The 288,358-nt window shown below is 44.9% G+C and overlaps 8 protein-coding genes and 1 pseudogene across 16 annotated transcripts in view; 6 read left to right on the top strand and 3 right to left on the bottom strand.

Moving 5' to 3' along the window:
• Window positions 1-43,673: 43,673 nt before the first annotated feature.
• Window positions 43,674-98,016, top strand: LOC142585513 (uncharacterized). Its single transcript, XM_075696308.1, has 7 exons — window positions 43,674-43,977; window positions 65,588-65,635; window positions 84,592-84,760; window positions 86,394-86,518; window positions 91,033-91,296; window positions 91,688-91,802; window positions 95,087-98,016. The coding sequence occupies exons 1-7, from the start codon at window positions 43,905-43,907 to the stop codon at window positions 95,220-95,222; spliced, it is 930 nt and encodes a 309-aa protein (XP_075552423.1). The 5' UTR covers window positions 43,674-43,904; the 3' UTR covers window positions 95,223-98,016.
• Window positions 98,017-98,122: 106 nt separating this feature from the next.
• Window positions 98,123-134,717, bottom strand: LOC142585512 (uncharacterized). Of its 2 annotated transcripts, none has more exons than XM_075696306.1 (16): window positions 134,590-134,717; window positions 134,157-134,368; window positions 133,553-133,634; window positions 131,658-131,836; window positions 129,533-129,627; window positions 127,933-128,037; window positions 124,726-124,789; window positions 122,679-122,814; window positions 121,112-121,220; window positions 119,583-119,732; window positions 116,765-117,038; window positions 111,856-112,267; window positions 108,988-109,317; window positions 106,581-107,100; window positions 104,185-104,271; window positions 98,123-103,461 (listed from the first exon to the last, which is right to left on the bottom strand). In XM_075696306.1, exons 2-16 carry the CDS (start codon window positions 134,299-134,301, stop codon window positions 103,405-103,407), a joined length of 2,745 nt encoding a protein of 914 aa, XP_075552421.1. In that variant the 5' UTR covers window positions 134,302-134,368; window positions 134,590-134,717; the 3' UTR covers window positions 98,123-103,404. The 2 variants fall into 2 exon arrangements, with proteins under 2 accessions (XP_075552421.1, XP_075552420.1); XM_075696305.1 differs by having other exon boundaries at window positions 127,873-128,037.
• Window positions 134,718-135,166: 449 nt separating this feature from the next.
• LOC142585515 (uncharacterized) lies at window positions 135,167-169,557 on the top strand. 5 transcript variants are annotated; one of them, XM_075696311.1, is made up of 14 exons: window positions 135,168-135,300; window positions 135,554-135,625; window positions 136,479-136,583; window positions 138,405-138,629; window positions 139,265-139,657; window positions 144,138-144,220; window positions 144,427-144,688; window positions 145,727-145,780; window positions 145,872-146,028; window positions 149,409-149,550; window positions 152,272-152,396; window positions 154,328-155,189; window positions 161,495-161,657; window positions 164,579-169,557. In XM_075696311.1, the coding sequence occupies exons 1-14, from the start codon at window positions 135,216-135,218 to the stop codon at window positions 164,839-164,841; spliced, it is 2,991 nt and encodes a 996-aa protein (XP_075552426.1). In that variant the 5' UTR covers window positions 135,168-135,215; the 3' UTR covers window positions 164,842-169,557. The 5 variants fall into 5 exon arrangements, with proteins under 5 accessions (XP_075552429.1, XP_075552430.1, XP_075552426.1 ...); XM_075696312.1 differs by having other exon boundaries at window positions 135,557-135,625; XM_075696314.1 differs by lacking the exon at window positions 136,479-136,583 and having other exon boundaries at window positions 135,167-135,300.
• A 6,058-nt stretch (window positions 169,558-175,615) lies between these two features.
• Upf2 (UPF2 regulator of nonsense mediated mRNA decay) lies at window positions 175,616-226,918 on the bottom strand. 2 transcript variants are annotated; one of them, XM_075696309.1, is made up of 39 exons: window positions 226,571-226,918; window positions 226,083-226,251; window positions 225,881-225,990; window positions 225,431-225,463; window positions 224,793-224,877; window positions 222,805-222,881; window positions 222,662-222,742; window positions 222,547-222,576; window positions 220,607-220,726; window positions 219,685-219,732; window positions 218,299-218,511; window positions 214,867-215,091; window positions 213,172-213,211; window positions 213,018-213,082; window positions 212,163-212,249; window positions 210,828-210,909; window positions 209,546-209,671; window positions 208,528-208,640; window positions 207,940-208,025; window positions 207,477-207,585; window positions 206,350-206,407; window positions 206,201-206,256; window positions 205,855-205,971; window positions 205,612-205,713; window positions 204,040-204,123; window positions 202,426-202,569; window positions 200,063-200,122; window positions 196,341-196,479; window positions 195,510-195,646; window positions 193,077-193,260; window positions 191,641-191,736; window positions 190,397-190,506; window positions 185,713-185,880; window positions 184,482-184,566; window positions 183,090-183,175; window positions 182,477-182,539; window positions 182,115-182,193; window positions 179,203-179,314; window positions 175,616-175,901 (listed from the first exon to the last, which is right to left on the bottom strand). In XM_075696309.1, the coding sequence occupies exons 1-39, from the start codon at window positions 226,619-226,621 to the stop codon at window positions 175,892-175,894; spliced, it is 3,840 nt and encodes a 1,279-aa protein (XP_075552424.1). In that variant the 5' UTR covers window positions 226,622-226,918; the 3' UTR covers window positions 175,616-175,891. The 2 variants fall into 2 exon arrangements, with proteins under 2 accessions (XP_075552424.1, XP_075552425.1); XM_075696310.1 differs by having other exon boundaries at window positions 226,416-226,918.
• Window positions 226,919-227,112: 194 nt separating this feature from the next.
• Mcm10 (minichromosome maintenance 10 homolog) lies at window positions 227,113-260,471 on the top strand. Its single transcript, XM_075696316.1, has 17 exons — window positions 227,113-227,263; window positions 227,344-227,907; window positions 227,981-228,068; window positions 231,574-231,736; window positions 232,969-233,130; window positions 233,544-233,674; window positions 234,775-234,855; window positions 236,354-236,443; window positions 240,128-240,310; window positions 242,329-242,411; window positions 245,520-245,734; window positions 248,210-248,342; window positions 253,156-253,289; window positions 254,053-254,166; window positions 254,490-254,638; window positions 257,725-257,767; window positions 259,763-260,471. The coding sequence occupies exons 1-17, from the start codon at window positions 227,257-227,259 to the stop codon at window positions 259,835-259,837; spliced, it is 2,415 nt and encodes an 804-aa protein (XP_075552431.1). The 5' UTR covers window positions 227,113-227,256; the 3' UTR covers window positions 259,838-260,471.
• LOC142584517 (uncharacterized) lies at window positions 249,225-251,391 on the top strand (annotated as a pseudogene).
• A 2,999-nt stretch (window positions 260,472-263,470) lies between the features above and the next one.
• LOC142585519 (uncharacterized) lies at window positions 263,471-269,154 on the top strand. Its single transcript, XM_075696318.1, has 5 exons — window positions 263,471-263,666; window positions 264,125-264,250; window positions 265,490-265,592; window positions 266,360-266,558; window positions 268,920-269,154. The coding sequence occupies exons 1-5, from the start codon at window positions 263,567-263,569 to the stop codon at window positions 269,010-269,012; spliced, it is 621 nt and encodes a 206-aa protein (XP_075552433.1). The 5' UTR covers window positions 263,471-263,566; the 3' UTR covers window positions 269,013-269,154.
• Window positions 269,138-271,210, bottom strand: LOC142585518 (uncharacterized). The gene has a single exon (XM_075696317.1). It carries the CDS (start codon window positions 270,773-270,775, stop codon window positions 269,192-269,194), a length of 1,584 nt encoding a protein of 527 aa, XP_075552432.1. The 5' UTR covers window positions 270,776-271,210; the 3' UTR covers window positions 269,138-269,191.
• A 10,224-nt stretch (window positions 271,211-281,434) lies between these two features.
• Window positions 281,435-288,358, top strand: part of LOC142585520 (uncharacterized) — a 16,446-nt gene continuing 9,522 nt past the window's right edge. Inside the window, exons 1-3 of one of the 3 annotated variants that reach the window (XM_075696320.1) lie at window positions 281,435-281,916; window positions 283,273-283,420; window positions 284,431-284,505. In XM_075696320.1, the coding sequence (XP_075552435.1) occupies window positions 281,856-281,916; window positions 283,273-283,420; window positions 284,431-284,505 (284 nt within the window). In that variant the 5' untranslated portion in view covers window positions 281,435-281,855. The remainder of the gene's footprint in view (window positions 281,917-283,272; window positions 283,421-284,430; window positions 284,506-288,358) is intronic. The other 2 variants (XM_075696319.1, XM_075696321.1) reach the window with 2 other exon arrangements.

Below are 288,358 nucleotides of genomic sequence, written 5' to 3' on the forward strand. Positions count from 1 at the left end.
AGAACGGCTGAGGAATATGGAAGAAAGTAAATCGACTGGGAGGGTGTTCAGGTATCTATACAGGAAAAACATTGATTCACTCTGGAGGAAAAGGTCTAGGAAGCTTACCAGCAAGTATGCGGCCTGTAGGGTGAGCAACACGGCGACGGTCAAGCGGAAAGTCAGAGAGGCTGAAATAATCTCATGGGTGGCGGCAATGGAAAAGGAAAACCTGCAATGAGTAACTATACTTAAGAGGAAAAAAGAAATCAGGGAAGAAACAATTTATGGTAACTCAAAGCGAAGCTCATTACTTTTCGGAGCGAGATCGGGATGCCTTAGAACACGCACCTATAAAGCGATATATAAGACGGAAGAAGAAGCATGTGCTTGCTGCGGTAAAGCTAGGGAGACTATAGAGCATGTTTTATAAGAATAGGAAGTCGTCTACCCAGCGGTCATTTTGGGCACCACCGGCCTCCTTGAAGCCCTTTGGTTCAGCGGGAGCAGTGGTAAAGCAAACATGTCCGCAATAGGCATTAGTAAGAGGCGACTGGAGGATTTGTGGAAGAAAAGTAGGGAAACGACAAAATACAGACGTACAAAAGCACAGTTCGTACTAGGGGATCAGGAAATTTGGGTGCGGTAGTTCATAGTGTTTTTTTTATTGTTTAACCTAGGTAGGACATTAGGCAGTATAACAGCAAGAGCTTGGTGGCGCAACCCACCTCCCTATTCCAAAGGGGACGCTCATAACATCCATCCATCCAGAAAAGTAGGGAAATGACAAACAACGGAGGCGTACGAAAACAAAGTAAACAATAGGGGTTCAGAAACTTTGGTTATGGGAATTCAACGTGGGTTTTTTCCTTTTCTTTTTTTTAACATAGGCTGGACATTAGGGAATATAATAAGAGCTCGGTAGCGCAACTCACCGCCCCGTTCCTAAGGGAACGCTCACAGCATCCATCCATCCATCAGTCGCGGCCCACGCAAGAGGCCGCGTTTCTACCAGAAAGCTCGCCTACTTGCATGGCGTTCGCCGCCAGCATTTCCTGGTAAACATTGCGGTTGCATAAGCTGAAATTGCCGGGAAACACGAGATGCAGCCAGGGATCTTTGAGTGCTATCGCGTTCCACTCTTACAGGCGAAACTTAAGCGTCCTCCAAATGTTCTTTCTCTTCATTAAAACCTCTATCTCTACACATGGTAAAGTTACGCGTGATTGTAACGACACCTGCTCCATCTCACCCCTGCATTTTTCCAATCAATACCCTTAATAAGCTTATCTCTCTCATTTCGACCGCTGGCCCAGACCACGCTTCCCTAAACTGGAAGGCTTTCGATAGGGAGCCTTCATGCCAGTATGCAGTCTCCCTAGCTTTTGGTATAGCTTTTGGTGAAATCGAGCGACCCCCAACGGCGACACACGACTCTGGCAAAGAGCGCCCACACACAACTCCAACGCTCTCCCCCTCGTCCCCCCTCCCCCTTCCTCCTCCACTAGCACACGAGACGCTCTGCGGAAGCTCGCAGCCAGCCTGCCAGGTTCCCCTCTGGAAAGGCGACGGCCCACACCGCGTCACGTCCCAGGCAGCTGTCCCCGTCTTTCGTGCGTCTCCCGGATCGGGGAGAGTCAAAGCCGCGGCTGCCGCCCGGGGCTTTCATTTCCTCGTGGCGCGCGCTTTACGGAGGCTGCAGAGCGGCGAGACGCGGCCGGCGGCGCTTCCCGGAATTGGACACACGCCGGCGGAGCGCGCGCTCTGGAAGCGCTAAATAGGGGCGCTGTTTTCACGGCTATCAGCACGAAGTCGCTCTGTTCCTTCTTCTTGCGCCTCGGCCTGAAGATGCGAACGAGCGAGCGGAGGTGTGAGGATATTTGCAGGAACGGCCCGGCCCTTCGTATCTGTCCCGCTTCACCCTTTGTTCGACCCCGCGGCAGAAAGAAAGAGGGAGAGAGAACGCAAGAGTCGAGTTGAAGAACAACTCCTGCTATTAGAAAGAGTGTAAGGAAAAGACGGTGTAGAAAGGAAACCCCAATAATTAGAAGTTAATGGTTTCCTGTAAACGACATTGTTTTTTTTTAAACCTCGTTTTCGAGATTTTTTGTGAATGACCCGTCGTTCGCGGTATTATCTATCCCGAAAATAATGCTTACTCGGACCCACCAAGACATCCGGCTGTTCCATGGCGCCAGCTTAGTACCGGCGAACAGTTCCAAAATGTCAGAGTTTAATAGACTGGTTTGACAGAATGTGTGAACGTATCAAGGGTCAGCGATTAAGCTGCTGCACTTCGACGTGGTAAAAGAAGCGAGAACAAAAGTTCCCAGTAACACAATGGAGCAGTGGGAGGCACAGCTCGCCCGCTCCGACCTGGCAGGACAAAAGTCCTTAATTAGCCAGGTCAGGCAGGCGGCAGAGGCCAGTGGGGCCTTGGACTGAGAGGCTCCGACCACCCCTCCTTCAAATCTTTTCCATTGCAATAAAGTTTCTCTCTCTCTCCCAGAAACGAAAAAGAGAAATGAAGTTCTTCCTCCAATGCACCAGCGAACGTACTGAAACACAGAGACATGCGGCATACTCTGCTACAGTCATCAAGAAATAACAATTCATTCATTCATTCATTCATTCATTCATTCATTCATTCATTCATTCATTCATAAATCGTGATGTATGAAGAAAGAAGTATTTTGTACGAACAAACAAAATTTTGCTTAGACATTGATTATTTCATCAAATGACGATATAAACATTGCGAGTCATGATGACGAGACCAACAATATGAAGAAACAATACTAGCACCTTTCGTGTTTACAGAAATTCTCGAGTCCGCATGCTCTGTACTTTACATTGCTGCTTATAAACTACCAGAGAACGAGAACAGAGTCACACATAAATAAATTATCGCATATATATGTATTAAATGCATACAAACATATGCAGAGATGCACACAAACACATCTTGCGCCAGGGGCAATTTACTTAGCAGTGCAATGCTGGCATGACGCGATTAATGTTAAAAAGACTGGAAATGGATTTAATCTCTATCTAGAGTCGATAACAACCTAAAAGTTATTAATCATGTGGTTTTACGTGCCAAAACCACTTTATGATTATGAGGCACGCCATAGCGGAGGACTCCGGAGATTTAGACCACCTGGGGTTCTTTAACGTGCACCTAAATCTAAGTACACAGGTGGTTTCGCATTTCGCCCCCATCGAAATGCAGCCGCCGTGGCCGGAATTCGATCCCGCCACCTCGTGCTCAGCAGCCCAACACCATAGCCACTGAGCAACCACGGCGGGTAAACAACCTAAAAGTTGAACGCAAGCATCACCCACAAAATTGCGGTGCGCCTGACTGCTCTTCACCTCTGAACCAGAACCGGGCCAGCTGGAGTCCCTTCACAGCTTAATGACCTTGTTCTGACAATGTAAACGCTAAGCTGATTGGAAAATGAAAGCTCAATGTTTCAAGCTAAATTAATAACATTGGCTTAGCACTGATATCAGAGTCGCCCATTACGTTTGCCAAAACCTTCAAGTTTTGGTAAGCTTCAGGTTTCAGGTGTCACTGGTTTTAAAACCAGTGACACAAGGACAGATCTGTTCGGAAAAAACAGCCGTTTTACAACCACGAGCCCGCTTGACATCACAGAAATAAGGGACTCTGATTAGCTGGCGCATATATGCAAATTGTGCTTGAGTTGAACAGCGTGCATATCATCTTTTATTCATCGGCTGTCAACGACCACAGTTGACGTGGATGATAGACCAACCCCCGCATTCGACAGCGTTCCTCCAGACAACACCACCTCAAGTCAGTTATTATTATTATTATTATTATTATTATTATTATTATTATTATTATTATTATTATTATTATTATTATTATTATTATTATTATTATTATTATTATTATTATTATTATTATTATTATTATTGGCATCCCCTATGAAAAGGGGAGGTGACAAATAGTCACCTAGGCTGCTTGATTTAATCAGGTATGCTATACATGTTTTTCATCCTAGTATTTTCGTATACGTCTCCTTAATCTCTTTTCCTCAAAACTTATCTACCTTGTATCGCTACGTATTCCGATAAATCATCCGTTCGTGTCAAGCTCTTCTCTGCTTTTTTTTGTTTGTTTGTTTACCAATGCTCTAAACTGCACAAGAAAGTAGATCTACTCAAGAAAGCAGATAGCGGCGCCACCCGTCGACAGGAGTGGTCTTTGCGCTTAATGATCATCCACGGCAATTATTGAGAAGAGTAGCGTCTTCATCTGTCGAGGCGCGGCGCTGAGCCCAATTTGGTGCCTTACCTGGAGGTAAAGCACCAAAACAACCATTAGGTAAGCTCTCCCAAGTAACGAAGTACCTCATAAATAAACGACAAAGAATTAAAGTATCCAACTCAAGAGGTGAGCTAGAATTCGTGGAACTGTCAGAACTGATCAACAGAGAGAAAGTAAGAGATATTCAAAATTATAACGTGAGAAAGGCTGACGAAACAGTAAAAAATAAACGCACCATGGAATCAGTGAGAAGGAAACTAGGCATCGGACAAACCAAGGTGCATGCACTGAAAGATAGGCAGGGTAATATTATCAGATTTAGTAAAAGCAGCGGAAGAATTTTATACTGACCTGTACAGTACCCAAAGCAGCCACGATAACTCCATTCGAAGTAGTAATGAACAGGTTACAGAGGCTCCTTCTATAATTAGCGATGAAGTTAGAAGGGCCTTGCAAGACATGAAACGGGGAAAAACGGCAGGAGAAGATGGAATAACAGTCGATTTAATCAAAGATGGGGGAGACATAACGCTTGAAAAATTAGCGGCCCTTTATACGAAGTGTCCTGGAGAAGCGGAAGAATGTTAGGATTATACTGATCAACAAAAAGGGACACGTTAAAGAATTGAAAAATTATAGGCCCATTAGCTTACTTACAATATTATATAAAATATTCACCAAGATAATTTCCAATAGAATAAGGGCAACTCTGGACCTTAGTCAAGCAAGGGAACAGGTTTGCTTCAGGAAGGGATACTCTACGACGGATCCCATTCGTGTCATATATCAGTCGAGAAATTCGCAGAGTAAGATCAGCCTCTCTATATGGCTTTCATAGATTACGAAAATGTATTTGATTCATTCGAGATACCAGCAGTCATAGAGGCATTACGTGATCAAGGACTATAGGACGCTTACGTAAATATCTTGGAAAGTATCTACAGAGATTCCACAGCTACCTTAGTTATCCACAAGAAAAGTAGGAAGATACCTATAAAGAAAAGAGTCAGACAAGGAGACACAATCTCTCCAATGCTATTCATTACATGCTTGGAAGTAGTCACGCTATTAAACTGGGAAGGCTTAGGAGTGAGGGTCAACGGCGAATATCTCAGCAACCTTCGGTTTGCAGATGACATTGTCCTGTTCAGGAAGACTGGGGACGAGTTACAACAAAAGATTGAGAACCTTAACAGAGAAAGTGTAAGAATGGGCTTGAAGATCAATATGCAGATGACAAAGATAATTCTCACTAGCCTGGAAATGGAATAAGAGTTCAAGATCGCCAGTCAGCCTCTACAGCCTGTGAAAGAGTACGTTTACCTAGGTCAATAACTCACAGGGGACCCTGATCATGAGAAGGAAATTTATAGAAGAACCAAAATGGGTTGGAGTGCATACAACAGACATTGCTTAATGCTATCTGGAAGCTTACCACTATCATTGAAAAGAAAGGTGTACAATTGATGCATTTTCTCGGTGCTAACATATGGGGCAGAAACTTGGAGGTTGACAAAGAAGCTGGAGAACAAGTTAAGGACCGTGCAAAGAGCGATGGAAAGAAGAATGTTAGGCGTAACGTTAAGAGACGGGAATAGAGAGGTGTGGATCAGAGAGCAAACGGGGATAGAAAATATTTTCTTAAGAATGGAGCTGGGACAGGCTATGTAATGCGTAGGATAGATAAACGGTGGGCCATTAGGATTACAGAATAGGTGTCAAGAGAAAGGAAGCACAGTCGAGGACGGCAGAAAACTAGGTGGGGTAATGAAACGAGGAAATTCGCAGGCGCAAGTTGGAATCAGTTGGCGCAGGACAAGGGCACTTGGGGATCGCAGAGAGTGGCGTTCGTCTTGCAGTGGACATAAAATAGGCTGATGAGAATGATGAAGATGAATTACCTATACCTCAATTAGGTTTACCTTAATTAACACCAAAGATCGTGGGTTCGGCTCCCACCAAATGTCGTCACCCTTATTACACCAATGGTCGTGGGTTCGAGTTGAGTTGAGTTGAGTGGTTGTAGGCTACTGGTGGGATGAGGCTTGCAGTTGCTGCCAGCAATTGCTCCACCGTAGCAACACCTAAAATACATAAATCACATAAATCAGAAACAGACCTCACAACTACACATAGTCACTCCTAAGGTCACCATGTGGAAGCCAAATCGGTGTCCTGCAGGTAATTTAAAAGAAGGCGAGAAACCTCCTCCCTAGACAACTGGTTCCCGCGCGGGAAAACAATGTCCTGAAGAGAACTGTGAGGAATTCCTGTCTTCTTGAGGGACCCGAATAACACACTCCTTTCCGCGTTATACAGAGTACAGCACATAAGGTAATGTTCTATGTCACCGCACACACCACACGTTGAACATAATGGAGAAAACGCCAAGCCAGTCTTATACATCCACGCAGGGGTACGAGCAGAGCCCGTGCGAATGCGGAGCAGTAAAGTGGCTTGGTTTCTTTTGAGACCCTTGGTCACACATGGCTTGTGAGGAGAGCTCCACAAAGAACTGAAGTGGCACAACACCGCTTCTCTGAAGAGTCTGTTGTCCTCTTGAGGCACTTTTCTCAACGGATTCCCAGACAGCGCTCTATGGGCGAGGCTGTCCGCTATCTCGTTGCCTATGATACCTATGTGCGAGGGCACCCATTGGAAACGTATGGAGAATCCTTTAATATGGAGATTGTGCACCGAGCGTAGGGAGCTAAGACATAAGGCATCAGTAGGGAACCCGTGCTCTAACTTTTGAAGGGCGGATTTTGAATCTGTAAGAATAATAACAGGTTGAGGCGTAAAAAACCGTAGCTTCTTTAGAGCTGCCTCACTGGCAACGCTTTCGGCCATTGTGGAGGACACGACTGTAGTGAAGCGAACCGATCAATCATACTTCAAAGAGGGAATGTGAAAAGCAGCTGCACTAGATCCTCTGACCTTGTCCACAGAGCCATCAGTAAAAATTTGAACATGACGTGCACATTCAGTCTCAAGATGTTCCAGTACGAGCGAACGCGTTGCCGTCAAAGGAGAACTCCGCTTAGCGCGAACGTGAGGAATTATCAACGAACAATCGAGGCTCGCGAAACACCAAGTTGGTTTCAAGCTCTTAGTTCGACCTCTAGCGTCAAGACCCAGGTAACCAAGAGTATTAAGGGCCAAGTATGCTCGGGACTCAGATCTCTTTCGAAGGCTCTGTAGAAGGGCTCGCCCGGCTATCATCTGTTTGAGGCGGCCAATTTACATCAATAACCTTTGTGAAGCGACTAAGCTAAGAGGTCTCGCAAGAGACTCAAGGAAGGAAGAAAGAAAAAAGTGGAGAAGGAAGGCAGGGATGTTAACCAGTTTAGATTAACCGGTTTGCTACCCTACACATGGGAGCGGGATGGGGGGATGAAAGATGGGGAAAAGAAATAGAGAGCACATAACACGGCACACACACCGTTGGTTAGAGTCTGTCACTCTTGTGTAGACGGTGGTTTCTTTTTGGGCGTGGGTTCGACTCCCGCCAAAGGTCTTGGGTTCGATGACTTTGGTCACGCCAACACCGACAACTACGCCGGATTTTCTGCCTCATGAGCCATATAATGTTTTCGCATCAATAAATACTCATGGAATGGAGGGAATGGTGCATAATTAACAATAGCGCGATCAAAACGTACGGATAAAGGCGCAAGAACGTTCTTGCCTCTATTTCCGTCCCTGTGTATCGCGATTTTGTTAACTATGGATCATTCTGCCGCCTTCGCGAGGTCATTGGTGTTGTGCCGGCGCCGTCGTTCTTGTCATTGTGATCTTGTTGTCGCGTCGTTAACTGCTTTGCGCAGTAAGTGATCTTATAATGATAATGATACTAATGATCTGAAAACTGATGTGAATGATGATGATGAAAACGTTAATTGAGGGAGTAAGGTGGTCTTGGAGATATGGTTGGGACACCAGGTCCTGGGCCCCACTGGCCTCGGCTGCCCGCCGGACTCGGTTCAGAAGCGCGCCATTTGCACCTCTTGGTCCGAGCTGGGGAGCTGTAGCTCTCATAGCCAAGAATCAGTTGACGCATGGCAAATTGAATATCGATTAAACTGCGTTGATTCTTTCTTTCTTTCTTTCTTTCTTTCTTTCTTTCTTTCTTTCTTTCTTTCTTTCTTTCTTTCTTTCTTCACTCAAGGTTTTCTGTGCGGGCAGCGCTTCTTTTGTAGCACACTCTGTCGTTTTGTTTTTTTTTCACGCCAGCGCACAACACTGAGAACAAGCATAACAGAACAGTGCATAAGGCGCAGAGGTGTAGAGTGTTCCGTCTTACAGATGGGAAGCGGCCGTGAAGCTTAAGAAAACGTGGCGTATGCGAGAACCAAATAAAGACGGAATGGTGGCTCTCCCTGACGTTAGGGCCTCGTCTATATTCATATGCGCTACTATAAATAAAGATGGATGAATACAACTTGTGAAACTCCTCACTGGTCCCAGATGCTGGAGCTAATGCCATCCTCTCCTGACATGCACGAGAAGCGCTCACAGAAAGAAGAAGAAAAAACACCGTAAAGCACGGGTTCAATTATATACTACATTATGTTCGCGCAACCAACGAAGCCTGCGTGTCCAGATATTATCAGCCAATGATATAGCGAGCAGCATTTCTTGCGTAAGCACCTTAATGCAAACCTTGCTGCCATTTTTTTCTTTTCTTTTTGCCTTTTTCATCGTTGTATAAGTTTTAAGAGGAGCTTGTCGTAAACACACCTGACCTGTATCATCAATCACACACGCACATACACACACGCGCACACACACACGCGCGCGCGCTGCAAAGAAAAGGGGGCGGGGACGAGGAACGGAAGAGACAGAAAACAAAGATAACGGACAACAACAGGCGGGGCAAAATCTTTTGGAAGACATAAATACGCTTAAAAAAGAAAACGTTGAAAATGCCTTGCTCAAAGCACACAAAGAACCCCCCAAAAATATCGAAAGCTCGGGAAAGAAGACTGCTGGATTAAAGAAGTGGGAGAGAGGGGCAGGAGGAGGAGATAAAGAAAACAGACAAAAGAGGAAATTTGTTGGAAGCGTCGGACATGCCTCCTCCATTTGCGAGATGCGCTCCAAGGCGCGCCCGGTATATGGACCGCCGAAAAGACTGGCACCCCGTTCGCGCCCGAAGCTACACGCTTCGCTCTGTCGCCCCGATATAAACAAACTCTGAGGAAAACAAAAACAAAAAAGAAAGTAATGCGCACGTACGCCACCACCCGAGTGTGAAAGAACTGTCGTGCGCTGGCGACGCCGCGAAATCGAAAGAAAGAAGCACAAATGTAAGAAAAAGAGATTCGAAAGCAGAAGCACGGGAGCGCAGCGAGTTTCGTCTGGCCTAAGTCGGTAAACAACGCCAAATGGATCCTTCCCTCGAACGGCGTGTGTACGGGGGCGTCAGGTAAACGTAAAGAAATAAAGCCGTTTTCCAAAGCGAACAACCCGATACTTGGCGCATGCCGCGTTATCTTTTCTTGTGTATACGATTTGGAGTTCCCAGAAAGGCAGCGAGGTGTGTGTGTGTGTGTGGGGGGGGGGGGGGGGGGGGGGGGGGGGGTCGTGAGAAAAAAAAAAGAAAACATTGACGAAACAATCGAGCGTCACGTGATTCACGTAGAAAGCGCAACGACCGAAGGGGATCAGAAATACGGCAGACCGAGATAAAAACACAATGTGAAAGAACTCGTTCTCAATATATAAAAAGAACAATCTGAAACTGGCAACTGGATTGGGAAAAGAGAGGGCCGTCGTCTATGTGAAATTATAATTCTATTTGTCAATAAAAGAATTAATGGAACGTGTAAACTGAACTGGAAAGAAAAAAAAAGAAGGAAAGAACTTTCGCGTTCTGAAATATGGAGTCTAAAATAAAACGCGTTATATCTCGCTTTCTTATTTTTGTACTTTCGTTTCCATCAATAACAGAAAAAAGCACCGCGTCGGCGTACGAGGATGCGACTAGTCAAAGAAAACCTGCAAGAAAAAGAATGTACACGCGCGCATTACATCGCCATGTCGCAATTTTGTATGCGTGAAAGCCCTTAGAGAGAGAGAGAGAAAGGCAAAGGAAAAACAGGGAGGTTAACCAGAGATTATCTCCGGTTGGCAGCCCTGTACCGGGGGAGGGGCAAAGTGGAGCACTGTTATTCGCGTAGTGTTTCTTACATTTCAGTGCGCAGGTGCGTACGTCGTCGCGAAGTTAGCATCTTATTGCGAACGTGCATCAGCGTCCACCGTGCGTGATTCAATGTGAGTTCGAAATATCAAGTGTTTGGTAACGTTTGCCGAGAAGCTGCAGAACGTTACTCTATATGGATATGTGGTGGCACTTGGGTCAGTTTACACCGTGGGCAATAAAGATTTTCGGCAAGCTCTACTGGAATGAAGTTACAAAAACATGCGCTTGGATATGCGAAATGGTCGCATCTTGAATTTCGATACGAATGCTAAACAACTGGCTTTTCTCTTCTTTTTGTTCATGTCTGAGATTCGACAGGACGACAGTTATTTGCTCGCGCTGCCATCAGACGGAACAATTATGCGGATCCCACGCATTGTGAGGAAAACATGTTATGCGAAGCATTCTTGCCAGGTCCGCTGACCGTCCTGCACGTCGTTCGGGATTCTGTGATACGTTACCATGTGAGCCAATATGTTTGTGTACACTGTTAAATCATTTACACCCTTAAAAGTGAATAAGGGTGCAAATCGGTCTATAACTGTAATAAGTTCTCCACACCATACCATACTCCTTTACACTAAAGGGTGTAAAGGAGCGACTTATACACCGATTTGTACCCTTATTCACCCTTAAGGGTGTAAATTATTTTACAGTGTACAGCAAGAATTTGTGTGTTGGGGCCCTATACCGTGAAACTATTCCTATATGTTTTTATTCCAATCTCCTGACGTCAAATTTGCGTAACCGCCGACGCAAGCATCGGGCGGTGACCCGCAGGGTTTTTTGAACAGACTAATCAAACGCTCTTCTCATTTATAGGAGGTCACTTTTATTTGCTTTAAAAACGAATAGCATCGCCTACACTGAGCGGCTTGTCTTATCTAATTGGCTGACATGCGGCAAGGAGCACGCTCAAGTGAAGAAGGATTCGAAGGGGCCGAGCTAGTGCACTGAAAATCTATGACCACATGAAGAGGGTTGTGCCGGCGCCTGTGATTGGTCCGCTTTCCCTTACATGGCTTGATGTGGCTGGTCGAAAATCACGGCGGCATGCAACGGAAGGTTAAGAATGCCGCTAAAACGGATCCTCAGCAAAGAAGAGTTGGCAGAGCGAGGTCATAAACATGCCGAAAGTGCTCGATAACGTTACACGGCCATGCAAAAAAGTTTTATTTTGCGCAAACGCACCCATGCTCTCCGGCAGGTGCGAGTATAGCCAGTGCACAAGCGATTGGTGGAAGCCATCTTTTATTCCTTTTGGAACGGGGCAGCCAGCGGCTATTCAGAAAAGAATCCAGTTTTGTTCGGCATATTAATGCATCTTTAACGCGTACACGTCACTTTGACGCGGTTAGTTTTCGCGGTTTTGTGACATTGCGTGGCAGGCAGGTGAAGTGAGTGTAGCCCGAAAACTTTCGACCCGTAGCCGAGACCTAATGTCGAAAAGGCGTCGAATCAGAAATAACTATTTTCCTTTTGTTCGGTTCAGTCATGCATAATCAGTGTGTACGCGTCATATCAGATGGGGATCTATCGCGGTTTTTATGACGCCGCTTGACAGACAGGCGAAGTGGGGGTGGTTCAAAAAAGTTTTTGACCAATAGCGGAAGGCTGATTGCAGAATTGGAATAGAAAAGTTTGGAATAGCTTTATACGTTATAGCGCCCTTGGGCGCGAGCACGACGACAGCAGCAAGACTACGACGATACGGCCACTATACGGTTGTAACGTTTATGCGATACGGCGCATAAAAGTTACAACCTGTTCCGTTACTCGCCTGGGCTAATCCTGAAGTCGGTTCAATACAGAGAAATCTCGTTGTTATGCGACGTGACACACTCGAAGGACAGTTTTAAGGTTGACAATTATGCGTGCGTTTAATTCCTGCTTCTGTGGCCCACGCGTGCGTTCTCTAGGTTTTCTCTATCTTTCGTTCGTTCTTTGCTTTTTCTCTATTTTTTATTTTTTAAGGAAATTGTTGCTATACGCGGTGTGACAAAGGCGCCAATCATCTCAAAACGCTAGCTGGCGTTGGTAGAGAGAGAGAAGAAAAAGAAAAGAGGTAGTTCGCGCACTTAGTAGTAGACACGGGGTGTCTATATAAGCATCTCCTAAGGTCTGTTGATTTTTGGAAAGTGGTTAGAGCGTGCATAGCTTTCTAGGTAGATGATTGACAAGGTCATGCACCCAGGAGCTTAGCGTCTCTAAAAGTTCGACCATCCAGTTGTCTGAGCGCGCGCCCAGAAGACCGACCTTGTACATCGAAACAAATGCAGCGGCAGAAGAGCTCCTCGATGGTCTCTTCAAAGTGGCAGTGATCGCATGTGGAGGAGTCGAAGTCAAAGTCAAAATATTTTTTCAGCACGCGTATGTGGCCTAATGGTATAGCGGGCTTTCGTGCTGGTGGACATTGGTACGTTTGCACCATCGGACCCGTAAATGCTTTATTGAAGAGGCCGGAAAAGAGACGAGACATTTCACTGTGCATATCGCAAAATACGCGGTATGACTCAAAAGAATAGCTTCGCATTGAAAGAGTGAATAGCAAGAGAATACGCATGCACACCGGTCAGCTGAAAAATTAGACTGCATGCGGCAAAGCCAAAGTAGTATACCTTCCGGCGGCTGTTTCCGTGCGCGATGTGGCGCCAGCGGCGCGCGTTTCCCTTCTTTTACCGCGAGCTGAAGCGGAAATCCACGACCCAGCGCCGCAGGTATGTAGTGTCAACAGGGAAAGTGTGTCGCCTCCCGGCTGTGTGGATTCTTCTGTTTGAGGACAAACAACTGCAGCCCGCGTGTTATCGAGCTCCGCGAATTCCCAGCGATGGATATTCTTCCAGGTTGTTTTCGCTTTGTTTCGCGCTTAGGCTGAGAACCAGAAGCGGGTGGGCGTTGTTCGAGATCCCACTTTCAATTCCTTCTCGCTTTTTTTTTTTTTTGGTAGCTCGCAACACAGTTTGCCGACTCATTCTACCGAAAGGTGCACCCAAAGTGGTATTGCTTCTTTGGTTTCGATTTCGGAGATTTTGGCTGCATCGCCGTGGCGACCTATAGTAACAACAGTGTTTAACTGCGCCGGGCAAGAGTTCGCGCTGTTTGTCCATTCTCTCCTCTTCAACATGCTTACTTACTGACGTTCGGAAATGAGTTCAGTTTGTACACTTCGTGGTTAGAGTTGTCGTGTGGGACGTGTCATTATGGTAAAATTATTTACGTGCCGGTGAACGTCGGTGGAAATGCAAATATTCGCCCGCGAACATGCTTGTCTTGTTGTTATATAGGCCTCCATTGGGGGGTGTCGGTGCACATGTACCGGGTATACGCAGTTCAGTGCAGTTTATTACCTTAAAAGTCCCCTGTAGGGGCATTACGTAAGGAATGGGTTGTTATGAAACAGCGCAAACATCGTGATAAATAATCATTTTACAAAATGGTCTGTTACAAGTTCTATAAACGAAATAGGACAAGTGGTAGTAGCGATGTTGGGAGGCGAAGGCCGTTCCAATCTGTGGCGGTCCGAAAAAAAAAAACGATGCAGCGAAGGTGGTTGTCCGAGCACGTGGCCGCGCTGCTTGAGGGAGGTGGCGCTAACGTTTCGGCATTAAACAGATTGCGCGTCGCTTATACATTATAATAGACAATAAAGATAGGCATTTATGCCCAGCCAAGCTCGCGCAAGTCACCATTCTTCTAATCAATCAGATTTGCGTACCAGTCTCTTTACTGCTGCTTATCTCTTCAGCCAAGCTTCATTAAAGTATCTATCTCTCCCAATGCTTCTCTCCTGCTACTGCTGCTGCTTATTTTAGGCGGAACTTGTTAATCTGTCAGCACGTATGCTGCGGCATCATGTCTCACCGGTAAGCGACACCAAATATATATGATCGAGAGTTGCTGGGGTCCCAAAACGTGACCAAGATTTCGAGTTTCATGCCCGGACGTTTTTTCGACACGGTTGTTAGAAGTCACTTATGACTGCAAGCAAAATTTCGCGTCCTTTTCCGTCGTTATCGTTCTCTTGTGCATCCCTGTCTCCCTCTTGTTGCGCATCCAAAATGCTGTATCCTTAAATATCTTTTTTTTTTTTTTAGTATCGAACGGTCTGTGCCACTGTGCCACTTCAGACATCGTAAGCAAATGGCGCAAAGAAAATCGTTCAGCCCGGCATAGCACATATTACGCGCTTGCACGTGAGTCGCACTAAATCTGTGCAACTCGGTTACGTTACCAGTGCAGCTCAACTATATACTGAGACTGCATTACGCTTACGAATGACTCGCACGCAAACAGTGCAACTCGGCTACGTCAGCGCGGTTCAGCTTACAGAGACTGCAATAAGCTGACAAGCGACTTGCACCCAAACAGTGCAACTCGGCAACCTAATCGAAGCTCAGCTTACAGAGTCGGCGAACAAGGCGGCAACTGGAAGCTTCTGCGCGTTCTTGTTGCCCCACTTGCCGGTCGCAAAGAAGCCAAACAATAGGCAATGAGAAAAATAGAAATATCTAGAGCGATAAAAAGAAACAAAAAAAAAGGTGGAAGAGCAAGAACATGAATCGAGAAGGGACATCTTCGGGGAGGGAGTGGAGTGGTCAGGAAAGAGGACACCCCGACAGGAAGTACAAGGCCCCGCGGGTCTTCTTCGCGATGGCGTGCCTTGCGGCCGTCACAGCGACCCGCAGAAACCAATACGCGAGTCCTTCGAGAGGGAGCACAGAGAGAAGGAAGCGGGCGAAGGATGGGGAAGCTGGAGGGAAGCGGTGGGGGAACTGCACGCTTGGTTGAGTGAAAATGAAGACGCGGGAAAGAAGAACGACCTGGAGTCCGTCTCCCCTCCTATCCTGGCTGTACGTAGCCCCCGTCTCCTCCTTTACCTATTCATTTATTCTCCAGCCAGCGGCGCTAACGGGTGCGCCTGTCGCTATCCTTCCTCGGCTGGCTTTCTGGCTTTCTTTTTTTTTCTTCTCCGAGGCCACCGGTAATTTTGCGCCCGACTCGGTCCATACAAGCCGGAGCAAGCCGACCGACCGGCGCGGTCCTCCTGCACTTCGGTGCTCCGGAGAGAACGAAGGGTCGGGACCACGCCTCTCGCGAAAGAAGACGGGCCGCCGCGTGAAATATTCACTCCGCTGGTCGCTGGCTCGCTGCAACCCCGCGGCACGCCACCCGCACAGCGGCCGAATCTGCGAGCCTCGTTCTGGACACTGGCAGTAACGCAGAGTGAAATAAAGATTACGAGGGTGAAATACGGGTGAAGTGGATTCGTCATTTAAAGATTGCCCCGAAGTGTATAGTATTAAGCGGCGTGCACGCGATAGCGCATAGAAGGCTTCGTTTACTAGCTTCGTTAGAAGGTTCAGCGAAGCAGAGAGAGAGAGATGCAAGTGAGAGAAAGGCAGGGAGGTTGACCAGAGTTAAAGCCTCCGGTTTGCTACCCTGCACTAGGGGAAAGGAAAGGGGAAGTAAAGGCGAAGTAAAGTATACTATAAGTCAGGATAGGTTCACGGGCTAAGATTCTGGGGATAATTCGCAAAGCCTTTCCTTCGTAAGCAGTGTTGGTTATTTGAGCTGCCTTCGCTAATGCCATGTCCGACATCAGGATTGGCTGGCGCATGCTCTTACGTACAGCTACGGCGTAAGAACATTTTTTTTTTTTTGTGAACACGGGTCCTGTCATTCTCGCAGAAAATGTCTGTTTGGTAAGCCAACACTGCGCAAATGTAGAAACAAATAAACTACGCGGCGACGCCCGGGACCGTTCACGAGACGTCTTCCTGTAAGGCAACGTGCTGTGCTAGCGACCTGTCCAAGTTAGCACAGGTTGTAATGAAACAAAATGTGTCGTTATTGGTTTCTTTTTATTAAACTATAGGACAGTTTTTCAGTCGTTCTTTTTGTTGTTTTCTGCAGGACGAGACCCCGTCTTTTAGAGGCCTGTAGGAGCCTGCAGGAGCCTGACGAAGAAACGTAGAATCGCACTGTCCAAGAACAGCGTCCAAGCCACTGGTTCATTGGCAAGGACCTGTCGCCCGCTTCCGCATCTTCATAACTCAACAGACTGATGTGAGTCACAAATGCTGTGAATACCTTGTGTTCCTATCACTAAGGGCCGAATTCACAAATATTTTTGTTCGTAATAAATGTTTGCTATTGGTGGCGGTTGGCTTACATCTGCTCTTGCGAAGTCTTCTAGCGTAAGAAAGTTATTCTGTAAGCACAGGCCCGAAAGTTCCACAAACCTCTGTTCCATAAGTTCCACGGACGCCATGGTGTAGAGAGTTTTGGAAAACGCTTTACTTATGAAGGCCACCGAAGTGCCAGCGATACGGGCCAAAGATCTGGGCCCCAGTATTGGCAAAGGTGTTCTTCTACAATAACAGTTTGTATAAGAGAAAGCGCAAGCCAATCTTGCTGTTCGACATGTTAGCAATAGCGGCCGGTTGTAGACAAACAGCAGTTACGAACAAAAAAAAAGCCTTGTGAGTTCGGCCCTTGGTCCCGTATTACAGAGGAACGTCTTACGTTGAATCTGTTCGTAAGAGGAGATGCGAGCCAACCGTGATGTTCGACATAATATTAGCGACGGCGGCCTGCCAATGGCAGATCACTTACGAAACCAAGCTGCCTCTGAAAGCAAATGCAGCATGCGGCGTATCGCTATATAGAACTGCGCTTATCTCTGCTGCTATTCGGTCCCACCTGATAAAGAAACGTTCGTCGAAGATGACGAAATGTTCGCAGCGACTCAGTCAGTCGTCTCCCATTGTACTCTGTTTGCGAGTCACTGAACGGGGCCCGGTTATGAGGATGGCAGAAAGAAGACACATAGGCGATCCCCCATTTCAAGGCAACTTCTGTTTGTCTAGTATAGCCGCCATTAGCTTCCACGGGGCAGCAGAAGCGGAACGAATGCGGATTCGGCCAACCGCTATTCGCGTAGAGTTACATGAGCGCCTTTTTTGCCTGTCCGCCGATTAGGTCTGCGCGGAACCACGTCAGCGAACGGGAACTCAACGGTGCCAATTACGCAATTGCCCTCCCGCCTACCCCCACCCGGTCTGACGACTATCCCGCCCACAGTTTCTGTTCGTTGCGTTGCCCCTTCTGAGCACTAAGAAGGGAATTGGGAGGAGATGGGTTTAGCCATTTCATTTCTTCTCTTCGACGTCGTTCCTTCTTGCATCGCGACATTGCCAATGGATGGGAGCCTGGGAAATGCCTTTCTTTCTTCCTCCTTTTATGTCTTCCGATCGCCCACGTTCGCTCCGGAAATAACTTTGCGCAGAAGGAAATGCGTACGTTCAGACCGGAAGCCAAGGTGCAGCTGGTGGCGAAAGACGAATCAACGTGCCTTGAATATTAAACGTTGTCGAGAAGTGGCGGGCAAAATGAACGGCGCGAACAACGGTGTACATTTTGCAGTATAAGACATGCGCGACTGCTATATATAGTGTAAAGGTGCCGCTAGATCTACCAGGTTCACAAACACAAATATGCTTGTCGCCAGTATAGCTACAGTAGACTGCATAGTGCGAAAATAGCCCGGCTCTCACGACGCGAAAGTCGTGCCTGCGCAACTTAACGACCAACCGAAGAATCTGACAACTATACTGTGCCTATTGGTTTAATACACATTACCACGTTTCTGGTTACTTTGTTTTAGTCACTTCTGATCAACACTTTAGCCTTAATATTTTGCTTTTGTTGTCATTGTTGTTGTTCTGTCAGAGAGGCCCTCCTTGGTGTTGTGAGCATGCACTGGACGGTGCAACTCCTCTAAAAACAGCACTGAAAGGCTATATATTAAGCATGTATAACTCTGTTACGACAACGAATCCCCTTATATGCGTAGCTTCTGCAAACGTTTCGCTATGAAGCTATCGCTAATTCGAATATATGTAACCTGTCGGTACCACGAGCATAAACCCGTCCACAAGCCACACGTCTTCGCTCAGAAAGAGTACATACGTGCGAGGCCGTTAGGGGCGCCCGTAAAAGCTTGTTCTCCGGGGCAGCTCTTCCTGTTCGAAACGGCCCTCAACTCATCTTTGCGAGCGCGCTAAGAAAAGGCGCAATATTTCGGCGAACGACACGGAAATATTCTAATAGAAACCGCCACAAACAAAACCAAAAAAAAAAGTAATAACGGGACCGTACGGGCTGATGGGGTTCGGTGTCGGAAGCCCCCGTTTCAAGCATACGGCATACTGTAAATTAAAGGAAACGCTTTCAGCCAAGAAGCGGGAAGCCGTTGAGAAGATTGAAAAGCGCGCGAATATTTCCGCGCCGAGCCCCGACACGTCCCGTATGCCGTCCGTCGCGAAATCGCCCAAAAATAGTCGCGCGACGTTGCATCGCGGGAGAGAAGGACGTTGGAAGATGGTGCTGCGGGTGAGGGATGTTTCACGTGCGGTGCGAGTGCATGTGAAGGAAAAGGAGGGGCTTGCCGAAGGATGTCGTGGGTGACGTTCGGAGGGCGTGTACGTGAAGGAAAAGGGGGTCGGGGAGTGAGGGAAGTGGCAAGAACTTCAGTGCGACGGCGCGACTTCCAAACGAAGAAGAAAAATGAGAATGACGCCAAACAGCCTTAGCACGTCTTCTGTTCGTTGCCGCCTTTACGGCAGCCGGGGCGGTGGGGGGGGGGGGGAGGCGAGGAAGAGAGAGGAGGTTGAACCCCACGAACTGCATCAGCGTGCGTCGGGTGTCGACTCCCGTACTATACACTAGGAGGCGTGGGTGGCGCGGGTGGCGTCGACTGAACTCTCTCGTCTTTTACGCGCCTTTCTTTCTTTAGCCTCGCTCTCATTCACTCTTTCTTGTTTTATTCCATCGCTCTTTTTGTGGCGGCGCGTTTGTGTTCCGCTGGAGGTAAGCGTGCAGGAATTCTCGGGAGCGTAGAGATGACTGACGAGGCCGGAAGTCGTTGTTTAATCAGGCGTCTAACGACCGGCATGTGTGGCTTATAACGACCCAGAAGAGGGAGACGCTCCCACTGGCTCGCATTATGGACTGCATAACTGTTGTATTCCTCGAATGAAGGTCGTTTTCCGCTTTCAAGCGAAGCTTGTATTGGCTCGCAAGTGGCGTTGTCGTGGTCACGCAAAAACTCAGTTGCTCCCAGAGCAGAGCAGCTGCGAAAAAGGGCGATTCAATGAGTGGACAGCTGCGCCGGCGCCGGAGCGTGAGTCATTAGCGAGAATTCCAGCTGCATAGGCGCGCGCTCACACCACGCGCGCAACCAATCAGAGCCATTTCGCTTCGGCCGAGGAGGGAAAGGGTTCCGCGCGCGCTGCGCCGGCTTCGTTTCTGTTCAGTTCAGTCTCGGAAAACGGATGCGACGTCCACGCATTGTACGTTCCCCCGAGGAACGGGCAGCGTTCGACGAGCGACGGCGAGAATTCGCCCGTGAAAGGGCTCACCGTCGGCGCGCCGATCCAGCCGTTAGAGCCACCCGAGCGCCCAGGAAATCCGACAGCAACGAGAAGATCCCGAGCTGAGGCAGCGGGAGGCCGAAGCAATCTGGCACCGTTACCTGTGGGTTACTTTGAAGGTCAAGTGCATGCAGGACAGGCTTACCCCCATTTTCTGGTAGGGGAAGGGTTGGTAATTTTCTTGTTTGTGAAAAGTCGCGTAAAACCATACAGCGAGCTGATGAACAACGCGTACATGTGACGCGCACAACGATAGCAGGGCTTCGCGAAATACTTCCCGATACAGAATTTTTTTTAGTATAGCTCAAACTAGAATGAGGTATGGTCCATTTTAATTGATTCAAAATAAACTATCGGGTGTTTGCAGCGTTTTATCTTGCGTGACCCAAAAAATTAAGAAAGAGAGAGAGAGAGACAGAGGAAGGGGAAAGGCAGGGAGGTTAACCAGAGAACAAGATCCGGTTTGTTACCCTACGCTGGGGAGAGAGGGGAGGGGGAGGTAAAGTGGTAGCACGGTAGAGATAAAGAAAGAAAGGAGCATAGACACAATCACAATCGGTCACTGTCACCACATACTGTCACCGCACAGCGCAGTAACACTTGCAGCGCTATCAACATCTGTTCAGGCTACAGCCGCTTGTCCAATTCTGTCGCCCTCAAAAACCGCAACAGTGCCCTCTGCGTGACCCCAAAATCTGTGCTGAAATATATAGGATCGCAAACAATACTGTAGCTAAGCCAGCGCTGCCAGAGCACTCGACCAAGTTACAATGTATATTTGGGTACTTTGTTGTCCCTGAAAACACTGAGGCAGACGAACTTGCTTCTGACGCGCGTAAGTCTGCCCTGTCAGTGAACTGTCTTTTGTATGGAGGGGATGCACACTTACATTCCTCAGCGCATATTGGGGATAGCCTCGACTTGGACTCTATGATCCATGGCTTAAGGCTAGAAGCGACGTGTGCAGGCTTTTTTATTTTTAACCTCATTCGTCGTGCATCTTTGCTTTGATGCAAATGTGGACACTCGTCTGGAAACGTCGAGCACCTCCTAATAAGTCGTCCCCGACACGACTCACATAAACATGTTTTTGAGAACGACGCTCAAGCGACTTGACTGCCAGTAATTCAACAAACAAAAACTTCTACGTTCACGGAGTAACGCATCGTCACAACGGTGAGCTCTGAAGGCCCCCCCGGCTTCAGTGGCATTCCTAAAACATAGCTGCATGTTCTCGAATTGTTGCCCTACATTCTAATTTTATTCTTTTTTGTGGGTTAATCAACTGTGACTGTGTGTTAGCGTGTGAATTTGACTTTGATGATGTCTCATGTCTGCCGTGCGGTATTGCAAAACTAAGAAAATTCCCGTTTCATTTTTTTTATTATTATTCTCTTGTTTAAAGCGACTGTAATTTAGGATATGAGGAATCTGATAAGTCTTCGTGCTTCATTTTCTAATAGCAAACTACTTCTCCGCGTTTGGTTGTGAACTGATATATACACCTACCATCATCCGTCATTCATGTTACAATTTGACGTTGTGGATAAGCTGGCGTTATGTTGACCGTATGCAAATGTTCATTCATTTAATTAGAGCTCTGCTCCTGCACTTCAGGCGTCGGGGAGGAGTAGTCGTTAGAAACATGGAACGAGCAATATTTGCTTGTGTTTCCTTCTTTTTATTTTTGCTCGTGGAGCCATAGGATCCAAATATATTAGTTAATGCGTAATAGTTCTGCGGAAACCCGCAAGGTGGAGAGAAGTAATTAATAAAGGGAAAATCAGACGCCCACTACTCCGTAGCAATACAAAGGAAACCCATACGGGTTCCTGGAAATAAAAGCCTCGCAGCCTTCCATTTTCTTTCGAGGAACCCGTATGGGCTTCCTTTGTAGCAATTGCTACGGACGGGCGGGTTTCTGATTTTCCCTTTATTATATTTGTTAATATTTGTGTTTATTTTGTCCTTCACGTGCACCGCTGCTTTGCCAAACGCTTCCGATTTCAACAACTGCCTAATGGCACGAACCACAAACATCTGCGAAACTTGAGCTGCGAGTTATTTACGCCGGTTTATTATATACGGAAGAGCTCAGAGAGCTGGTAATGCATTCTTGGCTACGGAAATAACGAAAGATAACGCCACAAGCTTTTGACTAGACGCGGATAAGACTCTATTGAAGCAACAAGTATTCATACGCGCAAGCTGATACGTGCCACGAACATGTTGACGGCAAGATAAAACACCAAAAAAGAAAAAGAGCACTCCTAAATTGAAGCTCTGTATATAGGAACCTGGGGCCAAATTTAGAAGTGTTTTCGTGCCTAAGTGTAGTGTGACATCGGCCGGCCGCCTTCGCTTATTAAACTACCCACGTCCCGACTGGCTGGCAACTGCTCGCACGAACAATTTTAGTGTAAGAACCTTTTTCAGTGAATGCCGGCCCTGCTTCCGCTTTTTTTACGAACCACGCTTGGGCGTTTTACGAACATATGTGACCTTATCTTTGAGAATGATAGCTTTCATGAGAGTAACACCCGACTCTTTAGACTATATGACATATAATCACTACCCCGGATATATATAGTACTCGCGAGGCGCCCGCTAAAAGCAAGCTTTCTAAAGTATCGCCTAACCCGAGCCACATTTTGTACAGTTCTTTTTTTTTATTTCCTTTTGCCCTTCGTCAATGGTTTGCACGAGGCTACGTCCCCGCTGTCGCCGTGGTTAGTCACTTAGTCGGCACAGTTTATAAATTTAAAATGAATAAATTCGGCGGCAAAGCACCTTGCAAAATACGGCCCTCTACAGAGCAAATATACATATCCAAGAAAGTACTCGGATGAGCGTTATGCACTACCACTTAAACGTTTACAGAAAATAATGATATGCCCCCAGCCCTGTGCCTACAGGACAATGCACGTTCAAACCTTGCGGTCTGTGTCGTTCATTTCTTTCGGCTCGTTTACCAAGGAAGCACACTGATCCTCTCCGTGCGTTTGTTACTGACGAAAGCGCTCGAAACCGTTATTGTACTGCCGTCTTCAAAGTCAAAGCTTTATAGTGTTCACTTCCGAGGTAGCTATCCATTTATGCGTTTTGTTACTTCGATATATTATTTACGGTTTTTTAGTTTTCTTACTAAACATTTAGAGATTTAACCGATCACTGATTCGGAGAAACAGCCTCGTGATAGTGCCAGGATTGATCTAAAATATATTTTTTTACCTACAGGCATCGTCGGGCACCACCATCACACTGAGGTCGCGTCACGGTTTTTTAGTGCTCCCTTTCTGGGCGTGACTCGTTTTCACGTACTGTCTTCTTTGCCTACATCACTTGCTCATGCTTCTCTCATGAGCCTGTTTGGACCTCTGGCTTACCCGGGAGACAGCGTTTCACGCAAAGCCTTTGTTCCTCCGCTTTCCGGGGTTATAGACAGCATGCTTGTGCAGCTGGTTTATTCATTACAGACTGTAGCTACAATCGTTCACGAACCACCCACCAGCCCACTTCCCTACCGTGTGCCAATTTACTACCATGGCTGGCGCTACTTATCCGCAATATACGCGGCTTATCGCTGCCCATTCATAATGCACTTGCTTCAGCATGAGAGAGACACTCCCCCTCCCCCCCCCCCCCAAGTGTTGCTGCCACTGATGGTACACCAAAAAGCTACCTTGTAACCGATGAAATGAAGTGTGAAAAAAGATGCACTAGAAATAGTTGAAGGGGCTTGTCATCATGGCTCAAGAACGTGCGAACTGGATAAATTATACAAAAAGCGCTGTTCTCATACCTAAGAACGCTGGCGTGCCATCTCGCAGGATTCGAAACGCAAGAAGTCGTGCTCAAATGCGGCCACGCTATACTTATGACTGCTCTTACATCACGTTACATATACTAATTCCCACTGGGTGACGTGAAAATGCAGTTAGGTCACGGCATTGTACTCACTCCTGTGCTTGCTTCCTATAGCAAGTAATGCTTGTTTTCACTGGTGCATTACTCACTTGTTAGAAGCCTCTTGTACATCACAAGTGCCTTCGAGATCTACACAATTACGCATACCATTACTTGCGGTACCAAGCTATACTTCGATTTGTATTGCTTCGTGTCATCTTGCCTGAAGCCTCTGGTGGGTCATATATGGAATCAGAAAGGCAATAAAGTACGCAGAAGTGTGCGCCTAAATTTCGGAGGCAATAGCCGTTATTGACCGAACGCGCAGTAGTTCCCACCACAATACCGCGCCGCAGCAATGCCAGAGGATTCAGCAAGGAGTGCATGCATGCGCTTTGAAAACGGAAGTTAATAATGCCGAGCAAGAGTGCGCAGTTCGTGAGCGACGCCGTTAACAACAACAACAAAAAAAAAGAAGACTCAAACTTGCTTTCGGGAGCCGTTTGAGTCGCAGCATACGCGAGGAGCCTTTAGTTTTTATTTCACAACTACAATTGAGCGAGAGAAAGAGAGAGCTCTTTAATCAATCCTTGAGAGTTTTGCCTGGCGGCATGGTCAGGCAAGTCAGGTTGTGTATTCACAAAAATGCCTTGCACCTAATTTTCTCGTAAGAGAAAATTCCAGCCAATACTCATGCTGTACATATTATTAAGGAAGGCAGCCAGCCAATGGCAAAGCGCTTTTAAGAATGAAAAGCTTCGTTGATTTTGCCCCGCGGACGAGTGCGATGAAAAATGATACTGTACGCACAGTGCACGTCACGGATGCACAACGTACGCAAAACACTACAGCACGCAACGAACAAACTTAAGGCATCTCACACTACGTGTTGGTCTTTTCATCGGAGCCAGCCACATGGCCGAAGTTGCGTGCAAGAGGGGTGACGAATGAGTAACAAGAACGCGAGTGGCAATGTTAGGTCGGGGGACGCGAGGAAAGTCGGTGTCATTCACGCGCGCACGCACGCATACACACACACACACACACACACACACACACACACACACACACACACACACACACACACACACACACACACACACACACACACACACACACACACACACACACACACACACACACACACACAAAGAAACACTAGCGAGTGTGCGAATGACGAACGATTCCGCATCTTCGCGATGACTCGAATGTCGCCTCGGCCGCTTGGGGTGCATCCGTTTCCAGCCGGCGTGCATGGCCACGCACAGCGCGAGGCTCTTGTAGGGCCGATGACGTCGCGACGCCGCGTTCCTCCGAGGGTCCGCATGTCTCGTGACGAGACGAAAGGCAGCCTGGCTGCGTCGCACGGCACATTTGCAGACATCTTGTAGGGACGCGTTTTCCCGGACCGCGGGCCCGGCCCTCTCGTCGCAATATGAATCGCCCGCCGCGGTCGGATATCCTCGTTCTGTTTTCTTTGTATTGCGAGGCGTGATTGAGCGTCATCGCTTGCATGAATGGCCGAGTTCGTAACCTTTCTTTCTTCTCGTTAGCTCGCGACCTAAACATGCGCCGTTAGACAATGTCTTTTTTTTTTGTTACCTACTATTTCAGGTTTGCTGCTGCTTGTGTGTTGCCTGAAAATAAATCATCGCCAATAAAGAACTTATGTATAGTGACAAAAGCTGTGTGCTTAGGACAAACTTAGAAAAATGCATGTAACCCCCCTCACCCCCCTTGCGTCGGGTGTCTTGTTCGCGAGAGCTTTACGAATTTTAACGTTCGCAGTTTGCCAGGTATGCGCTTGTAACGTGCGATATATTAAAGAAGTGCCCACAGATGAAGTCGAGTGATATTGAAAACGAGCATACGCGGGCACAACGCACGCGTTGTAATCTAAGTGAAACGGTTAATTGAATGCTATGAAATTAAATGCGAAGCGTATAACTCTGTTTAGTTTTGTCATATATTCCCACTTGTAATCACATGCAGTGCTTATGTTTATACAGTGTATACAAGTAACAAGTTATGCCAAAATGGAAACACCAAATTGGGCGGACGCAGCGTGTGAGACGTCTCTGCAATGACGCCACAAGGACGAAAGCGATATATGATGCTTGATTAAAACTTCTTTCTGGGCGAGTTGGCGCATACCTGACTTTAAAATTCTAACAGCGCAAACACATGCAACCACGAAGTAACAAGGACGAGACACAAGCGCTTGTGTCTCGTCCTTGTAACTTTGTGGATGCATGTGTTTGCGCTGTGGCAATTTTTATGTCAAGTATGATGCTTGATCGAGGGAAGAAGAGCGATGATAGGTGTATGCACCCAGAGAAGTACGATCACACATATACACATCTATAAGCATTTCATACCTCTTTCGTCACAGTAATACATGTCTATTCGGATCGGACAAGATTGACATAATCACGCAGCACACACATTGTCAACGAATCGGTAGATGAAGTAGCAATGCAAGAAACTGAAAACTGTTAGACAACATGCGCTGTTCCATTATGTGCTAGAGAGGAGGGAGAGAGAGGCGGCCTTTCAGTTAAACCTAGAGAGGTTGGCCTGGCGGTACGTCTAGCATATACTAACTACCCCAGGTGAATGCGATGATAAATGAAGTGATAGACAAAGAAAATACGACACTTAACGCACTTGATACGACATACAATATTAAAGCATCTCGTTGATACCAGTGTCTCTCGGAAAAGCATTCCGTTAAGGGTCGGCAAAGAAAGCCTGATCTAGCCTGCTTTGAATGGTACACTATGCGCTGTTTTAATACCCGGAGAGTGAAAGGCTTGTCATGAAAGCTGTTCTGAAGATTGAAGTGAGAACTACCACAATGGCGACCGGCGGAGTACCTTTGAAAGCGTAAGATTGCTCAACATGAGACGAGCCTCTTTCGTTATGCGATGTTACAGCCATGTTGCATACACCTCCAGTAAAGTGCAGCCGTGGCTTATTTCTGTTTCGTACCCTGCGATTCTCTGCATTTCAGTGGTTGTCTCCCTCCTGTACATTTCTCCCTTTCATTTCGAGTCACACGACGAGCGCGAGCGGCAGCTTAAGCATTTCTTTCAAACTTTCAAACTTTATTTCGCATTTTCCTTTGCACAGAAAAAGAAAGTGCAAGGGCAGGAACAAAAAGCTGCACAATCGCAGCTTGACGAGGTTCCTGTCCCCTGTCTTTGACAAACAGTTGCAGAATATTCACAAAGAAAATCAGTTACATATGTGCAAAAACAATTTCATATTATACAGATATTGATATTCACAGCAGAACATTTATAACATCTGTATACATATATTCACATGCGCATCTACACCAACCCAGCATCTATACATATATGCATCTGTACATGTAGGCATACATCTGCATACAGAAATTCAATCTCGCATCTCTTTCTTTCCACACCTCGTTACGCCCGGCCCACGTCCTATCGCCTGCACTGCTCGTTCGTATATAACGAGCCGGGACGCATAGCATTTATGCGCGGGTATCTACTCTCCGCCGTCAACATCTTTATCTAAGGCGCGCGAACTTGAGAAGAGACAGGAGAGGACGCAATTCCCGATTCAAATCACTCTTCTTTAGTTTATTTCTCCGCTCGCGTACTTTCTCTTTTCTTCCCGCCATCAATTTCCACTCGCGGCCGGCGCTGTAGATAATCTCGAGCTTCATTTTCTTGTTTCTCCAGACTCCGTTGCGCAGCGTTCATCTCCGCGCTCTCTCTCTCTCTCTTTCCTCGAGCTGACGGCCAGCGCCAGTCTCAACTGCATCCCGCGAACATCTCTCTCTCTCTCTCTCTCTCTCTCTCTCTCTCTCCTCCTCCTCCTCCCGCGCTGCGTTCTCGGGAGCCAGCTGCTTATCGGAGCGCGAGCGATAGTTTCGGACAGTGAACTGAGACGTGAACTAATCAAATCGTTGCCGGGCGCGCTCGCGCGCCGTCTGCTGCGTCGCGGGCCGTCTTGCCACGCGTGCCTTGCTCTGCGGCTTGCTTCTGTTGCTTCGTCTGCTTCCTTCTTCTGCTGCTGCTACGTAACTCGCTGCCTCTCGCCCCCTCTGGCGGGGCTCCGCTGCACCACCCTCCTCCAATGCCTCAACGGTCTCCGTACTTTGCCTGTACTTCGCCGGTCCACGGATGTCGTTTCTTTGATGTCTTTTGGAGGCCGAGGGGGCGACGGTGGTGTGTGCGGGGGGAGCCCCTTGCTTACCCTCGAGGCTGCCTGCCTGCCCTGCATGCCTGGCCGTGCCTCAGCCGCGGCGCCGTCGATCAATTCCTCGCTAGGAGACGCCGTTTTCACTCCCGCGCGACGGACTCGACTGGCTGTTCCGCGCTTGCGTTTCGAGCGAGCCCTGCTGCTTTATTGCGCGTCGTCGAGTCTGTCTGCGGAGACGGCAGGGTACTTTCTCACAGTCAGAAAAGGTCTATTTCCCTCGCCGAGATGGAGGAAAGAGAGAAAAACTATCATCGAGCTGGATTGAGCGGCGAAGTTTGACTGTCGGGCATATAGCCGAAACCAAGGGCGGAAAAATGTATAAACGAAATTCGTTCTTGCGGATGTGGTTTACGCTTTTCGCTTCTGTTTATTAAACCAATGTCGGTGATCCGAATGGCGGAGGATATAAACGTCGATATGGGTGAGCCGTGAAAAGGGGGGCTGCGGCTTTCTGTCGATCAACGTTCACTATATATATATATATATATATATATATATATATATAGTTGGTAGAATTGACTGCGTAGTTGAGACAAGAAATTATAAAGAAAAGAGTGTGCAGCGCTTCCTTGCTGTCGATCTACGTACTTTGCCTGTTTACTTGCGACTTCTCGCGTCAAGATATCTCTTGAATGGCGGGTTGTCAGAATACGTATAATTCTAAAAACTATTATCAATTTTTTGTTTGAATGCAGCCGGACAAATGCACTTTTACACTGTCATTCTTAGAAGCGAAATGACATGTTGTCTCACCATCTTAATAACCGACAGATCAGCTTTGCGGAAGACGGCGAGGTGGAGAAATTTTCATGAAAGGGGAAAAAAAGTAGCAATTTCACCCGAAAGGCGTAGCATTGATTGCAACAGTAAATTAGCAGGCAGCCATACGAAGTAAGGATAGTACTCTTATTGCCCGTATCAACTTGTATACATTCGCTTACTAACTGAATTTACAAGTATTGTGCCAGAGCACGCAAGCAAGCATGAACACATCGCACTCGATGAGCGCGGGCGCTCGCTGCCAAAACGTTTGCGTGAGCAAGTGCGGCAGCAGCAGCGAGCGAAGTGACCTTCGTGCTGTCTATCGCTTCAACGCAAACTGAGCGGCGAGAACACCGCACGCACAAACGTATGAGCCGTCTGCAGATCGCTTTCATGACACGGAGCGCGCGACCACGCAAAGTACGTAGTTGCTGGCCGCCTCCCCCCCTCCTCACTCCCTCCCGCGCTGCCTCCACGCTTTCCTCCCCTTGGCGCGCGAGATTGAGCCGCGATCGTCAGTTCCCCTTGCGCCCAATCGCGAAATACGCAGTTGCAAGCGAGTGCGTTCAGACGCGTGGCGTGTTTTGATTTGGCCTTACCGAGGCGCAGTTAGAACGCAGGCAAGAGCTTACGGGTCAAGGAACGCGGAGGGAAAAGAAAAAAAACTTCACCAAAGGAACTATTATGCTTTCTCATTCCCACACGTAATCTTAAGCCCCGTATTCACAAATGCATCTTAACTTTAAGCCCATGCTTGATTTGATTTAAGTGACGCCTGTCGTGAATGCACCAAAGTACACTCTTAGGCAAAGTTACACCCTTTGGCTTGCCCCTTCTGCCACACAACAATAATCGTTATCTGCCTTGATGCGTTTCCTTTCTTTAACGCTGCGAGCCCGGAACTTTCCAGTAACGAACGGCATGCGCGTTATCAGAAGGGGCACTCCAAAGGGTGTAAACTGTTCTATGCTGATAACGCGCGTGCCGTTCGTTACTGGAAAGTTCCGGGCTCGCAGCGTTAAAGAAAGGAAACGCATCAAGGCAGATAACGATTATTGTTGTGTGGCAGAAGGGGCAAGCCAAAGGGTGTAACTTTGCCTAAGAGTGTAGACGCAATGAGCGTCTTGGGCACGTTCACACGAGGCGTCACTTGTATCAAGCATGGGCTTCAAGTTAAGATGCGTTTCTGAATACGGGGGTAAGTGTACCTACCGAATGATTATTATTATTATTATTATTATTATTATTATTATTATTATTATTATTATTATTATTATTATTTGTTGGAGAAGTAGTTGTTGCAATCATCAACGGTATCAATATCAGGGCTGTGTTGGTTTTCATAAGTTCATTATTAACGACAAAGTTTACAAAAACTAAAACGTGACTGCATTTTTCCTCTATAACGTTTTCGTAGAAAGGTAAAATACGGTGTTGGTAGGCGTCGAAGAGATTACGAGCTCACGAAGAAAAAAAAAACGCGCTGCAAAGATACGAAATCGTGCACCGAAAGACAGAAAGGGGCGGACGTAACTGGTACCCGGAAGCCGCAAAAAAAAAGTACTGATCAAGAATAAAAAAAGTGCGAAGCAATCGTATACAGTACTAGGCGCTCCCTCGCTCGCTCCCCGAGCATCCAAGAAGCCGTTATCAGCACGCCGCGCCGACCTACTTTTTTTTTTCATCTTCCCCTTCAGTTTCTTTTTCTCTCTTCTTCTTCTCCGGTCCTGCTTTGGTGCCGACATGCCGCGGCAAGCGCGCACAGAAGCCGTTAATGACGCTGAACCCGGCACATCTGCAGCGATGGACCGCAGTAAAAAAGACCCGGGAGCCCATAACACGTCGTCACCGGGGCCGGAGCAGCGCGTTCCGCTGTCCTGCCTCTCAGGCGCGGCTGCCAAAAAACAAAAAAAAAAACGAGTCGCTTGGGATCGAAAGACGGTCAAGTAAGCCGTTGGAACGCCCTCCCCACGCCCTCTCCTTGCACTTGTAAGACGTATCCAGAGGAAAGAATTACGCCAGGCTTGGTATTGCCGCCTCACGTTAGTTTCGCTGCTGTCTGGTGGGACCACTTTATAGTGAGAAGGAGTGAACCTGCAGGTACGTTCCTTGCTCCGTTTGGAGCTTTACTACCAAGTAGGGTCGCTCGATTTCGTAGTTCAGACAATACGGTTTCTTCAACGCAACGCGAGAGTCCGACTCACCCTACACACAATCGGAATGAACGTACAACCGTTAAAGAGGCGAGTGTATACTGAAAGTCTGCACGTATTTATCTACACGATCTAATATAGACAGCGCATTTTCTACAGGCTCTCAATCTCCCATGGTCTTGCCCATTGAGCATATATGGACTACTTTAGGGACAAATTCAGAGAAATATATATATATATCAAGAGATGATAAAGGCAGGGATGTTAAGCGGAAGATATATATAAGATCTTTTTTAGAAAAATGAAGAAGTGTGCACACACGAAAAGAGTGAGAGGGGGAGAAGCAAAAATTATAATCACACGCACACACACACACACACAAAGGAACGCAGGAGTGTCACAGTCGTCCAAGCAGGTCGCTTGACCGGAGATACCTCAATAGCGCCTTCACCACCTTCTGGTGTGAAGGTCGCATCAGCCGGCACTCCAAGATCGTCTGCTCAGAAAGCGGCCGGTCATCGAGGTGTGCCAACGCAGTCGCGAGCGACTGTCTCTGGGAGCTGTAGCGAGGACAATGACATAGGATATGTTCGATTGTTTCCTCACTGCCGCAACTATCACAGGCAGCACTGCCAGTAATTTCGATGCGGCAAGCAAATGCATTCGTGAAAGACACTCCTAGCCATAGTCGGCGGAGAACAGCTGTCTCGATTCGGGATAGTCAAGACGGAATGCGTTGTCGGAGGGATGGGTCCAGTAGGTGCAGTCGAGTATGTAAGAAAGCTGGCGTGTTCCACATGGATCGTGTGGCATCACGCGCTAGTAGGCGAAGCTTTGTTGCTGCGTCACTTCTTGGTAGGGGGTGGGTTCCTTCACGACATCTTCGTGAGCCCTCCTAGCAGCTTCGTCGGCGTTTTCGTTGCGTTTGATGCTGCAGTGATGTCATGTCCTTTCTCTGCTAGCTGGTAATATAACTGCCTTATTTCTAACACAAGTTGGTCTTGTGATCCACGACGTAGAGCGGATAGCAAACAATGTAGCGCTGCCTTCGAGTCGGTGAATATGCTCCATCTTCGACGTATGTCTTCATGGATCGAGTGGAGTGCGCTGCGAAGTGCAGCAAGCGCCGCTGAAGTCCAGCAGTCGACGTTGTCCGGTGAGATGTTTTAAATTGAATGGTCACGGTTTTTTCGGGAAAGATCACAGCTCCTGTAGATCCGTCCGCATTTGTCGAGCCATCAGTGTAAATTTGGAGATGGTCCTTGCATGCCTCGTGCATCATGAGCACAGATAGCTGCTTGAGAGCTGGCGGCGAAAGTCCTGCTTTCGTTCGAATTCCCGGTACTGAGAGTCGAACTTGTGGGCGAGCCAAACACCAAGGAGGTGCAGGGAGCCTCTTGGCAGGCGTATACAATCTCTAGGTAGGCAGTCACGGCACACCGATATCTCCTGGCAAAAAGAGGCACAGGGCCGGTCTTTCGGTAGCGCGGCGAGGGGGTGGAAAGGGGCAGGGGCAACGTGCCCGATGTGTGCTCTGAGAACTTCCAATGTCATATGAGTTGTGACTGAATAATCTTGAGCTATCGTCATTGTCTCCACTGTTGATGTGCAGCGCGGCAATCCAAGACAAACTCTGAGTGTCTGCGCCTGAGCGCTCTCGATTGTGCGGATGTTACATCTGCAGGTATTGCTCAGCACAGGTAAGCTGTACCTCAGATACCCGAGAAACAGCGTCCTGTAGAGTTGTAACATCGCGTGTGCTGACGTACCCCACGTTTTCCCTCCAAGAAACTTGAAAAGGTGTTAACTTATGGCACTGCACTTTATAGAACATGAGAGCTACGGCGAGGCAAATATAGGTCTATAAGGCGTCTACAGGCAGCGTTTAGATTTCAACAAACTCTCTATATATAAGAGAACATAGAAGAGCCATGGTAGATTAACTATACGTGTATCTTCTCCACGTGAGGATCTTAGCCGATCACTTTCTTCATGCACCGGCAGATGCCACCTTTAGCATCTAACTACGATGACTCATAAAAAAGACTGACGTTGGTAGCATACCGACTAACTTGAGAACCTATCATAACCGTGAGCTGTCTTCGAACTTTAGGAGGATATAGAAAAAGAAATTGTTCTACGATAGCGCAAATTTTTACCACGATACTCGAAGCCGCGTCCTGAAACAGGAACATCGGTGGCCCCACCTTGTGACGCATTGTGGCGGGTCGACCACAGTGTCACTGTAAACAAAGGAAGAAAAACAGCGAGAACAAAAAAGTAAGGGTGGACCAAGGAGGTTTTTAAAAAAAATTCGAAACCTACTTAGGGAGGACACATTGCAACCCCCCCCCCCTTTTTTTTTTTTGGCGGCACGTACCTCACGAAGTGGTAACACGCCACCTGCTTTTACCAATAACCGCACATACTAGCAGAAACAAGTACCACCCTGCCGGTTCACAAGCTAAGCCGCTAATCTCGCCCCCATCGCAACACTGCGGCCATCGGGTTTTATGTTCTGCGTCTAGCGCAGCGGTGTGAGAGAGAACGGCAGCATCGGAAAGGCTCGTATAAATGATGGCCGTTGCCGGGCTTTCCTCGGAGAAATCTCGCTCGCGGCACGCTTGACGTAACGACCGCAAGCTTGGAACACGTCCGCGCTCTTCCGTTTCTCCCGAACACGCAACATGTACACACAACGCCTGTCGCGTATTCCAAAAGGCGGAGGGTGGGGCGCGTGCATGCGCTCTTCAAATGGCTCTTATTCGTTTCACTCTCTCTCTCTCTCTCTCTCTTACGTGTGGTCCGTTTCGCCCAAGGTCGAGGGGTCAGAACGCGAGTCACGAAACTGAAGTCGAACAGGCGCCGTCGACACGCGGCGTATCCCGTTGGACGAAGCGGAGATTCCTCGAGACATGTCTGGCAGTCGCGTTCCGCTTCTCGGGTCGTCGACTGTGGGCGCTGCGTTTCGTGTTGCGCGCTACTCGAAGCTTCCTACTAAAACTATGCAGGAATGAGGCCGCAATGGCCCACTACTCTCCCCCCTCTCCCTCTTCCCCTTAGTGTATACGCACAACTCACGTCGTTGAGCCGGCAGTTACGCTCGCAAAGAGATGAAACTTCGTTTAATCGGGAATTCTTTTTAACGAGAGGGATCTGGTGCGATTTGATTTGTTCGGTCAAGTGTGTTAACGCCTGACCTCAGCAAAAAATAAAAAATAAAGTCAGGTCATGAGTCGATGCCGCTGTAGGCGACGTGAGAAGGTAACACACTGATTTGTTTTCAAGGAGCGTTAGTGGCAAAAAAATGTTTTCTACGAGGCAAAATATTAGGCGGAAGAGCTACATGCTAGACATTCACATGTCAGGTCATAATTCGCACATCGCAATTGGTAATCGCTATACTTGAGTCCGTCCGTCTGTTCTTGTTTCATTGTGTGTTGTTGTTTTTCGTTTTTTTTAAGGCTTGTTTCCACCTACGCATGCTGAAGCTCAGGTACACAGCAGCCTGAAGCAAGGTGAAGTGACGGTCAGCAACCGTGAATGTGTGGTAATATGTGTATAGTAACTAAGAAACTATCCTTCGTGTGGAGTGCTGCTGTATCAAACGCACCGCGAAACAATGTGCCCTGAGTGCAGTGGCATTATAATACGATTCAATACTAATTTTAAGCTCTGAAGTTTTAGGACCAAGTTCTTGAAATCTTATCGTTCCCTGTGCGGTGTTTTAATGAAATTTATGCGATACGCGGAACAAGACTGATTTGAGACGTTGGACAGATCCCACTAACAATGTCTTGCCAAGTTGGAAGATTTATGCAACACCTCTTGAAAATAGGGATTGTAATATAACGAAAGAAATCGCTAAAAGTGACCGCTCAATTTTGTTCCTGCAGTAAACAAAAATACAAAAAAGAATAGAAGATCAAATTTATCTAGAGTTCTCACTTTCAGTCGACGGATTTTCTCTGGCATCAAATAGACAAAGCTTTATGCTTATCTCTATTCTGTGGGATATACATAGAGGAAACACAAAATTAAAAGAACAAGAAGAAAAAGCGTCTCGCCCACTCATCCAAAGAGGAACTCTTACAGGATTACGCGAAATAAGCCGGTATAAACTTTGTTACGGCGAGCATTCACTAAACTCTGGCATATTCGGCCGCAATAAGAATAAAAAATAATAAACTTCAGGCTCGGCTGCGGTCCCGCTCGATCCCTGTTATTTTGCTGCGTAAGCTTTCTTTTATTTCTTTTTCGCCCACTCTTGTCGTTTCTCAAGGCCAGCAGCTGGCTCGAAGGGAGAAAACTCTTTCTTTTTTTCCTTCTTGCCGGAGTTCCTCTTATTTCCACTTATCTCTCTTCTCTGTAAACGAGATTATAGTTTCTTCAACATAAAACCAAGAGCCTTGCGCTCGAATTCAGATTATGGACAATAAACGAGATACCACATTATTCAAAGCCTTCACGTCCTAAGGCGCCTTTCTGTTCGACAACATGAAAACCGCACAACGGAGGTCCTCTATGGAGAATTAAAATTAAGTTAGCTATATTCCTTGCCTCATAATCCGTTACATTCGGTTAGGCTATAGACACTCTTACATCTGATTTTACCTGCCCCGAATCCTCAGGCAGAACTAGTGTCAGGATCGGTTTTACATTTCTTTTTTGAACGCCAGTGCTAGTTTCTTATAACCTTCCGCTTTGCCGTGTTATGGTCTCATTTACGGCACGCCAAGAAAAGTCAAATTATTACCCTAATCTAAGTTTCGCTGACCACTCGACTTTTAAAGCTTTCACAGTGGCTTCGTAGTCGCGGCTACAACACTGCAGCCACGAGCTGCTGCGAATCTGGATAATTAATCTTCTCGCCCGCGCAGCTACAGCAGCAGGAGATTCCTGTTCCTGTAAGTTCGCTCCTAATTAATTTTCTTGCGTTAATGATCTCGCCCGTTTAATACGCTTTATTCAATCCACCGAACATGCGCTTAAAAAAAAAGTGCTAAATTGTACTTGAGGATAAATAAACGATGCAGAAAAGACGCGTACAGAGAAACCTACGACAGGGCGGTAAGTGTACTTACCGCCCTGTCGTAGCTTTCTGTGTCCGTTCCCGTCTTTTCTGCATCGTCTATTTATCCTCAAGCACAATTTAGTACCTTTATATATATGAAGTAAGAAGTATGAACCTGACGTATGAGACACCACTTAGTTCAAACCAAGATTCCACTAAATTGTGCCCCACACATGTGCTCCCGAAAGTTAAAAATTCTACCAAAGGTTTGCACACGGATATACAAAGTAACTTTTATGTCCCCATCTGAACGAAATTCTGCAATAAAAGACTTACACACACAAAATCATTGACCTAATCTCTTATTAAAATATGCTGACCGCAACGCGTATTCAAAATGTACTTTATAGTTCACTTTTGAAAGGAACAATCAATTAGTAGTTTGCTACCGAATACAACTAAAATATGGCAGTAAGGCGTGCGGAATATTTGTTATTCCACAAATGTACGCTTAATGCGTCATGTCAGTCATTACTCTCTCTCGGTCAAGTAGAAGTGTTACAGCTGTGTTGTTTTTATTGCGAGCTATTAATGTTCTTTTTTTTTAATATTCCACCATACTGTACATTCCTTGAAACAGCGAAGATAAGTTATTTTTCGTCCGCTTGGAACGACTTCGAAGGATCGAGCGGGCTTCGAGATATGCGCCGTGATACTTTCGGAAAGAATGCGCTATTATACTTTTTCAACGAACCGACGTTTTTTTACACCGAAGCGCAAAAGTAAATGGAACGCCCATGTATTTCGTCGCGCACTTTGGGAATGAATAACTCGAAACTGGCGTCATCCTGAAAATTAGTTCCAAGTGGATACAACTTGCGAACTCACCGACCACAATTCGTGAATTGCAATATGCGCCGTAAGGCAATTGAGAAGATAATTATTGAAAATTGCTAATTATTTGATTATGCATTTTGATTTCTCGTGAAAGTAATGTCCGCCTTTTTGAGTAATCCAGCTCAATGCCCATAAATGTGTTATTTGCCACAGGCGATATAAAAAAAAAAGTCTGTATGGCCTAAAAACAACACAATCTACAACTGCACGGTGATGAAGAAACAGAAATAAAAGCAAAGCATTAACAGGATCGATCGCCGGGACTCTCCATATGTCCGACAGGGTAACCTTCATCACAGCTTCAATAATAATTAGAGAAATTAGATGTCCAATTGCCGGTTTCGAAGCCATGTTCACAGCACCGCATGCAGCCCGGTGGTCTACCTAATAGCCACAGACCCAATTTAATGCTTTAGTATTCTTACGGCACTTCACGCACATTCCAAGGGGCTATCTATCTATCTATCTATCTATCTATCTATCTATCTATCTATCTATCTATCTATCTATCTATCTATCTATCTATCTATCTATCTATCTATCTATCTATCTATCTATCTATCTATCTATCTATCTAGCTATCTATCTATCTATCTATCTATCTAACCGTTTTTCCGCCTATGGGTCACTGGGTAATCCGTGGTCGAACAGATGGCACATCGAGCTGCTGTGCTGAGGAAACAGGGCTCAAAACTAACCTCCGGCTACCTTGGGCCACTGAGCACGTGGTAATTATGTACGTATGCGCTGCTCTTCAATGTAAACGCGGGACTGGGTAGGTATCGCTGTTCACTGAAACTTTTTGATGCCAACTTGGGTCACTGCGTATGTACTAGTATGTGTCTGTCGCTCTCAATGGACGTCTTTGACGCCAGCTTGTGTAACTAGTAATGTGCCATTGCGAATGTGCCGCTCTACAATGACGAAAAAGATCCCTTCAATTTCTCCGATGCTGACTGGAAACGAACCCACGTCACAAGGTCTGCTCCAGGACAGCAACCCAATGCTTTAGCAGGAAGCGCCACAATCGCTATATATTTATATGTATATTGTATATATATACTACTGCTATATGCTATACTATTTAGAGATGATACAACTTGGGTCACTGAGTATGTTCAAATGGCTATGTGCCACTGGTGTGTGCCGGAATGGAGGATAATTTGCTCTACTGGATATATGTGCCAATGAATGTGCGCCCCAAAAGACAACTTGGGCCACTGAATATGTGCAGCTGGGTATGTGGCCATGTGCCCGAATAGACAAGCAAGACAACAGGCAAAGCGCGACCGAGTCGGCAACAGATGTGAAGTGAAAAAGCCGGCAATAGAGGAAGCCGAGTGGGGAGAAAGAATCGAAGTGAACAAACGAGGACCTGAGCGCGGATTGAACGAGGAGCGTTGACCTACATTAAAGAAGTCGGTTAATGAGAAGTGTGTAAAGGTCCATTATATTTGTGTCATTTTGTACAAACATTTCTGCCGGTTGCGTTTCGTTTTGCATAAGATTTACACTTAACATCTGTGCGAACATGAACGAAAGCGCCGCTTAACCCCGGTGTGTGTGTGTGTGTGTGTGTGTGTGTGTGTGTGTGTGTGTGTGTGTGTGTGTGTGTGTGTGTGTGTGTGTGTGTGTGTGTGTGCGTGTGTGTGTGTGTGTGTGTTTGTGTGTGTGTGTGTGTGTGTGTGTGTGTGTGTGTGTGTGTGTGTGTGTGTGTGTGTGTGTGTGCTTGTGTGTGTGTGTGTGTGTGTGTGTGTGTGTGTGTGTGTGTGTGTGTGTGTGTGTGTGTGTGTGTGTGTGTGTGTGTGTGTGTGTGTGTGTGTGTGTGTGTGTGTGTGTGTGTGTGTGTGTGTGTGTGTTTGTGTGTGTGTGTTTATTATCTACATCACAGTTGCGCACAGGAACGACACAAAACTGAAGAGTCTAAAGAAAACTCTAGGAAACAAGGAAGCGTGGAGCAGTGGAAGCCACACAGTGCAATGCACTTGAGCTGATTCGTCTCTAAGTGAGACCTTCAGAGGTCTCACTTCAGGGGTTGAGGGGTTCCGCCTGTCAATCATGCGGATCGTCCATCATAGGTTCCATCTTAGCAGCATAAATAAACTACCTAGCACACTATTGATTTTTTTTCTTTGTCAACAGGAGACAAAGGGTACCATGTGACGAGATGGAGAGTTATTTGATAGCTCGCTGTAAAATGTCCAAAAAATAAAATGCATCAGGATAAAGAATCAAACAGTGTCCTACAGTCTCAGGTTGGTTGAACAGGCAACAGTTCGCATTCCAGGACGTAGACGCACGCACCCCCTCTTATTATTTTTCTCCCGTCTAACGTAACCGTTTAACCCTCCCCCTGTACAGTGTAGGCAACCGAAGATAGTCTCTGGTCAACGTCCCTGTGTTTCCTTTGCCCTTCTCTCTCTCTTTCTGGACACAAAAGAACGTTACCAGTTCTGCACCGATGCAAGCCAGTGCTTTCAGGCGCTTGGCGCGTGTGTCGCGTAACAACTATCATAACAGTGGAAACGCCCTCAGTTTCCCCAGCAGCAGGTATTGCGTATACTACTGTACAGTGGCCCGAAGTGCCTGCGAATGTTTCGTCGTTCTCACTATACGCTAATGTACCGTGCTTTGTGCTCCACGTGGTATTAGGCGCTGCATCAATCTAGGGAGCCTTCATATACACATACACACTCAAGCGTTGTTTCGTAGTAGCGCGTATACGTATATACGACGGCTCGCCACCTCAATGGCAGCCTCCGCGATGCGCCCGCTAGTTCTGCGCGGCGCGCTTATATGTTTTCTCGTTCTCTTTGTGCTGATGTGTTGATCGCTGTACTCGAGATGGCATTAGGCGTTCTACTACCCGTGGCGGTGGGGAGGTCCGCGCCGCAAGCGTGCTGTACAGGACCGGGTGGTTAGAGATTATGCGCATATGCATCTGGCGGCCTCTTAGCGAGTCCCAACAGCGGCAGATAAGCGTGCACATACAAAGCGAAAGGGCCAAACATTTCATCACATGCGTTGCGCGGCACATCCTTCCCATTGACATGAAATCCCACAACGCGCAGAATCTGCGTAGGTTCTTTTTTTTTCCTTATATGACACGCACTGCACTCTTTTGCAGAAACTGATCTAAAGAGTGAGAGCAGGATAGGGCCTACACTGTCTAGTATGAAACGCCATCCTGCGCCGAACGCAACGAATTGGATTCAACGGAGCGTCTCATCTGGTCCTGCCAGCGCTTGAGTGCTAGAACATATAGATAAGAGGATTCTTTAGAGAAAAAAATTATTACGTCAAGGACGAATTTTGACGTGTTCTCCCGACGGCTTGAGTCGATGAGTATATGCCGGAGTGCGGACATATGAACATATGTTGGAGTCAGGCTGTTTTCTGATGACTGCCCTCTCTTTCGCCGCGTGAAACGTGCTTCAGACCAAGTCCTACTGAACGAAGCACTGATAACGCATGAAAAGTGTTCTGACCAATCTGCTGCCAAAAATTATTCTAGATAAAACAGCGTGCATTAGCATCACAAACAGCAAAGCACCTTCAATTTATACTTACGTCCTACGATATATTGAAATTAAACGTGCTACTCATTAAAGTGCCTCGGTGTAACAATTAATAACAATCTAAATTGGGTTAAGCACATATAAAACATCACTGGATCCGCTCGGAAGAAACTTGGTTCGATAAAAGGCAGATTAAAAGATGCCACAACTGATGTGAAGATAACGGCGTATAAAGTGATTGTTTTACCGACTTTGGAGTATGCTGGCCATAGTATGGGACCACCATACACAAAAACACATTAAAATACTTTACGAATTCAAAAATTGGCAGTCAGATTCATTTTCTCGCGTTATGATGGGAAGCCATCGGTAAAGACATCGATTCAAAGAGAGTTACTGGCTACCCGAAGTAATATTGCGCGCTTGAAGTTCATTTTTTTTAATTTTCTTTACGACAAAAAACTTAGGTAGGATCCCGGACAGTAATGCAACCCCAAGGTCGACATTCAAAAAGAACCAGCTATGTTAATGTGCACTATGAATATCCACAGCAGAGGTGCACTGTGGATATCGCCCACGCTAGTATCCACATCCACCGCAGCCCGCCAAGCCAACATTTCTGATAGCTTACAGCGAAGGCGCGTGCTGGTCAAGGCCTCACCCGCGCTTCCTCCCTCGAATAAACCTCGTTGGTTCAGCCAAGCAGCCACAGTGCACCCAGCAGTCAGTGCGAACCTGGAGGATGTATACGGTGCAAAGTTCAAGCACCAAACACCCTTGCGCCAAGCGAATTCGGAATGACCACCTACAGATCAGAGTTCGCCGCTTTTAAGCGACCGATCTTTGATCCGGTGATTTCGTCGGAGTGTTTGAAGCCTATACACATACTGACAGTACGCGCAGAAGCCTGCATATAAATAAAGAAGTGAACCGCATGCCTCTGTATCTCTCGGCCGGCCAATGCTGCTGCCACTTCCGTTCTATCCGTCTCCCCCAGCTCGCGCCCCAGAGTGACGCGTTGTCGATGGTTAATGTGCACATGTGCTGTCTGATGCTATAGTTTATATAGCGCTACGTATAGATGTTAAAAATTGGTCTGGATACATTTGAACTGAATAAAACATTCAGTCATTCATTCATATTGAGGCGTGAGCACCTCAAGAATTTTACCAGATTGTAGCTGCCAGGAGAACAGGTAGCACCCATGTATAGAAAATGAAACATTTTATTTTTACCACCACCAGCACGCCATCAGAGTCCTTGGCACAGAGACTGCGTAGGCACATTCGCAGCGATATGCAAAAACCGTGGTCGTGGTAGTTACAAGTTGTTAAAGGGACACTAAAGCGAAACAATAAAGCAGTTTAGATTAATGAAGCATTGCTTGAGAAACCTGCAGGCAGTCAGTCATTTCAAAGAAAATAGTTTGATTATATGGATGATAAAATGAAGGTCCAAGTATCAGTATTTGAATTTCGCGCCGAAACCCCAGCGCCGGTACGTCAGCGTGACGTCAGGGATACCAAAGTATGTTTTCGCATTTCGGCCGCGTTGGCTGAATAAAGGTTCCCGAAACTTGCCATGTTTAATGTTTGGTTCCTTTAGAACACAATGTAGTCAATCTGTACCGCTATATATAGTTAGTAGGGCCTAGAAGATGCCATCAAAATCCAAGACGTCACAGCACCCAGGTGCAGGAAATTAGGTAGGCGTCGCCACCCGTATTTCGTTCTTGCGCTTTTTCCGGCTTACCAAACGTCTTATCGCTGTAAGAGTGGTGTTTTTGGTGTTGTAGAACGGTAATTTACTGATGCATAAGGAATAATTTTTCACTTTAGTGTCCCTTTAAAGTCGCAGGCGAAGTCGACCACGCAGAGTTATCGCCGGCAGGCGTTCCACCCGAGTCACGCTGGCAAGCGTGAACCGATTTACGCCACTGAACAAACAGCGGTGCGCTACAGATGCATTTAGCTATGCATACGCTGGGGACGAAGCGTTCAAGAAGCTCAGCTATACGTTGGCAAGAAAGAAACATCCTCGCTTCTTTGAACCCAGCTTGTATGACCGATTGGTGAAGCAAGTGTAGGACACCGCGCGAAATGCAGTGCATCCTCGCATTTCAAGTTGCGCGCGATGACTTGCGCAATAATTTTATCCGTTCTCCCCTGCGCGCTGTTACATACTCCCGACTTTTTTTTTTCTTATTACAGCGAAGAAAAGGGGTGCTATAGTGGGCCATCCATTCCAACGCTTTCCAGTGGGTCAATCTCTCCAGTGATATTGCTTGGGACTGGGAGTCCGTGCCCTGCTCTAACGGTCGGTCCCTAACGCCGGTGACTGATAAACGTCTTTACATTATGATTGGTTGATTGGCGCAGTTTAACGTCCCAAAGAAATACATGGTTTGTGAGAGACGCCGTATAATAGGGGCTTTCGGATCACTTTTGACCGCATGGGGTTTGAACTCGCGAACACGTATACTCAGCCGCTGAACACCATATTGTCACGCGTACATCGTATTAGTTATCGCCAGTGAACCTTTTTCACCGTGTTATCACTGTTATAAACTTTTCACATCGGGCCAAGACGCACCTACTGCATCGCAAAATTTCTTTAATTTTGTCGCCTATTCTGTAGCGAAATGGTCACGTCTAATCAAATTGCGCTTACGACGGGAATACATTATCGAATCCATATGAGCACCGGTGAATACCTTGGAATGTACAGTGAGACATGTATGTAAATAGAGGGCTAATTTAACCCATGAGGTTGATATTGTTACGTGTTACGTGTAGTCAGTGTGACGACCGATGACTGTGTTCAGCGTTAACGTTGTGCTTTAAGCGTTGCTCATTTTGCTCTGGGTACACATTCGCCCAAACCGAGAGTTAAATTCTTAAATCGCACTTTGGGACAGTGTTTGCTTCTCTGAAACGTGACAAAATTCACTAAACAACCGCGGCGTTTCTTTCTTTCTTTTTTTCTTTCTACGTCTCCATCACTCACGTCCCACGAAACGGCACATACAAACGAACGAATGCCCGCCGGCGTTCCCCGAGCAACAGAAACAACGGAACGTCTTTTTGGACACCCGCGCCTCCGGCACGCCGCGCCCGTTTCCTTCAATGTTTCTCCTTACATATCTTCCCTCCCCCATCTCGACGACCGCGTGAGTCGGAGTCGGATGGAGAGGAGGAGGCGCCCGCCCCCTTTCCACTCCGGCGCCCCGGCTCCGCAGCCGCGGTCTCGTAGAGCAGTCGGCCCCGGGCGGGACGCCGGAGCGGACGCTCGACCCGCGTGCGTGCGTCTTCTCCCCAAGCCTCGCGTGCACTCCGCACACACGCCCGCATGTCGTAAAGCGCGGCCTCCACCGACGCGCTGCCAGCGCAATGTCGCGTCCCTGTTCGGCGAAGGAGATATGCTTGTCGAGTGCGGACACGGAATAACGACACGAAGACGGTCTCCGGCGACGCCGAATAGTACCCCGGTGATGTGAATGGATGCCACTGGCGGCGGAACCACCGACGACGGACCTTGTGGTTCTTGAAGAAAGCATCTATACTCCGCTTATAGGTAGGAGCGTGTTTTCTCTTCTTCGTGGGGCTAATTAGAACAACGGTATCTCGGGCTTGCGCGAAGACCTGTATCTTCCAGGCGGGATGCAGCACGTCAGTCGTGCGTGGGGTAAGCTGGAGACTGGCGTCGACCTCTGACATGCTGCTGATGCTTACATAAAGTGCAGCATAACACAAAGGCTAAAGATTAGCCAGAATTTCGATACTTGGTGATTCGGTGAATCTATTAGTTCGTCAATATGCGATTAGTTAATATAAGTGGTTGAATTAATGTGATGCGAGCGTTTACGCTTACTGTTGTTGCCGTTGTCATCTAGGGAATGATTATTAGCGCTCAAGCAAGCTGCCTTGAAAATCAGCAATTTGTCGAACGGGCGGTTATAATTTTCGTTCACCACGGAAGCAAAATCAGCAGCGGGTTTGCTCTTTGTCCTAATGACCGCCAGCGGAAGGCTGACCGATGTCTTAGACTCCGGGGCGTCAGTCTTCTTGCAAATATGTTATACTTTCCAATCGCCAAAATTGATTGCTTAGTCAATTGAGCCATCTCAGGCTGGCCATTAATACAGGCAGAAATCTTGATCATCGCCCTGCCTAAACCTGAACGAAAGCATCCACAGCAGCCAGAGGTTGAAGGGCAGTGTATAGCGTACCTGCACGGGTATACCATTCATTTTGTTACCGCTACGCGACGAGCTGTGCAAAGGCCGATAGTCTTTGCAAGACTCAGCGATTCGAACCAATAGTATCTCAGCCGGTACTCACTCAGCAGTTCATAGGGCAAACCGCCCCGCGTGACCAAGCATCGGCCAATCGCGGTTGCGAACATGTCATTAGTGAAGGCAGCCGACCAATGAGAAGCAGCTCTAAAAAACGAAAATAAATGTGAATTTTGACGTAGAAATAGTTGCTCTTCGTCAAAGGCGAAGTGCAAATCTCAACGACAAGAAAGGCATATGGAAGAGGTAGGCGATAGAATCGGGAGATAAAGACGACCATGCATTGGTCAAAGGACTTAACAACAGGCGCGCATGTTCAGCCATGATAGCGGCAAGTGCAGGAAAGCGCGAAAGCTGCACTGAATGAAAAGTTATACGGAACAAAACTATTTGTCACCTTCACATCATCATCATCATTTATTCATAATTAATTTTCGCTTAAGGGTATCGCAAGAGCAACAATACATAAAATGGGAGGGGCAATTATTAGTAACAAACAGTGGCCGTTTGCACGATCAGAAAAAAATACCGACTCAAGTCGGTAAATCACACAGCAGAGTTACGCAACAATAAGTATAGCGAGTAAAAGGAATATGAGCTGGAACATCAATAACATCAGCAGGTAACGCGCACGCAGACTTCGGCACGTTCTGTTAATGCCTCACATAATCAACAGTGGTCCAATAAGGAAAGTCGCTGGAGCAAACGTTTCGGCAACGGGACCTGTCACCGTCGTAACTTCGACCCCAGCGACATCTCTTGTTCGACTAAGTTGATCCTCTTCTTGTGAAAAGTTTAGTCTTGTTTGATTGTGCGTGACGCGAGCGTCGCGATACGCTCATTTTTACTCGGAATATAGAAGGGACCGCGCAACATTGGGATAATCAACGCGTTATCATAGCGGCGATAAGCATACGTCCCGCAAGTCTCCTGCTCTTAGAGTTTCAAGAAGATAAAGCTTCCAGCTTATATATATATATATATATATATATATATATGCAAGGTATACAGAAGAAAAAAACAGCTAGTCGTTCATCATAGGTTGGCAGTAATAGCTGATGTGTTTGGCGCAGGAATGACAGTTTATTGAGACGTTGCAACTATAGCATGAGCCCTGAATCCAGATGTAGCTTATGAGCGCATGACAAAGATATTACAAAAGCCAGAACGCACATAATCCGAAACGAAATGTACAACCATGTTTCTTAATAGGCGTCTAAAGATACAGCGCCATTACACGTGTTCTAAAAAATTCGGCGGAACCCATCTCACGATCGCTGTCGACGGTAATGCGTTAAGCAATGAATCAATATAGAGACGAGTTATGTATGAGGCGTGTATTGCAACGGCACTCCTCTTTCCCGCTTCCTTAATAGAGTTCTACTGTATATGGTACCAAAGGTAGCGCAGTTGCACGTAGGTCTGCCATCTTGCTCACTTAAGCATCCATGCTATGCTAGAAAACCACTCCTCCTGACTGCAGGAGAGGCGCCCGGGCCAGCGGCAACGGTGCGCTCTCGTTGATTTCACGTGGTTGCCGAGAGCAACACTGTTGTTTCAAATTTAGAATAAGAAATCTTGGGCAAACAACGCCTCCCAAAAAGAACAAGCGCTACAAGATCGCTGTGATTTGTATTTGATCGATAATCAAAACGACGAGAATTTTGATCAAATTGAGACAGATCGCGCGCAACAGATACGCGCGATCATGAGTTTGACTAAATATAATGGCCTGCTATATACTATGCTATATACTATGCTATATACTATGCTAAATATACTATGCTGCCCTACTAGATCTGTTGGGTGCATCTTTGCATATCAACATGTGCAACTCCCTGTATGTTTACGGGCTCCAATTTTCACCGGGTAACGAATGTTGCGAGAACATCACTTGGCGATAGACGCGCGTACATGTAGCGAAACTGGCCAAAATGTTGTTGCCAATTCTACATCGTATCAATTCAAATCAGATTGTGTTCTCAACGCGAATGGTGGCGCACATTCTGAAAGGTGCTGGAATGCACGAATCATCTACAGATAGCCAACGCAATCTGCCCGTATGTCGGATATTGACAACCATCGACTATGCTCGCCGCGCATTTGGCACTTGTTTTTGTGGCGTAAGTTCGCCGCATGAATTTCGCCATACGGGCGTCACACGGCGCACTTTCTATAGCGATTGGCTCTTTTGTGCAAGCTGCAGGAAGGAGTCAATCGCGGTCGAGAATTTCGATCCGGATCGAGAATACTGTCGCAATCGAAAGAGCCGTCTGACTCCGGTAATAAATTTGTGACTGAGTTTTGGCACTGCCTTGTTTTTCACACCGTCACCGCAATGTGACGCAGGCTAGGTAGGCACCCGATTAGGAAACTCTCCAGCATGGCGTCAAGCCGGGTCGTTGAACATGGATTTTTCTTTCATCCAAGAAATGCTCACAGCACCGCTATATCTATATGATCTTCGTGCTATACGTGATGCATGCTACTTCGATTGAGCGACTTAATTAGCGTGTGGAATAAGAAGTAACTGCATGGGGACGTTTGAAACCTAACCAGGCATATATTGTCTTATCTTTGCCGAATAAACAGTTCTGATACATATGGGCAGCTAGGTGCCGTTCGCGAGTAATCACAATTGTTTGATCGTGGAGAGCGACCCAATTTCCTACACGCAGCAGCCACTGAAGACAGCGACGGTCGACGGAGACGAATCTTCCGTGCGGAATCGAGAATAATGTCTCACCATTTTCTGCCCGGTTTCAGCAATTTGGTGCTACGCACCAAATTGCTCAGTACCGCTGGGAAGCACCGACCGACCTTTAAAAAGATGGCAACAGTGAGGCAACAGCGACGGACAGTACAGGTTCAAAAAACACGCACGATCCCGCTTCACTGCCAGCTGACAAGTCTGCTAAATGGCGGTGCGCCCAGTCTCAGTGTCTCACCAGCACGCGTCACAAACACCTCCCGACTGCGATCTGGTGGTTCGGCCAGCTTCAGCGTCAGCGTCGCAGCCGTGAAGTTAGCTTTCCTACAAGGAGGATGATTTCTGCGCATGCGACTAAGTCTGGCGAATAGCGGCGCGAGCGGCGAGTTCAATCAGGCGCGCAACTCTGACTCCCTAAAGGGAGCCTATAAAGTAACAATCATCCCTTACAGAGCATATAAGGACAAGGCATACAAGCACAGCGCTTCGTCGTTCTTTTGGTCCCTTGTCCTTGTATGCGCTGTAAGTGATGTTTGAAACAATGGAATAACAACTAACACGTGCCCAAACCTTGCTCCTATACAGTAACTCTATTCCCTGAGAACACTCGGTGCCATCTAGCGTCGCCGCCGCGAAGCCTACACGTGGCCTTCGGAATGCATGGCGCGCCGGCGCGCGGCGAACGTTCAGAAACGTGTTCAAGTGACGAGTTACCAATCTGCGCTTTACGTTTTTGTATTTTTTGTATCCTCGATGTTAATATTTCCCCCTGCACTAACCCCATAGGGGCGCTGTAGATATTGTAGGCCTCCGAGACGAGAAGCGTGGTGCACCGCTGCCTGCAAACGCTGATAAATGTTCTCTCGCCCCACTACCAGCGCCACACGCTCAGTGGCCCGAATTGGCGAGAGCTTCAATGAAGAGCGGCATATGCCCATCGCATCACGGCGCGGCTCGTTAAAGCGTTGTCGCGAAAGACGTTCTCTGAAGAGCGGCACATAACTACCCAGTGTATTTGTGGCGCAGCCTGCTAAAGAATCTTGTTCCTGTCCTTGAGGAACCCTTATGACGCGGGCTCGATTCCGCTCAGCGCGGTATAAATTTAAGGGGCCTTTTTCGTCATTGTAGAGCTGCACTTTCCCAGTGGCACATGCCTAGCTACCCAAGTTGGTGTCAAAGTCGCGCACTGCATTTAAGAGCAGCACATATCTACTGGCACGTACGCAGTAACCGAAGTTGTCGTCTTAGAAGTTCACTGAAGACCAGCACCGACTGGTTGGCGCATGCCCCATGTTCCAAGTCGGCGTCAAGGATTTTCTTCGAACAGCGGTACGTACCTCGTCCCGCACCTGATGTTACCCATGTCGGTATAAAAGAGGTTCGTTGAAGAGCGGCACATATATACAAATTGCCACATACTCAGTCACCCAAGTTGTTCTGACGGTTGGTTTCGAACCCTGTTCCCTCAGCACAACAGTAGGATACGCTGCCCATTCGACGACGAACTACCCAGTGACCGAGGTAGGCGAGAAAGCGGAGATACAAACATACATAGATACATAATTCGCTCCTGGAAATTGCATGAAGTACCCTATAAGAGTGCTAACGCATTAGAGGCCTAACTATGTGGTCATTTTTTTTTCCGCCACCATCCATCTTCCGGAACGGCAATCGCTTTCTTAGAGAAAGCAAGCGATGCCTGGTACACTTACTCAAAATAATCTCCGGAATTTGGTCACCCCGACAAAGGCTCGTCCTTAATATTGCGCATTCAGTCGTTGTTGCTTTCGTTCTAATATATCAGGTAGTAGTGTAGCGAACAGGTTGTTCGAAGCAATAATTGGCGACTTGCACCTCGACAGTTTTCTTTAACTGTAAAGCTAGCTTTCCCGCAAGATACTCTGCCAGCTGATGGCGTAACCACGCAAGTACCATTTGAGCGTTTCATGAGAGGAAAACTGTCGATATGGCGCGCGTAATCAAACCACATGCAATGGCCAAATGCTAACACGCACAGTTTGCACACCGTGTTCATTTGAACGAAAAGCGGTGCCGTCATTAGTTGGGCAAATATGTAACGTGCCCAAGCGAAGTTGAGAAATAGAAGAAAGAGGACAAACCACTTCGCGTGAGCCCAAACCGCTGCTGGAGAAGTTAAATATAATACCAAACCTGAGACATCACTCACTCCTAATGATGTTTGGAGATCTCATTTCTAACAGGGAAGACGTCGGGCGTGCTTACCCCCTAAAGCAACAATATAGACCAGCTCGGCTGGCCGAAGCTCTCTGAAACGCACGTGATAAGAGTGTGCCGAAACTAATGGAAGTTCGCCAACGTAAATGGAATCCACTAGGCCGAGTTCCTTGCGGTTTTTTGTAAGAGATGTCACTTTGTACGCCCAGTCACCGGTTCATCGGCAGACTTCTACGATACCAGCTACATGCGCGTTCATTTCTTCCTAATCTCCTGACATTCTAGCACACCTCCTATTTTTATTTTTCGCAGCGCACATGTGTGTCCCGTATTCGCTTCGTATTTGGAGAGCTTTGAGGTAGCAAAAAATGCGAGTTGATTCGCGTAATGAACACCTGGATGTATTAGAGACATCCATTCGTACAACACACACATAAAAATTAACATACAGAGAGAAAATGCTCTGTGATGCGTTCTTTTCTATTTACGCCTCTCTCCGTCACTCCGCGTGATCAACCTTGATGCATGAACTACTGTTGCGGAATATCAAATCTTGGCGAAATTCGCTTGCAACTGAATGCGGCCCATGCCTTACGCAGGAAATGAGGGGAGAAAAGTGTGCTCGCCCTGGTGGCATAGTGTCTGTGGCGTTGCGCTGCTAAGTCTCTGGGCTCCCGATAAAATCGTGGGCTCGACGGCCGCATTTGCGTGGGGGCAATATGCAAAAATGCCCGTGTACTATTCATTGGGTGCACGTGAAAGAATCCCAGATGGTCGAAACTATTCCCGAGTCCCCCCTTACGGCGTGCCTCATAATCATATTGTTCTTTTGGCCATGTAAAGCCCCAGGTTCTTTTTTTTTTATTTCAGTGGCGATTTAGCGGGAAACGCGAAGGAAATGCGTTAGCATTACGTCAAACCTCTTTGAGGTCCTGGATACATTACTTAAACCGCGTTCACAACATTGCAAAGTGTCGTTCAAGAACACCTGCCAGACGTCGAGACATCTGGCCGCAGGTGGGATACGAACCCACGTGTTTGCATTACGCGGGCGGTGCCCTTACTAATTGAGGTATACCGCGGCGCCGTGTTCCCGTCCACTTTCTGGGGTGTCTATGTTTGTCTACTAGAACTAACCTTGGGAGAGTTAGCCAGCGTGATCACTGTTTGTTGGCTTCTTATGATATGACTAACAAATATCTGGCCCCTCGGTTTCCTCTCTCCTCGTTCATATATATGTATGGTGTGGTGTAGTGTAGTGGCCTATAGGTTACTAAGTGTAGTAAGGCTGAGGTAGCGTGACCTATATCACATAAAAGCTAATGAAATTGGCGCACAGTAGCACTCGGTTCGAAAATATTTTAACGTACAGAGATCGCAAAAATGAAAAAAAGAAGAAAAAAATATGACGCGATCTGTACAGATTGAGTTTTCGGCGCCTTCGGCGCGGCGGGGATCCTAGATGAACAAAAATATACGTATAAGACAACAAACACGAACAGTGGATGCCGCGCTAGTTATTTTTCTCTCGCCAGTGTAAGCATCGTGTTCGACGCGCCTCCTGAATATTCATGAGGCGGGCCGAAAGAGAAAAGCGCCCCAAGAAACAGGTCGCCCCTCTCTTCCTCCTCGTATGATGGGGCGGTATAAAAGAGTGGGCGAAGCGCCTTTCTCTGTCGGCGACGGCTCTCTTGTTGTTCGATGCGAGGGGAAGTGCTATAGCTAGACCCTGCATGGTCGCGAGGCCTCGTCAACAGATCGATGCACGCGAACAGCGCCGCCGGGCACTCCATCATAGAGCGAATGCCAGCCAACCGTATACACGCGCTCTCGCAAGTCCGGTGTCGTCAAGCCGTCGGCGTCCGCTTCACACCTAAACCTCCGCGCGGGCATGACCCGCTTTTCCGTGCAATGCTGTACACTATGGCTGGGTCGGGACAAAGGCCAGGCCTAATGCGCGCGCAGTGCATCGGACGGGGATCATAGGCCCTCCCCCGAGGTCTCGGCGAATGCCTGCTGGTTCTCGAGGGTCTGCTCGGACTTCGACTGGCAGGGCCTCTCGAAGAAGAAAGAAGGATCTTAAGGAAGAGAGGACTCGTAGCGTGAAGAGTAATATATATGTAGAAGCATGTAGGGGGCCACACAGAGGAAAGGTCGAAGTACCACTCGGAGAGCCGTACGATATGCGTTGCCCGACGACAACGAGAAGGATGGGGACCAAGCGCATGACTACGATATAACGACGACAAAAGTCAGAAAGAAAATAAACGGCGGCGCGATGACATTGTCCGCACAGTACCTTAGTAGCCGCAAGCTGGCGTCAAAACCTGTATGGGAACGGATCAATTTTTTTTTTTTAATACGTTATACTTAGGAGTCGTTGGCGACTTCAAACAGTGGTGGCTACTGTTTTCCACATAGAACAAATATATATACTAAGAATAAAATAACGAGCTGACACTGAATAACATAAAGGTAACAAGAACAAAAAAAAATTTTTTCTGCCGGCTATCTTCTTCCAAGGAAAAATGATGTTGTTGATGATGATGATGATATCTGGATGAGGTGACCTTAAGCAGCTATCGCTGTAAAACATCTCTGCGTGAATATAGGAATAAAGACAAAACAATTGTAGTGAGGTGTAGTGAGTGTAGAAAAGCCTCGTCAGTCTGAGATTGCATCACGTGTGCGAGAGAGGCCTGCGACACCTCTGCGACAGGAGACGGTGGGTTTAGCGGCGAAGACTGCTATAGACTCCCGCGTCCTCTCTACACCTTGCACCTGCCCCCTCCTCCCCCCGCCCCTTCAAGCGAATATGACCACTCCCTAAGGTTGCCCGCAGCCAGGAGAAATGCGTACACTCGCCACATAGCATGTATTGGATGAAAAAAAAAAGTTAAGCTCCACTTAACCTCTAGGAACTGCGTCTACCACTGCGCATTAGTCGCCTCCGAGAGAGAACCTGAAGGGGAGCGGTGTCATGACGTGAAGGAGAAATATACTGGCTCATGTAACTGCGCAGCGATATAAATAACATGAGAATGTGCGGCGCAATTGAGATGCGCACCTAAAAAGACTAAAGTCATTGAGAATTAGACCGCCTTGGCAGCGCGAGACTGACGTGACAACGCGTGACCTCAAGTGGGAGCAGTTCTGCCTATAGAACTATCTTTTTTTTTTCAATCCTTAACCTTTGATGGCCGGTGAGCTTCTCCGTCTCTCCTTCTCTTCGCGCTCTCACTCACTCTCTCACAAATTTCTGTGCAGCTGGTAATAATTACGCTCATGCGTGAAGAGAGCTCCAAGCTGAGCGATCATTAGGTGTTGGCAATTCACAGGGAGACATCACCCAAGTAACATCCCAAACAACGTGTTATCACATGACCACAAAAAGTGGAACCTTGAGTCAGCCTTCTCGCCTACCACCTCATCAAAATAGAGAGAGAGAGAGAGAGAGAGAGAGAAATATATTGAAAATATGGCTCGAGGTCCACTTGTGGAAAGGAGCAAGCGGAAAGGAAATCGGGCTATGTGTGACTCACTGGAAGCTTCAAATGCAAACCCGTATAGCATACATATTAGCATGTGGCCGTACCCAGTCCTCAAATCATGCGTTCACTAATACTTGTATCGAAACAGTTAAAGATTTGTTCAGCAGCGGTATAGGCAAAGTAGAACACTACATGCTACGTGGACCCATTGTTGGACGCAATGTACGAAAAAAAGTGCACACACGAGAACACGGCGAAGAGCTTAGCGCCGTATTAAATTCAGTCCTCACAAAAGCGCAATTGTGGTAGCATAGTCTATCGTTAAACTCACACTTAAAGCAAATGCGTGTGGTTGATATGTGCATGTAACAAATAGCTTTCGCACTTTGTGCCTTGGCACTGGAGAATCTACAAAGTGAAGTGGACTAGACTGATGAAGGAGAAATGCGAACTTCCCTCTCTCTCTGGCCTTAAGAACTGCAGAATCCTTAGAGAAGGTTTCTCTGGCGTATTGTGTTGGGTGTGAAGATATATATCACGCACACACAGGAAGAAAGGCAAACAAGAAAATATCAATAATAGGCTGACTGCATGACGCCACAAGGGGCACAACGCCTGTAGCCTTCTTTGTAGAGGCCTTCAACGTTCAAGGGGTTCGAAGTTAGTAGTGTTGTTGCTTCGAATGTGGGGTCTGACGTCCGACCCCTTTAGAAGACCATCAGAGAGGTTCCTCTGTCTGCCTCTTCCTGCCCTTGCCGTTATTGATCGAAACCACTTTTCGCTGCAGAGTCATTCATCTTCCCTAGATTGTCGCTCCCAGGGGATATCTTCTTCTTTATATATATATATATATATATATATATATATATATATATATATATATATATACATTGCTGACCTTTCTTGCGACCTCTCCTTCTTTGTTTGTTTGTTTGTTTGCTTTTCGGTTTGTTTTTCTCGTTTGTTTGTCTATCTTGTTTGTTTTTCGTTATCGTCCGTGTACATATACCAATGCACATTATGTTTTTGTGCTCTTAGCGTATTTGGTCTCACGCCGAAACGGTCGCGATCATTCTTCATGGCCAGTCAGTTAGCGCGGCTCGTGTTAATGGCGCTGCGCTTCGCCATCGTTAACCGATTTGTTGGCAGTTAATGGTTGTCTTGAAACTCCGAAAAAGTTATACGCGTACGCTTACACCAAAAAAATAAAAATAAGGAGAAACTCATTAGTTCATTACTACAGCCTAGTTAATGGGATGGGAGATCGTTCAGCCTAAGTGGTATTTAGATTAAGCTGAAGGATGCTAAAGTTATTCCGGAATGACGATAAGACTAAACACAGAGCTAAATGCGAACCAGTCAGCGATAAAGGAAAGGAAAAAACGCGAGTTGTGTTGTTGTCCTCATCTTTTCTGCTTGTCGCACTTTGTTATTCGTCGAGTTTGAACGTGCGAGTGTTTTGTGTTATGTCTTGCATCGCTTACAACAACCTAGTTTGTCAATCGATAGACATCAAGGCTTTTCGAAGCGCGAAATTTCTTAGCATAAACGAATACCAACATTCGCGAAAAACTACCTTCAAATATCGAACACATTGAACTTATAAACAAATTGAAATTATAGATTGTGGTGTAAAAGATAGAGAAAAGGAAAAAAAACAATACAAGATGATGCTTGCGTACTTACGCTATATGACACATTTAATGTCATTAAAAACTACTTGCAAGGTTAGGAGAGTCCTTTGTAAATTAAAGTCGCTCGTATCTACTGCACCATAGAGCTACAGTAATGAAACAAAAGAACAGCACGTGCAAGCACTCTGGTTTAGTGTTGTGCTTGCTGAAAGGTCTAACTATGCGCGCCACTATACAGCGCCTCACATCGTTTCAAAAGAACATGAACTTTGTGAAATTGACCTAAGTAGTTGCAACATGTTCGTAGGCTGCGCATAAGGCGAGTAACTGGAAACTACGGCACAGAAGTGGTCTCCTTCATGCGTTGAGTCAGGAACTAGTGCGCATGCGCGACAACCGCGGTTCTCCTGCAGTAGAACCACACGACAGAGTCTCCACCTTGCAGAGGTCTTTCTTTCCGTACTGCAACTGTTGTATACCTTACAGTATCACGAACAGAAAAGTGTATATGACAAATTCAAATGTCATTACGACAGCTTTCACTCCGGGTCGCGGTCACCATGTATGACTTGCTGGAAATAAACATATTACTATTCTTAATTCTTGAATTGAATAGGAATCGAATCGCAAAAGCTATTTGAGTAGTGTTAAACGTTTCGAATATTCACACCACATCTAGAAGGCATCTATATATATAGATTATGTACTGTTATATACAAGTTCATAGAGAGCACTGTAAATCCGTATTAGACCGTAACTTCAACGACTAGCGCCTTTAGAAATTACGACTTACGCCAAAATCACGATCTGATTACGAGGCACGCCGTAATAGGGGACTCCGGATTAATTTTGACCACCTGGGATTCTTAACGCGAGCCTAAATCTAAGTACACGGGTGTTTTTGCATTTCACCCCCATCGAAATGCGACCGCCGTGGCGGGGTTTGATCCCGCGACCTCGTGCTTAGCAGCGCAACACCAAAGCCACCAAGCAGCCACGGCGGGTGACTTGCGCCTTTATGTACTTTTGTTCAAAGCTCTTTACGGTATACACACTTTAGCATGTAATATTTCGCCACCCGTACTTAGCCTAAAATATATTTACACGCAGAGATGTCTATGTCTATAGACACAGTCTCTATAGACACTGTGTGCACGCGTGAAAAGGCCTATTAGATATCTGAAGAATGCCGAACTGCACTATATAGAGGTGATGCGACCAGTTGAAGGCGCGGAAATCTCATGGTCAAGGCTACGATGTTGTAGGCATGTTTGCTCAGAAAGTGCGATTGATTTAACCAGTAATCTAGTTTCCATCCGTAGACAGCAATGCCGTAGAGCGACTCACTCGCGAAGGCTAGCAATACCGTTATTGGACTACTCATGTAAAACATGCGGCGCAATATTACTGAATCTTAGAAGAGAGAACATGTCAGTTTAATCGCATACATACATACATACATACATACATACATACATACATACATACATACATACATACATACATACATACATACATACATACATACATACGCACACACACACACACATATACACGCGCACACACACACACACACACACACACACACACACACACATACATACATACATACATACATACATACATACATACATACATACATACATACATACATACATACATACATACATACATACATACATACATACATACATACATACATACATACATACATACATACATACATACATACATACATACATACATACATACATACATACATACATACATACGCACACGCGCACACGTGCTTACGCAATGCACAGCGCTAAACGAAGCGCAAGAAGTGCAACACTTCGCGAGCGATGTCGCTCGTAGAAATAAAGGGGAGGTACATGGAAGAGCGGATAGCAAGACTGTCACTGCAAAAGTGCGAAACAAGGTGAGGCAGCCGCTGTGGCGCGCGTGTGCGCCTCTGCAGCCACGGCGTCGCCACAACTTTCATAAATAACGCAAACGCCCCCAAAAAAGGTACGCGAACGGCAGGAAGGACGTTGCCAGCGTTGTTCCATTTGCATTCACGCAGAGTTCAGCCCGCTTCCCGAGGCGTCGCGCAGTCAAAGAGAAAAACGCCAGAGGAAACGGGGCGCTGAGTAGGCGCTCGAGTTTAAAGCGCCGTACAGAAGAGACGAGGGCGGGATGGGGCAATGAGGTGGGCACTTGCTTATTTATTTGTTTTTGTTTTTGTCGGTGCCGGGGAGCCCCCATGCTGCTATAATAATCCCTGCTTCCTCCGGATCTCGCAGGAAGCCGGGAAACGTGTCGCAGCTTTTACGCGCAGGAGGCGGCGGTTAGCCGCGCATCGATCGAAAGCAAGGAAATGTCAACCAAAAAAGAAAAAAAAATGGACCTGCAGCGTCAGCGCCCAAAGCTCGTGGCCCCTATATGGGAGTCCGCAACTTTTTTAATCGGGATCAGCGAAAACGCTGATTCCCCTGAACGACGACGTTATTATTATATTTTTTTCTGAACAAAAGACGACGCTGCTGTTTTTTTTTTTCTTTAGAAAAGTATGAGCTCGTGCGTCAGCTTCCCCCAGCCAGTTACACCATCAGAAAGAAACAGAAGAGGTGGTGATAAAAGAACGAATAAAAAAAGAAACAAAGTAATCACTTTGACACGCGTGATTCTTGTAATCATCCATTCATCTGGTCTGGCTTCGCAATTATACTCTATATATATAGTCGCTTGTTCCCATTCCTGCCATTTCAATTTTTTCATTCATTCTTACAATTATTATTATTATATGTGCGCATAACCATGCTATTCTTGGCACATCTCCAAGTATGGGCACGTGTTATGTTTTCAAGCATCAGCGTCATCATACTATCATTACCATTATTATCTTAGTCATTCTTATAATGAATTACGCTTGCTATAACAATAATTTATTTAGTGGCATTTAAGCCACTCAAATTTTAATTTCTTTATTTTATTGGCTCAGAGTTAATGGCATCGCTTCAAAATAATCAATTGCAGGACTTAGGCCTATAGTTATCTTGCATGCCATGACAGCCTTGTTGACCAATTATGCGTCAGAAAAACTGGGATATCTGAGAGCTAGTGCTTGTCTCATGATAGCAACTAAATGTATGTGACTTCATTGCTGCCCAGCTTCAATTCCGTAATTGACACGTGATCCTTAAGGCAAATAATTAAAGATGTAATTAGATTAAATTCGTTAATTAACTGACTAAACACTGCCATATATCACGCAAGTAATACCGGCAGCTTCAAGTAAACCACCGAAACAGGGTTTCGATATCTACCACGAATTCTTTCAAAGAACCCGTAGAGCCTAGAAAAAGAAATATATATATATATATATATATATATATATATATATATATATATATATATATATATATATATATATATATATATAGCGAGAGAGAGAGAATAGAACATCTCGTGGGAGACCGACGTTTTGTTCGTGCAGCTGCTATCCTCCTTGTATGAGCACACACGCATACGAACGCACACATACATACATATATACAAGGTCCGATCGGTCGACAAATAAACATCGCAGTGAAAATCAAAACTGTTTTATTGGGAGCATTCACAGACACTTTCAAGCTACTTCTCTGCATAATCACCGCCTTGATTGAGACATTTGTCGTAGCGTGGAACCAACTTTCCTATAGCCTCGTCATAGAAGGCAGCCAGCTGTGCTTTCGGCCAATTCTGTACGCTGGTCTGCAGCTCGTTGCCTGAGTCAAACTACTGTACCCTTAGCCAGCGTTTCATGTGGTGCAAAGAGATAGTAAGCAGAGGGAGCCAAGTCCGGTCTGTACGATGGGTGATCAAACACTTTCCATCGAAAACGCTGCAGGAGCTTCTTTGTTGCAGCTGCACTGTGCGGCCGCGCATTGTCATGAAGAAGGACAATGCCTGATGACAACATTTCTCTTAGCTTGCTCTGAATTGTCTTTCGTATAGACGTTCAAGAGTCACGCTGCAGGAGGCCGCAGTGATGGTCGTGCCATGTTCCACGAATTCCACCAAGAGGACAACACCACTGCTGTCCCAGAATGCAATAGCCATACACTTTCTGCTAGAGTAGGTTCGTTTGAACTTCTTTGCTTTCGGGGAATCAGCATGCATCCACTATTTGGATTGCTCGTTTGTTTCTTCAGTTTCGAAACGGACTCGTGCCTCGTCCTCTGTGAAGATTTTCCTCAAAAAAATCTTCTCCTTTATCGTGGTAGTGCTGGAGAAACGTTAAGGCTGCGCCCATTCGCTGTGTTTTGTCTCGGTCGGTCAGCATCTTGCGAACCCACCTCGCGCAGAATCTGCGGTACTGGACTCTCTCACTCACGATGGTATAAAGAGTTTCCCGTGAAATTTCGGGAAGCGAATCACTCAACACAGAAATTGTGAAACGACGATTTTCTCGAATCGCCTGTTTCACTAGCCGAACAAAGTCGTCGGTTGACACTCGCTTCCTTCCCTGCCCGCCTACATCGTGAACGTCCGTGCGTCCTGCTTCTGTCTCCTTGAACCACTGCCGCACTTTGCTGCCACAAGTGAAAGTTGTACCATACACATTACTCATTCGTCGATGAATTTCGGCAGCATTGCACCCCTGAGCATGCGGAAGTCAAATGACAGCACGCACTTCGCGGGAGACTCTATTGTTCGAGGCACGTTTACGTGCTCACTGCGCGTTCGGAATCGACAACTGCGACCTCACGCGGTCGACAGGCACACTAGAGACACTGCGCGACACATATGCGCACAGCGTCATCGGATTTTCCCTCTGTTTTTCGTTTAGTGACCGATCGGACCTTGAGAAAAAAACAATAATAACCCTCGTATATTGGGGCGTTGCCTTTTTTGTTGTATACGTGGCTGTCAGCGTGTCGCAACTACCTCTGCACAACACGTCCGAATTCGTGCACCGCTTCGCAATAGCACTGACTGCAACACAGGTCGAAAGGCGGCCATACGCCAGACTGGTGGGACCACCGCGGCATATAGCACCCTACCACACGAATTCGACAAGGAACAACCGCTTCTTTCTTTCTTTCTTTCTTTCTTTCTTTCTTTCTTTCTTTCTTTCTTTCTTGCGGGTACGAATTCTCTCATTCTGCAGGGTATAGCCTTCTGCGGAGGACCACGTATTATAAATTCCTCTCGTGCGGCGTGGCCAAGGCCCCCACCGACACGGCCCGCTCCGCACCCGAACGCCGGCCGCAATCACGCAGAGCACCCGGTGCGCGCTGGGCTCTGGGAGAACTCGGGGCGCGTGCTTCGAATGCTACACCGACCCCGCTGCAATCGACCGCGCGGTGGGCCACGGCGGCGGCTTCTTCGCGCCTACACAGGGGCGTCGGACCGCTTTGGGCTGCAGTGCAGAGCGGCCGCCAACGTTACCGTATACCGTACCGCAGGCGCGGGGGGAAAAAAATAAAGAAACGGGCGCTGCAAAGTGGGAACCTTCGATTGGGGCTGCGAGTCCTCTCCACTCTGATTGGATTTGCTCAACTCGCCTCGTTTGGCGCCGACAAGCTGCCCTCTACTTTGCGCGCGCCCAGCACCACCACCGGCGCGATTGTTGGCACCGTTTCCATTCGAGTGAGCTAAACAGCGCATCATTTTCCCTCCCAGAGTGTACCTCGGGGCCTTTGTCGCCTAGTTTGTCGGCAGTCGACCGCCGCGGAATAGGCCGGTCGCGAAGCGCGCGTTCTCGAAGTTCGTTGACAAAGTCACGGGCTTGCGTTACATTTTATACCCACTGGCGACAGCGACTGCGTCAGTGTATTCTTAGCGAAAGGTACACCTTCATCTAGTAGGAAATGGCGACGAAAAGAACACACAAGGATGGCCTTCTGCTCGACCCCCTTCGCATATTGTGTCATCTTTTGTGCTGTGTATTCCTCTTTGCACGTTCGTTAACAGTATATTTTCTTTAGAGTAAGTTATCCATCAACTTAATAAACACATCTCATAATTCTGCGCCAACACAACCTCCGCAAGTCATAAGGTCCTGACCCCCTCCCCCCTCCTCCTCTCCAAGAAAAGAAACAAGACAACCGAAAGGCGTTCAACGATGTGTTACGTAGTATAGTCTAGAAATAAGGCGTCATAGTGTTCATTCCCCTGCGCTCACCTTAACGCGTCACACGTCAGAGCGCCATATAATGAAACGCCAACAACGAAGCAGTCGTAAAGGAGAAATATCTTTGTAATTCGTAAACTGATTGAATCATTCAGCAAAATGAGCTTGCTTAGTACTCGAAACGACTGTGTGCACATGTACTCACCTCTTTGTTCGTAAGAACTGTTTGTGTTTGACATTTTCGCTAACAACATACTTGCTGTACGTATAGAGATTGACCTGTGCCCTGTTCTTACGAATAACGCTAGTGCAAGAAATTATCCTTCAATTTTCCAGAAGAATTTCACATGATCATACTATCCCACTCTATAGCACAAATGACGAGATCGCGGCTTTTTTATTGAGCTATGTTCAACTTTCACAAAACTGTGCACGTGAGGCCCCGACAAATATTTTGTAGACTAACCTATAGGTCAGTCGTTGCATCAGCAGAAAGTAAGAAACTTTCTCAGCTAGGGGCTGTCACTGCAGCTGATTGTTAAACAAAATGGCCGTGCGCATGTAACTCGCTTTGCAGATGTGACGACGATTACCTAACATATAACCTAGTTCTATTCTGAACGGCCTCTTGTCTCGTTTTACGTCACGATATCGTGCATTTCTGAAACAACGACCTGAACAATATGGTGAACCGGAAAAGCAAACGATTTGTTAGGATGGAAATTGGAAACATTCGCAACTGTCGTGTTGCCGGCTCCTCCACAAACGATGCATTCTTTAATGCCAAGTCTGCGCGTCAATCTATCAATCGACGTCAATCTGTCCTCGTCTTTGTAATGTAATCATACTGCCGTCGTTCAATCGCGATGACGCACCTTTGTCATGCCGTCATCTTCAGACAGTACCCGCCGTGGTTGCTCAGTGGCTATGGTGTTAGGCTGCTGAGCACGAGGTCGCGGGATCGAATCCCGGCCATGGCGGCCGCATTTCGATGGGGGCGAAATGCGAAAACACCCGTGTACTTAGATATAGGTGCACGTTAAAGAACCCCAGGTGGTCTAAATTTCCGGAGTCCTCCACTACGGCGTGCCTCATAATCAGAAAGTGGTTTTGGCACGTAAAACCCCATATATTATTATTTATTATTATCTTCAGATAGTCGCTATCGTGCCTCCACTGTCAGACCGCTGTCGTAATTTTGTCGTGGTCTTGCCATCATCGTCACTCAAGCTTCGTCATCGGACTCTCTTCACGCCATCGCTGCCATGCAGGTTTTGTGATACAGTCATCGTCACGCCATTGTCATCTTACACTCGTCGTCACCCCATTGTCCTCGTGCCGTAGTCACGTCATGGTTGACGCTGTAGCGTCGTCATACAGTGTCGTCATATCATCATCCTCACGTCATCGTTATACCATCGTCACATAGTTTCGGAATCGACAACTCACTGTCTTCGTTTCTTTTTCGTCATTCCATCGTCACTGCGTCGGCGACACACAGTCGTCGTCGTTCCTTCATGCTCATGCGTGACCTTGGCAAGCGAGCGCTATAGCAAAGTGGGGCGATATACATAGTATGCACGTGACGTCACATCCGCTGCTGTCGTCTGCTTCCGCTACCTTCCGCCATCTTGGGGAACCTTAGCAACAGGCGCGCGCATAAGCCTATAGGTTCCCCAACATGGCGCCGCCGTAAACCGGAAGTCGCGGAGCATCCTTGAATGACGTACGTGCGAACTACGTATCGGAGTATGTGGCAGACAGCCGAAGCAACGAAAGTCTCAAAACTGTCACTGCACGTGACAAACAAACGTGGCTTCAGGAATATGGTCTGTCGCCACATTCCTCGATTGCTATCCGCATTACCATCCACAGTGATCGCGAGATGAATTCTGCCGCAATTTTTATTGTAGGTTCGAACTAAGTTCGATTTTGTGACAACGAGAACCTCGATGACTCAAAAACTAATCCAAGCCACTATCCATATACGCCGCGTGGCGTCGCGTCGTTCGTCATTGCCGTCGGCGTTTCTTTGGCACCGTTGAAGCTCACTTAATAATTCTGTCAACGGTTGTTTAACGATGCGTGCCGCAAGTCGCTGAGTGACCCTCCTACCTCCCGCATATGCATCGTAAAAGTGTCTGAAATGCGTAACGCTCTCGCGGTCTGCGCAGAGAGCGAAGGCAAACGTGAAACAGAAAGCTAATTTAAAGGCCGTGGACCGTGAACAGCCTGAGGGGCCGGAAAGAAGGAAAGGAGAAAAAAAGCTGAGAGCTGCCGCCGAACTTCACGGTAACACGTGTTCCGCACATGTATCATGTTTTGAAAAAAGTGACTGAAGACGTAACAGCTTGCGCGGAAGGCCTTTCACGGTCAGCTGAGCGCTGCGCTTGCCGCACGCTTGGCTTCAGCTCCGAGTTCTTGGTTCCCACAGCCCTAGCCGACACGGAACAAGAACCAATGCGGCCGTGTTCAGAAGAGTGTATTATTTATATAAATTTCTTTTTATGTTCTTGTTTCCCTGTCAAAACGAAAAAAAGAAAACATCATCGTCGCTGTCTCTCGGCGTGACAATAAAAAAGAAGCGAGGGAAAAGAAACGACCTCTTTAGTTTCACATCACGCGAAGGGAAAAGAAGTATTACGTCGGAGGAGCTATCGCAAGAGGTGCCGTCATTTCCCGAAAGAAATCACGCTACCTTGCTCTGGTCGTGCCGTCCGTGAACGCTGTCAGTGATTATGAAGACGATGATTTGTAGATGCGTTACAATATCTGCCACAAGTATGGGGGTGTTTTCTCACTGCGGCTTTAAATGGTGGCTGTAATGATGATAATTATTTGGGATTTTAATGGCGCAGTAGACGTGCAGGCTATAATGCGCCAAGCGCATGTTTTTGGAATTAGCTTATTTTTTTCACATGTGGTAAAATGGTGTAAATGGCCAAGTAAAAATATAAGAACATGAAAGGTGCTACAGTTGCTGTAGGGTTCCTGTTCCTGCACGAGTTCCTGTGGCTTTAAAATAGTTAAAAGAATCTTCATATGGCACAAGTGGTTCATCGCTCAATAAGAGCATGGGATGGAGAGGGAATTTTTTTTTTTTCGTAACAAGTTTCAAGATATTTTTGTCTCCATTTTTCCAAGCCGGGACATGTTATTAAAATGTGTAGCACGAAACGGTGGCTGTAGATATGACGCTTGAGTACGTGTGGCAATAGTGCACAAATTCCCTAGAACAACATACCAGTCTGAAAACTATAATGTGCTGCGGGATCACTAATATAGGGCAGCTCACTTATGTGTTTAGTTAAGCGAACAAGCTTAATTAACTGGTTAGTCAAACAAACTATCCTAGATTAGTTTTCAGGCTCGGAGGTGTATTTTTACATGAGACTGGCAGGTCTTAATTAATACCAGACGGCGGTGTATGCTGACACCGGAAGAGCTTTTCGTGGCTTCTCTTCGGTGAGACCAGCAAGCTAAACATCACGACCATAAGAGGCTGACCGTAAGACAGAGCAACCGGGCATTAAATCAAATGGAACAAATCATCCCTCTCAGATCAAGGCGGTGAAGCAATGGAAGTGATAAAGAAGCGAGTAGAAGAGTAGAAGCATAGTAAAGACATGAAATAACTGAGACTCAATCACAGAATTTAAAGAGAAAGAGAGAGAGAGAGAGAGAGAGAGAGAGAGAGAGAGAGAGAGAGAGAGAGAGAGAGAGAGAGAGAGAGAGAGAGAGAGAGAGAGAGAGAGAGAGAGAGAGAGAGAGAGCTTATCTGGTGATTGTCTTCGGTGATCGAAATACGCGTCAGTGTTCTGAAACCTCGCGAATTGCACGAGACCCACGGATACCGGCCGCCCACGCGCTGTCCGTGGGCCTGCCGCGTGTCATTCTAATGGAAAAATCGATCTCCGGTGCCAGCCAGCTCACTCTCAGGCCTGCGCAACGCACCGAGGCCGCTGCGCTTTCGCCGTCTCCTCTTAATCTCGGCCCGTGCCCGCCCTAATTAAAGTTCAGCGCCTTCCTCCCCTTCAACTTCTTACACGGTCCCCACCTCCCCTCCTCCCCTCACTCCTCAGCTCACATCCATTTCCAGAGGGATAGCACGCCGACTTCCTTTCTGCAGAGTTTGCAGCAGAGAGACAGAAAATGAAGAAACCTGGGGGAGACCAACCATAATAGCGTCTAGCTTCGTACGCGCGCGTACGCACACAAACTCACACACGCACACACAAACGCACACTGAGATAGGTTTTAAAAATTCTTCAGTCATAAGCACATTGTAGCATATGCCAAGCGCGTTGTAGTATGCTTCACCGCACAAACATCATTATTGCAGAGAAGCAATCTTTCACGAGCACACTCTGAGAAGTTTCAAACTTGTCCACGGCCGTCCTGCACAGACTCTTCAATCTCGTCGCAAGAATAATATTCAAAATATCACATTTAAATAAAATTGAACGCTTGGATTAAGAGGAATTATCTTCCAAGATGAGCGCGTATTGGAAGTTCATGCTTCATTTTCAATAGACGCCCATCTCGAAAGAATTATTCGGCAGCCTGAAGCTTTGCACTGCTGACTTTCCTTGGCTGGATGCTGACGTTACTTTCAGGAGACCTATAACGTTATTTTTAGGAAACTGGAAATATTCAGGAGATTGAAAATGCGCAACCATTGTCTTCTTTTTTTTATCTTATATGAACCTACGGCCAGTGGTGTGTACTAAGGAGAAACGTATTCTGCTTTTCCAGGTGCAGTCGGGGCAATGGAGGTCCCTGTGCTTTCTAAAGGCCACAAAGGTGAGTGAATCGTCTGTTTCCATGCATTTAAGGCACAATGCGGTTTCGTTTCAAACTTAGGGCGCCTGTACGGCGATAATGACACATATAACTTATCGGCTCATCCACAAGCTAGCCGTTTGTGGAATGCCTTTCCGGATAACCTTGCATCAGAGCGAGATCACGCATAATTTTGGGAAGATCTTTAAAATTATCTATGCTCCAACATCACATGCTTTTCATTTGCCACTTTCGCCACTGTCCTCACCAATAGTACTGTCGCCGATATGTCCGTCCTCTTTCTTTCTTTTTTACGTGAAAACGATCTTTTGTTAAGAGTTTTTATTTACCACAGCACTGCTGCCGTTGAGTCAAACTTACTTTTTTGTTTATTGTTGCGTCTTCATTTGCGTATTTCTTTTTTCTACTTTGAATGCTGTTGTTACTCTCTTACTGTTATAGTGTGTCTTGTTCAAGTTCTCGGGCTCCTTCGCATCTTTCTACACTAATCGTTGTTTTACTTTGTTAAGAAGTTATTGTATTTTAGTTTTTATGTATGTATTTACTGCCCGGCCCCCCCCCCCTTACATAGTGCCCCGCCTGGTCTCTGTAAGGTACAATAAATAAATAAATAAATAAATAAATAAATAAATAAATAAATAAATCTGTCCAAGCCTGTTCACCCATGAACAGGCTTGGGCAAACGGAGGCTGCTCTAGTGTGCAGCTTTAGTTTCGTGCCGTAAAACGAACGCAAAGGAAAATTCGCGATCGTTAAAATAATCGTGAAGACAGATGAAAGCTACCGGCACACCACAGCGTTACTTTTGTCATTTTGTTTTCGCACGGCGCTGGAACACGCATTTTTCTATTCGACGGGTCGAACAAACTGAATCTCAAGCTGTCGAGGAGTTTACTAATTCACACGGTGGTTACGACTTACAGAGTCACAGAGGTTACATGGGTAGATATGCACCTCGTTCTTTTTAACTTCATCAAATCTTCAGTCGATACTCTGCTGGAAATAAACATCAGGCTTTACTCGTGGATAATCTCGGAGGTAAAACATAAATAAACAGGCGGAGTGGTCTGCTTGAGGCAGGCTTCTCCATTCTGCTGCTCAACGGCGAAGGAGAGATATAACATATAGTTAGCGTGTGGCGACGTTGAGGATGTAGGGATGCAAATAAATAAGATCGCGTAGCGTCGTGTATGACGTAAAAGGTGTAAGATAAAACATTAGATCAGAAGACAGAGAAACATATTACGAAGATAGATCAAGCGTGAGAAAAAAAAAAGATTTAGTGTCCTGTCCTATACCATGAAGTGCCCCGATGTTCTGAACATGAGTGTCGGGGCAAGTACACAAATAATTAATTGTATTCATACGACCTAGTCGCGTAATAAAAAAAGTTATTTTTTTAATGTTTGGTCCCACAACGGAGTTGATCTCAAACGACCTCGTTGCTATCATTACTATTCACACTATCACGCGCAACACATCGAAACCGGCCAGCCTGATTGGCACAACCTGAAGAACCCGAAAGTGAAGTGGCGGTCTAAAGCTCAACTACGTTGCGCACGTTCCTTCAGCGCGCTCTTCTTGTGTGTCCTTGAAAGTACCGCAACACCGCAACAAATCAATTCACTGCCCTGAATAGCCAAGCACCCGAACGAACCAAAAGACCCTGTTAACATTAAATTAAGTTGTGCGCGGATTACCGTCCCGAAACTGCAGAGCGGATTACGAGAGACGCCGTAGTGGAGAGGTCCGGATTAACTTGAACCACTTGGGGTTATTTAACACGTGCCCAAATTTAAGCACCCGAGCGCTCCTGCATTTCGCCTCCATCGAAATGCATCCGCCGCGGCCGGTCATCGAACCCTTGGTGTCGTTCTCGGCAGCACAACATCATAGCTATACTGAACCACCGCAGCGGGAGAACGACTCCGTGATTGAGTTTTTATCCCTACTTTCGTTTTACGAGACAATCGACTTTGCGACAAAGCGTTGAGTCAGCGGTTCGCGCAAAGCCAAGGTTGTTTCGCAAGAAACAGCATGCACTATCGCCTATACTGCATCCTGATTGGTATCGGCGGGGCATCTGCTGGCGGAACCCTAATACAACCTGACCGGACCCGATCGAACTGAACCTAACGCCTTACGGGCAGCTATAAGCGTTACCAACCCAGTGGACGATTTGGTAACACGAAACGTGCTTCTCGTCTTATACTCCTGCCAAGCTGCTTGCGAAGGAGCTTCGTCCCTCATTGCGCAGTGCCCTCGCTTACTCAACCAACGGGTACGTTACGGTCGTCGGCTGCAGTACGTCGTTACAACACGACGATGAAGTGAGCCAGTGTAGTGCGTTAAGGGCACGAACTGCGCTAACTAAAGCGTTAAGGCTATGCATTTGGTTAGTCGGGAGGCATGCAAGTAGCCGCTGGGTTCGCTTCGAGGCACGCACATTGCTTTCTCCAGCTACGTCGTTAAATGAAGCCCCTATAAGAAAAAGAGCAAGAGTCGCACCAGAACACAAAATATAAGTGCTTCCGCACCGGACGCCACTGGATCCAAGCGTGTGAAACAAACCTATATAGACCCTTTCGCAAGCGGCATTACTCAGTAAAAGATTTCGGACGCACCATGTCATACACCGCACAGATCCCCGGGTTCGAAGGAGAGCAAGTTAGTGGCTGCAACCCGCACTCAGAATGGAAAGGATAGATAATAAACAAGTAAAAGGGCGAGTAAGGGGGGGGGGGGGGGGGGTGAAGGGGCATTCTATCGCAAGCGGTGGCAGCGCGGCGTTGTTGAAATATTCACGAAAAGCGAAGTGAGTGCGCCCGCTCCGAGATGCCCGCCCCATCTCGGAGCCGCCGACGCGGCGCGGTTCTCTCGGCGCAGTTCTCTTGGCGCGCTCTTCTGGCCGGCCCTAGAAGAGCGCTCACTGTACACACAGCACAGGAGGGAGAGAGAGAGCGCGAGGGCGGACCATCGATCGCGCTCCATCGGACACCCCTCGCTCTTCTCCCACGGCGCTCATGAATAACTCCTGGGCCTCGGCCGGAGCCAGGCGGTGGCGCACACGCACCCACGCGCGCGAGAACGCACTCACGCACGCACACACTGTGATTAAACCCCCTCTCGCACCGGCAATAGCGACTCGCTATTCGATGCGTTGGCTTCCTTTTGTGTCGTGCTGGTGCCCCGACGCGTGGAGCGCGCGCGAAAGGAAAACTTTTCTTCCGATGCAGCAGCTTGGCCCTAGGTTTAAATTATTTATAAATCATTCAACCGGTAGGAGAGGTTCTGTCGAGAAGGTTCATACATATATTCGAAACTGGCCGCGTTTCTCGGAGCGGATATGTAGAAGAAAGTGGGGAGAAAGAATCTCGCGGATCTGAAAGGAGTGGAGCGCGAGCGTCGTGTATGGGCGCGTCTTCGTCTCGTGGGAGGCTCTTCCCTTCTATGGGGACAGTTCAATTTGTAGCGATGGCGCCGTGCGCTACCGGTGAGAGAGGTCGCAAATGTTTTCGCCGTGCTTACAAATTGTGCGTGTTACTTTGTTTACACCGGTGCTATTTTCGTTTCGAAGTGACGATGAAGTGCTCCCTATCCGATATGTAACAAAAGGGCTCTGTGAACTTCTGAGTGGATCGATTGTTCCAAGACGTCATCGTCATTTGGTACGATGACAATGACAACGACTACGTTATATTCACACTTCCGCACTCGAAATGTGAACCAAGAAATGGAATGTTTCTGGCGTTTAGCAATTACAAATTACGGCTACTCATGTGCTATCACGGTGCACCTGCTGACTTCTGTTCTCTGCAGACGATTTGTTCCGTCCTTTCCAAATTGGTTGCGGCAGTAGTGCGCTAGCGGTCACACGCTGTAGTGGGCGGCTTGTTGCGGGGCTTGAGATGGAGCCTGTATTTGACGCAACAAGGGGAATAGCTGGATCTAAAGGAGTACCTGTTCAATACCTGGAAGAAGGAGTACCTGTTCAGCAGCGAAATCCAGTCGGCATCCGCTTCAAAATTTGGGTGTGCTCTGAAATTTCGAATGCTTCAGAGGCTTTCAAAACGACTGTGCCGCTCGCTGAAGAAAAGAACGCACAGATGACTTGGAAAAGCTTTTAACGTCATCCCACAGGACTTGAGAAGAGGCAGACAGAAATACGCCGCTCCTCGCAACAAAAAATAGAAACGCATCTAATGCCCGCAAGCAAAAGCAAAGTGTGTCATGAAGAGTGGATTTCTGTGCGGTGGCACACCATTTCAGAAGCAGCCCCGGCGTCTGCCCCGCGCTTCTGTCGGACGAAAATGCGCCGCCTACTGCTTCCATCAGAAGTGCAACCAAATGCGCGCGCGGCTATTGTAACATACTTCGGCGTGTCACCAGAATCCCCTGGACCCAAACCTTCATAGCATATATGAACGTCGCAGCGCACGAAGCGGGCGAATGACGCAGACTGTATATACTTTTAAAACGTTGCGCTTCTTTCGAGCACTTCTCGGGTAAGTACCGCCGCGAGACTCCTGAGCCACGAACGACCCCGTCTTTCTTGAGAAAGCAGTGCTTTCGAAGGCTCGTCGTTTCTTTCTCAGTCCTTTTTTTTATTATTCTTTTTTTTTTCTTGTTTCTCCGCATTCTTGATAGAACCTGACTTAGCCTCATTCAGAAAAGCGTATACGTTTTGCCGTGTAATTCAAAAACGGCATTAAAGACTTACGCGACCGCATTCTTCTCTTTGTAACCGTAGGACGATGCTACTAGAACAACAACGGGTCTATTTACGAGGGCATGGTTCCAGCGGAATAGCATTTGGAGGCATCCATGGCGCAAGCTTTTAGCGAGTGTGCAATGGCACGGACTATAAAATGGCGTGCCAGCGTGGACTTACCGTCTCAGTCCTCATCTATAACCATAAACAGGCTGAAGAGCACATTAGGCTCCCCATTCTTGAGCCCCTCCCTCCCCCCTCCCCTGAAGATTCAAGTCACGAAATCCCTTAAGTAGTTGCTTATGATAAGCTTGGCAAATATGGGAAGAGAATATTATACTGTGAGTATAACCCAGAACGTCGGTGTTAAACTTGCTCTCGTTTGTACTTTATGAAGAGTTATATCAACGAAGCGTAGTCATCGTCCTCGCTCGTGCCTTCCCAAGAGAGCACGTACGTAGTATATATTGATTACCATGAGCGTAAAAAAAAAAAATGCTCGCGATGATAACGGTCATGATGACAAAGAAAGGCACTGCAGAAAGTTTGTAGTTAAACATTTTTTTTTCTTTGCATAGCAGGCAGCTGCATAGTACCATAAATTGCTTTCTCCCGGTGTCTTGCTTAGACGGCTAGACTTCCAGAGCAGAGTCTCGCATTCTGACTGAATCAGAATCGGAATCAGAATCGCTTTTTGTTGAGATGATTCAAAAAAGATTACGAGATGTTAATATACAAAAGGAGGTCCCGAAGTCAAAGACTGCAATGGGACCTCCTTTGCAAAGTAAACGTAATAAAAATAATTACAGCATGAGAGCGGAGCGTCTATAGTCATGATCACCTAGACTTAAGTATCGTAGCGCGACGCCTTCACAGGGATGCCCACAAATTCAAAGAGAAAAAAACGGGCTCTAGAAAAGAGCTCCGTCCATCTGCACGCTTTTGACTGGCTTAAAAAGAGGAGCTTGGATGGAAAAACCACCCTGTTTTACTGTAAGCCACAACAGCCGAGCAGGACGGCGCTGGTAGTTTTCTGGCGCGCTGAGTGGTTACTATATTTAGACGAATGTGATTTTATATTTGTGCTTTGCTTTTTTAACGAAAAGCATATCACCGTAATAACGTGGAGCGCAAAATTATTTGAAAGAACGAAGTGTATAATGCAAAAGCAGCGCACCTCGTCTTAAATAAATGCAAACATGGTGAGATTTGCCCCATAAAAAGAAAGGTTACCTTGCCTAAATCGAGAAAACGAAATTGGTAAGCTGCCCAAAGGTGCGCCATTGTTATTCGATGGTTGGAAACTATCTAGCGCAAGTTAGCCGATTCGTGCGCTTGCCCCAGCAACGGCTGCTTTTCCTGCAGCAGAATCATTCGGAACGGTCGCCACTTCGCACCTATGTAGACTACAAGTGTCGTTACCCCTTCTATTCTAACAGGAACGAATATTCGATAGGTTCGAATAGTGAATTCTCCCATTGAGTAAGGATCAAGCAGAAACGACTATTAGATTCATATTCGAAATCCAACATATTCGCACGCGCCAACTTAAAATATTTAGAGCAGTGACAAAGTTCTGGTGTGTATGGCTCCTGAGGTAGGTCGCGGCAGAGGCACGTTGGTTACGGACGGAGGAGCTCTGACGTAACGTACCCATGGATCCAAATGTAATATTCAAGTTATCGCCTGCAGGCAGACAGGCAGACAAGCACTCCCTCCCTCTCTCTCTCTCTCTCTCTCTCTCTCTCTCTCTCTCTCTCTCTCTCTCTCTCTCTCTCTCTCTCTCTCTCTCTCTGGCGTGCAATTCGCTGGCAGCAGCCAGGACTTAGGCACCCTTCCGAAACATCTCAGCTGAAACTGTCAAGGCTCTCGATAGCACAGTAACATAAAAACCGTAGTAATAGCACACACTGGTGAAAAAAAATATCTCCCGGAAGCACGAGAACCCCGATAGCGCTGTTACGTAGGCGCCTCGTTGCAGTCAAGCTTGTTTTGGCCGTCTGCCTCCCATGTTGTCTTAAGCACGCCATTCGGAACACGTATACAACGCGCGCCCACCTCCGTTTCTCGCACATCTTCCGAACTCCAAAATTTACCGCTTCCCTCGTCGAAACATCTCGTCCAAAGGGTGAAGCAAATGAAGAGATAAACTGACGAAAACAGGCCTCCGTGAAACAAAAACACGACGTGTCACTTCCTATAAGAACGGCCTCTTCGCAACTCACTGCAGTCAAACTCGCGGAGGCAAAACGCAGACCCCCCGGCTCAACCGCGCGGCTTGGCGCTATAACTTGTCCGGCTGAAGCCATTTCGCGGACCGGCGAGAACCGCGCAGAAATATAGATACAAAAAAGAACGGGTCTGTAACTAGATGGAAGCGTATTTCGTGCGACGGGTGAGCGCGCTTGCGCGTGCTTTCACTGTGAGCTTTCGGGCGCCCGATTCCAGAACGTCGATGCTGCCGGCCCCTGCTGGCGGCTATTCCAGGCTCTTCTAAAGTGCTTCTCCCTTAAAGTAGACCCCCATGCAGGGAGCCCCCCACAGCCCCCCTTAGGGTTGTTTCCAAACTGTCGCACTTGCGTCGCCCGAAGCACAGAGTGAGCGGACCCGGTCGTCCGTAAATAAAGGGGTTTTTTTTCGCTCCGCGGTCCGACGATGCCGGGCGCGCGCTGTCCAAATATTTGCGCAAGTCTCAGCGCGGCAGAGCGCGGTTTCTGGCTCGCGCTCGCAGCCAAGACGTGGTTCTTCCCGAGGCTCGCGTTCCTAGCTCCCATATCGGTGTCGCGCAGATTGCGCGCGAGCGGCCGTCAGAGCCTGGCTCGAGGGCCACAAAGTGGACATCCTATTACCGACGCGGGTTTTCGATGGTCCCGAATATATAGAACGTCCGTGGAGAATACAAAAAAAGAAATGCGCTGGACATTCGCAACAAGCCGGGCTGGTATGCGGTGCACGTATCCTCACGTATACTATGTATGCGGGTTTGTCATTTGTTTGTCATCGTAGTCGCTTACGTAGCTATATAGTGCTTACGTCACCGTTTGTCCTCTTTCTTTTATTTTTCCACCAGAATCAGTCGTCGCGCGACGGCCCTCGATAATACGTGAGGATGTCCGCTTACACGTGCGGTACATGTCATCCGCATTATATTTTCTCGTCATCCGAGCTCTACATGTTAAACCGTCAGGACATATACGGCTTGCTCTCTGAAAGCTGCGTACGTTATTGCGGGCTAAAGGAGACAGAAGACGTGAAACAGTTAAACTGATGTGAATACGGTCCGTCTCCGAGCCTTGAAACATTGCTCGTAACTGAAATGAGGCGATATTAGCGTCCGCAGCTTACCGTCGTTCATATTGGACTGTGCGGCTGCCACGTTTGTTTGTTTCTTTGTTTGTCTGTTTATTTATTTATTTATTTATTTATTTATTTATTTATTTATTTAAATCCGTATATTGAAAGCGATCTGGTGCGCCGACTGCTCATACCTTTGTGCGCGCTGTGTTCTCGTCGCTCAGTTTGCGTTGAAACGATAGAGAGCACGAAGGTCGCTTCGCTCGCTGCTGCTGCCGCGCTTCCCCACGCCAACGTTTTGACAGCAAGTATCGACGGTCATCGAGTGTGACGTGTTCAGGTTTGCCTGTGCGCGCTGACACCATGCTTGCTAATTCAGTTAATAAGCGAATGTTTACGAGTTTATACGGAGGATAAAACTACTACCCTTGCTTTGTATAGCTATCTACTAATTTGCTATCGTAATCGATGCTTCGCCTTTTCGGCGAAACTGCGACCTTTTAGACCCCCAAAATGATAGGGCATTGACTAGAAGCCCCGAAAAAGCCAAATACAGTGGAAGGATTGCCTCAAGAGTTTCTCATCCTCAATCAGTGATGGTTTTGTGGGGAGGCAATCACTTCTGATGGAAATATGCCGTTGACTTTCTTGGGCAATGGTGAGAAAGTGCATAGCCTAAGCTATCTGGAAGATGTCCTGAAGAAAGAAGTCCTGCCTTTGGTCGAACCGCACTTCTGAAACCGTCAGTAGATGTATCACCAGGGTTCCGCTCCCAAGCCGAAGGTGTTGCAAAAACATCGCCTCCTTCTATTCAGAGGTCACAGTCGTGTACACAACGTATGTTCCGAGATATTCCGTCACATCTGCTAGTAGTGATAACACTTGTAGAGTCGTTAGGCTACATTAAAAAGAAACATTTGCGAACACGCGGATCTTGTTATAGCGCGGAGCCGGACCTCGCAATAGTTGGTTCGGCCGGCATAACGCAAGACAGGGACGACAGAAAAATAACTAAGAACACTCCCCAGCGAAATACCCCGTTAATGGATCTCGTGTTCCCGCCTTCGCCAGCAAAGGAGCTGAAAATGGGTGTGGTGATGCCTATCAAGCCTTAAACACGCCGGAAACACACGCTTTCGAGCAGACTTATGGAAAACCACAGAATACAGTTTAAATCAAGAAGTACGCAGACTATTATGTTTACGCTTTCCCTGACCGGGAAAGCTCGACGGAAAGCATATGGCTGCTCTCGCGACAACTTTGGCGCTGCAAATGTGGAGCGAGAGAAGAACGCTGACCCCCCTTACAATGAAAGGCCGAAGCTCCACGAGAGCCATACCACACTATCGATTTAATGATCGCACACTGAGAGGTCGCGCACTAAGTGGCCCGCGCACTTTTCAGACAGGCTGTACGTTTGATCTCTTTTTGTGGCGGCCATTGTAAACGAGTACTTGGCCTCGATTCCAGAAGCAGCATATGCCAATGTAAATGACAATGTAATTGTAAATCGGAAGCACGAATTACTGGAGAGTATGGCGTAGCTAGTATTTACATGCCTCTCTTCAAAACTAGTATTTTTATTTTGTGGTCACTAATGCGGAAATTTGACATCGTCGCCGTTCGAACTCTTGCCCACCTGTGCTCCGCAAACTGTTTTCATAAAATATGCTAGATATTATAAAATCTGGTAGACACCATCTGTGGATGACTTGTCAACGTCAATGCGATTGAGTAGACCAAACGCATCGACTAGCATCACAAATAATGAAAACCGGAGACAAACCGGCAGCTTCAAGAAACAGCGGAGGAGGACTAAAACCTATAGACTTCAGTGACCCCTGCAGCAGTCTTTATCAATAGTGTGTGAAATGCGCGTGAATGTTGTGTGTCTCAGTATCGCTTCTCTTTCCAATAAGCAATGCTAACGACTCACGAAAAAAAAAAACATTTCTAATAATTTACAACATTTACTTGCGATGGAAACATTGTCACTTGCATGCAGAGGTCATAAATATATGCTGGGTGTCCCAATTAACTGTCATGCACCAAGATTTAAAGAAAGAGTAATGCGTTACTGGAAAAGAACCTAGTGCATATTGTTTAGAGTACAGTCGAGTAACTGCCAGTAATTCTTGCTACTGAGATTTAATTACGTAATTGTAATTAATTATCCAACTCGAGGCGTACTATCCTAATTATTAAAGTGTCAATGAGTCATTTGAAGGCACAGCCAAGGGACATCTAACTGCCGTATTTTCAGCGATGCACTAATTGCGTACTAATTTTTTAAACTGATAAATAAACCCCGCGAAATATGGAGAATACCACGTGACTGCGTTCCCGTGAACGCAGTCACGTGGTATGAAGCGCTCTCGCGCCGAGTCGGCAACTCCGCGCAGCATTCAGGGTCGATGCTTCTACAAGCGGTAACTATTCTCATCTTCATGTCGTCGCCATCGGTGGGCTCAACTGCGTAAACGCAATGTTTCAAGCAGCCCCACAAAAAGAAGTCCAGTGGAGAGAGACCAAGGGATCTCGGCGCCCAAAACATCTCTCCTTCGCGTACAGTCCACTGCCGTGGAAAGTTACAGTTTAACCAGTTCTTTGCAGTGGAGGAGAAATGTGGTGGAGCCCCGACATGCTGGGAACCAAACTTGCCGCAGTTCGTTGAGAGGTAGACTCGAGGCAAGCTTATCGACGACACCAGCAAGAATTTCGCGCGCATATTTCTTTCCATCGAGGTTCCCTTCGAAGAAGTGAGGGTCAATGATTCTGTCCCCAAGTATACGCCACGCCATACATTTATACCCCAGCGAATTTGGTGGTTGTGTTGCCGCAGCCAGTGAGGACTTCCTTGCGACCAGCATTGAGCATTGTGAATGTTCACGGTGCAGCTGTTTCCTGCAAAATCAAGCCTCAACAGTCCGAATCACTCTTTGTACGAAATCCTTATCTAAGTCAATTTTTATTAGGGCCCAATTGCAAAAGCCTGCCCGTTCTTCAAAGTCTGCCTCACTTAGGTTCTGATGAAGACTCACATGGTATGGATGAAATTCGTGCTTTTTTAGAACGTTGTGCGCTGTTCCCACGCTTTTCCCGCATTGTTTAGAACTCTCTCTGATGGCTACATTTGGCATTACATGCACGCAGGCAAGGACGTCAATTTCAAGGTCATTATCAATGATGCCCTTCTTGGGCTGTCTTTTTTGGTGAACTGAGCCTGTTGTGCGAAAACGACTGAATATGCTAACAAATGTTGCTTTGGTTGGAACTCGCCGATCCGGATGTCGAGAAGCATACAGACTCATTGCTAGTGAGGCATTGCCGTTCATCTCCGCCACTGATGACACTAGAGCAATTTTTTCTGCCGTAGAATAACGCCTCGACCCAGACGAAGCAGCCATTTTTCAACGCAGAAGGTCTCAACGCAGGGCTTGCTTCTTCCAACGGCCCAGCTTGGTAGAGGCAATCAGTGGCAAAGGCAAAGGCACATAATGGAAGCTCAGGGGTTCACTCGATGCGCTTGCAAGGCAATGCCTGATCTGTACGGCACTTTCGCAAAACCGCAAAGAATAAAAAAAAAATATCGTCAGGCATACAGCAATGAAGTGCACTACTCACGCCAGTTCACAGTCGATCTTCTATTTTACAGCAGTTTTTCAGGCGCAGGCAATGCAGGGCCCTCAAATCACACACTTCGGATATGTACTACATCGTCCCTGGAACACCATGGCAACTAAGGTGCCGCCCTGTAGCTGTCACCTTCGTTTCATGCTTAGCGCTTGCATGACTCTGAACCGCCGAAATGAAAAAAATAATAAAAATAACAAAAACCAAAGCCAGCAGTATTGTAATCCTGCACTTGATTGCTTCGACAGTACATGTACGGTGGTACCTCGCTTCGTCGCCAACTCTGCAAGTCACGGCTTCAAAAAAGAGCTCGGCTAAGCCGCCGCGCAAAGTCATCCTTCGGTTTCGTTGGCCACGAACGAAAACGGTGGCCAGGAAAGAAAAGTAATCATCGTCGCTTGTCACCCCGCGTTCTTGTCAGACGGAGCGTTATACGCAACAGCTGCGTCACACTAGGGTGGGGCCTCACAGCGGGTGCCGCCGTCTCGCATGCGTAGTTGGACCGTTGGACGGCTTGGGCTGAAATTTCAGACGTGCATATCTCGGAACACACGCGCGTCACTAAAATTGTACAAAATGGAATAGTCACCGAACGGCGCCGCCTCTGAGTTTTCAATATAAACATACGTGCTAACTGCAGTAAATAAAAAGTTAATTATCGAATTTAATTGAATGCTGACATTACGACGACACTCATCCTCATAGTTTGCGACCGCCTGGCCGCATAACCTAGGTAGAAAATGGGCTTCTGTATGCTCCTCTTCGCATATTTTTTAAAACCTGGAAGGTCTAACTTTGAACACCCTATGTGTGTACGCGTGTGTGTGTGTGTGTGTGTGTGTGTGTGTGTGTGTGTGTGTGTGTGTGTGTGTGTGTGTGTGTGTGTGTGTGTGTGAGAGAGAGAGCGTGCGCGTACATACATACATACATACATACATACATACATACATACATACATACATACATACATACATACATACATACATACATACATACATACATACATACATACATACATACATACATACATACATACATACATACATACATACATACATACATACATACATACATACATACATACATACATACATACATACATACATACATACATGGGGTTCAGAAAGCTGGTCGCCCACCCCCCGGAAAAATGAAAGCTCTCCGCCTATGAGTCCGCCATTCCAGTGCGATAGTCGTAGGAGTTAATGCTACTCCTACCCACATCCGACACAGCAGTGTTGCGTCAAGTCGTGAAAGGTTTGTTCGTAATTTCAGTTTCAGTGATGGGTCGAGGCTGATGGATAGAGATCTGCTGTGTATGCCAATAACTGAACGTGATGGCTCGAGTGAGACTGCGAAGCTCTCTTGCAGCATAATGGTATAAGGCACTCAAGTGGACTCTTCTCTCGCATTACCACCCGTAAGCGCAGACTTAGATATAGAGCGACCTTTCTTAAAGGGACCCTAAAGCTATTTTGAGGATCCTGTACAAACGTACCGAGTAGTTAGGGTAGGTCATTCTAATCATTAAGGCACACATTTAAGCGCTCCGCGTAAAGCATGTAATTTATTGTAAGGTTTAAAAATGTGCATCGCTACCAAAGGTGCCGTTCCACTGAGCTTTCAGCCACCCCGTCACCACCTATCGCGCGTGACGTCAGTCGGGTGAGCTATCCGATTGGCTGCCCACGTGGCGTCATTGATTACTCTTCTAACTTTGTAGTGAACAAATGCTGTTCTTAATAGATGGAATGTTGGGAAATTTGTTTCTATAGAAAATGTATCAGAAAGTGAATACACAACTTATCACTGCACTAGAGCACTTCCGGCACACAGCAAGTGTCGCCTGCTTGTGTTACAATGTGCTCCGTGTTGACGCGAGCTGCGCGGTCGGTGTTGGTTTCGAGGTTTCTTTTCGGGAGGACCATGGTTCGCCCTTGTTGTGTTGTGTGCTGCAAATCTAGTGATTGGCGGCATGTCAAGCTGCGACACCATGTCCCTCTCCAATGCAACAAGCGAGCGCAATAGCTGCAGCGCATCGAGTTGTCGGAAAGCGATCGGCGCCAGCATCTACGCGTTTGCGGCCGTCACTTCACGCCGGAGAATTACTACCACAAGAGAGAGCTTTAGAGTTTTCGGTATTCCAGTAAATGCAACGTTATTAGACTAGGTTAGTAACGTTGGGTAAATGCAGACGGACTGGGAGTGTTGCCGGATGGGCGGAGGCGCAAACGTGAGCGGCCTGCAGGGTGGAGCTGCCTGGTGGCACAAATCTCAAGCAGACAAACGCAGAGCTAATACAGCAGAAACCAAGTGCATTCTACTGTTCTGCTGGTCTAAATTCTTGGCAGCAGCGTAATGATGAAAACGTTGTCATTTTAAATGTTAAAATGTTTTACATTTGATTAAAGGAATATTAGCTCTCTGTTTGGCTGGTTGAGTTCTGTGCCATCAGGTGGCTGCACCGTGCAGGCCGTTTGCGTTTACGCCTCCGCCCATCCGCCAAAGCGCTCAGCTCGCCTGTGCTTAGCGGACATGCTCGGCGCTGCGTGAGAAAGCTCGAAACGCACGCTGCTTGTATAGCTCTCGCTGAGTATCAACGTCCAGGCGGGCAGCGGAGAGGTTGGAGTGGCTTCGCGCGCTGGCTCTAAGACACCTGAAGTAGACGACATGACGTCACCTCAAAACGCAGAGCCACTGAAGGCGGAACTTAGCCCCCTCGCTCGGCGAAAGAGTTGAGGAGGAAAAGGATGGCTAGGGAGGAGGGTAACTTGTAATCGTCCGTGGCTCTCTTAATATGAAACGCTTTTTTTCATTTAAATTGCGGCACAAATGTTTTGCTAGCTTTGCCTTACCCGTCTACAACTTTTGTCTAAACCGTTCCAAGGACCCTTAACTGTAACCAGTAAAAGGTGCCATCCGCTAATATATGGGCCAAATGACGTTTCGGTCTCGTTTATTAAGTGCGTCCGAGGACAAAAGTCTCTGTCAGGAAACCATTTTAAAGCAGATGACCTTATAAAGTTTTGGTAGTTGTCCCTTTGTCAAGCATTCATGCGGTCATCGTCGGCACGTACCAAAGTTGCCGATCAGTTCGTCCATCAGGAAGGAGCCGCACGTTCCGGCGGTGTGGCAACATTTCTCCTCACGTATGCAGTATATTTATGGAGGGGGCGTCGACTGGATATTTCAGATTCGTTTCATCGTAAATAAGCCTGGCACCGGGCTTTCATCCGCACGTGCCTCCTCCGAAAAGTACACCACAAGGTGACCCGTGCTTCGCGCTGAGAAAGTTTCTAGGAACAAACGGCGCCGTTTCGTAATTCCTACCTCTCTTTCTTTGTTTCTTTTACGCCTTCACGGTTTCGCCACGAAACTAAAGCTGCGTCTTCGTGCACTCGCAGGCATGAACCGAATGACCGAGTTGCTGTTCTTATTACGTCTTCTTTCATCTGTTTATTTTCCGAGACGCGACCGGCAACCCATTCGAGGGACAAGGGAGTGGCGACGTCGAATCCAAGCGCGCCGCACGGAAGAGCCATAAGGGGGGGCTATAAGGACTCATCACCTCCAGATGTCGCCACCCACCCACGCATCCACACAAACACACACACACACACGCTGTCACGCACACTCTCAAGCCTTTCCCTTCCTTTCTTCGTGGGGACAGAACACAGAGATAAAAAGAAGAGAGCAATAATGACGGAGTGGAAACGAAATTACCGCGAAGGAAACGCCAACAGCTGCCAAGCTTCGCGGCAGCGCAGCCTGAGAGGCTTCAACGTAACGAGAGTAGGCAGTGGAAAGGGATAGAAGGCGAGGAAGATAGAAATAAAGTCGCGTTTCGAGAGGCCCGGCGGAGACCATAAGAGACGCGGAGAAGTATAAACTCGACGAAAAAAGAGGGCGTTGCAACGCTCCCTGCCACGGACGGCCGGCAGCAGTGGCGACAGCACCCGAAGAGCTTCGGGTCGAGCGAGAAAGCAGGTCGCGGGGAGACAGGGACGAAAGTATGGTAGCCGGGAAAAGAAACAAAAGGGAGTCCCGGGGAAGCGGCTCGGTACGAACGCACAGGCGAGAAGAGCCCGGGAAGCCTCAGGACAGGATAATAACGACGTTAAGGATCTTTCTGCCGGCCACACAACACTGGGAGGGAAAGACGGGCAAAACTATTCCAGGGACCGTAGCAAAAGTGACAGAACGCAGCTGGTGTGCGCGCGCCCCCTGGCGGATAAGAGAGAGCCGCTCGCATCAGAAAGGGGAAAAACAAAAGATAAGAGTGCCAGCCGCAATACGAGCTTGGAACAGACATCAAGGTGCGACCGGATTGGCTGCGAGTAACGGGGCACGTGGGCGAGCATCTACCACGCAGGGAAAACCGGTTGCTGCATTTTCATCCGTTGCCTAGGCGATATGGAAGCCTGGATCGTCCGTCTGCTGTACTCTGGTGTTTCGGCAAATGCGTGCAGCTTCCCTGGAAGCTGGCGTTGGAGGTAGCTAATACACCTGTGAATCACGGACGTCTCTACGTTTATAATTGATCCAAACGTCAACATCTTGAAGTCACGTACATGTTACGTCTCGCGTACGTGCCCTTCTTATAAGAAAAAAGTGTGGCTGTTTATATGTAGGACGTACTATCTACACGATTGTTAGGCTACCAGATAATGTATATTAAATGGTATAATAAATGCACGTAGGATATCATTCAAGCACCAATTGGTAGGTATATTTTATTGGTGCATACCGTTTGAACAGTATCACCTAAAGTTCGTTCATATATATATATATATATATATACTTTCGATAAAGGCGGTTCTTCGGCCGGCCACAACGTCGAAAACAAATTCTCGTTTAATTATTATTTATTTCATATTAATTTGTTTTTTTGAAAGATTTTCTCATATATATATATGTGTGTGTGTGTGTGTGTGTGTGTGTGTGTGTGTGTGTGTGTGTGTGTGTGTGTGTGTGCATATCACGTGGCGTCCAGTCTATTTTGTAAGGACCTGACAAAACTTTTTCGACCCACATGAATAGTTGTCCTCCGAGAAGAGTTTTTTTTTTCGGTTTCCCATGTTTGCATGTCATATTTTTGCACCTACTCACCTATTCTTGCCTTCCATTTACTCTTAAAATGTGATGTATATCAATACTATACTTGTACGAGGTGTGAGGTACTGCACGCTCGCGTGGCGGGCCTGCGTGAGCCCTTATGCGGTCACTCGATGTATCTGATCTTGGTGTGTGGCATTCTCCCTCTTGCACCTGTCACATAGCGCCCGCTTAGGACGTGATATTCAACATGGCAAGCAATATGCAAAAGCCCTGATACACCAGGCATCACGCGAGTTCTTATTTCTCAGCAGTGTTGTTGGAATATTATGTTCTATTCACGGTCTGTCAATCAAAATATGCCAAGCTTCCCACACAGTAATGTGAATGTGCAAAGTGGCATCTGGGTAACGCGGTTACAGCGAATTTGAGCCTTACAGTAACATGCAAAATAATGTTACGGATATCCAGCAGATACATTTATATAACATCTTTTCAACGTAAAAAATATAGGACTTTTGACAGTACCATCAACTTTATTTTCACGTGAACTGGAGCAATCTCCACCTCTATTGGAGGTGTTGAATCTCCAACTGATACATCTAATGTACCTCCAAGCAATGTTTGTGGTTTATAGGGATCACGGCCGATCCATCAAAACGCTGACTATAGATGCCCACTTGACCAAGCCGCTCACTCGTAGGAAAGAATAGGAGTCGAGCAGTCGGCTAATTACATATGTGTAGAACAAATTCAAACACAGTAGTTTGGCCATGCCAAAATTTTTCGGTCATAAGTCCTAGCGTACGTTGTGGGCCTATTTACACATAAACCGCACATGTCCTTATCATGATAGATTTAAGTTGTTTGTACATTGTGTGCAGAAATATCATCAATTAGCCTCCCTATACAGTTATCTTGTTGTCGTTATCGTCATCGTCGTTCTTGTCGTCGTCGTTCTTGTCGAAATGAAAAAAAAAAACAAAGCGATTTAGTCACATATAGAGATGATAACTAGTCCTTTTGACACAGTAGTAATACAATGCGAAAGTTGTCACAAATTTTGCCTGAGGGCGAAACATTGCAAGCGACGATAGCAACGTTTAGCCTTGTGCTGAAAGCGTCTTAGAACGTTGGCGGGATGGGAAGCGAAGTTAATGATTTTGCAAGCGTCTAACCTCGGTGGCGCATGACAAGCATAGACCGAAGGAAAACCGTTGGCGTTTATCAGCGCCCAAGGAAACGATTAGATAGATTTATCCTAGGACCGCATTCTCGGAGGATCACTTTCGGCGGTACTATCGCCTTCACGTGACGTAGCGCTCAACCAGCCAATCAGTGCGCGCCCAATGGACGGGGCAATAGTATCGCCAAAAGTGATAGTCCCAGAATACGCCCCTTGACCAATGTTCCCCGTCCATTCCACTCAGACCAGTGTAGGTCCCACAGCAAACGGTATATGCAGACCTGTAGCGTCTCGGTAGAAACGCTAATGTGTGTGCGCGCAATGTTCACGTTAACAGCAGAAGCCAGAACATTGTCCGGTCTCTGGCAAATCCGATGGAAAATAGCGTCACGGTGCGTCCACTTGGCTGCGCCATCGTTGTTGGTCTTTTCTTTTTTTTTCAGCCAAATGCATTGCACGTCTCATTGCTCTCCACGACGCGCGGGCAAAGCATGCGCTGTCGATACCAGTACATCACGACGGCGCCCGAGGCTCGAACATGTCTCGAGTGTCCGTAATAATAAAACACGTCAGCGAGGTAACTAACAGCGTCTGACAGGAAGCAACAATAATGAATGCAGCGAGTCAACCATTCCATTATAGACTTCACAGAATGACGTGCATAAACATCCTATAGGATTCGCACGGATTCGCATTTGTAAGATATAGGCCCTTCTTGTCGTCGTAAACGACGACAAGAAGAGCCCATATCTTACAAAATACTGCTATGTTGGTGGTCGATAGGAAGCGTATAGACGTCTTTTTGTGAAGTCTATAGGATGTTTATGGTGTGTGAATGGTGGTTACGTTTTGTGTGTGTGTGTGTGAGCAGTACCGATCACCAAATTGTGCATCCTATAGACTTCATAGAAAGACGTCCATAAACACTACAGACTTCGAAAAAAGACGTCTATGTGCTTTCTATAGGTCCTCAACATAGTAATATTTCGTAAGGTAAAGGTACAGTATATGTCTATATAGGTATAAGTACTGCTGTCGTGGTTCGTGAATGATGGTTACCGTTCTTCCTGTGCGCAGTGCTGAGCAACGAGTACTGCTACGGCTACACGGACAAGTTCGGCAAATGGAACAACGGGTTCCAGTGCCCGGCGCAGAGCAGCGGCGAGCCAGTCTACTGCTGTGGGACAGCCACCGAACCGTACTGCTGCCGCAAGGAGGAGGAAGAACCACCGGCGCCGGCGCACGAGTATGTCCTCCTCTATTGCCTCATTTATATATTATAGATAATTATTTTTTTTCTTCTTCGTAGCATGACAGTCTACTGAACCGTTTCGATTTTCCCTCGCCTAAATTCATGTAACAAAATTTTAGATTTTTACCTCCATTTTCGGAACACATAAGCCAAGTCTGCCCGACACTTGGCCAATCCCCGCGAGTGGGTAAGCGCCAAACTCAAGGACATCATCATCATCATGTGCGCCGCTATATGCTTCATTTTTCAGCGTCATCTAGAAGGGACGCCAAAGGCAAATATTAACGCAAGCTGTGGGGATCGATAGATTATTGTGCTCTTCTAAAATGTCTAAAGCGTCACTTTTACCAGGAGCTACGTTAAACGAGAAAACGGCGTGGAGGGTTGGTACGGCATGGAGGTTGGTTGGTTGGTTGGTTGGTCGTAAGGGTTAGTACCAAATTTTCACAGTGGCGCTGCCACTGTGAAAATTCGGTACCTCGCGACCCATGGCCTCCGATATCTTGTGGCGCGCAGCCTCGGCAGCCATGCATGACGTAGCATATGCCTCTATTATAATGAATAATGGTATCGGAGGGTATGCATGACGTAACACGTCTATTTTATGATGAAACAGAGACAGAGACAGAGGGAAAAGGAAAGACAGAAGCGTTGACTAGGTTGCACCTGGTCGCCTACCCTACACTGTAGGAGAGGTACGCGGGCAGCAAAGGAAAAGGGAAAGCGATAGCAAGTGATGCGTATACGCACAAACAGCGTACGTACATCACGCAACCTCCCGCAGCGCCACGCCCTCTTCGCGTAGGCCTCTTTGATTTATGAAACAAAAAACAACAGCGGCCGACGGAGCATGGTTTATTAGACCAGAACTTACCTGATTAGGCGCCTCAGAGACGCAGTAGAGCTGCCGTGGACGTTGTAGTTGGTTGTAGTAGCAGAATTGGCGGGAAAATAACCCACCGCTCGTCGACCTCTGCGTCTAGCACGCGGCGCCTCACGACGTCCTTGACAGAAGCTACCTAGAGGAGCGAAATAATGAAGAAGTACGGATATAGTTGCTCAGAATACTGTGCTCCACACCACCCGCACCCGTACACTCTAAAAACCGTCGCACCCTTTGGGGTGCATATTTGCCTCATAACAATATTCGTCGTCTGTCTTGCTTGCATTTCCTTTCTTGAAAACGCTGCGATCGCTACTTTTCTGTCGAGAATGCTCTGTCATGCTGATAACGCGCATGCCGTTCATGACTTGGAAGTACCAGGCTCGAAGCGTTAAAGAAAGGACATGCGGGTAAGACAGATGACGGTTATCCTTGCGTAGCAAATGTACACCCCAAAGGGTGCAACTGTTTTTAAAGTGTATCTCAAATATATGCACTTACCGCTTTTTCGTAAATTGTCCTTCTTGTGCATGACAGCAAATTGCCGATAATCCCATCTGCTTGTTCGTTCCTTCGTTCGTTCGTTCGTTTGTTTGCTTGTTTGTCCTTCCTCGTGCACCTTTCTCTTCCTCTCCCCAACATTCATCCTGGATTTCAATGCCCTTTAAGTTCCCAAAACTGTACCAAAGGACCCACGGAAAGCACAACCAGTAAGCGAATGTGCTCTCTCCTTCTCACTCGCAGCCAGACGCTTCTCCTGGGCGTGGCCCTGGGCACGCTGCTGGTGGTGGCGCTGCTAGCCCTGGGCGCCTGCCTGCTGTGCCGCCGCCGGATGGCGCACAAAAACAGGCACCAGACCATCAACGGAGGTACGCCTACTAATTAATGCCCGTTACAGCAGGAAACCGTGACGCAAAGAAAGGTGACGCATAACAGCACCGAGTGCGCCCCCACACGTTTCTTGAAGTTCGGTCGCTCAGCGCTCGTCCGACTCTCCGTGTCGCCCACTGACCAAAGCACGCCACTGCTTCAAGCAGGTCGTTTAGCTTCGGGTCAGTAGCCCGGATAATTACCGTCTAGTCGTTTTGTGATCTGCAGTTATTTTAATTCATGCCTCTTCATTATTCACCCCCGTCACCAACACACCCTTAAAGGTCCCCTCAAAGCGTCTTGCAGCAAGGATTTTTCAAATTGGTTCGTTATTAGAGGATACCAGATATATTGAAATGTCGCGTCGCCATGCCGCTCGGGAGCGGGTTTCCACTGCCAAAAACAGACACTCTCTCCCTTCGTCTCGACTGTCGTCCGCGAGTGACATTCCTTGTTGAACAGCAAGTAGGCACCGCTCTGTCCTGTGGCTGTTTTGCTGTGTCCTGTGTCGCGCTGTTTAAAGCTGCTGCCTAACAAAATGAATACCCACCGGCCCAGATGAACACGCTGTTGAGATTCCTTCCCCAGGGACCGCATCACGTGTACGCCACGAGCCTCGATCCCTCCTTTCCCCATTTTCTTTTTAAAAAAAATTATGGGGTTTTACGTGCCAAAACCACTTTCTGATTATGAGGCACGCCGCAGTGGAGGACTCCGAAAATTTCGACCACCTGTGGTTCTTTAACGTGCACCTAAATCTAAGTACACGGGTGTTTTCGCATTTCGCCCCCATCGAAATGCGGCCGCCGTGGCCGGGATTCGATCCCGCGACCTCGTGCTCAGCAGCCCAACACCATAGCCACTGAGCAACCACGGCGGGTCATTTTCTTTTTATTTTTTAAATTAAATATATGCATAGATCTGCTTTTTGCTGAACGGTGCATGCCGCGAAGTCCGCGCGTGGCGCGTGTTTGTGAAGTCAATCAATATTGTCAACCAGATAATTTTTTTTTTTGTCATTAAAGAGTGTCACATACTCAGTGACCGCAAGTTGGTGCGATGATTGGTTTCGAACTGTGGATTCCCTCGGCACAGCAGCCCAATGCTCTACTCATTAGAACAGGGGTTATTCTGGGGAGGGAGGCGGGGTTTCCCAAGGTCCGAAAGTTTGGAAACCCCTGCATTCGACCATGGACTGCCCAGTGACCCAAGTTGGCGGGAAAAACGATTAGATACCAAGAAACACAGGCAGAGGGATAGACATCGTAAAGTGCGTGAAGAACCTTAAGAAAGATAATCGCATTAAAATACGCAGGTGTCAGGCATGTCATCATCATCATCATCAGCCTGGTTACGCCCACTGCAGGGCAAAGGCTTCTCCCATATTTCTCCAACTGCCCCGGTCATGTGCTAATTGCGGCAATGTCGTCCCTGCAAACTTCTTAATCTCATCCGCCCACCTAACTTTATGCCGCCCCCTGCTATGCTTCCCTTCTCTTGGAATCCAGTCAGTAACCCTTTATGACCATCGGTTATTTTCCCTCCTCATTAAATGCCCTGCCCATGCCCATTTCTTTTCCTTGATTTCAACTAAGATGTCATTAACTCGCGTTTGCTCTCTCACCCAATCTGCTCTCTTCTTATCCCCCCTTAACGTTACACCCATCATTCTTCTTTCCATAGCTCGTTGCGTTGTCCTCAATTTAAGTAGAACCCTTTTTTGTGATCATCAAAGAATAAAACAACACAGTGCAGTGAACACAAGGCAACAATAGTGTGTGTGACTTCGATTCTTCAGCAGGAAACGGGAGCCACCTTGAGAGAAAGTAGTTACAGGCTTTCAATTGAATTTTCAGCTTTTTTTTCTTTTTTTTTGCGCCATATGGAGATTTGGTGCTTTGCAGACAACGATCGCCAGCGCGTGATCAATGCACCGCGCTTGTCTGTTTGCAATGCCCAGACGAGCACACTAAGAAAAATTACACCCTCCAGGATGGAAAAAGATGTCGAAGCACCCTTTTGCACCCTTACTTTGGTTGAAGAGTTCATGGGTGCATTCATTGGCAGAAGCACCTTAGTGTACCCTTTCATTAACTTCAGAGAGCTAAAAGGGTGTTTTGTGCTAAGCATACACCGAGCGAAATTCAAGGGTGCTCGGGCACTTCATTTCAAGCAAGTAAAAAGTCCTCTTAGGAACCCGTCTCGGTTTCATTTGTAGCAATTGCTGCGATTGGGTGGATGTTTCATTTTCCCTTATATATTACTGCTCTCCACCTCGTGGGTTTCAGCAGAACTATTACGTCAAGTAACAAGTCATAAGTGTGTATTTCCCAGCCGTCATTCATCGATCACGTCATATTGCTACAGTAGGCTATGGATATCGTGGCGTACGTCGCCGGTGGTGAAGTGGAAATTTATAGCTTTTTCTTTTATTTCTTACCTCGTCTCTTGCTTTTTATGGCTAGATTCATTTAAGTTTTTCAGCTCGGTGTTGTTTTGTACATCACCTGCCAATCGTCAGCGAATGCAATAACGTCAGCCAAGTACAATTCTTCAGGCGCATGTTCTTTCTGGTACAACATCGGGATCAGCGCAATATTATGCGCAGTGATTCTTGCGCGGCTTCATGCAGTGTCTGTTAGAATCAACATTCGCAAATGCATATGCGGAGCAATTTTCCTCCGTTAAGAACAGAGCATTTATTGTGGATGTAGCGCGCCACAACGGTCGTAATGTGGAAATACAACTACTTTGTCCTCTCCTCTGCTTCTTGCCTTTCACATCTTACTGTTAGCTTCGCCTTAATTGTTTCACCTTGGTGCTGATTCACAGACAAAAATGATGCACTAAATGGCGTGGCGTCAGCTTATCAGAGTAGCTAGAGGCGCTACTGCACTCTTAAGGTGCTGTATCATTCCCTGCTGTTGCGTCGGCGGAGTGGTCAAGCCGTAACACATTCGATTCGCAATCTGTGGTCAATAGTGCGAGTTCAGGCGCTGCGCGCCTTTACTTTGTCTTCGCGTATATATATATATATATATATATATATATATATATATATATATATATATATATATATATATATATATATATATATATATATATATATATATACGTCTCTTATTCTTAGTGGCCCGCTTGCCCCCTTTCGAGAGATAGAAAAAAGAAGGCAGCAGTTCTTGCATTTTCCGGATTTATGAAAACATCTTCCGTTTCTTCTTGCTGTCTGTATTCACGGCCACAACTCCAAAAAACATCGCAGACTTCGAAACCTAGTTTGAAGCGGGCCCGTAAGCTCTCAGAAAGAAGCTCGCCGCTATCAACCGCAAGAACACTCCTTTCATGACACAAAAAGGCAAGGCGTTTTCGTGAACCATGCGTTCCTTGATTACATGCAGCCTGTAGCGCTGTACTTTATTATATACACACTCACATGCTTCTTCCTGGGTCTTACAACTTCAAGCAAGAGCGGATCGCAGTTCATCCCGAATCACGCACTCGTCCTGTTACCGTTCAATGGGCAATTTAAGACCTCAAGCCCACATCAAAGTGTCATTAAGGTAGTTCAGTCAGCTTAAGAGAATCGGCAAACAAAACAAGCATTCATCTATGAAAGCAGAGCAACCGCCCTTAACGTGAAATTTCAACCAAGCCCACTCATCCCCAAACCGTCTCGCCTTTTTTTTACTTCTTCTTCCTTTAAGGACCTTCCTCTTCCATTCCAGTGACCACGCGTTTCAAGTTATCGCGATCATTATACCGTGGTTCCCCTCCTTTGATGTCTTCCCCGCACAGTCCACTCGCGCGGCCGTGAAGCTTCCCCGCCACGCACCACCGTGACTGCCGTCAGTAACGCAAAGAATAACGAGCTTCGATTGATTTCGAAACGCACGGTTGCGGTCCTAAAAAGATCTTAGAGAGCAACTGTCTCGAATTTCTCCGAACATCAATATAATAATTACCTTGCTTTAAGACAAGAGGGATGAAGACGACCGAACAATGATGCCACGGACCATCTTGCTCTCAGTGAAGGCAACCCCACGCGTATCATTTATTGCTCAAGCACCTAATTACGTCAGCAAGAAATAAAACAACGATTCAAAACACTGTCCATGCTTCCTTGTAGGTTTAGTTTTACCGACTGGAACGCGGGCATTCCGATTTTGTTTCTCGTGCCACAACGACAAGATTTAATCTGAACGAAGGGTGCGGAAACCCGCGGCTAGCAAGTATATTCGCAGCGATACTCACAAGATCGCGGAAACGTAAAAGCCACGCAAAGCTTGAAAAGCTTAACGTTACAAAGCAAAACGCAGGCTAAGAAAGACGCCGGAACAGACAAGTGCTCCCGAATCTTAAATGTGCATCTGACCTGCACCGAATGCTCCTAACATTCCAAAAACGTATTCACAACGTTTCGGAACGTTTTGGCACTCCACGTCGCTCTCCGTGTGCGGTTGTTTGTCAGTGCTCGAATAAAACTGCAATCCTCTATTTCTCGTGGTCGTTGCAGGCCCCATCTACAGGATGCACTGCGGCAGCTCCAGTGCAAACACCTACTCCTTCTCGGGCCATGACAGCGGCGCAACTACCCCCGGCACCATGCCTTCCGGCGGCGTCACTGGAGGTGGTGGAGCACCCGTTGCCCCGGGCAGCTGCCACCAGCACACGGCGTCCGAACACGGCGCCCTCTCGGAGCCGTTCGGCGAAATGGAGCCGCCCCCGCCGCCTCCGCGCGATATCTCGAGCTTCAGCGGGCTCCTCACACCGTGTCCCTGTGAGTGCCGGGTCTCTAAATGTACGCACGGTTCACGGGAGATCACTAAACACAAGCTCACTGTTTTATTTCTTTCTTTTTTTCACCAAGGCGGCTCAGTAGCTGTGACATTATGCCGCTTAGTACGAGGTCGCGGTTTCGTTTCCCAGTTGCGGCGACCGCCCACCGATGGATATCGGGACGCTGAGGCGCTTGTGAACTTCTGGTGCACGTAAAAAAAAAAGAAAAAAGAAAAAAAAAGAAAGAGGCGGTTGCGGTTTAGGGGTTAGAATGTGTCGCCCCCCCCCCATGTTATCTAAATCACCCCCTTTTTTTTCTTTTTTTGGGGAAAATGCCATTTGAGAGCAAAAGTGCAACTCGTGTCAAACCCGTCTCGTTTGCACCCCTCCAGCAGGTGGGCTTCACTACAATGGCCCGATGCCGCACATGGAGCCACCGCCTCCGTACCAAGTGGAGAGCCCTCATTCGACTCTGCTCGTTCGGACCATACCCAGCGACGCATCCAAGTGAGCCCGTTTCCTTTGAAGAAAGAAAAAAAATGCAGATTCGTGTGGTAGGAGAATTCTGCGGAAAATTAGTTTTGTGTACTGCGTACACAAAGCTAACTGTGTGCGTTTAGCACTCGGTTTCTATTGAATTGGCAAATAATTAATGGGGAATATTGAATTGAGAATAATTCAGCGCTAACTCAAGAAGCACGAACCAAAATAAATAAATAAATAAATAAATAAATAAATAAAATCAATGACGCAGGGTACAGAAACAAAGGAATAGAAACAAATCATGCGTCCTCATCGTACTTTTTGACGTAATTATGTAGCAATTAAAGATGCGTCATGAGTCAGTATGTGCAACAGAATGAGCGCCTGATTGCACGAGAAAAAGAAAATTAAGCTGAAAAGAGGAATTCAAGCAAAGCGATGAAATAGAAATACAAGGACAAGCAACGAGAGAGAAAAAATTACCGACGATTACGTTACTTCCTAATGCGAAATTTGAGCGCAGCAAATAAGCTGTTTCACCTTTTGGATAGATTGAGGCAAAGAAATCGAGCAACACATGTATGCGCTATCACAGAATTTTTTTTTTCACACGTATTCCTTTAACAAAGACTCCACTAACAGTTCTTGACAGTCATGAAGGAAGCTTTGTGGTCGGAGAAATAGACTGATATATGTTCGACTTGGTACACCAATGCTTGATTCTCAAAGACGAGATCTATACAAGTGGCTCGCGAGGTTGTCACAGCCGTGGGGGAAGCAGAGGCTAAGCGCCGCCGCCGAGAAGACCCTGCCGTTCGCGCCGCCGAAGCGGAGGCTCATCGCCGCCGTCGAGAGCAACCAGCAGTAAGCGAGGCTGAAGCAGAAGCTCATCGCCGCCGCCGAGAAGACCCTGCAGTTCGCGCCGCCGAAGCGGAGGCTCATCGCCGCCGTCGAGAGCAACCAGCAGTAAGCGGAAGCGGAGGGGGGCGGCGTGTACACCCAGCGGCAAACGATGGGGGCAGAAGCGCGCGCAGCAAGCGGACAACACGATAAAGGGAGGAGGGAAGAGATAGCAGCGACCCTTTCCTCCTCTTTCTGCATGGCGGCGACGGTGTTCTATGCAGTCACGTTATCTTGACTCTCTAGCGGCGTCAGCGGCATCCAGCGGTATCAGTCGGTCGCTGCTAGCGCTGGGGGGATGAAAGGGGGGCGGAGCTGGTTACGAGGCCGACGACAACGCCGACGACGACGCGAAACCCAGGAACGGACGCCAAAGAGCTGCGCTCTAAAAAATACATAAGCGCCAAATTATAGCACAGAGGAATCCAAACCAAAAATGGCGCGCCATAAGGAGTTGACCGTATAAGCACAAACCGCTCGGGCTGCAAAGCTAAGTGCACTTAGCGCTATAACGTCAGAGACATTTACACAAGGGTAAGAAGCACATATACAATTAAACTACAGCAATCTATTTAATACTGCGCTTGTGAACATGTAGCATATATCTGACACCATGCGTGCATACATGGCATACAATAATGCAGATTCAGTTCAATCGGGGTAAACTTTACAGCATGGGATATACTGTCTGTAATGCAGCTGCACAGACTTCCTTTTAAGTGCAATAAATCCCAATTGAATATACAGCCAAATCTCGATTTAACGAAACCCAACTTCACAAAAATTTCGATCTAAGCAAAGACGCCGCAAAAACCTCGAAGAAGCGAAGTGGTGTTAGGGTTGGCGTCTGACACCACGTGGCGGAGAGGTCATTCACCCTATCCCACCTGAACCGGAGCCCACGTGCACCGGAGGGGTCATTCACCCGACCTTCTCTGAACCGGAGCCCAAGTGCACCGGAGAGGTCATTCACCCGACCTTCTCCCCGGATTCGTCGATGAGAGGATCGACCTCTCCTTCCCGTGCTTGGTATTGCAGGAGGAGGGGCCCTCTCTCCGTGCCTGTCACGTGTCATCGATGGAAGCAAGATCCCGCCCACACTTGTAGAGAGCTATTTAAGGGGCTCCGAAATGTACTTTGAGAGACTTCTTACTTGAGAATTCATACTTCATGCTTTCCTTATTTTCTTTCAACTACCTTTGAATAAACCGTGCAAGTTTCGCACTAGCAAATCGTCTCGCCCCTGCTTGGTCGCCATGATCTACTGGATGCCTGCAGCCCGCCGACAACGCCACGCTACCCAATAAGTAATGTCGGTCGAGCTTCGTTAGGCAGGCGCCGCTACTTCTCGGCAGCAGTAAGGTACGCTACCCTGGAGTATGCAACAGTGGGCACAATTTATATTTCACGCTGTTTAACGAAGCTTTGAGGGGATATAGGGGTAAACGTGCTCAACAGGCATTAAAAGTGCATATGCAAGCAAAGAATACGGCAGCCTTCCTTGCTCTCGAATAAAAAGATATTGTTAGTCGCACGAGTGTTTTAAATGCTTTCAATGTAACAAAGTTATCGTTTTAATGAAATAACTAACGGCTCCCATTTCCTTCGTTAAAGGGATACTAAAGAGAAAATTAACCAAGCTGCATAAGTAAATTACACTTCTACAACACACGTACACACTAAAAGCCACTTATGCTGTGAAGACTGACTTAGAATGCGAGAAACTATGCAACGAAAGATGGGGGGCCACGCCACCTGTTTTGCACCGGCTCAGCATGACAACATAAATTTGACAGTCTACTCGTATCCAGTTAATTCTTTTTTTAATGGTAACGATGGACTGCATCATATTCTAAAAGGCCCAAATACAGAACTTGGCAAGCTTGAAAAAAGTATACTGTGCCAATGGCCCAAATAGTATGAAATACTTTGAAATCTGTGACGTCAAAATGATGTACAGTCACCGCAGTGTCGAAACGAAATTTAGAAAAAATTAGACTTTGACCACCATTTTATTTTCTTTTAATAATCAACATAGCACCGAAAAATTAACAAAAATGGAATTTTACAAGAATATTCAATCAGTCCAAACTGATTTAGTTTTTCTCCTTAGCGTCACTTTAAACAGAAGTGTAACTAGTTCTGAGTAAGCAAATTAAGTTACTCCCTGCTTCTCATATTATATGTGATGATGAATTTCGTGTTTTATGACACAAGGGCCGAGTATGGTCAAAGAGCACCAGGCCATTTAGATGTGACATGGCTCTAAAGGGGGCCTAAGAACAGTTGCCTTAAATGTGTGTATCGGATTGCATCCACTACACATTCATGTCACAACCAATTTCTTTGAAATGGGCATTAACTGATGCATTTTTCTTGCCCTCCACCATCCCAATTCTTTTGTGCAGCTGCAGCCAACAGAGCTTCGGTACGCTGCGCATCTCGCAGCAACGGCCGGCGCAGCGGTTTCAGCAACTGCCTCGACTACCACAGCAGCAAGCCGCCGCCGGCCGCGATCCCGCGTACTGGTGCACCAAGTTCTGACTTAACATGGAATAGAACTTGGTGCCAACCACAAACCGAGATCGTGGATGTCCCCGTCACGCTACAGTGGCTGTAGTTACACTCAGCCAGAGGAAGGCACAGAACGCTGCTGGAAGCGTCTGGAGTGCATGCGAATGCGGCACCATCAGCCGGGTGATTCCGGAAACTCATCCGAGTAGCGGCTCCTAAGGCCACTGATGGGAAGACGACGTACGCGCCTCCTGGGTGTTTTTCTTTTGTTCCCCCGCTGACACTGACGGCCAACAACGGAAATGCTCGAGTTAGTGTGTCATCTGTTACGTGGATAACAACGAAGGACGTGTCGTGCGATACGAGTGTGAGGACTTGATCTCGACGACGATGACGACGCCTCGTGATGCGAACGAACCATGTGCCACTGCCACTTACTGCGAGATACCTGGGGATAGCCGTGCACAGATATAACTGTTACAGAACTGTTACAGAAGTTTGTTCTAAATGACAGCTTCATTATAGCGTTACACTGTGTTGCCAAGAAAAAAAAATTACATATTGTGTTTTGCTCGTGCCATGCCAAAGTGCACAAGTTATGATGAGCGCTTTCTGGCAAGATGAGAGTAGTCAATGTCACGAGTGCTCACTACAATATGGTAATTTTATATAGTACATCAGCTGAATCCACCTATGCTGCATATCCGAAGGATAACATAGATGCATCTATGTCACATTAAAAGGTGTCTGTGTCCACAGACCTTGTTGCCATTTAACGAGCTTGCATCCTTATCAATCATGAACGTAAAGAATGCAGAAAAAAATGAGATTGTTAGGATAAGCTAAAAGTTATTGCTGGTGCAAGTTTTCTCAATAGAATATGCAAGCCCATTTCAATCAAGCATGAAAATCAACAATTTACAGCGTGAAAGTAACTCGTGGTGATGTAGCTATCAATGGCACCTGCAGAAGCAAGTTTCCATAACGCACAACTCAAGTTTTTCATAAGCCACGACTCGGTACAACCATGGCCATTGCAAAACACCATGATGTGAACTGTGCTGCATTACAATCTGCATTACAAGCTACAATTTCATTACAATTTATTAGTCAGTGAACACTTCAGTAAACATACTTCCACATGCAAAAATGCGCTAGATCAACAATCTGGTTTCTCATAATACAACAGCCTTTAAGACTCAGAATGCATCAATACATGTGGCATAAAATTGATAAAGTTGCGATACCACAAATACAGACAATAATATAAGAGCACCAAATATCAAATTATGACCTATTTTAAGCAAACCACTCTTTTTTTATTATTTTCTTTTGGAGGTCAGCAGCCAAAATGTTGTGGAAAGCCAGTAGCAAATTAACATAAAGGAAGGCTTTGTACATGCGGAATGCGCTTACATGTGTCTCGTATAACCAATTAAAGAAGCTAAACACCATCACCAAAGAAATCAACTCGGGTAAACACCAACAACAGTTTTTCACAAGCTTCATGTGCACTCATGCAATACAAGATGAAGCTACTGGGACCATGACTTGCAATTTAAAGGATGGTTCATTATGGTCAAGTTCTTTTTCAACAAAAGATAACAGAGTGCTAGCTCTGTCTACGTTAAAGGGCCCTTCACCAGACCACATAGCAAATTTTGTTTATACAGTGGAAGTTGTTACGTGCCCTCTAAGGAGTATTGCACCACAAGAATTTTTCAAATTAGTTCATTAATAGTACAGATAGAAATACTTGAAGCGCCGCAAACTCATTAGTATTTCAGGAGGCGAGTGTCACCGCCAACATAGACGCGCTCTTTCCCCTTTCCCCGTCTAGCCTCCACAAGCGAAATTCCTTGCCTGCGTTGTCCTATACCGTAACCGGAGGCTTGTGTGACGGATACGTCATGGGCCTCGCATTTTTTTCCCCCCTCTTTAGCATTTTTGCTGAGTAGCGCTCTTCCGGTGACGGTCTCTCGCACGGGTTGTTGCGTTTGCTTGGTTTCGTGCAGCGGACGATTTTGCGCACTCTGCATGAGAACACCCGGTTAGTGGTGCAAGTCAGTGCCACAGACATGAGCACTTAGGCAGATGCGAGAGGATGAAAGAACTTGATCACAGCACTGGAACATGGTATAAAATGACAGTTTCATTTCACTTGCCACGGTGCAAAGTAAAACAAAAACAAGCAGATATTTGGTTCATATGTTTTATTATTTCTCTAAACTTTAATTGGCTTAGTGAAGCAACAGACTAAACATAACTGATGTTGCCTTGAATAATTCTTGAAGTCACGTGTCACTGCGAGTGATGTTGTAGCACTGCCATGTATGTAGATGCACTTGTGCGATTGACGTCGACTCTCCGGCTCGGAGCGTGGTGCCCGTGAAAAGGGCAAATGGCATTTGGTTTGAAATTTAAGTACTTTCTACGGTGCGTAGGGATGTAGTACTTAACAGACACGATCGTTAGCACACATTGTAGGCACTGCGTTTGTCAGATCAAAATGGTCAGACCTGGTGGGGGGTCCTCGAACAGATTACTTAATTGATGAGTCATACTTCTCAAAAACAAAACGAAGTCATCCCTTAAAATTATGCTCAGTAGACACGCTTATCAGCAGAGTGGTTCTTGCTTTGATCATTACAAGAAAAAATATTAAAAATTCACACGTGCTTGCACACACAGAGAATGGGTTTAAGCACAATACATGCCAATTCTTGTAAATACATTTGTGACATTTTTGGTCTATACATTTTTTAAAGAAATGTGCACATTCACCTTGTTTTTGCATGATTAAAGACCGTTGTGAAAAGAAAAATTTCAACTGCGGTTTTACCTCCTTGAATATCTGTTCACTGGCGAGCATAACAGTCAAGCATGAAGACCTCGCACTCTCACACTATGAAACCGCAAGTGAAATTATGCGTCATGATGGCGATGGATCTCGTCTGCTTGTGCGGCTCACATTATGCACAATAAATACTTGTCAAGTTTGTTACTGTGCTGCTCCTATGTGTAGACTCCACTTGTCATTCTAAGTGATTGACCCGAATAATCAAGCAACTATCATGTTTCACAAATGCAAGTTTTCAGGAGCAAAGCATAATGATCTGCTAGGGATATCAGTTAAAGCTTCCAAGCACAGTCAGCAAAACTGATATAATGCACATTAAGACTTCTGGCTGAATTCATTCTACCCGGTGAAGCAAGAGAGAGAAATTCGCTGCGTAACTAGCTTACCTAAATTTACCACCAAGAATAGATATGGACATGCTATAAATTACCTAGTGGACAGCGTTCTCCATGGCAAGAAAAAAGAAGTCATGCTCCAGATCTGACACTGTCATCTTACTTAAGTGAGGAGGTAACACCAATGGCTGGTTGGTCATCGGAAACATATTTAGAGACATGCAATGCTTAGATGAGAACTTCCAAAATTGACAGACCACAAAAAAAGAGCATCCAGTCCATGCTTTTTATTTACATAATGTTTCCATTCTAAGATATCATCTGACAACACCATAGACCTGCAGGCATTCGACAGAGGCCTGAGTCTGCATTCATGGTAAGAAAACGCAGCTGTACAAAACACGAACACAAGAGGAATAGAAAGGACGGTAGACAACATGCCATATGTCAGTGTATCACGAGTTGAATAGGTATAATGTCAAGCTGAAAACCAAGCCAACACACAGGTCCTATATCCTGTGTGCCCTACCTCATGCAAAGCACACAGCACTGTGCAACTTGTAGCCAGCTACGAGGCCAAAGTAGTAATAGGTAGTACAGTTGAACCTCGATATAATGAACTTTAAAACTGTAATTAATGAAAATTTTTGATACAACAAAGTATTTAATTTTTAATGCACTAGCATTCCTAGGAGAGTTCCCACACTTTCCGGGGACCAACTATCTATCTCTGTTCGTATGTTTGTATCTAAGAGTTTTCCCACCTACCTGGGTCCCTAGGTAGTCCTTGGTCAAACGGGTAACGCATCAGGCTGCTGTGTGCAGGTAACAGAGTTTGAAACCAACCATCGGACCAACTTCGGTCACTGGGTATGTGGCAAAGTGTACACATGTGCCGCTCTCTAACAAACCTCTTTCACGCCGACATGGGTCACTGTAGATGTAGGGCTGGGTAGGTGCTGCTGTTTGAGGAAGCTCATGGATGCTGAATTGGAGCACTGGGTAACGTGCCAGTAAGTTTGTGCTGGTCTTCAATGAATGTCTTTGATGCCAACTTGGGTAACAAGTTTAGTTTAGTAAGTAGGTACGTACCACTGGGAATATGACACTCTACAATGACGAAAAAGATGCCTAAAATTTCTCCAATTCACAGTGGAATTTAACCCCATCACAAGGGTTCCTCAAGGACAGCAACCCGATGCTTTAGCAGGCTGTGCCATGAGTGCAATGGGTGTGTGCCACTTTTCAATGAAAATCTTTCATGCCAATGCTTTAGCAAGTTGCACCATGAATAAATACACTGGGTATGTGCCGCTCTTTGATGAACCTCTCGCCAACTCGGGTCAGAGTGCCACTGGCTGTGTCACAAGCAAGGGAACAATTCTCAGTGTTTACAGGCACCGGCCCACCAAGCTTCTCGTCTTGGAGGCCATGTACAAACTTCTCAGCAGTGCCACCAGATGGCGCAGCATGTCCTTAAATAAGCACGAGAGAGGAGCCCGATTGCCACACGACACATTTCTAAGCGTTTGCCACGCACCAGCCTGCCATGCATTTCACAGGCCACGCATAGGCTTCGCGGCAGTGACAACACTAGATCGCACCGAGTGTTTTTAGGGAAGCATGAAAGAGGATTCCTGCCATGGTACAGGCCTCATACATAACTCGCTTCAATGGTGGCAATAAATTGTGTCGCTATATTGATTCAATTCTAAATGCATTACTGTCGACAGTCATCGCGAAATGGGTTCTGCAAATTTTTACAACTTCTTTAGCATTGAACACCACGTATTTGGAACCACAATATAACAAAGCATACTTATATGAAATTTCAATATGATGAAATTTCACTGCCGCCGTAAAGAAATACCGAGGCAATAAATGAAAACTGCCGCGAGCGCAGCCGGTCAAACAGTTGAATTACATGCGGCTGCTTGCACATGCTACTCTCGAATCCCACACCTCGCAACAGATAGCAACAACCTCTGATAAACACGAGTACTGTAGCGGCGCTAGTACTAAACGCAAGACCGTACCCCTGCCGTCACTTTCCGCATGAAGCCCAAACGCTGTACATAGTAACTAAACGCTTGTGGTTGAGAGCAAAAACATGCGAGGATGAGCTGAGAAGGATGGCAGCTTGATGGGCACTGTGGGGAGAGTGCACAGTAACGTTATTAAGTGCATATTATTATTATTATTTGTTTTGAACACATATACACAGTTAACAGGAAAGGGAAAGCGAGGAGCAGGATGGCAACTGCTACCGGAAGGGGCACAACGCCTGCCTACTCTTCTGAAGGGAGGTGACAGCAACACAGAAATGGAAGATAGGAAGGAGGGGAGGAAAGAGGAAAGGAAAAGCAATAGGACAAATCTAAAGACTAAAGTAGAACACAGTACACTACGCACGTTGTTCTGCCGAGTTTCGACCCTGCAGCCGGAATTAAAGTGACGCCGCATCGAACAGCCTCCACAATTATCAATCACATCCATGGCTAGTTCGCTATGTGGTTAATTGTGCGCTCCACGACACGGGGTGTAAAGGAAGCAGGGGAGTGCATGTCTCCTCCTCTAGCTGGCTGAGTGAATACGCAGGCCGAGATGACTGGTGGCTTTATGTGCACTGTCTTCTTATGCGCATAGTGCTGGAGGTTGCGAGTTCCAGAGACACGTTGAAGCGAGAGGCAGACAAAGCATTCACTCCTATATGCCTGCACTCTTTATCACACCCGTAAGTGCTCGCAGTAATCAAGTGAGAGCTCTTCATATTTACCTGCACACACATGACACCACACTTGTTAATTTAATTAGTAAGCGAACATTTACTGCACCTTATAAGGCTGATAAAGCTATGAACGTTTGTGTAGTCGTCTAATACCTTGATATCACCATCAGTGCTTCGGCTTTCAGGCAAAACTGGGACTTCTTTATTCGTAAAACCAATGCTAGAAACAATGCACAACAGCTACCAAAATATCGGACGCCATACTGGATCTTGGCCAATTTCTCAGACAAATGGCACGCACACACAACACTGCAAATTTACAACAGACATGGTGACCGTAAACAACAGCTTGTCACGTGTCGCCTCGTTTTCACGTGATTTTAAAGCAAGACTTGCTTTGCAGCATCTGACGGGTTTTGATGCTGCATTGGTCAGACTGCGTGGAGAGCAGTCCACTGATATCGTCTCCCCACTGAGGGCGACACAATCAGCCGCGGCGGCAGAGTGCATGCAAAAGCTTCGCAGGCTTCGCTTCGTACCGCTGACGTGCAGATATCATTGACACGGCATGAAAATGTACCATCGGTCGCCGGCTCTCAAATTTAACAAGATTAATTTTTATTTATTTTTTGTCATTAAAATTCGCAGGATTCTTTTTTTGCTTTCCTCGATTGCCCAATAATTTGCATATATTTACAGCCCCTTTCGTGTACGAAATATTTGTCGGCAACTGTACTTATTTGCATAAAAGTTATAATTTCAATAAATTGAAGTAAAGTGCCAACTTTACTGACTGTTATTTCGAGGTTTAACTGTACATGGTTGTCTTTGGCATCAAAAAAGAAGTTTAGTGAAAAATCAATTGGCCATATGCAGGGCTTGGTTTTATGAAGGACCACAGCAAGTACTGTATGAATCAGAACAACATTTTCTGTAATAGATAAACAATATATATTACATGAGTTCGTGCAATACAAACCACAATGCTTGAAACTCGAAAAATTCGTGCAAGCAATCAGTGTAAAAGCATGATGTCAAATCTGGGCTGGCTGTACACATAAATATGTACAGGCCAGAAAATACTGCATATAAAGAAAAAAACTGTACATACATGTAAAAGGCAATAAATACACAACTTACACAACAACTACTATTAGAAACAACAACAGGCCATTCAAGGTATATGAAGAAGTCACCTTAACTAAAAGAGAGTAAGGTAACAATATTTATGTAATGTAATGAGCATTATATGAAACGCCATGTTGCAAAAACATACTGCTACTCCTTGAAAGATGTTTTTCAACATGAAGACGATAAATCTATTCTACTCAGCATCAACAACATGACTGCTACTTCTTGCTTAGCGCTGATGGATTAATCCTATGATAAAGGTAGTAGTACTACGTCTGGTGAGATTAAGGCAGTGGTACCCATTTATGTAAAAGCATCTTAACACCTACACACAACATTGAAAGTTAGTATGCATCACATAAGTTAGTACATGTCTTTTGATTATTGCAGGCTCGCAACACAAATGCAGGCCCGTTGTACTACGCATTTGAAAAGAGGCAAGCACTTAAAACCAAAACACTGCACTAAACATTACAGAGAAGGACGAAGTGTTTGATACATGGCATGTGCCAAATGCAAATTTAGCACTTCACTTTAGCACTTCATTCGAAAACTACATTTTTACAATTTGAATTGGGACACTTCCTTCTCAAAACAGACATTTGCACTGAGCATTTTTTTAATACACACAGCCCAGTGCCAACGGCTTCGCGCAGGCATCGGTGACCCTTATTCAAGTGTATGTTTATCTAGTGAATATTTACGACTGATGACAGAGTTCATCGGTGACCCTTCTTTAAGTGCATGTTTATCTAGTGAATGTTTACGGCTTACGACTAAGTTTCCAATTTCTTCAGATGAAAAAATTCATAGTGTTTGCACTTGTTAGAAGTTTGATATTGTATCTTATGAATCTTCCAGTTCGCTCTGTCTTAGCAGAGCTGACCGTGAGCCTTACGCATAATAATGACATACAAAAAACTACTGCAGCAGGTAACTTTCTTAAACTGGTCTGCTTGAAGGCTCTACTGGCAAGGTAAGCAAACGTGCTTATTCTAGGCTCCTAAACTTGTGGTGAACAGCGTTGGGTGGGATATCACAGCCTTTTATGCTGAGGACTACAATGCATGCTTGCGCCGATAAAGAAAACCATGCTATAATGAATGCACCTACAATGAAAACTACGACGATGAAAGTTGAAGAACATCCCAAGACTGATCACTGATTCACTTTCACCAAGTGGCTCTCCATCTCCCGTTGCTTGATAAGCAGCCCCTGGATGGAAACAAGAGTAGACAATGAAGTGATTGGTAACTCACACTCACAGTAAACAAGACAGAAAATGTATTTTATATTTTAATGTGGCTAAAATTTTTAGCCTACTGCGCCCACTTTGGTGTGCTGCTGCTGCCTGCTATAAAGCTTCCGAAACATCGCCCACAATCATGCAACAAAAAAAGAAAATTACACGTCCGATCGATAAAGTGACACTGCATGCTCTTCTAGCTGACAATAAAGATTAGAGTATACTACGCCTGAAAAAAGACACCTGTGTAATCAGGCCGTCGTTCATTCGAAGCCAGATATGCTGAACGCCAATCCTACACTGCCAGCAGGACAAAATTGCCTGTGGTTGGGAGGTCCCGTTCAGTGCAGCTTTCTTTGTGGCATCGGAAGTTGTTAACACTGTGTTCTGTGGTTGCGCTGCTGTGCATGCATGTATTGCAATTACCATTCTTAGCCTACTTGCTCCACTATAGATTAGAAATAAAGGTGCCTTCAGTAATAAGTTGTGTCGATACATCACTTGAATTTCAATCCCACTAACAATGACGAAGAACATAGCATTACGAAGAATGTTAATGTTAATCGAATAAACTTTCTGGCTCCTGTTCAGGGGTCTGCTGTCCTGAACACAAAAGTGGGAAAAGGAAACTGAATTACTACACCCTGCTGTTCCTTTTAACACTATGTATGGGAGGCCGTTAACAAACTGACCTGTCTAAGTGTAAATAGCTGCTGCAAGATCTTGTCCTGGCGGCGGGTCGGGCAGCTGGTCACCAATTCAGGATGAACCAATGGATCCTGTAAGAATGAGAAGCATGGAAGTCTAGGTTAGATTGTAGTATATCTTTAACTAACAAAACTCACGCCCCTCAGTTCCCCTTCTTCTCGTTCACTGCATGGTGAACGTTAACAGGAACAGCACAGAAACAACATGGAAGCAACAGTGGACAACACACAGCAACAAGCCTTGCCAGTCTCTGTGTGTCACCTGCTTCTTTCATATGCCCAATTCTACACTGTTCCTGCCAAAAAAACATGCAGCGTATGTATGACATTGAAACAGACAAGATGAGTTATACCTTGGAAGTACATAATTGCGGAGCACAAGACAATGCACCAGGGAAATTATATGTGAGCATTGCAACAATATTACATCTGGCCTTAGAGGTATCCCAGCTTGCATGATCTTGGCAAGAATGCTTTTTTTGGGGCATTGGAAAAACTTTTCATCCATGCAGCATGACAAAGCTGGATTAGAAATTATTGAAGCAGCCATTCATGTGACGAGATACACAGCACAGGCTCAGAACAGCATGCACTATGAACAGTTCAATAACATCTAAGTACGAGGTGCATGAACCTACAATTAATCTAGCTAAATGCAACACCTCTTGAGCTAGCAAAAACTGAACCTGGAAGGTAATGCATATTGAAGAATTAGATGAGAAGTTGCTTTTTATTGATCTACATCCTTTTCTTTATCAGAAATTCTGCCCAATTCCTCTGGTTGGAAACGTCATTCATCATCTTAAATATGAACATGCAAATAATACTTCTAGAAGCCCACAGAACTAACTATCATGTTTTACTTCTCTTACTTTCGGAAAGAGTCCCAGGAACATTACAAATACTGGTGGAATTTTAAACAAATTTTAGTGAATTTCATAAGAACTTTGCGCCTTACACAAAGACAGTTGCAATTAACCATTGCATCAAGAAACAACTTGCATTTGAAGTTGCACAATAAGTAGCGTTAAATTCTTGTAAGAGGTGCCAGTAAACAGGAACTAATAAGGAGACGTCAAGATGATCACAAGGCTTGCACCTTGTAACCGTCCTAGCATCTCCCTATTTCTCCCTCATGCCCTCCGATGTTCTTTGTAAGTCATAACAAACCAACTAGTCCAAAAATATGTTTTGACTCATGTCCACCTTACATCCCTCAGCAATGGCTGAGGTAATGGCAACCAATCTCGAAGGTTGGACTTTCGCCATGCTGCATGTCACTGAAAGGCCTGGTGACGTCATAGCTGCCATATTTTTGGACATCACCTATTAAACTGACAACTGAACCTACACGGCATCCTCACAGACTGAAACTAATTCGCACTTGTCATTCACACACTGAGCTAGATCCTGCACCACTGGAATTTTGCAGCGAACCTGTTAATGAGAGTTTCGCAGCCATTTTCGTGCGGCAGAGTCGGGCGTGTGGTGGCTTGGTTGATATCAAACAGCAATAGTACCTGTGTCGGAATCGCAAATTTATTTGCTTTGAAAACATAATTTCCAATAATGATAAAATAAATGTTACCTGGTGTATATCTCGCACAAATAGACGTATTCCTCGCACGATTTTTTAGGCAGTAATCCGCAATTTTCCTTTGTCACGTCACATTTTACCGGCTCCGCACTGAAGTTTAGCTAGGAGTATGTATGGCTGCTGTGGTAAAGACCAGCCAGCAACGCAGCCCACGTGGGAGTCCAGAGTGGCCGCATGACCACGACGTCGATAACGAATCTTTACTGAGAAAAGTCCACATATAGACACCAAGTACTTTCTAAGGGTCTGAAAACTCGCTTATACAGCTTCGCTGAATGGTGTATTCAGATTGGCAGACATCTGCAAAGGATTTCTTAACCCTGTAAAGGATGCACCACCGCACTTATATTTGTGTTGCGGTGAAGTTGTGTTAAATTTGCTGCAATTTGCTTGACGAATAAGTCGCCTTGTTCATGCAACAACCTAACAATCCAATTTGCTTCGCAACAACCATTTAGGTTCTTTCCAAACCTGGAAACCTTGCTGTACTATTCTGAGTTGAAAGGCAGGTAGACAATGACACACATAAGAGAGATAAACAGACAAGGCGCCAATGTGTGTCGTCTACACACACTTCACCTCAGAATATGCTAAACCAACACGCCCAGCTTTCCATCCTAATGTCGTGTATTGCTGCACTAGTTCAGAAACACATGAAATTTTAACTCTGCTTGTTAAGAGGACAGTTGGTGAATAAACAGGGGTTTGGAGATGCAATGCAGGTCCAGAATGACGTGACCTGCCTGGACATTACACTATGTGTAGCTTTCACGGAGGGCCTCACCTGAGAAGAAGAGCGCTGTGCACGCCGGTCTGGTGACGGTGACTGATTGCGCCGTGCCCCACTGACGCTCACCGATCTCTGCCGCTCCACGATTCCTTGAAGTTGTAGAGGTTGGGCAGGAGTGTTTCCCACTCTGCTGCGGTTTGGGGTGCTTTGTTTCGGCGACTGAGCTTCCCCAAACGGCTGCTGTGGAACATACACCTCCTGCCTCCGCCAGCGCTTGCGTGAGGCAGGAGGGGTCTCTGTAGCTTTTCCTGGGGTGACTGGAGCTTTTCCCGGGGTGAGCGGAACTTCAGAAGAAATGTTTGGCGAGTTTGAGACATTGTTTTTCGTGGAGCGGTGGGGTGACGGCAGCAGTTTATCACGCAAAGCTGGCACGGGAGGACTCTGGGCTGCACGGCACACGGTGCTGTCGTGAATTGTGCTGTCTTCCTCTTCACTCTGTGTGGTATTTTGCAACGCTTCTTCTTCAAAATGAAGAGGTCCCTGACTCGTAACTCTGACCGGAGCTCTGCTCCTGCTGAAGAAATCAGATAAAGACAACATGAACACATAATTTGCCATTGTAGGATATAAAAATCATGTGTTACACTATTACTTGAGATAAGCATGAAAAATTCTCTGAGCATAACTACTGGCTTGTCGGAACCAGTATACACCCATAAATGAAAGTGGTATAGCATTTCTTTCTCCTTATCATATCTAATAATGCAAGAGCTTGTCAGCTGCCTGTCATATTCAAGGGGCCCTGAACCACTTTTTATCGAAGTTGAGGAGGGCATTTAAAGTGAAAATAGGCTATTTCAGAAATACTTCGCTGCAAAAAGTACTTCAATGCGTTCAGCAGAAGCGGAGGTATTGGCAATTAAACATGGCCTCCACTGTGCTCCCGTTCCTTCTTCAATGACTTGCACTGCGAAGGCTGCAGCACAGTGGGGCGTGCCCACAACACTCCGCCTTCTACACGTCACCGTGGCACGCAGTTCACATTTCATTTCGGATGTTAACGGCGGAGTTCCAATTTCGGAAACTACGATGTGCCAAACGTAAGCTAAACGTGGTTGTCCTCAGAGAGCCACAGTGCGCTTAGCCAGTGGACTCGTGGCAGTAGCCCGTGATGGCTGCGGTGTCTACGCCATGTATCCGACCGCAGCTTGATGTCAGCTATCGACCAATAGCAGCTGTCTAAGGGAATGACAAAAGAGTGCATCCTATGACGAAATAGTGTGTCTAGAAAAGTGAGGACAGGGTCTTATGTTGAAAAGAGAGCGCTTGAGGGAAAGGCAACTTCGCGATCTGCTTGCGAGCTCCACGCATCGCATACGGCAGCAAAACTTGGCTGAGACGTTCACAGCAGCGTAGGTTACCCGCAGACTATGTTATTTCACCAAGCCCGAGAGGTGGTTCAGGGCCCCTTTAAATAAATACCCTATATTTAGGTTTCTACATATTCAGTTTAAACTGAAAAAAGAAAGAAAGAAAGAAAGAAAGAAAGAAAGAAAGAAAGAAAGAAAGAAAGAAAGAAAGAAAGGGTCTTTGAATTTTTTCCCAGAATCGCATTTCAACCAATAATGTCATTGAAAGCAAATTTACCAGAAAGGTAAGACAGAAATCAGCATGCACTCCTTCATGCACTCCGTTACAAGAAGACTAGTGAGCTTAAGGTTATGTCAGCCCACCACCCAAAGTATCATTAGTTCTTTCTTATTTCAGTTTCTTTTTTCTTATTTAATTCCTTTAACATGCAATGCTTAGTCTTTTTCAGCAATGACTCATAAGGCCTCTACATAATCAAGTTATTGTCATTATGGTAATCAAGCTAGACAATGTCACAAATAATGTCTCACTCTATCTGAGTTTGAAGTTCCAATGTGCTGAATTTTAATTCCCAAATAGCAACATCACCATGTGTGGTTTCACCCTTGCTAGACTGTTTGTTTAAATCTGTTATTCATTGTACTAGATGCAACTACAGTGTTGAAGAGCAGTATCTGCAGTTACACTGAACGTTTTAGCATCAGCATACTTAATGAATGGGAGATTCACCGAAGGAAAAGAAATGCTCGACGCGAAAAATTGTTCACTGAAAAAAGCCGGTGAAAATTTACTTTAAACAGGAGTATACTCACAGAAAAGAAAATTCTACAGGAAGTAAAAATTCTAAAAAGTATACCAAATGTTTCAGCTGGAAGCTGGTACTTGTTCCTTTCTGACGTCTTGTTTACACTACTTTGTGCTATACATCGTTCCAATGTAATGGAATCTATTAACTAGCCCAATCGGCCGCTCTTCCATGTTAGAAAAAATAAAAAACCGGAAATGCTGAACTGTACCTATATCAAGGCCTGTAACAATGCATAGTGAAATGCACATAACTGGACACCTCTAAGGAAGGCTGTGTGCTTACCTATTCCTCTCAGCGATGCCTCCCCTGCCAACAACCTGCGATGCAAACTGAGGGAACCCGCGCAGCTGTCGTGCTCCAGACTCTCGTTCACAGTGCTGCCTCCGCAGCTCCTGCAGCTTCTGAGCACTGCTTCGGGCAATGGCAACAGGAAGCACACTTGATACCCGGCCTTTGTTCCCAGTCACGGGAGTTCGCTGGCTGGCAGCTGGCTCACGAAGGTTTTCTGGTGGTGCATAGGCAGAAGGCTTTCTGTGGACTCCTTTCAATGGCAAACTGTGCTGGAGCCTTCGGACAGCACTTGTGTAAGGAGGGAACTCCCTTAAACAGCTCCTAGGCAAGGAGAGTGGGAGAAGGAGAACACGAAGAGACTGTACTACTATACATGAATTAGTAATGGGTTGATGAGATAAGTCAAACATTAACACAAGTGTATAAAACAAATTTTCAATTTAGCCCAACTTCCAGCACACAGTAGTACTGCATATCATAGACAGTGAACAGCTGTCAGTATTGTTTAACTTCTTGCTTAGCTTGTCACCTCACTGCCAGTTTGCATACCATGGCACAGCTTAGCAACGCACAAGGACAGAAGGGCTTTCAAGGCATGGACAACAGCAAAGACAAGTTCGCTATAATAAGAAAATACTCATTGAAAAAGAGCGCATGTTTGAGCCTCTACCACTTCCAAAAAATAATATCGGGCAGTGAACTTCACAGCAGCATCAACACAAATTCACTTGTCTATACAGCCACCTCCTGATACTGCAAAATGCACTTTCACACGAGCATTTCACCTGACAACAGTCCATAATGTACACAACCTAAGGTAGTCATAAAAGAAAAGTCGGGGCACATCGCAGTATTTCCTGGGTGTGTAGCAAGATTTCAAAATCAGTAGGACTCGCAAGAGTTCAAGAAGATGGAATTACTACTATGCTTCATGCACAGCTTGAAAAAGACAGTTACTACTATGACTGATTTGTTAATGAAGATTTATGACTTGTCACTCAAGAATCAAGAGGATCTGATTCACTAATCAATGTAATCACTAATCACTCTTAGGAGCAATTAGATGTTACATTGAGATTATTAACAAGCTTGAATGGAAACATGCATTTTCTTGCGAAGAAAATATACAGCTGTATGAATTAGGAGCACAAATATGAATGGATATGTTCAACAGTAATTGAAGCCCCAAAGCTTAGAGCAAGATAAAAATTCCAGGAAGCAACAATTTACTCTCTGCAAACACAAAGCGACTAACCTGAGAAAACTTTAAAATGTGCTAGGGATAGCAGTCAGTTACATTCAAAACAAATATATATCTGAAAAGTTCACCAAAATGCAAGAACAGCTGGCACTTGCTTCGCTCTACAGAAAAGCACTGGGCCACATGCACAAAAACATCTGCACGGACAAGCTCTGAAATGAATTCAAGTATGTCAAAATATACTTCTTTTTGTAAAGTGACATATTTTTTAGCACAAACACCTACCCACCCAGCGTAAACCTGACACACGACATATTGAAGTAGTATTCAGCTCTATCCTGCGGCCAATAACAGTAGTTATTTGAATATAAGACGAGGTTTTTGCCAGAATCCTTAGCATCAAATTCACCCCCCCCCTCCCCAAATCGTACATGCGAGTATAATAGATTCAGTTACTGTTTCAATATGATGGCAGCAGTGCCACCTTTTTGGTGATCCATATTTTAGACAGCAGTGCAGATTGTAGCAACTAATAAACCTTGACAGGCAATTACCGTATCTTTTCATGTATAACCTGCACCTATAATTTGAACATTTTAACAGTTAAGATAAAGTGTGTGTTTTATGCAAATATCACCTTGAGGTGCAACTTCCCGGCAGCGTGAATTTCACCTTATAATGTGGCTTTATGGCAGTGAGTGCTTAACTGCTGTGAAGCCACACCACAAGGCAAAATTTGCATATAACTTGTATTGATTATTTTTATTATTCCAGGAATTTCCGATTATTTCAAATTTCCGGCAGTCCCTGCCAAGTCTCAATAATTCATCGGCTACTCTATATCACCTTACATTAGTTTGCACACTTCAGTTCTTTTTCTCGGGTCCCCCAACTGCACCCTTGATTTATAATCATGACCACATTATAATAAAAAAAAATATGGTAAGTACAGTTGGGATACACTAAGGCTGCGTTCACACTTGGTCTCGGAGCAGGCGGAAGTGGAAAAAACTTGATAATATCCACCCGCCTAGGTGGAGAAATGGGCGGAAAATCAGGCGGCGAGCCCGATCGGTCTAGGACCAATTTTTTTGCCACGGCGAAGTGGAAAGCAGTTCCGCTTCACCAGAAGCTGCACTAGCATGTAAACATCCGGTTGTAAAAGTTAACATTTTCTGTTGTTCATTGTCTATATTTGGGAAAAGCAACTAGCTAAAAATATCGAAACTATGTCTTCTTTATCTTCCACAGTAAACGAAAGTTAAAGATGACGCGCAGTTGCGCGAAATTATGGCTTTTAATAACTGATGGGTCAATGAATGAACGTATGTCTTGATATAGTGCGCTGAACAGCGCCACTACGCTGACAAACGTACACAAACTAGATGGATGTGGCCGAAAGTGGCAGTGGTTTCCGCTGCAGTGGTGAAACAAACGTGAACATTTTGTACATGCGCGGAAAAGATTTTCCGCCCGCTTGCCATTTCCCAAGTGTGAACATAGCCTTAGAGATTGATATTCGAGCTTCTATCAGAATGTGGCTGTCGTTGCTCGAAATCAAACCCGCAACCTAGTGCTCAGCAGCAAAACCACTAAGCCCCCGTGGTGGGTCTAACATGGAATCTAACAAATAAGGCCTGTAGAAAAGATGCCCATACCTGGTTTCGTACTCTTGAGCCAGATGTGTCGTGTCATCACAGAGAACACTGTGGTTCCATCCACAAGGTAGTGAAATGTCTGTCTGGATGCCAAACTCACGACTATGCTGCTGGTGGGATCGCAGAGCATGCTGAGCGATGCGCACTTTCGTCGGAGTCAGGACCCTGTTCTCGATGTAAGGGTTCATTTCCACCATTCCCGCCGACGAAAGCAGCGAACAGCGGCTGGAGCAGATGGAGGTAGAAAGGCTACCGTCTGTCTGACTGGACATTTCACGCTGCACTTTGTTGCTGGCTGCGACATTGTGATCACCTCGCAGAGGACGTACCGTAGCCGCGGGAGCTAGCGTTGCTGGCATGGACGCTTGCAGCTGAGGCATTGGCAGTGCAGTCTGAGAGGACATTTGCGCAGCTGCAAGAGAAGTCGACTTAAGAATTGCACTTCCAAACTTGAGGACATGGTGTGAAATTGAAATGTTCTGTTTAGATGCTGCAGATTTATGAACCAACACTAACAGATGTAACTGCAAAGCAGATACAAATAAACAGAAGATCAAAGTAAACTTTTGAAATAGACTTTGCCAGGTATGATGAGTCGATGCTTACAAGATATCTACTGCAACAGTCAAGAAAATTATGAAGGGACAAAACAGAAAGACAAGCCACCTAGCCCACGGCCATAAATGCTGTCAGATAAAGCACAGAACGAAAATGACAGTTAGAAGTAACAATTCTTAATGCAATTCTTTAAACCTGAAAATAAAAAATAAAAGAATAGTGTTCTTAAGTGCACCTAATAATGGCCTCCACCTACTTTCTACCAACCTCTTAGCTTACCTAAAAGGTAAGGTAAACATTTAATAAAAAATGCCTTCAACTTCTATTAATTCAACACCAGGGGCAAGATTAATCGGCGCTAAATATCAGATGTTCAACTTATCACCATTACTACTAGCAATACTATCCCCGTCATTGCTTGGCATCAGCTAACATTGTCATCAACGGCAACAGCCAGTTTCGGACTATTTTCTCTAGTGCTCTCAATAAATTCAGTCATCTCCTAAAAAGTGCACGAAAATTTACTGCGTAAAATGCATTTTTGATTCAGTCGAGGCACCTTTTCAAATCGTATGCTTTGTTCTAGCTATCTGCCAATTCGCTTGAATTCATCTGAGAACACCGTCTATAACCACTGCCAATTTCTACCGCATATTTCATCATGAATGGCAGCGGGTTATTTTATTGCTGGTACCACAGAACCTTGCCTAGACTAAGTTTGCGCTACCACCACAGTTACAAGCAAGGCACTGCACAACTTTCTGGGCTCCTAATTAATAATTTAATTATAGGGTTTCATGTGCCAAAACCATGACCTGATTATGAGGCACGCAGTAGTGGGGGACTCTGGCAATTTCTGGCCACCTAGAATTCTTTAACGTGCACCTAAATCTAAGTACATGGGTGTTTTTGCATTTCGCCGCCATCAAAATGCGGCCACTATAGAAGGATTTGACCCCGCGACCTTCTGCTTAGCAGCTCAACACCATAGCCACTAAGCAAACATGGCAAGTAAATTTTGGGCTCCCTTTCAATGCGTTGAGCAATAATTATATTTGATCTAGACAATCCTCCACAGTTTACAATGTTTCGGAAAAGAAAAAAAAGAAAAGAAGTTGGCTCTGGAGCCAAATGGAGCCAATCCCCCATCGTGGATAGGAGTCACAAGTGTGACAGGCTACAACAACAACAACAACAACAACAACAACAACAACAACAACAACGGCTCTGGAGCTGGATTCACAAAGTTTTTACAGCATAGCTATTAAGGGGTAGTTCCCCCAGGATCGTGTCAGTGTGTCGACACAAAACTCAAGCCTTCTCCTCCAACGTGCTGTCAAGTACATCCCGTGATTGATGCAGCCCTACTAGAATAAAATGCATTATACGGGCCGATCCCGAAGACAGTGCAATGCCGGGTCGACATGCGGCGAATGTGAAGCAGGCGTTAAGCACTCACTATATGTGGGTCAATCCCGAAGATAGTGCAATGCCGGGCTGACCCTCAGCGGAGGTGAAGCTGACATTAAGCACTCCGCATACGTGGGCCGATACCGAAGATAGTGCAATGCCAGGCTAACCCATTACGGAGGTGAAGCAAGCGTTAAGCACTCCCCATACGTAGGCCAATCCCGAAGAGTGTGCAATGCCTGGCTGACCCTCAGCAGAGGTGAAGCAGACGTTAAGCACTCCCCATACGTGGGCCGATACCAAAGATAGTGCAATGCCGGGCCGACCCTCAGCAGAGGTGAAGCAGACGTTAAGGACTCCCCATACGTGCGCCAATCCCAAAGGTACTAGTGCAATGATGGGCCAACTTGTGGCGGAGGTGCAGTTTGCCATTAAAGGGACACTAAAGGCAAATACTAAGTCGATGTGGACTGTTTTAATATCCTTCCAAAAACCTCGCATCGCTTGTTTCGTGCAAAGGAAAGACTTAGTTTGGAAAGACTTAGTGGCATAGACTGCTTGGGCATCCCGCGACATTACATGGAAGCTGAATTCTCTGCTACTTGCAGTTTGTGCGAGTTGCACGAGCCAGCAAAATTAGTGCAACACTATGCGGTAACGAAACTAAGGAAACGCAAAAGCATGGGAGGCGCTGAGTCGAGCGAAAATGAAACCTTTCAACCATCTGCATCATTGTAAAGGGCAATTTCAATTAGTATTTTTTTTTAATGAAAAGAACTGGACAAGTAGCATTTTATTTCAGCTTATAATACACTAAAAGGTTCTTTTTTGCAAGGAGTGGTTGAGTGCTAGCGACAGAATTTAACTGAGGAGTGCAAGTACATTTGGCAAGTACTTGAATGTCCCGGGGGAGTCTCTAATCATGTCTTGCATTTACCTAAATTTATCTATTATTGGGGCTCTGTTTGCAATAATATTGGCGCCTCAGAGATTCTCTAGCACTAATCTATCACTTTACCTTGACTTAATATTTGCCTTTAGTGTCCCTTTAAATGGACCACGTACACAGCTTCAATGATCATCCTTCTTCACAGAGTGGAAAGGTACCAAGTTTTTTTGTTTATAAGTACTGTTTCCTATCGGTCAGCCGCCTTTGCTTATCATCAAGTGGTTTGTGCATTATGTTCAAATGAAGAAAAAGAAAGAAAGAAATATGATGTACAGTCAAAACTCTACATAATGAACATGGATATAATGAATTATCTTATATATAAGAAAGTAAATATATATTTTGGTGAGACATGCTTTATTTCAATCAGTACTCTAATGCTTATAACGAAACCAAAAATGCAGGATCTTAAGAGAATATCGGCTACAGCAAAGCATATATACGTTCACTCAAAGCTCAATATACTATATGCATTCTGGCAGCAAGAAAGTAAAATACTCGGCAAGAGTAACTTGAAACGGGAGGAGAACATCTCTCCGGAAAATCCGATGTCCTTGCAAGAAAACTTAGGTCTTCCACAGTAGTGCACGGAGCAACTCTATGTCCTTCAAGGAGAGTCTTGCACGCTTCCACGAATTCTGGGAATCCCAACAAGTAATGTTTCATATCGACATGAGAGTGGCAAAATGAACATATTGGTGAGGGCGACAGTCCCATTTGGCAACCAGTGACATTAAGCAACGAATGCAAAGCGTCACCAAAGTTTTCATGCAATATTCTCATTGCGTACGGACTGAGCTTGTTGGAACGACATAAGTCTACCTCTACTCCTTATAATTGCCTTGATATGTTTTGGTAGTGTTAAACCTGCTTATGCTGCAATTAACAGCGCGGAAATGTGATGGCTGCAGAAACACGTGGTAGTTTGTGGTCACTGGGGTCACGCTTATCTTTCTAATCTGTTGTGCTATGACTAGCTAAGGCAGTAAAAGACTGTCTTGACTCCAGTTAGGCAAGGTACATTCCATATTTACCCAAATTTAATGCGCACCTTTTTCTGAGATAGCTGGTCCAAAAATTGCCTGTGCATTACATTCAGATACGAAACCAAACACGAGTTCGTGGCATTGGTAACTGGTTGTAAGTGCCATTTGTAAGTGTAAGTGTGTGTCATTTTGTGGTCAACGACCTGGAGCGGTATTCTCGATCAATTACTTTCCAAGATAACACTTTCACGAGATTTCATGCGACTCAGCATCACATGCTTCAGCATATATGGTTTCCAGCATTTCTAGCAATGCATCAAGCTCACTATCTGCATACAGGGCCAGGAACACTGTCGGCTGTATACTTTGACAAGTCCAGTGTAGACGAACGTAAAACCACACAAAAGTGATTACAGTATCTCTAAAAGCAATTGTTCAAGAATACCACCAACTGTGTTCTCGGTATCCGTGGCTAATGAAACAGAAATGGCAATGACAAAGCACCGCTTTCGTTATGAAAGCTCACTAAATAAACTTCCTTTCTGTGCAGTCAAATTCTGCACAAAATTTTTTTTTCTGATCGTGAACATGGAAGGGTGTGCTATAAATTTCTTTTATATGTCAATGGCACATTTTATGCAGCTGTATTTTTATTTTCTAACTTTAAAGTCTGTAAAAATTGGGTGCACGTTATATTCAGGGGTGCGTTACATAATTGTGTAGACATAATACTATGGGGGCAGCTTCAAGTGAAGCAAACAATGGAGCACCTTTCCTCCTGAGTCCCATAATGCCCCTTATCAGGAGCCACTTGAGGGTGTGCACCACTTTCTAGAGTCGTCTATTAAACCCATGGCCTCATACTTGACAGCACAACACCACAGCTACAGTGTCTTCACAACAGATGCCATAGCCAATGAGCCATCAACTACAATAAACTTGGACGCGGTTGAATAAGCATGGAAGAGCACAAAAATAAGGGTGGGCTTAGACCTGGATAACTTACAGGAGAGATTTTGCTGCGTTGATAGGTCAGTCTGTTCTTCACTGGCAATGTTTGATATCCCAGCCATGGATGACGATATCCTCTCCAAGGATGTTGAAAAGTCGGCGTCGATTGAGCCTCCAGAGTCAAAATTGGGAAGCTGTTGTGCTGCCTGACCTGGCTGTAACGCGTGATGAAACCTTTGGCTTCGCCTGGCTTTTCGTAGTGCTTCGGCTTCCTCTGCAGCCTGCTGCATTTTGGCTATCAGCAGAAGGCGTGCCTTCTCTTCGCGTTCCTGCAAAAGGCATAACAAGTAATGTCATGTGAAAGCGTAAGCGCAAAAGGTGAACCTCGAACATGAAACTGTTTGACTGAGTGGCTGATTCTGAAGGCATGTACACCTTGGTTATGAGAGATATGTCAGTAGAGTGCTCTGGATTGACTCTGGCCAATTATTGTCCGTCCCTGTGAACTGAAATGCCGTATTTATCCGCATCTTAACACACACCTCCTTTTCAGTAAAATGAGTCCAAAAATTTCTTTCACGTTACAGTCAGATACAAAACCAAAACAACGTTCATAGCATTGACAACTGCCTTTGCGGTGTTCATATGCTTTACCGCATAAAAGGAATGTCATGCGGCGAAGCTGACTTTAAAAAAAAAACGGCTGCTATGTGCAACACATATTAGACCCTTGCCCATATTTCTTGCTAGAAAATCACGTAAACGTTAGATTTCTACTTTGTTTAAGAGCTTTAATGCAATTTATATGCTAGTTTTCAACTTTGGACACAAAGAAAGTGGGCGCGCACTTGATTCGGAAGTGTGTCGGAATTGGGAGAATAGTGCCCAATGAATCAGTGTCATGTTATGCCGTTTTTTGCTGCACCTTGTTTAATTCGACCTGCCGGATAATTCAATCAATTTCGTCAGTCCCGCCAGAGCTGAATTAATGGAAGTCGACTGAAGCTGAAGATCACCAAACAAAATCGAATCGAACAGTGAATGTTCAAATAATTCAATTTGCGAAGAGAATATCTACTACAGTAAAACCTTGCTACTACGAACACTATGCTAGCAAACATTTCGATTAATTAACTTTTCAGAAATCCCCTGCTGACCACTTATACTAGCTTCAAGGTAAAAATGTTTCAATAGTATACAAACTTTAAAATACCAAACTTTTCAGAATAACGATTGTTGTTCAGTTTCTGTGTCATGTTAACAAAGCCTCTGTACTATGAATAAATATTCAGAAATCTGATTATTCTTAGATTTTTGCGTATCCTTCCCGGCAGCCGGAACAATAGGCTAACAGACGACAAAGCGCTGAAAGAAGGTGCCACTGCGGAGGGGTTCTGAAAACCTAAGACAACGCCGGTTTTGCGAGCGCATGCTCTGCCCAGACAAGTGTCACCTAGCAACAAAGGCGTGTCTTCTTTTCCTACTTTCGCCCTTCTTTCTATGGTCGTACTAGCTACACACACAAAGAAATGTAAACTCTGTGCTTGCAAAGTCAGGCTTTCCCGAGGATGTTGTTTACATGTGCTTGAGCTTTGGAATAGCTCAGGTGTCTGTATCGAGCGAGACGGCTGCAGTGTCCATGGCAAGGAGCATGAAAAACAAGCAAACAAAAAGAAACATTGCGCTTTTTGTCAGTGGTTTTCTCAGCATCAGCTTCTCTCTTGCATGCGCCGCTCTTACTACAAAGTGCTTCTGTGGTGTGTGGCGGCGGAATGCATAGAAAACAGCAACAGCGCAGGCTCAGAGCCAACGGCAATGTTTTCGGGGATAGCTCACACGGTGACATCTGATGACCTGATGGGCTGATGGGGGGAATGGTTAATTCTGGTGCTTCCACTATAATGATCTTTCAGAATTATGGACAATTCGCCACAGTCCCTTGATGTTCATTATATAGTAACTTCACTGGATCAAATTTTTCGAATTGCTATATTTGGTAACTAGAGACCCGCACACTGCTGCATGTTCCACATGCTGCGGAGCCCCTCGTGCTCGATGCCACGTAAGTGGCATGCACCAAACGTTGTCGTTTTCGACAGAAAAAAAACTGTAGAGAACAGCCACATGTGGAGCACCGTGGAGTGCAGCCACGCACTCGTATGTTTCCCCTAAGAATGAATGACTCTGTACAAGCACGTACACGCGCACCAAGAAAAATCAAACGAGTTGCCCACTCTGCAATAATGTTCCCTGCCAAAGTTTCAAAATGCTGCTCTCGCTATTGCATTATTGTACGGATGTGCAAGAGAGCCAAAATTCTTTCATCACTGTGGCGTCACATTTATTTCTGGGTTGGTAGTGGCAGCGCATGTCAAGAGACACAAATCTGTACCATCTTTAAGCTGCATTCCTGTCAGATACATAGTACTAACGAGGTCTCTAACTACCCTCAAATTTTGATATGCCCAACATGGATATAGTGACATACGAGATATAAAGAAGTAAATATAACATTTCTTGGCTATATCGGCACATAGTGAATACACGCTTATAGTGAATAATGGACATAAAGAAGGCAACTTCACATCAGATGAGACTTCGCTTTATAAAGGTTTGATTACTACTGTTACTGTTGCTGTTGAATTGAATTGTGGGGTTTTACGCGCCAAAACCACGATTTGACTATAAGGCACGCGATAGCAGAGCGGTAATTTTCACCACCAGAGGATCTTTAACGTGCCCCTATTGCATGAGAGAAGGGCATTTTTGCATTTTACCCCCATCAACATGTGACCGACACCACCAGAATTTCATACCACAACTTCATGCTTGGCAAATGTTGCTGTTTGTTAGATGAAAGTGTCGAGGCACACCTTTTTCTCTCGTACTTTACGTTGCTCTTCCTGATACTCAAGTTCTATCTTCCGCCGTTCCTCCTCCAGGCGCCGTTCTTGCTCCCGCTCTTCCCGAATTCTGGCCTCTCGCTCGGCACGCAACCGCTCTTGCTTCTCTTGCATTTGAGCCTGCCAGAGAGAAGTACAAGCCATTCGTTGATTCATTAACAAGAACTGCTTGAATAAAGCATGTCTCCATAAAAACAACTGGAAATACCATGATAACAAAGCTACACGAAGTAGCATCTACTCATATCATATCGTCGCACAGCTAAAAATATTGTTGTGCAGAATTATAGTGCATTACATGTCATTGTCAGTAGTCTAGTGCACACAAAATTGACAGGTGCAGATTAAGCCAGCTGGCATTATGCATCATTGATTTTTCTATCGATACCAACACCAAAATTTCTCCCGGAGAAAATAAAGAACAGGAGGGCTAAGTAAGAAATTGGTTACAACCATAATAGGTTGTAACTTATAATATGTGAAATAAACAAACATAAGAATTGTTGAAATGCAATGTTGGCGCTTAAGAGAGCCAGGCCAGAGAACATTACTAGAGGTCTGTGAATATCAAAATTTTCAAATCCGAATTGAATACGAATAGTACTTCACAACGAATATTGAATGGAATATCGAATAACAATATGCATGTGTATTTATTAGCAGGTTGGTTTATTTTAACACGTTGTAACATTGAAATTACATTGTCATTGGTAACAAAAATTTAACTAGTAAGCCATTATACTAAAAGATTGTGTATCTGGCTCATGTGAGCTTTGGAAAATTGAATAATTTGTGCTAGTTGTCTGTTCTCACCAACCTGTGCCTTATTATACCGCATCAATTTCTCGTAAACTCAGCGGCATTTTACCATGTACCAGTTGTCACTCATCACATTTGCTGTCAAGCAATAAGCAAAGGATTGAGGGTGGAACCTCTAAAAGAGTGCGTCTTCGCTGTTTGCAAACCTGTGCCCCTTGATACTGAAAGGCTGGCTTTCTTGCACAGCTTCGACGTCGAGGGGCTAAGCATGTTTTGCATGCAAAATTTAGCCAGCAGCATGAAAATATAGCAAAATTCAGCACAAAATTGGACACACCTTTCTTAGATTACATAAAAATAAAAGCTAAGAACCATGTCTGCTTCTGCACAGCCAGAAATATATTCGATTTATTTCGAATATTCTTATCCAATCGAATATTCGAAAATTTTCGAATACCTAGTTTTCGAATCGAATAGGAATATTAAAGATACAATATCCGATAATATTTGAAATTCTAGAACATTCGCACAACCCTAAACATTAGGTATCACAATGGGATTTTATAGATCACTTTTTATCCAGAATTTTCGTTCAATGTACAGAGCGCACGGTGGTGCTCTACGAAAACCTCTGTGATGAAGGCCGAAAAATTGATTAGCTTGCTTCTTGCTATTACTTAATCCATATTAAATGATACTGGTAATAAATCAACCAAACAAATATAGAATCACCAGGGCACCTGAATGGCTCGCTGATATTCCATTGCTCTCATCCGTTTCTCATCATTCGCCGACGTCTTGGCATCGATACCAGGCCGGTAACCTTGGCCTCGTGTAACAGACCATACGCTGTAGAGGAAACACAGATCCATTGAAACAAGAGAAAAAAATTATGCAATTATGCACAGCAACGCCAGCATTTTTAACTGTACATGTCACAAAAATATCTCCTTTTATTGACCTAACTTTCAGGTTCACTCAAAATCAAAAGGGAAAGAAAATCATAATTTAATATTAGCTTCAACTGCAGTTACAGTTCAGCTATATTTAATTTTTTTGTTGAAAATATTCGGCCTTTGGTGCCACTATTTAAGGAGCCACTCAATGCCACATTGCGTCGCAATGACAATTTTGCTTGTTCAGCATCAGTTAGTTCCGTCCACTTTATTTATTTTGTGCGTACAAGCAAGACAATACATATAACCTCCCTTGCAGCTCCTGTAAAGCTGTTTCCATATATGTAAATAAACAGTACACATCGTACATGTTCATTCAGAGATTATAATAAAGAAATGCTGAAAGTTCTAGAGAACTTTTGTTACTCTTCAAAAACACAGACAACATCCATTACCATTTACCCTTTACTGGCCGGTACTTCTATACTACACTAGTAATTTAACCATTCTCTACTAGAAACTGGAAGTAGTAGTCACATTAGTGGTAACTAAACCAGTTTATTCATTTTCATTTTTTTACACTGGCTTCCACTTTCTATCGCAATTTTTTACTCATTCTGGTAAGTATCTCATCTTAACCTAGTGTTCTCAAATGTTCTCTAATAAAGTCCCATCAGTGACAAATGCATTTTCTTCCCTTGACTATAATCTTGCAAACATTTTAAGCCTCGTGTGACAAAAACATGATAACGAACTCTTTCTAAACAAGTACAACATTAAAAATAGTTCAATGGTGCCCTCAATGTTGTCTTGTTATATGTATGGGCATGTGTAGAACATTAACATTCCCGAAATGCCTCCCTATTCCAGGAACAATAAAATTTCACAAAGTGCAGCCATAAGGCAGTGTTTGGCTATGATACCAGCCTGCTTTATTCTGATGAATATTTTCTGGACTTTGCCCATAAGAATGAACTATGCGTCCACTCTGAGCATTATTACTGCGCAGATAAGAATATGAAAAGAAAACCACATTGGCAATCTCAATTCAAAATTACACTGCAGAAACATGGGACATCATGCAAGAAACTGGACTCCAATCATCAAGTTTCAATTAAGAAAAACTTTCAAATTCAAATATAAAGTACAATCCACTGCTAATGGGAACACTTAATTAGAATACCAGCACCCATCACTACTCAAGACTAGACAAGATGTCGCCTGCAACTGCTTTTTTTTTCTTTTTTCAATTGATATTTGCCCAGTGTAACATATCATCCACCAATTTTCTTAGATATCAAAATATTTCTTGAAGTTATGTAAATAGAATAATAAATTTGTGTTCCTATTAAGAGTGGACGGCACTACACAAACAGCAGAAAGCAGAGAATATCCAAGAGTTTAGCCTCACCTCTCTGAGCAATCCTCCCCAGGTCTCACCAACTTCTCAGACCCCAAGGACTCACTGTCGGCCCAGCAGGAGCCATTGCTGAGGGATGCATGACGGTTCTCCAAACTACGCCGCTGGTTATCTTCCCGTTGGTGTTCTGACGTAATGCAAAGAGGTTCATGAAAGCTTCAGTAAACATTTAAATCGAAAAATAAGTCGCCAAGATTTCTGAGGGTGTTGCTGTTTATAAAGCCACATGCACACAGCAGGGCCAAACAAGACCAATGTTCCCAGGAAGGATGGAGGAAAAATGTGTGTCAAACAAGCGAGGCGGCTGGAGCCAATGTTTCAACAAGACTTCCCTTTGCATACCGAAGTTCTTTTGCCAAAAACACTGGCTCTAGTGCAAACACTGTTGAACATGCACAGCAAAAGGCCATTTTACACCCAATCTAATGCTATTATGTGTAAGAAACTACCGTATCTACATGATTGTAAGTCGACCCCCCCATATCGCGTGACAGGAAAAAAAAGAATAGGAGAGCATACCCGAGGGTGCATTCGATAACGAAAATTTATTAATAGCTGACATGGTCACTGGACTACTCATGTTCACTCGTGCTGCCATCGTCATCGTTGCTATGGTCCCACAGTGCGTCGTCGTCCCGCGAAATTTAACAAATGGCAAACGACCGCACCACGACATCTTGTGGAACAGCAGCCCACGCCAAATGCACCCAACCACACGCAGTCGTCAGGGAGGCTCTTTTGATAGGTCTGGTTGGCATAATTTCACGGTCTTCTGCCACCAGCCACTCGTTTACTCACGGCGGAGCAGGTCCTTAAAAGGTGAAGATCTGGGCTTGCTTCATGGCCATGTCGCACTTCAGTGGCAGGGACTGATCGCACATTTCAGTGACGTACGCCGCAAGCTTAGCCTACAGCTCCGGAACGCATCCAGACTTCGGCATGTGGGAAATTCCTCACTTGCCGTCACAGGGGAAAATTTCACTTCGCTGCAGTCGCCCCTCTCGCACCACCCGTTTAGAAACATTGAACTTGCAGCCCGCTGCGCAGTGATTTGTTTCTTCATCGTAAAGGATGGCAGCCCTCTTGAACACTGCTGCGAACGAGTGCCGAATGATTAGTGGGCCTGGAGCACTCATGACAACTGAGGAAGCATAGAAGTAGCACGTAGCCGGCAGTCAAGTGGAATGCGTCAAACCAATGCCTTTCGTCAAACTATAGTGAAAGCTAAGCGCAACAGGCAAAGAGAAACCCGCGAGCGGTGTCTGCTCTTCCATGAACTACCGATGCTCCCCCCCGCAAGCGCCGCCGCAAATGGAACAGCAGCGCTTCCATCAACTATCGACACCCCCTCATGAGTGTTTTGTGCACTGTAAAACTCTCAACAATGTTGAAAAACCCTTCCGAAAAGTGAAAAAACACTTGAGATAGCGAAAAGCTACGGGTAGGGCCATAGAGCAAACATAAAATTGTAACTACGTTGTAGCTCCCGTTGGTCTCGCTTTTTTGGCGGTGCCATGTTTTGGTTTCGATTGTAAGTCGACCCCCCCCTTCAGGTTTTCAAATTTAAAAAAAGTGGTCCACTTACAATCATGTAAATACGGTAGTACTTCAGTGTGCTACAATAAAGGAGTACCATTATTGTTTTGCCTTCTTGCATGCTTTTCTTAAAACGCTATTTTAATACTTCTAAGCCCCTTAAATTGTGAAAGATTTGGTAAATAGTTTCACTTTGCATGTGCCTGTCCTAGAACTAGTATTCTTCTTACAAGTTTTCGAGCAAGTGCATTGGGCTGACCCTGAAGTTTTGCAACAAGGCAATATAAGTGTCGCAAGTGTGATGAACCTGAAAATGTAACGCTTTTTTTCCCCTGTAATTTCACATTTATTTTGCTTTAAACAAATTCTCACTTGTAACACCGAAGATGCTAAGTTGTTAGTGCTCAATTGTCAAAAAGAATAAAGTAACCAATCAACAAGAAATATTAAACAGACCACAAATCACTTGAGCCAAAGTAAAACATTAAACTTCATCACCAACCAAGCTCTTGAATCCAACGCCTCTTCGCTTCCTCCTTCTCGTCCTCTGGCACATCGTAAGCAGGCTGGAAAGAAATATCTTGGAAATTAGGCTGCAACAAATTACTCACACATTTCAAAAAGACAAAGACAAAAAGACAAGTCCGCTTGATGAAACATTAGCTCCCGCATTTACCTTGTTCTCATTTTGCTCATCATTCATTATATGTCACACATCACACCTTGTCTCTCTCCACATTCTTAATGAAACAGGTACAATAAACACGTGAACTTAATCCCAAAGGTCACTGCTACGGCTTTTAGTCCCATCTCCTGCTTTTTGATGAAGGAAAAAGAATGAATGAATGAATGAATGAATGAATGAAGGTGCTGTAAGCACGCAGCTGGGTACAACAAACAATTATAGAGAAGCCAACAATATGTATGCCACTTTTTTTTTCCTGGGCTTCTTCATTTTCTTTCGCTGCTGCAATACCTAGCGATTTAGAAATATAGCTTGATACTGTAGCCTGCTAGTCTATGTTCCGAATAAAGGTTTCTGTGATCTCTCCCTTGCAAAATAAATTCTGCAATGACCTTCCTGTGCACGAATGGCACATGTACAGTACTCAGCAATTGAAACGCCATACTCAGACAGCATGGCACCAGGCACTTTTCTGCAGCAGTGGTGGGCACTGGGAACACTGAGCTGATCGCATTTTTGTATCACATAAAGGAGAGAGTCTTTTTGATGTATCGTGACAGCATTCGGCTCCCTCAGTGATCACCTACTTCTCACCGGTAGTGCAAAAAGCCATGCTGCTTGAGTATCACATTTCAATCGCTCAGCACTCTACATAGAAAGTTTGCATCACTTCGTTTTAGAGGTTTACAGTTATATTGATACAGTGCAATATTTTTAATGAATATTTATACAGAGCGCTGCTCAAAATGGCATACTTCCTAGTCCTATACTTTGCACAAAGGCACTAGTGATAGGATGGGAAAAGGAAGTGAAAAGCTATATATTGTAACATACTATACGCACCCTCCCAGATGCCTTTGCTCAACAAAGGCATCTGGAAATGCACTCAGGTTCCTGTCCCACACTTTTCTAGCTGACTTTGTGACGGTATCAAAATAAGTTTTACTAAGAGCAGCAGTCTTATTTTCATTCCATTATAGAATTTACTTGCACAAGAAATGGAAAGAAATAAAGCCTACCCACATACAGCACAGACCACTCATGACATAACTGCATATAGTGCAGGACCAGATATAGTGTGGTCCTTCCTGAGACCTGTTTATCCTCCCATAAGACTCAATATAAATGCACACCACATACAGTGCAGCTGTGAAAACAAAATACTAGTTATAACGTAGCTGCCGGAAAAATACCGTAGATAAGCCAGTGTCCTTCTCATTGAGGTGCTCTGGCCAAGGGGAGAGCAACGAAGGCATTGCAGAGAAGGAGGAGACGTGGAGCAAATGAACAAAGGAACAAGAAGGAAAAAATGTGGTAGCAAGGTGCCATATGTATGTGCTCTGCGGCAGCACAAGGTGACGAATAAACCTATACTTGAGCCACTTGTCAGTAGCGCGCGTGCTCTGCACCGAGCATGTTTGCACGGTCGCTTTTTGGCTTCTCAGTTTGCATGTGTAAAGTGAATACAGCCACAGCCAAATTTTGGCGGATGAGGATGGTGTTGTAAAAATTCCGTGACGGTCGAGGTCACGGGTGCGTTTCGTGATTGCCCGTCGCGATGCGCAATGCCATGAAGTATCACATATGCACATGCGACCTTGACTCCGCGATGCTGTTAGTTTAAAGGGACACTAAAGCGAAACAATAAATCACTTTAGGCTAATGAAGCATTATTTGAGAACCCTGCTGGCAGTCATTTAAAAAAAATAGTCTGATTATTAGATGAGAAAACGGAGGTCCAAGTATCAGTATTTGAATTTCGCGCCGAAACCCCAGCGCCGGTACGTCAGCCTGACGTCAGGGATTCCAAAGTATGTTTTCACATTTGGACCGCATTGGCTGAGTAATGGTTCCCGAAACTTGTTATGTTGAATATTTGGTTCCTTTAGAACACATTGTAGTCAATCTGTACCGCAATATATAATTAGTAGGCCCTAGAAGATGCCATCAAAATCCAAGACGTCACAGCCCCCAGGCATGGGAACATAAGTAGGCGTCGCCACCCGTATTTCGTTCTTGCGCTTTTTCTGGCTTACCAAACGTCTTATTGTTGTAAGAGTGGTGTTTTTGGTGTTGTAGAACGGTAATTAACTGATGCAGAAGAAATCATTCTTCCCTTTAGTGTCCCTTTAAGCTGTGTTAGCAAGTTCAGTTCGGAGCATCTGTTGTGTCCACTACGTGAGCTTCCACCAGCACACACAAGCTTGCACTAGTTGCCGGCTGATCGCCCGCGAATCCAAACTATGCTTCATGTGGATTGTTGTCAGTTCAGCCTGTATAAGTGATTACATGCCCAATTTCCATGTAATTGCCTAGGGATATGAACATATCAAGGGCAAGCTTCTCCCAATGACATGCCACTTGACACCCCCCCTCCCCCTACCAGCTAGGCCTAACCAGCACGCCTGCCAACGGATGCAAACATCCTGGTCGTATGCTTCGTCTCTGATACGCACGGCTGCCTTATCGACATGTTTTGCACATGTGTAACCTTTGAAAAATGTTGTCGTGCTTATAGTCTGGTACCGCTTATAGTGCGGATATTCGCAACTCCAGCAAGTTATAAGCAATCTATGCTGTACTTAAGCAAAAGCTGAAAATATATTTATTCCATGATTAACTGTTGTATTTCAGTAATTCCTTCAACTATATGTGTATTATGATGATTTTTATGCTAGTCACTCATTAGGCTGCTTTTGTAACTTCACATCTTGATTTAAGCCTTTGTTGCCTCTTCTTTATATTGCATGTCTTATTGTATTAATACAGGAGGTCCCACCTGCACATTGTGAACTTGGGGCCACTTCGTGCATCTAATTATTCCTTCATGCACTAGTATAGTGCACTCATAATAAAGACTGAGACAGACTAAGCGATTCCCTCCTAGCCGGTCAATGTCTGCTAACGTGTTCAAAAAACCAGTGCCTGAGAGCCGCTAAGACTGCACGGTTTACGCCCACCTACCCCGAATGGCAGTTGACTCCGAAGGTAGGGGGGCACCCTGCGAACGAATGTAGGGCTCACCCCTCCTCCATTTGGCGGCAAGTGCGGTAGAGTTGGTGGAGAAGGTGCTCGTGATGGGTAGGCGCCAGTGGAAGACGCTGCTGTGGTTGCTTGTAGTCTCAGAACCTGCAGGCAATGCGAGTTCATAGCAGAAGCTGCCTTACTCTTGTTTTGTTACGTGGTTAATGCTAAACTAACACAGCTGACTTGTAAAATCGACAAAATTTTTTTTTCTGACCTAACATTATTCGGCAGTTTTCAGAGGTCACAAGAGGTACATAATTATTAAAACAATAAATATGGCGTTGAGTATCCCAAAACAGTGCAGTGGGTTATGACGGATGCCATACTGGAGGGCTCTGGATCAGTTTTGAACTTTCGCAGCCCTTTAACATGCATTTAAATCGAAGTACACAAGCATTTTCACATTGAAATGCAGGCGCTGCAGGCCGGTATCAAACCTGCGACCTTTTGCTCAACAGAACACCATAGCAACCGAGCCCCTGCAGCGAGTAAACTCCTCTTTTAATTATAGCATTTAATTCCAGCAACTCTTGCTTATCTCATTTCTATGAAGTGGACTCTATAAGAAAAAAAGCAATGCAAAATAACAATAAATAATAGATGATGCTATATACAACTATGTTTATTTCTTCATTTCACAGAATTATAATAAAGTCTCAAAGCTGTAAACAGGGTTCACATTTACTGAAACTAGATACAGCGTGGAGAATATCATTTATGATATTTTTTTTTTGCTAATACTGTACATGATAAAACTGAGACTGGAACTAAATGAGACTTGGAACTAAATATTTACACTTGGGCAATAACAGTGATTGCGAGATTTGATTGGACCTGGGCAACTTAGCCCGAGCTTGAATCCCACTATGTCAGCAAGCAAAACAGCTTACAGTCAACACCTCCACAATGAATTTCTTTATAACAAAGTGGCCTCAATAATGAAGGGTTTCATATGTCCCGGCCTAATTCCTATCTGCCATGTGCACTGTGAATGCCTCGATAGAGAAGGGCGCTACACAGAAGGAATATAGGCATTCCCGAGGGCTACTTTGTTGTTTTACAACGAATGCACGTAGTGGCACTACCACTTCCCTCCATAGTAGCAAGAAAGCGGCGATGCACATAAAAAGCACCACTATGTGGGAGACTCTAGAGACATCACAGTAGCTATGGTACACCCTCCACCCCCATTTCCCCGCATTCTACTTTCAACTGACTTTATGATCTGCTTGGAAGTGATGACTCACAACATCATTGAGGCCATCAAGGATGGCAGTGGCGACGAAGAGCCGGCAGGCTAACCAAGAATTTTTACTATCAAAGCATGCTGAATATGCTTTTTACATTTTACCTCTACCTCAATGCAGTTGCCATGAGATCACTCTTTTAAGAGGTTAGTATGGGTGCAGATATTTTCCTATCCATTATAGTACATTGAACAAATAGAAAAACATATGTGCAGAATGAATAGTTGTATGCAGCAGCCAGCGGATAGTAATCACCATGTGGCATTTAAATTCCAACAAGCTAGCAGTGAGAAGAAAAAAAAAATTTTAGAGCTGCATGCCCAAAATGCAGCACCCAGTTCATCGCTTACCTGAGTGTCGGTGCGCGGTGGTACGGCTGCCACTGGCTGGAAACGGGGTGCGCCCCCACCTGGACGCCCCCAGGGATGCCACTCCTGCATTTCAGCTAAACGAAAGTGCAGATAGCACTTATGGTTCATTATTATTGTCAATGTTATCATTATTACTGTTTTTGCAAAAGTTAATGTTAGAGGGACACTACAGAGGAATGTTCAGCTCAGCTATACTAGTAAATTAATCATCGTACCTTGCTGGTGAAGCAGCGCATTGACACAGACACAGTGAAGACGCACAAGAAAGGACAACACTCGCTGCACTTGCAAATATTTTATTTCAGAACACATACTTCATATTCATATACCTGCGCACCCTCAGGCGTCAAAGATAATCAAGTAAATTAAACATCTGAAACAGTGCATAGGCACTATTAACATGCAGACAGGCTTGAAAAAAAATCTAATTATGGGGTTTTACGTGCCAAAACCACTTTCTGATTATGAGGCACGCCGTAGTGGAGGACTCCGGAAATTTTGACCACCTGGAGTTCTTTAACGTGCACCTAAATCTAAGTACATGGGCGTTTTCACATTTCGCTCCCAGTGAAATGCGGCCGCCGAAGCCGGGATTCGATCCTGTGACCTCGTGCTCAGCCACTGAGCAACCACGGCGGGTGCCGACAGGCTTGGTAAAAGACGTAATAACAAATGACATGCATAGTAAACTGCTCATTGGTAATGAATAGACACCCAATTTTAGGCACCTAAAATAATGCGGTTTAGGTACCTACAGCAGGCACTACAGCCATCATTCAGGGTGCATACAGGTGCCAAATACTGTCCTTTAGGCATGTAGACCCGATGAATTATAACTTTCCCTGTGCATTTGAGGATCAACTGCGATTTTCCAAGGAACACAGCCCCAGAAACCAATTTTCTTGTGCCTGTACGTGTGCAATTCACTTTCTTTTCTCATTAAAAGGAACAGAGGCAAGCTGTGCAAGTAATAAGTTTCATCTTAAATTTAGTGTGACTGTACACCATGAGAAAATTTGTGAAAGCAGTGACATACAATCACCATCTGAAGATTTGGGGGTTTTCTGTAGCACCATTTTTCATCAAGTTTTGGTATGTATGCCGGAAAATAACGATAAACATCCATTGAAGTTTGAGGCACCTATTTGTACTTTGGAATGTTCGATGTTCCGTCACCCTGTAGAATTGCAGATTGTTCACTGGTCAGAGCTGGGATTTTAGTCCCAGACAGACTAAAGTTTCAAACTAACTATATCAGCAACAGGTCCATGCGGTATGGTGGCGAACTTTTCCTGAACGTCCAAAATGAGCCCCACATTACAGGTCAGAGTTGTGCCCAAGCATTCAAGTTTCGCTATGCTGTTGTTTAAAACCGTGAAGCGAGTGCACAAATATGCTAAGTCACCTACAAGTATATCATATCGTAGCGTAATTTTAGCCCTTCTCAAAGCGATGCTCTCGTCAGCTGGAAAGTTGTTGATGGCCTTTACACTGGTTTACACTGGCAAAGTGTTTGTGCTAATAATCAGCTGCCTCAAAAGGTTACCCAGTGGGCAGTAACATGATAAACAAAATAAAGCTAGGACAGAAGACAGAAGAAGGCATTATTAGGCTCGGAACATATAATACAGGCACCATCATCAAAATACACATATACAGGCACAACAAAAGTGTTACTAAAATGGTTCTCGTCCCATAGTTTGTGCTTATATGTTAAATGTGCACAATAAGGATGCAAGCAAAAAGTAGGCATTTTGTCTAATGGTATGAGTGCTACTGATGAAACACAACATTGAATTGTAAAGAAACTCCGAACTCCACCTAGCAAGATTTGATAACTTTTTCTGTGCTAAAATGGCCCAGACAGCATAAAAGGCTTCGAAATCTGTGATGTCACAATGATATATTAAAGCTCAGGCTTTAGTAGGAAAGTCAAGAAAGGGAAGTGAGGCCTCCAGTTTCTCCACTAGTAATCAAGTCTTTACTATTGAATGAATGAGTTTTGAAAGAATAATTTAGCCATCTAAATTCGTGTAGCATCATTCTTCTGCGTTCCTTCAAAGGTGACTCAAGTTTGAGTCGAGAAAGCACATTTTTTGCCAACCTTTTTCCTTCTCCCACTGCCGCTGCTTTTGAGCCAGCTTGGAGAAAGGACGACTTGACCCTGTTCCGAGCTCTGGATGTGAATTTGACAGCCGCTGAGGAAAGCCAGCGAGGGATGATTCATTGGAGTGTTGAGTGCCGCGGGGAGCTGTGCTGTTGCGTTTCACCCAGTTTGGCAAGCTGTGCATTCGTCAAAGATGACAATTGAGGCTTAGCAACACTTCTCTTCTAAACAGGAAAATTTCAAAGCGCGCTGGTTACACAAAGTCACCGAAAGTACCAAACAAGACCTGAAACAACCATGAAATTGTGATTTCAAAAGTAGTCCTTCAAATGACCAATTCATTCCATGAAAGTCATTCATGGAAGAATGTGACCCGATAAAAAAGATTGCTTTTAATTAGGCGACAATGGGGGGGGGGGGCACTGACCAGCACGAAAGTGTTATTTGATGCTGAAAAAATAGAAACATTCCATGTGCTCTTGAAATTCTTACACGCTCAGTGCCATGCAACATCACAGGTGTCTTTCAATCACACAATGTTCCGAAATCAAATCTAACTGTGGGATTTAGGATCGCATGAGGAAGTGGGCTGTAAGAGATGCCGCAGTGGCCGGGCTCTGGATTAATTTTGACCAATTAGGGTTCTTTAATCCGTACCTAGCTGTCCAGTAATTCTATCAAGGAAGAATGTTACCGTATATGAAAGGTTACTTTTTATCGAGTTACAATCAAAAGTGCCTGGCATGACAACAATATATGATGCAGAATTGAAAAATATGTCTCAAGCCTCTTGATAATACCACATACCGAGTAGCATACATCATAGCTGAGGTGTACCTCAATCGCATGGCAATTTACACTTCATGCCGGCTGCATCTTCATTTCACATTTTCGCTTTATTTGGGAACAAAAGCCCCATTGGGTTCGAAATTGTGTGTCTGTTCTTTCTTCTTTTACAGCAAGCATTTTAAGAGAGCACACTGGGCAAAGTGATAAATACGTCATGTTGTATCAGCCAACCAATTCACGTGCACACAGCAAAGGCTTTCATAAAAGCTTCCATGCCCTGCCAGTACCTGCAAAAATGTGTGTTGGTTGTCTTAAACATAGGAAAAACATGATACACCTGAAGTGTGAAAATGCTCATGCTACTGCCACACGATTTTTTTTATAACTTGAACACATCTCTCTAAATGTGCAAGAAAGCAGAGACACTCATTTACTAGGCACCAGATCTAACTAAACAAACTTTGCTACATGAAAACAAGACTGAAGAAAGTATGGTTGGTAAAAAGTGAGTAAAACTATGCATTCAGCAGAACTTTTTCTTTAGCAGCGTGTTCATTTTGGGTTGGTTGGTATGTGTTGTCATGCAGCAGGTTTTTTTAATGGTGTGACACAGGATGAACGATGATGATGCATGTAGATTTTTTTGGCCCAAGGGCCAGGGATGGCAAGAGCGCCAAGAAACACAGTATGAAGGAAACAGGATGAAGGAAAGAGGTACAGGACAAAGAGCTGTCATTTGCTTCTTTCATTCGTCCTGTAGTGCGCTGGTAAAAAAAAAAATCTGCTTTGTGACAAGTCTCTTTTTTTTAAAGTAAATTCCAACCTAAATATAAAATTTGAAGAAACTCATTCTAACATTTTGCAGAGGTTTCACATAATTACAATATCCCCAACTTTGAAACAGCATTTGATATTACTACTTTCATCCGGCATTAGATGAACAATTTATTCTGACACACTCTGTAAGAGCTCTGCACTGTCCTATTTATGAGTCCCGCACAACACTAGTACTTATATAACACAAACATTTAAAAGTAAGGCCGAACAAGAACAAGGCACACAGTAATGCATATAAGCAACGAAAGGAAGGACTGAGACCTCACCAGTCATCTCCTGAGATGGGCAGTTTGTTAAGGGCACTGGTAATGGTTGGCACTGAGGCAGTTGTTATTGTATCAGATGGCTCTGAAACATATGCAAGCATAGTTATAGAGATCGGGTTTTAGAACCCGATAACCTTTATGCATGTGAAAGCCAACAACTTTTATAAATGTGAATGTCAAGCAGTCATCGCGACCACTGGATTCAATGAAAGATGAGCGAAATGAGGCGGTACCTCACGGAAACTAAACGCGGAAACTACCTTTTTCTAGTCATTCTTCTTTTTTTTTTCTATACTATAAAATTATTTCACGAATGCTCTGACAGCAAAGCTGGTTAAGCTTTTCAAATGCACTAGGTAGCGCAATTCCTATAATCTCCGCTTGTTCGCGGATCGTTCTTGCTCGTAGGAACTAAACTTTAAGTTCTCTATTTAAAAGAATTAAATGAAAGCAGTTAAAAAAGAAATAGAAAATGACCAGTAAATGCGAAAGAGGAAAGCACACAATTTCACACCGAAGAGAACTGATAGGTCGTGTAATTCGAAATTCACGGAGCTAAAATAAATGAAAAGTCAGCAGTGATGTTATAAAGGTTTCCACATACCTTGAGCTTCCAATGCTCTGAGCAGTTTTTGTAACTGGGCTTTGGTGAGCGTGATTACATCCTCCGAGCCCGCGGGTGCTTTGGAAACCCAGTGGTTTGGCTCCGATGACGGGAACTGATTCCGAGACTCATTTCCTGGAATCATGCTCTCCCTAAACGAAAGCTCGTCAACTCAGCAGAAGGTACTCCAAACTCCAAATCTCGCAAAGGAACTGCACAAGAACATCGTAAAGGCATTCGGTGTGCGAAAGTGACAAAACAACGATTAACAATATCAGCGGTAAAGCGCAACGGGGAGCAAGCTGTCAAAAAAAAAGTTTGAACAGGGTCAACACCATGACAACGGTTCCACTGGCCGACTAAACAATCCCCGCGATGTCCTTTCGCAAGCGCACGATGCGTGGCGAAGGCAAAGGGATAAAAACATACGCACAATCAAGGACAAGCCAGGAGGGCTGAACATAAAAGGCATTCCTTCGCCAGCTATTTTGCGCGTATCAATACATGAAGCCGACGACGCTGAAACAACACAAACAACAAACGCATTAAACATATGTAGTGCTCGCGCCTCGAAAATTGAAATGATACCAGACTCCGCCGACAAGCGCTAGTTTCGTTTACGGCTAATGGCCATATTTGAGAGTGTGTATACAAAAAGCCACAAATAATAAACCAACTAAAACACACTATTAACAATAATACAAGAAGAAATTAGATAGGCCATTAGTTTTACAAGTGCGTACTTTGCTATGCCACCAGAACCGAAACTGAACATGTACGTTGATTTAATAAATATTATTTGTTAATGTGCTTTCAGTGTCTAAAAAGCTTATTGATGCTAATATACTAACTTTTGTTTAAGAAATACCAGCTAATTTTAGTTTTACTAGCCTTTAAACATTAAAAAAAAAAAGCTCACGTTTTACTAAATTACCGAGAGATGGCAGTACATAACCACCAATAAACCGTTTGCTGGGTTGTGACGTCATTATACAATGTTTTCATCTGTTTTCATCAGCGGCAAGAAAAAAGAGCAAAAAAATACCAGATCTTCACAAAATGGCGGCACCTAATAGTGTGTCGGCTACCGAAGGGCAGTCATGGAATTCTTGGGCCGAAACTATCGGCTTCAGGAGTCCAGAAAGTGAGTAGAACTGATTGTTCTTCCTCCCGCTTTCTTTGATAATGCGTGTGACAAGTGATGGCGGACCGCCTTTGGCTGCGGACAGCAGCAGAGAGGCTCCCTGACACAAGCTAAGACTAAACGAATAATAACAAGCACCGCTGACACAGTTACATACGTACTTCTTATTTTAGCGTGTCGCATCTTTTCTTTTGATAACGGTTTCTAACGTCACGCCTTGAGACGAGCATTAATGGGATACTCTGCTTTTCAGCAGACGAAGAAGCCGATACAGAGGCAGAGACAGCGAAAAGAGAAAGCGATGCCATGAAATTAAGAAAAGAGGGTAAGAAAACCTCGTCCACGTATTCTTGTTCCTTTCTAACTTTTTCACCGTCTTTACTCTGACATGTGTGGTCAATGAGCATGACTGTCGACGCGTTCAGTGCACTTTCGAACGCTGTACGACGCGCGAACCGAACAGTGCTGGCCGGACGAGCGCTCATGTTTTGGTGCGCCGTTCGTGTGAGGCTCGTGGTTGTTCGCGATGAAAACAAGCCCTCCCCCGTAACTCGCTTTCCGTTCGGATCATACTGACTGCCGGCTGACGATTCGAACTGATTGCACGTTTCGAAAAAAGCCGTTGTCTGCGCCGCGTTCTGCACAATTCGGCCTGGCCCTCCGACAAACTGTGACCTTCAAGGAGCGAGCAAGCTGCTCTGCTCCGAACGGCTGCTGCTGCGTGCTAAGCTTCGTGTCTCGCTTCGCCTCCGTTCAGGAAGCGCAAAATTGGGGAGGGTGGCGGATAACGGAGACGTTTCGCCTCCGTTGCTCCCGATGCACTCGCGGATTCCTTGCTTTTGTCGCGACTCTTTCCACAGTTGCGTTACAAAAGTGATCGCCGATGTGTCCGTGCTGCGCGCGTGGTGTGGTTACGTTCGGAGCTAGCCTCCGTCGCACCCCTCAATAGCGCGTCGCGCAACCGTAGTCATGTGGCGCTTGCCTCTTTTCCCCGTTCCGATGCTTCTGCATGCGTTCCGAAACAAGTGAGCGTTTCGTATGTTTTGATGCATTTGCTTATACGGTGGCGGATTGTTCTTCCAGCTCTTCTTTTTCTTTTTTTTTTTTATTACCTCCGCTGTTACCCGAATGGTGACGTGACGGACGAAAATGGGCGTTTGCGGTGCATTCTGTTTCAGATATGGAACTTTTCGGATTTTGTCCAGCGTGGGATGATTTCTATTTAGTTGTGTGTGAAATATGTAACCAAGTCACAAAACCACAGGCTCTGCGAAATCACTTGGGTATGTTGTTCTTTCTTTCTTGTTCAATGAAGTAACCATAACGCACTGAATATAAGCACATATGATCATTTTCAACAGTGAATGTTTGAAAAAGAAATGTTGCTTTTTCTAGAGTAAATATTTTGCTGTGATATTAGTTGTGAATTGCTGTAAGCTGTCTACTGTTTGCATGGCTCAAAGCCGTTTAGATGTGCACTTGTGTCCTCCTTTTGTTGTCGATGATAATGTGCTGCTTGCAACTTGAAAGCACAATGCGTGCTCGCTCAAAAAATGATGCCCAGTATTGTTGCCACTACTTGTCCGTAACTAGCAGAACCTGATGGTTGATGTTTTTGTGCATTTAGCTGTGTTATGTCAAAGATCGTGGCATTTCGCTAGTAGGTAAAAGGTGAAACACTTTTTCGCTGTTGCCTTTTTAAAAATTTTCAGCCTTTAATTTGTTGGCTCAGAACATGAGACTGTGAAATGGTGTCCACATTGCTAATATGAGGCATTCTTGAACGAAAGTAGCTTTTGTGTGGTTATCAGTGTAATGTCGCCTGTTATGCAGCTGCTGCCACGATGTTGCACAATGCTTGCATACCAGCTGTGTGGGATGCACACGACGTGTAGTAAATTTCCAGCACTAAAAAAATTTTTTTTTAATGCTGCAACCTGTAAAGATATGAAAGGCACTACAATAATTTTTTAAATATTTTCTTAGCCTCACCTACATGAAATTTTGTAATCGTGTTGATCTGCCGTTGCATATACGAGTTATTTGTCCTATGGAATGTTCATTATCAGCCAGGTTTATTTCCTGAAAAGCTAGTCTGTAAGTAAAATCATGTTCAGTTCACAGAAACAGCTTTCTTTTTGTGAGCAAATAATAAGTTGCTTATTCAGAGGAAATGATGCGAGTTCTCTGCTGCTTAGAAATTTTTACATTTCTTCAGTAAAATTAGCTTGTGGTTTTAACAGCATGCAAAGTGCCAGTGAATGACGTTAGCTTCAACAAAAAGCATTCAAAAAAGACCTTAACTCTTGTGGCTGAATTTACTTAGCTTGTCGTCAACAACCTGCCAACATAAATAATGTGTTTTTATATAACATGATTTCGGATGTGATGATAAACATTTTTTACATCATTCTGTTGTCACACCAATTATTTTGTATTCTGACACAATCCTAATTTAAATACCAGCTAACGTTTTAAAAAAACAAGTTAGAGAGATTGAGAATAGGCATGTGCCTAGATACTCCTGTGTTCTGCACTCCTGAAGCTGATAGCTTCAGCCAAAAAAATTGACTGTCCTTCAGTAGCCAACACACCATGTTCATTTTACTCAATGTAACACACAGGTGCACTTGTTTTCCAACTAGTGTGAAATGTAATTAACTCTAAGTGGCCCTGCCAGCGCCATGGTGGCAGTTGTCCTTACTGCTTTCCCTCTGTACTTCAGTTCTAGGCAGCATTGAGGGGATTACAGAGGAGAATGCCGTTGGTGCATTTTTTATTTTACTTATGGGGAAGTTAAGGGGGAGGAGGGACTGAGCCTCGTGAACCCCAATTCTATAAACTTATTTTTTTTTATTCTCACCTCCTTTCCTTTTGCCTAAAGGGCTAAGCAGGTCTGTCGTGATTTAAACCAAACATGTTTCTTTTGCCTTAGTTAACCTTCAACCTGCTTAAGAACACAACTACCAAAATAGTGAAATTTGTCGTTATATTGGTCTATTGCACACATCTTCAGTTTCATTTCCTTGTTGCATAAATCCTTTCCTTCTTGCCATGCATTGAGAGCTGTGTGTGACCCCGCTTTGTGCCTTGTGGCCCTTCAGAGCAGCGGCATGGGAGCATTGGCACGTTTGGTCGAAGCGACCACACTGCTGACCCGTCCGTGCTCCACCCGGCGGGTGGAGGGAAGTCGTCGGGGCACAGCTCCTCGTCTTCATCGTCGTCATCATCGTCGTCAACATCATCGTCTTCCGCACCACGACACTCGAGCGGGCCTGCCGGGCGCCCGTCGTCAACAGCAAAGGCTCCATCTGGGTCTTCACTGTCAGGTATGCGTTCTTGGTTGCAAGGATTTTTCGCTATTTCTGGATGAATTAAACTGTGCACAGGCTGTACAGAAAGTCATATCGGGAAGCTTCTGCACTTTTACCAATGCATGCCTGTGTACTTTCCCGAATTTTTCATAGCATTTCCAAATTTGGACTTGTTTTGTGATTGTACAAATGCCGCATCAAGCTTCATGGAAAATAAATCCTGTTTGTAAAAATGTTCCACTCTAAGGTCCCTGAACCTTCCGTTGGAGCCCTTCTTATAAAAGAACACAAGAGGAGGTACTTGCTTCGAGCAAATTTATACAGACAATTTTCTAAAGCAGCTGAAATCATTAGCAACAGCAGAGCTGCTGAAAAGTCACTGTAATCTAAGAGCAATGGGACCAACCAAGTCGAGAAGCCCAATCGATTCCAGCCAAACGCGAGCCGTTGTGTTCCAGCCTGCGAAAACCTAATTATGCATCTTCCTCATTACAGTAGGAGGAACATTTCCAGGAGGCCAGGTATACATTAATACATTGCTCACCCTTTGGATGAATAATAAAGTAAAATGGGTGCAAATCACCACTGCATTCAGTATTTTGGTCATTTCAGACCTCATCCAGTTTTTGACAAAGCACACATCTATGCAGGGAGGCATAGCAGTGCGGTGGAAAGGCTAAAACGCAACAACCACACGCTGGCCCCCGTTGTCCGGGTGGAGCGAATGCCGCTTCCACGACAGCCCGAAGCCATGGCCGTTCGCAACAGCTCGCCAGGGCGTGAAAAGGAATTGCCTTCACCTCAGCAGCCACCGCCTTTAACCCCTGGAGGACTGGGACTGCTGTCTGGGCCGGGGCCAGGGCAGGCCAATCACATAACACCCGACGCAAGCACCAGCAGCACGTCAGCAATGGCCCCTGTGACGACTCCTGCTGCGACACCTACTCCCATCAGGAAGACACCTTCCAGTGGTTCCACAGCGAGCACCAGTTCATCTCTTGGAAAGAAAATGCAGCGGGAGAGAAAACTGCTGCCTTGCAAAGGTGCGAGTCCTCTCTCTTGAAGGTTGTTACAAAGGAATTGACTCCTACATGTTCTTTGGAATTCTTGCCGAGAGGTTGAACTTAGAAATATCAGATTAACCCCTTCAGTGCCAATTAATCTTGTCCATTTAAGAAAATTAGTTCAACCAATTTTTCTTGCATCTTCAGGCTAGTGAAAAACTTGCAGGTGCAGAACACATTGAGAATTCACCAATTCGTCAGCGAGTTTTGCTAAATTTACAAAATGTGGGGTTCATGCGCATTCTGCAGGAACATCAAACACAGGAGCATCCACTATTTCTTGCCTCGCATATTTAGGAAGCACCCATTCATCAGTGCTCTTGCTTTTGATGCACTATCTTGGCACACACATTTGTATTGCGTACACAGTGCCTGAAGGTGTTAAAAGGGCACTAAAGATCAACACCCAATTAGTTCAGACTACTGAAGTATTCTTTCTGAACTTTATTTTGGTTTATTTGTTAAGCAAATGTAGATATTCACTAAGAAGGTTGAAGTTATTGTCCTTGAATTTGGCATGGAATCCTCACTGCTGGTACAGCAGTGTGTGTCACAAATTACTGAGTCCCAGAAACTTCCAAGGTTAGTCTTTTGTTCCTTTAGAATGCAGTGCAGTTCTTGAAGAGATAAGCATTTCACTACATCTTAGTCAACACAAAAGATATGACATTGCAGTGGCCGATTGTGAGAACTCGAGCCACGTGTCCTTGGTTCTTGAGTATTTTATGGCACCCCGTCTCCTCTTACAGCAAGATTAACCGGTTTACTATTGCAGAAGTATTGTTTGCCAATACACATTATTGTCACTCCTTAGGCTGGTAGATTATATTAGTGCAACTGCAATTAGGTCAGCATTACCATGAGCAGAGGTGTTTGTAAGCCATAAAGGACTCAGGAAAGAGGGATGACATCATCACCGCGAAATTCATCCACTAACTTTCTGTGACATCATAAATTTTGACAGGATCTGGTAGATACTAATCTAACATTATAGTGATAAAAAAATTATTTCATTGCATTAAAAAATTTTAAACATTTCATGACAACTTATGGGCTTTTTTTATCCCTACAAATAGTAAATCTAGAACATGTAATCGCTGGTGTGAATGTCACAACTGAGATGTTAGGCCATAAATGTAAAGAAATGACAAGCTTAACTGGCCAATAATTATTCTTCCTTTGCTTTAGAAGTGCGAACAGTTTTGGAAGAGTAATAGGCCATGGGTAATGTTTTCTCATCTTGATTTATACTGAGCATCCACATGTTTTAAATAATTTAATCTTTATTGTCCTTTTAACAATTTACCTAGCTGGTTTTGGAGCATGCCGCCCACCACAGTCTTGCTGCAAACTTAGTTCACAAAACATAATTGTTATGCATAACTTATGATTTGTGGGAAAATGCTTATATGATCGATTTACATTTTTATCGCAGTGCACATCGTACCTTTTCACGTCGTACAAGTAGGTACCCTCAAATACAGTATTTACTCGAATCTAGGCTGGCCCCGATTCCAATCCGACCCCCGAAGACATAAAAAATTTTAAAAAGTTACCTCGAATGTAGGCTGAACAAAAAAGGGAGGACAGTGTTCACAAAATGAAAACAGTATTCATTTAAAATGAACATGCCGAGCTCACTCTACGTTATCATCACTGCTTGCCTACAAGTCTAGCCTTGCAGTGGAGACTGTGCATCTGCATTCCTTTTTTCATGTGCATAGCGATTGCATAGTGTTGTGGGACAGTAGCTGGATATGCTGAAAAGTGATTTCAAACCCTTTTGTATATGTAAAAAAATGGAAAAATGTTGTCAGCCAAACTTCGATAGGTTTGCACAAAGGAGAAATTGTTTCCAGGGGTAATGATTTCTCAGCGCTGTTTATTTTGAGCATCCACATACAAGTCATGGCACATGTATGAGGGTCATTCATAAAGTTTGTACTATTGCCATGAAGGAATGAACATTAAGTGGTTAAACTTTGTTGGGAGTCTAATCTTTCTCTGAATATCCTCTCCCCAAGACCACATACCTATGCCAGCAACAGATGAGTTGCCGCAGACCATCACTGTAGGACTTCTTATTTTGAGAGTTCACGGGGAGCTGCACGAGTTAGCACTTCCTCGTCGTTCTGGAAAATCTTCCCGCAGAGATGGCTCTTCTTGCAAGGGGAAAGAAATCATTGGGTGCTAGGTTGGGTGAATGTGAGGGCTGGGGCAAATTTTCATAGCCTAAGGGTACCGTGTGTGTCACCGTAACCTGGTCCGAGTGAGCCAGTGCATTGTCGTGGAGCAGAAGGACTTCTTTTTTTAGCTTTCCTCTGTGCTTTGCCTTGATGTCGTCTCACAACTTGATGAAACACTAACAATAGTAACTTCCTGTGATGGTTTGGTCAGAAGTGCACCTCAACAGTCCCAGAGCATGCTCAGCATGACCTTTCCTGATAATGGCACAGCCTTGGCCTTTTTTGGTCGGGCGAATTCAGATACTTCTACTATTTGCTTTGTGATCTTGTTTCTGGGGCATGTGGGGATAGAGGAATGCGCCGGCACCATTGTACGGGTGCATTCACCTGTTCTGCCATCCCTATGCCCCACCCACTTCCCACTCGCAACTGGTTGTCAGCGGAGGCACCCCACTCTATGATTTGTAGTGAGGCGGGGTGTTGATATTACGATGCGGCCGGCTCTCAGCGAGAGTGAGTCTCTTACCTCCGCGACCTCACTGGGTACCTACATGCTCCCTCTTGTCTACTGACACCTTTGTGACTAGGACTTGAGCACAAGGTACCTTTGCCCATGCAGGGAGCGCATATTTTGTGTTGATCTTGTCTGGATGCTAAGCCAAAGAACGGGTGCCTAGTGCTCGCGTGAGGTCATACCATGCCGAGCCGCACTTATCGGAGGCCCAAGCCAAAGCAGGTTGCCCGAGCTCCTTCAAGTTGCCCATTGATTATCGCAGGATAAAGTAGCACAGCCGCTGGTACTTTGCCTGGTGGCGCATGTCTCAGCTTGAGCCTGTGCTCTTGCAGCGACGTGCTATAGGCACCCCTGTCTATATTTTTGCCCTTGATGGGGACCCCTTTGGTTCCTATGCCGCCCCGGGGCCGGACATTTGTGCAGTGTTTGGTGCCACTGGAGACATAGACGGTTTCCATTAACTCAGGGCAATACTGTGTGCTATTGTGCGCCGCTCGGTAGCCCCTTGCTGCCTGAGCTCGCGGCAGCAGCTCTCCAAACTCGAACTCATGGTGGTCGGTACTCCTGTGAGACCCTAAGACCCCACAAGCATAATGGTGCACCCGACATACATCCATAGTGATGAGGCGTTTAAAAAAGCCTCTCAAAGTTTTAACGTTCCTGCTGCTGCTTCCTTTCACAAGTCTTTTTGCATTGGCATCAGTAACCTAGAAGCCGAGCTTGTGGCAACCTCTGTCATCATGTACAGGTTCTTTTGAAGGATTTTGTGCACTGAGCCTACACTGTTGCTGAACTATTTGTTCAACAGTGATCCACCAGTTCTAGGGAACACTGGGGCCTCCGCTTGGGCCATTATTTGGGGTTCATCATCAAGCAACAACGGGCCACTCCACCCTTCATTGTCCAGGCTTGTTTGGCCGTACTGAAATCATCTGCTCCATTTCACAACCATTTCACGAGCTGAGGCATTCACACACCACCACCAGCTCAGTGTGGATCTCCTTGCAATTGTGCCCTTTCAAGCGGAGAAAGCGGATCACTGCTCATGCTTCATCCTTCCTGATGGACGCTTCAATTTCGTTTGGATGCCATAGCTGTGTTCTGCAGTAGATATAGAATGCAACTTTTATATTTCACTAAAGCTAGAGAGACATGTGCTCGTTTGATGCCTGTCATGTGTACCTGTTGCAAATTTATGGTGCCAATAATATGAACTTCATGAACATCCCTCCTACTTCTGCACTTTCTTTTAGTTTTTCACGCTGACAAACCTTCAGCCTATGTGGTGGGGAGCCGTGTTGTTTGGCAGGGAATTGTTTTTTTACCAGGGGTGATATTTAATGAAGTGTTTGTCTGTGTTAGTTGTAGAAGCTCTTATTTTGTGTTTTGACACTTGGAAAAACCTTACTGATAGCTTTCTACAGCATTTGTTTGTGTGCAGCTACAGTGCTGAACGCAACTGAATATTGTATTTACTGACTGCATGGTAGACTGCTTCAGTGTGAACACTTCTAAACTGAACCCTGTGATAAGCTGTGTAGTTTGGGAACCTTCATCTGGATATACACTTATCCAGTTCACATCTGTTGATTCAAATTTTGATAAGGTAAACAGTCTCAAAGTTCCCTTGTTCTCTTAATTGTAGTCTACTGTACGTTGTACATGTAGTAGAAAGAGACTTGTTTGCCTTATTATTTTTTTTTTATAAGAATTCAATCACCTAGTGACGTGCCTCCAATGTTTGTTTTTCTATCCTCAGATCGTGAGTATGACCCAAACAAGCACTGTGGTGTCCTTATTGGAGACAGTGGGAAGCCATGCACACGCTCCCTCACTTGCAAAGTGAGTGCTCATGTATACCATGGTTTAAGCTCCTGTGTGTGTGTGCAGCATCACAAATGGCATCATACTTGTTTTATTTGTTATTGAGCTGCATACTTAACACCTTACCTTGTTGCAACTGTCTAACCACATGGGGTCTTGCTGCTTTATTCTCTTTCAGGACTAGGCCATTGTGTAATCTTCTTTTTTTTTTCTTTTACTTGCAGACTCACTCCTTGACGTTACGCCGAGCTGTTGCAGGGCGCCGCAAGAACTTCGACGAGCTTCTGATAGAGCACCGAGCCACAAAAGAAGCAGCACTTAATGCCAGCAAATCAGCACATCCGCCATCGTCATCCACTAGTTCAGTAACCGATGGAGTTGCCGCATCACCCGCACCATCACCACTGTCATCTCATCATGCCGGTGGCCCATCATCCACCAACGTGGCAGCATCTTCTGCCGGCAAACACGGATGCCCCAGTGAATGTGAGTTGTGTTACATTTCCGAAGTATACTTGCTCTAGCAGTGCTAAACTCCGGTTCTTTCTAGTGCATCTTTCTGGTTCTAAGATTTCGCAATGGCACCAAGGAACCTTACTGACTTTTGATAAAGAGTCCAGAAACTCTCGTTCTTACCTTCCTGCCTACAGAATGCACAACGTAGTACTACTACAAGGCTGGAATGAAATGTGAACAGCAAAGCTCACAGCTTTCAGTATGCAGTGTGTGATCTGAAAGTGGTTGCGATAGACCACTGTTTACGCACAATTAAATGAAAAGGTTCATGAGGGCTTCCCGCCCTTTTTCTGACGTTATTGGCAATTACTTGGCTTACCAGCATTTTGTTAGCATGCCAGTGGAGCACTGCATACTTCTGCTTGCATGCATTGCTCGGCGCTGGACATAAGCAGAAAGGAATTGTTAGTTCTCTCTTTCTTTCCTTTTGTTTTATTTAGGTGGAACCTGTTGGTTGGGGTACCCATGTCTAGTGATGCACACTCTACGCTTGCAGCCCTTGCATTCTTTTGCTAGCATTCTAATGAAACGGTATCAAATGTTGTGGTGACGAGGAGCACAAAAGTAAATGCCGCCTTTAGTAAACACTTCAACAAGTCGACCAACCTACAGGAAGCGATGCCTTGTAAATTAACTGCACCCATACAACACTTTTCTGCTGCCATGGTTAGATTGTTCACATTTCATTTTTGCGTGACACAGTGTGCATGTTGTCAAGAAATAAAATAGTTGCTGATCACGATACACTCACGGAGTACATTACTCAGGAATATAATTCAGAACAATTATCTATTACATACCCAAAGTTGTAGATTATAGAGTAAATATAGGAAATCTTTAGTGTAATGCCGGCTGGATGGAACATTACTTACCATTTGAACGTTCTGATTGTGCTGTCCTGGACTTATGGGTGAAACAGCAGGACAAAGCACTCTGACTGAGCCTCTTAACGACAGTTCCCACCATATTGTGCGCGAATTCTGAGAAAAACATGTGAACATTTTTAAGGTACACCTTGGAGCTTGGCCTTTTTGCCAAGTGTCAGCATTCTGGGAAATCCATGTAAGCATTGAAGAAATTGTGGTACCCATCTATTCCCAAGTCTTAGTGGACTTGTTTCCATAGTTTGACGAATTTTCATTCCTGCCTGCAGCTCTGCCAGGCAACAGGACATCTGGGGGTTCAGGGCATTTGCTTGTACGAGCCCCAAGCAGTGGTTCCAAGCAGACTGTGTTGTCCAGAGGGTCCAGTACAGCTGCCTCCTCCTCCTCAGCTGGAGCCACTGCCAAGCAGGACCAGCACACAAAAAGGTTTGTGCATTTTGGACTGTGACCGAACCTCAGCTCTGCTCAGCAACTGAAATTGTATCACTACACAAATATGGCCATTTTCAAATTACATGCACTTGCTTTCTCAGCATTTTAAGTTGCCCACTGCGCATGTGTGAAGCTGCGCTTCTGCATGCTTGCACATGCAACCATGGCACGTGTCGCCGCAAGGCTGTCACCATATGTAGGTACTATCGCATGACGATTGTGGGACACTGGGTTATTGGCAGCAGAGACGTGACACTCGAGGTTTGAGGTGGAAAGGTAGAACAGTGGACTATCACTGTGCAAGAAAAAGGCACTAGCATAGATTTTTGTTGTCAGATCAAAGTTTGCCTGTAATAAACTCATCATTAGATACGTCTGTATTTAGTGTTTGCTACAGCATGCTGATGGGCAAATTAGTCACCAAATGTTGAACCTACCATTAAGGCCCAGTGGCTGTGGTGTCCTTGATGAGTTCCGTTGCTGAGGTGGAAGTGAACTCACTTCACGGACATGCTTGCTGCATTACTGTGAACTGGTGGACTGCAAGGACGCACATCTACAAGGGTACATGCACATACAAAGGAACCCAGCTGGTCAAAATTATTCTACTATAGCACCCATCATAGCCCATTTTGAAGCTTTGGAAAAATAAAACCCCGACAATCAATCAGACTTTAATCTTGCAGTCCTGTCAACTTGGAAAGTGATCGCAGAGAAGAGGGTATAGCTTCCTCCAATTTTTGTTCCGTTCATGTGCGTGTCATTTACTTTTCATGTTTGACTGCACGATTCAAGAGTGGTCACAACTGTACACTCAATTTCTCTCTCTCTCTCTGTTTTTCTTTATTTGATTTGAATCGATAGCCGAAGTCGTGCATCCCATGCTGTGGTTTCGTTGTTTAGAAGACTTAAAAGTTTACTTTCAACTGTTGGGCAAAAGGGCCATAATCATCGAAACAAGGGTTCATTTCTAAAGAAGTGCAGTTTGTCTGATCAGGTGGACAAGGTGAAGTTGCATGCAGCTGTATTTCGAGTCAAGTACATCACTGATGGATGGCTCATGCAAATAATTTAGTATTTGTGGAGCTACGATGGCACCTCGTAAGGTATAAGGGTCAAAGACATGCATCCAACTTCAAGTTATCTGTTTGCGTTGAGTCGACTTGCAACAGGTGAGTGCGTATAGTGCAGCAATTCAGTGTAGCAATTTTTTTCTTTCTGGTCTGTACAGTCAAATCTTGTTACTACGGGCCCCACATTAATGAATTTCTTAAATTTAACGAGTGTTTTAAATATCCCCGCCAGATTGCCTACATTTTCAATGTAAAAAATAATTCAGAACTACGAATTTCAATACAGCATATGTTTCAGAATAGCACACATAGTTTATTTTCCCCTTTATAACCGAGGAACATCAGTATTACAAATTCGGCTAAAAGTAACAGCGCTGCAACTCTCGCATGGAACAGAAACTGCGAGTGCAGTAGCTATCATCACCATCTTGAGTGCCAACTGCTCCACCACAAACTTCACCAAGAACTTCACGACAAAGGTTTGGCGATTTTCACGCGAGATCCAACAATGAATGCAGCTAGCGACCATGCCAAGAAGAAGCGAAAGCAGTTTTCGCTGCAGGACATTTTGGACGTATTGCAGGACATCGGCGTGTGCAGACATCGTGGCATTGCCCCATCAACTGTCACAACCATTTTGAAAGACCGAGACAAGACTGTCAAGCTTCACCGAGAATCACAACTCACTCCTACGAGGAAATGGCTGCGACTCGGAAACTGTCAAAATGTGGACCAAGGTGTTCGCACGTGGCTCAAGGATGCCAGACTGCAAAACGTCCATGTGCCTGGCCCAATGCTCCAAGAAAAAGCCAACGAATGTGCCGATGCACTTGAAATAACTGGGTTCGATGCCAGTGCTGGTGGGCTTTTTCGTTTCGGCCAAAAGAATGGAATACTTGGCAGGTACTCGCAGGCAAGGAAAAGACTGCTGACAGAGAAGGCACGGATTCCTGGCGCAATGATCGTTTTCTAGAGGTGTCTGACTCGTACTCTGAACACTATATTTTTAACGCAGATGAGACCGCATGTTTTTATTGGCTCCTTCCAGTCCGGACGATGCACTTCAAAGGGCAGCAGTGTAAAGAAAGGAAGAAGTTGCACCTTCGCGTGACAGTCCTGTCCTGGCAACGGGCATGAAGAAAATTAAACCTCTCGTGATCGGCAAGTACGCGAAGCCTCGCTGCATGACAAACATCATGTCGTTACCGTACGACTACCACGTCAGCAAATGAGCCTGGATGACGAGAGAACTCTTGTCCAAATGGCTCATCAAACTCGACGACCAAATGAGGAGGCATGACCGAAGAATTTTACTGGTTGTCGACAACTGCTCTGCTCACACTGTGAATGTTCACTTGATGCACACTCGCTTGGAGTTTCTGCCGCCAGACGACACCTCCTTGCTGCAACCCCGAGACCAGGACATTATAAAGAGTGGGAAAGCAGAATTTCGTAAGCGCTTTCTGCAGTGGTTGATTATCAACCTCCGCCTAAAGCAGCCAACTGTAATCAATATTCGTCAGGCAGCGGAAATGCTCACAGAAGCTTGGTGGAACTTGAAGGCGTCCGCCATTAGCAACTGCTGGCGAAAAGCAGGGCTTGTCAAAGTGCCTGTGCAGCTTGAAGATAACCTGGAGGTGACCGACAACCCACGAGACTTGTGGACCGAGGTTGCGGAACTGCTGCCCGCCGTCTCTTCCTTCAACGACTATGTGGAGAGCAACAGCGCAACAATAACGGCGGCGGACCTGACAACCGACGAGATTGTTTACTGCATTCGCTACATCTCCAGTTCACCAAACACAAAAGGTGAGATTGTGTCGAACATTGATGTTTTAGTGCACATGAACAAAGTGCGCCTTCATCGCTCAGAGCAGTGACGTACCTGATGAGGTATTGCGCAAAGTGGAAGATGTAGACGCATTCCTAATCGACTGTGCATGCTGCATGCGCTTAAAGTCGCTGATTTCTTCAAATAAAGCAGCTTTGAAGTGAGTGAAACATTTTTATTTGAGGGTATGCTTGCCATCACATGCGTCTACTACCAAGGTATGTCATTTTTATTCCTGAGTTTGTCCACTGGCTTATAACTGCAAGTGTTTCATTACAACAATATTTCAAAATAACAAACAATTTTTGCCTGTCCAGTGCAATTTGTTATATCAAGATTTGACTGTATACCCTGTCACCTTATGTTCTCTCTGACCATGGAACGATGCTTTGGTCTTTTGCAGTTGTCAGCTTTGACCGAACGATTGTCAGAAGCTCATACATTTCACGCCGTTTTCTTTTTTGCATCAGCACTCCTATGGACACAACACCTGCTGTACAGGCAAGTACCCAGCCGGCCGGTAGCAGCTCTACGAGCTCTGGAAGCACAGGGCGCCAAAGGCCTGACCATAGCAATGATCCATATGTCTTGCACCACCCAAGGCCAGCAGCTGTAAGTTGGATTCAAGAGCTCTGCTTGCCTGGCTGTTCCTTGCCTTTAGTTTTGCATGCATTAGAAAAGTAATTAGAAAGCTTAGAAAAGCATTGTGCCTGAGAGTACTACAGACTCTTCCTCTGTAATTGCAAGCCGCACTGTTGACCACACTGCATTGTTATAGCTCGATGTCGTAACTTTCATGAACAGTTACAAAAGCACAGAGAAGTGAAGGCCGGCGCACAGGTAACTGTGCTCTACCCAGTGACTATGGGTACTGCACAGGTCGTTACAGTAGCCCAGTGGCCATGGCATTGTCTTGCTAAGCTCGAACTCACGGGTTTGATCCTGGCCATGGCAGCCACATTCCAGTAGAGGCAGAATGAAGAAACACTTGTGTACTGCACGTTGGGTGCATATTAAAGAATCCATGGTGGTCAAAATTAATCCAGAACCCCCACTACAGTGTGTCTCATAATCAAATCGAGGTTGTGGCAGTAAAACCCTTGAATTCTTTTTTCCTTTTTTCCTTTAGCTAACTGTGCCTAGCCTGGTCTCTTTCTAGTCTGTATCTGGAACAGGCAAGGCCTGATACAGTCGAGTCTCAATATATTGAACAGCACGGTGATTGCAAAATAGTTCAATATAGCCAGAATTCGATATATAAAATCATGTAAAAGACACATAAAGAACTTGCCCAAATCAATCAACGAATAAATCATTCTGCAGTAAGTACTCACATAAAGCTTCACACTAAGTATTTATTTCTTTGGCTGAAAGTACCGCAGCATTGTAGCCTGCTTCTTATTTGCAGCCGCGTGCTTAACCATGGTGTCCTCAACATAGTCTAGACGATCCACAAGCAATAGGCTGGTGCCTTCTATTGCGCCGAAGTATTGGCATAGAAGGGCCAAAGCAGCTACACCCTCAGTTGAAGTTGGGAGCGGGGCAAAATCCATGCTTGCAGGATCAACCTCGGCAGGATCTTCGTTTGGCCGCTAATTTCACTGCAATCTCCATGTCTGTCAATCAAAGGATTTTGAAACACTGTCAGTAACAAAGTATTAAGTAACGTCTGCCATGGGATCTATGAGTTAGCCCAGTGAATGTGTGCGTCTATGTGGAAGCAAACCTTCATTTCTCATGAGGTGTGGCAGGCGCAGAGCGCGGCACTGAGGAGGAGTCAGTGTGGCAAATGCAATGCGTCATTGACGTTGTTGAATTAGCCAAACCGCCACTTGCGTATGCCGCTGTGTTCAGATGGCACCCTCTGCGAAATCGATGTGTGCAGCTATAGTGTGCAGCAGTTGGGAACAGCCGTCGCACCACCGCAATCTTCGACGGTGTTGCGGGAAAGCGTGTCGCCTTTCAACAGAGCACACGTGGTCTTGGGTGGCGGAGTTGATATACCCATTTTACCTCCGACCCCGTTCTAAATAAAAAAATAAACAATGCATGTGATTTTCCAGGTGATGTAGAAAGTGGTTCAATATATCTGTGTTCCCTATATCGAGGTTGGACTGTACTCACATTCGTGAGGGTTTATGCCCATGCACTCCGGGACGCAAAAAGGCAGTGCTGCCCATGTCGCAATGGTTGGCATGGCTTTCTATGACGATCATTTTAAGCATGAAATGCTTTTAGCTTCCATTGTCGGCGACCTTCAAGTGACCTTGAGCCAAAAGCCAGAGCCGTTATCCGGGCACTCAAACAAGAACATGCAGGCAAGTTGCGAGAACAAAATGAGATCATCCGGGTAACCAATCAAGATTGCATTACATACTCTTGTTAATTCTCAAACAGATTACAATAAAATATTGCTGCCTTGTTCTAAATGTTTGTTCACAATATTACTCAAGCTGCAACTTCTAGTATGGGGAAATTTTGTCATATCCAATAGCAACATTCAAAAGGCAGATACAGGGCATTAAACTTGATTGTCATCCTTTGGCCCTGAGGCAGAGTTGCCTGTGCTCTTATCAACGCCAGAGGTCCGTCAGATCTGCAGCAACACTTGCAATGAGGTTTTGTCTGTGACAGGAAACTGTTGCATCTACTATATGCACAGTATGGCAGGGTGCGGTGTGGTTGTGGGGTGTGCCGTTGCGAACATGCACTACACCCATTTAAGATTGTGGCCAGTATCATCTCCAACCAATCTGCTATGTCGGTAGCCATTTTGACATAGTAGTTCAAGATATTGAACTATATATGTTCAAGATATGTTCAAGAAGTAGTTCAAGATATGAACTATATATTCAAGATATTGAATATTAATGTTCAATTTGTGAGTGGAATTACTCGAATGTTCGCTGTGTAATCTGAAATTAAATATTTGAGTACTCGGGCATCCCCATATAAAACTTCTCTCTCTCTCTCTCTCTCTCTCTCTATATATATATATATATATATATATATATATATATATATATATATATATATATATATATATATATATATATAAAATGATGACGATGATGGTCTCTATTGGTATCCCCACCACCACAGCAGTTGTGCCAGCTTTTGTGAAAAAAAGCTTGCTGTTTAGTGCCAGAGTAATTAGCGGGGAAGTTTCATTACGTTATGTATGCAACACTTCCCTTGGCAGGATTGCACGCTTATGCTATAGCAAAACAGTAGTGCTTGTGTTGCATTATTTGTGATTTACTCAGTTATCCAACTACTGTTCATAGTGACAGTACTGTCATAGTGTACTTATTTCCATTCGATCATTTGCAGGTGTGTACCTTTGGCTTGAGGCAAATGGGCAATGGCCTGTTTCTATTGGACCGGCGGTGGGATGCGACACGCGCGGCTCTGGCCTCAGCACTGGGTACTGATGGCACACAACCACCACCCCTGAAGTATGTGATGGCGTTGTTTTCTGGATACTTGTGCTGTCCTGCAGTCATTGAGTTAAGTTTGGAATATTTTCAGCTAAGGCAATTTTTGAAGGACTGCTATCGTGACACCTTTGGCTTGCAATTTCTTTTTCTCATTAAATGAAGGCCCATATCCTTCAAGGCCCTTTTAAGGGCCTTAAATACTTTACTATATTGCTTGTTTCTGTAAACGTTTCAATATTGGTACCCAGGAAGCTGAATGCATTATGTCATTTTGACGTATCATTGGCTCAGTCAAGTCCTACAATTGCTGTGGCAGCCTTACACAAACTCAGTCAGTGGGCAAATGTACAGAGGTGAGCAGCCTCGTCTAGAATGCGCCGCCGGGTCTCAAGGCAGGCAGCATCGTCTAATGTTAGCCGCTGGGTTCGAAATAGGTGTCCACTGCACGTGTGGGCCAAAAACAGCTGGTGCCTGCTCATTGCTTCCTTGTTCCAGTTCCTACCTTGCGTGTTCACTTCCTGCCCCCAGGGCCAAGCTGCATGACTATGTTGCGTTAATGTTGTTGATGTCTGTGGTGCATCACTGGCTAGTTCGTGGTCAAATGGGCAGCGCATTGGCCTGCTGTGCTGAGGAGACGGGGTTCGAAACCAAGCATTGGATCAATTTAGTTCACGCCGTTCATCAATGAACTTTTCACGCCGACATGGGTCACTGTAGATGCAGGGCTGAGTACTGCTGTTCGGTGCTGGTCTGCAAAGAACCTCTTTGATGCCAACTTTGTTCACTTGGTATGTAGGTGCGTGCCACTATTCAATGCACGTCTTTGACACCAAATTGGGGTAACTAGGTACTATTACAATGACGAGATCCCTTAATTTCTCCGATGCTGAGTGGAATTGAGCCCACGTCGCAAGGGTTCAAGTACAGCTACCCGATGCCTTAGCAGGCTGCACCACAAATGCACTGGATATGTAACGCTTTTCAAAGAACACCTTTCACGCCAACACTTTAGCAAGCTCTGCCGTGAATGCTCTGGGTATGTGCTGCTCTTCAATAAACCTTGCCAACTTGAGTCGCTGATTATGTGCCACTGAGTGTGCGTCAAGCGCACAAACATTTCTTAGTGTTCACAGGCAACGGCACACCACGCTTCTCGTCTCGGAAGCCACATGCGGGATTCTGGGCATTGCAACTGGATGACACAGTGTGTCCAAAAAGAAGTGCGATACAGAAGCCCGGTTGCCACGTGACGCATTTCTCAGCGTTTGCGCGTACAAGAACGCCATGCATTTTGTAGGCCACGTGCAGGCTTTGCGGCAACGGCGCTAGATGGCGCCAAGTGTTATGGAAGCACGAAAGAGGAATCGTACTGCAGCACACGCCTCATACACAACTAGTTTCATAAGTGGCAGTACGTTGTGTCACTATATTGATTCAATGCTAAAAACATTACCATCGACAGTTGTAATATGGGTTATGCCACCCCCACCCCCCTTTTTCTTTTTCAATACCTACTTCGCAGGGTACATAAAAGGAAATACAAACGAAGATCACAGACATAAAGCGTAGTAAAACAAAAATGGTCATTGCTTTCAATTCTAACAATATGAGGCAAAAGAGCATTTTGTTCACTTATAGAATTAAACTTGCGTTAAACTTTAGAAAGAAAAAGAAGGGGAGCACTTCAGAAAGAGTTGGATTGTGAAGGCTTGCTGTGTGACATGGTGCTTTCTCCCATTTTTTTTTTTTTTTCCACAATGCAGCCATATTAGTGACCAAGCCTTAGTTGCTGAGTTGTGTAATATGCAAGAGAGCCACACAGTATGCTGCGAAATGCCCTGTTTGGTTCTGCAAAAAAACATATGGTGTCTCACAAAATTAAACAAGAAAAAAAGATATTCCTAAGCTTAGTTGCAGCAATCGTAACTTGGCTCATCTGCTGTTTGCAGGAGACTCTGCGTGGTCGGCTCGCGGCTTCCAAATGCTGCTGGTTCCAGCTACATCAGTTCAAACAATGAACACCAGCGTTCTGCTGATTCATACAGCTTTGGCAACGCGGCAGTGGTGGAAACTCCTGTGGCAGTAGCCACGTCTCAGACTTCAGTGCCGCATTCTCTGGCTGCTGCTGTACGAAGCAGCCCGTATCCAACCAACACAAGCGGGGGCACGGCAAGCACTCAGGCAGTGCCTACAGCTATCGCCGCCCACCCAGTGTCAAAAGCCATGCACCCATCAAAGCAAGCAGCTTCGTCCAGGAGTTCAACGAGCAATGGTGGTAGTGGTGGCAGCAATGTGCTCCTATCCAGTGCTCCTCGCAAAAAGAAGCCACTCTCCTCCACCGTCACTGCTGTGGTGACGTCATCAGCTCCATCAGTAGCCTCATCACTGGCCACGTCAATGGCGACCGGTGCGCCAGCGTCATCTGTGGCTTCTGCAGTGCAAGTGCCGTTGTCAGGCACGCCAGTGACATTTCCATTTCGGACCCACATGGGCGCGCTGTCGAGACTTCAGGTGTCGGGGCACAGTGTGGCACCCAAGGACGGAGGGACGGCCATGTTAGTGACCACGGCGGATGTGCTCAACGGGCAGGTCAACAGCAGTGGCTTGCTCCACTCGGTGACTATCAGCAAACCAGCAGTGGCCACAACATTGCTGCAGTGTCGCCCTGTCGACGAGAAGGCCACAAAGCCATCTGCTGGGCCTACCCTGCTGAAGGCACGCAAGCCGAACCCTCTTGCCTCCGGGCGCACCTCGACACCTGTGATGAAGAACCACCACCAGCCTCCCATCTCCCAAGGCTTGGCCCTGCCGGTGAGTGCAAGGCTGTGTGCTTGTGCATAGGCATGCATGTGCAACGTGTACACATGTGTTCTTTTAAGCGTGAGTAAGCATGGTACCGTCACTGTAAAGACTAGTACAATAAACTTTCGCCAGTTAGGTTCAACTCCAGATAATTAAGGGAGTGGGGGCAAATTGGTACGCGTCACCTTTTCTAGTGTGTCTGTGGCTGTGCATGACAGAGTGCATGCGCAGTCTGTGCACCCTGTTTTAGAGATAATCTGCCATGTGTGCAAAGAGTGGGCATGCTGAGATGGCGTGGCATCATGTGCAGTGTCTTCCTGCACTTTTAGTACTAGAGGTTACGTAACCTTGAGATTCGGAGACACGTCAAAGCAAGAGGCAGACCAAGCATTCGCTCCTTGCTGCTGGCACTTTTCGTAATAGCATTGTCCCACTCCAGGAAACACTATATCTGCTGTGGGGGTGGAGGGGACATGAAAGCGTGACTGACTTCGCTGAATTCATACCGCCGATGCGAAGATGTCGCCAACTCACAGATGTCGCCAACTTTCAAATTCAACAAAACTTTCTTGCTCATTCAAATTCGCACATTTCAATTCCCCGATAAGCCGAAAGATCTTGCGATCTCTTCTGTCTTATAAAATTGAAGCAAACTAATCAAACTAACAAACTGAAACAAACTATAATCATAAAATGTCCTTACTATTAAAGGACTTAATAAGAGCAGCATTCCGGGCAAGTTGGTAATCCATTGCTTAAATGATAATGGAAGGGCGTCTTCTCACTAACGTCATGTTGCAAAAATTTTTTAAATCCTTCTAATTATAAGTGAAATTATCACACCGATGCCCTGTTTTGTCTCTTTTCGTTTCCCTTAGTATGTGGAAGCAGCACAGTGGAAAAGCCAAGAGGGCAAAGCCCTGGCCAAAAGTTTATTGTTGCAGCACTCTGTGGCAGGCACTGTAGACTATTTTACGCAGCACACCACTGCTATCTTGGAGGCTACATGCAGCAGATGCAGCTACATGCAATTTTTCAGTGTAGACCTACAATCCAAAGATGATTTTTGAGAGCGCAGGTGTACCGTTCATATAGGAGGTACATATAGGATCCCAAGGGAAGGGAAGCGTAGCAGGGGGCGGCAGAAAGTTAGGTGGGCGGATGAGATTAAGAAGTTTGCAGGCATGGCATGGCCACAATTAATACATGACCGGGGTTGTTGGAGAAGTATGGGAGAGGCCTTTGCCCTGCAGTGGGCGTAACCAGGCTGATGATGATGTACCGGATCTACTCGCATAATGATCGCACCCCTGGATTTTGCCGTCAAAATTCGATTTTTTTTTCTTTCCCGTGTAACAATCGCACCCTGAACTTGTTTTAGCGATATGTGGTGTGCCAAGTCTAGCTAATGATGATTGCGCTTACCATCTGTCAAATGCTGCGCAAACGACTCGAATACATACCAGGCGGTCTGCACGCACCCAACATTCTTAAGCAGATGCCCCATATCAGTCCTTTCAACACTTTCCGCACTTCCATGAAAAAAAAAAAGCTAAAACCAAACTTGCCTCGGCTTTATTATTTGTAGGTTTCATAATGGGTTTTGGTCAACAACAACAACAACATAAAGGGCGCCTTTCGATTCTTCTCGTCTGCACTCGTGGGCACGCAATAAATCGCAATCGGCAACGATAGTGGCCACGTTTACACTGACACATTAGATGTGTACCCTACTCATACGCTGACACTTGTAACGCAGCTAAGATATTCACTCACCCTTAGTAGAAACGTGCCGTTTAGGATAGCAGTGAAAACAAGTGCCGCAGTTTCCACAGCATTCCCACCATGTGTTTCTATGTCACTGGCAGCTAAGCCCGCCCATCTCTGTTTCTGCCCCCTCAAAGTGGACATGGTTACGTTATTCTCACAAACTTGCCGATATTAACAATATTATTAATTACTGATGCGGAAGGAACTGTTTCAACATGTAATGTACTCATGAGAAGAAAAATAATCACGTTCGGCTTGCTGCGCTGGCTGCCATTTTTGATTTCATGTCCCGCACTGACAGCAGCAGCCGCCTGCTTGTCATCCCACAGCAAATGCGGGATGAAAAAAGAAAATGTTTTTTTTTTTTTGGTAAATGATCGCACCGCGAAATGATCGCACCCCTGAATTTGCGTCAATTTTTTTTACAAGAAAAGTGCAATCATTATGCGAGTAAATACGGTGTTTGCATTATAGGTCGAATTTCAATACAAAGAAATTTCGATGTAAAGAAGCAAATGGTCAGTTTTACAGGCTTCGTTTTATCGAGGTATAACTGCATTTCGATCCTCAAATTGGCCCTGACCACATAAATTGAAATGGACTGGTCAGCATGAACTGATTGTCCTCTGAATGTGCATTGTAAAGCACAGCCAGAATCCAAAGCATGTCATCTACATATCATTGTTGTGCCCCATGGTCCTCCAGGAGTGTTATTCTTGCACAGTCTATGCACTACACCAACAGTTTCGAAGGTTGTGCTCTGCCACACTCTAACGAGAGGGGGGAATTGGGCCAGAAAAAGTGTTAGGCCTCATTCGCAGACATTAATTTTTTTTTCTCTCTCTGTTCTATCGCTATCAAGAGAAGAGACCATAACTTTTGTTATAATCGAGTTAATAAAGCATTATAATAGTTCCAGAGCTTTCATGTCAAGGTACCGCCTTTTGCCAGGGGAGCAATTTCTCGGATCAATATCTTCCTAAAAACGGGCTACCAGTAACATAGGTTGCTGCACCCATGATGGTGCCTCATCCCTTCAAAAACTAACTAATTGGGAGACTCACATACTCAATTCTCCTATTCATCCCTGTTATTTGTGCTGAATTTTAACTTTGAAGTATATACGAACTCCCCCGACAATGCACTTTCCAGAACCACTTGCACTACACTTGCACTTCACTACACTACACTACACTACAATTGCTTGCAAACAAAACGAAAATAAACTTCTCCAGAATTACTTTGAACTAGCTCACTTCCAAGGGGATAGATGAAACTACTACTTAGTATAGTGATTTATATACTACAGCTAGACTTACCCCTGAATGCAGAGATCTAACTTGGCTCGAACTTGACTTCTGGCAGTCTCAATACAGCTTCGCCGCGCATCCTAAATCGTGCTCGAGCTTGCAGACGACTTGCGAACGACTTGGCTGGGTCGAAGTCCGCTCAAGTTTAAAGTCTGCTCCCGGGCTAGCTTGAAACTGACTTCGTGTGTTATTCCAACATGGCAGCCTCCCGAACGGATGTCGCGCGGAGGTTAGCTGCTTTCGTGTTTGCTTGCCACACCATGGATACAGCATTTTCATTGGCGCAGCCCTTGCCGAAAATTTCGCGACCCGCCCTACGTGACTGAGGGAATCCGATGGAGCTGTACGACGACGAACAATTCCTCAGTCGCTACAAATTCAAGAAGAATGCCGTGTGACTTCTCGCTATGTTACCTATCGAGGAAAGAGGGGACAACAGAGGACAGCCTGTGTTGTGTGCCTCCCATGCTGCAGTTGCTGATGGCTGTGATGTTTTACGGTGCTGGCACGTTTCAAATAGCGACAGGGGGTCCGGTTGGAAAGGTGACTGCTCATTGCGAAGCACCTGTGCCCAATGCTGGTGCGCTTCCCGCAGTCGCGGAAAGATTGATTGTGAGCATATTTTCTCATCTCCAATGACTACACACGCTATCACCAGTTATTAGCGCTCACGACCATAGTTACGCTCAGCATGCCGAACTGTCGCGCACTCATCCACCGAATGCGAAACATGCGCATGAGCATAATAAAAAGTAGCTCAAATGAGCCAGTCACGCAGTACATGTGCGCTTACCAGTTAGGTGGCGCTCGCGCTTTTCTTTCGCAGCTTCCTCTTTCCGCTTTTGCTTCAGGTTGGTCCAGCATTTTTTCAGTTGCACGTGATTGTGCCGCGTAATCCCGTGGTTGGCATTATATTGTTTTGCTATTTCTTTCCATGTCTGATTCTTCTTGGTCAACGACGCGACATCAGTTTTTCTTGCATTCCACAATATGCTTGTAGTCGTTCACGAGTGTCGTCAGCAGGCTCTTTTCGTCTTCTGTAAAACGGGCTGCCATCTTGCATTGCAGTGCATTCTCTTGGGAGGCGAGCGTACGTGAGTGCCACATTTCAGCATCAAAGCCTGTTGACAGGACAGCAATTTCGTACCAAATGCGGCGCGCGGCCGTGACGCGAGCCTCACAACTTGTTTTTCTAACAGGCAACACTTTCCTAGCAGACGACACGCGTTGCCAATTTGTGATGTCTACAACTGTGCCACACTCTCCCTCTCATTGTTCTCGACAAACCCTCCATGCGAAGTAGACAAATCGTTTGCACATGTCACTTTATTTTGTTTTTATCGGGTGTTGTCACCGATATGGGTCCGGACAGGGGACTCTACGGTGCTCGGTACTCCTCGTTTGCAGCACATATTGCAGTTTTTTTTTCTTGTTTGTGACTCCGGCCTAGCGCGTTCGAATAGGTTGGCCTTTTCTTCAAAGGGTCACTTAGCCCGAGCAGAACAAGGGCTGTTGCCTTCCTGCTGGAATGCCTATAGGCGAAAAGGGACGCGCGAGCTCCCTCAGAAACCGACCGTATGCCTCGTCTCGGCCTCTTGTATCCGGTTGCCGGCCCAGACGGCGCATGAATGCCTTGCAGCAATCGAGAACAAAAGTCATTGAAAGACCATCATACCAACCAACCATTTCGTTCGCTTCTCTACGCCCAGTTACAAAAACGCGCAACAAGACCTCCGAGTTAAAAATAAGCTAAAACCACAATAAATGTGACTATAAAATTAATTTGCACTCAAATACACTGTCGCCTAAAAGTGGAGCACCGACTTGAAAAAATGATGAAACCTGCAACTAAAAAAGCGCGCCAAAACACCGAAACTTAAAGACCGCTTAAACCCGCCGGGAATGGGCGCTTTCCGCAAGCAACACTGCCCATCGCAGCGGCGGATGTAGCCAAATGGAATAAATTTACCCAAACTACACTTCAGCACTTATGCACTGGTAGAAATTTGGAAAGATACATATTTTGTTGTACAACGTGCCTTATGCTAATAAATTTATTATTAACCTCAAACACAGACGAGCAGCCTACTTTTGCTTTGAAGCACAGTCTTGACTTGATGAAGCAAATCAGCTTGAGTGTCTATGAAACGCGAAAGCCAACTTGGGTGTTTTGAAGACTGCTTCTTGCTTCGGGCCGACTTCGTCAAGTCAAGCCCAATCACGATCCAAGTTAGATCTGTGCATTTCGGGGGGTTAGTGTCTACACTTGGCCAAGGCTGTTTTCTTACAGGTGGTACTAGTGGTACTTGCTTATATAGGCAGCATAAGGCCACATTTTGCAGACCCTATATGAATGGCTAACACCTAGTGTTGATGACCGAAACCTGGCATTTCATTTTATACAGCTAGAGCTGCTGCTGCAGGTAAGATAATTTTTCAAAAGCCATATGTTTGTTTGATTAAGCCATGCGGTACAACCGCAACTACCATGAGGGCAGAATGCGGATATACGCATGTGTTTAGTTTTAGGTGGACAATAAGGAATTTTATGTGGTCACTATTAATGTGGTGCACTCCTTTTGGATGTTAAGCACCATCTGTAAAAAAAAGTGCACAACATTCATCTCCAATATTACACACACTGTGCTATGGTGTCTTTACTCACACGCTCTATACTCCATTTCATACATAGCAGGCAATGCTATGATGGCTAGAGAGACTTCTTTCACTGCCTGCATTCGCAACCAAAAAATAGTGCAACACATAGGAAACAAAGATACAGCTATGCATCATGCAGTTGGATGTATCATTTTTTCCTACTTTCATTTCACAAAGTCTGTTGGAGTATTTATTTCATAGAAGGCATTGTAGATCTGAACCTATTTACCACCGAACAAGCAGCGAAACACGTTTTTGCAGCCAGCGGCCACTGCGCATTGCTTGCGCTTACAACCAAAACATTGTGTCTTGCATACTGGAAGCGCAAAGGTATAACAAATAGAATGATTTGACGTAACCTCACTCCCACAAGTCGTATTTATAATATGTGAGGTAGGTAGAAAGTGTCACCGATCAAAAACAACTCGCTGCAAAAACATGGAGTGAGACTTTTGTAAAATCAGCACTCGCACAGCTTCCACAACGTTGCTTGCCAAGTATGAAGCTGAGTATTCAGTCAGTGTTGTCACCTTCAGTTGCCTCTTGTTCCATGCACACCGTGTTTTCTTGCGGCAGGAACTGTTGGCAGCACCACAAGTGCCTGTGCCTGCAGCAAGCCAGCTGCCCAATGGTATGCCTACAGTACTTGGGCAGAGCAAGTTGTTCTCTGTGCCCAACCACTCGGTGCAGGGAGTGCTGGACGGCACCACTTATCACCAGGCTCAATTGGTTGCAAAAGGTGAGCTGCTAGCAGTTGCATTGGCGAAGGGACAAAAATCTCAAATTGCCTGGAATATCATGCCCAAAGTTTCTGAGAACTTCTTAACAGTAAACAAGCATGCAGAGGTTAAAGAAAGACAAATGTGTTCAGCTGTGTTAGTCAATTAACCTTCCACAGTACCTTTCTAAAACCCACCTCAGTGGTTCAGCGATAGTGGCTTTCTACTGTTGAACGCAGTGTCACGTGTTCAATTTCCAACCGCGGTGGCTAATTCATTTGCAGACGTACCTCTTAACAGAAACTTTTGTAATGGTCAAAGCACCTTGCTAAGCAAGAATTATTTTAGAAGCCTTTACTTAAATAAGCTGTCACTTATTTATTATTGTACTGAATTTCTTGTACACTCTTGTATGCAAGTGGGGGTGTGTGAATACCGAATAGTAGATTTTGAATTGAATATCGAACCAAATCAAGAAAGAAAAGCCAAATATTGAATCAAACAAGAAAATTTATCACAAAGGTTAATGCTTACAAATTTTGTGCAAGCAAATGCAGTGCTTCACATGCATGGGAGTCTACAGTAACTTGGGGTACAAATTAGTAGGCCAGCACTGATTAAAGTTCAGTTCTGTAGGAAGGTGTGGAAAATATATTTTTTATAATCAATAGAACATCTGTTGAATAGAGCCATATCTTTTTCCTCCTATACACAAAAGAGTTCTCCCTAGCTCTTTACAACCAGGTGGGTTTTCATCAGCTCATGAAAGTCAATCTGCACGACAGACGAAAGCGCCAACCACCCATTGCATGCCTCGATCACCACTCAGCACGTAGCCATTGTTGACACTGCGCAGGTCTATCGTAGTCACGCCACCAGTGAAGACCAGAGGCCTTTTCATTGTTGGGCGTCATTTGCCATCTGTCACAGGTTCTGAAATCGGAATGACACGAAGCTCTCTCTCCTCCTTCTCTACGTGTCCACTTGGTGTTAGCGCAGACGTCTGCAGCCAGGCATTCAGCACACTAGTCACATGACACTTTCACACAAGCTCGAACTGTGTGAATATGTGTCTGCGTGAACACACTATCCGATATACGTGTGCCTTCCAGCGACTAATCAATCTTCTCTTATGCTTTAGCGCTTTCTGAAATATGCGCTACTTTTGTCGCTGTTCCCTCTGTTCATGTCGCGTTATCATTCCAATCAGTCCTGCAGACCAGCATACCTTGTATCGATTGTGCAAAGACACTGATCACTCCAGTAAAAAATTATATACAGTGAAACCTTGTTAAACTGTAGTTGGCCGGAGCTCGGAAAAAGTAAACGGTAGTACTTTACCGAAATAGCATGAGATCGCCCACTTACCTGTCAGAAACGGAAGAGAGGGTGTGATGAAAGGGGAAAGAACATGCAGTATTTATTTACTTCGCGCGACAAAAGTGTTATTTTCATTAGATGCCCCGGTGGCCTAGCACCGACGACAGCGGCCTCAAACTTACTGAAGCTGCGAGCCAACTTTTCAATGCCCCCTCTTTTCGGCGAACACTCGTATTGCGGATTCCTTGTTAGTGTTGCATATTCTCCGTGCCAAGGCGCGGTAGCGTTGCAGAAGTCGCGAGACACCTTTTCATTGCGGGGTGCTGTTCTTGTTGCGACGATTGCATTTGTGAGGCTGACGTATCGCACAGCTTCTGCCACTGTCGGGCCTGAATCGCCCGTGCTGTTGCTTTCCGTGTGATCCTTATCACTGTCGTTAGGCGACACTTCGGCAAAACAGAGGCAACGATGGCAAAAAGTCGAACCTCGCAGCCAACATCTCTTCGCGGTCGCAGCGGCGCTGCCGAGCAACTTCTTCACATTCCAAATGCCACACACTGTAGTCAACAGTAGACCCATGTCGCATCCCAGCGCCGACTTCTTCGTGTCACGTTTGACAGCAGAAACAATGTCTAATTTTTTTCTATGCTGAGCACCCGCCGTGTTTTTTATCCGAGCTTCGGCATGACACGAGTCCTCGCTTACACGACGCCCCAACGCTGTCTAGACGGCGCCGAAATGGTGTTGATGTTGATGTGGCTTCATGCGCAAACGCACAGGGCGCTTGGAGGCCGTTGTTCAGATCTCTGAGGCTTGTTGTTCTGCGGGGCCGCCCGATGGAGACAAAGCACTGCTGTGTTTGCGCGACGAAAAGTGGAAACACTACGTGTTAACCGATACGTACGCAATAAGCTGGTATGATTTATGAGAATACAAAACACATTATGTTCAATGGCCGTTGAGTCGGGCATTTGACTTTACTATTTTAAAACGAAACTGCTGTTTAAGCCGGTACAGTTTAACGAGGTTTTACTGTATTTTAAAAAGTATATATTCGATTTGATTCGGTAATAGTCAAGTGTTTGCACACCCCTGCTTATAAGCAAAGCTTTAATATTTCTGCTTGCTTTATTATGCCTTCATAAGAGGGTCACTGCAAAGGATATTTGTGCAAGACGGAATTGCATACTTATTCTAATCCGCCTGGTACGTAAGTACTGTTGCTGGGGTGGCCCCATTGGGATGGGGGTATAATGTAGAAGCCAAAATTAATCTGGAGTTCCTCACTATGGTACATCTCATATTCTGTGTGTTGCTTTGGGATAATAATCCACAGAATTTAATTTGGCTTGTTTTTATTGAGCACATGTTTTATTTTCTCAGCTCTTTGTATTCCTGCATTTTTATGTAAAGTGCCCATAAAAAAAAAAACGTAACTGAAGATATGTTTTGATTGAGGCATCATCTCATTTTAAACAAAGTGTTATTCCATACAGCATGCATTTTGTTTTCATGCCTCATTAGTGCTGTTCCCCACCACCCGTTTTCCCATAACAAGGTATTTTTTGTAAACCATTTGAGCTGCGATAGATGTAAGTTAAGCTGCTTCACACGACCACAGGGGCACGGAATGGCTCGAGGTCACATCCCGGCCGTGCTGTGCTGCCCGACACAGCATCGAGCCTTATGACCGGTTCTACGGCCACGTCACTGCCAGCCTCAATGGCCAAACAGCAGCTCTACCAGCAGGTTCTAGCAGGACAGGTGCAAGCTCAGCTGGTGCCAGCACCCCTAAAGCTTCCCCTGTTGCTCCCAAATGACGAGCGGCGTCACAGGCCACAGCAGCCGCATCTCAAGGTGCCTGGTGGATCACTGCCAACGTGAGGCTTGCCGACTTCATCATCAGTGCTGTTACTTTCCCGTGTGCCTGTGTAAATAAGTGGACAACATGACTGTCTCGAGATTGTGTGCAATTGGGAGCCAGCAGACAGCTCACAGCACCCACCAGGCTTCCTGCGGTGAATCACAGCAGATGCCTGTGAAGGGCCGAAAATTAATATTGTGGTACTGTACATCGGGTGGGCCTCGGGATCAGTGTCCACACCACACAGTGATTGACAACCTCCGTTAAGGCGACACTGTGACCCGGCCCTTTTTCCGCGTGGTGTTCCAAAAATGCAGAGAACGAACAGTGTTGTGCAGTGAAAGAAAGCTGCGGGGGCATAATGCGTCTGTTCGGCAGCAACAGCATGTTGCAGTGTTCACATCTTCGTTTGCCTTGCCATGACCAAATGAAAAAAGAAATGCTAAATTATGTTTGTTTGGGAAAATTAAATCTGGTTCTGCAGAGTGGTTTTCTAAATGCGCTGGAGACCTGGCCATTGTAGCAGGTAGAAACGCTCTGCTTGCTGGTGAGTTTTGTGCATTTTGCTTGCTTTATTGCGACCGCCTTGTGGAACATTGTCTGTTCTTTGCAAATGTTCAAAGCCTTCCCCTCCCTCTCCCTGGGTGCCACCCACATTTCTTCAGTGATGCCTTTCTTGCCCATTTATTTAATTTGTCTTTGATTTGAACAAGGTAAATCAAAAGGCGGCACTCTAATGCAAGTACACTATGCCATGCTGTGAACTCCCTTTCTTTAAACCTTTTGATGTGTTTAACTGCAGGCAATGGTTGGCAAATTGTAAGGTTTCTTGCTTCACTTACTTTGCTAAAAATAAATAATTGTTTCCCTCTCTTGTGTAGAGCCTTTCTCTTGATTGGCTCTTGTTAAAATGTCCATTCTTAAACCATTGTTTTGTGCATCTAATTTGATTTGTTGCTGTCACAGTATCTCTCAGCAAAAATTGGTGCCTGCAGTTAGGAAAATATCAAATTTAAGTGAAAGAATTGAAATGAAGGATCAGTCAACTTGCACATTGCTTAAGGATCCTAATTTTGAAATGATTTTGAATCGTGAAGGTCTCCATGCTTGTGCCTTGAATGTAATTTTGGGGTTAATGTACTTTTCGAATGTGTGGCATTTCCACAAAAGTTTGGTTTCTAGAAGAGACTAGCAGCATTCACCAGCATTCTGTCGTACCTGACTTGGAACAAACAAGTATTCTTAGTAAACCTTAGCATGCCTGCTGCTAGGAGTTCTTGTGCTTTACAAATGCAGATCTTGATCTGATTTTATAGCACAGCGACAGCTTGCTCTTCGACAAACTTGGATTGGATCCATGCATCTATGAGCAGCTCTTGTTAATACTTCTGTTGGAAATCCCTGGGAATGGAGTGGTGAGAGTGAATTGTAGTTACTTTATTCAAGTGCACTTGTAAAGACCTAATATCACCATTTCCTTCATGTCATGGATGAGTACTTTTCTGTATTGTATACAGCAAATAACTTGGGTTCAAGGAGGGAGGGCATTGTCAATGCTTATTAAGTATCCCTTATTTATATGCTGGTGTTTCACTTTTGCAGATTCTTTCATCCTTATTTAATAACAGGACTTTCTTCATCCCTGCTGCTATTGGTGAACCAAGAGGGCACCAGTATAACATTTTCTCGACTCATGGCTTGGCATTATGCCTGTCACACCACAAATACTGATTTGCCACATCTACAGCAATTGATCAAAGCCCGCCGCTCGCAACCGAAGCGGTGGTATGCACTTAATTCAACCGCGTTGTGTGTACATTTAGGAGGGGGGAGAGCAAGCATAGCATAACTACGCTGTGAGAGACCACTTGTTGATTGTAAATATGTACATAAAAACTTAGCTCAATGGCCCAAGACGTATAATTGGCTAGTCCGTTTTTTGTGCAGGAAATCAACCGCGCTACAAAGTGCTGTGAACAGCCATTTGCTCATTTTGTTTTGTTAGCTTTAGCATTCTGCACTGTTTCTGCTGCACTCCTAACGTTAAAATTTCTTTTCTGCCATACGGACTGCTTGGAGTGCATGTGTAAAATGTCAGTCATTCATGCTTCTGTTATGATTATGGTTCCCTCCCCCCCTTTGTTTTTTTTTCCTCCGCAAGATGAGGAAGAATCATTGGCTCCAAGCACATTTGTGTATTTCTACCTCTTGTAAAGATTACCATACGGTTTTTGAAGTGTATAGATGTTATACATAGATTGTGTATTATAAATTCTGCCTTACAGACTAATGTGCAGTGCTATTGCATGTCCTGATAGGCAGGTCACTACAGCTTTTTCCCTAGGATTCTCAAAGAAACATTGCTACTGGAAGCATGTGTGCGTTGACAGTTTTTGAACTTCTTCCGAGGTTGTTGGTGAAAGATTGTTGTTGTTTGCGAGGTCACGTCGACATAGGAAGGCTCACGTCCAAGGTTTTTTGTTACCTTGCTTGCTCTGCAGGTGTGAACAACACGCAAAGAAAAAAACATAGCTTTACCGTGTTTTGCATAACCTGTTGCAAAGCTGTAAGGTGCTTTCTAGACATCTTTCTTTTCCAGTAAGCGTGAAGGAGCCTATAGATAGGCCTAATAAGTCGTGTTGAGGGCTTTATTGCTCTTAATTTTTCATGTAGCTGGCTATGTATGCTTTACATAATTTCTAATTAGCATTGACAATTGCTACAGTGCAAAATGCTGAAATTGGGCAGTACACAAGCTTTAATGCAACCCCATGAAACACATTTGCAAGGTACTTTCAACATGGCGTTACCTGCTGTCTGTCACATCTATTTTGTGCTGTGTAAAGATTACATTTTAGACCTGGCCATAATGTCCTTGCATGGTTGCCGATCAAAGTGAAGACCCTCAATGGGGAGTGCATTTTGGGTATGGTAACAGCAGGCTTATTGCACCACATGAAATGGGCATGACAGCGTTAGGCGACACCGCATGAAAAATATATTGAAAATATGTTTTGTGTCGGTTTAGTCGGCAAAAAAAGAAAAAGAAAAAGCAATCAGGCATTGCAATGTTTATGTCGTTCGTGTTACATACCCATGCTGTTGGCTCTGTTTTATCCTCTCCAATGTGTGGATCGGGAACTGAGAGCTTCCGTGCGTGTGCCGCAGAAAAGCTTCTCTAATAGGCTTGCATACTCATGACAGGGATAATCCTTTGTGCGATCCCAATGCAGTTTACCTGGCTTCATCTGCCGCTGCACCCTGCTCAAGTCGGGGATTTGAGAAACAATGTGATGAGAGCAAAAAAAAATTAAACCAAAGTTGTAACTTGGGCATGGTCACCTGCAACGTGCACTAATGTCTGAATCGAATTAAACCAGCCAATTGACGCAAATTCGGACAAATTGCAAGAAGTTGGCAGAGCTGCACGTCAACTGCCTTAGGAAATGCATAGCGAATACCTTGCAATCTTTCTGCCATTGGCAAGCACATCACTTCACACATTATGCATCGTCTTGCCAATGAAACTTGGTACACAAATGTTTTTGTTTGAGATGTTAACATTCCAAAGTTTTTTCCGATTGCACGAAGAAGAGGAGAGAGAAGTTGTTATAGAACGCCAAATGTGTGTTACCTTGTTGAGATCAACAAGGGCCAGCTATCAAATGTCTTTTTGTTTTTTCTCTCATTCTGCGTGGTTGCTTTCATAGATGTTGGGAGCATGGGTGGCTTGGCTTTGGCTGTCATTGAAGTTGTGAGCTGCTTGTAAAGGTTGAAATTGGGTAAAGGAGTGAGGCTCCTTTCTCTGCGCGTGTCTTAGTATGCATCTGCTGCAAACATGCCAGTGTGCATTTTTTGTGCCCATGCTGTGATTGTGTGTGTGTGCCTGGAGAAGTCTTGTTTTCTGTTGTTTTTTACTGTGATACATGTGCAGAACAAGGGAGAGCGTGTATTAGCAGAAGGCGGACGCATGTCTCTGGTGCAAGAGAAAGGCAAAGCCATTCTGGAATATTTCTGAATGATGCATAATTTTGTACCACAGAGGAGGGACAGCTCTGCTTTTGATACAAAGCTTGTGAGAAAAAAAAACTGTATTTATTAGGGCTGCTCGACGTTTTTATGCAAGTTTTAAAAGGGGGTGGTGGTACGCACACCGCCGTGCACACTCTTGACAAAGCAGGTGATGAATTGCCTTTTTTTTTTTTCTTTATCTCTCACGCCATCTATGATGATGCAGCGTTTTTCTAGTCATCATATTAAAAGCAGTAGTCTCTGGAAGTTTGTGTCTAGGTTCTGCAAGGGCGTTACCTTCCCAAATGAACTAAGATTGTTTTTGCTACTTGCTGCTTCCGAAGAAAGCGGCATCATAGTGGGTCTGTGAGAGCAAGTTCATAATGTGTGTGCATGTGTGTGTTGTACATGTGTAAAAATCGTCTCGTTGCATTTAGAGCAAGACATGCCGCAGCTGTCAGCCTTCCCTGGCTGTTTTGAAAAAAAGAAAAAGAATCCTCTCATCAATTAATATCCCACTGTACTTTTGTCATTTATTTCAAACAACGAACATCGATCAACAACTTCTCTGTCATGTCTAAAAAGAGGTTCTGGGTACTTCATTTGCTGTTCCTGCCATGAGCATTGTTTAAAGTTTGGTGTGTAACATACAACACTTTGGTAACACTGACACACAAGGCCTTTTGTATATGCTGTACATATAAATAAAAAGCTATTTATCTATATATGCCCTACAAGCGATGTCTGCTGTTAACACTGTTTGTGGATTTCTCACTATGATCTTGCTTGGATCAGTGCACCCAAGTTGCAGAGGCGCATGCTTACCATCAAACGAAATGCAGCAAAACTTACCTAACCATTCAGAATTTGGTGCTAATCTTTACAGGGGCACTAAAAGAAACACCGATTCAATTTAGACTAAGTATTCTTTCAAAGCTATATATTTGTTTTCACAATGGAGGCTTATTATATAAAAAAAAATATTGGAAGTGGTGTATAGGTAGCTTGTTGTCATTTTTTTTTCACGCCAAAGCCCAAGTGCCACTCCGTCAATGCCAGCGTCACAGATTTTAAAGTATAGTTTTTATTCGGTCGATTGTGGCTCAGTAAATGTTGTTGAAACTTGGTTAAGTTCAGCCTTTGGCTTTTTGAGAATACACCGTATACGCAATATTTACTGATTAATTCCAGGCCCAAGTAGACGGTGATGGCAAGCTTCAACAGAGCAGAAAATTCAAGGTTCACCTCTCTTTCATTCTTGCACATTTTCGGGCTTGCTGAGCAGCTTGTCATGGTCATAGTGGCATTTTTGATATTCTGGAAGAGCGATTTACTAATGCGGCTCAAATAGATTTTCTCTTTGGTGTCCCAGGCTCTGAGACTGAGACACCTTTTCTTGAAACTGAGCTGCCTGCTGGAAGAAGAGCGGTGCCTTTAAAAAAAATGTGCTGCAAGAAATATGTGCCGTGAGAGAGACCTAATATAAACAGAGGTACATCAAGCTCAATGTTTACATTTCCCATTCCCCCTCAATTTATCGGCTCCTCTCAGCTGGAGCAGCATCAATAGCAATACATTGCTCATTTCTCCTTCCACGGTGGACTTACGGTAACACTGAGGCTGGCATACAACAAAGTCACCTGAAGGAAACAAAGGAGCAACGACAGGGTGCATTAACGACTGCCGGTTCCCCGTCTTTCTAGGAACTTTTGAAGGGTGTGTAAGTGCGTGCAGTGGCTGGCATCTATGGGCCGCCACACTTTGTGCAACATCATTGCTGGCATTGCCCAATGCTGGAGAAGTTAGGATTTAAAAAGCCACAAGACAGAATAGGTTTAATTCCTGCTGCATGCAGTGGAATGATATTTTAGCTTGCATGCTTGCAGTAGCGTCATGTACAGTTCACAAGGGTGACGGTATAGGCGAGTTGGTATTCCGTGACATTTTCTTGAAGTGAAGGAAACTTGAATGAAGGAAACTAAAGAGAAACAGGAGACAGAGGTTCAAAACTTCTGTTTGTCATGATACCTGTGAAAGCTTTTATACTGTGTGAAAAAACAAAGACGTGCTTATTCTACACGTGCTGACAGACCAGCTGCCATCTACAGCATCATCGTGTAAGGAATTGATCTTTCTTGGTCTGCCAGCGTATATAGAATGACCTGTGTCTGTTTGTTGTTTTTTCACGGAGTGTAAAAGCTCTCGTGTCGCAAAATAGAGAGCTGGAAGTTCAGTGCCCCCCTGTATCTTGTTTTCTTCACTCATTCTTGTTGCGCCAATTCAAGAAAATGTCATTGTCAATAGACCGGGAATGTCTTTCCATGTTCATAAGCTGTTGCATTTGTCTATTTGTTTTAGTGTACGGCTGTTGTGGGTGTAAAAAGCTTTTTTAAACTTGTATATAAAGATGAAACTTGGCACTTTTCCCCCCAAGTATGGCAGCGATGCACTCTTCTCATGTGAACCTTTCAGAAGTGCCATGGCAATGCAGCAGGCATTTCATTAAGGACTAATAAACTATTTCTACAGGAAAGTACAAGACTATAGAGGTGAAGTTTTTTTAAGCAACATGTTATTCGTGCTGGTAGTCATCAAAAGTTACGATAATTGCAGACAAGTTTGCAGTGAATTGCAAATGCAAAACTGGAACTGGCCACTGCTCGTCTCGTCATAGTCAGCAAAATCTATACTGGTGTTCCATATTGTTCTGCCCTGCAGTACATTAGGAAGGCTTTCTCATAAAATGAATGAATAAAAATATAAATAGTAATGATGAAGGATGGCTTTTAAACAGTGAATGGAGCACTTCACTGAATGTTAGTAACATATCAAAGCTATTACTAACCTTGGGATACCCAAGTAGAATAGCCATGGGCTGACTAGCTGCATTCTGAATTTTTAATGTATCCTCCAAGTAGAAGTTTCTTTTATATAATTATGTAGTTGGCCTGTGATTATCACAATTTCTAATGGCATGCATGAGCTTTTTCTCTCTGCTTTAGCATTTTTTTTTACTTCTTTTCTATACCCAGCACTAGCATCCTTTACAGATAGTGCAGTGCTTTAATCTCGTCATTTGTGTTGTGGAGTCACCTGGAAGAAAAGTTTATCACCAACTGAAGTTCTGGTTCGTAAACATTGTACTGAAATCGGGTAAATAGTCCTTTCTTTCAGGAAAACAATCATGCATGCTCAAGAATGAAACACCTTGTAAAGTTTATATTCATTGAAAGCTTAGCTTAGAAGTGCAGTTCTGCTTCTTTTAAATAATGTTAGTTTAAAAGAACAAAGTTATATCCCTTTATACAGGCTTCTCCTAAAGTATGAAAGCATGTATTACCTTTACTTTTATGTAATGAAATGCATAAAATATGTGAGCCAAGCAGACCCTGTGGTCAAGGCATGCATTACACTGGACATTCTCGTAGTGCAGGGGCTGAAATGAAAAAAGCCAAGAAAATCTTGCAAGTACTGCAATAAGAAAGGATGCTTCTTGACAAGGGTGTGAGGCTGGTTAGGCCACTGTTGTATGAATACTTTGAAAATGAGCCTTGCCGTTCTATCAAATGTCAGAGAAGCTGAAACATTGCTGATAAAGACAACCCATTGTGTAGAGGCAAGGCTAGTTGCATCACTTTGTTATCGATAGCAAAGCCTCATTAGGTGGCCTAGATAGGGACTATGAGCAGATAGAAATTGCTCAGCCCCTACCCCAAGATTTTGAAACATTGTGATTACTGTTAAAGATAGGGTGTCAAAACATTTTCAGCCTAGGCACTGCCTGTGTTTCACAAATAGCAGATGCTGAAGGCATAGCTATGGATGTTGAGGAAGCTTTAGCTCAGGTGCTCCCATCTAAATACATGTAAAAGGAGAATGTCTTTCTAGACAACCACTGCACCAAATTTGACAAGGTTTGTAGCATTTAAAAAAAGAACTTAAAATCTACTGACTGTTGCTTTCGAATTTTTTTATTTATATCGTCAATCTTTTATTAAAAATTGGCAAAAATCAAAAATTTTCAACGAAACTATAAATTTTTCAACTCCAACTCAGCAAGGAAAAATGATATCACAATTCTGTGCATTGCATCTGATAGTACATCTGAAGCAGACAAAATTATGTTACATAGAAATCTAAAAAATTTAAACAATATGGAAATACAGCTTTTGCTGTACCCTTGTACACAACGTAACAAATTCACCTAAGAAATAAAGCGACATACTGAATTAGTCCTCTTTGAATGATCGAACGGATGCCGTTTACAGAACCATGATATCGGTTCTTGATGCAGTGCTATATAAATTTATAAACTTAGTGCATCTATATTTTTCAAACTTGCATATTCTTTAAGATTCTTTTAATAAAATTCAGCCCCTAAATCGAAATTCTACTTCCAACAGTAACTAGAATTTAACTTTCTCAAATGCAACAAATTTTATTAAAATCAGTGCAGGGGCTATCTCGGAAGAGCATTTTTGTGTTTACATGTATTTGAATAGGCCACATCGGAGTTGGGCCCAAGCGCAAGCTTCCTCTTAACCGTGATTTGTGTTTGCTAAAAGTCTGCTTACCATGGTGAGATGAACCTCATGGTGAGTCTCTCAGACGCCAAAACTGTTAGGAGGAGAATGCGCTATGATAAACACGTTTCAACAACAATATACTTTAACTGATTTAGCAAAACAATTTTATACTTTTGCTTCGATTTTGAAGAAACTAACAAAGTAACACCTTGAATATGCACAGCACACTGCTAAAGGTGAAGCACCAATATTAAGGCAAAAGCCTTAAGTGGCTCGTTGCAATGCCTCATACCTAAAAAATGCGGTGTCTAATCAAGTGGTAAAAAAAATATCATCATCAGCAATGGCTCATACCCCCGTAAGCAAGCAAGCATGCGAAGTAAAAATGCAATGGCTCATAACCCCTTAAGGTAGAGGCTACAAGCACTCAGCAAAGTGAAGCGAACAGTACATACATTCATTGAAATCACCATACAACACATAGAACAGCATACATTTTAATAAAGAACAAGCTCAAAACAAGCATCCAAACCATCAATAAAGCATTGCACACCCCCCTCAGATGTATGCTATGGCCAAGGATGCTCGCCAAGCGAGAAACAAGGTGTGAGTGCAAAGTGGCGGGAGCAAGGTGTTCGACCACGAGTGCTGCTTTCCCCTGCTGAGAGGATGCAACGTAAAGTCGAAGAGAAACGTCATTGGTGTGAGTCTCACCACACTATACGCGCGCGTGAAGCCGCAACTAAGAATAAGAAACGAGCCATAGAAGCCGAACTGCAAAAGTAGCAATGCGACGATGCGAGACGGAAACGTAGAGAGGAGGCCGAAGCTCGCAGACAATGGCTTGCATTTACTTCAGGGCTCGTTATGTCTTGCAAGAATTATGTACCCTCTGATCATGTAACTTAATGCATTACCAAGTGGCCAGCAGGCTTTTGCCATCACGTGTTACAGGAGTGAAACATGCTGCCAAACTTGTTTTTGTTTACACATCCTGCAACCTTCTAAAGCACCTTGAGTCAGGCTTCTGATGCAGGATGCGTAAAGCCTCTTCAGAGCAAAAAAAAAAAAGATTGTGAGGTGCACTAACCAATTACTTGATGCTTTGTCACCAGCAGTGCACACATACGAGTATAGCTTGTGAACAAATCTCTACATTCATTGTATCAGGTTGGAAGTGGTGTATAGGTAGCTTTTTCTATTGTATACATTGTTAAGCTATGCCTTGTTGCACACGTGGCCATTGATGGGAGAACATAGCACACATTCTGATAAGCTGTCCCGAGTTTGAACAGCAAAGGTGTGCTCCGAGGACAACAATATATAATCATCCCTGAAGACCGTCCTTTGAGCACAGAAAAGTTGCTTGGGTCATGGGTTAACGCGTCATTACATCAATCAGCTGTGAAAGCTTTATTAACTTCCTTAACTGAAAGTATCTGTATTAATATTTGGAATGTCATGGGTTTTTGTATTATTTGATTTACTTGATTGACTGACTATGCAGTTTTTTTATATCGACTGTTTGGGCAAAGTTTGTAAAGTGTACTTTATTGCTGGAACATATTTACATATAATTTCAAACGATCATCAGATCATTGGACAATCATTTATAGAGAAGCTGGTTACACAATAGTTGCCAGCATTTCTAATTTAGTCCAAATAAATCACTCACGTTTCCAGCACATTTCCCTTAATGCTTAAACCATTTTAAGCTTATTCTTCAGCAGTATGTTTGTGTTGTAAAATGCTATCGAATACCTCTGTATGCCTGAGAACCTGTGAACATTTGTAAAGCCCCAAGGAAACTACACCGCAAGGGGGGAATAGCGTGCATTACTTTCAAGATTTCCCTGAGCGCACACATTTTGTGGGATGTATCACACAAGCAGCATCGAACTTAGAACAGCACAAACTGACGAGCAGCATACTGTTATCTGATCGCAGTGATTTTTCTTCCAGCGGCTTTAGTGTTGCAGATTTTGGCTGCTTCAGGAACTTGTCCGAACAAGACTGCTCAGACTACGTACCCCTCTTGTGTACTTTTACAACATTAAGTCTTCCAACAGTATGATCAGGAACCAATGAGCAAAACTTTTTTGCAAACAATTTATTTTTTTTTTTCGTAAATCTTGACACAAAAATTATGAAATGAGCCCAAATTTGTGAACATTATGGAAAATTCGGGAGTGTCGGCAGGTAGGCCCATGCAGCACTTCTTCTAAGGAAGCTCGCAAGAAGACACGTTGTTCATACCTTCACACTTACGCTGCCTTGCGAGAGGCTTTTATTGAAAGAGAGAGAGTGGGTGGAAGGAACTATGTACACAGGCAACATAGTAGTGCCGATGGCACCCCCGTTGTGCAGACGGCTTTCCCTTCAGCATGATGACGGCCGCCGCCTCTCGGCATCAGCTTGATGTCAGCTGTTCATTCAGCGGCTCAGAACGGCAGGAAGGCGTGGCAATGCGTTTGTGCTTTGTTGCCTCCATGGCCTTGGACGAGGGGAACAGTGGTCGTCTCTCGATGTTCACTCAGCGCTTCCTGTGAGACAATGCGGAGAAAGAAAAAGTGGCTCTAGCTTGAAAAAGTAAAATTACATAAGCTTTATAACTACTGGGTTCCAAAAATACGGGATTCAACCAGGAAACAAAAGTAAAACATACGTAGAGAAAAACACTAGTACTACCTGCCACCAAAAGGTGCAACAGGTGCAGAGGCATGCTAGAAAGAAATATTCTGCTACTTTTTTTTGCATACGAAAAAATTAAATATTAATAAACTATGGAGGTAACGTCCCAACTGTGCACAGTGGGATATGAGAAATGGCATGGCAAAGATCTCTAGATGAATTTTGACCATCTGAAGTTCTTCGACATGCACTCAAAGCACGGTACATGATCGTTTCTGCATTCCGCCTGCATCAAGATGCAACCGCTGTGGCCGCGGATCGGACCTGTGACTTCATGCTCAGCAACAGACCACCACAGCCAGAGCCACTGCGGCAAGTTTTCATAACATTGAGACTCGGCGAGTTAAAATAAACGAGTATGAGCAAGCTTGTCTTTTTATAACAGAGTTATTATACAGTAAACCTTCGTTAACTCGAACGCTGATATCTCAAAATATCGGTTCAGTCAATCTTTTTTTTTTGCCCGTGCTTTAAGCCCATGTGTCTTGCACTTCTTATCTCGAAAAGTTTTTGCACCGTTTTCTGGGGTATCTCGAAATGTCGACTTCAAAAATACCAGGAAAAAGGCAACGGGAGCATCGGCAGTGTCGCTTGTAATCGCTTTTCACCCAGTGGCAGCTCGCTAGCTGAGCCAGACACCAGGCTCCGTGCTTATCTTTCTTCCTTCTTTCTATCTATCACCACTCACATGCACTCGCTCAGCTGCTCGCTGCCACTTTGTCACGGCCTCACGCAGCAGCGATCAGCTGGGAGTCAAAGTCTTTTGCCTCCTCTCGCTGACACATCAATGTAGTCTCAGCATATTAATCGTGACCTTGAGCAAGATGACTGGCACTTTTGAGCAGCAGCGATCGGCCCACCCCCTGCGCCCCCCAAAAAAAGCCAGCATGCGAGCCTACAGCATTTCAGCGAGAGCATGGCTTGATAAGTGCGCTCGCTTCATGCTCGCACAACCGTAAGGTAAAAATGCCACTTCACTCATTGGCGTTTGCTAAAGACGTCACAATTGCACTCCTCCGAGGTTTTCGGTTTTTGAAGTTAAATTGTGTGGAACTCATTATGATGCAGAAAGTAGCAGTTTCAGCTTTTTGGATGTCTGAAAACGGTTATGCTCGAATGACTGGCTTCAAATATATCATTAGGATCAATCGTCTTGACTCTGTGCTGCCTTGGCACGGCGCCAGTAACGCCCTTGCACACGGAGGCTGACATCTCCGGAGTCGGTGCCGAGAAAAAGATTGAAAATATTGCTAGCGGTATTTTGGAAAGGCTCCACGTGGTCTATGCGCAGCCAGAGGGCTTCATTTTCGTGATTTCACTTATTTCGAATCTCCACTTATCTCGAATGTTTTTCCCATTTTTACAGCGTTCAAGTTAGTAGGGGTTTACTGTATATTTCAAAGCAACCAATCAAAAACATCTATACGGCTCAAGTATTCTGAGCAATACACTGCATTTGGCAGTTCCTCCAATCGCGAATTAGTAGGTTAAAAGATGCCACGCTACCTTCTGCCTTCACAGACTCCATTTCACACAACACAAGCAACACTACAAAGACTACAGAGATTTCTCTCACTGTTTGGCAACGAGAAAATTGTGTGTCATATATTAAAGAAAGATACAGATATGTCTCAGGTAATTCAATGTAACATTATGTCTCATACTCTTATGTCACAAAATATGACATAATTATTACACGGTAGGTGTCCCAGACATTAGCTTATTCACTACCGAAAGAGTGGAGTGGCACATTACTGTAACCTGCAGCTTCAGCACACCGCCTGCACTTGTGACCAAAACATAGTACATCGCATACCAGAAGCACAAACATGCACAATCTATACGTTATTTGACGTAACTGTGAGGCCACAAGTTGTAGTTGCAATGTATGAGGGTAGCTGTTCCATAGAAAGTGTCGCAGATCAAACACAACTGCATTGTGATACATGCGAAGTGAGAGATATATGACCAAACTACTTGCGCATCTTTCACAGCGTTGTCTGTTACCAGTTATTAGTTATGCATTACCAGTTACCAGTTACCGATACCAGTTACCGATACCAGTTATTAGCAATGCATTAGCCAAAAAATGCATGCAGGCTACACACATCAAAAATGCAAAATATTGTTTCTGCCCCAGTTAAACTGTGGGCCTTTCAAGGACCACAAATAGTTGCAATGAACAAAAAGTTGATCAAAACAAAATGTGCCTTACGTCTATCAGAAGCGTGTGGAGACCTGCAATCGAATATGCCCAAAGCGCTACATATGTAGCAAGTAGCCGCTTCTAAATGCGTTACGACATTGTTTCTTGAAATTTTTTATTCAAAAGAAGGAAGTGATTGCAGTAACAAACCAATTTTAAGTACATAAACACATAATATTGAAACACTGATTCAATGCCTAAAGGCAAGATAAGCAGTGGTGCAACATAGAACAACGCAGTATTTTGAAGCAAGAGGTTTTTAAAAATATATCTTGCTCTCATGTCTCCCAATTAATTGGCATCATAGTGAAAAACACAAGTCATGCCCAGGCTCAGATGTTTCAGTATTCTGAATTCCAGTGTCATAAAATTAAGCATATTCTTATTTTAGTACATACGGAGCATCTTTTATTAAGGCCAAAAATTGAGGAAATCTGCCGCCATTTTTTATAGCAATCTATGCAGTTCATCTCTCAATTTCATGCTCGAGCTACAAGAAAAATGTTTAATGACTTTAAAAAGCATTTGTCTACCAACGTACTACTTCACACTTGTTTTTCATAACAGTGAACTTTAATGAGTATTCTAACAGAAAATTTTGGTCTTGTTTCTATTTTTTATTGGATAGCCATCAACCCAGTATTTCCTTTTTTTTCACGTCCATAACCGCAATGCACTTGGCATGCGTTTAGAACGGGGTGCACAAAAGGCACTGTAATATTTGCGGTGCTCTTGAGGAACAGAGGCTTCATATCGCAATTGTGGAGTTGGAAGCTACCTACCTAACAAAGTAAAACAAAGTCAAGCACAAAATTTTTTGTCAGAACTCTTCTAAAACACATTTCTCTTGCACAAGGTGCCAACTCTTAAACCTCAACTCTTCTGGTATGGTGAAGGCCCTATAGTTTGTAAACGGTCAGAGATCAGTAAACTTTGAGAGCGCATACTTATTTCCGAAGATGAGGTCCGCGTCAGGAGCTCCCTTAGGGTGTTGATATTTGTGCCTCCGGTCGCGGTTCAGGTTTAACACCACAGGTCTCTGCTGCGCTGCAAGCATTTCTTAACAAAAGAAAAAAACAACGAAAAAGAAATTAAACTTAGTTGCATCAGCTGCACAATATTTTTGCAGAAACAACTCAAGCAATGAAGCAAAAATTCACTTTTGTTGTTTCCAAGGCATTGTATTGTGAAAAACAGTGATGTAGATGAACTTGATGCAGAAAATTATACTACTGCAGAACCCATCTCATGATCACTATCGACGGTAATGTGTTTACCACGTCTCATTTCTATTTCTGAATTTTTAACAACCATATCGCTATAGCTTTGTGTTAAAATGTTAGTTGCCTGTGCAATGGAGCCAGGTTAGAGCCCAGTTCTTGCCATTTGTGCAGGTTAGACTGTTTGCCAAGGTGAGATTCTTGATACAGTAAACTCCTGTTGACTTTTCACTTTATTTGAGCACACTGGAAAGTTTTGGAAAGAAACCATTTGTTGCTTGGAAGTTAAGCTTGTTTAGTTAAAATGTGAAAGCATGCCACTTCAGCTAAAGGCCAACAGCAACAAAACTTTTGACTGTGTAAGAAGAGCAGTTTCAGATAATTTAGACAAATTGCAGCCTCTGTGAAACCTTTTATGCTTGCAACACGAGTGCATGCATTGCAAAATGCTAGCAAAAATCTACGTTTTTTTACTAAACTATAAAAAAAATGCCGCCATTACCACTCGCCACAAGAGACGTACAATTTAAACTGTAGAGAACTAGCACCCGTGTCATCTGCTTCCCTTGCTTGTACCATTCCCGTGTATCAGGCCCTTTGTGTGTGCCTCTGTGTGTGTATTTTTTTAACCTTTTCCCCCTTTCCTCTCTGTTCTCTTTCTAACCCCTATCTCCCAACCCCAGTGTAGGGTAGCAAACCAGAGACTAATAGCTGATTAACCTCCCTGTCTTTCCTCTTCATCTCTTTCTCTCTCGTTCTCTCTCTCTCTCCCCACTTGTAGTAAAGAATAGAAAGCAACAGAGGCTCGGCGCTAAGTGCACATTAAGTCTCGCTTGTTTCACCCTCACATCACATCAGATTCCAGCTTTGCCAAGATTACTCTAATGCTAGTATGGATTCTATGGATGTAGAGCCAAATTAGCCCAAGAGAAATTTCATTGCAGTTTGCCTTTAATCCAGCCTGCGTCTTCTCGCACATGCGGTGGTCACTAAAAACTTGAAAACAGGAAATTCAGCAGATGGCACTACTGCTACCCTAATTGTGAAGCTGTTTTATTTTTATCTTTTAGTGGCTGTGATGACCCACTTATGGGCAAAGGTTCGTGTTCTCAATGTTTTAGCGGTTCTCTTAGGCGGAGCCTCCGAGAACCCAATTGAGGACGAAGCCGTTGGTTTGGACACACACACAAAGACTTTTAATCACACACAAAAGAAGCATAAAGCAAATAAAAAGAAACAGAAAACATGCTTAAATTACACACTCAAGAAAACAAGAACACACTTAGGGCTTTAACGAGGTTAACGAGGGCGCGAGTCTGGGCGTGCCCACAAGGGCGGGGACGCGTCGCAGTCTCGACACGGCAACGCGGCGACAAGCTGGCAGAAGGGGTGGCGCCGGTCTCACCAAAGGTTGCGGCGTAGGTTGACCGACCGGGTACCGGGAGCGCGCCACATCTGGTGAGGCGAGGTAACGCTGGCGGCTGGGTGGCAGGAGTGGACGGCGGCGGCGTTCTGGCCGGGCAGAGAGCTCGGGCCCGTAGCCCGACTGCTCCCCTCTCGCCCACGGGCACGGAAGCTCGAACGCCGGCCTCGGGCAGCAGGTGGCACGGCAGACGGGGGTGGCGTTCTGGCCGGGCAGCTGGCGTAGAACTCGGGCCCGAAGCCCGACTGTTCCCGTCCTGCCCACTGGCGCAGAAGCTCACCGGCGTCGAGGAGCTGACGGCACGCTCAGGTAGACGGGCGACGCACAGGAACAGGTTGGCAGGAGGCCCCGGGCGGGTGAAGTCCTGGTGGGCTCGGGTCCGGAACCCGACGGCCCGTCTTCAACGCCCGCTCCGGTGGTTGACCTCCTCCTGCCGTCGTTTCCTGGGACGATCCTGGCGTCTCCCCGGCGTCTTCCTGCGTGTCCTCTTGCGTGTCGCCCCCGTTCTGCCAGCGCACCACGTTTTTTGTAGTGGTCTGGCCGATTTGGCATTTACTGATTGGCTGCCCGACGCCCCGTGGTTTTTTCTCATTGGTTGCTTTTTCTTTTGTTGTTTTTCCTGCGCCGCGCGTTCACGTGCCGGGTGCTCTTCGGCGTCGTCGTTTTTCCTCCTTCCAGCTCGGCGCGCGTGCACTCCGCGTCGTCTGCTCTCGACCGTCCCGAGCCCCGCACTGTGTCGCGCACCACACATCACAGTGGCCTATGCTCCTTCCGCCCAGAAAACCATTAGTTCCTGTTTGTTTCATGTCACATCATGCTGAGCAGCATTTAAACATGGCGGCGCTCTGTGCCACACGCTGGATGAGTCACAGTTTAAAAGCAAGAAGCGAAAGGTCACTACAGGCTACTTTAAGCAACGAAAAAGTTTTGAATTAATTTTGCTGCTCTTTGTTAATTCAACCTTTCAAATAATTTGAACAAATCTTGCAATTCCGCAAGGGTCAAATTGACATGAGTCAACTGTAGCCTGTGACAAAGTGGTGAGTAAGTAGTGAGAAATTAGCCATTAACATCTGCTGGCTTTAATTGCAAAGAACAATTATTGCACAAGCTGCTGTTCTTGAAACGTTACCAATGTTCCAATGGAACATTTGAAACAGAGCTCACACCCCAGTAATACAAGCCGGCACAGCATGTTTTTCTTTTTCCTCCTTACCTTGGTAATCTTCTTCCTCTTGCCTCTCATTGATGTTCAATGTGAGCATCTTCACTTGTTCCTTCTCTGCTCTCTCAGCCTGCAAGAGCCGGAAAATGCATAAAGCACTTTAGTAACAGTACAAGATGGGAAAAGATGCAGTGTTTATGCACACAATTAGTGGAGCTAGTTTGTGGCTAACCACTTAAACTTATGCGAAGCACTTCATATTAATAATAAAAAAAAGAGAAACGTATCAAACTCAAAGAACTAGTTAAAGTAACAACAGCACACTAGACACTGCGACAAGAAGCGCAAGGTTTCTAACCATTAACAATAACTAATGATGGATCATGATGAACTTGCTTGGCAGGGACACTCACCTCCTCCCTGTCCTTCAGGTTTTGTGCAAGTTCTGAAGACACTGGAACCTCCAAGCTCTTGAACTGCGCACACACAGGAAATATGACGCATGGCTTTAATATAAGCTTTTTTTTTTCATTTCCACAAGCAACAAATACCTGTCAACTCCATTGCGATATTATCTGTTTTAATTTTTAACGACAGGTAAAAGCCCTTATCAATAAGTGCAGTCACAAAGTTAATTCGTACAAATCATTCCAATGTCCTTTGCTTGCTAAGGCAGGATAATATCCATAAAAGCAGCATACCTGAAAGTCCTTTGCACTCTACTGTAAGGCAGGCCTAGCGTAAAATTTTTACAGGCAACTTTTGGTAAGCCATACAGCAACCAAAGCATGTGATGAGGGTTAAGCAGTAAATATTTGCAAACAAAGCATTTTCTCACAACTCTGGAAGCCTTGTAAGAAACATTAAGCAAGAAGTTATTACCAAGCACTGTCTCCAACAACACAACCATTCAGCATTTTCAATGTTTTTAGAGACAATGGCGGGGAACTGTACAAAAAACAAAAGTGCAGCTAACGGTAACAGCATCAACCAGCTAAGTAAGAAACAAAATGTTTTGTCTCAGACCTGGGGCTTGTTTCCTTTGCGGGTCATCAGAATAAAGTTCATGGTGTTCTTGTCTTCCTCGCCTTTCTTTTCCAGAAGGTTGCTATCTGCAACGACCAGAAGACAAGAAGCTCGACATTGCTAGTACTAAGCAGCGCCTTGAAGTGGACCAGCTGTCCCAGCTTACACAGACCACCTTTAAAAAAAAAAAAAAGCAAAGCCTTCTTTGCAGATGAAAACAACCGCATGTTGCTAGTAACTTCCTGCAGAAGCCTCCAGTATTTTCTGTTCTTACTATAGATCAATTAGTATTGATTATTGATCAAACTTCTTAATTAGTGAATTAGCCCGCAAAGCCATTACAATGTCACTGGCTTGTGCACCCCATCGGCTTTCCTTTAAGCATGAAAAAAGAAAAAGAACTATGCAATCAGTAATGCGTTGCTAACAACTGAAAAGCATCATTTTCAAGTGAGCTCCACAAACCTTGCACTGACATACTAACTGTAAACTTAGTAATGAGAATTCCCTTGATTAATCAGAACTAATTATTCTATTAATGAAAGCACAACAAATATTGTAAGCTTCTTGAGAAGGTCGCTTACACATACAATTGGGTTCACTCGCACAGAAGCTCCTGCTTATTCTTTTTCAATTTCTTTTTTTTTTTTACCCACTGCATATTAGCAGGGACACCCCATAGATGCAATAGAATGCGATGAACAGCATAAGGTAACAACAAATGAACCGCACAATGCACACATGCCATAAGGACTAGAAGACTGCGTGATCCCTTTCGGGCAGAAATTATTTCTGTGTGCTGAAATATACATCAATATATATATATATATATATATTTCATCGCATTTCTAGCATCATTAAAAACAGAAAGCACAAGAATATGCAGAATTTTTTTTTTGTATGCACTCCAAAGACTAATTTCGGCAAAGATTGTCCGTCTTGCTGAAAGCGTATATGTAGTGCTTGAAAACGCACAGCCAGTTGAAAATTTCACCTGATGTAAATTATCACTGTCAAAAACAACAAAGCAATAACAACTCTCTACATGATCACATGCTGGTGCTACCGAAAAGCACACAGACCACCTATCTCACCGCACTTTTTTTTAATATGCTAGGCACACAATTTCAAAGAATCGATATAAGCTGTCTAATGATGTGCACAGAAGGTTTAATATTATTTTTGTTAGTTCTTGTGATTATCAGGTGTTCTGTGTTAGGTGCCACGCTATAAATGGGGTTGTGCGCCCTTATAGTATACTATACCAACTATTTCTATTGTATACTATAGTATAGTATATAGTATAGTAACTATAGTATACTACCAACTAGGCCTAGCTGCAGTCCTTTTCCCAACATCTTCGACGAGATCAAGGCAATTGAAACCACTTACATGTTTTTTTCTGTTGGCCAGTGCCCTTTAGGCTCATGGGGATAACAATATCTGCTTGTGGTTTCACTGAGTCTTGGCTGCGATGCTGAAACATAGGTACATTTTGCTCAGAACTCTAAAAGAGGTCTGTTTCTGTGAAGTGAAAAGTGGGTATGCAAGCAGAGGCTGGACATTAATGGCTGAATAACTAGTACTAATACAATCACTTGTGCACATTCACAATTTATGAAACACGCAGAATAGTTATGCATGGATAATCAGCCTTTCTGCGAAGCCCACGTCTCCAATTTCCAATATCTGAAAAGGGGTGGAGAAAAAAAATATCTGCATGCTTATCAGTCCGTACGAATGACCACGCACGACAATGACCATATCTCCATAAAAGTGACCGGGCACAGTTGGCGTGAAACAAAGCTGCGGAAGCAATCCTGTTTTGCATGTTCAGTCATCAATGCTTTCAGCACGGCTCACTACTGCAGAGCATTGCTGCAACGCAGTAAAGCAAAGCATTGTCATGAATGGTATGCCGCAAAGATACGGCATCTCCTTGCGGTAGCAAACCACAAATGAAGATTTCCTGATGCTCTTTGTTTAAACCTCAAGAAAACTTGAGGTTTAAACTTTTGCATACTCGTGGAAATGACAAAAAATTTACAAAATTTCACAGATTTCCAGATGCCTGGTAGAGAAAGGGGTTAATAAGCTGGAAGTGCCTTGACAGTGTTTCAGAAAGTTATGAAACTAAACAAATCATTATATAGTCAAACCTCAACATAATGAATATGCATATAACGAATTATCAGCTATAATCAAGTAAATCTAAAATCTTCCTTGTTAATATCAACCTGCAATAAATACAGACTTAATAACAAATTTTGAATATAAATGTCAAATGTGGCTTCATTGTAATTAGGCTCAACTGTATCAAACAGTTAGTAAGCCAGGTGAAAACTAAACCACAGCATTGTGCGAATGACTGACCTACTCTGAACAATGGACTACCGAAGGTTCAAGAAAAAGGACTTTGTCTTTTGCAAGCTCCTTGCCACGCAACATGATTCTGCAGGTAACACACAGGTGCCAGAAATTAACAAGAAGCCATTTTCTAATCGAGAAGGCAGAGTGCAGCGACCGCATCATCTGACAGCCTCGGCAGCATGCAAACTGGGTATAAGTGCTCGCAAGATTCTGGGACATGCACAGAATTCCAAAAGGGAGGCATGAGACTCACAAGTATGCTTTCCGACATCATCTTGTCAAATGCTGCCATGAAGTCGTCGTCCTCAGGACACGGGGCACGTCGGGGCCTTTGGTTGACCAATGTCACATCTTGCTGGGAGCTGCCTGGCTCCTCCTCCAAGTTGCCGGCTTCGTCCTCCGTGCTTGACCCAACCTCATCCTGTACAGCAAAAATCGCAGCATCAGCGAGTGGCCTTTTTTTCTGAGTGAGGGTGGGGAGGGGCATCTTACCCCCTCCCCACCTCCCAACCACAGCTATCTTTCAGGAACTCAAAAAGTTAGTTAAGAGGTTTTGCCAAAATTGTGATTTGATTATGAGGCAAGCCAAAGTGGGGGTCTCTGGAATAATCTGGACCACCAGGGGTTCTTTAATGTGCACCTAAATCTAAGTACACGGGTGTTTCTGCATTTCGCCCTCATCAAAATGCGGCTGCCATGGCTGGGATTCGATCCCGTGACCTCGTGCTTAGCAGCCCAACACCATAGCCATTAAGCAACCAATATGTTTGATTGTAAAGTTTGATAAGCTTGATTGTTTCCGAATATGTTTGATTGAATCCCATTTCTTTGACATTTTGCAAGTTTCCCAGCGCTTCATCACACATGGATGATGTAATAGTTCTGCAGAAACTCCCAAGGTGGAGAGAAGTAATTAATAAAGGGAAAATGAGACGTCCACTCAATTGTAGCAATATCAATTGCTACAAAGGAAACGCATACGGGTTCCTCAAAAGAAAAGCCTCGCAGTTGCAGAAAAATTCATCCTGGTCCGGGACTCGAACCTGGGACCATCATCTTTCCAAGGCAGCCGCTTTACCATCTGACCTAACCAGGTAGCTAGCATATGGCAGGGCGAAGTCGAACTTATCAACAACTTGAAGCAAAGGAAAGAGTTTGATGTAATAGTTCTGTGGAAACCCGCAAGGTGGAGAGAAGTAATTAATAAAGGAAAAATGAGACAGCCACCCAATCATAGCAATTGCTACAAAGAAAACCCATACGGCTTCCTCGAAAGAAGAGCCTCGCAGTTGAAGAAAAATTCATCCTGGTCCGGTCTGCCGCCTGGTTAGCTCAGATGGTAGAGTGGCTGCCCCGGAAAGGCGGTAGCCCCAGGTTCGAGTCCCAGACCAGGACGAATTTTTCTTCATCTGTGAAGCCTTTCTTTTGAGGAACCCATATGGGTTTCCTTTGCAGCATTGGTTACGACTGGGTGGATGTCTCATTTTCCCTTTATTAATTACACACATGGATGAGCGGAACTATGATCTCGTTTTTTCGCCATGCTAAATTGCCACTCATGCTAATCATTACTCTGTGGTATCAACAAGGATATCCAACATCACTTCAGTTGAGTACTACTTTAAAAATACTTGACACTTTTTGCACTCGCGCTCCTTGCTTAACACCATGGCTGACAGTAAGCCTATGGAATGCCAAAGCGGCTGACACCGCGGCGAATGATGGAGTCTGGTGTTGCTAGTTGTGAAATGTGGCATTCGCTCTCTAGCTGGTTGAGACTAACTACACTAGGGCGCTAAACAAACCTGTCAGCGTAAAGAGCAACGCTGCGGTCAACGAAATAACGCCATGTATGGTTTCCCTACTGCCATGAACTTCCAAATGGATTGGATTACGTTGGATTTTTTTTTTTGCCAATGTTGTCAGCCCAAGTGCTGGACGCGAATAGAAACGAGATGCAACAGCAATTTCCAGGAGATTTTCCTGACAGACATACAACTGGAAGAATTGGTCAAAATCCGGGAGTCTCCCTGATAATTTGGGAGACTTGGTAGGTATGCAGTTTCAATCGTGATTCGGATTTCTCTATCGCGATTGGGTCGCTTCCTCAGCCTGCGCAAAGGAGCCAATCACGATCAAGAATTTTTATCTTGATCAGGCTCAACTGTGATCAAAAGTGCCTCGTGTGATACAGGTATAAGATGTACACTGCCCAGATCCCCCACCGTTGCCACCTTACAAACAACTACATTAAAGTCTTACATGATAAAACTCATAGATTCCAAGGCACATATTAAAGCCACAGATAGAAGCACTTTTCCACAGGAAAATCGTACATACATAAACTCATATAAGACAGCTACAAAATAAGGAATTTCAATCAACTGTTATCTGAATCGGATAACAGCTACCTGTTATCTGTAATAGAAAAACAGTGAAATGAAATAATTAGTAATGAAATGGCAAAGGTGGAAAATGCAATGCAGTCAACGACCGACTTTCTGGATGCCTGATTTTTCTGACATGTCTGATAATTCGCATGCCTTCGTAGCATTGCCACGTACCCCATAGAGTCAATGTATAAGAATGTCTGAAATTTCGGATGCAAAAAACTTTCACCGCCCGATTTTCCAGACATTTTGCCATGACCGCAGGTCCGAAACGGCATTAATCGTAGCCACCACCAGCACCATTTTTATTATCTCGCCTCCTCAAAATGGTGCTCTCACACACAGATCCGCTGGCAGCCATGGCCACCACCACAGCAATGCTTGGCCTAGCTACTTTTGACGTTCGCTGCCAAGCTTTTTTCCTTTCGGTGCAGTGTTTTTCACTGAAACAATTCAATACTATTTGTGATGGTGCCGACTCCACCTTTGTAATCCTCACCAATGTCTTGGAAGCTCGGAAAGCACGACGTGTTGCATAATGCCGGTGGCCAAAAGTCAGCTTCGCCTCTATATAGCAATGTTATGCAGTGAAGCATACACAAAGTATTGCAATGAGTGGGAAGGGGCAACTGTCACGGGACACGGTATGTATTCCTTAATTACACAACCATGCACCCGCCGTCTCCTATTACAGTATGAGCACCGGTACGCCTAATAGGTGTACTGGCAAGCCTTCAGAGCTATTTTGGGTGTGTCTGTGTCGACTTGAGCACTTGGGGGGCTGTAAAACACATGCATTCGTTTTTTTCAGACTGCCAGATTTTTCTGATGTTTTCGTGGCCCCTGGGGAGTCAGGAACTTCAGATGTTGCCTGTACAATATAGACATGCTATGCTAAATTTTATAACAACGAAGCAACAAAACTGTTTATTTCTTATTGAAGAATGAAATTTCAGCACATTGAGAATACAGTAAAATGAGATTTGGGAATAGAACTTTCATTATATACCTTAGACCACTTATAATAGACCACCTACAGTGCAGAACCAGCTATAACGCAGCCTTTTCTGACTCCCATTTACCTTCCCACAGAACTCTATGTTTACACGCACTGCTTATAGCGCAGCCGCACTAGATAAAATACCGGTTATAAAGTGGCTTCCATGGAAAAATCTCGCAGACAAGTGTGGTAAAGCACGCTTCTCAATAAGGTGTCCTGGTCAATGCTCAATTCACATCGAGACTGCGATGAGCAACAAGGGCAATGCAGAAGAGGGGGAGATGCGGAGCAAACGAACAAGGAATGAAAAAAGAAAAAGCGGTGGCAGCGCGATGCAGGTATGCGGAGGTTTCCTAGGCAGTGGAGAGCCGTGCGCGTTGTCACGCTTAGGTTCTTCAGTAGAAGGATCGATATTTGGGCGAGTTGGTACTGGTTCAACATCTCGTAGGGGCAGCGCAATATGACGAAGACAGAAGGCAGGAACTAGGCTCTTCAGTTTGTGTGCACCTGTTGCAGTGTGCATCGTCATGAAGAGATGTTGTCAGTTTAAGCGGCGTTCTACAAATTTAGTTCGGAGCTCTTAGGCTTTATGACCACATGCAAGCTTCCATCGTTCCTGCCTGAATGAGGACATCGAAACTTGGTTGGCATTCACAGTAGTTGCCACATCTGATCGCCCAAGAAACCAAACTCCACATCGTCCAACCGCTGTCAGTAGCCCTTGCTCGTAATCACATGCCCAATCTCTACGTGTCTACGCTCGTACAAACATATCAAAGGCTAGCTTCCCATGACGGCATGCTGCCCGATACCCTGTAGGTTATGCCTAACCAGCACAGCTCGACGAGAGGGTTTGGTCAACGAAATGCGTGGCAGTGACTGTATTGCACTTGGAAAGCGGAGGAACCACCTCGATCACGAAAGTGAGGGCATGGGTGGCATGGGCAACAATTGAATGGCAGCAACTTAGCTTGAGGTCACCATGTTTCCAACATCGTGCACTCACGCATCAGTCTGAGAAATCAAACGAGGCACTGTACAGCAGCCGAAATTTTGGTCACCATTCTGCATTGGCTCTGTGATGTTGGTGGCAGTGCCGGGGAAATTTTGAATAACTGAGCAGATCTGAAAATTTAGTCGGCAACTTACTTTCTTCTATGTAGTTTTCTTTTTCTTTCTTTTTCGGCGGTACTTCGTCTGCTTCATGAAAAGACTTTGGATTCTCGGACATTAACCTTTCAACATTGGCAAATTTAAAAGATGTAAATATCCTGGTTACACATTTCGGTTCTTAGATACACATGGCTGCTTGTTCTACATGTTTTTCACATGTGCAGTAACTGAAAAAGGTTGTTTTGGTTATATAGTGCGATATTCGCAACTTCGGCGACTTACGCTATAAGAGGTCTATGCTGTATTTGCAAGCCTTGAATAATTTTAGAGATTAATATAAGGCCAATTGTTAAATTTAATCACTCTAAAGTTCCTAAGTAGTTTAAGGGACTAAGTGCCAGCTTAATCAGAAAACAAGTTTAGCCTAAACATACTTCAAGTGGTTGGCTCTGGCTTCCACTGTAGACATCTGTGTCACCATCACCCTCCACATCTCCATCTTGGTCACTGCATTCACCACTATGGTTCTCGTCATCAGGCTCCTCTGAAGAAACAAAAAGAGTTGTGTGCAGTGAATGCCACACATCACATTCATATAGCTTCATAAAGTTTGGTGTACCAAATTATCACAAGTTAGGCAAGCTGAGTGCCGTCCATCTTTGAGAATAGGGACGGCATAAGCAAGGAACTTAATTTTTGGCTTAGGCTTTCATTTAAAGGCCACCTGCAACGAAATTTCCCTTTGGCTAAATTAGTTTTAAACTAGTAGTATAAACTACTTAAGCAAACTTGGTAAAACTATCAGGGCTGATAACTGTCTAAGTTTCCTATCAATAGCCTATGAGTAGCACCAAAGCAAATAATGTGTGCATCTGGTAGCTAGCACATACAACACAAATCTCTGTACATCACGTCCGGAATTTTCAGCTCACTGCAAATGCCACTCTATTTCAGAGGTCATGCCAAGGAGAAACAGTGAATTTCAATATTCTGGGTTTCGCGTCATTTCTGGAGCATCGGACGGAATATTTTTGAGAGCATCTGTTCTCGTATTCTAGTCATCTATTCAGACTCAAGCACTCGTATTTTCAAATTAAAAGTTTTCTACAGAGGCCTGCTCTATATCTACACTATCTGACACTAGGCTTTTTACACAATCCAAAATTTTGTTGCAGTTGGCCTTAACAGCTGTTCTCCTTTTAATATTCCACCTCCACCACAGAAAGTGAAGTGCAGTGTGGCACCTTGATTTGATCACACTCCACTCCTCAACCTCCAATTCTTGAGCCATAATGTCAGCACTTATCTGATGAATTGCTGTAAAAAGGGTGTTTCCAAAGCAACCTTTCATCATAATTACTTAGGAGCATCATTCAAGTTGAGTGTACTCTACAGTCAAGGGCCACATTGTGCTGCAGTCAGTTAAAGAGGTTCGAGCAACGGCACACTTGTGAACACATGCGCAACTTTCGTATAGTAAAGTAAGAAAACTTAGTGCCTCGAACAAGGCATATCATGATGCTTTTCAGTTGCTATGACCTCAGCAAAAGAGCAAGAGAGACTGCATATCTAATTTCATTCTCTTGCAGTAAATTATGTTTTAGATGCACTGCTGCAAGAAGTGGTTATGTGTCCACGCTCCGCAGGTTTACATTAAAACATTAGCAACACAACCAACCTTCCACTTCCTGAATCGGGCTCAGGTTTTCCAACTCTTTGGCTTTGTTTCCATCACCATCATCACCATCTGCTGCAGCAGGAGACAGGTACTCAGCTGCAAAGACAAAAAAATAATCTGCAAACAATGTAACTTCCAATCATGCTACATTAAAAAGACAGAACTTAACCGCCGCACACTGGGACACAATAATCACTATGTAAAGTAGCATCGGCAGGAAAAGCTCCAGCGTCATGCCAGCATTTGCAAGAGCAAACCACGAAACAGTTAATTAGGCAAGTGGGTTCAGTGTGGTTAAACATGAACACATAAAATAGAAAGAATGGGCAGGACCCAATGGTGACATCCAAAAGCAGCGTTACTAAATTTTACCAAACCAAGGAAAGCTAAGACAAACCAAGACAAGCCAAGTGCAGCAAGCACAGCAAACATGACGAGGATGAGAAAGGGAACCCAAACACAGTACTGTCTTGTTCTAAACACAATGCAGACGACAGAGCAAAGTAGACAGGCAGATGACACATTAGCTATGTCACCTGCCTCAGTTCCAGCGTTGTCATCTGCATTGTTTTTAAAGGGGTCAGTTCTTTGAACCAATTAGCATAACCTTGCATGCTTGTGCTGTCATGTTTTCATCCTCACTCATCTTGTGCAGTGGTTTTCCCAAGGCTTTGAAATACAAATTCGCTAAGCAACTTGTCGTTTCTCATGAAAAGCTCAACCTTGCTCAAAATTCATAAGCACACACTTAAAAAATTTTCCTTATAACAACGTATAGAATAAAATAGCTTTAATGAGAGCAATGATCAGTCTTCTGAACAATTGCAACAGCACATAAATGATTAGCAGGGCTGAACAACATAGTCAGATAGGTCAGTTACACATACAAAATGAAAATGGACAACACCAAGGAGGCTTTAAAGCATTTCTTAAGTGACAGCCTACTGCAGCTTCTTATGACTAGAGGTGAAGCTAGTGCATGGCTCCAATTCACCTCTGAAAGAGAGCTGTATTAGCTGGAATTCACTCAAAGCTTTAAGGCATTTGCTCTGCTAATGTAGAGGCTAGGCAAATTGGAAAATAAAGGTTGTTTGTTCTTATAGCCAGAATATTATCTTTGGCTGAGTGCTCGTGATCATGATATCCCACGAAATTTGCCAAGAACTTTAGGTTTCATCCTAAAACCAGAGACACAAAAATAGACATTGAGCGGGATCTGCATGCTGAAATTAGCCATCTTAAACACACTGAAAGTAAGATGAAAGCGTTTCCTATTCGCCACCATGGCCTTATGTCTTTTCATGCCCTGAGTAAGATGGCGGTGTCCTGACTTCACTTTCAGGACACGATTTTTACTCCAGAAGTTTTTTTTAAAACCTTCATGCGCACCCCAAACTCCACGTCTCAACATCTGCGTGAATTTTTTCCCCACTCACACAGCTTGGGCTTGAGCTCAGACATGAGATCTTCAACAGCAGCCGTAGCCTCTTCAACGCTCTCGCACAGTTTCATCTTCGGCCGGAGTGGAAGCAGCGTGTCCTTGACGAGGTAGTCTACTGTGATGGGGAAAAGGTTTTCCTCCCCGTACGCGTCAGCCGACTTCTTCTGCCAATAATATTGCTGCGAAATGGCCAGCCAAAAGAAAAACGAGAACCACATGAAAAGAGGTCGGCTTGGCAGCGAGCCTGTCTACACGACATCCCTCAGCAAATTCTCCATCATAGCGTATTTCATGAATGTAAAGCAAGTTTTTTTCTTCAATAAAGCAAGCTTTATGCTTTGAAGAAGCATACAGCAGTGCGTCTAAACTGTGCTAAACAAATGTGACGTGATTTTTTTATCACGCTGAACCCCGCTCAGCAGTTAAGCATCAAGGGAATGCAATTAAGACAACCCTAAAATGCATGTTACTGTGAGTCTGCAAGCAGGTTTTCCACCAAACCCAATGTGCAACATGGTGCAGGTTAAAGTAACATCAAAGTGAGAGCTTAGCTTTGTTAGTGCACATAGTGTATCAACAGCCAGAGCTGAACGAGCAGCATAACAGCACTCCTTTTGCCGACGCACACTCCCATCGCTTCAGCTTTTCGAAGTTCTATAGTGGCTCTATCTGCTATTAGGCCCACATACAAATTGTATTTTTTTTTCTTTCTTTCTTCCAAGGCCTTAGAAAATACGACAGTTCTAGCTTGCCCATACACCTATTAGTATGTGAGGAATACCAGGAATAGCAGCAGCAAAACTGGTAGTGCCATATTGTGAAACAAAGTTTAATAAGAGAGCACACCAAGTTAATATTGCAGTAACCTACTATATTCTACTTAACTGCTGGTTTAAAGCATTAGTACCAACGACGTAATTGTTAACATGCAGTCATTTAATGATTTTCCTTCGACAAGAACACTCACGCAACACGAAAATGTGTGAAACACATTGTAGCAGAACAAAGCATCTCTTATGTCACTACCTGCTTTGCTACTGCTGCTCACAACTTCAATAACCCGATAGTCCATAAACTTTTGTGAAACCTCACTAACACTGTAGCCAAACTCTGCAATGTTGATAGTGTGTTCAGTACACAATTCCAATGCACCCCGGAATCTAACGCAAGCCCAATTTTCACGGTAAGAAAATAAAAGTGCACCTGAATGCAACACATGCCCAATTTATAAAAGAAATACATAGCCTGTCTCCACGTTCGCAATCAGAAAAAAGGAAACATACAGAATTTACCTGCACAGAAAAGAAACTTTTTTTTAATGAGCTTTCATAATAAAAGTGGCGCATCATCGTTGCCATTTGTGTTTCATTGGCTGGCGATTGGTCGTAAGGCAGTATTCCCAAGCAACCACATTTAGAGATACTACTATCACTTTCAGGAGGTTTTATGCGACTCTGCATCGAACTTTCCGAAATGTGCAGGCGAGAGCACTCCTGGCACTCTGCACAGATAGTGAGCTTGGCATACTGCCAGACACGCTAGTGGCCGTACGTATGCGTCAATGTACCTGGTGCCAAGACATGCAAACTCTCGCACAAGTGGTAGTATCTCCGAAAATGATCGTAGTCGAGCACAAAATGAATTCACAGCATTTTTCAAGAAAACATGCTCTACTGCCATCTCGTGATGGCAGTGGCATTGCGTCTAATGGCTCTGACGATAGGCTGTTGGCAATGGCGCTAATGCGGTTTTGGTTTCATATCCAATTATACGCACAGGCAACGTTGGGACCAATCTTTCTCTCGAAAAAGGTGTGTGTTAGATTTGTGCATATACGGTAATGTTTCCGTAATATTTTCCGAACATCTACGCTGTTTCTGTGTTCCAGCAGTAACATATTAAAAGTTGATTAACATATTATTAACCTTTTACTGTACTGCGCTTACTATACTGCCGTGGTAGCCCAGCAGCTATGGTATTGCACTATTAAGCTCAAGGCCGTGGGTTCAATCCCAGCCACAGCGGCCGCATTCCCATGGGGGCAGAATTCAAGAACACTTGTGTACCATGCTTTGCGTGCACGTTAAAGAACCCCTGGTGGTCAATATTATTCCAGAGTCTCCCATAACGGTGTGCCTCATGATCAGATGGTCTTTTTGGCATGTAAAATCCCAGAATCTAATCAAATTCTTTTACTGCACTTCTGGTCACACATTTTTCTAAATATGAGATATTTGTTTGCTGCAGTCACACGGCCCACTTCCACACATCATTTCCATTAGTGCACTTGTACTCTTGGTGTAGTGTCAACGTTTCACGTAGTGTGTAATGACGAGACTTGGATTTCTTGATTATTAGCATGCCATTCATTTAATAACCATACTCGGGCATTACTTAATGCTCGTGTCCCGTGGCAGGGTTGTTTTACCTGGAAGAAGACCAGGAAGCAATCGAGCTTCTTTTTGGAAGACCCAGTGTTGAAGTACTGTCCGCAGGTCTCAAGCAGTATGCAGACCAGTCTTATGCGGAACAGGTTGTCTGGTGGATCCAAGGCACTTGGAGACCCTGAAAAGGACATCACTCATCAATGACAGCAAAAGGTGCCTATTGAGACCTTGCAATAATAGTATTTGATAACAAGCCAATACACGAGGTGGCTCAATAAGAAACTTGTGCATTTATAGCTCAATGATTCTTACTGTTCAGTTTTATTTCCTCCCTATCATCCACTGCACTGAATGTACATGCCACCAAAGCCAGAAAAAAAAAAGACCGAAAAATTTCATAACGCGTAGAACCAGAATAGAGTGCTTATTTTGTTTGACTGAATAGTTTTCAACTTGTTTTCTTTTCTGCTAAATACATAATAAAAACTGCGTGCAGAAATTGCATCATCTCAAGAGATTAAAAAGATGAAATGCCCACTTTTTCATGATGTCTGGAAGAATCCGAATGTGGACTACTGTAAATTCTAATATTTAATTAATTGAAGCAGTTATCAAGCTTTCTTGATGTCTCAATTCTTTCTTGCATGCCTGTTTGCTTTATGAGAATCAGTAGGCCACACCTCATAAAAATTGCAATGTCGCACATTTCAAGCATTAAATATATTATTTAATTTTTCAAAAACCGAAGTACAGAGATACTGATGTTTCTATAAGCACAAAACAAGAAAGGAGGTTAGCTTGCTTCATGTCTTGCAAACAACGAACCCAGTCCCCAAACTCTCCCACACAAACTGCAATATGCCAGCGCTCACCATTGACATTGACACCAAAGGTGATGAAAGAGTAGAGAACTTTAAAGATGACTGATGACTCAACCATCCGGTAGTTGTAAAGCTCGCCAAGGTAGTGCACGACACTCACTCTCCGCTGATTGTACTTTGGGTGATTAACCTGGGGAAATATAGAGACACAAAGGCAAATGGTAGACTGGCAAACTACAGCTGAACGCCTTTATAACAAAGTGTTCGGGGCCTCCGAAATCATCTGTTACACAGGTCACTTCGTCGTAAAGGTTGCGCACCGCATAGCTCACAATACCACTGGAACTGAATTATTTCACTGTTGAGACATTCGTTGTAGAGGCGCTCAACAATATAGGAACTAGTTAGAAGCCACTCTGTACTTCACCTCACCAACTTCGTGCGAGGTAGTGAAAGTTATGGATTGCATCAATCAACCAGGAATGAGACAGGAGCAGGGTATGCCTATAGTCTGCCGCTAACTCCCTTGCATACTGCAACGAATGACTGGAAGAATAAAAAAAAGATTATCAGTATACAGATGGCAAGCCCTTTCCCGAGGGACATATCTGCAGTCATTTGTCCTTCCCGACTGGATGACACAACCTGTGCCTTCCCCTACACTGCATGAAATTGGTGAGACTCATTGAAGGTAACGTATAGTTAAATCTGTTAATTGCTCGCAGCATAGGCAATGCTCACGTTGCTGCTGTATCGACAGACAGCAGCAAGCCATTTCGAAGGCCTCAAAGCAGTGGAGACTAATTAACTTAAACAATTCTATAAGAAGGCATAGAGCATGAGTCTGGCTCATGTTCTTACATAAACAGTGGGAAACAGCCATTGGATACATAAAGGTTTATGTTCTTTGTGTGCCGTGAAGTATGCCCAAGCATAGCAACTAAAGACTGTTGGTAGCTGAGCATAAGGCGTGACAACATGACCTCCAAACTTGTCACCATTTACCGTTTCAAGACAGTTGAGGACAAATCCAGTATGTCAATAAGCCCTGTTTCCCAAATTAGATAGGATGAGACCTACCATGCCCAATGATTGTTGCACAGTGCTTGCTGTATGGCACACAACACAACATTTCTTGAAAACGCTTGTTGTCCAGGTGCTTCAAACATTATGCATTCTAAATTTAGCGTTAAGTAATAATAATAATATTTGGGGTTTTACGTGCCAAAACCACTTTCTGATTATGAGGCACGCCGTAGTGGAGGACTCCAGAAATTTTGACCACCTGGGGTTCTTTAACGTGCACCTAAATCTAAGCACACAGGTGTTTTCGCATTTTGCCCCCATCGAAATGCGGCCGCCGTGGCCGGGATTCGATCCCGCGACCTCGTGCTCAGCAGCCCAACACCATAGCCACTGAGCAACCACGGCGGGTTAGCGTTAAGTAGATGTACAATGTTATGACACTGCAATCGAAGTAAACCTATTCGACCGGTGGCCTACAGTTACCATGCAGCGTCAACACATTCTAGAGCTTCCCAGAAGCCACAGATTGCTGTAACTAGAGTATCGAAATGGAACTAAACCGGACACTGGATAAAACAGTTATTTTTGCTTGAACCATAACTGAACCAAAATGCTACAATTTCTTTTTCGCTCTGGAGTTAAACCAAAAAGAAAGAGTAATAGTTGGTTTGGGCTGGCCACCTTTTCATTCATGCATTGCCTAGACTTGTGGCTCAACTATGCTGTTTCATGCGTAAATACACACCACCTTCTTCTGATTTTAGAAGTAGCAACACCATTAGTAGAGTTTTCAATGTATCACGTCTGGAGGGGGCGGGGGCAGACATGTTAGTAATGCACTTGTAAGCATTTGGAATTGGTGACCTTCTAATATTTTCCCATTAGTCAGAGGCCTATACACGACCTTTGAAATAAAGTGCTTCCTAGCTGGGTGGTGGCTATTAATTGCAAAAGTTGAAATAGGGGCAACAGAAATGGCATATTGCTTCTGACATATGCTTCCGCAACGTGATATTTAAATTGAAGCTTTTATTGCCTACTATGCCAAGCTGTCACAAATGTTTTATTTATAGTAATAAACAGTCTCCCCTCTTGGTGGTGATGCCTTGGGGAGAAATGGTAGAGAGAAAAGGAACTAGCATATAAGGGCAAATTAAAATTGCTCTGGACAAAGAAGTCTCGCAGAAAAATTCTATGGGAGCTTAGGATCCCATTTCTGTTGTTATGTGGCTCCCCTCTTGACCGCTTCCATTGCTGAAAACCTGCGGGACGGAGGGTTGCGGGTAGACTGCTTACAATCTTGCCTAAAAGCTGGGTAGGGGTCTGCACTCCTATATGAGGTGAGAGGTGGCTAGCTTTCCAATGTTGCACTTCAAACAGCAATCTGTAGATGTGCCTGGTCCACTATGATAAGAAATCTCCCCTTTGGAAAAAAGTGCCAGCTTTACATATTTCAGAGCCGTGCCTGTCCTTACCCTCCTTAAAGCAAATTTTGGGCGTTCTTCTGTGTTCTTGGCAAATAGGATTTGGTGGCCAAATTCACGAATTGTTTTGTTCGTAACTGATCCTTGCTATTGGCTAGCCGCCATCGCTAATAGTATGTCCAGCATCAGGATTGGCTAAAATTCTCTCTTACGAACAATTCTAGTGTAAGAACTTTTTGTGAATATGAGAATTCACAAAACCTTTTCGTTAGCTCCAATTAACAACAGGCAGTGGAGCAAGAAATTGTTACTAAGCCCTTGGCCGGGCATAATATGAAGAAAGTGAGCCATCAAGGCTCTCCGAATTTTTAGTTCATGCCTGTTTAGATTTAAGGCTGTTAAAATTAAAATTAAATTATGGGGTTTCAAGTGCGAAAACCACTTCCCGATTATGAGGCACGCCGTAGTAGGGGAATCCGAAAATTTCGACCACCCGGGGTTCTTTAACGTGCACCTAAATCTAAGTACACGGGTGTTTTCACATTTCGCCTCCACCGAAATGCGGCTGCTGTGGGCAGGATTCGATCCTAGATTCAAGGCTGCGAATAGGTCATTTGGACAAGAATGTTTATATGGTTGCATGCTACGACCTATCCTTGTCATCACTTCTCATACCACTCCTTCCCTCTCCTCTGCAAATAAGAGTAGCAGGCTAGAGGACTCTGAGTTCCCATAATAAATTTTCCTCTCTCTCACTAAAACTTCACTTCACATAGATTTCAGCACTGATCTTAGATCTGCATAATTCTTTTGTAACTACTAAATATGTGTGGACAGAAGAATAACACATATAACCTTTCCGTGCAGCCTAGAGGCAGCATCACGCTTTTTTTACAAAATAAATGTATGCTATTTTCATCTAATTATTCCTTGATTATGCAAATGAACTTGAACCAGTTCAAACCAGTTTGAAGCATCATATATATATATTTTTTTTTGCTCATAGTTGAACTGGACCTTAACTGTTTTTGCTGAACCTGAATGAGAACTGAAATGAAGTTACAGTTTGAAACTCTGGCTGAGGGTAAAAAAAAGGATTGGTTCAAGATATCACCCAAAGATGGCACTACTGCGCTCAGGACTACTTTAATGATTACAATAAATATCAACCTAGTTGCACTGCTAGAGAAACAACAGTAGAGACCTCTGCAGCAACATTTGTTGTGATTAAAAATCAATTCACAAGGCTGTGCTGGTCTTACGTTACGCTAAGCAGGTTGGCTCACTGCCCTGTTCTGGATTCTTCTCGCACTTTTTACCCACCTCCATTCCAAGCCTGATGTCTTCCAGAACACCATCCACAACCTGAGGGCCAACTGTTTCCTGCAATAAGAAGTGGGACGTTAGCTATGCTTTTATTGCGAAGAAAAATTCCATTTACCACCATTATTGCACATGGTTTCATTCCCCGATGAGTGTTTAGAGCAACAAAATGTTATACAGATGCAAAACAGTTTAGTGTGATAATGGATAATAATTTACGACACTATGTGAATGACTAGCACATCAAGGAATTACGGAAATGCACAGTGCACAGCTATCATGACATATCATGTAGGTACCATCACATTACAGCATTACACTGAGGAAATGTAGTGAGCAATGAATTGGTGGCATGCTTAAAAAGCCAACTGCAATGAAAGTTCGGACTGGGTGAAGAGCGTAGATTCAGTTAGTGTAGATATGTCACAGCCACTGTTGAAATATTTACATTTTAAATACTGGAGGCGTAGGAAAAAGCTCCCAAAAATAGACTGTTTTCATATTGCAATTGAAAAAAAAAGAAAGAACTGTGATTACCAATCACCAGAAATTACTCAGAGTACAAAAAACCAGCCAGCTTCTTGCCAAGACCTCCCAGATTGAAGAGTTACCAGGCCTGCAGCTTTGCCAAGATTGCATCAATAGCATGTATGTACCACTCAGTTATTACCGAACTAGCCTAAGTAAGATGTTTTTGCAGTTGGCCTTTAATTCTTTAACTCTCCAGTTTTTGTCAATGCAGAGGAATCTCGATAAACGGAAATCACTTAAACTGAACGGCTGCTAAAACGGAACACCATCCTCACGGTTGGTTGGTTTTGTATTCATGCAATGCTTTCTGCAATGTCTCTCAGTAAATCGAACTCATGATAAGCAGAACCAATTTCTCGTCAGCGATACGCCAAGCACTAAGTATTCATCCATTGCGACGTAATATGCACCCCGAGCATGACAAAGGGCGGCACAAAGCCCGTGTACGATACATTGGCCGCATGCTTGCAAACATCCCGGAAACACATACTTTATACATGGACACATCACACACTCAAGAGGGCTATACCTCGGTAGCTTTGGATGGCACCGAATCCCTGAGAGACTCTGCTGCAATGCGCAGAACAAATGCCGCTTACGGAGAAATTCTCGGTGTTGCTCTTGCAATTCGATACGCCATCCGTGCTCCTGAGGAAGTGTAAGTATTGACGGACTCGCAACAGGCATGCCGGGCGTTCCTATCAGGACATGGCAACCCAAGAGCGGCGCACCAAATTCTCAAACAGATCCCGCGAAATACACCAACCATACCTCTCCGCATCCACTTACTCTGGACCCCTGGTCATACCTCGCTGCCGGGTAACGAATGCGCACATGCGGTTGCCCGAGAAATTTCCCTCCGGGCGTCTCGGCGTGGTGAGGCGACTAGTTCAGAGTGGGGGGATCCCTTGCTCCGTTACAAAGACATACTCCGTCATTATACACGCATTCGTCGCACCCATGCCGCACCACTGCCGTCCTTCTCACGGGAGCAAGCAGTGGCATTACGCCAGTTACAAACCGCAACTTTTCCTAATCTTGTCTCTCTCAATAAATTCTACCCACACTGTTATACAGATCGTTGCCCTGGCTGTGGCAGCTCGCCCACAATCTTCCACGTCACGATTGAATGCACTGCAAACCTCTTTCCTCCCTAGCCAACTCTCCTTTACCCCCTACGCAACAAAGCGCTGTGGGACGATGCCCTCCGCGACGGGCCTCCCGAGGTCCTCCGAGCTGTGATACAACGGGCTCGAAACATCACCAGAATCATCTTAGGGACCCTGGACTGAGGGTTCCACCCACACTGCTCTTGCCCTTCAAATATTATTAATAAAGATGTTTTACTCTCTCTCCCTGGTCCCTTGAGTTTCTACTTAAAAAGAGTCCACTTACTGCTAACAAGCGTAGAAAATGTTGTTGCAGATATTAATCTAGTTTGAAGACTCTGCTGACATCTTATTCAATATCTTATACAATTTTTCTACTGAATAGAAAGGATAAGCAATACAATTATTTTTTTATTAGAAAATGGCGTGCAAGAAATTGGCAAAGTAAGAAAATGTAGACATATCATACTTTCCCAGAGCTCTGGATTTAAAGTGTTAAAAACAACGGAAAGCGGTCTTTTTGTCTTAGGAACTTGACATTCATTTGTTAGACTGCCCAATTAGTAGGGCATTTTTGTGGTCCCGTCCATGCACATATTATTGCTCAGTGACAGCATTCATGAGAAAGGACAAGGATTCCTATTGTGATGCAGGAGAAAACAAACAAGAAACCCTGAATGGAGCCTGACAAGGGCACAGAGAGGAAAAAATTAAGAGCCTTACGTGATATGCAACCAGGCCTGCCAGTAAGTTGGCCATACACCGAATGTTGTAGTACTTGACATGCCAGATGGCCACCAGACACTTGGTGGCGTAGGCAGACACGTCAGGATCTTCCCAGTCCAGCTTACGCATCTGACGAAGAATCTGTGGTGCAAATGGATTGGCAGAACAACTCAAGTGACAAAACAAAAGAGAATGAAGACTTGCACATATAAGCTAGTTATTGCAACTTAACAGCAACACACTATTGGCAGCACAAGCTTCATTCAGATGTCGAAGTCCAACAGCCTCAAGAAGATTTCTGACTTGAATTATCTCTCAACAGCTACTGTTAACCCTTTGGCTCCCAGGATGTTTTTCTGCAGTGTACGAAATTCAATTTCTGTCAAAGTGTCACAATAGCAGGAAATTCTATTTATTGGCGATATGTTGGTGAAGATTTTACAATATTTTGAAGCTGGAAACTCAAAATCAATTAACACACACTAATTAATTATTGATTATAATTGAGTTCCTCGGGCAACATGGTGTGGAGGATAATTATATGGCCACATTAAACTGCTTAACTATTTATTATAATACGAATGCATGACTGTGTGGTAGAAGCCCCTGTGAGCGCGTCTGTTCGTCTGGTCTGCTCCCTGGGTCCGTGCACAACAAGAGCCAATGTTTATTTTACCCGCGCCCTCACACAGCATACTGGGGCCGCTCGTGGTTGCCAGACGCCAGACGCAAAACCAAAACTCACTGAACCAAAACTGTGTGCTCCCACAATGGCATCCTTGTTGCTGTCAATATTTCTTGAAGACACCTCATAATCAAGATCGAAGTGCTCTTAATCAGAATTTATAAATTCCTATTTCTACATTGTTCAACATTAAACTTCGACATCGTCCAAAAAACTTGAGGACTTTTTGCACTAGTCCACCATGTCGGGAAACAAAAAACATGGGCAACACTGACAGTCGATAAGCTCTGTTGTGCACAAAACATAGCATAAAATTTTAGTTTTAACCAACTAATGAGTAAATGGTACAGCCTGCCTAGGTGATATTTCATGTTCATTAATTATCTCGAGCACAATCAAGGGCATGCATTGGCAGCCAGGCAAGTATACTCAAAGGTTAAAGGCTCTTGAACCATGCTGAGTATGAACACTTAGTCTTAGATAGCTGTCCTAACAGACATTTTAAAAAATCTTTCACACAAGAACTTGCAAAAACAGTACAGCAAGAGTAGAGCTACACACGTCTTCAACAACAAATATCAGCTCCATGCACCCTCTCATTTGAGCTGACCTTCCTAAGAAGGTGGATCTGGCCTTTGCAGGCCTTCAACATCTGTTCATGCCTTCACCATGCAGCACTACCCTTTACACACTTTTTTTTTTTTTTTGTTAACTACAGTTACTCTACAGACCCGACATAACCATTTCGTGCATTATTGCTGCCAGCATCACCAGCTGCCCATGAAGTTCCTGTGACCAATGACTTGAGAATTGCTGCTGCTGGCATCACAGTACCAATAGCAATGGCATCAATGTGATTGCTGTCACCATCAGATTGTGAGACCTAGCTTGTATTCGTGGGCCACTTGACAAATTAACAGCTATACCTTTTCAGTGTTGCTCTTTGCGAGGTCTTTGTAAAGAAGCTTGCGAATATACTCATGCAGTGGTGGTCGCACAGCACGAACAGACTGCAAGAAGAAAGGAAAAAAAAACGAATTGACATGAAGAAATGTTGCTTCCTGCTTCACGAAAAAAATGCATCAATAAATTTTTTGTATCTCTCCAAACAACAAAGCCAGATGCTTTGAAAAAGCTGCACATCACATTCATGACAACTCAAGGTCTCTTAACCACAAGCTACACTCACCGTCTTGCCAGCTCAACACCATATTACCAAACAACCAGGTAACATAAGCCAAATTATATGAATAATATGAAATTATATGAATTAGATAAATAAGAAAGCTGAATAATAGAGTACTGCACTGTTACAAGTTGTACTTTTTACCCTTACTCCACTTCTTCAAACTTCTGTACATGTGAAGCTTTCACCTCAAACAGTGATCAAGGTTAAAAAATTATTTAAAACTTGACATTACAATGCCCCCATGAGAGCCTTGTTTAATCATGAACAAGGCTCCTGCTTGGGGGTCAGAACACTAAGTTTTACAACAAAGCTATTAAGATCCTTAATTTTTTTTAAATGCTTGCTCCACATGCGCACCTTTTGTGGGATACATATAGACTTTATTAATGATAATTTACCTTTAGATGCAGAACACAAACAGCAGAAAACTTGCAAAAGCAGAGACTGACAAGAAATAGACTGTTTTTAGACCACAGTAATTTTTTTCAGCAACTTTGCTACTGCAGATTTCGCCTGCTTCAGGAACTCGCCTGAATAAACTTGCTCGAAGCAAGTGCCCCTAGGCTTCCTTTCATTGCTAAAATACTTCCAATGAAAGATACGGAGACAGAAAAGAAAAACTTTTGAATAAACAGAATTTTACGTGAAATTCGCAGGGAGCAATCGTACCCATCTTCCCCCACATACTCACATCGTCGCGGTGGCACGTTTCGGATGCGTCGAGACCCAGTGTAGACACGGGACAGGCTCATTACGCCCTCTCCCGGCTCTCCCTCACTCAAGTGACACATGCACCCTACCCCCTAACATTCCCCCCGCAAAGGTAAAAAGGTATAAAACAGCGTCATCTGGGGAGACCCTCTCTCCCTGGCGCCCAACCTCTAACCTGCTGGGTTTACCTGCTGCAACCCATGAGTGATCTCGTTTGCCTGACTACCCCAGGCAAGGCAAGCCTATTTATTACTTATTACAGAGAGGACTTCCCTATGCTGGTCTTCTTCATTGCTTACAGCAATAAACATTCTTAGGGTTGACGCTGCTCGTTGCCTTATTCGTCCGAACCCGACATAGCTGCAATTACACACGCCACGGGTTGGGGAGGACCACGGAATGACTGTGTGCGTAGCTAGATCTGGGGCTCACCTTCAGCCCTGGCCACATGCAGCGCACACCCCCACAAACTCGATGCAACATTTGCAAAATGGTAAAACAAGTCCAAATTTACAAACTTTACAGAGAGATCAGGAAAGTTGGGAGGTATGGCTCAAACAAACAAAAAAATTAAACAGAGAAATTTGTGTGTGCTTACCATAGGTGCTTCAGGGGGATTGCAGTAGTAAAAGGCATTTTCAATCATAGTAATGTACCGGCTATCCAATGCTTGAACAGCCTTCTTTCGCATCATTTGTTCCTGGGAGAAGGAGCAAGAAAGCTTGTAAATCAATGACAGAATGCTTGCTTGACAGCTGGTTGTCACATTAAAGCTGTGTTTAGCGTCCAGAGTTAAGTTTATTCAGCAAAAGCAAACTTTAAAGACAAAAGGAACACTTACTAAGTAAACTTTTGTCCTCTGATGCGATTCAGGTGATCGGAACAGAAAGCGACCGCAGGTCTCAAGGAGGTTGCAAGCCATCTCAATGTAATGATGGCTGAAGTCCAGGAGAAGGTTCTGTATGAATGAAAAAAAAAAAAAGAACTGTTACTTTAAATACTCACCCAATATGGCACTACACCCTTTGTGGCTACCATGTCCAATAATGCTACATTTTGCATAAAGAACCATATATTCCATCTAACTTTATGTTCTGATCAACATTCTGTTTTTCAGACTAAATGACAGGGGTAAACATATTCTGTAAAGAATAGTTTTTTTATGATTTCTGTTTTCTAAAACCTACCTTCAAACAGTAGAGGGCATCTGACTTGGGGAAAATGTTGAATTTCACGAGTTCTCCTAAACAAAACAAAATTGCATCACCGTAAGCATACGTGAAAGTGGGATAAGGGCACAATCTAATGCCTAGAGTGAACTAAAGAATCGTCTTACCTATAAATCTCATTGTCTTCACTTTGGACTCTATGTTTATTTGGTCTTTCTTTTTCAGCTGAAATGCAAGCACACACACACACACAAGAAAAAATCAGTCCACTAGTGTTTAAAATTAAGCAGTAGGGAACAGAGCAACTACTACGTGCTATGAAAACATAGAAGAAATAATTGAGCCATGTAAGGAAGTGCCATCTGATTTGTTCACCTACTTTCATATAACTTGAACATTGGTTAATCTCTTCTAAACAGTTATTGTGGTTCTGTGACATAACCAGTCCTAAAATCCTAATTTATGCTCAAGCAATTAGCAAGGGGAACACCTGCATTCTGACCTCTTGTGTAGGTAGTATTTGATAGCTATATATTGACATGTCGCCCTCTTTCATTAGTGAAACAAAAGAATCACAGCACACAGTTTACCACAAGGCAGAACGCATCTGAGACGCCAATGCATCTGCACCATTCATATTCACACATTGCAATGTTATCCCTGCAATACGAAATGTTCTACAAGCTTCTACAAAATGTAGAACACTGTGCTTGTCACGTGAGAACACGTGCTACAGAGACAGCAGGCAACGCTGTAAAGGAACTTTCAGCACACTTCACACTTTTTATTTATGCATTTCAAATGCTCGTAGCGCCACTGCAGCATTACAGAGAACAGTGGTACATTAGCAATACTACATTGTTGTACATGGATGTCGATTATGAACACATGTTGACCCGAATTTCTGGTTAAGGAGGCGGGGAGGCAATTCCATTCTGACAACGTCTTTGGCACAAACTAATGAAAAAAAACAAGCTGGCATGGAAGCTTGGCATTTCAACTTTAGAGTAGTATAATGATCAACACATGACGAGATGTGGATGGCTCAGCGAAAAAGGACATGCTTGAGGACAAGGTTTGTGAAAAAGCATTCTGTGACTAAGACACAGAATGACATCTTCTTTCTTTGCAGCTTACAGCTTCTTTTGTTAGAAGCCTACAGGTTTCAATAAATGGCCTGAAACTATCTTTGGATATTCCCATCACACAAATAAGCACAAGTCTGAGTCTCTTTTGTGAGTTATCGTTCTTAATATGTAAATTTCAAATTGCCAGTGTAATGCAGTGAACTCACATGAAACTTGAAGTCCTGTTTCAGCATGCTGACAAGGTCATTGGCCACATCTGGCATGCATGGAGCGAGGGTGGCCACAAATCGGGCATAGAATGGCAACAGGTCCAACCTACATTGTGGCCAAAAAGCAGCAATGGTTATTTCCAGTCATAACTTTCTGTTCCATTATATTGCACTCAGAAAAATAAAAGGAAAGAGAGAAGACCTTTATTTCCTCAAACATAAAAAAGTGAAACAATCAGTGTTTCAATCATACTGTTTGCAATAAAAATCTGTGCACCTCTAAGAAATAAAAAAACAGGAATTACACATGTATTCAGAAAAGTGTTCACTGATATATGCAAGGCAAATGAATGATCATAATGTGTGTGTGTGTGTGTGTGTGTGTGTGTGTGTTCGTGTGTGTGTGTGCGTGCGTGTGCGCGCGCGTGTGTGTGTGTGTGCAAAGCAATTGCAAACATACCTTGTTCTGGGAACGAGGAAGAGGGCTTTGATTAGCTTGTTACGATTGGGCTTGGTGTTAAGGCTCATGCAGAACTGCTCTGCAGCCTGAAAAGAAAAAAAAACAGAGAGAGAGGCAACTGGTTACGTACATAGCTTGATGATGTACATGCCTAGTTGGAGCATTTATGGATTCTTTAACTCGAGAAGTTAGGAAGTATCACTGATTAACCCCCCCCCCATAGTGTGTTATTGGTTGATTGATTGATTAGCTTCAACAGAGGCGCAGGACATCATGTTGCTCTTCCACAGTGAATTGCTGTGAATGCTGTGGTCAAAGACGACATCAACAACATAATGCCCCAACACACAATTCTGCTGAAGATTGCCTCGACAAAGACCTGTACATAAATTTATTCACATCTGTGTCATCACTGTAGACACAGCTGTGTGTTGTCTATGATGTGTAACTGCTGTGATTCCATGCATATCTCTGGAATATTAAATTTTTTCTTTCTGTCATCTGTTCACTCGCATTTTCTTACGCCACATTGCAATATGCACGCATGTACACAGTGACTGCGCAACGTCGGCGAGCAAGAACACTCACCTGATCAACCATTTCCCGGCTGACACAGTGAAGCAACGAGTTCAGAAAGCCATCCAAGAGAAGCTTGTTGGCTGTGCCTGGCCCAGTGCCAGGTGCGGGCTCCTCGTCAGGTGCTGCATGGAATGCGATCAATAACTCAAGTCATGTTTGCATGCTTTCCATCCAGGGAAATGACTAGTACAGTGAAATCCCGATCATTCAAAATCTCTTCATTGAAACTGACGGATAATTCCGACTGCTCTGTTGGTCCTGGCAAAATCCTATGTATTTTAATAGAGGTAAACTCCAGCGAATTAGAGCTACAAAAATTGCACAACGATTATTTCGAACAAAATTTCCCACTCTCGTGGATTGTTTTTCAGACAAGCCCAAGCCAAAGGTGACGGTTCGATGCATTGCTAGCTACCCTTAAAAGGAGCAGGAAGGAGCTCCCAGTGTGCACTTGTTCACATTACCGCGCGCTCGATTACATCATCTCCAACAATAGGCACGTGGAGGATGGTGCACGTCCCGCCCCATCTTTCTCAGCTCACCCTCACACGTTTTCCCCCGCACCCACAGCAAACGGTGCGAGGACAACTTTATTGCACATGGACTTTATAGAGAACCTAGGCTTCTTTTAGCACATGTCATCTTGTGCTGATGGAGGAAAAATAGGACTTTTTCAATGCAAGTTTAATGATGGTTTTGGTTCTGCAGGCTGTATCGCCCGGCTGATTCGGCGCTATATTTGAAGGGGCTCTCCTTTGTTCAAACTCTGTCTTATTTTAATAAATTTCCAGTTCTAACTAATCTGACTCCCCTTGGAGTTAGAATTAACGAGATTATGCTATACTATCGCTACAACCAATGAGACAATAAGGCATCTGTGCAGCTCTGTAGCAATTCTACTCAGGGTAATTCTGCTAAAACTGCCGTCACAAGAAACATTTCACCCCAACTGTTTCACTAAGACAGGGTTATACTGCATCACCTCAGCATTGGCTGTACCCCGAAGAACAGTTCATGGGCAACCAACCTTCAATTTCCTGCAGCAATGTCTCAGTTAAGTCCTTCTCCTCTATTTTACAGCCATTGTCCAGGCGGGCGTTCTCCCTTTCCTCTTCAATCTCGAGGGCACACTCCATTTCCAACTTCTGCAAATCTGAAGACAAAAAGAAAACAAAGGAGGAATTAGGAATAAAGGGGACATACTTAGCTAATAAGTTTGAGCACTCTTCGCTTAATATTGATGAGCACATTGTTTATGTTTTTCTGGTGACCGTTCATCACCGCCTAACAACTGTTACAAGGTTGGCGCTGTGCGCAAAACATGCTTTTACATATTGGAACCTTCTCGAATGTTGTCGCATAATTTTATACCAGAAGAACCTTCTCTGTAATCAGGTTGCACATGCAACATGAATAGTGGTGCACATTCTAGAATGTGCATGAGCACCAGGAATCATGCTGGAATGTACAAAGACTCATGTATAAATAGCCTATGTGCTTGACCCATAGATCTGACTTTGATGATCGACAAATGTGCTCGCCATTACTGTTGTGCTTGAGAGTTACTTGCTCTCCTGGGTTCACATTCACTAAATAAAAAAGTTAGTTCGGTGACTCACAGTTGTGCGACTGTCTTGTTCTTCATTGTCGCTACATTGCAATACACTGTGTTGTTTCTGTATATCTCCTGTGTTCACATTCACTAAATAAAAAAGTTAGTTCGGTGACTCACAGTTGTGCGACTGTCTTGTTCTTCATTGTCGCTACATTACAATACACTGTGTTGTTTCTGTATAAGCTTTGTGCATTACTTTAAACAGTAAGCGCAATCATAAAATGGGTTGTCATTTTTGCCCACATACACACTTAAATAAAACTAGTGGAGCCATCGCAGTGCAAATGAAGCAGACAGAAAGAATACAGGACCAAACACCATAGGAATCTTGTGCTCTTGTGTCTGTTTTATATGCTCAGCGGCTTCAGCAAGTATGAACCAACTTGCCCAAGAACAAGTATCCTGCGAACTGCTTTTTTCCCCCAACTTCTGGATAATCCAGAACATGCAGGAGGCAATGTCTCTCTGACAGGATATACACAAGGCATCAGACACTTCTCTTCAACACTGGAAGACGTCATCATTGCACCCTTGAGTTATCATAAACATCACGCAACTCACATGTATGCGAAGAAGCCTTGCAAAGGGGGCTGAAGGGGTAGTACAATGCAATGTTTATTATATTTTCTGCTTTCAAAAAGCCCAGTCTGTCCACATTCTGACTCAAACCATAACGAACTGAATATTTACTTACCTTCTTCTAAAGACACATCAGCAGACTCCTCTACAGAGGAAACTGTGCTAGTGGTAGCCTGTACGCTGTCCTTGAACAAGATCTGGGGTGAACAAAAAGAAGACAAAATTCAGCTAGCCGGTCATGAGATTTAGGCTCGCATTACTAACCAGCTTTTTATTAACCTTAGTAATTAAATGCATGCTAATGAATTCATGATAGCAGTGTAACACGATCAAGACAAGTTCCTCCATTCAACAGTGGCACTACCACGAGTGCTGCGCCAATGCTGTCGGCTTCTTTCATCCCTTGTTCAATTTGCACTAAATAAAGAGTTAAGTACTCGAGGAACACAGAAAGCCTTGAACTATTCCACTGAAGCACACCACGTGTTAGGCAGGGAAAGGCAGCATGCCCTTTTCCTGCCTGCTAATAGTGAAGCATAAACAAGCAAAAGTATAAGAACTCAAATACGACAAAATTTGCAAAAAACCACAAGAACCCATGCCAAATTTCGCCCTGCATAGCTCTTATTCTGAACCATACTGTTGCAATAGGTGTTATATCCCTTTCACGCGGACAAGTTGAGTCACACATGGTTCCTTGAAAAAAAAAAGAAATAGTAATGTTCGTTGTTTTCAAGTGACCATGTTCTTAGTACAATGACTTGCCGTTAGAGCACCCCTTATGACTGCTTTTCATTTTCTGCGCATACCCACATGATGTGACAACACAATGAAATACTGTTGGAAGTCAGTGCAGTGTATGTAGTCTCTCGCAGTCCTTGTCCTTTGCGCTGTACGTCGTTTTTAACATGGATAAAAGGTATCTTCGGTTTGTATAATTCACAGGAATATTGGCATTTCTGCTACGCTGAAATATGTAGTTGTGGTAGAAGTACATATGACATATGAGGCAGAGACTTGGAGATTGACAAAGGAGCTTGACACCAAGTTAAGGACTGTGCGAAGAGCAATGGAACGAAAAATGCTATGCATAATGTTAAGAGACAGAAAAAGAGCAGTTTGGATCAGAGAGCAAACGGGTATAGCCGATATTCTAATTGACATTAAAAGAAAAGAATGGAGCTGGGTAGGTCATGTAATGCGCAGGTTAGATAACCGTTGGACCATTAGGGTTACAGAATGGGCACCAAGAGAAGGGAAACGGAGTCGAGGACAGCAGAAGACTAAGTGGAGCGATGAAATTAGGAAATTCGCGGGCACTAGTTGGAATTGGTTGGCACAGGACAGGGGTAATTGGAGATCACATGAAGAGGTTTTCGTCCTGCAGTGAACATAAAATAGCCTGATGATGGTGGTGGTGGTGGTGGTGGTGGTAGAACAAAAATCATACCCCAGGTATAAATGCCTTGAGATCAGGGAGATTCTCATAAAAACTGCGTGACTCCTCGTCTTCCCACAGCGAACTGCTTCCATCCAGCTGGAAAAGAAAGAGAAAAGGTTGCAGTTTCGCCCGGAAGGCAAGGCATTGATTGCAAATGCAAATTGTAAGACAAATAAAGTAAGGTTAATACTTTTATTGGCCTTATAAATTGCCGTAAACATTGACTTCATAACCAAATTAATAAGCATGGTATCACGCATGCACAGGCAACATGAACGCACCTCACTTGATGACTGCGGACTCATGTTATAAAGAGCATCAGTGGCGGTGAGCAAATTAACCCTTCATGCTACCTCTCGCTTAAACGCGGACTAGGCGTGAGAGAACACAGCACGCTCAAAGTGATTAGCTAGTTTGGATTTCCCAACGTTTGCAAAGGCCACAGATTACCTCCAAGATAGGGCAGGCACAGCTGCACTATGTGCAGCCACGGCCAGAGTAGAAGAGGAAAAGCGAACTAACCTATTCCCCTACCCTCCCTCCTAACCCACACACATCTGCTGCTCCACTCCCTTCCTTGCACACGTGACAAGACAGCACGCTTCCTCCCCTGTTCGCACGAGATCAAGCCCCGATCCGTCTCGGCTCACTCTTGCATGCTTTCCCTCACACCTACAGCATAAGGCATGCGGCTGCGATGCTATCGCACTTAGACTTCATATGAAACCTCATGGCAATGCTGACAGTGGAAATTCGCCTGGAGTGTCCATATAATCGTTATTGCAATAACAATGCCATACACTGAAAAGCAAGATTGGCTTGCTGTAGACACATATCAAGCTCCATAGCAGACGTGATCATTACCTCTCCGCCTTTGAATCGATTGTGGATGTCAAGTGTAGCGGCGTCAGTCTCCAGCGTAGCAATTTCTGGGCAAAACAAAGCAAAAATTTACCTTTTTCCCCCTTACGGCCCAGCAAAAGTCTGCATCAGCAACATGCAAAGATACCACGCTTACCTTCAAGTGGCAAGTCAGGAACATCCTCGTCTAAAACATCCTGAAAGAGGAAATAATGTTTCCATCATATTGAGCAAATGCATATAAAACATGTTCTCCACATAAAGGGCCCCTCACCAGGCCACAAACCAAATTTTGGTTATGCATAGGAAGTTGTTATGTGCCCTCTAAGGAGTGTTCCACCAGAAGAATTTTTCAGATTAGTTCGTTAATAGCAGGGATAGAAATATTCGAAGTGCCGCAAACACATGATTACAGGAGGTGACCATCACCATCAACACAGACCCTCTCTCCATTTGCCCTGTCTAGCCTCTGCAAGTGAAATTTCTTCCCTGCATATTCCAGTACCAGTGCAGGAGGATAGTGTGACAAATATGTCACGGGCTCCGCCTTCTTTTGCTTTGTTTCCTCTCTCTCTTGGGTATTCTGCTGAGTGGCGCACTTCTTGTGGCAGTCCCATGTGCAAGCTGTTGCGTTTGTCTTGTTTCGTGCAGTTGACAATTTTGCAAGCTCTGAGCGAGAACACCTGATTAGCAGTATAAGTCAGTGCCACAATCTTGAGTACTTAGGCAGACGCGAGAGGATGGAAGAACATGATCGTAGCACTGGAACACGGTAGAAAATGACAGTTTCATTCTCTGCGTGCAAGCATTAGAACAAGCAGACGAAACAGAAGTGTATCTCACTAGCCAAGTTGCGAAGTAAAACAAAAACAAGCAGACATTCAGTTTTTATGTTTTCTAATTTCTCTAAACTTTATTTATTAGTCTACTGAAGCAACAGATTAAACAAATAGCTGATGGTGCCTTGAATAATTCTCGAAGTCACGTGTCACTGTAAGTGATGTTACAGCACGGCCATGTACATAGCGCACTTGCACCATTGACGTCGACTCTCTGGCTGGGAGTGCGGCACCCGTGAGGAGTAGGGTAAACGGCATTTGGTTTGAAATTTCTGTTCTTTTTACAGTACGTAGCGATGTAATACTTAGCAGACACAATCATTAGCGTACATTGTATGCACTGCAATTGTCAGTTCAAAATGGCCAGACATGGTGAGGGGCCCTTTAAACTAAAAGAAGGGCACCAGAATCAGGATAAATACTGCACCAGCATACTGTAGAATGAGGATGTTAACTAGAGTTCCAACATAGATTAAAATAGAGCAATATTTTCACACGAAACGATAGTCAAGAGTATACACGAGAGCCACAGTGCTGAAAGATGCATACACTCCCTACCCCTTAATAATAGGGATCTTTTATGAGAAGGTGCCAAAGAAAAGCAGTACTTCTGGTGTAAGAAATGACATTTTAACTAAACATCAGCTTTACTGCAAGAAACTAAAATCCTAGCCCTGTCTCTTTCGAGCCCTCAGCAGAGAGCCTGAATTTCCAACTCTGTATTAAAGGCAACGAACTGAAGATCTGCATCAATAAAAAAGACAACATGCACGAAATTAGAGGCATGTTTAATAAGAACTACAGCAATGCCCCCAGAAGATGCATACTTACGCTTTATTCTGGTCAAAACAGGCCAACACTGTGCTTAAACATGGCTAAATTAAACAAAACAAGGAAAATCTCTGAGAAATCTGAATGCTAACAAAATATTTTGTTTAGTGGGAAAGCCACATTATCTGACTCCTTTATTTACACGTCTGCTAGAAATGTGCAGAACAAGAAAGGGTACATACTGCAAACTGCTGAGTTCCTGTGAGCAGTTTCTGGAAGGCCAGGTGAGCAGCTTCACATTTTTCCTTCTGCTCACCGCTGAGTTCGCCCTTTGTCTGCAGAACGCGGCGATTGTGTGCTTCGATGCCCCGGAGATTCTGGTGATCACGCAGCAGGTGCCGGCAAAGTGAACGGTAGTACTCACGCAAGATGCTCTGCAGACTCTTCTGCTTGTCCGGGGTCAAAAGCTGAAATGCAAGCAATCGATATTGGTCAGAAGTACCACATGAAGCCAACACACAATGAAGCCACGGAAAGCATAAGGAAAATGAATTGCGTTCTTTAAATAATAAGAAACGGTAAAATAATGTGTAACAAAATACAACCTGCCGCTGATGGGAGCCAAACCCACAACCTCCGAATGACATGTGCCACACTCAACCAACTGACATATGGCAGCGGTTCCTGCTCCATTCCCTTCGTAGGGCATTTGCATAAGTGTACTAAACCAAGCCCTGTGAGTGTTAGCTAGGACCACTCGTGGACAGAAATTTGCTCGCTGACGATATGATGAGCACGAAAATTGATCTTAAGAATAAATTTGGCAATTTAGTGTTTCTGTTCACAATGGCATCGTGACCAACTGTGATTTGCTGTTTCTCTAATTTTGAGCTGCCACATCCCCCTTTAGAGCCGCAGCCTGAAACAAGAAAGTGCAAAAGTTTCACTACTGTGTAGCATGCTCCTGTTTTCCCACAAAAACCCATATAGCTAGCTACTAATCACATTTTACTGTTTTATGCACTGAGTGATGATACAGCCTGGCAAATCCCTGCAGCCTTGGACCTATGAAATAATCTAACCTAGACTTATGTCACCAAGGTATAAGAACCGGCTGTTTTGGTAATACATATTGAATCGACTGCAGTACATGAACAGATGTACAAGTAACACGGAAAGACACAACTGCTTGTGTCTGTCGCAGTTACAGTCAACGACTGAATTTTCGGACGCCCAAATTTTCGGACATGCCTGATATTTCGGACGTCTTCGCGGCACCGCCACGAGCCCCATAGAATCAATGTATAAGGACATCTGAAGTTTCGGACGCTCGAACCGCCTGCTGTCCAATTTTCCGGACTTTTTGACGGACGGAAGGTCTTTTGGCTCCTCGCGCTAAGCTTCTAGCCACCCTACTCGCGCAGCGCCCTCGAGAAGGAAATCCACTTGCAGCCGAAGCATATCACCGCTTTGAACCACAACTAGCCGAATCTAGTCGTCACACACCGATTTGGTCTGGCCATGCTGGCTATGTTCATCGCCGCACTTCCGCCTCTGGCGGAGTTTCCAGAGCGGTGTCATTTTGTTTGTTTGTTTGTGCAGGCCACGTTTTGGCTAGCGTGGTGTGTGGTTGTCTGTTGTGTCAAGTGTGCTCTGCGACGCTAGGCCTAGGTGCTTCGATGCTCGTCACCAAACTCCACTGTTCGCAACTTGAGGATTTCGCTTGCCTTCGATGGCGCCCACTCCGTCTTCGTCATCCTCGCCGATGGCATCGAAGCGCGGAAAGCAGTACCGTCGGACGACGTGATCAACAACCTCCGCTCTGCTGGGGTTTCCATACCCACGGAAATAACTTTTGAACAGTTTGTTGATGCTGACAACGAGCTCGACTTCCGCGCAGAACTGACTGAAGAGGAAATAGTCCGTCGGGTTGTGGGGGATTCAGAAGACTCTGATGTTGAAAATGAGGAGCCAATGCCTGCGCCACCTACAGGCGCCGAGTTGACGCGAGCACTGTTGACTCTTTCATCGGTGTACAGTGCTGACATGACCCTTGCTCAGATCGAGGCGAATATGATCGCATGCAACTGGAACGCCGTCAAAACAACAATCAGCAAGTTCTTCAAGCCACTGCAGCAATAACACCGGCTGCCCGACGATGCACATGTACATAATAAACCGGCGGTCGGCTGCATACAGAGTTTTTGAACGCCTCCTTTTATAGCCACTTCAATGATGCTGTGGCAGGGTTTCGGAAGGCTGTTACTTGGCCCTTTACCTCTAGATCTGAGAAAAGAATAGAAAGGGTGCGTTTTTTTGCATGCATTCATTTTTTCAGACTGCCTGAATTTTCGGACGTTTTTACGTTCCCTAGAGGGTCCGAAAAATCGGTCGTTGACTGTATTTGTCTTTCATTTGTTCCTGCACTCTAGTGACTGTGTTAGACATATGGGTTGATTAAAAATTAGGCCTATAATATGTGCTACAATCTAACAATGATTTAATAATGATAAGAGCTGGAACTAATGGGCCCTCATTTTTGAGGGAACTGACCAAGAGAGAGGCCTTTTTTTCAGCAAGACCAATGTGAAGAGTTACCTAAAGAATTGCTCTCTTTTTAATTATGGAAGTACAAAATTGCACGCAGTACGTTGAACACATAATCCTAAAAAGATTCGTTAGCACACATTTCAAAGTAGCCAACACAGTTTAAAGTAGGCATTAAATGTGCCAGTTATACCTTACATATTACATCATACTAGTAGACTACTACACTGCACATCATGATGCACTGTTAGTGCATCACGATCTGTTTCGTAGTCATATGTTACAAGTAACACAGCAGCAATTCAGCAGGCCACAGAATAGTCAACGACCGATTTTCCGGAGGCGCAATTACTCGGACGGCTTCTGGCCACCATCACATACCCTATAGAGTCAATGTATAAGAATGTCTGAAATTTCGGTTGCAGGAACCCTTTGCCGTCAGACTTTTCGGATTTTTTTCTCTGACTCCAGGTCTGAAACAGCATTAATCAAAGCCACCACCGCAACATTTTTATTATCTCGTCGGCTCAAACCGGCGCTCTCACACACAGATCCGCTGGCAGCCATAGCCACCACTGCGGCAGCACTCGGCATATTTTCCTGCTTCAGCATTCGCTATTAAGCTTCTTGCCATTTGGTGCCGCATTCTTCATTGAAAGAATTCACAATTGTCAACAATGGCGCTGACTCCGCCTTTGCAACGCACGCCATTGGCTTCGAAGCTCAGATAGCATAACGCGAAGCATAACGCCCGTGTCCGAAAGTCAGCTTCACCTCACAACAGTAGTGTTACGGGGTGAAGTATAAAAAAAGTATTGCAGTGAAGAACCAAGAGTAGGAAGGGGAAATTGTCACTGGACACCCTTGATTATACACGTGTGCATCGGCCATCTCCTGTCACAGTACAAGCACCGATATGCCTAGTAAGTGTACAGGCAAGCATTCGGAGGTTTTTCGGACGTGTTCGCAGCGATTTGAGCCCTTATAGGCTATAAAAAACACGCACTCATTTTTTTTTTCAGATATTTTCGCAGCCCCTAGGGTTGTTGACTGTATAGCACTGAATTCTGCCCCCCTGTGCTATATAGGAAATAACAAACTTCACCAAGAAAGGGCTTGTTACTTACGTCGCTTATCGGGACATCACGAATGTACTTCTGGGCAAGGATGCGAATCCTGCGTGGAACCAATCCTGCAAAGTCCTCGCCACAATGCTTGCAGAAGCTGATAAGGATGTTTAGGTTGTTGTGCTCTTCACGGTCACTACTTGTTAGAAATGTAAGTAGGTTTCTTAGCACTGGTAGACCTTCCTTTTGAGTAAACACCCCACAGGCAAGCAGCTGCGAATGCAGAAACAAAACAAAAGAAAAGAGATCATTATCGGGATGATTCTTGCAAAGTCAAATGCATCATGTGTCATTTCCTCGCATTTGGTCAGTCATTTATATCTCGCACCGCGAAAGAGTGGAATAATGTGCCATTGCACATTGTCACGGAAACAAATGCGTTGAAATTTACAGACACTCTACGCAGTACCATGCATACCTAATATATCACGTTTAACTCTCTGATTTGTAAACTGATCTTTTTTTTAATGCACCGATAACCAAAGCCTCCATGACGTTGTCATAGTTTGTATAAATTAGAGTTGCTGTACTGACAACTATTTTTATTTTTTATTTTTTGGTTGTTTGTGTGTTTATACGTTGATGCACTGTAATTAATTTTGTCTCAGTTTTGTTTTCTATTGTATTTACATTTATGCACTGTTTGCCTCACCGATGTAACCTTTACCCTATGTAATACCCTTTCTAGAGGGCCTTTAGGGTTATTGTGAAATAAATAAATAAATAAATAAATAAATAAATGTAAACATGTACATGTTCTCAATAACAACCCGGGCAGCTCACAATGGAAGATAAAATTAATGTAGCAGGTAAGATACTGTAGCAGATAAGTTACTTTTCTAGGTGCACCAGATACAGGCATTCGTAGCATTAACAGTAACCAGTCCTACCATAAAGAAAGAAGAAAGGTACACTAGACTTGAGGTGCACGAGACTCATCTGTGCAAAACCTAAATCCCACTTATGCAATGGCCTCAAGTCATGTTGTAGGATAGTACTACAGCTGTGTTTCCGTAATGTGAAAAGAAATGTACAATATATATTCCATGGCTGCAATCACATGATGTCACTAACTGCAAGAGTCTTTCCGAAAAAAAATGCAAGGCACATTTGTGAGAAGTAATTTGTTAAGGAATAGCATGGATTTGAAGGAATAAAATAAGAGCAGATGAAACCTCCACATGACTTGGCTGCAGAAATAGGGCATCTTGGTGCAACCACAAAAATGTACTTATTTATAGAAATCAAGTTATGCAATTAATTTTAATTCACTACCTTTTACCACTTTATTAAGATGTCATATTTTATCTCATCAATCATTTACTGAATTACAGTTGATACATTCTGGTGCATGCACAACAATGAAGTTATCATAAGAAAACTAACCTCAGCAAAGAATCTCAAGTCCACCCTGATCTTACTCAGATTAGTAGCCTGAAATAGAGAACATATAGTAAATATATGCACAGTACAACTTTGAACAAATACAGAACAGCACGAAAGAACATAACGTTTCAAAAAATAACAGCCCTGACCCAACTAACCTAAAGGTAGCTTTGCTTGCACTCTGATGTACAAAAGCAACCATGTTGAACATGTCATTTGTAAGACCATGTTACACATGGTATTGTTCATTTTTAAGTGCCTGTAAGCAGGGACTTCACTAAACCGATTTCCACATTAGCAATCACTAGTCATTAAATTCTGCACATGTTGTTCACTCAATGCATAGCAGGTCAGCTGATAGGTCAAACAGGCATGAAGCATTCAAAGAAGATACAAAAGAAATCCCCAAGTGCAATAAGGATGATTGAGTATACTACCAAATACTTTACTCCGAAAAGTACAGAAGCACTAAGTACTGAAAAGTAAGGGGTACTTGTTACTTTTATGAAGCATTCAAGTTACAATCTCGACTACACTACCAAAATAACATCTTAGCACTCAAAAAATGCGTCTTCCAGAACATGTACACAACTAGCCATTGATTATCAAAGACAATGCTACCAATAATGAAAGGATGTTCAGCTAAAACATACAAAAGCCATTAGTACTGCAGACTTACATGGGATATTAGAGCTAATTTATCCTCAGACACACATACTTCACCGAAAAAATAAAGGCAGAAGGAAAGACAACAACAAAGTCACAGAAACAAGTTACCACCAGAAAGTATTTAGAATAAAAAGGTACTAGTAATGGACTGTCTCATGAAAGTATTTGTAAAGTATCAAGTTAATGATAAGTGTGCCGAGATAGAGCTACTTGAGTAGCGCACAAGCTTGATGAAGACAAGTCTAGAGCCAACCTTGTCGTCCTTCTTTAGAGGGAGTGTCTTGAGCCAGTTCTCAAGCAACTGTGTCGAGAACTCTGCATATCGCTGGTGCAAAGACGAACACACGATCACAGCTGTCTGGATGTCTGACATCTAAAAAGAAAAAAGAAAAGAAAGCAGAGGGGGTTGATAAGACAATGAAGTAAGAATTTTCCTAACTGCACGGGAGTGGTACGTCATGCTACATTAGATTTCTTTTGGAGAAAATTATGAAAATACTGGTCATAAGCAATTGCAAAAGAAAAGAAGAAAACAAGAAAATATAAAGCTGTGATTATCAGTAACAACAAATCCATTCGTACCAGCAAGAGATAACATTCCTATTTTATTTGCAATTATATATCAAAAATTAAATTCGGGGCTTTTACATGCTAAAACCATGTTCTGATTATGAGGCACGCTGTAGTGGGTGACTCTGAATTAATATGGCCAGCAGTGGTTCTTTAATCTGCACCTGAACCTAAACACAAGCACTTTTGCATTTTGCCTTGCAGTTTAAGACCACGATTAAGAGTATTTTGCTTATTGCTAATCAACTATTCAAATCAGTGTAGCGAACATATGAGAGAAGCCGGGCGAGTGCAGCACCCATATAAGAGAAGCTTCTTCTCCACAGTTGACTTGACGCCGACTACACCAAATGTCGCATAGAAAGGAGCATTAGGTATATGCAGCTCTTCTAGATAAGTCTGTAGCTCACTAAAGTTCAAGTTTCACACAGGGCAGTGTATACAGGTTGGTAACCAGGTTTGTATGCATTACTTGGTCATTTCTTCCAGGATAAGTAAGAAGTCTGTGCTGTCTGCAGTGATGCCACAGTAAAAAAATAGAAGCAGAGAGAACAGAGCAGTGGTGCCATCGCTCGTAGTAACAGTGAAATTGGACAAGTACTATGACAGACAGTGACAACAATTTGTCGTCAGAAATTCTAGGTTTTCTTTTATTTGGCATCACCACAGATTAGGCACACTTCTGATTTACTCTGAACAAAGCAAGGATTCTTGCAAATAAACATGCAATTAAACTGCGATCACCACGAAATGTCATGTTAGTATGAAAGTGAAGTGTAAATAAGCCAGCGGCTTAGCCAGAGAAGTCATGTATACCTGGTACTACTATTTAGATGAGATTTGGTACATAATTTATGCATCATGCTAGATTTTCCAGAATGCCCAACCCTGCCAAGAAGTCCACTCAGCATACAATATATAAAACACAGTAAGGACCCCAGATGCAAAGGTAGAGAGAGTATTTCCATCTATAGCATGCTCTAAATCAGGGTTCTCAAGCATTGTACAAGCCTTAGGATACTTGGGTGCAGCCTGCATACATCCTTCTTGCCTCTGTAAATGGCTTAACACATTGACTGAAACAGCAGTGTGGCTCACCTTCCACATATGCTGCTCGGTACTTAAGCTGAGTCTAGGATCAAAGTGCTGCATTACCACCGCCACCGGGCTGGCGTCTTCATTTTATGTCTGCTGTAGGATAGAGGCCTCTCCCGGTGATCTTTAACCACCCCTGTCTTGCATAAGCTAACTCCAACCTATGCCTGAAAATTTCCTATATATTACTGCATCACCTAGCCCTTGGCCCTCCTTGACCCTGCCTCCTTTCCTTTGCAACTCATTCTGTTACTAAACCTCCAGTTATCTGCTCTACGCATTAAGCCGCCAACCCAGTTCCCCTCCCCCCCCCCCCCCCATTTCCTTGCTCTTAATCTCAACAAGAGTATCAGCTACCTCCATTTGTTCTCTAGTCCAGTCTAGTCTTGAGTCTTCCTGTCTCTTAGGGTTACACCTATCAATATATGGGGGGGACTTGATGTGCTAAATCATTTCTATTTCACTCACACTTTTGCTTCCAGTAAAACAAAAAAAAAAAAAAGGAAGGCCTCTTGGCTTCAGACTCACCTTGAGTTTGGCTTCCACTATGGCAGCCGCCTGAAAACAAGATACCAGGACAGATCATCTCATCTCACTGCCATGTCAGTTGCTCAACTACAGAATGTTTGTCAATATACCATACCACTTCACTGATGTACTTGGTCAGATTGAGGCCAGCCATGTCCTTCAGGAGGGAGTCCCGCTGAGCTTCCGAGATAGTTTTCTACATGAAGAAATATCTCTCATGAGTGTCAGCTGCATGCAACGTAATATGATAGTGCTCACCAGTTTTTTTACAAAAGCTGTATTTTTCCGCAGATTCGAGTCTAGCCTGCTGAAGAATGCCTCTTCTGGACGATTGCCTGTAAATTCAAAAGAAGCACTCTAAGGAAACATTATGAATAAGTTAATGAAAATTGGTATGTAACCTTACAGCCACCCTGCCTAACTTAAAGGGGTCCTAAACCACCCTTGGGGCTTATGAAAGAAACACAGCCCGCGAATAGCATACGCAGCTGTGAGCATCTCAGCCAACTTTTGCAGTCGTGCGCAGTGCGCGAAGCTTGCAAGCAGAGTGCGAAGTCACCTTTTTCTCTTACGCTCTCTTTTCAACAGAAACCTGCTCCTCGCTCTTTCTGCGCGCTTTGTTTCGTAACATAGCAGAGCACCATATGCGACGGCTATTGGCCAATAACTGACATCAATCAAGAAGGTTCTTTTGATCAGTATGCTGCTTCTTTCTGTTACTGTGTATATTTATTGAAGCAGTTTAATAAACAGGCTGAAGTAAGCGAAAATTTGCTTTCGAATTTCGATAATAATTACGTACTTCTGGAAGAAGCAGGCTATCATCTGCTCACACTAGGCCACAGCCACCTGCGTAGGAATTAAATTTTGACCACCCTGCTTAGCGGTGTCGTAGTCATCGGGTCTCAATTATTTCAACTAGTTCTGAACACTCAACTAGCTAGGAACCAGGTGAAACTTAAGGTCAGACCACACGCACACTTGCCAGTGTGTGCTCACACCTGGCCGCTTCTGGTTAGACGCCTTGGCAGACTTTGCTTCAATATGCGCATTCGCTTCAATATGCGCAAGTTGGATGCAGGTACTATCTGTCGGTTGAACTGGTGCAGGCCCAAGGCCAGTCCACACCACATAGCACGGCCAGATTACAGCATATAGCCCAAGTGCACACCCAAGCCCTGCCGTGCAAAAAGCAAACACCGCACATGCGTACTACAATTGCATGTTGCTGCTGTCTGCAACGTAGCATAAATTTTGCAGCTGCTGCAGGGTGCTGCGACAAGTCCGCCGGCTGAGCGCACTGCGGCTTGCTGATAACAACCGCGTTTGGCATGCCAAAACAGGAAATAGTGGGTCTATGTGAACATCCAAAATCAAATTTGAACTGCACACCACGGTGAAGTTCAGTAGGCGGAGCATTGTGGCATGCCGCACTCAGCCATAGCCTTCGCAGCACAAGGCAATGAAGAATTGGAGCACAACGAACGGGATCATGCACAACCTTTGATTGCCAATAACGCCGCTTCTGCTGAATGCATTGAAATACTTTTTGTGGCAAAGTATTTCTGAAAAGATATATTTTAACTTCAAATGCATTTCTCAACTCCAGCAAAAAGTTGTCCAGGGCCCCTTTAATATGTAGCATGTAGAACACATCTACAAATGGCAGCAGTGGTGAGGAGCAATAATTTGATTATAACAGCCTATAACGATTTCTTTTTATGTTGGAAAGAATTTGAGCGTGTTATATTTTGAGCATCTGTACAACAATATATTTTTACAATAATTTTCAATTGGCTCCTTATTAAAAAAATTTCCCATGCTTAGTGGAAAACCGTAAGGAAGGCAAAAGGATAAAAAGCAACAGGACAGAAAGATTGCTGGCCTTCGACGATTTTTACTTTGGAAAAACATTACAACACATGTGAAAACAGTCAGAGGTACAGTCAATACACAAGCCAATCCAAACTCCTACTGTATGCATAACACAAGGCCACTGACACAGCACGACTGACACACAGCTATCACCATCTTTTATTAATGCAAATAGGCCTCATTTATCAATCTGCATTCTTTACTTTTATATTTCACTTATACTTTATGTCACAATTTCAACTAACCCAACTTTCTGTATTAACAATTGTATCTGCTTCAAATTTTCACGCCTACCTACATCTTTGTCATACTGAGCACGATGACAAAAAATGCTTCCATAAAAAAATAAGATATGGCAGTAATACTCTTACCAGCAGCTGTTAAATTCTTGCTGCGAAGTTCTGATTTGAAGTTCAGTCTCTCTTGAACTTCTGTCGTGTATGCATCAAGAAGAGCCTTGGACAAAATAAGCACAAGTATCAGAAACTGCACAAGTAAACCCTTCACAGCTGTATGCCAATCTAACGTCTGCTACATCTAAGGCAGCGAAATTGCACTAACGAGTTCTCATGCTCTTTGAAAGTACTAGGGGTCTGCGTGTAAGCTCACAGCCTCACTCAAATGCAGCAGCAACTACTGCTGCATTCAAGAGCAGTTGTGGCTTGGTGTTCTTAGTGAAGGCTGCCACATAGACTGCATTGCAGCAATGCACCATCAGTTTTCACCGCTACAGTCATACACACTCCTAGCTGATGTACAACGTGGAGCCAGTATAATGTGATTAGAGAAACAAAAATAACGAATTAGTGCTTCAAAAAACTGTGCGCATGGGGTGTTGATGGGTGTGGCATGATCATTACAATTTAAGGCAAATATGGAGCACTGATACACGTTGCATTGCATTTACAATTGATATGGACCACGCCACCCTTCATTGGTTCACGGAAACCGTTGCAGAACGCCACTTAAGAGCTTCACTCAAAAATAATGTTAGATGCCTTCCACCTACCTTTTCACTTTCTTCCACAGCAGCAGCATTGTCCTGGGATTAAGAAAAAGAAAGAAAATGTTTAGGAAATAAAAAGGGCAACATATTTTCCTGCAGTGTGAATGTGCCTCTAAATGTCAGCAGGTAACCTTTACCATTTGCCAGTGTTACTGTTGATAATTAAAAGGTAGAAAATCTCTCATAGTGCACACCTGTCGGCTGGCTGCATAGCATGTGTGGACATAATAATATAGCTAAGGGGGGGTCAGGGTATTGTATTTGAACGAGAAGAGTAGCTGTGTTACCGCCACACTATGTAAAATAAATAAACATGTAAACACGTGGTTGCACACATGGTTGGTTTATATGAGATACAAACACAACTTCAATCAAAAGAGCTGATACTGCAATAAATGTGCAGAATTCAATATTCAGTCTAAGATGAGTTCCTGCAATAAGCATGACCCTTACTTCAACTGAGCTGAGAGCCACTTCTTCTGATGGTTCTTCTGGGGGCAGGCTGTCAGCCCGTTTCGAAACCGTGTCACCAGAGTTGTCATTCGCAGAGACGGCGTCATTTTCTGGGAACAGAGACGAAACGGAATTCAGGCCGTGTTTTTAAGAAGCCTGCGGCAGCAATGCGCCGGCAGGACAGCGAGGCTGGCTACGGTACCTTGTTTAGCATCGCCACCGGCACCGGGCAGAACGTTATCGCTACACGGAACCCCACACTTCTGGTCATTTTTTTCAGCTTGCAAAGCCCTGGCTTGCAGTCGCCGACCTCTCTCCTCCCGTTCTCTGCGCCAGCTCTTGCCTTTGACTTCCGTTTTCTTCTCTGAGTCCTGTAAACCAGTGCAAGAAGAAATAAGGTTAGGCGTGCTCGGTCCCAAACGGCGAGTCTCTTTATCGTCTTCGCTGCGGCCAACGTGGATGGCACCCAACAAATGTATTGTCTTCTTCGAGGAAGCATGAAAGCATTATTGCACTGCAGATACTTTAAACTCACCATCTGTGGGCGTTGGTTTATCCGTTAGAGGCACCGAATGTGCACAACAATCAGTAACGCGCGCAGCCACGAGGTCTCACCGATCGCACTGTTTACACCACACACTGCGCTCAGCCACACGACGCTAACACGATCCTGCAAGATGTGGTGCTCACGCGATTGATGCAGCTGCTGTGCGCTGCTCTCGGTTTGCTGCTGTAGACCATGCCGAAGGTGAAAATGCCGCGACGGGATGCTGTTACCACTTGCCGAATAAACTCCTACGTGGAGAGTGCGGAGAGTCCACGGGCACGCACAAAATTAAAAGATGCGCGCGTCTTAACCCTGCGATACAGTGCAATAAGCCGTCACGACGCGTCGACAGTGAGATCACATTCCGACCTGTTTTACAAAAGTTTTCGCGAACGCCTCAAGTCGCATTTGGCCACAGCTTAGGTGGGAAAACTTTATCGCATTCTGAGACGATCATGCTCACACATCAACACACAACCATGTTTTCGAAACCAAGCCACCTGGCGTGCGTTCTGAAAATCTAATAATCAAATAATGTTTCGTAACAGTGTTCAATAATAATTAATTATAAGCTATACATACGTCATACTACAGTAAACAACGTTGTATAATAATTGTTAGCTTAAGCTATGCGCTTTAGTGCTTTCACCTACAGCTAACTTCCAGTTTCTCGCAAAGGACGGTCGTGGCGTTCCGTGAAAAGCGCGCGGAAAGACGGAGAGCCTCGGAGGCGTGTTTGATGTTGCTTTTAGAGCGCGGCAAAGTAAATGGTAAATTGTAGGCATTAGTCTTGTCTCTTGACGTTAGGTGCTAATCAGCTATCTACACAATGGATGGTGAGTGAATGCAGCAGCACTTGTGAGTGTGCCAGCGTTCTCATGTCTCATTGCTTAAAAATCATGTCTCCAATCCACAGATGCCGAGTTGGACATCGACGCCCTTGATGAACTACTTGGGCAAGAGCTTATGGAAGCGGGAGAAGGTCAGGGTCCTTCAAAGACGATAAGCGACCATAATACTTGCGATCGAAAAAGTGAAAATGAAACGGTCTCCACTGCGGCTATTGAAAAGCAGCTGCGTGAAATGCAAGAAAAGATGGATATTCTTCGGCGACAGCTCAAAAACCAAAGATCATCTGGCCAAGAAGCGTCCCAAGTTTCCGTCGTGCAAGCGAAAGGTGATTCCACGAGCGAAAACGCAGATAGTGAAAGCAGCTCCAGTAATTCACTCTCCACGCGAAAGCCCTTGAAGCTTGTGGACGAAGATATATTCAGTGCGGCTTCTAAAGACGATGGTAAGAAGGAGCCGGAAAAAACTTCAATAGAGAAAAGTGTCGTGCATTCCGGTGACACCGATTCGTCAGACGACGAGAAACGATATCCGACCGAGGCAGGTTTGAGCAAACTGGGCAAGAGCATAAAGAGAAACCTCGAAGAACGAAAATCGTCCGGATTTTCATCGCGGCCGCCTGTTGATACGTGTAAGTCAGCGGTGCCTCTTTTCCCTTTGCTGTATTATACATCTCTGGTTGTTTTTTTTTAATATATTTTTAGGGAAAGACAATAAGCGCAAAGGCACCCTTCTACTTGATGGGCTTGATGAAAGCGGTGTGAGGGACCCTTACTCTGGCATACGTATTATGTAAGTATACACCAACCGTCCCACGCTGGCTTGACGTTTGACAGATGCTACGGTGAATCCTATCAATATAACTGAACATTGCCGAAATCAAACTGTCAGGTCTGTGCTACAGTGAATGGTTTAATTATTACAAATTTACTGCTCCAAAACTGATTCAAAAAATTTTTTCTGCTGCATTATTTTTAAACTGAACATACCATCTCATACATTGCAGAAAACCATTAGATTGTTAGGAACTAATTTATTCACTTTCAGAGCATATGAAGAAAAAAAAAAGCTGAGCTCAATGTGTAGTGCCCTTGGAAGGCAAGCGTGAATGCATGTAAAAGGTAGAGGCCACATGCAGCCTGAGGATGGAATGCAAAGACGTTGTATATGCTAAAGTTAGGCTACCTGTTAAAGTACCCTGGTGGTTGAATTTACCCTGGTATGCTTGCACTGCAGCATTTCCCTGTGCTAGCTATTGTTAAAGAGACCCTGAAATGATTTTGACAATTTTGTACAAATGTACTGAGTCATTAGAGTAGGTCCTTCTGATCATTAATTGACGCATCTAAGTGCTCCGCATAAGGCGTGTAATTTGTTATAAGGTTTTAAAAATGTACATCGCTGCCGATCGCAGCACACTGCTCGGCGGAATTTTCAGCCGCCCCTACCCATATGACATAAATCACCCAATTGACGTCAGTAGGGCGAGCTATCCGATTGGCTGCCCAGGTCGCGTCATCGATAATTTTTCCACCTTTATGGTGAAGAAATGACGTTTGTAATAGTTGGAATGTTAGTTAATTTGTTTCTATAAAAAGAAAGCAACAGAAAGAGAATGTACAAGAACAGTTTCTCACTACACATGAGTACTTACGGCACACAGCAAGCATCGTCTGTTTGTGTTACAACGTGCTCCGTCTTGACGAGAGCTCCGCAATCAGTGTCAGTCTGTCTTTTCGTGAGCACCATGAATCGCCTTTGTTGCGTTGTGGGCTGCAAGCGTAGTGACTGGCAATATGTAAAGCTGCGACATCGTGTCCCTCTGCAAAGCAGCAGACGAGCAGAGGGGCTGCAGCGCATCTGACTGTCGCTATCCAATCCGCGCCAGAATTTGCGCATTTGCGGCCGTCCCTTTACACTGGAGGATTACTACCACAATAGCGTTTCGCGAGTCTGGTATTCGGGTAAACGCAAGTGAGGGGACAGGGCCTGGCCGCTTGACCTTGCCATTTCACGGGATGAGCAGAAGCGCAAACGTAAATGATCTGCACGGTGCAGCCACCTGGTGGCACAGAGCTCAACCAAACACAGTAGCAGTAACGAAGTGCATACTTCTTTGCTGCTGGTGCAAATTTTTCGCAGGAGCATAATCGTTAACATGCTGTTTTTGTAAATGTTCAAAATGTTTTACGCTTCCAAAAGGACTTTTTCTTGGGTAAGTTGGTGCTTGGATTTTCTAGGTATACTCTGTGGCGCAAAATACATTTCTTGAAAAGGGACAGAAGAAAGGAAGACAGTGAAGCGCCAAACTACCAACTGTTTAATGACAGCCTGAACAAACGTATAAAAGAAAATACAACTTCCGCTCATGCGCAGGGAGCCAAGGTGTGACAGAACAACATGGTCACGATAACATACTTTGGATGAAGCACATTTCTGCGGAATATAATACGATAGATGTATCGCTGACACAATCAGACCCTTTCTTTTTAATATAAACGCTTCCAACAACTCCCTTGCAGTTTGGTCCCTACTTTTGCCAAGAATCAATACTTGTTCAAAGCATGGTGCACAACGACAGGCTTTACAGTGCGCAGGAAGATGCGCCTTGTCACACTTGCTGATGCTATTAGCGTGCCCCATGAGTCTGTCATTAATACAACGTCCCATAATACAACATCCCGCAAATTTTTGCCAAATTTTTCTAAAAGCAGGCTACCCTCAGCCTGTCTTAAAACCGTGGTCGAGTCCCTCCTACAGAAGCTGAAAACTACCGCTGCGAGTGGGAAAATGCACTCGAAGGAAAGGGAGCGAGTAAAACCAGAAGTAGTACCTAATGTGCACCATGTGAGCCATAACCTTAAGAAGGTAGCTACCAGATATGGCATTCCGGTTGTCTTTTCGGCTCCCAACAAGTTAGCTCAATTGTGCCCCCGCATCACACGCGAGGGGCCGCGGGGCTGCCAGAAGCAGCACGCCAAACATTTCAGGGACTGTGTTGAAGGGGTGGTCTATGAGATACCCCTAGATTGCGGCAAGTCATACGTCGGACAAACGGGACATTGTATTAATGACAGACTGAGGGAGCACGCTAATAGCATCGGCAAGTGTGACAAGGCGCATCTTACTGTGCACTGTAAAGCCTGTCGTTGTATGCCATGCTTTGAACAAGTATTGATTCTTGACAAAAGTAGGGACCAAACTGCAAGGGAGTTGTTGGAAGCGTTTTATATTAAAAAGAAAGGGTCTGTTTGTGTCAGCGATACATCTATCGTATTATATTCTGCAGAAATGTGCTTCATTCAAAGTATGTTATCGTGGCCATGTAGTTCTGTCACGCCTTGGCTCTCTGCGCATAAGCGGAAGTTGTATTTTCTTCTATACGTTTGTTCAGGCTGTCATTAAACAGTTGGTAGTTTGGCGCTTCACTGTCTTCCTTTCTTCTGTCCCTTTTCAAGAAATGTATTTTGCGCTACAGAGTATACCTAGGAAAGTCTTACACTTGGTTAGAGCAATATTGGCTCTTTGTTTGGCTGGTTAACCTCCGTGCGAACAGGTGGATGGACCGTGCAAACCGATCAGGCCGCTCACGTATGTGTACGCTAAAGTTGCATCATCAGCTTGAGTTTGTGCCTCTACCCATCTGTCGAAAAGCCCAGCCCACCTGTGGTTACCAGAATACCAGACACATTCGATGCTGCTACAGAATGCTCGCAACGCAAGCTGCTTCGATAGCTCTCGCTTGGGGTCGACTGCCAAGCAGCTGCCGGAGAGGTTGGAGAGGCTTCGTGCGCGCGCTTGATCCTAGAGAACCGGAAGTAGACGACACGATGCGCCATCATGAGTCAGAGCCAGTGAAGGCGTAGTTTAGCCCCGATCACTCGGCAAACGATTTCTGGAGAAAATGCATGACTATTGAGGAGGGTAACTTGTAATCGTCCGTAGCTCTCTTTATATGAGACGCTTCACACTAATTGTGGTGTGAATGATTAACTTTAGCTGTACCCTACGCGTCTGCAAAATTTCTCCGAACCGTTTCAGGGGCCCTTTAAGGCTATTGTAGTTGTTGTTAGCTATTGCATTAAATCCCATCAGTGAATCGAAATTTTATTGAGATAATGCCTTCGGGAATGCCACCTTATGCTAAATGCTTTATGCTGACGAATATGGCTTAACAGCTGTTTTTGGTGATGCATCACAATAACTGGATATTACCTGACAACGTAGTTGTGTGACTAGCCTGAAGCAAGTCGTATCTACTGAGCTGTGAATGCTGAAACGATGCTTGCACTTTCAGACGGCCCCTGGTGTCATCAACAGTTATGGAAGCCCGTATGAGTGGAAGAAAAATGGTCAAGATGTCCATGGTACCCAGTTTTGTTCAGCAAAAGAAGATCGATATTGACTGGGTTACAGTTGGTGTGCTGGTCAACAAGACACCACCAAAGACATCCAAAAATGTCAGTATAATCGTATTTCTAGTCATGTTTTTACATTTAGTTGCAGCTGCTTGTTCATTCTTTAATTCTACTTGTCAACATGCCAATATCATTTCATAGACAAGCTGCAGAGCATGACATCACAAAGATAGGATGGTGAGTAAAGTATTAAAAAAAGATATATTTTTAGCTTTACTGCTAAGAGTGCGCTGGCAAGGCAAGGCTAACAGATCTGGTCCAACCATTACTCAGCAAGGATAACTATGTTTCACTGCTAAGAAATGCAAAGAAGTATCATCTGCTCTTTTTGTCTACATTATGTGTTACCATACCTTTCTGTTTGTACTAAACATGCAGCTTGTACCACTTCCTGGGATGGAGTTTACTTCGCGCTGAAAAGTAGTACTAATGCAAAACTCTTGCATTTTCTATTTAATAAGCATGCACTGTCATCTCACAATATAATCTTTGTAGCTCTATTAAGTAAACAATAAATAATTATTTATTTGGTCACTTGGTCTAGCCAGTACTGGTTTTGAGGTCCCTGTTTCACCCTTGTTCTGTGATGTTGTGACATGGTTAGTTAGTCATGCACTAGTCTCCATGTGAGAACTCATTTTGTGACGTCAGCCCTTGCTAAAATCAACCCAACATAGCATTAGATACATGGACATTTCTCTCATTGTGCTGATTTCTATGTCACAAGGCGCTGTGGTTTTGAATCAATCACCTTCATGGTCCTTACAATTTAACTTTAGTTTTAAGCAATTGTATTAACATTACATTAAGAACTCAGTAAATCTAAGCATAACTCCCCCTTTCAATAGACCTATTTTTGTAGAAAGATAACTGCGTTACTGAATACAAATACTGATACAAATTCTGATACTGATACTGTTACTGATACAAATTCAAGCAACCTGCCCCAGTTAGAGGGACCAAGAGGTGAACAGGAAGAGGTGCTTAAATTCGGTTGAATATAACACATTTGACAAACACATAATGTTAAACCGAATAACCAATAACAAACGTAATTTGTTATTGGTGCTTGATCTGGGGTATCCACATATGCTGGTACAAATCCTAGACATACAGGTATCAACATAGCATTAGCACAGATGTCTAGAGTTTAAAATTTGGTACAACTGAGGTTGGTTGCCTACACAATGAAATGATTTTCTTTTGCAATGCTCAGTAATTCCAGTCTTGCCTCTTTTATTTGGCTGTGAGAAAGAAAAAAATTCCTGTTGCAGGGAAAGCCATTCTCAATATGGAAGTTGACAGACCTGCAAGACTGTGAAAACCTTGTCTGCGTGTTTCTCTTTGGTAATGTACATGAGAAGCACTGGAAGACATCAGTTGGCTCTGTGGTTGGTTTTCTGAATCCATCAGTCATGCCAAACAAGGACAACTACGTAAGTTGTTGTTCTGAATGTATTTATGCTATTGCGTAAAAAATTTGCATTAGATAAATGAAGATGTATAACATTACTTCACTTTCATATGATGAAGAAAATCAACACTTCTTTTTTTAATTTAGTTAATGAATTATAAATTTCAGTGTCTGGGCACATCTGCTATCTCCCAGGAGCACCAACCGTACTCCTGTGAGATACCAGACACCGCTGGGTGTATATTACTGGTGCCTTGTGCAGACAGGGGGTATGAACTAATAATAAGGTGTGCCTCTCTATTGCTTTAGATGTCTCTGAGCAAAAAACAATTAATAAACGTCAACAAATAAACGTCAAGACGCTGCTACACAGTGCAGTCTGCCTGCTTGCTTGATAATGGACATCCACTTAGTATGCGCACATTCATTCCACAGAGCGGTCGGAAGGAGGTGTGCCTCAGTATAGACCACCCTGGCAAAGTGATGCTGATGGGAACATCCAAGGATTTTGGAACGTGCAAAGGCAAAACCAGAGATGGTCAACCCTGCACCAATGTAGCGAACATGTATGTGTTAATTTTCACTCTATAACGGCAAAAGTGAGGGTGGGACGTGTGTGTGTTTGGGGGGACAGGGGGCCAAGTAGCTGTAGCCATACCTCACTGAGGTGACTGTGTGCACCAAAATAGTGTAAACGAAGATGAGCATTTTGGAGAATAGTGATAGGCCGTAAATGCCAGTAAATAATTTTTATAAGGGATTGCCTAGTGATATCTAGATTGTCTAATAATGTAAGCTCAAGTAAAATCTTACTTTTAGTATATATCGATTGACCACATGGGCATGTGACACACTAGCTCCTCAGTGTCTCACATAAGGCACCTGGTTTACCTCACATTTTCATATTTTCTATGCACATTGTCCTTTTAGACTCGCTACATTCTTCTCCCACAATTGTCTACCACCTAAACACTATATTATGTCATACAAGCCTCGTGATGGGAAATTTCCAGGGCAAAGAAAAGCTTTCTGTAAAGTATTTAGTTGTCAGTTGATGCCTTAAAGATGCATGTTAGTTATTTTAAATGCTGGGGAACAAAGTGCAGTTTAAATCTTTGAATGATCATAGTACTGCTCAATAACTGCTTTAAATGCTAACCTGTAAATTTATTAGTCTTAAACAGAAGCATAAATAGAACCAAAAGCATACTATGCCCATTGATTCTGCAATAGGTTAAGTGCAAAGCACTGATTAGTAGACTAGTATTAAGGAAGTACTCAGTGTTTTGCTTTATTTTTGTACAAGAATCTCCTATTTATGTGCAATTTTTTGTTTTTTTTGTTTAAAAAAATTAAATTATGGTATTTTACATGCCAAACCACAATCTGATTATGAAGTACGCCGTAGTCGAGAACTCTGGAAATTTGGACCACTTGGGGTTCTTTAATGTGCACATAAATCAAAATACAAGGGTGTTTTCGCATTCCGACCCCATCGAGATGCAGCTGCCGCAGCTGGGATTCGTTCCTACAACCTCATGCTTAGCAGCCCAATACCACAGCAACTAAGCAACCTTGATGACTTGCATGAAACTTTGCAGCTGAATCTAAATTCTCTAAATTTTTATATAGCTACATTATTGTGGACAAAATTTGTATTCACTAGGTCAACCTGTCCTTACTGTGTGTACCACGTCAAAGCCGAGTATCGCAAGATGAGTTCCAAGCGAACTGACCTCCAGGCATCGTAAGTTTTGGAACTTTTTGTTTTTCTTATGTCATTTTCACTTTCCACTTCTTGTCTGATAGTTTTCACCAGTTCATTTGAGGAAAATGGGTTTGGTTTTGCTGCTAGAGGTTAACTTCCATGGTTGACAAATGCGTACCTGCCAACCCCTGGGGACTTCAAAATTCAGGACGTGGGAGCAGCCCGCTACTCTACCACCTTGAGCGGCAGAAATACCGCAGGACCTAAATAAAGTTCTCTGTCTGTCTCTCTGCTGTCTGCAAAAATTAGGGGTGGAGATGGGGGAGGGGGGGCGACAAACAAAAGAAAGAATTCAGTCTCTGAAACAGCTCTGAATGGCTGCCAGTACAGTTATTAGGCATCTCGATGCTCATACTGTGACCAGAAATGGTGCCCGATCAACTTTGTCTATATATTTGCCGCCTAACAAATACTGCCACAGGAAGCAGTTGGGCGCAGTGGAGAGTGCTAACCGATGAGATCATAGCACAACTGTTGGCCTTAGTCGGTTGCTGAAGTCCAGCTTATTTGGCCACGATTCCCCGCAGGCCGCTCCGTGGGCACGGGGGGCGGCATTCACCTGTTCTTGGTTGCTTGCATGGAGTTTGGTGTGGCGAGTACGCAGCGGTGCTTTGGACTGGATTTTCCCAGCTCAAAATTTGTCACTCCATGGAAGGTGGCTTTAATAGAGCACCAAGCATCTCTTCTATGCATTACATGACCTGTCCTATTCCATTTCTTCCTTTTAATGTCATCTAGGATATCCACTACACCAGTTTGCCATTTCATACTGCCTTCTTCCCATCTCTTGACTTTGCACCTAGAATGTTGCATGTCATTCCAGCTGAGCATGCTCCGAAAATCCATAGCTATATTACTGAACAAGCGCGTTCAAAATCATTTTCGCTTTCACATGATGTAACATCCATTGCACTGCTTCAATGCATTGAAAGGCATGCACTGATGTTTTTAGATTAATGTCATAGCATAATGTCCACTACAGTGTCTTTGTATAGAGAAGTGCAATATACATTGATGTTTACATGTATTAGATTAATTTTATTGTATTCTACAGAACGTAGTGCAGCCTGTGTGTTTTTATTGCAGCCTCAAATGTGTCTTTAGAACCCTTCCGTCCAGTCATAGGCTTACAAAAGAGCAGCCATTTGGTTATTTCGAAGAAAGGAAATTGCATAAGTGCATTGTTCTTCGACTGTTGTCACTGCACTCAACAATGTGTCACTGACACTGACAAGGAATGTATCACTATTCAGAGATCTCTGTTGTGTACACTTCTTAAATTCATTTAAGCACACTGAAAGCTGTAGCCCTCAAAATGATTGTTCAAGGCTATGTGCTCTAGCTGAGTTCCCTTTTATAGTGGCCCATTAACCCGATTCATATCAAACATAATTGTTAGCTTATTTCTTCAAAAATGGTTGTTGTGCTCTTCCAAACGCCCTGTAATGTTGACTGCTATGCCCAATGTGTTTTTAAGATACTCTGGTGTTGCACCGAGCGGATTGAAGCAGAAAGTCCTCAAGAACAGCCAAGTCATCTACGGGGGCCAGATGTTTATGAATCCCACGTGAGTCTGTCAATGCACTGCAGAGCTATTCAGTAATGTTAATATAGCTGAATTTAATCTTGTGTACGTGTTGCAGAGATTTATAAGCCCCACCCGAACAAATTAATGCTGTTTCAACCTGTGGTGAATCGTCAGAAACAATAAATCTGTCCCTTAAGTCTTGCGTGATTGCGGACTTTAATACATTTATCTCGCAACCTCTGTCTTGCATTCATGTCATAGACACAAATGGCTTCTTGTGGTATGTGTCATGTAATGCTGCAGAATGCTAGCTCTGCTCTCTCAGCCTGTCACCTAAGAAATTAATTTTTGGCTTTATTTGAAACTACAGTTAAATCTATATATATTGAATGTGAGTATAGCGAATATAATCAAGTAAATACAAAATTTTTCTTGCTGATATCAGCATGTAATGGAGTACACATCTGCTTACTAAGAATACAGTCGAATCCACTTATACAATGTTCAAGTACCAAGAAAATCCCATTGCTATAACCGGTACCTGTTATAACAGGGCTGCATGAAAAAAAGCAGCAGGGATAAACATCCAAACATTAATTAGACAGAAAGAAGTATAGTTGAACTCAATATTATTACCAGATTTAACTATACTTGGATGTAACAATGAACAGCCGCTTGCTGCAATGTTTCCATGCTGTATTACTGGCTATAACAACTAAATCTGTGCCACAAAGAAAAAATGTGAAATCCAAGAAAATGATTTTAAAAATTCAGGAGAGATACTTAAGATTGCTTACGTGTGGGAATGCGAAGGCATTTTAATCGCTTAGGTGAAATGTTTTCAATTGATGTTTTCGACATGCATTAAAGTTATTTCTGCAGAATTGGCATGTGTGTTTGTGTATACGTTGGCCATGGGTTGGAAACATTCAGACCATTTTACTGCAGAACGACGCATTTTATTTTATGCCTAATGGTAGGTTTGTCGTGACTCTGTCATCCTCTTTTGTGTTCGCTTGCTTCGTCTTCCGAGACGTGCTTCCATAGGCGACCATGTTTCACAGATGCTGCTGAAGTAACACACTTCGGAGCGCATCCCAATAGACGCAGCACCGATAAAATCCGGAGGGCAAGTAGCACATGGGAGGCAGTGACATGACGTGTGCAATGACGCACACACTGGGCACAACTTTAGTCAACCATAACTGTGGAGCCACCGTGGCATCGGGGGAAGCACGCTCGACCCGCACCCTGGAGGCCCGGGTTCGATCCTCACCCCGACTGAAATTTACCTAATTTTCTTTTTGAAGGCATTAATTTACTTTGTTTGCAGGAACCTGCCTGACAAACTTGATGTCAATCCGAGCATTTTTTTAAATGTGTTTTTAAAAAAACTCTTCGTGCCATCGGCCATTTTTAGTACCATCTTTCAGTCACGCCGCCGATGACAACACCAGATTTTCGCATAACGGGGCATATAATGCTTTCGCATTAAGACACAAGCTGCTGCACCTACCTGCGTGCCCCACACCTTCACCACACCCGCCTTTGTGCGGTGCACCCCACATGGCATAAAGGCGAGTGTGGTGAAGTCGTGGGGCATGCACGCAGGTATGCTAGCTAACTTTTTTTTTTTCCTGCAAGGGTTCTGCATTGTTTATTTTTACCCCTTTTGGCACACCGCAGTAGCCAGCTTTAATTGTTATACTGTTGAACGTCGATATGCTGGACTTCAATATAACAAAATTCTCTATATACTACAAATTATTTACCTTTGTGTAAGTTCTTGCCATAGAACACCATTTAGCTTGAACCTCAATATAACCAAATGTGTTTATACACAATTTCAATTTAACGAAATTTCACTGCCACTGCGAAAGAATAGAGAGTCGATAAATAGAAACTTCCACAGAAGCAGATGGTCAAATTGTTGAATTACATGTGGCTGTTTGCAAATGCACCTCTCAAGTCGCACACTGCTGCACAACCAAGAGTGACCACCAAAGCAGAGCAGCGTCGTGTTCCATATGAAGCCTAAGTGCGATAAGATCCTATCACCCCTTGCGTGCTGTATGCTTTAGGTGTGAGGTAAAGTGCACGAAGGGAAGCTGAGGAGGATGGTCGCTTGATGAGTGTTGTCTTCCTGCATGAGCAAGCGGGGAGGGAAATAAGCTTGCGGTAATGCGATCAAGCAAGGGCGGGGATGTCGGCGCGCGTCTCCTTTTCTAGCGCGGCCATGGCTGAGCACATACGCAGCCCGCGCATCTTATTTTAGAGGTAGTCTGTTGACCTGCTGCTTCTGCAAAGTCTGGGCGAGCTGAGACATCTCGGCATTGTGCACTGTCTTCTCTTGCATTTAGTGCTGGAGGTTGTGTAATCTCGAGTTTCGGAGATGTTTTGAAACGAAAGATAGACAAAGGCATTCGCTCCCCGCTTGGCGCTTTTCATGATAGCGTCATCCTGTTGTGGGCGACACCATCAGCCATGGGGGCAGAGTGGATGTAAAAGTATGGCTAGCTTTGCTTCGTACTGCCAATGTGAAGATATTGTTGACATGGCACAAAATCACATCTTTGGTCGCCGACTCTCAAATTCAACAAAATTATTTTGTTTTTTCTCATTCAAATTTGCTTTTTTCTTTTGACTGACAGATAATTTCGAAAATTTGTGCGGCCCCTCCTGTGTAAGAAAAATCAATTGGCATCTGTACTTATTTGCATAATAGACCGAATTTTATTATAATAGTATTGTGAATTTCACTATAACAAAACTAATTGTCAATTTTAGCAACTTTCTTATATCGAGGTCTGTAATTGACAATGCGGCATGGGAGCATTGTGGTAAGCAATTGATGGTGCATTGGCTGCTCATTGTTATCAGATATATTGTTAAATCTGGTATTGTGATAAGTAAGTGGGTTCGACTGTACCTGACATAACAAAAGTATTTCCATTTCAGATGCAACTACCATAAGGATGAGGCTTGACTGTATTATATGCCGCCGTAGCTGGGACTCAATTGGCTGCTGTATTGTTTAGCATTTCAGCCATTTAAGTATTCTCAATAAATTTACTGTTGCACGATGTACACCACCTGAAATCTAAACACAAGGTACTTTTAAGGAAAGCCAAGTTTCTTGTATATGCAAGAAACAAGCATTAATTCATGCTTCTAGGGACCACATGGTTTAGATTGAACTACTCAAAGTTAAGCACATATGGTTAATAGCAGAATCAATGCAAATTACACGGATAGGTATGCACACAAAATGATTCAATGTGCTAAGTGGCTGGCCACTGCCTCCGTGATTCTATCGTGGAGAAAAGACTTAATGCTGTAGCATTGCCTTACTGCTTAGCTCAAAATAATTTAGTACATGTAATAGATTATGGCTACCAATTTCTCACACATTTGCTAAAAAAAGTTTAGTCTTGCACAAAGTGGATGGAACTGCAACGCTCAAATTACACTTTTAGTGTTAAATGCTTTGAACTTTTTAGGGGACTCTTTGGGAGAAGCATTCAGATTTTGAAATTTTTTTAAACAAGCTCGAGCACTTATTTGAGCTTGATTTAAACATGCTATTTGTCTGGTCACTTGGCTTTACACAGCCATTTTGTATCTTCATTTCCGTTACTTGGAAATTTTAAATTACGTGTCTTATTTTCATGCAGCAATGCATGATGAGCTGCTCTATAACATATATTTTGTTGCATTTTACAGACGAGAGGCAACAAGAACACTTCGTACAAAAGACAAACTAGTGTTAAGCAATCTCAAGGTTGCCAGACAGGCAGAGGAGATCGAGACGTCGCGGCATGCCGTGGCAAAAGCCGTTCAATTGAAGCACCTCTCGTCATCAGAGAACCAGGCCATAAACGATGTTGCATCTAAGTCAGATTTTCTGTAAGTCTGCTTGTTTTTATGGTTTTTCTATGCACATACTTTTTTGTTCTATTTAACTTCAGCTTGTTTTGGGGACCATTGCTAACACATGTGAGACCATAAGCTCCCATCAGGTAATCAACAGAAGTATAAAAAATACTTTTTAATTGATATTTGAGATACAGTAGAACCTTGTTGATATGTTACCGTTTGGTACGTTTTCCTGGTGCCCCTGTTTGCAATCGAAAACACAAAAAATGACCCAATAGAGTTACGCTCATATTTTACTGGTTTATGCTTTCCCAGAACACACAATTTTTCAACACCAACGTTTGGTACTTCACCAAAATGTGATCATAAGATACATTTTCTGGCCGCTAAAACACATGTAAACAAGCAAATGCGTGAGGTACGCGTGATCTAGAATAGTATATAGTTGCCTGTTGCAGCAGCCTCACTGCTATACTTGCCCTCCCACTCGCCCCACGTTTCACGTCGGCGCGCACTCAGTTTCTAATTTCGGTACCAGCAAATCTTCTCCGGGGTCCTCGCACACTGTAGTCACAGCTATCACCGGAAATCTTATTGCGATAAGCATCTTCGCCTATCTATTTCACAGCGCGTGGTGCCGTCGGAAGTGTAACGCACGCTTCTAATAGACGATAACCAAAATGTGACGGCATTCCATGATGCAGACTGCGATCGTATACGTTTTCCGGCTGCTGGATCCCATATGAACAAGAAAAGGTGTGAGGCGCGCGCAATCGAGAACAATAAATAGCCATCCGTCTCGCATAAAACTACGACGCGCTCAATTTCGTTTTTCGGTACCAGCAAATCTCAGGCCGGGTAGTCCCATGCCACAGTTACAGCTATCGCCACCAAACCTATTGTGATAGGCGTCTCCATCTGTCTATTTTACAGCACGTGGTGCGTAGGGCCATTGGTAGCGTACTGCGCGCTTTTAGTATAGGCGGTAACCGAAACGCGCTGATGTCCCCTGCTGCAGGCGGCACGATGTGGGCATCACGTTTCGCTTCGGTGGCATCCTGCTTCGTCCACCAGCTTGATTTCGTTTTAGTTTCCTGTCGCCCTCTTAAAACACCACACAATAGGAAAACAACAAAACGCATCTCTGGCCACCGGGGCACCACCAGCTGGACGCGCTTCGGAGTCTCATGCCTCAACGATCCGCGCGTTGCTTCGCATTATGTAGATGTCAATAATAGTTGAGTCTGTCAAATTTTTTTAGTTACTTCGGATCGTATGTTTCCCCGGCTAATACGTCTTTTCTCGCATTCTTTTTTCTAAAACGTATGAAGGAGGTTCTATTGGGGGCGTATTCTGAAATGATCCACTTCAACGATATTATCGCCTCAGCGATTATATTGCTATTAGGTGCACGCTGATTGGCTGGTAGAGCAGAATCGGATGACATAGCTCGCCTGATTTTGCTAAGACAACCAATCAGTGCGTGCAGATGGCAAAGGCGCGGCCAAGGCGATAGTATCGCCGAAGTGGATCGTTTTAGAATACAGCCCTTGTATTTGCTTAGCCATGCATGTGGCATCCTGCTTTATCTGATAAGGATGATGCGTGAAATGACTTGCAAACATGTAGAACCGATGTACTACCGTGCTCAGTATGAGCTGCAAAACGTGACAGCTTGGCTATATGCTTTCGCATTGTAGTTTGTTAAAGCTTTTCGTTGTAGGCAACGAAAACGCTTTATACAAAAGACAAACTGATCTTAAGGAATCTCAAGGTTGCCAGACAGGCAGAGGAGATCAAGAAGACATTGCGGTATGTGTGAAAGTGCACAGCAAAACGGTTGCGCGCTCTAGCTCATACTGAGCACAATAGTACACAATGTACATGCAAAGTTAAAGCTTGCTGTATAGTCCTGGTTGTGTTCCAGAGAAAAATTAAAAATGCCTTTTTTGCATGCAGCACATTGGCTGTGTAGATTTTTCGTTGTGTAGGAGTAATTTCATTCCTTTTATGACTGTGTAGGAGTCATTTTATTCTGGTAATTGCAGAGGCAAGGCATTGTGCAATCCCGGTGCTGGCTCTCGTAACTTCCTTCGCCATGTGGTTCACGAGAAAGACTCAACATCATCTGGTAATGTCTTGTTTTGTTATAGCTACGTATATTGCATGTCATTATTAATAGCCTATATTTTCTAAAATAGCATAAAAAGCATATATGTATATCCTTCAGTCATAGTACAGACTGTGTTAGAAGTGTGTATCTGCACCATATTAGGAAGTGGGCATTCACACACGCTGCATATTTTGCCACTTTACACAGACAAAACTGATTGCTGTAGTGTTGTCTGCCGTAACTGCCATCATTGCCTCTTCTTTCAAATGTACAGCAGAACCTCTTTTTAACGTCTGATATTTGTCACGACCGCTCCTTTATTTATCTCGTATTTTGTCATCAGCACATGCAGTCGACTTCCATTGTTTCCACCCTGAGGGGACTGATAAAATTGATAGAATTATCTGGTGTATTGTATTAAACAAGTCACAGAAAGAAAAAATGCCGAAACACACCGCTGATTCACTCGGCATTATTTGCACAATTATAACATGCCCACGTATCTAACGCACGCCCACATTCTATTTGTCCGAATTGGAAAACTAATGTAGAAATGGTATTACAGCTCCTAAACAACGCAACAGTTTAACGCGCGCCTGATTTCTTTGCAAGGAAAATGGGCAAGGGTCTAATTTGTGTTGCGCACTGGTGAACCGTTTATATTTTTTTGAAGTCAGTTTTGCCGCAATACATATGTGTTATGCGGTAAAGCATACAAACGTCGCGTAGGCGGTTTTGGTTCGTATTTGATTGCCTTCCACAACTGGATGCAATGTGAAAGGAATAAAATCGACGCCCTGATACGCCGAGCTTACAAGGCGGCGCTCGGACTACTCGAGTGTACGAGCACCAACAAGCTCCTGAGCCTGGGGGTACACAATACCCTCGACGAAATTGCGGAAGCGCAACGGACCGCCCAGCTGGAGCGGCTCTCTATGACCGAAGCCGGCAGGCGCATACTTCAATACTTGGGCTTCACGCCCGGAGCGAAAGCGGCGAGTAGCGACGTTTCTGTCCCGGACGGAACCCGGCGCCGGATTCGGGTGGACCTCATCCCGAGAAACATGAACCCGGAGTACAACAAGGAGAGAAGAGCGGCGAGGGCCAAGGCCCTCATCGACTTTCACGCCAAGGACGAGCACGCAAGGTTCGTGGATGCGGCAGAATACCAGGGGGAGTGCACGGCGTTCGTAGCTACCGTCATCGAGGCGTTGTCCGGTGCGGCGAGGGCAGCGGCGAGCTTACGGGTCCGCGAGGCGTGTCAGGCGGAGGAGGTGGCCATTGCCCTGGCCATTGCCGACCCCGGGTGCCAGACGATGTTGTGCGATTCCCGAAGTGCAGTGCGGAATTATGCAAAGGGCAAAGTGTGTGGTGAGGCTGTGCGCGTTCTGTGCTCAGCTGATCTGCAACAACAGAATCGGTGTGTTAGAATCAAGTGGTTCCCGGCGCACGCGGGCAACGATGCGTCCGAGAAGCATGATAACCGCAACGAGACGGCACACGCAGTGGCGCGAGCGCTAACCAACCGCGCCGCTGCAACCGACCGTCCAACGTGGTGTAGTGCCAAGGACCGCATTACGACGTTCAACGAACTTACCCAGTTCCACCGCCTGGCTCGAAGGACTTTCCCACCCCCGCACCCGGGGCTGAGCCGAGCGGAGGCGGCGCTGTTCAGACAATTGCAAACTGGTTCTTTACCCACCCCAGTATTAATGACTCATCTATACCCTAAATTATATGTGAGTGATGTGTGCCGCGTGTGCCAACGGGAGAGGGCCACCCTGACGCACATCCTATGGGATTGCACCAAGTTCCCCAATGAGGCTTCAACAAGTACAACGATTCCTCCGCGACTCGCGGCTGCGGCGGAATGCTACGACCACGAAAGCCAAACCTGGGCCGTCCAGCAGGTCTCGGCAGCTCTTGAAAGACAAAGGCCGAGCGAAACCGACGGAACGTTGCCCCACAGGGCGACCAACCGCGGGAGTAACACGCGCTGGAGTTGAGTAGAGACCACCCGCTGAGAAGACGTCAGGGCCCGCGTCACGGCGCCATTTAGTCATGGTGTCGTTCTGCAGGCGACTACATGAAGTTCTCTCTCTCTCTCTCTCTCTCTCTCTCTCTCTCTCTCTCTCTCTCTCTCTCTCTCTCTCTCTCTCTCCCTCTCTCTCTGCCCAATTTTCATGAAAAACAAGGCGCGCATTAAAATGCAGTAAATGCCGTAATCAGATATCGTGAGCTACGGTTATTGGTTGAAAATCCTCGTAGGGTGAAAACAGGCATTTTTGACAGGAGATGACACATGATCAATGCTTGCACTGTCTCCTAAGCTCCGTCGGGACAGAGTTTGCCACTAAAAGGACATTATTGTGGTCACTGTAGGGGTTAGATGCATTCGTGCTGACTGGTCGGGTTTCAATTATCCGGTCAAGGCCAATTTTAAGATCAGAATAACGAAAGCTTGGGCCCATAGATATGCAAGGGTGCCAGCCATGACCTTCAGTCAGTATCGAATTAACAATTGTTGATTAAAGAAAGAAAGTTAACTTCTAGCAGTTGTAAGAAACAGAATCTTTATGTAACACTTGGAATTTTCCACAAAAATTGTTGAAAGTTAGTAACTAAAAAAAATTGAATCATGGCATCTACAAATTTGTAACTCTACACTAAAAGCAGATAATGCAGTTATGTAAACTGCATCTGTTAGAGCATCTAAAACACAAATTTGATGTCAGGTTAACGTGCAAGAAATTGTTGCAATACTTACAAGGGTTTTCCAAGGTCCTACTCAGAAGTTAGTGTTGGTATTTGAGGGCAGTGTATAACATCAATTTTGTGTACTTTAGATTTCTTAATAGATGCAGTTTACAGAACAGTGATATCATTATTTGTTACTGTGTTACAAAGTTGAAAACATTGTAACAGTTTTCAAGCTTTCTATTAAGTCTCCATCCTCTTATGCACTTCTGTCTGGTTAAAAGCGTTAATTGTTTTGACATGATTTTATTATTGTCACGGCAGTAAGTATGGTAGCGCAGGGAGAGCAAGTACGGTAGGTTTAGCTCTGTTAAATGCCATGAGTCAGAATTCGAAATGATCCTCGTTTATCATTCATCCTATTTGCAGCGGCATCCTCAAAAAAAGAAATGGTATCTATCACTGCTAAGGACCTTCTCAAGATGCACAACGGCAGTGTGAAGTCACCTGCAGGGGCATCTCTAGCTTCCGGAAGGACTGCCCCGGCATTGCAGGCAAAGGCACTGGGTGCCATCAGCCCCATTGGCTCAGGTTCAGTGCCGTTTCCGAAACTGACTGCTTTAACTCCATCTGAAATTGCTAAGGTGAGTCACTCTAAATTTGCATGGTAACATTAGTTCCACTCCTTGTGTAATACAAAGTCTGAAAAAGCAATGGGACTGGGTCTGCTGTGTGAGCTATGAGCGAAATAGAGATAAGCTTATTATTTAGCCAAGTAATATGATGCCTTGGTAGTATATGACTGTAATCGCAGCTTTCTGTGTCCATCTAGTCTTTTTTTCTTTTTTTTGCTCATACGTTGTTTTTTTATATATCATCGCCTTTGCAAGTTGTTCAGCTCTAAAAACTGAGGAATGAACTATGACCATAGACCAATGAATCAGCCTGAAATTTCTTATTTACTTGGGGAAAGCTCTGTCAGGAGCGCTCAAAATGCTTTGGCAAGTGTGCAGAGATGATACCATGTCCACACACACATGTGTTTGAATTGCACAAAAGGTTCGAAGAGGGGGACAAGGAAATGAAAAATGGCTAAAGAAGCGAGAGGCCTTCAACAAGCAGAAATCATTGCAACATCTACCATGTAAGGCAGATGTGTGCTGATCAGCGGTTGACTGTTAGAATGATCACCAGCCAGTTGAATATGCAAAAGGACTGTGTTTGGAGGATAATCGCTGAAAATTTGGGCATGCAAAAAATCTGTGCAATGATTGTCTGTATATCATCACAAGTCTTCAGACTGAGCCAGATTTCTTTTGTTGAGTAATTACCGGGGATGAGATGGTTTTTGGGTACAATCCAGAATCCAAGATCCAGAGCTGTCAGTGTAAGTTTATGTTATTACTGAGGCTGAAGAAAGCAAGGTAGTCAAAGTCAAAAGTCATGATGTTCACATTTTTTAGTGTCAGAGGCATCGACCTCAGTGAGTTCTTGCCACAGGGCCAAACGATAAGTCAGCGTGCTTACAAAAATATTTTGTGCCGTTTGCTTCGCTCAGTATGCGAGAAGAGAACATAATTGTTTTGGGACAAATTGTGGCTGCTGCATCAAGAAAACAACGCACCAAGTCACAACGGCCTCACCATCTGGCAGTTTCTGGCCAAGAGGAATATTGCTGTTCTAGAACAACCTTCCTATTCCCCTGGTCTTGCCACGTCTCGCTTTTTTTATTTCGAAAGCTGAAAAAAATTATCAAGAAAATCTGTTTTGAAAGCTTGGAGGTCATCACGAGAGCCATAACGACATACCGACGTGTCAAGAGGGCCAGACGTAACATCAGGAAGTTGGAGGAAATCATAAGGTTGGGAAAGTTTTTATACAAGAGCACTCTTGGATTGCTCAAAAAATAAAATATTTGCCTATGATACTGCATCAGATGTTTCGAATAAAGGTCTGCCATAGCTTATCTCTGTAATTTAAAGGGCCCTTCATTAGGTCTGATATTTTGAGTCGACAAGCGGAGAGTACACTATGCGCATTAACGATCGTGTCTGCTAAATGTTACTTTGCTACATGCCGCGGAAAGATGTAAAATTTCAAACCGAATGCCATTTGCCCTTCCCCTTGCGGCTGCTGTGCTCCAAGTCAGAGGGGGACATACACGTGCTAGTGCACCTACATACGTGTGTTTGTGCTGTGACATCGCTCGTAGTGACACATGACCTCGAGAATTATTCAAGTCAACATGTTGTATTTCTGTAATCTTGAATAGACGAATTAAAGTTTAGACAAATAATAAAACAAACCAAATTTCTGTGTTTTTGTTTTACTTCGCACCACAGCAAGAGAGATGTACTTCCATTTCGTCTGCTTATTCCCACGTCGTGCAGCCGTGCACGCAGACACCGAAACTATGTCATTTTCTGCAGTGTTGAAGCGCAAGATCATGCTCTGTGATTCGCTTGTGTCTGCCTCAGTGTTCTTGTAGCACTGACTTATACCGCTAGTCAGGTGTCCTCGTGCACAGCATGCAAAATCATGCGCTGCGCGAAACGAGACAATCACAACAGCTCGCACGTGACGCTGTCATTGGAAGTGTGCCGTGCTGCAGAAAAGCAAAGAGGGAAAAAAAATGAAGGTGGGGCCCGTGGCGTATGCAACACGCGTTTCTCAAGCTCCAGTATGGGAGAACGCAGGGAAGGAACTTCGCTTTCGGAGGCTGTATGAGGCAAGTGGAGAGAGTGTCTCGTTTAGCAGTGGCGCTCGCCTCCTGAAATCATGGTTTCGTGGCACTGAAATAATTCTATCTCGGCTATCAATGAGCCGATTTGAAAATTTTTTTGTGGCAAAACGCTCCCTAGAGGACACATAACAACTTCTAGTATATAGCCGAAATTTGCTATGTGACCTGCTGAGGTGCCCTATAAAAAAAGAAAATTCTTAGAGCAACTGCAGTATTAAATTATACAAACCTTTTGAATGTCGCCAAATGGTGTGTTCAATCATTCAATGTTCTGTGCGTTGAATCAAACTCTACTGTTGATAATTATTGCAGTAGTGCTGACACTAGATGCGGAAGGTTAAACTCGGGCTTGGGCTTTCTTTTTTTGTCTACACAGCTGAGAGCTGCACAGAAGCTGAGTGCTAAAGCTCCTCTTGTGAGACAGGATCCTAATGCCGTCAGAAAAGCCACCACGTCCTCTGAAGTTCAAGCTAAGATTCAAAGGAAACTTGAGGAACCTCCCACATCACGTGAGCATGGCTTTCATTTTGCAGCAAGAGCAAGATAAGGCTTCATTTCTACTTCTGTGCTACAGTCATTAATAGAAGGAACATTTAGCAAATCTTACAACGAAACTGCAGGCAAATAAGTTCATATCGAACTCATTTTATGAGATTCCACTAATACATTCAGTGTAATACGTTCAGTGTTCAAGTAGTACACAGGAACAATGTTGTCTGTGCATCTTGTCCACCCTCTGCGTCATATCCAATAGTAGAACCTCATTCATACATTTTGGAAAAGAATACGAGAAAAAACTTACTAACTGGGAAGCTGTATGATTCAACCAGGGTGTGCACAGGTCCTTAAAAACCTTGAAGACCCTTCAATTTGAATATTTTGTTTTCAAGGCCCTTGAAAATCCTGGACTTTTTGCTGCTCCTTGAAAATCCTGGACTTTTTGCTGCTCCTTGAAAACCCTTGAATTCCTAGCATAGTACATGCAAATGGCTATTAATAAAATAAACGCAGTTAAAATATTTGTATTTGCAGTATTACGTTTGAATATATGCGTTTCAGGCGTAAAAAATCAGTTTGTGCTAATATAGCCAATGTTGCGCAACAGTTAGCCACATTGGAGCCACTCGGCTCTGAAGCCAACTTGAGCCTATTCAATCCAATCTGATCTTGGCACTTTGTTATTTTGGTTGATGGTAGTGCATTGTGCGGTCGCTTCTGCACCCGACTTGTTGCGGCTGAAACATCTGAATACAAAGCAAATGCCTAAGAAAAGCAAATTTCAAGGCGCGTGGCTTCACAACGAAGCTTACAAAGACTGTATTGCACCAGATACGACGAGTGAGCACCGTGCAAGATGCAGACCTTGCAGAAAGACCTTCAATATCACCAACATGGGCTACTCAGCGTTAAAGAGCCATATGAAGAGTGCTAAGCATGCTGGTGTCATGAAGATTGCAGCCAACAGCTCGGTGCGAAGGTACTTAGTCCAAAGTACGGGGCAACAGTCAGCCGTCCCACCTCCTTCGCAATCGGGAAAGCTAGATGATGCTTGCAAGGCGCACAAGCTGGTGACGAACGCGGAGATTCTGTGGACTTTGAAAGTTGTCACATCGCATTTCTCCTATCGGTCGTCGTCAGAAGCAGGCCAGCTATTCCAGTGTATGTTCCCGGACAGTGGCGTGGCCAAAGCATTTTCTTGCGGAGAGAAAAAATGTGCCTATGTGACGTGCCATGGTCTGAGGCCCTTCTTTTTATCTGTTCTGCAAGAGAAGATAAAAGATTGCGATTACTACATGGTGCTCTTCGATGAGTCAACGAACAACTATCTCCAGTGGAAACAATTGGATGTTCACACCAGTATTGGAATTCGTCTCACAAGGTGGCAACGAGGTACTATACCTCGGTGTTTATGGGGCACTCGACATCCGAGGACATCCAAGGAACGCTGCTGACTGCGCTCAAGCCTTTCCCTCTTGAGAAAATTCTTCAGATTTCAATGGAATGTCCCAATGTTAACCTGAAGGTACTCAAGAATTTCCAAGAGCACCTGCATCAAGCATACCAAGTTCAATGTCTGCACATTGGGACTTGTGGCCTCCACACCATGCACAACGCCTACAGGGCAGGTGTTACAGCAAGTAAGTGGGGACTTGACTGTCTGCTCTCCAGTCTGAGCGTGCTTTTCCATGGTTCTCCTGCAAGGAGGGAGGACTTCTCAGCAGTTACCGGTCAGGCGACTTTTCCTCTGAACTTTGTTGCCCACCGGTGGTTGGAGAATGTGCCTGGGATAGAGAGAGCCTTGCTGTTGTGGTGTGACATTAAGAAGTTATTGCAGCTGCAAGAAAGAAGGAAGTAAGCCCCCCAAAGTGTGGATCATTTCACAACTTGTGTGAGTTGCCTGTGATGGCTTAGTGCTAGCATAGCTTCAATTTGCACTGGATGTGGCCATGACCCTCAAGCCATTCCTTACTGAGTACTAAAAGGATCAGCCCATGGTGTTCTTTCTTGCAAGGGACTTGGAAACTGTGGTCAGGAAGCTACTGACGAAGTTTCTGAAGTGCTCGGTCTTCAGCAAAAGGAGCCACTGGTCTCCTGATGGTGTATATTGAAAGCACCCAGAACCACAGTCCACTTGAAAAGGTGGATGTAGGCCATGCTGCTGAACAGACTGTCCGGAAAACTGAAGCAAGCCAGAAGGACGTGTTTCAGGTCCCCATGGAATGCAAATGCTTCTTGATCAGTGTGATAAAGAAAGTGCTTGAGATAAGTCCACCGAGATTCCCAATCGTTAGGAGTTTGTCCTCTCTGGACCCACGACAAATGTGTACTAAACCATATGAGTGCCTGGCCGGCTTCAGAAGAGTGTTGGATTCCCTCATTACAGTGGGCAGAATGTCTGAGCACCAAAGAGACACTGTACTGGGGGAGTACACTGGGGGAGTTCCTGCAGGAAGAGATGCATAACATGCGAATGTTCGAGAAGAACGTAAACAGGTTGGAAGAGTTCTTGACTGAGCTGATGAGGTTTAATTCATCATACGGGGAACTGTGGAAGGTTGTCAAGCTTTTGCTCGTGCTCCGCCATGGACAGGCCACTGTGGAGCGAGGGTTTAGCGTGAACCGCCAGGTTGCTGTAGAAAACCTGAAGGAGCTGTCGTACATTTCGCAACGTATTGTATGCGACGCTGTGGACAAGGCAGGGGGCGTCTTTAACGTCCCTATTACAAAAGAGCTGAGGACTGCTGTATCAGCTGCCCGGAAGCAGTATGCTGCATATCTGGAAGCAGAAGAAAAGAATCAATGGGATGATGTAAGGGAATCAAAGAGCCACTGCATCGACGAAGAGATCGATGCAATAAAAAAAAAAAAAAGAAAGAAACTCGAGACAACAATAGCTGACCTCCAGTCTTCTGCGGATACGTATGCCGAAAAAGCATAAGCAGCTGATGATCTGAAATATGTGGTCAGATCAAAAAGTCTGAGGCTGCATGAAGCAAGACTGAGGAACTCCGTAGCCTCAACCAGAAGATTCAGGAAAAGTGGCAGGAGCTCCCCTGAAGTTGCCATTAGCACTTTTGCAGAATGGATTGCTGTTCGACATTGGTGCAATGCACTGCAGGGTGTTTTTCAACACGGAACATATATTATGTTGGTATAGTGCAATACAATCTGTTCCTTTAAATGATTTTTTTTCCGACTTCGTTCAGTAATATTATGTTGGTTTAGTGCAGTACAAGCTGTTCCTTGAAAAATTTTTTTTTTTTCGACTTTGTTCAGTGAAATTTGTACCTGATATTGAAGACTGCTGCATGTAGCATTGTGTTGAGTCCTTGAAAATATTCCAACTGGGCCTTGAAATTCCTTGAATATCCTTGAATTTTCCCCTTTTGAGTCTGTACGAACCCTGGATCCAACGTCACTTAAGCATATGGCAGACAAAACTGTAGTTGACATCTACGAAATGCGATGTGTTCCACGTGTCGTTGTAGCACGAGACGTAGACATGCGCTGAGCTGGTGGTGGCCCAAGCAGCCTGAGACATGCTGTGTCGATTTCCTATTGCTTAGTGTTTTAATACGGCGATGGGAAGCCGAAACGAAATCAAGCTAGTGGGTGATGCCAGAACACTATTCCACCAGAGTAACACATGACACTCACTTCGCACTGCCTGTAGCAGAAAACGGCGGCATGTTTGGCCTTTCGCCTATTAAAACCATGCGGTGCACTTAGAACAGCAGTTGACCACACACACTGCAAAACAGATAAAAGAAGATGCTTATCACAATAGGGTTAGCTGTGATAGGGGATTTGCTGGTGCCGAAAATGAAAACTGAGTGTGTAGCAGCATTTTCAGGGTGGGGCAAGTACTACTATGGGGAAGCTACCCTGCCAGGCTCCTACTTCTCATGGTCGCACGTGCCTTGCGCTTTTTCTTGTTCACATTGAATCTAGTGGCTGGAAAACGTATCACATGATCGCAGTTTGGTGTTGCACTGAATGTTGGTGCTGTAAAATTGTGCATTTCGGGAACATATTAGCTGGTAAAAAAGAAGCTTAACTGGGATGGGTCATTGGAGTGAATGAAATAGTACACCTCTAGCCACTTGCTTTCAACCTTTTACTTGCAATAGCAAGTTATACACTTTGTGTTTGCACTTGTTGCTGACCATTCTTGTGTGTCTAATATGCCTCTGAAATGTGTTATTCAGCAAAAGTTAGTTGCGTGGCAAGTTCTAGTACTTAGTGTTTACACTGATGTGTGTCATTGTGTATGAATCCTCTAATGTATATGTTATAATCATATATATTACAACCGTCATTCGCCAAGTGCATGCTAGATGGTGCCGCAATGCTGCACCGAGGCCCATATAGTATTTGAACCTTGCTACTGTATGTTTGTCAATGTGCATCTGAAGCAGCGATTGATGAGTTAGAGTAGCACATATGTCAACGTACCACCATGTGCAAGAGACACCTCAACTTCCCATTGCTAGTGCATTCAGCTGCAGTTTTATGGAAAAAACCTTTTATGTTTTACTTGCATGAGCACTCTTCGCATAGTGCAGGAGTGTGAGTAAGTGCCTTATTTCTTATAGATTGAATTTGAGCTCATTTTTACCTTAAACTATGTACCAATTTGCCCGAGAATGCTCTTTGCTGTTAAACCATTGCAGCACTTGACGAAGGTAGAGATCAGAATTTTGCTGTGTCATACAGTGATGGCAGTCTGTCAGGACACAGTCATGCCCATCACAGAAGTGGTTAGTGCAACTTCACAGTTCCTTTTCACCTGACGGCACATCTATTCGAACACTTTTTCAGGCAAAGAAACCCGAGATGACGAGTTGGTAGAAATGCCAGCAGCCAAAAAATCTCGTCTGGGGCCAGCATTGACTAAGGAAGAAGTGGAGAAGCTGCTTCGTCAAAAGTCATCTCATGCTCACCAAGTGGACGATGTAGGGCTCTATTCCATGCTGATGTTGTTATTATGCACTGACTGCTGAAGTATGCCTTATTTAGATTACATCCCTTCTTTAAGACATTTAGCATTTTGGCTTTTTTGTGTTACTTATTCGGATTTGAACAACAGCAAATGGGTTGAAGACACAGGTTCGTCATGTTTGACGCTGTTTGGATCAGAATGAAGATGGCACAAAAGGAAGTTGCTGACTTCTGCAGCTATTGCTAAATGCAAATCTGATGCAATAGTGTCATCTGAAACTGTTGCTAATACATACTCTTTGTGGTAAACTGGCTAGAGTGGTTTCATGTCTCAATGATGAGCAGTCTCATAGCCAAGAGAATAAGACAAGCAAACAAACAAAATAATGTTGATTGCGACATGGAAACAGCTTTTTGAGTGATTCATTGTGCTGCTTTATGAACATTTAGTGCTCCTGTGCCTGGCAGAAAATGCAGTCACATGTACTGCCATTACAGTTGCTTACCAAGGATTATGTTTAGAAGTCTGACACTTGATGTTCAAAACAATTAGTGAATGCTATTGGCCTTGCATGCAAAAAAGCGCAGTCAGACTTTGTTTCTGTGAATATGCAGCACGGACAACACAGCTTTTTGGTTTCACTAACGTTCTTTTACCATATGCAACATTATTGTGCCCGACTATAAGTCTCTTTAGTAACTGTGAAGAGTGTAGCTTCATGCAGTGTGTGATTGACTTATGGCTAACGGTTGTGTGTTTCTGTGATATGTTTTCAGATTGAGCAGGAACAGGAGGAGCAGTACTTTAGCGTATTGGAGAAGAAGGAGCAACTGGAAGAAAAGATGCTGTCTGTCACAGAAATACAGTGCGATGTGGTGTCCTGCAGAAAGGTGTGTCGTCTTGTACTTCCCTAATCCTTGTGTTTTACTTTACAAAGCAGTAATTTGTAGAGAGCAAGACAAAAATTCTTCAACAAAACTGAAGATACCCTAAGCTAGAAAAACAAATTTAGTAACCGTGTAGATGCACTATGTGCCTTTTTGCGAAATATTTGGGTCACAATAATATGCAGTTTCACGTAATAATAATATTGTGAATATTTGGTTTAGGCTATGGCTAGGCTAGAATTTGAAGAATATCTGCTTTTTAGTGTCATGTTATGGAATTTTTTTTCGACATTGTGTAATCCTTGGTCTTTCTGTGTTTCTTTTAGTGCAACTACACAGCTCAACAGGCATCCGACTTGTGCAAGAAGGAAAACCATGTCCTGAAGCACCATAAGGCTATGAAGCGTTTCTTCCGCTGCAAGGACTGCAGTCACCGCACAGTCACTTTTGCCCGGGTTCCAGCTCTCAGCTGCAGGTGAGCAACATGTGGCCACGTAAACATCACATGCAGGGACTCCAAATGAAAATAAGAGGTTCACAGGAAAACATAAAGTTGACGTATAGAGTTGAAGTGATCAGCATTGGTCAAAAACAATGTTTTTGGAGCCAACGTTCCAACATGGGGACTTATATGTGTCGAGGTGATGTATGCTATTCTTCCTGTGGAAACATTGGCTGCTGAGACATTTCACATTCGACTTCTGTTGATGTTCAGGGACTGTCACATCCCAAGTAATCGCCCATCCTCAAGTCATTGCACCCCCTTTCTCTTCCTAGAAAATGTCCATTTCACAGAGTACAAAGAAATTTTGCCCACCCTCACAAAAGCCTCGCAGAACATAAAAGTGTCGCAGCTTGCCTGACCACATAATATGTGCCTTACAACAGGATTGAATCGCACTGCAGTGTTTGTCTACGTTCTGCGCAAAAAGCACGCATTCTGCTGGCTGGTCATCGGCCATCCTCTGTCAGTCTGTCACGAATTGAATATACCGACATTTTTTCACACACATCAAGTTCACTGCACATCAGTGCTATTGGGTTTCGCTACTTGTGTAATGTGAAGTACATAATTTCACTGTGCACTAGTTGTGTCAACTTATGTAGATAGTACTAAGCAGGCACGTACGCAGGATTATTTTTCGGGGGATAGGGGGTGCCCAACCCAAGGTAACTTTTCTATGCAAGAGGGGGGTGGGGTACCTTTACTAGTACAAATGTGAATAACGCCCACCATTCGCCATAAAAACGCGTAAAACCACAAAAGAGAATTGAAAGAAGCTGTATTTTACAGGTACGCCTGCACAATACACCTCTCCTTTACTTCGAAAACAAAGAACCACGTCAAATGGACTTGCGCAGGAAGAACACTGCCAAGTACAAGTAAAGAAGCGAAAATGTAAAATAAAGATTAGTTGAATAGAACTTAAGAAAACACCATTTGGCAACAAAGGCACAGGGACCGCTCGGAGTTGTGTTACACCACCAGCCAATCACAGAAGCAAACAAAATCGTCGTCATGCAGCCTTTTCAAAATGGCATCATACTTAATACCTCCAGAGCATCTGCCGTTCTTGCAGAGTCTTTTCATCGGCGGAAGCAATGAGGTGTGCAACAAACGTGGACGAAATGTATGGAGTCTGAGCATTCCACTCTTCAAAAGTCTGCGGTGAAGTTCATTTCACTGCTGAACCTGTTTTATTCATGAAACTTCACTGCCAACTGAAGTTAAACTTCGCAACAAATAGTTGTAGCGAAGGAAGCATGTTATTGCACTTCAGTGAAGTATTAGGCATTCGCGATTCCACTATAATAGGCAAGGGAAAAGGTATAAAATTACACACTAATCATTTTATTTTTGTACTTACTGCCTTATTTGGGTAACAGAAAAAGTTTGAAGTACGAGTTGTTTGCAGCTTCGCGGAGGAACAGTGGCTGGCAGTTATGAGGGCGTGGGCGGGGCTTCATTGCAGACTTAAGTTGTATCCGACTATAGTAGCGTTTTTCAATTAGCTGTGGAAGAATTATACAGAAATATATATTTGCGGACCAATCACAGTTCTTTTGGATCCCTCATTTACTGCTCTAACAAGTTAAGTGCCACAACCGACTCGTAGTGTTATTTGGGTAGTTACGTAACGATGCGCGGCCGCCAGTCGCGTACAACCGCATATGGCGCAGGAAACTGCTATTCTACACATACTGCGCCCACCACGGAAGGTTAGAAAAACACCTACATAAGCACAGCAGAGAAGTGGCTACGCTAGGCGGCTCGAATGATAAGTCTAGAAGCGTCATTCAGAACACACGGAATTGTCCTCCACTTCTGGCGGCGTTTTCTCTACTTCCTTCTTAAATAAAGAGATGTTGATCCACAAATATTTCCATAAACAATGCTTAAATTTGTTAATTTTCGCTTTTCCTTCCTGTTTGGCTGTTTCCTTGGCTCTCCCTTAGTAGATCGCTTAATTTCCCAAATCCTTGCGACTCTTATTTCCAGTGGGCTATTTCGCACAAAAAGAGCTGTACAATTAGGGAAAAGCCAGACGAGTTAACAGGTGACAGTCTTATTGCCTATGAGTTTAAGGGTTAATGCAGGGTTTGATGATGGACGCTATCTCACATTTATTTATTTTCCACATTATCTAACCCATATCATCGGTATATGGTTCCTAGGATCTTTCAGCGTCGCGGAGAGCTGTCACTCGAGGAAATAATGAAACGAAAAGTTAAACACAATTAGCATTTTCTCTGGCCGCAACTCGTTCCACGTGCATACAGACCAGCTGACCACGAACTGAATCCCTTCCCTGGTCCCTGGATCAGTCTAAACGAAGAAGGTTTAACTAACGAAGCAACAACGATGCGCATGACCGTTGAATAGACGGTGACAACTGAAAGCATCTCGAGTTAATCGCGCGGGCACCGAATTGATGAGGAAACTGGCCTTCACATCCCAGGAGACACCGATAACTACAGCCATCCAAAAGGAGTGAAAAAGGCAGCAAAATTTTGACCGCCGAATAGCTGTCAAGTCTCAACATTGATTTGGCGGCGCTTTAGGAATGTGTGTGAGACGTGGTGGCGTGGACGGGGAGGGGAGGGGGCGTATGCGTCTTAATTTCGGGTGGGGGCGGGGCCCCCCCTGGCCCCCCCTTGGGTACGTGCCTGGTACTAAGTATACATATATACAATAGTGTAATTGCAACCACTGATTATGTTTAAGCTGCCCACATTATGTATAAATACAGTAGCTTGTAGCTTATCTTAATCATGAGCCTTTCTTGGGGAGTTTCATGGGGTGTTCTCGAGAAATGTCTGTGTGTTGTTTTATCCCAGTGAACTCCATAGCATGATCTTTTAAATGTGTTTTTTTTAATGTGTAATTATTTTTAAAAGAATGTTAGGTTGGAAATTAATTATAAGTTCATTTCGGTCAGAGGTCTGAACATGTATAATTTTAGTAAAAACTGTAAGCACATTCAAATAAACTGTTTTGAGGGTGTTGTACTTGTGACAATTTGTTAACTTCACTCGAGTTTCTCTCTCCCTTTCCTTTAGGAAATGCAATGGCTCCAATTTCGAAAGAACATCCATGGGAAAGGTACAGTACCATATTTGTCTTTTGTTACTGTGAGAGTGCTATTGCTTGAACACTGCCATGTGTAATGTGCACAGATGATGTGATTATATAAAACTGCAGATGATCTTGCAATACAGTCGAACCTCTTTAATAACGAAGTCCGTCAACCGCGAAATTTCCTTAGCTATAAGCATACACATATATATATATATGAGGGAAAAAAATTGCGATCAGGCATATCCTAAAGAAACCCAAGTGGGGTGCATCTGCCGGCCCAAAAGGTCTCCTGCAAATTTTGATGGCCCGTCGGCATTTTGCCGTGCCGACACAAGGCATGGGAACAACAATAAATACCATATTTTTTTCATGTATTATCCGCATTCTTGTATGAGGGCCACTCCCAAATTTAACAACCCAAAATGTGAAAAGAATGGCGTATACAACCCACAGAAATAACTGCACCGAACAATGCTCAAATCTATATAAAAAGGTCTCGCGGATGCATGACACCTCCGCAACCTACTATCTTTGCCCAGTGGTTCTGTTCACCACCTCTTTGCTGACGCTGATATTCTTCCGCTACTGTGTAAAGGATCAATGCCGTTCGCAGCTCTCGTGATGTGAGTGAGTGGATGGATAAACTTTTATTGGGTCCTGCAAAACGCAATGAATTGTGATCCGAGTCCTGGTTCGCCAGCACTGCTTGCACTATTTATTTTCCAACTGCTAACACTGGGAAAATTCCAAATGTCAATCCGAAAATCACAGAATGGGCGACCATGAAAGAGGGGAGAGCGAGCTTCTACACGTGGAAGTGGTGTTTCCTAGGGCATAACGAACCTTTATATGGCGGAGAACACTGCCTTTAGGTGGGGCTTCATGTCAGCGCCGCGCGTGCTGCCGTGAAGCCACACCTAAAAGCGAAGTTTCCATATCTGCACTTTGACTTTACTGTAAATTTGTTTCGAAGTTCTGGTGCAGCTAATACATGCAAAAATAAGCCACATGCGCTCGCTCTCAGCCACCGCGAATACGCAACCGTGGGATCGGTGTTATCACGCGGACTCGACACAATGGCTTGCCGACTGCGGTCAAACTAGCCAAGGTGCTGGCCTTCTAGTGTGTGTCATTTCAAGTCTCGCCACCGGCAGACATTTTGGATACGGAGGGGACCGCATGTGGATCCGTACGCCTCTACCACGGCGTCAATTCAGCCTGTTCGTCTGTTCTCACTCTCGATCGCCGATGAGGTCTACGAGTGCGAACATATTGACAGCGAGCTCCCCGCAACGGCTTGTCACCGGCCACGCTGCTTAGGCCACCAGCCTTAGCCAGCGCCATTTCGTCGAGAGTCTGCAACCAAAGTTGTAGTTTCGGGCCATTCAACATGGCGGCAAGTTTGTTCGTGCCCTCGCGGCTTCGTGAGCGCTTGGTTCATACCCGAAACGTTGTGCGATGTCCGAAATTTCGATTATTATTATTCTATTGCTAATGGGTAGGCGGCGGTGCCGCAGGGAAGTTCGAAAAATCGAGTGTCTAAAAAATAGCTTGGCATCTGCATGTGATAATTTTGTTACCAGAATATATATATTGAAGCGCTGCTAAGCAAAATTTGCTTCGCTATAACCGATACCGAGTTGGATAACACATTTTCGATATTGTTATAGCACTAGAATACTCCTCTGAAATAAAGCCTGGCCTACCAAATTTCCTATTTAGTTGGTTATATCGAGCTTTGACTGTATCGACATGTTGCTCATACACTTTTTCCTGTTGGCTGCACCTGCTCTTTAAAAAGACAGATAATGCATTATGGTCATTAGGGTCAAACAGTGGTAACACCTTTTGTTGCTACTGTTCCGAGGTTATGCGTTGGTGTTGTGCACTGTTTTCAATGAGGCACCTTTGTTTGGCTCAGCTTTACGATTTGTACTTTCTCTGCAAGTTTGCTACATTACTGGTTGGTGCTTTCTATTAGTCATTCCAGTCATACAATTCATCTCCTTCCTTTTCCAGCCAAAGCCTGGCCCCATGCTTGACAGCGAAAAATTACTGATTCGTGGAGAAGAGGTCAAGTACTTGAATAAGTGATCACACTGACTTTTCTTTTTTGGCTTTTGGCAAAACATCATTCACACAGAAGCGCTGTGCATGTCATCAAGGCCACTTTCATTTCTGCAAGCATTGTATCATGTCCATTGCAATGGTCATCATGCGCAGTCTGCTAGAATACATGCTCATATAATGTGGGATGCTCCTCATAAAATATAATGTATTTCATGATGCCACAATGGTTGGCTGCTCATCATAATTGTGTGACAAATGGCAGTTCGTTCCACAAATTTTAAATATGTGTATTTTCTCTAATTTTACAGAATGGTTTTATCTGTTTATCTTGTACAACATGTGAATAAAGAAGGATTAGTAAACAATGTTCATACATAAATGTGACTTGTGTGCAATTCCTGTCAATATGTCAAGAACATTCTGCGCACTAGCCTTATGTCATCTGTTAGCAACTTTTGTGTAAACCATTCCTCACTACCTGAGTTTCCAAGGAGGTTTTAATTAGAATCGTGTACCATATATTGTATAGGGACTGCACCTTTCTTCTTGTTTTTAACAAATTTGGATCCAGGTTTCTTGACTGTGGCTCATACACGAGTAAAAAGTATGTAAATCTGTATATCCTTTTGAAAAATACACGTCCTTGCTGCCTGTGCAACGAACCTTGAGAATCATTTATTTTATCTTCGTTAGCTACCTCATTCGTCGTCGCTTGCGCGTAGCAGTTCAGCTGGTGCAGTGGGAATCTGCTTCATAGCAAGCGCGCTGTTACATGATACAGCCGTCCTTGCGTGCGGACTCGGACGGCATGTCGCGTGTGTAGTAGCGCGATGACCAAAAAAAAAAAAAAAAAAAGCTACCGGGATTCTCGCACGAAACCGTGAACGGAATGTTTCGGTCGATAACGCCCGCGTACGTTTCGGGTGACGCGGGAGCGAATCGATAAAGCTCGCTGCTCAAACGTATACATTAAGCCTGCTGCGTGGTCGCGAAACGTATGGTGCATGGAGCCCATGCGCAATGAACGCATGCGCACAGTGCAAGTCGCCGGGATACGAAATTCGCCGGGACAAGTCGACGGGCTTTTCTCTAACAATCAACTGTGAAAATAACCGATGTACGGAGATACAGAATAAATTTAATATAAAGAAACCCGGTCTGGGTTCGCCCCGCTGTGTTCTAGTTGTCTGCCGAGTCGAGCTATGTGAACAGCGCGGTCGTGACTTCTGCTGATTAGGATACGCGGCGCGATACGCGTCTCGACGTGATACTCCTCTATGCGCCGCCGCACCGCGATACCGCCCTGTTCAAAGGTGAAGCCATCGGACGCGGGCTCGGACGTTGCTCCGCCTGTAATGTTGCACGATGATAAAATGTCTTCCACGTACGCAACGTATTGTTTTCTTAAAGCTGATAACAACGCCTTTTTTCTGTGCTGGCTTGGTTTACTGGTAGGCCTATGAAGGCAGTGAGGGCAGATAAAAGCAGCGAACAATCGGGCGTAACGTCTCTCGAGCGCTAACAGATCCCGAAAGATTTGTTCTCAGTCAAGAGAGGATTTTGTCACGAAAAGACAATGGAAGATGTACCCGGCTTAGGCGAAGCAGACAGTTATACTAGATGGCGTGCAATAATTCAAGCCGGCGTCCTCAGCTTCTACTACTTCTTCAGCGCCCGCCTCTTGCCGAGCGCGCGTTGGTATGGTATGGTATTCCCTATGCGATGGCGCACACCCACTGTGGGGGATTGCGCGTTCCAGTCCCAACTTCTTTCTCAGCGCTGGCTCGTGACACCTAGCGGCATTATTCCCCCGCCAAAAGAAAGGCGTCGACCCGATGCTTACTAAACTAGAAAGAAGTGTGGAAGTCGTATGAGATCGGATTGGCGCCGCCTTAACGCGCGAAATATGGCTTGAGGCGAATAACATGCACTATCTCTGAGTGGTGCTGTCGACGCCGAGGCGACGTGGCACCGTCGGGAATGACCTCATAAGTTCACTTCACTAACGCGGCGTATCACTTTGTAGGGTCCAAAGTATCTACTAAGGAGCTTCTCAGACAACCCCTGGCGACGGACTGGAGTCCACACCCAGACTTGGTCACCTGGCTGGTACTCGACGTGCCAAAGCCGAAAGTCCACCTCGAACCATAATGAGACTGCGGGCTGCACATACACCATGAGTCAGCATAAGAGAGGAATTGCCCTCTGCAACAGCTTCGCCGTCACGCAGATCGTCGCATACGACCATTACCAAGACACTTGCGCGGGGTGGTACAGTTACACTGTCGGCGTAAACCCGAAGCGCGTTACGTCGGCAATTGTCGCGGATGTTCGCTGCTCTTTCTGTCGGAAAAGTCGCTGTGCGCTCCCGGAGGTCTATAATGGCACCATACTCTCGCAGAAAGTCGACGCCCAAGATGAGGTCCCGGGAACAATCGCGGAGTATAAGACAGCTGGCTGGAAACGTGGACCCACGAATTTATACTCTGACCGTGCACATGCCCAACGGTGTTACGATATGCCCGCCAGCAGTACGAATTTTGCGTTCCAGACCAAGGCGTGATAACTTTTCTAAGTTCCGTCGCTAGTTTTCCGCACAAGATTGAGTAGTCGGCCCCCCGTGTCCAATAAAGCACTAACATGGCGGCCGTCGAGCACAACAGGTATGTCTAGCGAGAGTCTGTCGCTGAGTTCGGCTGCTGTCGTCGTTGAATCGTGCGGGATAGACCGTGCTCGCGTCGATGGGAGGTCTTCGGAAAGGCGATTATCAGCGGCCTCGCCCCCCGAAGGTCGCTGTTCTTAGTTTTCCCGGCGAGGGCTTGGCGATCGTCCCTGCGCTGCCATTGGAGGGCTTCTAGGAGCTGGAGAAGAATATCAATAGCAATATCAATGAGAGCATGTGGTTTAAAGACACTACCCCCCCCCCCCCAAATATAGTAAAGTGTCAGCTATAAACTGTGCAAAAGAAGGTTCAGTAAAGGTGAGAACGTTCAACTATAGCTGGCAAACTCTAGAGCGAGTGCTTACCTTTGTCTTTCCATTGGCTGTTAAGGACGTCTAGTTTCCGAAAAGGCGCCCGACTCTGACAAATAAAAGAAAAATAAAGCATGTCTGCAGAGAGTGCGCAGCTTTTAAACGAGTGCCTACAAACATATTATTTTCGAAGTTTTCTCAGAGACAATCCGCGCAGTGTCTGCGATCACGTGTCACACAAATGCACGCGCAGTTCAGCGAAAGGGTGGCTATAAAGGGGATGTGCACCACGCTGTTTCTCCTCTGGGTCCAAGATATCGTCCCGTATATGTGTATACAACCCGGTAAAACCCGCGCGTTGTATGCGGGCTTTTACGGCACGCCACGCTCCCACGTAACGCGCCGTAAATAAGCGCCATATCTACCTTCTCTCCGGCTTCCACCTCCTTCTGCGCCCGTCCATGAACGACCACCGCGCTCACGTGCCATCTTAGGCGTGACCGTGGTGCGGCCGCGTCCCTGAATGTGGACCACGTTATTCTGTCTCGCTCGGCGCTTGCGGTCAACAGCCCAACTATAAACCAAGCGTGCAAGCAGTTATCTCTGCAAGTGGTTGACAACGCACTGATTATTGGGCCGCAATAAAGTTCACACGCGCACTGCTCCCCCGATAGCGGTCTGGGCTGGGCAAGAGTGGGAGGGGACGCCCTTCCTGTTTTCATCACTGCTTTCCTTGCACTTAATCTCCTACGGGTCGGCCCGAGGGTCGAAAGGCTAACCATGTGGCCTGTCTTGCGGATCGCCGCGTATTCGAATGTGCTACTCCTGAGGATGTCTGCGGTCGCCGAGATGCCGGCGCTGGAAAACGTCCTACCGAAAGGTACGGTGAATTATTCTCGCGCTCTGCCGATACAGATAAATCCGCATCCATGTACCAATTTTGTCGCTGAGAGGCGTCACTGCTCTTGTCGAGACTTGCTTGCGCTCAACCGGCTGTCGCGTAGCCGCGTCTGGATGCAAACTGATCGCCAGAGTTGTTGCCAGGTCCCATAACAACAGTTGTGTGATCTGGACTAACGAGTTGGACAAACTCGACACCAGTAGTGTTCTCTGAATATATCTATTTGAGCAGTCCCGTCTGGATATATATATATATATATATATATATATATATATAATTTATTAAGATGGTGTATGGTCCTTCAAGGGGTACACCTGTAAATATCGCCGTCGGCTTCCGTGATTAGTTCGTAATTTTTCGTCTTCGTGCAATATATGTTTGTAGGGGCTGCCAGTGCCGCTCTGCAGCGCTTCCGCCATTCCTCTTTTTGGTGACAGGTGAATCTCAACTCGGTCACTGGTGTCGTACAGACTCCAACTGCTTGGCGGATAACTCGGGCTGCCTGGCCGAGATATGCGCCTGCATGATCGGTTTTGTTCTTTACGAGGACCGATGCATCCCAGGTGAGAGAGAGGGAGATTCGTCTTCATTGCGTAGAAGATATGCGAGAAGTTCGCTTCACGGACAAAAACACAAAATCGCAGCAAAAAAAAAATTACGTCGGCATTTGTACACGTGGTGAAGATAGCACGGGGAGCGATAATAAAATCAGGTAAATGCGACAAAGATCATTCGAAGAGTCCTTGAATTCGAAAACCATACGTGGAGCGTAAACCACAAGACAATTTCGAATACAGGTGGATACGTGGATCCATTTGAAAAGCTTTCAACTCTGGAGAAACCTACTCAACGACGAGTTGCACAGCGCCACTCCTGCCGCAGGGCATGATGGTAGTACTTATATATAGATTCCCTAGCGGGCTGGAAGGGCAACTACGGTAAGAAGCATGCTTTGTTTATGCCATGAATAAACCCCTTAGCCCCCGAAATCAAAAGGTAGGGAGGTGTGAATACGAAGATTCCATCAAGCTTCTAACTCCTCCTTTTATCTCCTTTCCCATTTTTCGTATGAAGTTTCTCTCTCTCTGGAATAGGAGTAGGGTTGAGGATGACACCGCCAGCTTCCCTCCTTAATGTTCACGGGTAAAATTCCCAGAGGTATTCTCCTAGGCATTCCCTTCAATGTTACCCGGCGGCTTGCATTACAGATGAGCGATTAAACGAAATAACTTATTCTCCCTCATCCGTCTACAGCCAACGTCCTCCTCCGCTTCCTGCTTACTTAATACTCCGTAACATTGCACGTGCTTCACTGCTGTACAGAGAAGCTGCAGGTGAAGGGAACGTTCAGAGGGCCGGGATTAAAAATGTGAAGTAGCTACAAGCTATTCATAACTAGAGCAGAGAAGTAAAAAATAAAAGTAGGAGACACGAAAGGACAATGAAGAAAAACAAAGGCACAAAAACCCAACAAAAAACAAAAGGCACAACAACCCAGGGTGCTGACTCGATTCTTGTAATCAGCGGTAAAAGGTGCACTTCCGCACGCGTTGGCACTTTGCTGATTTGAAAACGTAAGCGGGGAAAGAAAAGAGAAAGTAACGTTGAGTTGTTGGTATGATTTTGTTTTTTCCTCGTGGTATTACATTTTCATTTCCTTCTTGTTTCGTGACAAAAGCAGTCAAATGACATGAATGTCGAAGAACGTTAAAAGCTGTAAGAGATTTTTGTCCACCTGTCCGTGCGCCTCTCCACGTCTGGTCTGCCTGCTTATTGGATGAAACCTTATCTGCAACCCGCAGAACCTCGCAACAGGAACTTCTCCAAGGTGTACCTCATGAGCATCGGCTGCCTGCTGTCCATACTCATCTTCTCCATGTCTCTGTGCTTCCTCTATTGGAAACGGTGGGTATATATATTTATATATATACACACATCTACGATGAGCGCGCTACTTACTCTCCAGTCGTTCGTACATTCATTATGTAAATATTGCGTGCTACCACCAGGTCCCGCAAGTGCTGCTTACCGCAGCTCTAGAGAAAAACATATACCCGTATTACGTGTCGTGCAGTGGAGACTAACGCTCGGGTCAGCTCGGGTCAGAAAGCCGGTAGCATGTGTTCTGGAGAAAGGAGGAGGGTTCGTTCGCTGTACGCTATTAATTATTCTATGACGCTTCCACCAGTCGGCGCGTCGCGCGGATGTTGATCGGAGGAGGACTTGGGGGAGTCCTTCTGGTTCTCCGTTCTGATTGGTGAACGCCATCTTTCGCTGGAACTGCATGGAGTCGGCGAGATGGAGGGTAGAAATCCGTCGATCGACCCACCGCCCATCCATACACTCAGTCGCTGCTTCACCAATCCACAAGCTATACTAACTGAAATAATTGAATGCTTAAATCAGTGGAGAGCTCCGGACTAATTTTCGCTCACACATTTGTCCAGGGGCTTCGGAAGCAAGGCAGAGGGGAGGGGGGTAACCAGGAGGAGCTTGAGCTCCCTCTTTCAGCCTCCGCAAATAGTGTAAGCCTCCTCACTCACACACATTTGACGAACACCTCCCGATGCCTCTGCACATGCCGCGGCTTTCCGTTCTGCGATTCTGCGGCGGTACCATATCCGCTAAACTGTACAGCTCTCTCCACATTCGCTTTTTCTACGTGTGTGCAGGAAGCTCGACGATCGGCGAAACCTAGAGATGGAGGACAGCGGCTCGGTGGCTGGCATCGCGCCTCCTCTGTGGTCGGACGAGTGCTCGAGTGACAAGCCGCCCTCCTACGAAGTCGCCGTCAATAGATCGTGCTTCCGCTTCAAGCTGGAAGCGCCGACACCCAGCTCATGGCACGCGCTGCCCTCGTCTGACGACCAGGCACGTTATTGCACATAGCCTCGTTGCGACGATGTCGTGCCCACTGAACACCCACTTGCGGTGCACCCGCACCAGTTGGGCCTATATAATGTAAATTCAACTGCTTTCCAGCTGCGTGCATATAGTACCAAATGGTACCAGTCAGCTCCAGTTAAAATACTTTCACCTGAATGACGTCCTTTTGCAATAGTCGTTCTGGAGTGTGTTGCTATAGCACGCGGAACAGTTGCGCCTCCGTCCAATATGTGCTTACAAGAACTCTTGTCCGTACTTTGACGCATGTCCAATATGTTCTTGAGCGCCAAATAAATATTGAGGTCTGAATTCCGTTAACCTTAGTTGCACCTGCAGTGTCTGTCTCACAAAAAAAAAACTAAGAGAGAGAGAGAGAGAGCGATTGAAGAAAAATGTCGATTTATGACTAAACAAATTTTATAGCGCTGACAAACGAGGAAATAGGAGAAGTCGCGCAGGACACGCGAAGAATGGGTATTGTGTGTCCTAAGCACTTATATATATATATATATATTACCTCCTCCCCTTTGTAATACCAATTGGCCCAGCGAGTAAATAACAAATTAATTTATTTCGATAACAAAGAAGCGGATATGGGTACAAATGTTACAAGTGTTACATATGTTTTCACCATACTAAATGATGAAAATCGCGATAACTGTCTCAATCGATGGTGTACACCTCAACCGTGGTGTGAGCTGTGCAAGTGCGTGGTGCGTGGCTGCGGTAAAATGCGTTTACTTGAATTACAGGATACGACCGCTTCTCTCGACTGTTGTCGTGTGGGGAGGAATGGGGGGTAAATTTGGTGTGATTACGCGTCATAAGACCTAAAACTGCACCGCCAAGCCTGTTTCGTTGATCACAGTGCGAGTTTATCTTTACAGGTGATGCCGATACATCAACAGACCTCAGCACAACAGAGCTCTTTCTCGCGGAGCTATAACAAAATAGCTCCTCCTCCTCCTCTTTTGCTTTGCTGGTACCTGAGCGCTGCAGGTTTGTCGCAGACTAATACACAAATCGAAGTAGGAACATACAACACTTATTCTTCATTTGTCTTGCATATACGGACTCGCAAATGGAGGTGATGATGACGATGATTTCAGAGCATGCACATATACTGTGATGTATAGCAAAAATATCTTCTTTTTATGGGATTTTACGTGCCAAAACCACCTTCTGATTATGAGACATGCCGTAGTGGAGGACTCCGGAAATTTCGACCACCTGAGGTTCTTTAACGAGCACCTAAATCTAAGTACACGGGTGTTTTCGCATTTCGCCACCATCGAAATGCGACCGCCGTGGTCCGGATTCGATCCCGCGACCTCGTGCTCAGTAGCCCAACACCATAGCCACTGAGCAACCACGGCGGGTACAGCTAAAATATCAAGCGGTAATATAAAAACAATAAAACATAAATAAATATACAAAGGAAACATCATAAGTGAGGTCAAGGAAAACGCAAAATAAACAGTTGGCCTTTGCTAGTGTAAATATACGTACCATATGTATAAGGGACATATGTTGGAAAGGACTCAACGTCAAAAAATAGAATTTGTGAGAAAGGGGATATCGCAAAAGCTCAACGAACTTTTTAGAATTTCTGTATTTTTAATTTGACTTTTGGAGTTGTCTGCCAAAGCCCCAGTTTTCAAATGGGTGTCAGATACAGAGCTCCGATCGAATGACAAAAATGAACTGTAATTCTCTTTTTATTCTATGCCTGTCAAAACTTGTCCGCCAGTCTATCGAGTGTGGCCAATCCCCCTCGTGGGCATGAGCCATGATTTGAGGTAATAACTGTCCGTCACCCAATGGTTATGCATTATCGTTTTAGGAGGTGTCGGTCTTTAAATGCGTCGTCAGACTGTTCAGTGTCGGTGTTAAGACATTCATAATGCCAACAGCATGCATCGCAAAATTAAGATAACACTTCTTCCAGAAAGAAATGTTCACATGTGCATTATTTCCTTTCTTTCTGGCGTTGGAAGAAGTATCTGTGGCGCTGTTTCACACATTAGCGTCGTGCCAGCAGCGCGCGGCACACGCGTGATGGCCGACTTGCAAAAGCGGGGGGGGGGGGGGGGGGGGTGATGTCAGGTTTTTCGCGAGGCTCGAGCTAATTTAAATGCTTTGTAACAAATAGTATTTCTTCCAATCAAAATCGTGCTGAAGCTTACCGGTGACCCTTCAGTGGAAGGTGCCGTTACGAGATAGAACGATGGAAAAACGATGAAAAAAAAGCAAGGGCTCGAGGCCGCCTTTTAGCTAGAGACGCCTAGCGCTCGTAAATCTGCTGTACTAAAATAAAGTTTACTCCTCCTCCTACTCTATGCGCAGGTTGCCATCACCTTTCCGCCAGCCTACGGAGAAGTAACACAGCACGAGAAGCGCCATTATGCCCGGATTGCAGCTAGCCGAGCTTCGATTTAGACATACCGACGACTTTCCGGCGGCGTTCCGCCACGGAGGCAAAAATCTCGGCGGTGCGACTCGTCGGAGTGCAACGATGTGCGACCAACGACTCGCGCCGAAAAATAAGAAACAGAAACTATGCAGAGATGTTGAAGTGCAGCGTTTTCTTTTATTTGCTGCTCTAAAGCGAGGCCGACTCATCGGCGGCGGACGAGGAGAGCGGCCAGGGAGAGAGCCGCGGCAAGGATAGCGGGCGAGGCAAGGCCTCCTGCCGAGCTTCGGACCGGTGCGCCCAGCGCGGGTGCCAGAGTGGATTCTTTCTTGTCCCCGGCCTCGTTGAACATGGCCGCGGCCACAGTGATGCGGGTGTCGTTGTGGACTGTCTTGATGCCGTCGTCCGCGGCGAGGAAGTTGGGTCCCTGGACTCCGGCCTGCATCTTGAGGTGCTCCTCCGGCAGGCACATGCCGCCGCGCTCGACACTGTTGTTGGCGCATGCGCAGACATCCTTGAGGCAAGCGGCCCCGGCAGCGTGGCATTCGCTGTTGGCCTTGCAGGGCTGTCCGATCAGGTTTCCGGCGGTGGTATGCAGCTTGTCGCAGGTCTTGCCGTCCAGGGACCGGACAAACCCGAGGGCGCAGTCGCAGACCAGACGGTCCGTGCAGACGGCGTTCGGCTGGGCGAAGATGCACTGCTCGGAGTAGTCGCAGGGCCAGCCGAGGCCAGCGGCGGCGCGGCAGGTCAGATGCTTCGACTTGAGGCTCACGGGCTGGGAAGGCTTGCAGAGGCAGCGGCCCTCGCTGCACGAGGCCCCGCGGGGCTCGCACTGGGCGTTGCTCGTGCAGGTGTCCTCGATGATGGAGCCCAGCGCGATGGTGGCCTTGGTGACCTGCGCGTCGACTAGAGCGGTGCATTCAAAGACGAACTTGCCGTTGTCGGAGGGAAGCCTCTCCAGCTGGGTGATGGTGATCTTGGAGACCTTAACGGGAACGTCGTTCTTCACGGTGCTTAGGGTGGAGCGGTCGATGAAGTTCTCCAGGGGACGGCCGTTGACGGTCCAGGTGATGCTGGCGTAGTCCTTGTAGCCGACCGTGCAGAGCAGCTCCATGGGACCAGAGTCGGCCTCGGGCTCCTCGGCCGCGATGTAAGCCCGCGCGTACTCGACCTTAAGACCAGCCAGGGCTTCGAGCCTGCTCGCGGAAGCAGCCTGATCGGGCCTCTGCTGGGCGTAAGCCTCCTGTGCCACTCCTGCGGGGCCCATCTCTTCCTCTACAAGTTTGCGGACCTTACGTGCTCCGGCCTTGAATCCCTTGTGGCGGCGCATGCGGAACTTACGGCGCTGCAGCTTGCCAATGTCCTGCTCCAGCAGCTGCTTCGAAGCCTCGTCCGAGTCGGGTTGTTGCTCCAGGCCAAAGACCGGGTTCACGGGGCTGCGTTCAAAAAAAGACTTGTGAGCCGAAGCCGCACCCGCAAGAGCGGAGCCGTTAGCGGCGGGAACTCCCGCGGCCGCCGGGGCATTGGGTACTGCAGCAGGGTTCTGCTGGGCGGGGGCCTTGCCAACATCGAACGCGGCTCCGGATCCGTTGGTAGGACTGGCGAGGCTTAGCTGCTGCACGGGCGCCCGGTGGAACGGGCCCTCGAGCAGGGCCCTCTGACGGTCCGCATCGTAAGGGGCCGCGGGCCGTAGGCTGCCGGCGTCCCCGAGCCGAAAGTGGTCCTCGTGAAAGTCGGCCCGAACCACCAGGGCCAGGGTCAGGCCAGTCAGCACTAGGCGCAGGGCCATGGTCCGAGGAGTGAGAGTAGCTGACGTGTCACCGCTCGGCTAGACGGGCGAGATCTGATGGCCCGGGCAACGAACCTCGCCCTCGCGCGTGGCTCGCGGTGGCTCGCACTGTGCTGGCACGCTCCGCGTGGACGGTGGCGCTCGGCTACTGGTCGACGAAGACGACCAAGTGCGCATCGCGCGCTAAGTGATATCTTTGAATACGACGGCGACAAAGTTTTCGAACAGGTCACGCGCCTTTTCTTTGCGGAAGATCGTGAAACAGGTTCTCGCCCTGTATATTCTTTCTTTTTCTTTTTTCTCAATGGACGATTTCCTTCGCTCACCATTCATTGAAGGAAAACAGAGCTACGATATGGTCGCGACAAAATGAGTTGGTTATTCTCTTCTGCGCTGCAACAGCCGCCAAGCGCCTGGACATTCATTCATGTTCGCAGACATTGGCCGATAGGTGTTGCAACGGAAAAGAAGAAGATATGTATAGTGCATCCTTATATGATGAAATGTGTCAGATGTTGCTGGAAAAGACAATGTTATGCAACAGAGCGTTGTGTTCTTGTCATGTAGAGACGCTGACAAGAGGTCACTGCATAGTAACCGAGCAAAGCAGGTTCGGAGGGCAAACTATCCTTACAAGTTGAGAAGACCACCGCAACACCTTTCTACGGCAAGATCTTTTTGCGTGATTGAGGTGATCTTTCTTTCAAGGCTCACTATTTAGAAGCCATGCAGATACACGGCGAAAGAAATCATGCGTGATTTAAGTTCAATGAGGTATGGTCAAATCGGTCCTCGGTCTTGCCGGGCTGTCATCGTTGCGCCGCTAAAGATACACCTGACGAGCTACGCCTCTCGCACTACGGGAAGGTGTCTTGTTCAGCTGAAAATTTTCTGATCAGATCTTGCGTACTTAAACGGCGAACAGAGGAGGGACTTCATAAACTGCACAATACATCTGTTTACAATACTGACGGTTAGAGCGCGGCACGATTTCACCACGTCGCTTCAAGTCTGCATTAATAATAGTATATAGTGAAATAGCAGTTTCAGGTGTCAAAGCCGTTGGCTAAACCAAGAGTGCGAGAGCCTGATGTACACAGCGAACGTCGCCTGTGCCTGCTGGACGCCTGTCGATGTATTTGAATATGGTAAAGCCATATATACCGTGTTTTACATAACAATAGCACCCAACTTTAATAATAGAAGGATACACATGAGACCAACGCCGTATACTGTTCGTCGCCGTCTTGAGTTATTAAAACTATTTTTTTAGCGCATGTGGTCAGCTAAATAGCAAAATCTGGTATTGAATAATTGCAAATATTCGTTTTAGGGCATGAGTCGTATTTGAAAAGTTGTAGAGCGTGCCAAGAAATGCGCAATAAAGTGGTTTTCATGATGTTATCTATTACGTGATCTTTTTCTTCCCGGGCTCTGAACAAAGCCCGCTAAACATTATTAAAAAATAGGAGGACGTCATTGCGCGTTCCGCGTGTGGATTGCATCGCTCTCAATCGTACTTTAAAAGAACGAGCCCGCATGCTTGTCAAAAGCCGGCGAGTGTGCTTGTACCCGTGCACAGCGTTGGCTTAATTATCGCTTCGGTCTTTATAACGACGGTATAGGGCATACGCTGGACGCGATGTCCAACGGCTTTCTTTCATTTGCGTTTAGCATGTAGGCTTCAATGTCTATAAATACGATTAAGACCGTTGCAATCCATACGCGCAAGCACGCCATGGTGTCATTTTTTCGCGGATTTCAGAGCCCGGAGCAGAAAACCACATGAAAGAACGCTATAGAAACACATTTATTATAGTGCTTATAAGCACGTCTACAACTTCTTGAATACGACGTATGCCTAAGAAATATTTAAAAGAATTGCAGCGTTAACAATATCTAATTAGCCGAGTAATTGCTCTTTAGAGAATAGTTTGAGTCTGGATTGCATCGCTCTCAATCGTACTTTAAAAGAACGAGCCCGCATGCTTGTCAAAAGCCGGCGAGTGTGCTTGTACCCGTGCACAGCGTTGGCTTAATTATCGCTTCGGTCTTTATAACGACGGTATAGGGCATACGCTGGACGTCTGACTATACAGACAATGTTTCGCTGTTGTCATTTGTTGAAGGTGCGCCGCTCAATTTTTAAGACAATGTCTTCTTTGGTGACTTCGCACGGGGTTAGCGTGTCTGGGAACTGGGTATCTTGTAACCACTTCCAGAAAATGTTGTTCCGTTATGTGGCTTATAGATTTCGCATAGAACGGGAAAGTGGTATCAAATTTTACTTGTCCATGTCGAGAACATGTAGCAATTGTCAGCAACTTAGGATATAATCAAGAAGTATAATTAGCCGTAAACGCTCGGGGCTAATAGGTCCTGTGCCTCGTTAACAGCGCTTGTAAATATTTGGCTCCACTGGCAGCGATGCACCGCGTTCTGTATGGATTTTCCCCATCTCATTGCCGAATTATGAACATGATAGAGATGGGGAGGACAGAAAGACAGAGTCATGCTCATATAATCCACATTTAGCCATCGAATCACATGATCGCCATGTAAGTTGACCTTGTCTTCTGTTGTTGTTGCCTCAAAACATGGCTCGTACCCATGAGGGGGATTGACCACACTGGATGAATTGAAACGTACACTCAACAACATACCAAAAGGGGTAAAGGCGAACATTCAAAACGAAGCATTTGGCAATTATTCGGTAGCGCAGATTTACGTTGACACTTGGTTGACACAGTTTTTTTTTTAAGTTTAAGATTTCCGATATATCATCAAACTGCATAAAACTGCAGAGCAAGTGGCGCCCTCATTGGTGTGAACAAAGGCAGAGAAGGAAGAATGTCTCTCATGAGATAAATTTTGGCTTTTTAAGCCCACAAAGCCCAAACACCACTCCACATCAAGGAAAATTATAGCAACTTGTTCACCTTTATTTCTAAGCTATTGATCGAGTAAGGGGCATGACACCCGGTGTGCCTCCGCCCCCCCCCCTTGGCTACGCCACTGCGCATACCCATGGGGCCGAATAGGGACCAGTTAACATGTCGCTTGGGAAGACGAAGCAGTTGAAGAAGGTACGTCCGAAGTTGAAATTTGTAAAACTGTTATGGGTACCATGCAGGTCACTGTGGCATACATTTAGATCAAATGGTACATTCATTATATCGAGCTTCCTGAGTGGACCGAGAATGTCGGTTCTTCCACTAGTGGTGCCCACAACAGCGATTTAGATATCGTAAATATTCAATTAGCAGATATCTCTTTGAACCAATAACAACACGGACGGAATTTCAGCACCTAAAATTTCCCTGGGAAATTTAGTGACCATCAAGACAATCGGAAGTAGTTATCATCAGAATTAATTAATGAATTAATTAATAATGTCTCCCCGTTAAACCTATGTTTACAGAGTACTGGTCGACGATATATATCACTCCTGCCAGGATACAATATCCCTAGATCACTATATCTTTTTTTTTATGTCGCCGGTATAAATTATTCAACAAAAAAATAGACTGAGTGTGGGGTACGAGCCATAGTATGAGGCCATCATCATCATCAGTGCTTTCGTGCTTCGACTCCGCAAACTATTCAGAAAAAAATGGCTGAGAACCATGGTGCCGAGAAGACTTTCCTGTCGGGAAGCCCGAGTGGTCTCACTCGCGACAATGTCGGTCACGGTATCGGCGGATCCACCGCGGCGGCTGCACCTCAGCAGTCAACTGCACCTCGTGACAACGGTACGTCGCCGTTCAACGTCCCGTCATCTCTCGCGCAGGACGATATGCAGCGAGAGCAAACGCGACGCAGACGGCGTGTCATCATCGGTTCCGCGCTCTGGCTTAGCTTCGTCGGCCTCGTTCTTGTGGTGCTGATTGTGAAAGTTCTCACCGCCGACGTGCACATTGGTCCAGCTGCGCGGGAGTACAGCAGCCAGAGAGCAGGCCGTCATTGGATGGAGCGCCAAAATAGTTCGTTAATCGCCAACGAGTGATCGAAGCGACGAGAACAAATGGATAAACAATTAAGCGTCACATGCGTGTTAAACTTTTGCACTGAAACACACTTTCTGGAAGTCCGTTTTCTTTTCTGTTGGCGGGCATGGCGGTGAATTGTTCAGCGAATGCGGTGACATGGGGTGGCAAGCGGATAAGGGACACGTACGGTCTCACTCGAATCGCACTAGAGTTACTCGAAAGAGCAACAAACGATCGCGTATCTGTTAATGACTCCTGGGATACGCTCACATTAGGAAGGTGTACTTACTGATTTGTGTACACCTGATGCCTATACGGCGGCTCCTCAAAATAAAAGGTTGCCGTACGTGTCACGTGCGTCTTTAGCAGTCTCAAGATTTTTAAAAAAAAGTGGTTGTGCATTACAATGTGACTGCCTACAAATTTGCCATTTAAACAACTTGCCCTCAAGGCACTAATAAAAAGGTTAATTAATGATTTTTAATTGGTATTCTGAAGCCCACGTTATTAGCGGCAAAATATGTCCACCTCACCTAGGAACTCGTTTATGAAAACGCCACGATTGCTGCGCCCATTACCTTTTATAAAAATTCGTATCATCTAAAAAAAAACTGTGTAAAATGTACAATCGTGTTTATGCGGAGAGTGCATATATAAATCTGCATATCTTGTTTATGAGGGATTATTTGCGCACGTGTTCCTTGCATATACAAGATCTTCCTACACCAAGCGGTCAAACACTTCGATTTTTTTTCTCGTTAATAGATATTCCTCTTCGGTCATATCGGGTACGTCCGGGCATCCCCCTCCACCGGTGGTCTACGTCTTATTGTGCTAAACGTAAGCTGCGAGAGAATTAGCTAAAGGTCAGTTAAGGTTCCGCAAGGGCATTTCAGGTTTCTGAAACCGGCGATTTCTCTTCTCACGCATGGAAACAATCGACAGTGACAGGCTGAAAACACATAAGTAGTGTCGGGTTTTTATTATGGAGATAACACGAATGATGCTTCGCTTCACTCTGCCATCTATGTAATGGACTAACGGTACTTCATATACACATGTAGGACGAGTACTTTCAGGCGACTGAATGAGCATACGGTAGTGAAGTCCGGGTCGCAGCGGGCACGTATATATATACTCGTGCATATTGAGCAACCTTCAACTCTTGAAACGTACATGCAGCTTGCAGCCCCTAGCGGTCATATGGCCTCGTGGAATAACGCGGCAGGCGCGGTGGCGTCGTCGAACTGGTGCATGTAATGCGAATCCAGACGTGGCCTCAGTGCTACGTGGCATCATTCACGGCGGTCGTGTTCGCGACGTCGGCAGCTCCACTTACAACGTCGGCAAGCGGCTGCTGATGGTTGAGGGCCTTGACTAAGGCCTCTAGATTGACCGTCGATGAAGAGGAGGGCGGCAGCGACCTCACGTCTTCGAGGACCATTCGCGTGAGCATGAGCGCGACAGCCGAGCCGACCGTGAGCAGGACGAGCAGGAAGCAGATGAGCGCCCTGAGGTCCTTCTTCGCGCGGTTCCGCTGCAGAGTTCGCAACACCTGCGAGATGCTGGTACCAGCTGGCTGACGCACTTGGGCCGTCCAGGGGTTCTCGTACGGAGGAGGCGGGGACGCAGTCTCCATTTCGCTTCTTCTTTTGCTTTCTTCATTTGCGTGCAAGTAGCGGCAGACCTCCAGCCACTTCGGGGTGAAACGGCGAGTCCTGACTGATGCACGCCTGTCACACGGTGCAGTTTAAATCAGAATTCTCGACCATGCTTGTCTCCCGACGTCAGCGTATACGCAAAGGAGCCAATCGCGGTCGAGTAATTCAATTCCCATCGTACTCGATCGCGATTGGAAGTGCCCTGTACGTGCGACTGGTCTTTCTTTTTTTCTTCTTTTTGTCATTGCAAAGTTGCACATATCTATTGACCCAAGTTGGCGTCTCAGAGGTTCATTGAATATTACCGAAGAGTATTCATTGAAGAGCACGCACACTGGCGCATACCCAGTGACCCTAGACAGCGACACATCCCAGGTGGCGCATATCCAATGCACAAAGTTTGCGTCAAAGAGGCTCATTGAAGGGCGGCATATACTCAGTGGCACGTGTTGGTCTGATGCAAAGTTTGAGATCGGGCTAGGTGGTGCTTTACCCATTGTACCATGAACTACCCAGTGACCCAAGCTGGCGTGAGCGGTCATACCACAACCTTGGCGAACTTCCTCAAGAATGATAATCGTATTAAAAACATTTCAATACGATTAGCACTCTTTGGGAACTTCATGCACTTTCCGGTGATTATCTGTCTTTCTGTTGGATTGTATGCCTGCCTGTCGGATTATGAGCCCTTTCGGCACAAACTTAATTGGGTCACTGATTATGTGCCGCCCTTCAATGAAGCTTTTTGACGTCAACTTGGTTCAGTGGGTACATGCCGCTCTTCAATGCAAAGAATCATTTAAAAGAAAGACGCGGGATCAAATCCGCGTCATAGACCAGGTGTACTTTTAAAGCGAAGCTTTCTTTGCCTCTTGCTTCGAATTTAGCGCTGCTGCTGCTTTCCTGCACGCCGCGTCGGGCGGTGGTTCAAAGCGTGTATATACGACACATGGCAGGAGTGTGGCAGAGATGAAAGTCGGCGCGAGAAACTCGTTTGGACCGCACCATCGCTTGGCATGTGCGCAGTGCCCTCTGAAACTCCCTGGGTGTCGCCGCTTAGCCTCTTGACAGCTGTAATTATCCGTGACACCCCTCAAAGGCACTGCAGAAACAGCGACGCCTACCTTTCGACCAACGTGCAAGTCAAGAGGGGACGCAGATAGAAGCAGGAGACGAGGTAGGCGACGTCAACGATGTTTCGGTAGAGGAGGGCCACAGTGCCCTCTGAAGCGCCCTGGGGGAGGCTACAATGCCTTCTGAAACTCCCTGGGGTACCCTGGGGGACGCAACAATCTCCTCTGGGCGCCGTAAGCAAACGCGACCTCCGCAAAAGCATTGCAGGAGCTTCCGCGCTTGCCTCCGTGCTCGCGCGCTCCGGCAACGACAGTGCAGGCAGGAGGTAGGGAGAGTGCTAGACAGTCCAGGGACGACAGTCCAGGGAGGAGGTAGGGAGAGTGCTAGAGACGGAGTAGAGAGACAGGAGGCAGGGAGTGGGTACAGCCAGATCCCGTACCGACGCAGTGAGGAGACGGGTGATTAACCTTAACCCTCTCGCGTGCATGTCAGTTCACCTAACATGACACGGGAGAAAGAATCGTCTCAGAAAGCATTGCTCATTTGGGCTCTCTTCAGTAAAGGAACGAGTGAATTAATGACACGTGGCTCTTCACATTCCAGCTTTTAAGTGTCACGCAATTTTCACACGAAGAGGCAAGGTGCTGGTTTGCATGTAGTTCAATAGCCAGTGCACGAACTTCGAACTATTCACGATTTATAGACAATACCATTTTCGCCGCATCACCCCATGACACGGACGAAAACAGCGAAGTGCATGGGGAGTAACTGTTGTCGTTCGTCCTTCCGTTACTCTCTTAATTAATTAAATTACTCTCGTAATTTGCACACGGCACGCACATTCATGCAGTTAGTCCTTTGAGGGACGAAATCGCCCTTTTTAGGACTAACGGCCCAGCTATACTCCCGTTTTCCCCGGGATTTTTTCTTAGAGTGTATGTTCTGCGGGGACAAACGCAAGTGGTGCAGGCAAGGCAACATTTAACATCACGTCAACACTGTCGCATGCCGTCAGCATCACCAGTTACTTTCGTATTTCAATCAATAAAACGACGTTTTCTATAAAAAGTAAGTGTAACAGTACATCTTTTTACCCCAAGTCTGACGGGGCCTATCTCAAAACCGGTACCATCCACAGAATTCGTTCCAAGCATTGCAAACTCACTAGCTGCGATTCGTACTTCGAAATATGTGCCGTAAGTTAATCAATCATACAGTTAATTAGTGTTACGTTAATTATTAAATTAACCGTTCTGATTTCTCGTAGAAGTATAATGGCCGCGCCTCATCGAGTAATTTAGCTCAGGGATTAGAACTGCGCTATCCGCAACAGGTAACACTCTATATATTCTGCCGGGATGTTTCTTACACTGTGATCGGCTTCCGTCCGCAGCTTAATTGCGCATGGATCGATCGCAATCGATCCCGTACGCCACGTGACTCATCACACGGGGCATGGGGTATTACAGTACATGGGATAGAACTCATAGCAAAATGCTGCAGCTTACGCACCGAGCACGAGGTCGCGGGTTCGGCTCTCCAGCCGCTGCTGCAACATGCCGATGGAAGAGCAATAAAAAGAAGAAAAAAATTTCTATGTCCGAACTATGGGTCAACATTAAAGACAAGGTCAAATTTAGTTCGGAGCCTTCCATTATGGCGTCAGGAAAGGCCACTGTTATACACACTGTTAACTATATACAGTGTGTGTGCACGCAATGCGGCGTGCTAACGCGCTTATAGCGCAAGCAGATATATGTTGTTGACCTTATTCTTTAGGGCTATACGCATACGTAGGCCAATCGCCTGTGTGTTTCTTGAGCACCGAATTCGTGAGAAACTTAAAAATTGTCGCTGCGCTTCATATATATGGTGCGAAAGAATACGGGCGCGAAATCTGACCAGGAATGCGTCATCTGCGGCGAAATTCTCACTTCATAACGAATCCCACTATTCGAAAACTGAGCTCAGCGCTCCGTGGCCAAATTGTATTATATCCGTTCCCAAACAGTGAATAAATAAATACTCCAGTATAATACGGTGCAGTGGCACACTTTGCGCGCCAACAAGCTGAATAGATTGGTGGATTTCCTTTTTAAAACAACCAAACGTCAAGGCTAATATTTTCTGACCACAAAATAAAGAGCTGCACTGTTTTGTGCATACTAAATAGAAAACGCCAAAGATGTGGACTTTTCTTTTTCTTCCTTTTACCTAAAGCGCGCATATGTGGCGTTAGCGTATCATATAATATAATATTCTAACTCTGTGGCTCCTATATGCTGCGAAACTCGAAAAAACAACAGAAGACATTTAGAGCAAGGTTGACGGAATGGTTTTACATAAGGGTTTGCGAATATTCAAAATTTAGAACACTAACCAGAGAGCTATTTGCTATTTAAATCTCTTTCGATTCGAGGGTTCATTATGCGAAATTCAGTGGAATGTGCGTGTTCGTTCGGATATACGAGGGATGCCAAATTACCACTTATCGGAGTCACGAGGGAGGCGGACCAGTGCGGGTGAACAGTGCTCCGATCGAATGATTGTCCTCCAGACGTGTCGCGCGGTTGTCTCGTCGCGCAGAGGCGCTCGCTCTTGAGCTATAACGTGCGCACGCAGGGCAGATAACGACAGTGCCCCGCAGCCTATGCGAATTCATTGTCTCGAGCTAAACAAAGCAACGCATTATCCGGCCAGCCTCAGCACGTTTGCTGCACCCCTTTGAACGACGTGCAGTGCTGCGGTATCGCATGCACTTCGTCCGCTCCACTGACGAACACAGAACGCTCTGTCGTTGTAACGGTACGCCGCGGTTAGGCGAAAGCAGTTGTTGCTCTTTTACAAGCTCGTCTGGGGAGGCTTGCACGAACATTAATGACGAAAATAATGACGAATTTAAGAACGCGTTCTAGTGCGAACTAGTTCTAGTTTGTGAAAGCCGCCCCTGGAATCCAATTGCGAACGGCATTATGTGCACAGAAGGGGCCACTGTTAAAAGGGAACGCTTGATTGCAGAGCACGTCCGGATTTTTCCGCTCTCGCAAGATTGCAATCCCCTAGATTTGCAGCAGATAACTTGTGGTCTCTGACTCCTCTCGACACGCTGTACATGTGAACTGACATTGGCTCCGCAGTCACTTGAAGCTAGGGCACCAGCAAAATGAGAGGCGCACGTTCGAGTTGTTCCCTTTGGCAGTGGACGCATTATTTATTTATTTATTTATTTATTTATACATACTGCAGCCAAATTGGCCTATCGCAGGAGTGGGTTTGTACATTGAATATAACAGAAAACATTTTTTCCTGCACAAATCAACTTGTAGAAATCATGATTATTTCAAAATCAAAGATACAACAGCTAATAAACAATGCATGAATCAATTATTATACACAACAATTCCTCCAAGGGCAACGGCGGTATGTTTCATATATATATATATATATATATATATATATATATATATATATATCTGAGGATCATCAAGCGACGGCAAACAACATTACCTTGGCTCTGTTCACCTAATACCTAATGACATTTGCATAGTTTTAATGCTTGGCTAAAGTTACGTGGGACACCCAGTACATAAACGCCTAATTTTTGTAAGCAATGGTGGTCAATCCTGCCTTTCCCTTTCCGCCTTCCCCTCGTACTTATTGGTGGGGTGCCCCTCTGACTGAGTCCTGCCCCTACCAAACGCCGATACTCCATCAGAACAAAGGTCTGGAAATGAGAGCATACTGCCTCGGAAGCAATGATATGATGTGCACACATGCAGCAGTTGTTATCGCTCATATCGCACCGTTGCGGAAACCCCACAGCGGGCCAAAGAACGTGCGTGCGTCGTTGATTGTTTTGTGAAGAAACAGCGCACAAACAACATCCGAGACGCCTATGAACAATGCTCGCTCACTTTACCAGTTTACCCCTCATTTCGCCGTCAGTTGCTGTTTCGGCGGAAGTAGAACAGGGCGTACGTAGCACATGCATATTGGCACGGGGCACGGGTACTACGTACTACAGCATACACTCGGCCGGCGTGAAACAAGTCAGTCGCTACCTCTGGCTACCGCCGGAAAAGACCGCACGGCTGCGCCTGCTGCGCTACTGCGCCCGCGCGCGCTTCTCGTGACGTAACGTGACGTCAGAGATCGGTTGCGGCTCGATTTGTAAGCAACGTGAGCAATCGCGAAAGATCCGTGATCCTGTGAAGCTGTGTGAAGTTTTGCCTGTTTGGCGGTGTTGCTGTCCAAGCTCGTGGGCTTCTACGCGCGCTTCGTTATTGCTGTTGCTTACAAGGCGCGCAATCATCCACCTTAGAGCCTGTCCCTGCTTGCACGAACGCGGGCAGGACAATGAACGTCTACGTTCTTCTGAGCCTGGCCATTGTGTTCTTGACAACATTCGTCGAGAACGGTACGTAGACCTTTTCCTATTGTCTTAAATTGCGTTTCCGACTTCGCGACATCCTGCGTGGCTCGTTTAGGCGCCTATTATTAGCGTCCGGAAAACACATGAATCCGCTCACGCATTTGAATGTATGCGGATTCGATTGTACGCGAGAAGTAGCTTTTCGGGAAGGGTCAACGAGCTAGCTGTTCATTGATCCGTCTTGCTCACGCGCGAGTTATTTTCTTCGTGCTCACTTAGAATAAACTGTATTTTTTTGTCAAATTCACCCTCAATATGCGTTGCTTGAAATCGGACCTTCCTAGAATGGGCGTTAGGCCTTGCCGCGTTTTCCGGAGGCAAACGCAAAACGTGCGAATATCAGAGCTTCAGCATTTGTTCACGGTAGTAATTTAATCAGGATGCGTATCATTCACTTTACGCGTATGCCGATGCCAAAAAGGAATGAATCACGTTGGCGGTTTCCGACTGTCGTGCCACTTGTTTACATGCTCGTCGCTACGCACGCCCTCCTTCAGCCGAAGGAACCTGTCTTTACGATATCCCGAACTGGGCAAGGTGCCACTTTATTAACGATTCTTGTACCGTGTGGTTGCGCACGTGTTTTGTCGCTAATTCTTGCAGCTGACAGCATCACTCGCATTTCTCATGTAAAAGACACCGTAGTAAATCCGAAGCTTGAATATCTTGCGCGGCTCAAACATTTGTCGTTGGTCTTTGTGGCTGTTGATACGGATAACTTTCATATATTTATTGATTCATTAGCAAAACGGACTGAGTTGTGGGCACTCTCACAAGCGAAAGGTATCCGTACGCAGGTGCCACAGTCTGCAGTTAGACTGTTGTGTAAGAAGAGCCCTACGCTGGAACGCTGTTATCGAAAAAGCAGAAACACTGAAGGATATGAAGGACTTCTATATATGTTACACGTTTTGATAACCATTTGTCACTGCCATAATAGCTTAAATATAGTGTGATGTCGAACACCTACCCTCAGATAATTGCGCTCGCTATTTTGAATATATAGGATAGCACCCCTTAATTGCAATACTGCGCACAACCTAGCCGTTATCATCGCCTGCAGGAGTCTGCAATTTACCAACCAGCTGAACAACATACTCGTGCAAATGTTTGCTTGATTCAAGCTATTTGTAACATTTACTGGCATTTGGTCATACAGTAATGTGCTAATTGCTGCAAGATTTCGATGAGGGCATATTGAAGAGCAACATGTTTTCAATAAAATATATTACAACCTGTTGGTTTATTGCAAAGCTTCTTTTCTTGGAATTGAATTACTGTTGAGAGCACTAGTTATAGAAAAAAAAATATGTCATGCTCATATGTCCCTGCTAATTCCAGCTCTTGCCACAACATGCACCAGAGAAGTTTTTGACATAACCCAGTACTTCACTTGCCCGGGACCTGTGGACAGACCAACAGAGCGATATTGCTGTGGCACGAAGAAGTTTCGATACTGCTGTGATCTAAACAACTACTCAGATGCCATGTAAGTGCCCTCATGTCATGACCAACATGCCATCTTTATGTTTAGTGGGGCATGCATAAGCTTATTGACGTCCTAGCGAGATTAGTAATACTAATATGGGAAGTTAGTAATGCTGTATAATACTCACTAATATGTATTTGCATTTTTATCTGCCTGGCATTTTACTTGCGACCGTGCTGTAAGGAGCACCATTAATCTAATTTGCTGTTAAAAACTTTTCTTAACATCTGCAAATAGTGTGCCCTACTTCACTAGCCCTTATGCACATACCAACTCATTTATACACAGCTGTGCTTTCATCTGACAGCCATGTGTTCAGTGGTGTGTGAAACTATTGTTTAAACAATCGAACCTTGTTGTTGGTTGCAGTGACATGGTAGCTTAGGCATATTTCCACTTGTACATGTTGCTGGGCTAGTCGTTTCATTTTGCTGAGTAGACCATAAATATGATTGCTTGGCGCAAACAAGAAAGGATGGGAGGGTGCTCTCCTTGTTCCCTCCCATCTTTCCTTGTTTGTGCCAAGAGATCATATTTATGGTCTTCTCGGCAAAATATTCCCACTTGCCTGCCGTTGTGCATATAAATTTTGTGAACAATCTTGTTTCAAGCTGTATGAGAATGCGTACATGGCTGTATACTGACACATTGGCATTTGTACACAATTCTCATGGTTGGAATTCACCCAGGATCCTTTAAGCCACACTTAGTTTTCTGTACTTTGCCACTGACTCAATTCACTCCCATTGTACAGCTTTTCCTGAATGCACTCTTTCTGTTGAATTGTGCAATCTCATTTGGCAAGAGCCAGTTTTTTTCTTTTAATCTTTACTTTCTCCGTGTATTCATTCTGAAATAATTGTGTTAATGTCTTCCAATAACCATAAGCCATGTTGCTTTAATATATTGCCTCTCTGTTTTAACCTGTATTTCATTGTCTTAGAAACTTGGTGTTCCCTTGTTTTCTCTATTCTTTCTTTCTCTCTTTGCGACACATTCCGGGGCTCAAGTTACAAGCACGGCTACAAAAACAAAGACCGAAACAAGTTATTTAACGGTGTTCATTCCCCCAAACGGATTATCAGGTGATAATCACCATCCGTTTTGTTGTCTTCATTGGTGCTCTCTTACCTTGTGGCTTATGACTTGCTAGCTGCCGCTGTATGCAAGCTTGTTTTCTTATTGGGTTTGTTTTTGCTGCCATGGCTTGTTGCTCTGTGTGTATATGCATTTCCTTGATGTGCTCTCATCTGTTTCTGTGAGCCTCCGAGATGACGCAAGTCAGTACAGCCGCGGTGGCCGGATTTTGATGGGGGTGAAATGCTGAAACGCTTGTCTACTTAGATATAAGTGCATACAAAGACAGGTTGTCAAAAGTAATCTGGAGTCCCACACTATGGCGTGCCTCATTATCCTCATAATCACATCTTGATTTTGGTGCATAAAGTCCCAGAATTCAATTTTTGACTTATTGAAATTCATTGCAACCTGGGCGTAGTGAATTCATCTATCATTTATTTTTGTGAGTAAGAAAGTCAATTAATTGCAGCCATCTGGCACTGATAACCAAGATATCAGTGTTTACCCACAACTTACCAATTCTGCCTTGTGTGCATTGTTGTGGTGTGCATGAAGTGAACAAATGTTCACATCATGTCTTCATGGCTACTGTTCCAATGAGGTTGTATTTTGTCCTGCTTTTGTGCCTACTACTGCTGGTGCCAAGCCAGAATTCAGCCTAGATGCAGCAAGTCAAGCCTGCAGGTGCAGTTCTCTACAATAGTACCTGGCACTGAATGACTGGAAAAAAAAATGGTATTGCCCTGTTCAGCTGCCAGCCTTGTAGGCATATACTTTCAAATTTGGGTTCGCATGAACACTTTTAAAATGGCAGTTAACTGAGGGACACCAAAGACAACCTTAATCGGTTAGTATTCTTTTAAAACTCTATATTCATTAATTTTACAGAAAGATATTGATGACTAAAAAATAAATTGAAGGCCAATCTTTAATTTCTTTTAATCACCAGCTGAATCCTCTTAGCGCTGGTACACCAAGGTCATCATGGATTTCAAAGTGTATTCTTGTATTTGGGCTCTTGTGGTGGAGCAGAAGGGTTCAAAACTTTGGAGGACGCTTAAGCTTCGCCTTTAGGAGTGGAACGCAGTGGCATTCAAAGACCGCTGACCACTTCACATGCTTCCCGGCAACTGCAGCTTATGTAACCGTAATGTTTACTGGAGGCGAACACTACGGTATGCATGAAGGTGAGCTTTGTGGAAGAAACGCAGTCTCTTGATTGGGCCGATCCTGGAGATAGTGCACGGCCACGCTTGAAAATTCCACCATTTTCAGGTGGAAGCGGCCAAACTTGCGACCTGGTGCCCGTGGTGCTTGACGCGTACGCACGGCCGTGTACAAGTGATTCATCCAAAATTGCTTTAGATGTGCCAGCTTCCGCGTGCTCGGTGATGACTCTAAATAATAGTCCACCATCATAGTCACCACCAAAGTTCTAGAACATCTTTTCATTTTCTTTATTGAGGATGTGGAAGTATTTTGTCTTTTACATCTTCCCATGTGCACATCACATAATGGCTGAATCAAATGACATGGCACTTGGCAATGTTTTGTTTCCTTTATAGGAATGCGCTGATATTTTAATGAAGAAAAGGAGATGGCATGAAAGGAATTCCAAATTTAAGGTCAAAGCACAGTGGAGGTTGAGACAGGCGGTCTGTCTGCAGTCTCCGTCCTTCTCTACCCTGGTGGATTCTTTGTCCCTCATTAAGAGCAGAAGAAATAAATGAAATGGGGACCACCCATATCCACCATATGACAACAGCAGGCATAAAGCCAATCAAGGAAAATTGAAAAGGGGCATTTTAAGTAATGCCCAAACTGTACATTTATTTTGGGAAAAGGCCAATTGAGAAAGAAAAGTTGTCCTGGTATACTTTGCATCCTAGGGCTTGGTCAACAAGCGCAGCAGGTCCTCGTGCAGAGAATTTATTTGTCAAATAAACAATGTCCTAAAGTTGGGTTCGCACAGCAGCTGTGCCTATTGTGAAGGATGAGTTCCTGATGGGTGAAGTAATTATGGGAATCGGGTGGATGGCTGTAACGTAGTTGGAAAAAAAAAGCAATGAAAAGTGACACTATCACATAATGTCATGTCAAGTAAATCAAGCAATGGAAGGAATGTTAAAAGATGTGGGATATGTCTGTTTATAAAAGGAAGGGAGGATATTAAAAATGTTCTAAGGAAGGTGACAAACACGACTGTTAACAATAGAAAGAATGTGAACGAGAAGAAAATGGCGAGCTTAAAGATTAAAAAATAATAATGATTGTGTGCACGACACTGCCAAGAAGATCTTTCACTGACAGCGATAACTTGCATCTTGTAAAAGGAAAGCATCGTGGTTCAGGGTGAGGAGGTACCCTTCAAAGAAGCACCTCAGCAAAGGAAAGGTGTGGATGTGAATATAAAGTATAATGGAGAGGGAGACATATGGGTGCTCTTTGGAGGGCACTTACCACTGCACTTATAGGTCGCATTCACACTGGCGATTGACCGTGTGACCAACTGCAACTGACAACCAAGGAGCGATTCGTGGCAACCAATGTTCACACCGGCAAGCAGGCTTGCCCTTTGTTACACTAGGACATCTCGCGATTACTGTCATTTTCGTCTGTTTGCACCGCCATCACCATGAAAAATAACCGTCAGTGTGTTTCAATGTCCTGCTGCTGCACCACTGATTGGTTCAGCAGCTTTGCAACTGCAGTCGTGTGTGAAAATCGGAACACTGAACAACTCGCCCAAAACAGTCACTTTTCAACCAAAGTGACCATTTGCGACCAACTTAGTTGCATGACCTCTGCAAGTCACCAGTGTAAATGAGGCCTTATTCGTTTGCTAACCATATACAGTTTATTGACACTCTGCCGTGTACACCCGGCGACAAAATATTGCGGGACATGAGGTCTGAGAGAAAGCCGAATATCTCCGCAATCTCGCAATGCAGTCTGGTATTTCCATTTCGGGGCTCGGCTAGAATATGCTAACATCATTGTCGTATATAGCTTTACTGCCTGCTGCTATACGCTGCTTGGGAATTGAATGTTTTCGGAGATCCCATGCTCCGTAAACTTTTGTCGCTGGGTGTACTTTGATTTCAGTGCATGTTAAAGAGCCCCAGGTGGTCCATATTATTCTGGAGCTCTCCACTATGGTGTGCCACATAAATTGTGGTTTTGGCACGTAAAACCTAATAATATAAGCTTTATTTTTTTATTGGCACTCTGTCTGCATGATGTTCTGCCAAGGCAGTATATACTGTGTCAGTTAGTTTTGTTACTTTGGCCCTGCTCTGAGAATTTCCTCAATTCATTGTATTATTTGATTCTGTTATTGCTGTAATATGCGTTTTGCATGAACAAGTGAGTTTCTATAGGTGAATAGGAGACATATGCAACACAAATGTGATGCTTAAGCTTTTTTGTGTTTGTTTACTTGTGAAAGTGCAGAGGACGGATACAGGTGCGTCTTGAAACATCCACTTTATTTCTTGTTTTTCCTTGGCCAAATCTTGTTTGCAGCACTCAAAATCCGGTGAGCTAGTGCTGCAGTGCTAATAAGGAATTGTTTGTCAATTCAGACTCGCGATTGAGTAAGCAGATTCCTAATTGAAGAAATGAGGAAAGTTGTATAGGCATGAGTAAATGAGAAAAGTTGTATAGGCATGAATCACAAGTGTGAAAATCCTGTAACTTACTCTGGTGAATTACATGGCGCAACCTCACAAGAATTAGTGCTTGCTTGCTCTTCTTGCCATAATGGCCACCCTTGTCATCTCAAGCGTGTGGCTGTCAGTATCAATGCATGCATTGTCCACATATCTGTTTGTTAATATCTGGGCAGCCATTGCCGCT

The sequence above is a fragment of the Dermacentor variabilis genome, chromosome 6 (assembly GCF_050947875.1).
Source record: "Dermacentor variabilis isolate Ectoservices chromosome 6, ASM5094787v1, whole genome shotgun sequence".
NCBI classification, from domain to species: domain Eukaryota; kingdom Metazoa; phylum Arthropoda; class Arachnida; order Ixodida; family Ixodidae; genus Dermacentor; species Dermacentor variabilis.

Coding starts and splice junctions, on each gene's coding strand:
- Mcm10 (XM_075696316.1), top strand. Junction 233,131..233,543: donor TGCCAAACAAGGACAACTAC/GTAAGTTGTTGT, acceptor TTCATTCCACAG/AGCGGTCGGAAGGAGGTGTG. Junction 254,167..254,489: donor ATGTGGTGTCCTGCAGAAAG/GTGTGTCGTCTT, acceptor TGTTTCTTTTAG/TGCAACTACACAGCTCAACA.
- LOC142585519 (XM_075696318.1), top strand. CDS start 263,567: ATGTGGCCTGTCTTGCGGATCGCCGCGTATTCGAATGTGCTACTCCTG. Junction 263,667..264,124: donor GGAAAACGTCCTACCGAAAG/GTACGGTGAATT, acceptor TTTTGGTGACAG/GTGAATCTCAACTCGGTCAC. Junction 266,559..268,919: donor TGCCCTCGTCTGACGACCAG/GCACGTTATTGC, acceptor CTCTATGCGCAG/GTTGCCATCACCTTTCCGCC.
- LOC142585515 (XM_075696311.1), top strand. CDS start 135,216: ATGGCGGCACCTAATAGTGTGTCGGCTACCGAAGGGCAGTCATGGAAT. Junction 135,626..136,478: donor CATGAAATTAAGAAAAGAGG/GTAAGAAAACCT, acceptor ATTCTGTTTCAG/ATATGGAACTTTTCGGATTT. Junction 155,190..161,494: donor CCCAAGGCTTGGCCCTGCCG/GTGAGTGCAAGG, acceptor TTCTTGCGGCAG/GAACTGTTGGCAGCACCACA.
- LOC142585518 (XM_075696317.1), bottom strand. CDS start 270,775: ATGGCCCTGCGCCTAGTGCTGACTGGCCTGACCCTGGCCCTGGTGGTT.
- LOC142585512 (XM_075696305.1), bottom strand. CDS start 134,301: ATGATTCCAGGAAATGAGTCTCGGAATCAGTTCCCGTCATCGGAGCCA. Junction 121,221..122,678: donor GGGGAGGATTGCTCAGAGAG/GTGAGGCTAAAC, acceptor TTTCCTCTACAG/CGTATGGTCTGTTACACGAG. Junction 117,039..119,582: donor GTAAAGTACGAGAGAAAAAG/GTGTGCCTCGAC, acceptor TGCCTTTTGCAG/GAACGCGAAGAGAAGGCACG.
- LOC142585513 (XM_075696308.1), top strand. CDS start 43,905: ATGCCACTGGCGGCGGAACCACCGACGACGGACCTTGTGGTTCTTGAA. Junction 43,978..65,587: donor CATCTATACTCCGCTTATAG/GTAGGAGCGTGT, acceptor CTGCTTTTCCAG/GTGCAGTCGGGGCAATGGAG. Junction 91,297..91,687: donor GCTCCTCACACCGTGTCCCT/GTGAGTGCCGGG, acceptor GCACCCCTCCAG/CAGGTGGGCTTCACTACAAT.
- Upf2 (XM_075696309.1), bottom strand. CDS start 226,621: ATGGTCTACAGCAGCAAACCGAGAGCAGCGCACAGCAGCTGCATCAAT. Junction 206,257..206,349: donor GAAGACAATGAGATTTATAG/GTAAGACGATTC, acceptor TGTTTTGTTTAG/GAGAACTCGTGAAATTCAAC. Junction 182,194..182,476: donor ACCTGAAGGACAGGGAGGAG/GTGAGTGTCCCT, acceptor CGGCTCTTGCAG/GCTGAGAGAGCAGAGAAGGA.